Source organism: Leucopleurus acutus (genome assembly GCF_964270905.1).
Source record: "Leucopleurus acutus genome assembly, chromosome: 11".
Lineage (NCBI taxonomy): Eukaryota > Metazoa > Chordata > Mammalia > Artiodactyla > Delphinidae > Leucopleurus > Leucopleurus acutus.
The window spans coordinates 62,033,553-62,289,102 of NC_139152.1; the positions used below are offsets into that span (position 1 = coordinate 62,033,553).

General features: G+C 36.8%; 2 protein-coding genes across 5 annotated transcripts; both read right to left on the bottom strand.

Moving 5' to 3' along the window:
• Window positions 1-35,253: 35,253 nt before the first annotated feature.
• BBS10 (Bardet-Biedl syndrome 10) lies at window positions 35,254-38,015 on the bottom strand. Its single transcript, XM_082850307.1, has 2 exons — window positions 37,812-38,015; window positions 35,254-37,386 (listed from the first exon to the last, which is right to left on the bottom strand). The coding sequence occupies exons 1-2, from the start codon at window positions 37,994-37,996 to the stop codon at window positions 35,406-35,408; spliced, it is 2,166 nt and encodes a 721-aa protein (XP_082706433.1). The 5' UTR covers window positions 37,997-38,015; the 3' UTR covers window positions 35,254-35,405.
• A 2,304-nt stretch (window positions 38,016-40,319) lies between these two features.
• On the bottom strand, window positions 40,320-226,401 carry OSBPL8 (oxysterol binding protein like 8). 4 transcript variants are annotated; one of them, XM_082850825.1, is made up of 24 exons: window positions 226,017-226,401; window positions 174,194-174,294; window positions 160,408-160,484; window positions 134,131-134,268; window positions 101,965-102,035; window positions 96,252-96,329; window positions 94,338-94,439; window positions 92,733-92,936; window positions 90,543-90,627; window positions 88,891-89,062; window positions 85,328-85,565; window positions 84,531-84,715; window positions 81,168-81,249; window positions 80,774-80,872; window positions 79,229-79,325; window positions 69,854-69,952; window positions 66,937-67,034; window positions 65,077-65,166; window positions 63,667-63,803; window positions 61,835-62,020; window positions 61,067-61,154; window positions 48,414-48,519; window positions 46,358-46,460; window positions 40,320-44,542 (listed from the first exon to the last, which is right to left on the bottom strand). In XM_082850825.1, exons 2-24 carry the CDS (start codon window positions 174,214-174,216, stop codon window positions 44,410-44,412), a joined length of 2,691 nt encoding a protein of 896 aa, XP_082706951.1. In that variant the 5' UTR covers window positions 174,217-174,294; window positions 226,017-226,401; the 3' UTR covers window positions 40,320-44,409. The 4 variants fall into 4 exon arrangements, with proteins under 4 accessions (XP_082706951.1, XP_082706953.1, XP_082706952.1 ...); XM_082850827.1 differs by lacking the exon at window positions 160,408-160,484 and having other exon boundaries at window positions 134,131-134,259; XM_082850826.1 differs by lacking the exons at window positions 160,408-160,484; window positions 226,017-226,401 and having other exon boundaries at window positions 174,194-174,633.
• Between the last annotated feature and the right edge of the window lie 29,149 nt (window positions 226,402-255,550).

Genomic DNA, 255,550 nt, shown 5'->3' on the forward strand with positions numbered 1-255,550 from the left:
AAACTGCTTTACTTAACAGCTTCAGTTTCCTTCTTGGTGAAATGAGGGATGCAAATACCACCTAGCTTGCTGATATGATAGAGACTGTAAATTAAGAGTAAGGGCTCCATAAAGATGCGGTACCATCACCTCCTCATTATTTAGTGGTTATTATTATTATTGACATGCTCTAGAAAATACTTCACTGACTGAGAGGTGAAAACTAATGACCTCAATCTACTAACTCAAAAACTCTGCGACTCTATGGCGGACATATTTCCATGCCTCTGATATCAGAAATTGATGTGCCGTCAGCGATTCCCTGCAGAAGGAAACATTCTCTGTAACCTATGCTTTTCCACTGCTAATAATTTCATATGCATTTGCACCTCAGGCAGGTCGGCCAGTTAGAAGACTCATGAACACTGTCCGTGCTCCAAGAGTGCAGGTTTCGGAATACCCTGATTGTGTCCAGATGGTTTTGGCTATTCTATGGAATGACCTAGCTGATGAACTATGTCATCAGCATTGAAACAAGAAATTTTCAGCCGGGAAAAAGAGAACTCAAATCCTTCTTTCCATAGCTTTGTAATTTGCATACCCCAATCTGGGGGCTTCTATAGAAAACTGGAATGATCTTGTCCTCCAGCACACTCCGTACATTTGGCAATGTCCCCACTGCCGCGACTCCCATGCACTGCTGCCGGCAGCATTCCTGCATCAGCATCTACGTTTCCTGATGGAACAACTGCCTCCGTTTAGGTGCCCTGTTTCTTATATAATTGCCCCAAATAAATTCTATATAATTCCATATCCAGTAAGCTCTAATTACCTTTCACAGCCTAAGTAAGGACCCTAGACAAACTCCCTCCTCCCTTGTGACAGGGTTCAACGTATTAACACCTTGACATATCATCTATTTTTTTTATCATCTATTTTTAAGCTGAAGGAATTTGAGATATGGCATGTGCAAGAAAGATTTTTGACCTTCCCTTGAAGCAGGACATAAAACTCTACATAAGAGGTGCCCTCCCTAAACCCAGAGGAAAGGAACATCCTTATCTCTAAGACACTAAGTGGAATCTGAACGAACAGGCCTTGCTGTTTCCCCAAGTTTATTACATTTATTAGCTCATACCCTTTTTATCCTGTCACATTTTTCCACCACTCTCCTGTCTTCATGAAACCTAGCATAAAAAGCAAATGTGAGGGTGTGTGAGAAAGAGAAGAGTGAGCTTGCAACTGTGTGAGGCACCTTGCATGAGAACAATAGAAACTGACTGTGTGTGAGAGATGAAGACAGAAACAGAAAGAAAGAAGGAAGAAGGGAAGGGAAGAGACATAATTTCTATAGTATCTAGCATTAGAATAGAAGCAGCAGGCCATAACATTAGAGTGAGGCCCACACCCAGTCTTGGGGCTCTGGGTTCCTTTGCCCTGCAGGGTTTCAGCTGGTGAAGGCTGAAGCACAATGCCGTCTGGGCAGTAAGCCTGGACTCAGGTCTGTGGGGACGTCCTGGAATGCTCTCACTAGGCTTCAATGCCAGAAGGGCAGCTTGGTGAGCAAATGCTTCTTTCACGGGATCACAAGAGATTGGTCCATCAGAATGATGCCAACAAGCTGATGTGGGAAGGCTCCAATTTTTTATATGGACAGGCCCCCCCCCCACACACACACACTTGGGGTAGCTTACCCATTAGTTCTGCTCTTCCATGATCATGTTATTCCCATGAAAGAAGGCAGGCAGAGCAAAGTCTATCTCACTAGTGGGGAAGGAATCACTGAAATAAAGGGATCATACTTCCCAGAAGATGTTGTAGGACTTGGAAACTGTATCTCAAGTTTGGGGCCAAAAGTATTCTTAAATTTTGCAGATGTGCAGTACATCTTAGGTTAACCTTGGTCAGAGTGTAACTCATTCAGAGAGAGACAAACTGCAAAACTTCCCTAAAAAATGGAAACTTAAAGACTCTGGTTAACTGAACACAACTATGATCTCAATGAATAAGAATGGCAAAGTAGAAGACAAAAGAAAATGGAAAAAAAAAAGAGAAAAAGAATCAGGGACTAGTAGGGGACAAAGCACACCTGTATTTTGGGAAGACAGGTTGTCAGGAAGGAGAGGAAGTTGAAACTGGGGGCTTTGGTGGTTCTGCTTCAAGACGATGAATAGCCCCGAGTCTGACGCCTCTTCAGAGTGTCTGTGCCAACGAGGACAGTAGAGCCTACAGGGAGTCTCAAACTTGAGAGGTAGGTGGCTTACTGACAATGTAAATTCTAGGGTCCCAAGGCTGTGGTCCTGATTTGTAGTCTTGTGTGGGATCCAGGCATCTGCATTTAAACAGGCTCTCCAAGCTGATTCTGATATAGATGGTCCATAGGTCATGTTCCAGGAAACACAGACAAAGTTAAGATTCTTTTTTAATGATTAAAAGAAAAACAAGCTACAAATGCAAACACAAGCACTTCCTCCAGGTCACAAGGTGAAATTCCAGGCCCTTTCAGGGCCTGTCTCTGGGTCCTACCCCAACTGTCCACCCATCCCTGTGACCTCTCCTTTTATGGGCTCCCCAAGCCTACAAGCTGCTTGGATGGTAAGGAAGGCTCTGCCTGAATCTGAAGACTATTTTCTCTCATGCAAAAGGTTTTCTAGAACACTGTGTTACTATTTTTTTCCATGGAGGGGTAGGAAATCAGTGAATGTGATGGTCATTTTTCTAGGTTCAGAAAGGCAGAAACCAGTGGGCCAGTACTTGAACATAAGAAGCAGCTTAATTTTTGCACAAGAACTGCAACTTTTAAAAAACATTAAAAGAAAAAGTTCCCCAAGCAGTTGAAATGTAATTACTTATACCAACATTTTCCATGTAGTAAATTAAAATGATCAAGAAAAGGTCTACCATAATTGATAAAGAAAGGGTATTCAAGAGGCTGCAGGACACCCAAATGGCCCCTTTTCAATCCTAAGGGGATGGGAGACAGACAACCTGCCTAATCCAACTGGTGCTCAGAATGTGTTTATAAGGATGAAGGCATTTCCTTTTTTTGTCAAGTCATTTCCTTTAATTACTATTTTGCATTTATATACCCAAAGAAATGAATGGGTCTGAAGGTTATTTAATTCAACAGGTATTTCTGTTGCCTCAGAATTGCAGCTGAAATCCAAAGCTGAGACCGATAGCTAAGGAGTACTACAAGTTCTAAAAAGAGTGACGTCGGACACAGCTATTCAGGATTTGTTAAGAGTGACCAAATGTGATCTTGTGGCCCTTAGCCTAACACCCACCTCTGGCTTGTCTAAGAGAAGGCTAGGGATTTGTTGGAGGAAAGAGGCTTTCTGTGAATAGATCTGTCAGGAGAATGGGCTCTGGAATATTCCTCTACCTCCAGTCAGGTGAAGGAAGCAGTCAGAGAACCTCTCAGAGCCAAGAGTGTGGTGTCTGCCACAAAGGGGAAGGGACAGCTCACCTAGTCCCCAGCTAGATGCTCAGTGAGGTGCCCCAGTTCTCCTACCAGAGCCGAGAACCTATATGTGACTACAGGAGTTTGGGTGTGTGCCTGATGAAGACAGAGGTGGCCCCTGTTGGCCTCTGATGGCAGGGCAAGGAGAGTGGCCTGATCTTCCAGGTTTCAGTGGGAGCAAGGGGGCGGGGGACAAGTGAGGAAAGACTGAATGATATTTTCTAGAGGGCCAAGTGGATACTAGGAAAAGCAGCTGAGCAGAAGAGCTGAGTGGGAACTACCCAAAGAGTGCATTACACGCAGCAGAGAACAGAGCAGAGTGGAATTATGGAAGTGGGCATGGGGAGTGTCCTTCAAAGAGCTGACAAACGTTCCTCACAAGAAAACTGAGCCAGCACCTGGGCTTTTTTCCACGAGAGAAAAGGCATTCAACAGCCAAGAGAGATACTCAAACAGCACTGGAGAAATAATATTTTGCCCCTTTTCCTATCATCCTTCCTCCCCTCCACCCTTTGCTCCAAATGTGGATGAGTCAATAGCATCCTGGGGAGGACACGAAGCAAGGACAGACCACAGTCCCCTCCCTAAATCCAGGGTTCTGAGCATAGGCTGGGCATGGGCAGGGGAAAGGGAAGAAGCTTTGAACTAGATGAAGAGAGCAGAAGTTTGTGGTTTTTTTAATAAATTTATTTATTTATTTTTGGCTGTGTTGGGTCTTCATTGCTGCGCATGGGCTTTCTCTAGTTGCTGCGAGAAGGGGCTACTCTTCATCGCGGTGCGTGGACTTCTCATTGCAGGGGCCTCTCGTTGCAGAGCACGGGCTCTAGAGCACAGGCTCAGTAATTGTGGTGCACGGGCTTAGTTGCTCCGTGGCATGTGGGATCCTCCCGGACCAGGGCTCGAACCTGTGTCCCCTGCACTGGCAGGAGGATTCTTAACCACTATGCCACCAGGGAAGTCCCAGAGAGCAGAAGTTTGACATTAGATTGATCTGGATTTCCTAATTACTGAAATAATAGTGTCCTAATACTTGGAAGTGACAGGTAAAGCTAAGGGATCTGTCTGAGGTATTGTCCAAAGGCAGAGAAAGGAGAACCAATAGGATGTTTGATGGTAGTAAGAGAGGAAAAACAAGACAAAGAAAAAATGGACATTTCCTGATTGAATTTTCTTGAGTCCTGCCTATTTATTAAGCCAGATACCTTTGCAATGTGCACAGGCTATAAAGGATAGAAACATGAGTAAGACTACTGCTGTCACCAGAAAACTTGGACAAGTGCGGCTGGATTCCTTATTGAGATAAGAATGTGCGTTTGCTCTCTGTGAATTTGCAGAGTCTCCCTCAGGCTAAAAGGAGTGCTCCTTTGCTTCAGGGAGGTTTGTGTTTCAGGGCAGAAAGCAGAAATACAGGAAGGCAATCTGTCCTTCTGTCTTTTGTAAAGGTGGTATGACTTGTGAAAATATTCAGTATCCATTAAGGAGAGGCAGAACAAAAGGAGTGTCTTTGAGGGTCAAGAGAGGGGAAGAATATCCCTCAAGTGGAAAGGAAATAGAATTCAGCTGGATCCATAGGTAGCAGGAGACTGCCGCTCCTTCCAACAGCACCATAAGTGGGAGGACAGAGCTTAGAGGGGAAGAGTGGACCATGGAGAGAGGGTATGTCCCAGCCAGCAGGCTCCATTCAAGGAATAGTGAAGACTTGGATAATGAAAGCAAATGATGAGCTCAGTGGGATACCATGTGAGCTTCATAAATTCTCATTCATACCTAGGGAAGACTGAGGTATGCTCATCTGCTAATCTGGAGGTATTGGGACTTGGAGTCAGATATAATATGATCTTTGAATTGCCATTTATTGATCATCAGTATTTGGAGTTGTAAATTCATATCCGCTATATGAGAAAAAAAAAGAAACCAACCTGTAAGTATCTAGATAAATGCCACAAGAGAGGTATAAGATAAGAGGCTGAGAAAAGATCCCTCAAGGAAGGGGTCACCAGCAAGTTACTTTATGGAGCAGATAAGATTTGAAATAAGCCTTGGATGATATGTAGGATTCAAATGACAGTAGAGGCAAAGGGATGAAGATGGAAAAGTCAGAGGGAAGTAGTGAGTAGAAGCACTTTACTGCAGTTATCCATAGAAGATGCTACACAGGGAGATCAGGGGTGAGAAATGGAATTGGGTGGGGCTTGAATGGGGATCTGAGGATTTGTATTTATTTTGGCAGCAACAGGGAAACACTGACAGTTTCAGAGCTGAGCTTTAGAAAAAAATCAATGTGGCAGAGAGATATGGGGTGGACAGAAGGAGAAAGCGATCGAGATGGGATGGGAAACAGGAGGTTATTGCTGAAATCCAAGCGAGAGGTCATGACGGCCCGTGGCACAGCAGATGGTAGTAACCTTCAATTATAGGAAGGGCTGTGTAAGATATTGAGGAGGTAGATGTTAGACCTGCATGGGTGTGAGACAAAAGATTTCTAAGCGTCAAGCCCAGCTGATAGGAACAATCATAATGCCATGGCAGAACTGGGAAATAGTAGAAGAGAGGTCACTTACAATTGACAAGTTCTGAACTGGAGTTTAACCTGAAAACTGAATTTACAATTAGGTAGAGATGTTAGGAGTGTAGAAGGGTTTAGAGATGAAGAGTTAATGGTGCCTTCGTAGCAAAGTTGCCTCTCTCCATAGCTGGGACTTCCATTCGTGGATGTCTCAGAATGATTTGCGGGAGGGAGCGAGAGGGGTGGGCTGTGGCAATGAAGGCACAGAAAACTGAAATGCAGAGCTGGGCGAAGAACGTGCCTCAGTCCAGATACTGAACCTGAGAAGAACTGGTTTTAAAGAATTTTTTGGTTTCCTTGAGACTTTCTCCCATTTTCCCCAATGATCTTTTTACCTCTTGGCCCCTTTGCCTTCCCCAGCACCTTTTAAGCTTTCTGTCCCATGGACTTCTCTCAAAAATAGGATAAACATACATATATGCCTGAGAGCCAAACAGACTTCCTAAGTTTGGAGTGGCTCTGCTACTTTCAACTTGGTGGACCTGGGGAGCATTTCTTCATCCCACTTGGTCTCAATTTGCTTTACCTCCCACCCCCAATTTTTTTAATAAAAAATACAAATTAGTAGGTTTTTTGGTAGAGAAGAAATGAGATAATGTATAATAAAGCACCAGACAGAGTGACTGGTAAATATTAAAGCCTCAACAAATGTTAGTTCCCTTCTCTTCTGCCCTGCATCTGTCAGTAGTAATTCCTAATAGAGATGAGGACCCCCGGTAGGGGGCACTGAATTCCACACAGAAGAATGCATGGAGACCCACACCCCTATTCAGCTCCATAAATGGCAACTCCATCCTTTCAGTTGCTCAGGTCAAACCTTGAAATCATCGTGAATCCCTCTTTCCCTCTCACATCCAACATGCATCCCTGAGTAATTTATATTTTATTGGTCTGTTTACTCTTTTAATGTCTGTCTCTCCGCTAGGAAGTAAGCCCCATGAGGGCTGGAGCTGGTCTGCACACAGTGGCCTGCACCCCAGAGGCTCTTAAGACTAGGTGAATGAATGCATGTGAATGAAGTAGGAAGGGGAGACTGGCTGCTTCAAGCAAACAAAAGAAAATCTGGCTGTAGATGCCTCCAGCTTCTTATGAGGTAGCATATTTCTTATGAGGGAAGAAAAGACTTGTATATTGCTCCCTTCCAACTTAAGGAGACTAATATGCCAAAGAGTTTGATCTTGTTCAAGGAAAGGCTAATTCCCAGCTTCTATGGGTATTCTGTGCTACTAACGGGCAGATATCCTGAGAGAATGGCCTTTTGTTTAGCAGAGAGCCTTAATGAGGTTAAGGATTTACCAAGGGAGGCTTGCGTGGGTTCAGAGCAGTGAAGTGTTGAATAAAACTGTTTACATTAAAAGGAGCAGAGTATTAGTTTTCTAGGGCTGTCATAACAAAGTAAAAGAGACCCGGTGCCTTAAACAACAGAAATTAAATTTCTCACAGTTCTGAAGGCTAGGAGTTCAAGATCAAGATGTTAGCAGGGTTGGTTTCTTCTGAAGTCTCTCTTTGGCTTGTAGTGGCCATTTTCTCTCTCTGTCATCACATGGTCTTTCCTTTGTGTTTGTGTCCTAATTTCTTTTTTCTTTTTTTTTTTTTTTCGGTACATGGGCCTCTCACTGTTGTGGCCTCTCCCGTTGCAGAGCACAGGCTCCGGACGTGCAGGCTCAGCGGCCATGGCTCACGGGCCCAGCTGCTCTGCGGCATGTGGGATCTTCCCGGACCAGGGCACGAACCCGTGTCCCCTGCATCGACAGGCAGACTCCCAACCACTGCGCCACCAGGGAAGCCTGATCTCCTCTTCTTATAAGGACACTAGTCATATTGGGTTAGGGCCCACTTTAATGACCTCATTTTAACTTAATTACCTCTTTAAAGACCCTACCTCCTTCTGTGACTGGCTTATTTCACTTGCATGAGGTCCTCCAGTTTCATCCATATGAACCTGGATTTGGTTGTTGCATGTGGTAGAATTTCCTTCTTTTTATTTATTTACTTATTTATCTAAAAAATTTTTTTGGCTGTACCTCGCGGCTTGTGGGATCTTAGTTCCTCGACCAGGGATTGAACCCGGGCCCTTGGCAGTGAAAGCACAGAGTCCTAACCATTGGATCACCAGGGAATTCCCAGAATTTCCTTCTTTTTAAAGGCTGAATAATATTCCATTGTATGTGTACACTACATTCTCTTTATCTATTCATCCATCAATAGACATTTAGATTGTTTCTATATTTCGGATATTGTGAATAATGTTGCAATAAACATGGGGGTGGAGATATCTCTTTGAGATTCAGATGCCAATTCTTTTGGATATATACTCAGATGTGAGACTGCTGGATCAGATGGTAGTTCTATTTTTAATTTTTTTGAGGAGGCTCCATACTGTTTTCCATAACAGCTGCACCATTTTACATTCCCACCAACAACATACAAGGGTTTCAACTTCTCCACATCCTCATCAACACTTGTTGTCTTCTGTGTTTCTGATGATATCCATCCTAATAGGTGTGAAGTGATATCTCATTATGATCCCAAGCTCATAGAAGCAGAGAGTAGAATGGTACCAGGGGTTGGGGGAAGGAGGAAATGGGGAGTTGTTGCTCAATGGGTGTAAAGTTTCAGTCATGCAAGATGAATAAATTCTAGAGATGTGCTGTACAACACAGTGCCTGTAGTTAACAATACTGTAACGCACACTGAAAAATTTGTTGAGAGGGCAGATCTCAGATTAAGTGTTCTACACACACATACAAAAGGAAAGAGACAGGAGGAAACTTTGAGAGGTGATGGATATGTTTACTACCTGGATTGTGGTGATGCTTTCATGCATATTTGCTTATGTTCAAACCCATCAAATTATATACATTAAACATGTGCAGATTTTTTAAATATATATTGACTACTCAGGGTTAGGACTTCAACATATGAATTTTGGTGGGGGACACAATTCACCACAACAAACAGGTAGAACACAGAGGTTGGAAAGCGGGAATGAGAGAGGGATGAAGGAACACAGAAGCCGCATCCCATGGAGGGAGGCCAGGGATCCTGCAGAAGGAGGCAGATGGTGTTGGGGAGTCTGCTAGGTGTCTGCCAAAAGCCATCTTCCCTTCTTCCGGAGGAACGGAGTTTCGTTGTGCATATGACTGCCTGGCTAGAAGCTGTGTTTCCTAGTCACCCTTGTGGCTAGGTGTGGTCCTCTGACTATGGAATGAGAGTAGAAGTGACATCTGCAGCTTTGTTCACTTGTTTAGAAAGAATGTGACTGCCCTGCATTTCTACTGTCTTGTCTGTGAATGGTAACACAGACTTGTCTACAGCCCAGCTTTGACTGTGCAGTCAAGGACAAGGCCCTAGGGGAAGGCAGGGAAACAAGATGAAACAAGAGCTCGGAACCCTGTGTGACTGTGAGGAGTCAGCTGTTATATGAGAGTGAAATAAATGTCTACAGCGTTAGCCTCTGTACTTTGGAGAATGACACGGCAGCTCTGCCTTTACCCTAAGTGACACAGACAGCAAAATATCTTCCATGGCCCCATGACCAGTGTATTTTTTTAAACTCTTGTTATGAAAACTTTATAACAGGTAAAAAATAGCAAAAATGGAAAAATTAACCCTATGGATCCATCTAGTTTTAGACTTTATCAACTTTTTGCCACATTTACTTCATCTATTTTTGTCCAAAGGGTTTTAAGAAGAGTCATGGTTCGTTTTAAATTTTTTGCTGTACTGTCCAGCATTGTAAAACTATTTCAAAAGTGATTTCAAACTTTTGTAAATGTTTGCTACACAAGAACGTGTTGTATCAGTGAGGAAATCAAAGAAAAATGTGTGACTTTTTCCCTTGTAAGGTGCCAATGGATGGAGGAAGGTCAAGAACCATAGGAAGTGGAATGTGAGGTGGACTGACAGTTTCGCAGGACTAGGAAATCTGAGCAAGGAGCAAGCACAGCAGTCAAGCCCCTTGGGGTTTGCAGACATTTCTTGCAGGAATCTTGGGATTTCTTGCAGGAATCTTGGGAGTTCTGCACTGAACTCTCCATAGGATGTTGGATAGGTACTCAAGCCATTTTTGCTTAAACAATAAATACGAAAGCAACTAAATACATAGACTAGAGGACTTAGGGACACCAAGATGACAACTGGCATATGCTTAGTATATACATGAATGAAGAGATGAATGAGAGAATGAACCTAGTATATGAACGAGAGAGTGTACTGGTGGGTACAATACCAACTTTGGTATTTAAACTGTAGAGGGCCATTTCAGACCAAGATGAAAGAAAAACATGGGGCAGATCTGTATGACTTCTCTCAGTCTTCAGACCCTTGATCAGAATTTTATCTGGTGCTCCATTATCTGGGCCTGAAATGAACCTTCCTTTGTCTTTGCCTTTGCAATCACTGACTCTCAGCTTGTCTCCATCCCTCTCACAATTAAAAAGGGGGGAAGATATCCAGGAGGCTGATATTCCACTTGCTTGTGAGGTGTTCAATTTGCCTTATTTGACCATATTTTTTTCCCAATGAGGAGTAAATAAATCTACTATTAGCTCTGAGAAGCAATCCCAGCAGACCATGAGTGTTTTTATTTCTTGATCACTTACCAAACCAAAAGTGTGCATCTTGTCTCCTGATGCAAAAAGCCAGGATGAAATATCCAAATGAAGTACAATGTGTCCAAGAGGCAAGTGGAGGCCAGATAACAAGGGTGCTGGTTTTTAAGTTTTTTCATCATGATTTTCAAGCTTTCCTAATTGGGGCTACAAGCCCATGCTCAGATGGTCTGTTTTATCTGATTTTGAAATCTTAAACCTATTTCCTCCTCTTACAGAAACCCTAGTTTCTGAGATAGCACTCCATCTACATATGCATCTCAAAGTGGGGATGCCAAAGGCTTGTGATAGGGTTTCCTAATGTGTGAGATAAACTGCCCTAATTAAAATTAATGGTAAAAACTGAACATTTAGATGGCTATTGTGTTGTCACAACGCCCATGAGTTGGGCTGGGGGACTGCATGAAAATAGAATATTTTTAGTTCGGCAGCAATTCATAGGTCATATTTGGCAGGAAGTTTCTCAAGTTCAGTTATTCAAATCTCACTTCTATTTAAACCAGTCTGTAGATCCTGTGTGGCAGATCAGACTATACACACAGAATTCTCGGTAAAAGTCTCTGGAGGAAGGACCGTTTCAGGATTATCTGATTCTACAGGGATCTGTGTCTTTTATTGACCCTATTTTGCAAGTCTGTAGAAATTGAAGTTAAATTGTGAAAGGCTGATGGTGATGCAAATAATTCAATTTTTAGAAATACCAGTGAACTTTATCCAATGAAGGCGCATCAATTTCCACGCTATGGAAGATGTCAGTTTTGTATCTATCAGCAAATTCAATTCAGGGCTCCTGATTGCCTATATACATGCTTTTCCTTTGGATTTTCCTTGGAAGCAGTTTTTGCTTCTCACTGGTTTCCTCATTAAAATAATGAGTGAAATAAAATCTTTGACACATATTTTATATTTGTATGAGAGTCATAATTTTTGAAAATTATCTTTTAGCACCCTGATTCTCTAGCAACTGAGTTCATCTCCAAAAGCGGGGCTGGCAAGGGGTGAGGGGAGAACCCTGAGTTTGACTGAGCATCTACCCAGAAGAGACTAGGTGAATATGAGCTAATAAAAAGGGAAAAATAATGTTTACCCTCATTCCTGGACATAGAGGCTCTAGATTTGAGTTTATTTCAGTATAGTTATAAAATCATATGTTTGCACAGCTAAATTTGAGGACTACTGTGATTATCCTTCTTTTCTTCTTTTTTGGTTTTGTTTTTTGACCCTACATGTTTAATTCACTTATACAAGAAAAACAATGGTAATAACAGATGTGCTGGCCTCAGAGAAATAGGATGGAAAACTGAACACCACTGGATATCTCTCTTTCTCTGCCTCCACCACTCTCTTTCTCTCTTCTCTCAGAACTTATGTCTTTACCTGTTCCTATGTTAATTTCACTCTTAGGCTGGCTTCTCCACAAGTTGTGGACCGGCTGCTAGCATCTCAGCATCCCTTATTCATACCCTTTGTGGAAAAAAACAAGAGTGCCATTAGCATAAGTCTTTTTTCAAAACTGCCGGCAGGAGAAGAAGCCGTTCTAACTTGGGAAGGAGGGTGGAATTTTTTACAGGGCTTCAGCAGGCAGGGTCAGCTGAAGTTCAGCTATTTTCAAGAATATTTGTTCAAAGATGGTTCTCAGAAAAGGGAAGAATTATTCTGACTAATTAGCAGCCATTGTCTGGACAACTTGGATTTTACCAAGAGGAGTGGGAGAACAGTGAGGGGCTGAGGTCATGTGCAAGCAGGGGTACAAGCTACAGTTGACAAGGACATTGAGGGCCACGGAGGGAACTTTTCAGTTCTTCAGAGCTCCTTCTTTCCTATAAAAATGAGACAGATCTGCCCTATGAGCATAGTTACTGATGGAAAAAATAAAGATTTAGGGGAAGGAAATATCTGTCCTTATCATTTATATTTTGCTAGAAGAACAAGTTGGTTACACACCATGAGCTTTAAAGTCAAAATCCCCAGAATTTGAACCCTGACTTCCCACTGACTTGCTCCATGACCTTGGGCAAATACTTAACCTCAATAAGCCCCAGTTTTCTCATTTAGGAAATGAAGAACATCTACTTCAAAATTTAAACGGAGTGTGCATATGAAGAGCACATCATGGTATCTGGAATATGTTCAATAATTATAATTTTTTGTGATGGAGATGATGGTGATATTATGAAGGTACCAAAACCTACTCATATGTTTTAAACGCCCCCCACCCCATTACAATTTTTAAAATAGAATTTTAGGATTAGAAGGGAAATCACAGGTCACCTCAGCCAGTGGTCAAGCCTCTCCAAAGAGATCGCAACGATCCCAGAAGGAGGGGAGTGGGGTGGGGATTCATGGGTGTAACAGAGAGAACCTCTGCCCTGCAGAGGAGGGTAAGTGAACTAGGGATAAGGGAATCCTCATTTTAGAGAGTTGGGTCCAGGCTCGCTCTCTGTCTCTGTGTGTGTGTGTGTGTGTGTGTGTGCTTCCATGTGCATCTGTGTGTCTGGATCTAAGTATGTTCATGGGATGTGATGAGTAAACAGTATGTGACATCAAGAAATTATCAACATTGACACTGATTACAGATGCTGGTGAATTAGCAATGTAGAAAGGGGAAATAAAATTTGGCTCAGCTGGGAAAAAGTAATGCTAATTACAGTCATTTACATGAGCCCCTTACCATTTACGCGAATTATCATGCAGCACAATCATAATTATGTGCATCATTAAATATGTGCCCAGTTAACTTTCATGTAAGTTGTCTTGATTAGAATCATCATCTCTGCTCTACTTAGACATCTGTTCGGAGATACACTGTTTAAAGTCCTGCTACTTCAGGGGCTATCCAGAGCGACCTGACTCCCTGGAGCTCCAGAACCGCCTGCCAGGTCCTATTGATAGTTACTCTCATTGGAGAAAACAGTTCTCTCAATCAGGTCCCAGTGCAGGAGGAGGCACAAGATCTTTTCCCCTCTTCTTCCCCACCAGCAGGTCTTCAGAGGGCCCAGGGAGCTCACCTCTCACAGCTGAGGGGACCCACACAACTGATGGGGAGACACACACACACACACACACACACACACACACACACACACACACACACGGCAAGAGACGACAGATACAGAGAGAAACAAAGACATGCAGACCAAGACAAGAAGACAGTCAGAGAGAGGCAGATATAAAAATTGGGGCAGAGGTACAAACACAGTCTGTTCAGTGAGGAGAGTGGATTCAGAGACCTTCACAGGCCAGGCTGTTTTTCTCTGATACTTCATGAGAAAAAATTAGTTCCCACAAGCAGACCCAGACAATTGTGGGATCTTTCATTGCCCTGGATGGTGAAGATGCAGGAAGAGGGGGATGAAAAGAAAAGGGGAGGCAGAGAGAAGAGAGGGAGATAAAGTAACAGAGAGATGGGGAAGGACAGACATAGAGGAGTGGGAGAAGGGGAAGAGGGATGTAAGGGGTTGTAAGTCTGTTGGACAGTTGGTCAGTACCCATCTGGTCAAAGGCTGTGGAGACAGAGAAACACAGGGGACACACTCATGTCCTCTTTTTGTTGTGATAAAATTCTCAAGTCCTTAATGAGCTGTGCAGATATAATCATTAACTGGGCATCTACCATGTAACTGGAACCTGGCTAAGAGCTTTTACCTGCATTGACACATTCAGTCCTCAAAATGACACCATCGTGATGCCATATTATGGAAAAGGAAGCTGAGGCATGTAACTTGCCCAGAGTCACCCAGGTAGTGAGTGAGACTCAAATCCTGCCATCTGGCTCTAGATCCTTTGTCCTCAACCACAACATAACACCAGCAAAGCCAGTTACATAATAAATCATAGTTAAGGGATCCCTGACTTAAAAGCATTCTTGTTTAATTAAAATTTATTTTAAATTCGCTTAATATGCAAGTCAATCAACATTGCCAGAATAAAATGTTTTAATTTCCATGAAGACTTCAACATTTTCTCAGTTCAGCAAGAGAAGCAAGGGCAGAATTCTAGTGTTGTGGTTGACAGAGAAATAGAAGCCTCCAGGGATTTAGTGACTTCGTGATTTCCATACAGTGGGACGGGGCAGATTCCAGTGTCCCACCTCCGTACATTTGGATTCTGTTGCTTTATTGAAAGACCTTGAAGGGACTGGAATTTGGTCCCTCAGTGACTCCAATTTCCCCTGTGGAAACTTATGCAAAATATCTCCAACAGCTTCCAGCTTTCTAATCTGTTAATAAGTAATGATAATTTTTAAAAGAAATCATTTGGTTATCATCCTTGGAGATTAACTGGATAATTAATTTTAGCGAAGTGCTTATGAAATATAAAGTGCTTCGAAGTCTTAAGGATTTATGCTCCCATGTTCTCATTAGGCCTGTAGGGCAGAATGTCTCTGCAAAATGAGAAGCTGATTATGAATGCCCCTCATCAGGGCTGATTCTCACCAAATTGCACCAACCCCCATCAGAGAACTCATCAGGTAGGTAGATGATTGTCAGGGTCATTTTTACTTCTCAGACTGAAACTCTGAGCACTGAAGTGCAAATCAAAGGGAACCGGCAAGAAACGGAACTAGGCTTCTTGGTTACTCAGTTGCAGGGCATCCATGTGCCACATTGATTTTTCAGTAGGGGAATCTTTGGGGGCCAGTGGTGGTGCGAAGGGCTTCTTATGTCCATAGAACACTTGCCAACCCAAGGACAGAGGGGATATTGGTACGACTTGAGCCCATGCTTCCTTTCGTGGCTGTTGACTTCTGCAACTTGACAAAATTAACATTTAAAAAGGGCAAGAAGGTGACAGCGCCTGTTACTGATTAAAAGCATGAACTTCGGAGTCATACAGCCTGGCTTTGAACCTGGAATAACTATTCACTAGCTGCATGTTCATGGCTTAGCCATTACTTCTATGCAAATAACTCCTAAATCCAACTTGTATTATTATGTAAAAATGACTAAGCTAGAACATTTAGAGAACATGGTAACTGTAGGGACTGAGCCAGAAAGATACGTCTACATTCTAATCCCCGGAACCTGTGAGTATTATCTTATCATGGCAAACACTGTAATTAAGTTAAGGATTTTGCAAGGAGGCATTTATCCTGGGTTATCCAGGTGGGTTCCACATCCATTGACAAGCGCCCTCGCTGAGCGAGGCAGACGGATATCTGGCAGATAGAAGAGGAGGAGGCAGCAATGTGAGCCTGGAGGCAGAGACTGGAGTAATATGGCCACAAACCAGGGAACCCCTGGAGCCACCAGCAGCTGGAAGAGGCAAAGGACAGATTCTCCCCTAGAGTTTTCAGAGGGAGCACAGCCCTGCCAATACCTGGATTTCAGACTTCTTTCTGATCTCCAAAGCTGTGAGAGGACACATTTCTGTTGTTCTAAGCCACCCAGTTTATGGTAATTTGTTACAGCAGCTACAGGAAACTAATTCAGTGGTTAACCGGGATGAGGGGAGCAAGTAATAGGGTAAAGCCTGAGATAGCTGTCAGGTTTTGCTTTGGGTGACTGTGGTAGACGATGGCATCCTTCACCTAGACTGGAAACAGAAAAGCAGGTCTTAAGGAAGTTGGTGAATTCAGTTTTGGACATTCAGACTGCTAGAACAATCTTCAGTGGGGTCTCTTCCACTCCTACACGTTTTGCAGAGTATGCTAAGAATGCAAGGCCCTGACTGCTCTTTACCTGAGTCATTTTTCAGGCTTGTTTTTGCCCTGAGTAACCTCGAGGGACTCTTTCCAGGACAAGGAGCAGGCTTGCTCACCGCTTGCAATAAAACAGCAGGTTCCTCAAGCTCAGTGTCCCCTTCTTGTAGCGCAATCCGCTGTGTGAGCAAGCCTCCATCTGGCCCTCCGTTTCACCCTGTGGGACTTGGGGTGCCAAAGGCAACTGACGTCAACATACTGATGCTTATGCTGCTTGCTGTGCCGTGAGGAATAAGAACTTCTGTAGCTGAACCAAGAGCCTTACTTCTTTTGCCTGCATCCATGAAACAGTAATAGGCTAATTTACTGGCTTGAAAGTAGGGTAAAACCAGCCTCAACTGGAGCCCGAGTTGAGGGTCTGTGAGTCTTCCTGGAAACATCAATTGGGGGTCTGCATCTCACCAAAGACACTTGCGCTACAGATAACAGATTTGGAAATCATTAGCTGAGAAGTCTTGGTCAAAGCTATAAATTTGAATCATGCCACCCAGGAAAATTTTATGAGGTAGGAGGTGAAGGGATGAGAACAGAAGGAAAGGAAAGAAACCTGAAGAACACTGACATTTATGGGACAAGGAGAAGGAAAATTTAAAAAGTAGACAAAAATGATGCAAATATCTTCCTACTTACTCAGCCTCTGTATCTTAGTAATTGTTTACTTATCTTTGACTCCTTCCTCTGCATTCTTCTGCATCTACTCCATTGTCAATTTCAGTTAGTTTTTTTTTTGGCCATGCTATGTGGCATGTGGGATCTTAGTTCCCCGACCAGGGATCAAACCCGTGCCCCCTGCAGTGGAAGCACAGAGTCTTAACCACTGGACGGCCAGGGAAGTCCCAATTCCAGTTAATCTTTGAATCGCACTTTGTCCCACACCCATCCATTTTTTTCCCATTCCTAGCTGACGTTCTAGTTTAGACTCCACATCTACTGCACACATTCTTTACAATAACCTCCTAATTGGTCTCTGCTTTCTGTTATACCCACGACAATCCATCCTACACAGTACTGCTAGATTAATTTTCTTAAAATATCACTTGGATTGACTCACTCTCACTGGTTAGAAACCGTCCATAGTTCCCCAGGATGTCTGAGATTCTTGTTTTCTCAACCCATTGTTCTGGGATTCTCATCACAGGAACAGGAATTGGTGTCAGAAGGAATAAAATTTAATTGTAGAGAGAAGAAGCAAAAGGATAGAGGGAGTGAGAAAAATGAAAAGGACACAGATGAGGAGGAATCATCTTTGTGGGGTATTGGATGTCTTGTTCAGGGGTAAGCAAGGTATGACCTGTGGGCCAAATCCAGCCTGCCACCTGTTATTATAATAAAATTTTATTAGAACACAGCCACATCCAACATTTACGCATTATCTACGGCTGCTTTTGTGTGACAACTGCAGAGTTGAGTAGTTGTGACAAAGACCATCTGGCCTTTTATAGAAAAAGTTTGCCAACCCCTAGTCTAGTTACAGCTGCAATATGTGGGGGGTTTTAGACCTCAAGGAATGTAGAAAGGGATATTTTAAGAAGTAATGCTAAGGATTACCAATTGGATGAATCTCTGTGGACAGTCTTTGAGAGATTCCAGTAAAAATTTGAATGACTTTTAACACTGGATTTTTTCTTTGAATGTCTTCTCAGAGACTGAGCCACAAGACAATCCCAATTAAATTCCCTTTGTGTACTGATTCCTCGGAATCTTTGTTTACACTGTTAATCTCTCTCCTGAAATTTCTCCCCACATTTCCAGGTCTACTTTATTCCTTTAAATTCCTTCCTTCAAATTCCAACTCAAGTTCTGTCTCCTTTGATAAGCTTTCTCTGTCCTTCACTGAACACAGTAAATTTACCTCACATGCCAATAGCTGCCTCTGATTAATGCTCCCCCCAATTCAATCCTTACAGTATACACCTGTGTATTTTTGGCTAATCTTTTCATGGTTGGGCTATCTCCATATTAAATCAATAGCTTATTGAAGTCAAGGGCTGTGTCTCATATATCATTCTATCCCTCACAACTTCTGGAAAAGGGAGTTGAATAAAGTTGTTTGATAAATTTGCTTATAAATAGTGAAATCATGAGAAATACCAGAAAACAGATTTTCCAACTTCCAAGTCCTACAGAAATGCTGTGCCCAAATATTTTCACACATTAATGTCTGGGTCATTTAAAAAGTTTTAACTGGATTTATTATGTAAAATCCCAGACCTTGTAACGAGAACGTGAGGGTGACTGGGCTATGAGCGTCACCTCACTGATTCCTAGGCTTGATCTGGTGTTCCTTTGCTTCTTAACCCCTACCTAAGCATCGCCTCCTGAAGCCACCTGCTCAACGAGGGGGGTTTTCTCAGACAGGAGGATGATTCCATGGTCACATGTGTAGCAGCCTTCTATTACAACAATCTATGATCATGGTGAGTGTGGTCTAATGTTCTAATTTTCTGTGTTAGGGCACACATCTCCTATAGTTGTTCCATATATTTTTTTAATTTAAAAACCTTTCTTATTGGACTTCCCTGGTGGCGCAGTGGTTGAGAGTCCACCTGCCGATGCAGGGGACACAGGTTCGTGCCACAGTCTGGGAAGGTCCCATGTGCCGTGGAGCGGCTAGGCCCATGAGCCATGGCCGCTGAGCCTGCGTGTCCGGAGCCTGTGCTCCGCAATGGGAGAGGCCACAACAGTGAGCGGTGCACGTACCACAAAAACAAAAAACAAACAAACGGAAAAAAAAACCCTTTCTTATTGAAGTAAAACATAATGTATAAAAATGCACATATCATAAATGTACAGCTCAGGGACTGTCACACTGAACACCCCGTGTAACCAGCTCCCAGATCAAGAAATAGAACATTATCCAACCCAAAAAGACAGTCTCTTCAGCAAGTGGTGTTGGGAAAGTTGGACAGCTGCATGTGAATAAATGAAGTTAGAACATACCCTCTCAGCATGCACAAAAATAAACTCTAAATGGCTTAAAGACTTAAACATAAGGCAGGACACCATAAATCTCCTAGAAGAGAAGAGGCAAAACATTCTCTGATATAAATTGTACCAAAGTTTTCTTAGGTCAGTCTCCCAAGGCAATAGAAATAAAAATGAAAATAAACAGATGGGACCTAATCAAACTTACAAGTTTTGCACAGCAAAGGAAATCATAAACAAAACAAAAAGACAACCTACAGAATGGGAGAAAATATTTGCAAACAATGCGACTGACAAGGGCTTAATTTCCCAAATATATAAACAGCTCATACAACTCAACAAAAAAAAAATAAACAACCCAATCAAGAAATGGGCAGAAGACCTAAAACAGACATTTCTCCAAAGAAGGCATACAGATGGCCAACAGGCACATGAAAAAATGCTCAGCATCACTAATTATTAGAGAAATGCAAATGAAAACTACAATGAGGTACCACTTCACACCAGTCACAATGGCTATCATTTAAAGGTCTACAAATAAATGCTGGAGAGGGTGTGGAGAAAAGCGAACCCCCTACACTGTTGGTGGGAATGTAAGTTGGTGCAGCCATGGTGGAAAACAGTATGGAGGTTCCTCAGAAAATTACAAATAGAGTTGCCATATGATCCAGCAATCCCACACCTCAGCATATATCTGGACAAAACTATAATTCAGAAAGATACATGCACCGTTATGTTCATAGCAGCACTATGTACAATAGCCAAAACATGGAACACAACCTAAATGTCCATCAAGAGATGAATGGATACAAAAGATGTGGTACATATATACAATGGAATACTACTCAGCCATAGAAAAGAATGAAATAATTCTACTTGCAGAAACATGGATGCAACTAGAGATTATCATACTGAGTGAAGTCAGACAGAAAGAGAAAGACAAATGCCATATGATATCACTTATATGTGGAATCTAAAATATGACACAAATGAACCTATCTACGAAACAGAAACAGACTCACAGACACAGAGAACAGACTGGTGGTTGTCAAGGGTGGGGAGGTTAGGGGAGGGATGGGGTGGGCGGTTGGGGTCAGCAGATGTGAGCTGTTATATATGGAATGGATAAACAAGGTTACACTGCTGAGCACAGAGAACTATATTCAGTATCCTATGATAAACCATAATGGAAAAGAATATTAAAAAGAGAATGTGTGTGTGTGTGTGTGTGTGCGTGTGTGTATGTATAACTGAATCACTTTGCTGTATAGCAGAAATTAACACAACATTGTAATCAACTATACTTCAAAAAAAGAAAGAAGGAAAAAAAAGAACATCATCCTTCCCAAGAAATCTACAGCATGCTCTCTTTCAGTTGTTCCCCCAACTCCTCTGCAAGGGGACTGCTGTACTGACTTGTAACAGCCTTGACTGGTTTTGTACTTTATATAAATGGAATCATACTGGATGCACTTTGGTAGCTGGCTTCTTTTGTCTGTGATTCATCCACAGTGTTGTGTGCATGTGGTAGGCTGTTCCTTCCCATTGCTTTGCAATGAATAAATCAATTGGGGTATATTTATACAATGGAATTCTACCCATTTCACTTTCATTAACAGTATTTTACACTGGAAATCTCAAGAGCTCAGCTGTTGAAAGTGAAGTCCAGTGCTGCAATGAACACAGTGTTATTGTGTGTGTCAAGACTCTTGAATCTTAAAATTCACAAAAGCTTAATGGCCTCAGTGTCTTGGATAAGGATAATATTATAGGCACTAGATCAGCTTCTGAGCCAGGAAAACTTGCTTTGCTTCATATCTGTTATTAGCTTTGTGATAAAATAACAGTCTCTTAAATTCCATTGTTAAGCATCATTGCTGATCTTAGAACTGTATTCATATGGCAACATTTTTTCAAAATAAAAACAGAGCAAACAAAAACGTCAGCATTTACATTAAAGTAACTTGATTTATTACCTCTAAAATTTTTCTTCCCTTCATGCTTTACACAGCTGTGAAAACATGTTACTTTTAATGCCAAAAAGTGTACTACATTTAGTTTACTTTGATATGTGTTCAGTCCCCCTCCACCAAAACACACACACCCCTCACTCTCACTGACTGCGGGGTTTTAGCTACAGCACCACTAGGTAGGTTAAACTTCATTGTGGCAGTCTTCTGTTGATACTGCAGGAATTAATACTGTTTGGAAGGAATCCAAAACCCATATTACAGGAAAATTCACAATGTTATGGTACCCCTTCATAACAGTGCTTGCATAAAAAGTACATTTTTAAAAACTCAGGGATACTGAGGTATAACTTACATATAGTAAAATTTACCCTCCTTAGTCTACAGCTGTATAAGTTCCAACCAGCACCACAATCAAGATACAGAGCAGCCCATCATCCCCCAAAGTTCCTTCATGCCCCTTTGTACTCAACTCCTACACCTAGCTCTACTCCCTGGCACTCACTGATCTCATAAAAGTATATAAAATGCTTATTTTCCCCTCTTTTGTCAGACACAGATAAGCAGAGTAGGGGCTGGCTCCCTGTCACCTCCCCCGTCTTGGCACACAGCCCTTCCCCTGCCCCAGCCACACACCTCATCCAGTGCCTTGTCCTCTCCATGCTTCCACCCACTAAGCTTACCCCATCGTTCCTTTTATCTAGAACCTCTTCTCTTTCTTCTGCACCTAGTCAACTCCTACTCATCCTTGAGATCTCAGCTTCAACATCATTTCTTCAGAGAAGTCCTTCCTATCTAGTTTCAATCCCTCTGCATTGCATTGTGCACATGTGAAGCAGTGATTTTACATTTATTTACGTATTATTTGGTTAATGTCCATCTTCCCATTAAACTGTGAGTCCATGAGGGCAGGGACTGGGTTTTGCTCATGACCATAGGCTGAGCATACAGCACATTAGTAAATACTCAATAAAGACTAAGTAAATGAGTACACACTTTGAAGCCAGCACTGTTCTAGATGCTCACTTTTGATTCTTTCAAAGGTACAATAAGATCAATATTATTATTTCTGTTTTACTGATGTGATGACTTTAAATCAAAAATTCTTTGACTTTCCTCCTTCCAAAGGGTGGAGCCTAATTCCCCTCCCACTAAACATAAGCTGACTCAGTGACTCACTTCTAATGAATAGAATACAGCAGAAGTGACAGTGTCATAAAAGGCATTGCACTTTCTCCGTGCTCTCTCTGGAGTCACTCCCTCTGGGGGAAGCCAGCTGCCATGTCATTCAGACACATCAGCAGCCCTATGGAGAGGCCCACACAGTGAGGAACTGAGGCCTCCTGCCAACAGCCACGTCAGTGAGTGAAGTGGACCCTTCAGCCCCAGTCAGTGAGTCTTCAGGTGACTGCAGCCCTGGCCAACATCTTCACTACAACCTTATGAAAGACCCTGAGCCACAGCCACCCAGCTAACCCACTCCCAGATTCCTGATCCACAGAAACTATATGAGAGAATAAACGTTTGCTGTTTCAAGTTACTAAGTTTGAGGATAATATTGTTGTCACACAACAATAGATAAATGAAAGAACCAAAGAGGGAAGTAAAGTACAGCAAGTTTAAGTAATTTGTTCAAGGTGATGTAACTAGTAAGTGGCAGATCCAGGATCCAAACACAGGTGGTGGGGCTCTAAAGCCCCTGATCTCTGTACCACACCATGCTGCCTCCTAAAGATGCTTAGTGTGGCAAATGCAAAATCATTTGACTGTGCTATTATAAAATCTTTGCAGATTGGTTCATGTTACAGTTTCGGGAGGTTGCTTTCTGGATTTCCAAAGAAGCTGCTGACTGAAAGAATTTCTGAGAGAATGCTGGGCAAAAAGGCAATACTAATGAAGAAGTGTACTGTACTATTTAAAGAATTTCTGTGAAGACATTTTGTTGGAAGAGTAGATTGAAGCAAGTTTGTTATAAAGTAACTTTTTAGAGATAAAAAACTTTTTTCTTTAGCTCATTATTATAGTATTATAAAAGAGTTTTCAGAGTGTGAAGGGATTATACTAGATTGCTCAATTTTAAAATATATTCAGTATATTTTTGTGTTCAATATTATGTATTATACATCTTTATGTGTATATTCAAATATTTATATTTAATATTTATGAAGGAATTACTGAAACGCATTATTTCTCTGAGATTTCTTAGTTACTATTCCAAAGGCCAAAATCTTGGAGTAGGCAAAGATTTCTTCAACAGGACACAAAATGCACCAATCTTAAAAACACAACCTTAATTAGCTATTGTAAGCTATTTACATACCTGGTGCCCAGAAGTCTTCCAGTCTATGCTGATAAGACCTAATATCTTCATCCCATCACCCTGGAATGACTCAATTCCCTTTCTCTTTCTGTTCCTTCCATTTTCCTAATCAAATTAATAAAACAGTCCTTTCATCTAGTCACTCCACTAAGCATTATCATTAGGTCCCTCCTCAGGAATATTAGACTCCTTGAGCTAATTTAAGTAGGGGAGTCTCCTGGCACCCAAAAGCAGGAATATTGCTGGGCCTTGGCAAGCTCTAACTGGAGAGCTGTCTCTCCATCTCTTGTCTATGATTCCAACTTCATGTCTGTGGAGTAGGTTTAATGGAAGAATCTCTATACAGTGGCAAAGAACATGGAACACTTTGGTTCTCCAAATAACTTTGCTTTTTTAGAGTCTCAGTTTACCCCGGAAGTAGAAAAAATCTAATAATGTCAAGTAACAGCACTTGGGTCTCTCTGGATAAATTAACCCACTCCAGTGACTGCTTTTAGAGCTGATTACTAAAATCTCAGTCTCCTGTTCAGTTCACATACCTTCTTTCCAAGGACAGTTTAGCTGTTTGTGATGTGGGGCCATTGGCCTTTCCATTTCTCTTTGTGGGCCTGCTTCTTTGTTCATGGGATGAGTGGATCCTGGGGAGAGAGTTCAGCCATGTGAGCATGCAAGCACTGGCACACTGGTGGTAACGATAAGGATACCAGGCAGTTTCAACTGGTCTTTGTTGCTACTTTACCTGACACTGGCAATAAAACCTGGCAATGTCTGTGGTAGGGAACAAGTTTTAGGAGACCCAATAAATAACTCCCCTCCCATTGGGAGGCATACATGGGAGTCAGGCTGAAGGAGACAGAAACACCACAGTAACTCCCTATGATGCCTATACTGGACCCTAGGGCCTACAGTGCTAAATGGAACAGGCAGGTGAACGCCCCACCTTTGAATCAGACAGATGGACCCAGGCATGGTTCCTAACAGTGCTGACTCCTGTTCCGGGCCTGTGGGGAGATGTTGACCCTGCTTCCTTTCTCTTAACCAAGAGAAAGAAAGGGAGTGCTGAGCCAGGCACATGCAGTTCCTCCACCCAAACTCACCAATCAGGTAAGTTCCTTTGCCTCCCTGGAGGGGTAGTGAGTGAGACAAGAAGCCAAGAGAAATCTCAACCAAGGTCAAAAACAATCCAAATGTACAGATATGAATAGGAATATATTTTTATTTGATTTTATAAGCAGCATAATGAAAAATATGGAAGGATACCTGGTAGGTGATCCATAGGATTACCTGGTTTGGGGGGAAGCATCTGGGGGACAATGTGAAAGATGTGGGGAAGAGAGTAGGGAGATAAGTAAAACAGGAAAGGAAAACTAACCACTAAATATAGTACGTATGCAGATGGTCAACAAGCACGTGAAAAGATGCTCAACATGGCTAATTACTAGAGAAATGAAAATCAAAACTACTGCCTCACATTGGTCAGAATGGCCATCAATAAAAAATCTACAAATAAGAAATGCTAGAGAGGGTGTGGAGATCTTATAAATAAGATCTGCACTGTTGGTGGGAATGTAAGTTGGTACAGCCGCTATGGAAAACAGTATGGAGGGGCCTCAGAAAACTAAAAATAGAGCTGCCATATGATCCAGCTATCCCACACCTCAGCACATATCCGGACAAAACTATAATTCAAAAAGGTATACACCCCTGTGTTCATAGCAGCACAATTCACAATAGCCAAGACATGGAAACAACCCAAATGTCCATCGACAGATGAATGCATAAAGAAGATGTGGTACATGTATACAGTGGAATACCACTCGGCCATAAAAAAGAATGAAATAATTCTACTTGCAGAAACATGGAATGCAACTAGAGATTATCATACTGAGTGCAGTCAGTCAGAAAGAGAAAGACAAACACCATATGATATCACTTATATGTGGAATCTAAAATATGACACAAATGAACCTATCTACGAAGTAGAAACAGACTCACAGACATAAAGACCAGACCCGTGGTTGCCAAGGGGGAGGCAGGTGGGGGAGGGACAGAGTGGGAGTTCAGGGTTAGCAGACTATTATATATAGAATGGATAAACAACAAGGTCGTACTGTATAGCACAGGGAACTATATTCAATATCCTGTGATAAACCATAATGGAAAAGAATATAAAAAAGGAATGTATATATATGTATAACTGAATCACTTGGCTGTACAGCAGAAATTAACATAACATTGTAAATCAAGTGTACTCCAGTAAAAAAATAGTATGTACGGTGTGATCACATTAATATACATTATTGCATTAAGGAGTGATATTCAAAATACTTCAACCTCTGTGGCATGGTTAACACTTCACCAATTAAAGTGGACACCATAGAACTGGGGCAAGATCCCACCAAACTCCCCTGCTGAAGCAGATATTAACCTGAATCCAAGGGCGCCTAGGATAGGGATGAGGAGACCAGGGTGGTAGGATGGGATTCGGGGGAGAGGGTAGTAGACTTGGGAGGCTGAAGACAGTAGCTATTTACCAAACCAATTCAGAAGAATGTCAGTGTTGACAGCATGTGTAGCTCTATCAGTGCTTTCCAGTTGATAATATACTTACTCGTAAGTTAAGATCAAATTCTTAAAATATAACAGGAAAGTTTTCTTCCTGTGGTATGTTATCTAATTCAGCTGGCAACAGGCACGATTCACATGAAGAAAACCTGTAAACAAACCCTGGGTGCTGAAGGATCCACTTCAAAGGCTCACTCAGGGGACTTCCCTGGTGGTCCAGTGGTTAAGACTCCATGCTCCCAATGCAGGGGGCCTCAGTTTGATCCCTGCAGGGAACTAGATTCTGCATGCACACCGCAACTAAGAGTCTGCATGCCGCAACTAAGGAGTATGCATGCCACAACTAAGAGTTTGCTTGCCACAACTAAGAAGTCTGCATGTCACAACTAAAGATCCTGCGTGCTGAAACGAAGATCCCATGTGCTGCAACTAAGACCCAGAGCAGCCAAAATAAATAAATAAATAAATATTTAGGGAAAAAAAAGGCTCACTCAAATGAGGAAAGTTGATGCTTGGCTGTTGGCTGGAAACTTCACCAAAGCTGTGGATTAGGGCCTTGGCTCTTCTCAGGCTGCTTGAGCTTCCTTACAGCATTGGTGGTTGGGTTCTAAGAGCAAGAGTTTCAAGAGAACCAGGAGGTTGCCTTTTATAATCTAAGAGGTCATACACAGTGTCACTCATTATAGTCTTCTGGGCAGGGCAGTCACAAGGCCTCATCCAGGTTTAAGGAGAGGAGACTTAGATTCTACCATTCCATCAGAGGAGTGTCAAGGTCATACTTAGAGAATATGGCAAGGGAAATATGGGAGAAAATACAATCTGCCACAATGAATTTCTACTATATCTGTGATATCCGTGGTCCATGCTGGCATGAGTCCCAAAGGTTTCTGCTGTTTTTCCATGTAGGGAACAGGTTATCAAGTATAACTGAAGAACTGGAGGAAGGAGGGAAAAGTTTAAAATTTATGGGTGGGACGTCCCTGGTGGTCCAGTTGTTAAGGCTCTGCGCTCCCAATGCAGGGGGCCTGGGTTCGATCCCTGGTCAGGGAACTAGATCCCACTTGCTGCAACTAAGAGGCTGCATGCTGCAAAGAAAAGATTTCCGCATGCTGCAATTAAAAGATCCTGCATACCGCAACTAAAGATCCTGCATGTGTCAACGAAGATCCTGCGTGCCGTAACTAAGACCCAGTGCAGCCAAATAAATAGATATTTTTAAAAAATTTATGGCAACCAAAGGAAGAAATAAAGCTAATATTTATTAAGCTCCTACTTAATAATGTGGCAGGCATTGTGCGAGGTGCTTCCCATCAGATATCTTTACTGATCTTCACCACAGTTATATGAGGTAGGTTCTGTTATTACTACTTCATAGATGAGGACATTGAGGTAGAAGAGGTATTTAGCAACTTGTCCAAAGTTACACAAATAGTAACTGGTAGAGCCAGGATGGCAATACTGGTCTGCCTGACTTCAAATACTATGTTCTTTCTACTACACTGTGCCTCAAAGTTTAGAACAGAAATACAGTCTTCAAACTGTCCCAATTTTGTCTTCACTAGTTAATTTCGTTTCTTCTAATACATATATGAGATCTCCTTTTTCACTTCTCAAAAGGGTTAGAGTAAAATATTGCAAATAAGAGAAATATATAAATGGACTTTATTTTTCCCCCTAAATAACCAACGAAGTCTTCTCAAAGAGCACATTAGATAACTTCCTTATCAAGTTATGCCCAAGTTATCATTTGATAATGATCTTATAGGCATTACCATCTGAGGGATTGTATACGAAACCCTAACTAATTATTAAGACTAATTATATTGCGAGTTAATGTAAATTTTAAGACATACAGTACAAATTAGAAGAGATCAGTATGGGAGTTTATTAAGTACAAAATGATGTGTAAATTGTGACAGAAACACAAGTGAAGCCCAGGAAGTTTTGCACAAATGTACTTTTGAAATATGTATTAAGGCTAAATATACCATGGGGTCCCTTTTTTAAAGAAAATGGACATTTCTCTTGCCGCAGCAGGGATTTCCCTATAGTGGGGGACAGATAATGGAAACCTCCCTGAGTAGTTCAAGAAGCACAGCCAGTTACTAACTAGGTGTGTTTAATCTGGGCACAAGAACCTTGGTTGCTATAATCAGGGAGGTTTTCACCCAGATCTTATTTATAATAAGATCTGGCATTGGTGATTTTACTTGGGGCTAAATATCAATACAAAACATCCAAAGGAGTTGTTGTAAATGACAGAGACTGCAAGAACTATGCATATTTACCATATTGTTAACCTAAGAATAAATGCGATTCAACCATAATACAGCATGTCTACATAAGGCTACCGGGAGGCTTTCGGCACAGACTAGGGAATGAAACTTCCTACTGAGAGCTACTCTTTAAAATGAACAAATGATTGTTTAGAACAGGGACATGCTAAGTCACCTGAAGGAAACAGAATGGCTTCCAGGCTGGTAGAACTCTGCAGTGATTTAGTATTTTAAGAAAAAACTGGGTTCATCAGAGCTTAACAAAAATGGAGTCACTGAGGCAAATGTTGGTTGGATCTATGTGATCACCGCTCAGGAGAAGGGAGCCTTAGTCAGTCTTTCCATTGGTCCATTCCTATTCATTCATTCATTCACTGAGTGCCTGCTTGCCCAGGTACTATCCCACATGCTGGAAATATGGAAGTGAAAAAGTCAAAGTCCTCGTGGAGTTTACATTCTTGTGGGGAAAGCAGTCAATACAAAAAATAAGCACACATACTAATAACACCAGATATGTGCTTCAAAAAGAGCTTAACAAGGTAGGAAGATAGAGAACAAGGGAGGTCATGGGGAAGGAATATGGTATTATTTTAGACTGAAAGGTGAAGAAAGGTTATCTCTAAGGAGGTGACATTAAAGCAGAAGTACCTGAATAAAGTGAGGAAGTGAGCCATATGAAGACCAGAGGGGAAGACTTTTAAGCAGACAGCACAGCAAATGGAAAACTCAGACGCTGGAACGAACTTGTGCGTTCAAGGGACAGAAAGGCGGCCAGTTTGGGTACTCATTCGTGCTGTTTGCCAAATGTCCTGGTTCTCTCTCATTCCAGGCACAAGGTAGAATTGCACTACCTGGTTCATCTGTGGATGGGTAGGACAATGTGACGAATTCTGGACAGTGAGTCATGAGCAGAAATGACACAAGCCAGTTCTGAACACAGCCAATGCAAGACCCTCTAGATCTTTTTTCTCTCTCTCTGGCATGATGACTGGTAACGCTCAAGACAGTGACTGCTCCACCTGCCTTGAATTGGGAGTGAGGAAGAAAACAGTGTGGGATCAGAAGCCTGACCTTTAATAGGCATGAATGTGAGCAAGAAATCAATTTGTACTGTGTCAAGGCTCTTGAGATCTGGAGTTATTTGTTACCTCAGTATGGCATAACTTGTCCTGACTCATAGTGTAACTGGTGGGGAGAAAGCTAGAGGCAGAGTATCAGATGAGATTTTAGGGATAAGCAGGGGAACAGATCATGTACAGCCCTGTAGACTATGATAAATTTGGATTTCATTCTGTGTGAAGGAAAAACCTTTGGAAGACTCTGAGCAGAGGAATGACATGACAGGATTTGCATTTTTAAAAGAATCATTCAATCATGTAGGGGAAGTCCTTGTTCATGGTAAATAGTTACTGAGGTATTTAGGGATACAACTTGCTTTCAAATGGTTCAGTGAAGTGTGTGTGTGTGTGTGTGTGTGCGCGCGCGTACACATGCACGCATGCACAAAGGGTAAAATGGTAATTGGTGAATCTAGATGAAGGATTTGTGGGCGTTTGTTGTGCTTTTTTTCCCCCAACTTTTTTGTGGAGTTAAAACATTTGAAATAAGAAGTTGGGGGAAAATCACTCTAGGATAAAGTACAAGGTGAGACAGAGGCGAAGAAGACCATTAGGAGACTGCTGCAGTTAAGAGATGAAGTGACTTGGGCTGGAAAGGCAACTGTGAGCAATGGGTGGATTTGAAATCCACTTTATTTGTGGGGCCAGCAGGATTTGCTGATTGGCTGTGTGATGTGAAGGAAAGACTGGAGGCAAGATGTCTCTCAGGTTTTTGTTTTGAATGAGTGGGAGACTGGTGATACCATTAACTAAGATGGGACAGCAGGGGAAAGGCCAGGTTTAGGTGATGGGAAATAGAGATCCTGTTTTGGACATGTTAAGGGTAAGCATCCACATGGAGACTGGGTTGGCAGTTGGATAAATGAGTTGGGAGTAGAGAGAAGAGGTTAGCTGGAAATACAAAATTTGGAATCATCAGCATGTAGTGGCACCGTTATAGACCTGGACAGAATCCCACGGGAAGCAAGTGTAGGTGTAGAAGGCCAGGACTGAGCACTGGGGAACTGGAGCATAACTGCCTGGGAGGAGTTAACTTGATTTCTCTTGTTCTGATTCCATGCTTACTGAGCAACCACCTGATTATTACTTCCCACAGGAAGTAATAAAACAGGTCCATACATAAAGGAAAGACGGGTCAGATGGACTTGGAATATTCTAGTTCCTGGAACAGTTCTTATTGTAAATAAATTGATCATGCTCACAAGTTTGGTTTGACTCAGACCCTGAGACAGAGCCATTCTCAACGTGCTGACAAAATCTGATGGTGAGTGTGCATAAGAGGAAGCCAGGCCCAGGACTGAAAATTCCATGAGGAAATGAACGCCACACTGGTTGTCGGGACTTCCCTGGCTCATAGTAGCCTGCTAAGGGAGAACGTTTCCAGAATTGTTGAGAAAACCCCTAGCCAATTATAGTTAAGAGAATATTCCCTTTTGACTGTATCCTTTCTTCCACTGTAAAAGTACTGATCCATCATTGTGTATCTCACATCATTTTTCTTCCATTCTGATCTTGTGTTTCCTTAGGCCAGGATCCTTATTACTATTTGGGGTGCATTCTATGTGTTTGTTCTAAATCTATTTTTTAAAATTTTATCTCATTTGAATAGTAGTATTCAAGTGGTTCAAAAATCAAAATGCCATAAGGTATACACTGAGAAATCACCTTTTCACCTCTTCCCTATGCATGTTCCCCCCTCCCCCACCAGTCACTGACCCTATCTCATTTAGTTTGTGGATCCATCTAGAGTTTAGGTTGTTACCATCTCTTGCTGTTTACAGAACTGCAAAGTATATATATATACTTTTTCCAACTACAGTTGGAGGGGGATATATATATATATCCCCCTCCAACTGTAGTTTTTGTTTTTTCTGCTGTTCTGTGATGATAAGAAAAACATATTCCATTCCTTTTGGGAGGAGATGAGTAATTTCTGATAAAAGTTCAGGCTTGGGACTTCCCTAATGGCACAGTGGTTAAGAATCGCCTGCCAATGCAGGAGACACGGGTTCAAGCCCTGGTCCGGGAAGATCCCACATGCATCCTACGGCAGAGCAACTAAGCCCGTGCGCCACAACTACTGAGCCTGCACTCTAGAGCCCGCGAGCCACAACTACTGAGCCTGCATGTCACAACTACTGAAGCCCGGGCGCCTAGAGCCCGTGCTCCGCAACAAGAGAAGCCACCGCAATGAGAAGTCCATGCTCTGCAATGAAGAGTAGCCCCTGCTCACCGCAACTAGAGAAAGCCCGCACACAGCAACAAAGACCCAATGTAGCCAAAAATAAATAAATAAATAAGTAAATTTATTAAAAAAAAAGAGTTCAGGCTCAAATTGCATTCCTCTTCCTCGTCCCTTTTAATCTAAAACATGCATACCCTAACATTTCCAGTGTAACATGGTTAAACAGCTCCCTGGCTAAAGCAGTTCAGAGATATTCAACTATTCAATGCCTATTGTTTTGGGAATAAAAATGGCTTGTGCTGACCCAGTGAGAAAAAAATGAGTTCATAAAAGTTATTGGGGAAAACGTGTTTGTGGGAGGTGGACTGACATGTAACTTCAGAAAACAATAATAAAAACCTCAGCTGAGAAGTTGTCCTCTTTTCTCTCCCATGGTGCTGCAGATTGTTTTCCAAAGATAGCTGCCTCAATATATATCTCATCCCACATGCTCTTCTTATAATGTGTCACTGACACTTTTCATTGAGTGGTGAGGCCTGTGTTCCCTCTCCTTGAACTTCAGCTGACCTGCACAACTGCCTCACCCAACAGGATACAGGGAAGGTTGTTCAGCGAAATCCAGGCAATTCCCAGAACCATGAAGGTAATAATATAGTGATTCCAATCAAGTAAATTTTGAGGTTATTCATTATGCAGAATAAAAACAGGAACATGGTCTTGACTTTTAATCATTTTTACATTTTCTTTGCTCTTGATTCTTTAATTTTTATTTAGATTTTACTTTAATTTCACCTATTTTTTGTTGCAGGTCACCTCAAATCCTTTGTGTAAGTGGGTTTAAGTATAACGTAATTACATTTGTGAAGTGCTCTTTTATCTAACCCAGTAATAGAAACTCCCTAGTGTTATTCTGTAAATGACAAGGATGACCCATGAAAGCTTTATCACCATTTTTGAGGATTTTTTTAATTAAAAGAAAAACGATTGCTTTGTGCAGATTTGTTCTACATTTTTTGCTTCTTTCCCCCGCAAACAGATCCTTTTCCATGAAAGTTTGATAGAAATAATTAGGAGCTCATCCATGAGGACCAGTTTCTCAACAGGCATTTATTGGCTACTACCGTGTGCCAGATATTAGATGAGGTGCCAAACACAAAAAGACCCACTCCCAGATTACAAAGTGGCTCCTGGGCTAGTGATTATTTACAGTTATAAAATGTCTACCATATGCAAGGCACAGGCAAACATGGAAAAGTCTCTGAATGCCTTCAATGATGAAGTATTTAAAACAACAACAACAAAATAAAGCAAAGCTATCAAGTGACCTGACAGGCAATTTAAAAAAGTGAATGGAAAAAATTATACAACAATTTTACAGTACGTTTATTCTTTTTTTTTTTTTTTTTTTGCGGTACGCGGGCCTCTCACTGCTGTGGCCTCTCCCGTTGCGGAGCACAGGCTCCGGACGCGCAGGCTCAGTGGCCATGGCTCACGGGCCCAGCCGCTCCGCGGCACGTGGGATCCTCCCGGACCAGGGCACGAACCCGTGTCCCCTGCATCGACAGGCGGACCAGGGAAGCCCTACAGTACGTTTATATATCTATGAAATCTGTATAAGAAACAGAGCTAGGGCTTCCCTGGTGGCACGGTGGTTGAGAGTCCGCCTGCCGATGCAGGGGACACGGGTTCGTGCCCTGGTCCGGGAGGATCCCACGTGCCGCGGAGCGGCTGGGCCCGTGAGCCATGGCCACTGAGCCTGCGCGTCCGGAGCCTGTGCTCCGCAACGGGAGAGGCCACAGCAGTGAGAGGCCCGCGTACCGCAAAAAAAAAAAAAAAAAAAAAAAATATATATATATATACAAAGAAACAGAGCTAATACATTCTCTCCATAGTCACAGAAGTGAAATGATGTTATCACATATGGCATAAACCTTACAAAAATGAAATTATATTTAATATAAAAGATCATGAGATCTGCATGATGGAATATTACAGTTCTTAAATACATTATTAGTCATCGCTTTTTCAAGTTTAACTGTAATGAAATTTTAATCAGTTTTCCTAAATTTAATCTTGACCCAAGTGTTGTCACCATCTACTACCCATTAACCTTTGAGGAAAGGTGCATGAAGGTAGGAACCATATCTATTTGTTTACCATGGTATATTCAGCATCTGGCACATAGTAGGCACTCAATAAGAATCTGCTGAATTAGTAAACTGGAAACACATAATTAGATCAGATTAAAGATAACAGTTTTATTCAACAAGCACTCCCGAATACTTGGTATGAACACAGCACTGCCTGGGGTGTTACAGAGAACTACTAAAAGTAGAAGACACTGTCCTTATTCACAGCTAGGTGCACAGTATTATTTGCATTTATAAACCCTTAAGATAAAATATAAACATTAAAAAATTCATATTAGAAATAAATACAGTTGTCTCTCGGGATCCAAGGGGGGTTGGTTCCAGAACATTCCCCCCCTCCCGAGGATACCAAAATCTGTGGGTGCTCAAGTCCCTTATATAAAATGGCACAGTGTTTGCATGTAACCTGTGCACATTGTCTTGTGTACTTTAAATCATCTCTAGATTACTTATAATACCTAATACAATGTAAATGCTATATAAATAGTTGCCAGTGCACCTGGCAAATTAAAGTTTTGCTTTTTGGAACTTTCTGGAATTTTTTTTCCTGAATATATTCAATCCACAGTTGGTTGAATCCACAGATGGAGAACCCAAGGACTGGAGAGCCAACTGTAATTCTCAAATTATTATTATTATTTTTTTAACATTTTTATTGGAATATAACTGCTTTACAGTGTTGTGTTAGTTTCTGCTGTATAACAAAGTGAATCAGCTATACGCATATGTATATTCCCATATCCCCTCCCTCGTGCATTACTACTGAACTCTGGCTATGCACCAAATATAAGAAAACTCAGCAAATACATGAATTAGTTTTGCAAGCTCTTAGAGGACAGGAGAAAATGATAGTATGAATTTCATATCCTTTCTGGAATTAACTTTCAACTAAAGAACTGAAAATAAGTTTACAATGCACAAAGCCACATTTATGGTGACATACTCATTGGTGTATGAATGGGGAAAAAAATCTATCCAGGCTCTAAACAAGGGGCCACAAAAAAGTAAAAACTAATTTTACTCACACTCTGAGAAAAAGAAAATGAGCCTTTTACTCACTGCTATAGAAATTATGAGTAGGGAAAATAAATCATTTTAAATAAAGCAAATAATGTTTTATATTATAAACAATTAAAGTAGGATGGCATTTGAAGACCACATCCATATCCGAGATTAAATTACTCTATTAACTAGATACAGAAAGGCAAGGGAGAAGGGATGAAGAGTGAAAAAAGATACAGTAAAGTAAAAAGGAGCTTATAAGGAAATACCTTCCCCCAAATGCACAGACTAACACACAGCAGAGACACAGGGATACTGAGGGGGAAAAAAGATACACTTACTCAGATCTTGGCTTCACCCATCCAGAAGGATTCCTCCTCAGAACTGTGCCAAAATGTAGTCTCTAATATTTGTGTCTGAATGTGTGCTGGCCTTGTGTACTTCTAAAGACTTTTTAAGTTATGCTGTTTTCCTAACTAGACTGAATTAACTTGAAAATCAGTGGTCACATGCCTGCCTTGCTTTATGGCTTGAGTTGGATTAAAACTTTGGTTAATAAAAAGCTTCCAATTTTATAGTTCCTCTTCTGAATCTTGATCATAAATTTCCTGAGGTTGTCTCTTAATATTGATTACCAAGTCAATGGTTAAAATGTTTCTCAAACACTGAAGAACTGAAGTTAGTAACTGGTATTTACCAGCAACTGATTCCAAACCTGTCTGGTTGCTTATCATGGGTTGATTGGTTTGCAGTGCATGGAGAGCTCTTATATATATTTGTGGAAAGCTGTAATTTCCTTTCTTAGACTTATACAAGATTTTGGGAACGCCTAAAAGTGCATTAGCAATTATCATACTAACCATGGTTTCTTCTGATTGCTGGCACTTTTTGGCATAGCTGAGAAGATAGTAATGCAACAAGATCTCAAAATTACCACCCACTGGCAAAACACAACCAGCTGGTACAGATGAGAAACAGTAACTCTGGGAAGTACACATCTCTAGTGACTTATATCTCACTGGTAATATGCTCCCCTTTCTAGCATTTTTTGTGACTTGTAAATTTTCATAAGAAATTTCTCTTCTAGTATTTTCTGTTGTTGAGTTAGCAGAATTACTCTCAATAAATGGTTCATGGTCATCCATTATCCTGGCTTTGTCTGGAGAGAAACATCTCAGTGTTGCATCTGTCTGGTATGTATCTGTTAGTGTCACTGTTGGTGTTGAACACAATATATTTGTTTCTAATTCTACACTTGGAACTACCAAATTTGAATATGCTTTTAAATATGTTTGAGTTTTTGCCAGTTCATCTTTGTTCTTTACAACTGTGTCCTGATATGGCCTTTGTATTGAGCCATTAACAATTTCTGGTAAGTCATTACTTTCTCTACTATTCTTATAAATAAGAGGACTTGAAGTACAATTTTGGTCACTGGCTTGTGTCACATAATTTAGATCAAGGTCTTTAAATAATTGCCGAAGCATTTTAAATGCCCCATGTAAAGCAACCTCATGTTGTTCAACAAGACCCTGCACTGGACCACAAAGAACTATACAGTGTGGTGTAAACGAACATGTGCTAATCAAGCCAAGATGAACATACCTTTTGGATCTAAGAATAAAGGGCTTACAAAATTTCACCATAGCAGTGTTAGAGAGTTCATACTGAGAAGAAGCCTGTGGTACTACAAAGGGAGCGAGACCAGTGACTCTCTGGATAAGAGAAAGTTCTTCAGATGATAAACACTCCACCACAGATATGCCATTCAGTCCTGCACAATAAATTACTAAGTCTGGTTGTTTCACAGTAGATAGGAGCAATTTTACATTCTGCTTCTGAAAATATTTCATTATTGCTTTTGTCCTTTCTGTAATCCAAAATTGAGATGTCTGAAACTGTGCTTCTGAATTTAGAATAAACTCTGATCCAAAAGTTGAAAAAAGAGGCTGAATGGTTTCTATTACTATCACTATTCTTATGTCACCGTCTGCTGGACAGTACACGGAAAAGTCTCTGGGAAGAACAAGCCCAGCTATGATCCTGGAATCGGAAACAGGAAGGCCAGTGACACCAACTTTCAACTCGACAAAACAGTCATCCACTAACTCAAGTACTTCTTCAAACCCACTTTCACAAGCTGTACACTTGAAAAAGTAGTCACACATCAACTGTGATACAAAGTTGTGATTATTTCTTCCCACTCTTCCACAAAAGTATGCTCCTAAGAGCATCTCTAAAGAGCTCCTACACAATGGTCTCTCTTTGGTGGATGAAGAAAAGATGGACAAAAAGTGTCTACTTAAGTAATGGTCCATAACGTAATCTAATATTTGTGTCTGAAATGTTAGAAGAGCTTGGGAAATAAACTTCCACTGACAACACTTTTTCCAGTGCCTTCCATGGGTTTGAATATTTTCAGAAAAGAAAGAATCCTTTTCCTTGTCTGTGATTGCATGAAGTTCTCTGAGTAAATGGCAAAGAAAGATAATAAATGTTTTAGCACCATCTCCTGTTTTTCTTAGATGACTGGAAACACATGCCACCATCATCCTGTACAAGAAAGAAATAAAGCAACTCAGATTCTCAAAGGGCTGCCTAAATCAAGTTGAAACCATGTTTTTACAGCTACAGGCATAAAACGAGAATACTGTCTCTGTGATATCCTTAGTTTTAGTTTTTTCCTTTTTTAAGTTACTTTGTTCTACTTCAAAATTCTAGGGGTTGGGTCGAGCCGGAAGGAAAGGAGTGAGACAAGCTCTCGGCAGTTGTTAATGATTCGATGTCTGGGAATGTTCCCTCGGGCAGCGGGCAGCGCTCTAACTCTGAGCGTACACTGGTCTCGTCCAAGGTCAGTTCTTCCAGGAGCATAAACTCAGGGACAAGAAGTTCAGGGAGATGGACTGAGGGTTGGAGTGCGGCACCTGAGTACCTGGTTATAGGATGCTCTAACGGTCTGGGGCGTGACACGCAAGTACCTGGCTATGGGATGCTCTAAGTGTAGCGCCTTCAGGAGGCGGCCGCCATCCCGGCTGAGCAGCACCTCGCCAGTGGGCTTGGTACACAGAACTTGCCGCCCTTCGGGCCCCAAGCAGCAGCTCACGACGGTTTCTAGCACTTCCGCCACCTGCAACGCGGCCCTCACAGATCCCGCAGCGGCCATAGCCCTTCAGCTTCCAACAGCTTCGGGTCGCCGCCTGTAGAAGCCCAGCACGACCAGGAGCGGGGCGCAGGCGGAAGCGGAAGAGGCGGGGAGGAGGCCGGAAGCCGGTGCTGCTCGGTTTCTTGGTTGGGCGAGGGTCTACCTTCCCGCCCGCTCAGTGGGAGAGCCCCGCCGTTCTGCCAGTAGGAGCTAGCGGTTCAAAAGCCCGCGAAGATGGGAAAGAGGTCGGGGCTTCTCGGGAGCTGTCCCTGGACAGGAAACCGCAAGCTCCTCTCCCCCTCCTAGGTGAATTCATTCCTCTTTCTTGGAGGCTTCAGCTGCCACCAGATCCCTCCGTCTCCCAGGAACTCGGCGCGAGAGCGGAGGGACTGGGCACCGCGGCTATAGCTCGGTTCGTTCCTGACCTCCCTCAAAAGTTCGCTGTTTTGTAACAAAAACCTCTGCCTTGGACTCGTGCATATCCTGTCCACACTCTGCATCAGCGGTTCTCTTTCGGGTTGTAGGACAGATGAGGAGGCCCTGGCTACAGTCACGAGCTGCAGGCTTCGTGCTTTCTGCTGGGGGCTTTGCCACATTTCCTGGGCTTAGGTATCACTATGAAACTCACCACAGTTTAATTTTTCTTTAGCAGAGGTGATAGATGTGAACACTTAGCCACGTTGGTAATCAATAGGATGCTTTAAAAACACAGTGACCCAAGATTACTGGACACAATCCGACGGCAGAAAAAAACATACTGTTAAGCAGAAACAACATACTGTTTCGTATACTGACACACACATACCCTCTCTCTTAAGGATGAAATGGTTAAGAGCATAGGCTTAATATTTAGACCTGGGTTTGCTGTGCTATGTACTTATCTGTGACATTCTTTTGTCTCCGCTTTTCTCATCTTAAAAAAAAATGGTGATAATAGATAAGTAAAAAAAAAAAAAATCAAGGTTTTAAGGAGGGTGAGAATGTTTACATGGCGGTTTTTTGTTTGTTTTTGCATGGTGCCTCGTAGGTACTAAGCACTCAACAAGTACAACATACTCAACAAATTACTGTGACGTGTCACCACTGTAGGGGCCCACTATCTCCACAAGAAAGGGATATTTTGTAAGGTGCAAAAGAGTTGATTATCATAACACAATACAGGACACCTATTAGAGTGTGGTCAACATTAGTAAGAAAATTATTTACCTTGTAGATGTTTCATTGAGGTTGAACAGTGAGGGCCTGTTTTCCCTACCCCTTATTCCTATGCATAGGACAGAAGAAGCCTGTCAGCCCTCCCCTTCCCCCCAGTAAGGCAGAACCAGCTCACTATTAATCAGAAGGAACTGGATCCTGAGGGGTGCAAATACGGGAGGGGAGGATGATGGAGGAAAAGAGGAAAACTAAAGAGGAATGATTTCTTGGAACATGTGTGATTTTGACTCAGTATGGACTAATAGGTGATTTGCGGGGGGAAAAGCTTTTTCATGAGGGTTTTGTGTATATGCTTGTGTAATGGCAAGTTTCTTTTTCTTTTTTTAGGCAGCACCACGTGGCTTGTGGGATCTTAGTTCCCCAACCAGGGACTGAACCTGGGCCCCAGCAGTGAAAGCACCAAGTCCTAACCACTGGACACCAGGGCATTCCCAAGTTTCTTTCGTTCTTACCCATCACAAAGGGGTTACTCGATTCGAGCAGTGGATTTAGAAGTAAAGTCAGAGTTCTATTTAAGTGTACAGTGGAAAGATAATGGACATTGAAGTCAGACATGGGTTCAAACTTGGGCTCGCTGTCACTCTTACTATGTAGCTTTCAGAATCATTTAACTTCTCTGAGCCTCAGAATCTTCATCTGTAAAATGTAACTTCCACTCATCTGAAGGTTATTATGAGTATTCAAGAAGAATGAATATGAAGCATCACGTAAAGCATACATTAAGGATTCTAGCTGTTAAATCCCTTCCAAGCCCTTCACCATCCTTCACAACTACCCCCCCACACAAAATTATTTTTAATTAAAAAATTAAGACTAAATAATCTGGTCACCATATATTATATTCAGTCGTTTGATCAGTTTACTCTTTTTAAAAATTTTATTTAGAATGCCTACTTGTCGAAGTTAGCATCATTTTACAGATTAGAAAAATTCAATTCTTTTGTCTCTGCAAACTTTTATAGTAGGTTAGGAATAACAGATTAGAAATGTAATACATTACAAAACAGTTGCCTATGAGTATCTGTACATTTACTATGCACCTTAAGGAAAAGAATTTGACAGTGTGCTGTACTTACACTGCAGATAACATCCTTTTATTCTATTTTACAAAACTGACCAGTGGTAGTATTTGAATTTATAAATGGCCATTAAACAGGATATTTAACTTAAATGAATAGTTAGCATGCTAAGAAGTGAAAATTTTCAACTGAAGTTCTGTGGCTCATCAGTTCAAATGTTTCATGGCATTTTTTCTTTAAATAAATTTCAATGTTGTAATACTAAAATAATTTTACATAATAAGTGCAGAAAGATAAAATTTTCTAAATATTTTAGAAAGTATATTCACATTCATTTTGTTATGGGTTTCTTGTGGTTCTTCTAAATATGTTAATCATATTAAGGAGACACTGGTCCTATACAATTTTAACAGTCCGTCCTTCAATTAAAAACTGTAACGAAACAAACAGTATGTTAAGAGTAACAAAAAGCAAATTAAATATACTAAATTCATACTACAGGTAAACAGAATGAAAGGAAATTACATAATAGTGGCAGGTTATATACATTTTAAAGAATCTTTTTCTTTTGTTTTTCATAATTTATTTTTGGCTGCGTTGGGTCTTTGTTGCTGTGCACAGGCTTTCTCTAGTTGCAGCGAGCAGGGGGCTAACTCTTCGTTGCGGTGCACGGGCTTCTCATTGCGGTGGCTTCTTGTGTTGCAGAGCATGGGCTCTAGGCGTGCAGGCTTAGTTGCTCCATGGCATGTGGGATCTTCCTGGACCAGGGCTTGAACCCGTGTCCCCTGCATTGGCAGGCATTCTTAACCACTGCGCCACCAGGGAAGCCCAAGAATCTCTTTTTCCATGTAGTCAAATAAGATAGAGGTTGAAATGTAAACTTAGTGATTTGTGTGGGGTTCCCCCCTGACCCCACTATGGTTCAATTTGGAAAATTTGGTATAAACGCTAATTTTAATATTTTATTTCTATACATTTAACATAATTCAAAATAATCTGCAGCATCATATATGGCTCATTATCACTGTATGTCTAACAAACAAAATAAAACCCAAATATATTCATTGCTCACTAGAAATGCTAAACACTGGAAAAAATGGAATTTTATACATTTTTTCCTTAAATATTTGACTAAGATATTCTTCAGAAAGTTAAAACTGCCTTCACATAATTTTGTGTGTATATGGCACGAGTTGACACCCTAAAACAGTGTGAATTCTATCAAAAAGGCACTGTTTACAATACGCAGAATAATCTGACAGGTCTACTTCAATGATGTCTGAAAGTGAAGGATATATTTGAGATAGGTAAATAGACAAAAACCCTTATAAAAGTACAGCATTACTGTTTAAATATGCTATAGCTATATAAAAGGAAATTAAGTGACAGAGAAATGACCCTTTTGTGATAATTAGGACTATAAACACTTTGAATCATATTATAGTTCTGTAACACAAAAATGACAAAAAGTATTTTCTTAAAGGCACAAAAGCGTAAATACTAAATGAGGGTTTTATTTTACAAGGCCAATTGTTTCAATGGAATGGTAACAAAGATTACACTGTATAAGTAATACAAAAAAGTACTGACATGAAATATAAGTAAAATATCTATTGCTGAAACTTATTTCACATGCTGTATTTATTATCTTTTCCCGGGCCAGCTACGTCTTACTAAATGGTAGATAACTGAAGGCATAGTATATTTAACAACTAAAACAGAAATGCACACATCAATAATTATTACTCATTTAAATTTTCAAGTGAAAAAATAAAATTTTTGATCAAATGAAAAAAAAAAACGGTCATAGGTCTTAAATCCTAAAAACCACCATGAGGCTCTCAGACAACTGGGAACTGTAAATCACAATTTTTATGAATCCATTGTGAAGAAAGATTAATCTCAGGTGGAGAACATTTAAAGTCAACTACATATATGGCTAAATACAAAGTTAATTGTATGTTTTAAAGTATTCACATACTAAGCCTAGTATAAGCACTGATCTAAAACTAAGCCACCTATTCCTGAGTTTTGTGTTCAATTCACAGAAAGGAACTCACACAAATAAAAACTAAGAAGACTATTAGATTAGATATATGCTTTTAGTGTATAAGAAACAGTCATGAGTAACCCTGCTCTTTCTCATGAAATAGTTTTTGACTCCTTGAGTAATAAGAGCCCATAACACATTTGCCCTAACAAGAAAATATACAAAAGTAAATAACTACCTCTCCAGTCTTAGAAGATAACCATACAAATAAAACACTGTTTAGACCAAATGAAAGTAACATGACTAAAGTCCCAAAGGGGAGTTGCCAACAAAAAATATAAGTTTTCAGGGTTTAATAATGAAATTATTTTGTGATCAGCCAATCAACTTATATAAATTAATACTAATTTAAACCATAAAAAAGGATCAAGTCGTACAGTATTTACAAAATATATATCAATGAATAGGCAGTAGAGCATAACATTGGTAACAGAAAGTGAGTATAAAAATTATATCAACAAGTATGAAATACAAACAAAAACCCACCTATTCTAGTGTAGTCACATTATACCTATACTTATACTGGGTGTAGGTATATGTTATTTACGCATAATCTATTTAAAAAATGTTTTCACACATACATATGGAATACACTGTTTTGCCAAAAATACATGGGAAATAGCTCTTCATAAAATCTAAGGATATTTAAGATAGCTATATTGGTTAGGTGGTAAAAAGCAGGCCCTTTTAATCATTTTCAATTTTCATAATTTAGCAATCATTCCTTGATTTTATACTTATCATGGCATAAACATTTGATTATATTTTTACTAGTGTCGCAGTCTCTTCTTAGTTGAAGGCAAGTGTAGCCAGAGCAATTATTCTCTCTGACCTTCATTTTCATTTCAAAATCTACTTTCAGAATTCTGAGATACATAAAGGAAAAACATTAAACTGAAAAACATATTTAGGAAAAATGTTTGCCTGAGCCTGAACAAAAGGAATCTTGAGGAATTGTGGTTTTGCCACAGACTGCAGTTACTGAGAACAGAGAAGGATAACAGAGAATTAAACTTGAGAACTTGATGCTCTTCTTAGATGCTCAACTTATTGCACATTTTAAAGAAACCAATTTTAACATATACATAAATACCACCACACGAAGTGTCTTTTCTCATTGTCCTTCTCTTTTTGGCTTTTGAAGTAAAATATTGGTTATATATATTTTTTCTATTCAACTGTTTCACTGAACACACTAGAATCTAAATGAAAGCTAAAATAAATTTTTCATAATGAAAAATCATGACTATCAGCATTTCATACACCCTATAATTCCATCTCTAAAATTTGGCCTCTGTTATTGGACCAACTGAGTTTAAAAAAAAAAAAGAAAGGACAGCAATCAAGTTTGACCACACTTTTTTCAGCAAGTGCTTAATGGGGTGTTATACAGGTATGACAGGAAATATATAATCAGTAGATCCGAGTACCAGGGTTTTTTTTGTTGATATACACATACATATATTTATACCTGTATCTATAAATATTAAATTCTAGGGCTTGAAAAAAATCTTGTGTAAACTTTTGATAAAGCAGTTTGCCACCTTGTCTCTCAAATCAATTTTGACCACAATTTTTTTTTTTTTTGCTGTTTCTAAGAAGACAATTGAGCTGAATGCTTTAGAAATGATTTTTTTTCACAGTACAGTGCATTGAACTATTTATGTCTATTATCCCATCATTTCCCGTTCTGTAATTCCTTACTGATAGAAGTTTTGTGCCGGTTTTACGAAGAAAATAGATTGCTACACATATATTTATAAGATTGATAGCATTTTTGTTATGAATGACATTAATGCTATATATTTCATAACACGAACATACCATAGACTACAAAGACTACTGTAAGGTATACATAAGACACAATTGTGTATACATGTGGATTTATTATACTCACATGTAGACACAGTCTCACAAAAGCTAGAAATGTTCTGGCACTTAACACATAGTTCACTTTAATAACCAAATAGAATATCTCTTATTTCAGGGTTAAGGATAGAAGGTAGGAAAAGTCAACAGTTCTACATATATTTCTAAGGTTTTCTGCTTTAGAAATATTGTGATGTTTCAATAAAGACCAAAGCATCTTCAACATTGGTCCCAGGCCAAATATGATCATTCCAGTTCATTGATTCAATGGTAAAGAACTTCTACTTAAACATGAAGTTTATTATGACTTGAAGCAAAATCAGGAGAAAAATGATGAAGTAGTCTTTTTGTTGCAGAAAATAATCCGTGGCAGGTGTGCTTGAAATTAAATGATTTCGAAGAGCCATAATATTTCTATAAAAATAAGTAACAATAAATTTAATAATTATTTACCAAAAATGTTAGCAAAGAAATCACAATTTGATATATGATCACAGAATTCATTGTATAAAATTCAATTGTATAAAGTTCCATCAATTACTACCACCTGAACAGGGAGCTGATTATGCTTTGTGGAACCACTATTAGGTCTTGCCTAATCTATACTCTGCACTGTACCAAATATATTACTTAATGATGTGTGTTAAACATAATTTTTAAAGTTTGATGACTTTAAAATATATCACTTTCTTTGTTATCACAGTGGTTTTAAAACAAAAATTTTGCTTCTTAGTTGGCCCACTAAGTTTCTTTTATCTTTCTTTAGGAGACAAAGGCAGAGTTGGAGAAAAATCCTTAATTCACCAGGAAAAAAGTAAAACAACAAATATTGTGACATTCCTAACTTGAAGAATGCTCTGTAGGTATTTCATATGCTAACAAAAAAAATGTTAATTTAGTCATAAAATGAGCTTACATTATCCTCATGCCACTCTAAACGCTTTTGGCTAAAAAGAGCTGATTAGTGAAGACGTTTTTCTTTTTGACTTCTTCTATTGAAGTGTTTTATGAGTATAGAGAAAGAAAGGAGGCAAATATGAACAAGTAGGCTCTTTAATTTATAAATATAATTAAGTTAGGAAACTCAAGCACTTTATATAAGGGCTGATGATACCAAGATGCAGAAGACATGCTCCCTGCTCTAAAGAAGCTCACGGTCCAACTGGGGCAGGGTGGAGCGAGGAAACAGACACACACAATTAGCAACTCTATAGCGCAGTAAGCTCTCAAAAAGACTATGTATAGGGAGCCATACGAGCCAAGTGGAAGGATTAATAACTACGGGGCAGAGTGATTAGAAATGTTACAAAAAGGGTGACATCTGAGTTATATTCTGAGGGATAAACAGGGATTTTCTTGAGGGGCAAGGTGGGAGGAAGGGCAATCTAAAAAGCAGATTCAGTGTGGGTAAAGATCCAAAGACGAGATAGCACGGTATATTCTGGAGATGTGAGGAGTTTTATAAGACTAGAGCATGAGTAAGTGTAGAGGAATGGTAGGAAATGAGGCTGTAGATGAAAATAGCAATTAAAGGTAAGCCATAGATCACCAAGAACAGAAAAAAATATCTTAAAAAAAAAAATCCTCCAGGACATCTAGCGCTGAGTGCTGAATACACAAAAGAAGGTTGGCTAATATTAAAAAAACTTAACATCTGATATAGCAATGGGAGACAACTGATCTGAACTCATGCTAGCCTTACCAGTGGAGCAGGATCAGGACCCCTTCCCTCCCAAGGAACTTCCCTAGGTGTTATGACCGTTAGTTGCTGGATCTTGCAGAGGTGAGTGAGGGGATGGGTCTGGGAGTGCACAGGGAACACTTGAAGGTCTCAGGGTAGTGGCTATTTGCCCACTGTTATGGAAGTGTTTCAATATTTTAACAACTGGTACATTCTAATTAAAATCAGCCATGTACAAAGGAGACTGGCTTTCTCAGGAACCACCCCACTTCCGCATTCAACCCAACTACATTCCTAGTATGCTACAGCAGTAAGATGAAGAGACTCCAATTCCAGTCTCACAGATGAGACAAAACAACCTCCCCATCTCTCCCAAATATTTTAGTGCTGAAGGAATTTCCTAAGTTTCAGTAATCAGGTGACAGACGCCAAGGTTCTATTTTAGCTTAGCAATGTTATAAAAATGTAAAGTTTGCATATGATTTCCTACATAACAGGATTCTTAACTCCTCTAGACTCAAATGAATAGTCACTGTCGTATATATTACCTTTTAATTTCTTCCTGTGTTTGTTTTATAGATTCAATGGAAGTTTGAATGTCTCCCAGTTCTATCCCTTTTTTTCTTCTTGCACTTGGTTTTACTGATTGAGCTAAAAAGACATTTAGAATAAACTTGGTGAAAACAGTGAACATATTTAATTATAAACAATCTAAATTTCAGATTAATGATTCTCATGTAATAATTTTCCTAGGCATTATTTTTATGGCTTAGAGACTAACATACTACTCCTAATACTTGGCATTTTTGAAGTTTCAATCATATTTCAAAACTAGAACACTACAGATATATTTAAAGTAACCACGAATTAGTTAAATTTTGGATTGAATCAGCTTTATTTTTTAACCAATTAAAATAGACAAAAATATTTCTTTAAAAATACATATATTGGGCTTCCCTGGTGGCGCAGTGGTTGAGAGTCCGCCTGCTGATGCAGGGGACACGGGTTCGTGCCCCAGTCTGGGAGGATCCCACATGCTGCGGAGCGGCTGGGCCCGTGAGCCATGGCCGCTGAGCCTGCGTGTCCGGAGCCTGTGCTCCGCAACAGGAGAGGCCCGCGTACCGCAAAAAAAACCAAAAACCAAAAAACATATATTAACTTGGAGGAGGTATTACTCTCTTCTGCCTCTTGCCTATTTGCCTACATCTGAAGAAGTCAGCTTTTTAAGCTCCCTTTTCAATTTTTTTATTAATTGTTAATGTTATCTTTATTCCTTTAGTCACCCAAACTTTAAACCTTTTCAATTGGTTTAAATATCTCTTCTACAAATTTTTATTGTCAACTAACAAAGTGTATGGTATTTTTAAAAATCCCTTCTCATATCCATTCCTTCCTTTCCATTTTTGTTCAGAGCTTAACCTCTCTCCAGATCTCAGCTTTCTCATTTGTAAACTTGGGATAATAATAATACTCAGACTTCACATGGTTGTAGGAAGGTATGTTTAACCACCAGTTTGGCCCACATTAAATACTCAGTAAATGTCAGCTGATACATTATAGGTAATATAGTGGAGTGGATAAGAGAATGAATTAAGGAGCCAAAATATCTGCATATATATATATATATATATATATATATACTGCCTTATGGGGCATACGACCTTGGGCAGGTTAACCCATGTCTCACTTTCCTCTTCTGTGAAATGGGAACAATAGTATAACTAATACTCCTTTTGAGCACAACAGTACCATGTGACTCCTACTTTTAGAACTTTATTCATTTTATTCCTCTTTTATTCCAGTATCGTGTCCACTCACCAGCATCCCTCAAGCCTAGATTGCTATAACCCATTAAAAATCCTCATAATTCATCAGGGTTCCTTTCCTCTAAGGACCTTCCCTCAAGCTGAATTCAGCCCCCTTTCCTTTAAACTCTTTACTATTTGTCATCTACTAGTTTCTTAGCATTTACCATTTATTCACCTCTAGTATTATCTCTGTAAAACTGAGTTCCCCAGCTTAGTGTGAACTTCGTAGAGACTACGGTTTTAAGAAAACTTTATTTTCTCATAATGTCTCAGACATTACCTTAATCCTTGATTATATCTCAGTGTAGTTCAAGACAGTTTATACATTATCTGACTTAAACAAGAATGGCACACTAGTAAATTTAGTTCATAATTTGATATAGTTATATTTTTACTTCTGTGACTTCTAAACACCACAGTAATTTATTATGAAAATAAAAAACTTTTCTGAAGCATGCAACTGAGACCAAAACTCAAGAAATGGTGCCTGCGTTGAATCTAGGAAATCAGCAACAATTTTTCAGAAGCTAACAAGGCATAAGAGCTAGCACTGCAGTGTGGTTCTTGATTTGCATGTTTCCCCTTTTTTCATTTCCCATGCCTTTACCCTGTGGCCTGGTTTTGAAATTTATAATCGAAAATAGCTTTTCTTGTACATCATCCCTGCCCCCACCAAAACTTACAAATCTCCTTGAGTTAATATGAAAAACCATTTTCTTATATCAAACATAGTATAGTAATATACTTTTAAAAATTTAGACTCTTATAGTCAATAGTCTACAATAAATATTTTTACCTTCACTTCCAGATGAGTCCTGGATATCAGGTTCTGGGGAGGAATAGCCTTTTGCCACTTTCTTCTGTTGCCTGGTTGGCTTATGTTTCATTTTTGGGACACTAACCTGAAAAAAAAAAATCATGCTATTATGTGAATTTGCACTGAATTTTGTAATTAAAGACAATGTTGTACAACCGTCAAAACTGTTCATGGGCACAGTACTTGGAAATAAAAACAAAGATGAAATAGTCTAATTAAGACTTAACAAATATGATACACTTATACAAATTGTTTAATTTTAATAAGAAACATTAATTTGGCACAAACATCAAAGAGTATAAGAAAATATACAATGAAGAGTTTCCTTCCCACTCCTGACTCATATCCACCCAGTCTCTCCCCCACTAAAAAGATAGTCAACACTATTAGTTTGTATATCCTTCAAGAGACATTTTTATGCACACACAAATAAGAATACGGATACCTCGCTTTTCTAACTGCATCAGTTAGTACATCTAGTTGAATGTTAAAAATAGTGCTCTTTTAAGATCATACTTATCTTGTTCCCAACATAAGAAACATTCTCAGTGAATGATGTTGGGTTTCCAATAAAATTATTTAGATTACTTACTTTTAATAATATCTGGATAATGTAAAAAGCATCTTATAATAAATGGAAATGATATTATTATCTTTTCAGAGCATAATTTAAACCTTCTGAAAACATCTAAGTAAATGTACAAAATTCAAAAGTATATTTAACCATCAATTAGGATTAAATTTTCCTTAGTAAAAAAAAAACCAAATGCAAGAGAAGAAACTAGAAACAGAACGGCAAGGTAATTTACATGCTTAGAAAAACGGGGAACCAGTGGTCATAAGTCTTTAACTCTGTTCTTACCTGTTTATTGTTCTAAATAGGAATTATCCCCAGTTAACTATTCCTTGAAATAATTTTGCAAAATGTTACTCATGGGTTTAAAATTAAAATTTGTATAATTTTATTACAGAAAGTAAATAAAAAGGCAGGTTCTAGATTCAGCCTACACTGTGCCCTGCTACTTCAAGTCATGGAAACTTAAGATTTTATAACATTTAGAATCCAAATCCACATTCTTAGAATAGGTTCAAACTGGAGATTGATAAAGCCTGGTGAGAAGTTAGTTAAAATGAGAAGGGGAGTCAGTAATCTAACTGTCAGTATACAAAGATTTAATGTGATCAGTAAACTCTACTGTTAGGAGGAAATTTGGATGCCCTGTGTGTCTCTATCATGATAGTGTTGTTAAAGGAAGAAACAAAATTTTAAAATTTTTAAAAGTTTCTAAATTGTGATAACGTGTGTATATGTATAAACACACACATATATACACACACACAAGATAAATTTTGCCATTTTAAGTGTACAATTCAGTTGTATTAAGTACATTCATAATATTTTGCAACCATCACCACTACTTCCAAAACATATCCATTATCCCAAAGACAGACTCTGTAACAATTAAGCAATAACCCCTTATTCTCTTCTCCCCTCAGTCCCTAGTAACCTCTAATCTTTCTATGAATTTGCTTATTCTAGATATTTTATATAAGTAGAATCAAACAGTATTTATCCTTTTGTGTTCCACTTATTTCACTTAGCATAATATTTTCAAAGTTAATCCATGTAGCATGGATTGTAGCATGTAGCGGAACTTCATTCCTTTTTATGGCTGAATAATAGTCCACTGTAAATATATACCACATTTTGTTTATCCATCTGTTGATGGACACTTGAATTGTTTCTACATTTTGACTACTGAGAATAAAGCTGCAATGATCACTGGTGTACAAGTATACGTCTGACTCTGTTTTCAATTCTTCTGTAGTGGAATTGCTGGATCATATGGCAATTCTGTGTTTAGCTTTTTGAGGAACCACCAAATCATTCTCCACAGCAGCTGCACCATTTTATATTCCCACCAGCAATATACAAGGGTTTCGATTTCTCCACATCGTCACCAGCACTTATTTTCTATTTTTAAAATTATTATCATTCTAGTAGGTGTGAAGTAGTACCTGACCTCCTTGTGGTTTTGATTTGCATTTCCCTTATGACTAACGATGTTGAGCATCTTTTCATGTGTTTGTTGGACATGTGTGTATCTTCTTTGAAGAAATGTCTATTCAAGCCCTTTGTTCATTTTTTACTTGGAATGTTTGTCTTTGGTTGTTAAGTAAGGAGTTCCGTATATATTCTGGATATTAAACCCTTACCAGATAAATGATTGCAAATATTCTCTCATGTTGTCTTTCACTTTGATAATGTCCTTTGATAGACAAAAGTGTTTAATTTTGATGAAGTTCAATTTATCTATTTCTTCTTGTTGTTCCACATGCCTTTAGTGTCATATCTAAGAATACGGTGCTAAATAAAGGGTCATGAAGATTTATCCCTGTTTTCTTTTAAGAGTTTTATGGTTTTAGCTCTTATTTCAGGTTGTGGGTCTACTTGGAGTTAATTTTTGTATATGGTTTGAGGTAGGGGATCCAACTTCATTCTTTTACATGTGGAAATCCAGCACCATTTGTTAAAGAAGCTTTTCTTTTCCCATTGAGTGGACTTGACAACTCTGTCAAGGGTATCATTTTTTTAGATTCCACATATAAGTGATATCATATGATATTTGTCTTTGTCTGACTTACTTCACTTAATATGATTGTCTCTAGGTCCATCCATTTTGCTGCAAATGGCATTATTTCATTCTTTTTATGGCTAAGTAATATTCCATTGTGTATATACACCATATCTTCTTTATCCATGTATCTGTTTTGTTTGGAGGTTTTTGATTACTGGTCCAATCTCTTAATTTGTTACAGGTCTGTTGAAATTTTTTATTTCTTTTTGAGTCAGGTTATGTAACATATGTGTTTCTAGAAATTTGTCCATTTCATCTAGGTTACCTAATTTGTTGGCATACAAATATTCATAATATTCTCTTATAATCCTTTTTATTTCTGTAAGGTCAGTAGTAATGTCCTCACTTTCATTTCTGCTTTTAGTTATTTTCATCTTCTTGCTTTTTTTCTTTCTTAGTCTAGCTAAATGTTTGTCAACTTTGCTGACCTTTTCAAAGAACTAACTTTTAGTTTCATTGATTCTATTGTTTTTCTATTCTCTATTTTGTTTATTTCCATTCCAAATTTCCTTCTGCTGTCTTTGGGTTTAGTTTTTCCCTTCCTTTTCTAGATCCTCATTGTTAAGTTAGGTTATTGACTGGACATCTTTCTTCTTTTTTAATATAGGTATTCACAGCTGTATATTTCCCTTTGAGCACTGCCTTTGCTGCATCTTATAAGTTTTGGTATGTTGTGGTTTTTGTTTTTGTTTTTCTTCATTCATCTAAGTGTTTTCTAATTTCCCTTATGATTTCTTCTTTGATTCATTGGTGTTGTTTAGAGTGTCTTGTTTAATTTCCACATATTTGTAAACTTCCCAAGTTTCTTTCTGTTATTGATTTCTAGCTTCATTCCAGTGTGGCTGGAAAAGATACTTTGCATGATTTTAATTTTTAAAAAATTTATTTAGATATGTTATGTGGCTTAACATATGTTCTATCCTGGAGAATGTTCCATGTTTACTTGAGAAGAATGTATATTTGTTGTTGTTGGGTAGAATATTCTATATATATATGTTAGCATTAGTTGGTTTATTGTGTGGGTCAAGACTTCTGTTTCCTTATTGATCTTCTATCTAGATGTTCTATTCATTATTGAGAGTGATACTGTAGCGTTCATCTATTGTTGTAGAATGGTCTATTTTTTCCTTCATTCGGTCAATGTTTGCATCATACATTTTGGGGCTTCATAGATTGGTACATATATAGAGATAAACTGGCTCTTTTATCAATACATAATGTCTTTTTTTGTCTCTTGTAATAGTTTCTGACTTGAAGTCTATTTTGTCCAATATTAGTATAGCCATCCCAGCTCTCTTTTGGTTACTATTTGCATGGAATAACTTTTTCTATTCTTCCATTTTACTCTATTTGTGTCTTTGGATCTAAAGTGAATCTCTTGTAGACAGCATATAATTGGATCATGGTTGTCTTAATCCATTCTGCCAATCTGCCTTTTGAATACAGAGTTTAATCAATTTACACTTAAGGTAATTACTGATAAGGAAGAAATTCTGCCATTTTGCTGTTTTCTGTATGTCCTATACCTTTTTATGACCTTCATTTTCTTCATTACTACTTTTGTGTTTAATTGATATTTTTTGGAATGAATTGTTTTGATTCCTTTCTCATTTCCTCTTGTATACGTGTTTTAGATATTTTCTTTGTGGTTATCATGAGAATGACATTTATGCCTAAATTTATTACAATCTAGCTTGAATTGATACCAACTTACTTTCAATAGCACACAAAAACATGGTTGCTTAACAGCTCCATTGCCCCTCCCTATATGTTTTTGTTGTCACAAATTACATCTTTATGCACCGTATGCTCAGTACCATAGATTTGTAATTATTTTTCATTCATTTAATCTTTCAAATTCTGTAAAAAATAAGAAGTGTAGTTGTAAACTAAAACTACAATAACACTGGCTTTTATATTTGCCCATCCATTTACCTCTACTGAAAATCTTTATTTCTTCATACAGCTTTGAGTTTCATTTCAACCTGAAGGACTATTTTAGCATTTCTTATATGGAAGGTCTAGTGGTAATGACCTCACTCATCTGGAAATGTCTTAATTTCTCCCCCATTTTTGAAGGACTGTTTTGCCATATATAGAATTCTTGTTTGACAAGTTTTTTCTTCCAGCACTTTAAATACGTCATCTCATGACTTTTGGCCTCCATGGTTTCTAGTGAGAAATTGGCTACTATTCCTATCAAGGATCGCTTATACGTGACAAGTTGCTTCTCTCTTGCTGCTTTCAAGATTCTTTTTGTCTTTGACTTTTGACAGTTTGCTTATAATGTCTTGGTGTGGGGGTCTCTTTGAGTTTATCCTATTTAAGAGTTTGTTGAACTTCTTGAATTTATAGACTTATATCTCTCATTAAATTTGGGGATTTGGTGGACTTTTTTCTTTAAATATTCTTTTGCCTCTTTCCCTTCTTCTCCTCTTTCTGGGACTCCCTTAATGTATATGATGATCCACTTGATGGTGCCCTATAGGTCCCTTAGGCTCTGTTCACTTTCTTCATTCCTTTCTTTCTGTTCCTCAGACTAGATAATTTCAATTGTCCAATCTCTGAGTTAGCTGATTCTTGCATTCCACCTTCTCCAAATCTGCTGTTGAATATATTAGTGAATATTTCATTTCAGTTATTGTATTTATGAGCTCCAGAATTTGTTTGGTTTCATTGTATAATTTCTCTTTATTGATATTCTGATTTTGTCTATATAACTTTTTCTTGATTTCCTTTAGTTCTTTGTCCCTGTTTCCTTTAACTCTTTGAACATACTTAAGATAATTGTTTTAAAGTCTTTGGTAAGTCTGGTATCTGGACTTTATCGGGAATGGTTTCTGTCAACTTACATTGTTCCTTTTAATGGGTTCGTATTTCCCTGTTTCTATGTATGCTTTGTAATTCTTTGTTGAAAACTACACATCTAAATATTATAAGGTGGTAACTCTGGAAATCATATTTTCCACTTTCTCCAGGGTGTGCTGCTTTCTGTATTGTTGAAGGCTATTGTACTCCATCTGTTCAGTGAATTTCCCAAACTATATTTGCAAAGACTTTTCTCCTTGTTGTGCATGGTCACTGAAGCCTGTGTTCCTCAGCTTGTGTTTAGCTAGTATTTTGACATAGATTTCCTTGAACACCAGTAGCCAAACAAACAAGACACAAAAACAAAAAAACCCGCAAAACCCAAACTCTCCTAGTCTTAGCAGACAGGCTCTGTGTAGGGGCACTCCTTCAACATTTCAAGCCTAGAAATTAGCTTAAGGTGAAAGGTGAGGGTTTTTGCAGGTCTTCTCTGAGCATAAGCATCTTGCCTTGGGCATTTTCATGGCTTTCTAGATTCTCCTGTATACATGGGGCTTTTCAACGCCCTAGTTTCCCAAAGAATCTCTCCCTAGCTTTTTCTCCTGGGCCTTACATGGCCTATTGTGTTTTATTGGTAATCTTTTGCCCCAGGTATCTGCAGGTTGTTAGTTTGGCTTGTACTATTTTCAAGCAATGCCTGCAGCCTTTCTGGCTCAGCTCTGAGTTAGAAAAAAAAAAGATGCATGCCCTGCATAAATCCTTCAGGTAGCCCCCAGACAGGTTACAAAAGACATACACAGCCCTGCACGCAACTTTCTGGAGGGGTCAACCCCAGTGCACCCCCCCTTATGGAGAGGTCGGATCCTGGCACTTCCCATTTCTGGAGAGGTCACTGGGGCTGAAGCCAGGCAGGACTTTGGGGGCACTCAAAAGCCTTCTGATGGAGCTCTGCATTTGAAGCCTGGATGCAGGAATTTTCAGAAGAGCATGGTGCTGTGCACGATGGCTGTTTGGCTTGAAAGACAGACCGCTGAGTCACAAAGGACACTATGATGCCGCCCATAGATTTCCCCATATGCTGCACTGACACATGGCACGGTGTCCTCCTTTACAGAGAGGAGAGTTCAGAGGATTCTTCTCTTGCTGCCATCACTGAGATGTTATAGGCCACTGCTTTCAAGTAGACCGAAGCTGGAGGCGCCTTCAAGATGGTGAAGGAGTAAGACGTGGAGATCACCTTCCTCCCCACAAATACATCAAAACTACATCTACATGTGGAACAACTCCTACAGAAAACCTATGGAATGCTGGCAGAAGACCTCAGACTTCCCAAAAGATGCCCTCAAGCAACCTACATGCAGAGGCAGGGCCAAATCCAATGCTGAACCCCAGGAGCTGTGCAAACAAAGAAGAGAAATGGAAATTTCTCCCAGCAGCCTCAGGAGCAATGGATTAAATCTCCACAATCAACTTGATGTACCCAGCATCTGTGGAATACCTAAATAGACAACGAATCATCCCAAAATTGAGGAGGTGGACTTTGGGAGCAACTGTAGACTTGGGGTTTGCTTTCTGCATCTAATTTGTTCCTGGTTTTATGTTTATCTTAGTTTAGTGTTTAGAGCTTATAATCGTTGGTAGATTTGTTTACTGATTTGGTTGCTCTCTTCCGTGTTTTATTTTCTTATATATATATATTTTTTCCTTTTTCTCTTTTTGTGCGTGTGTATATGTATGCTTCTTTGTGTGATATTGTCTGTATAGCTTTCTTTTGCCATTTGTCCTAGGGTTCTGACTGTCCATTATTTTCTAATTGTTTGTTTGTTTTTTAGTTTTCAGCACTTGTTATCATTGGAGAATTTGTTTTTTGGTTTGGTTGCTCTCTTCTTTCTTTCTCTCTCTTTTTTAAATTACTTTTAAGTATTTAATAATTTTTTTCTATTTTAATAACTTTATTTTAATTAATTAATTAATTAATTAATTTATCTCCCTTTTCTTCTGAGCCGTGGGGCTGATAGGGTCTTGGTGCTCTGGCCAGGTGTCAGGGCTGAGCCTCTGAGGTGGGAGAGCTGAGTGCAGGACATTGGTCCCCCAGAGACCTCCCTGCCCCACATAATATCAAGTGGTGAAAACTCTCCCAGAGATATCCATATCAACGCTAAGACCCAGCTCCACTCAACAACCAGCAAGGTACAGTGCTGGACAGGCTATACCAAACAACTAGCAAGACGGGAACACAAACACATGCATTCGTAGAGAGGCTGCCTAAAATCATAAGTTCACAGACACCCTAAACCACACCACCGGATGTGGTCCTGCCCACCAGAAAGACAAGATCCAGCCTCCTCCACCAGAACACAGGCACCAGTCCCCTCCACCAGGAAGCCTACACAACCCACTGAACCAACCTCACATACTGGGAGCAGACCCCAAAAACAATGGGACTATGAATCTGCAACCTGCAAAATGGAGACCCCAAACACAGTAAATTAAGCAAACTGAAAAGACAGAGGAACACACAGTACATGAAGAAGCAAGGTAAAAACCCACCAAACCAAACAACTGAAGAGGAAATGGGCAGTCTACCTGAAAAAGAATTCACAGTAATGATAGTAAAGATCATCCAAAATCTTGGAAATAGAATGGAGAAAATAAAAGAATGTTTAACAAGGACCTAGACGAACTAAAGAGCAAATAAACAATGATGAATAACACAATAAATGAAATTAAAAACTCTCTAGAAGGAATCAATAGCAGAATAACTGAGGCAGAAGAATGCATAAGTGACCTGGAATATAAAATAGTGGAAATAACTACCACAGAGCAGAATAAAGAATGAAAAGAATTGAGGACAATCTCAGAGACCTCTGGGACAACATTAAACGCACCAACATTCGAATTATAGGGGTCCCAAAAGAAGAAGAGAAAAAAAAAGGGACTGAGAAAATATTTGAAGAGATTATAGTTGAAAACTTCCCTAATATGGGTAAGGAAACAATCATTCAAGTCCAGAAAGCACAGAGAGTCCCATACAGGATAAATGCAAGGAGAAACAGGCCAAGACACATAATAATCAAACTATCAAAAATTAAATACAAAGAAAAACTACTGAAAGCAGCAAGGGAAAAGCAACAAATAACAAACAAGGGTATCCCCATAAGATTAACAGCTGATTTCTCAGCAGAAACTCTACAAGCCAGAAGGGAGTGGCAGGACATGTTTAAAGTGATGAAAGGGAAAAACTTACAACTAAGATTACTTTACCCAGCAAGTATCTCATTCAGATTTGACGGAGAAATTAAAAGCTTTACAGACAAGCAAAAGCTAAGAAAACTCAGCACCACCAAACCAGCTCTATAACAAATGCTAAAGGAACTTCTCTAGGCAGGAAACATAAGAGAAGGAAAAGACTTACAGTAACAGACCCAAAACAATTAAGAAAATGGTAATAGGAACATACATATATCGATTACTACATTAAATGTAAGTACATTAAATGCTCCCCCCAAAAGACATAGATGGAACGAATGGATTAAAAAAACAAGACCCATATATATGCTGTCTACAAGAGACCCACTTCAGACCTAGGGACACATACAGACTGAAAGTGAGAGGATGGAAAAAGATATTCCATGCAAATGGAAAGCAAAAGAAAGCTGGAGTAGCCATTCTCGTATCAGGCAAAACATACTTCAAAATAAAGACTACTATAACAGACAAAGAAGGACACTACATAATAATCAACGGATCAATCCAAGAAGAAGATATAACAACTGTAAATATTTATGCACCCAACATAGGAGCACCTCAATACATTAGGCAAATGCTAACAGCCATAAAAGGGGAAATCGACAGTAATACAATCATAGTAGGGGACTTTAACACCCCACTTTCACCAATGGACAGATCATCCAAAATGAAAATAAATAAGGACACATAAGCTTTAAATGATACATTAAACAAGATGGACTTAATTGATATTTATAGGACATTCCATCCAAAAACAGCAGATTACACTTTCCTCTCAAGTACTCATGGAACATTCTCCAGCATAGATCATATCTTGGGTCACAAATCAAGCCTTGGTAAACTTAAGAAAACTGAAATCGTATCAAGTATCTTTTCTGACCACAACACTATGACACTAGATATCAATTACAGGAAAACATCCGTAGAAAATACAAGGATATTCAGGCTAAACAATACATTACTAAATAATCAAGAGATCACTGAAGAAATCAAAAAATACCTAGAAACAAATGACAATAAAAACACGATGACCCAAAACCTATAGGATGCAGAAAAGCAGTTCTAAGAGGGAAGTTTATAGCAACACAACCCTACCTCAAAAAACAAGAAACATCTCAAATAAACAACCTAACCTTACACATAAAGCCATTAGAGAAAGAAGAAAAAAAACCCCCGAAAGTTAGCCAAAGGAAAGAAATCATACAGATCGGATCAGAAATAAATGAAAAAGAAATGATAGCAAAGATCAATAACATAAAAGCTGGTTCTTTGAGAAGATAAACAAAATGGATAAACCATTAGCCAGAGACATCAAGAAAAAAAGGGAGAAGACTCAAATCAATAGAATTAGGAAAGAAAAAGGAGAAGTAACAACTGACATTGCAGAAATACAAAGGATCCTGAGAGATTACTAGAAGCAAATCTATGCCAATAAAATGGACAACCTGGAAGAAATGGACAAATTCTTAAGCATGCACAACCATCCAAGATTGAACCAGGAAGAAGCAGAAAATATAAACAGACCAATCATAAGCACTGAAATTGAAAATGTGATTAAAAATCTTCCAACAAACAAAAGCCCAGGACCAAATGGCTTCACAGGTGAATTCTATCAAACATCTAGAGAAGAGCTAACACGTATCCTTCTCAAATTCTTCCAAAATATAACAGAGGGAGGAACACTTGCAAACTCATTCTATGAGGCCACCATCACCCTGATACCAAAACCAGACAACGATGCCAGAAAAAAAGAAAACTACAGGCCAATATCACTGATGAACATAGATGCAAAAATCCTCAACAAAATACTAGTAAAAAGAATCCAACAGCACACTATAAGGGTCATACAACATGATCAAGTGGGGTTTATCCCAGGAATGCAAGGATTCTTCAATATATGCAAATCAATCAATGTGATACACCACATTAACAAATTGAAGGAGAAAAACCATATGATCATTTCAATAGATGCAGAAAAAGCTTTCAACAAAATTCAACACCCATTTATGATAAAAACCCTCCAGAAAGTAGGAATAGAGGGAACTTACCTCAACATAATAAAGGCCATATATGACAAACCCACAGCCAACACTGTCCTCAATGGTGAAAAACGGAAACCATTTCATCTAAGATCAGGAACAAGACAAAGTTTTCCACTCTCACCATTATTATTCAACATAGTTTTGGAAGTTTTAGCCACAGCAATCAGAGAAGAAAAAGAAATAAAAGGAATCCAAACAGGAAAAGAAGAAGTAAAACTGTCAGTGTTTGCAGATGACATGATACTATACACAGAGAATCCTAAAGCTGCTACCAGAAAACTACTAGAGCTAATCAATGAATTTGATAAAGTAGCAGGATACAAAATTAATGCAGAGAAATCTCTTGCATTCCTATACACTAATGATGAAAAATCTGAAAGAAATTAAGGAAACACTCCCATTTACCATTGCAACAAAAAGAATAAAATACCTAGGAATAAACCTACCTAAGGAGACAAAAGACTTGTATGCAGAAACTGTAAGACACTGATGAAAGAAATTAAAGATGATACAAACAGATGGAGAGATATACCTTGTTCTTGGATTGGAAGAATCAACATTGTGAAAATGACGATACTACCCAAAGCAATCTACAGATTCAAGGCAACCCCTATCAAACTACCAATGGCATTTTTCACAGAACTAGAACAAAAAAATTCACAATTTGTATGGAAACACAAAAGTCCCTGAATAGCCAAAGCAATCTTGAGAAAGAAAAACGCAGCTGGAGGAATCAGGCTCCCTGACTTCAGACCATACTACAAAGCTACAGTAATCAAGACAATATGGTACTGGCACAAAACCAGAAATACAGATCAATGGAACAGGATAGAAAGCCCAGAGATAAACCCAAGCACATATGGTCACCTTATCTTTGATAAACGAGGCAAGAGTACATAATGGAGAAAAGACAGTCTCTTCAATAAGTGGTGCTGGGAAAACTGGACAGCTACATGTAAAAGAATGAAATTAGAACACTCCCTAACACCATACACAAAAATAAACTCAAAATGGATTAAAGACCTAAACGTAAGGCAAGACACTATAAAACTCTAGTGGAAAACATTAAGCAGAACACTCTATGACATAAATCACAGCAAGATCCTTTTTGACCCACCTCCTAGAGAAGGGGCAGGACAGGAATAAAAACGCAGATATACAGAACAGACTTGAGGACACGGGTAGGGGGAAGGGTAAGCTGGGATGAAGTGAGAGAGTGGCATGGACTTATATATACTATCAAATGTAAAATAGATAGCTAATGGGAAGCAGCTGCATAGCACAGGGAGATCAGCTCGGTGTTTTGTGTCCACCTGGAGGGGTGGGAAAGGGAGGGTGGGAGGGAGACACAAGAGGGAGGAGATATGGGGATGTATGTATATGTATAGCTGATTCACGGTTATACAGCAGAAACTAACACACCATTGTAAAGCAATTATACTCCAACAAAGATGTTAAAAAAAAAAAAAGACATACACAACAATTTGTTAACAAGGTCTACTGTACTTCCTGTGGAACCAGGGCTCACACTGGGAATGTGAGGACCCTTCAAGACTGCCACTGCACCAGGGAGGCATTAGGACAAGAGCAAGTAAAAAATGCCATGAAGCCTTCTCGCTGCTCTGAAGTCACCTGATTCTTGATTCAGCTCTCACTTAGTTGCTGCAAACCTCTGACTGTTTTCCAGAGTTCAGGCAAATTTGGTTATGACAGTTTCTGCTTGATTTTTTATGTTTCTTTGGGGGCAAAATAGCTTGGAGCTGCCTACTCTATCATTTTTCTGACCTGAAATTTTAAATTGTGGAGCCAAATTTTAAAGGTTGGTAACCAAAGATACTACGAATTTTAAAAATTTATATGCAGAGCAGGATCTGGTTACTTTTTTATTACATACCATTGGAGTGCGATGTTTCACTTTGGTCTGGATAACACCATCTTTTTCGTACTGTATCATATCGTTAAGTGGATCCCATGGTCGAGTACTACATAAATGAAAAAAGACCACTTGTTTAATGACTAAGCAAAACGCTCAGAAACTTTTTAAAAAACTTTCTACTCTACGATTAGATTTTCATTGGTAATTATAAACTTAGCTGTAAGATTAAGATATGTCATATCTAATCTTCTGATCCTCAGCTTATTTTATAGGCTAACTACTATCATGGAGTCAAATTTATAATGAATGGAACATCAAGGGTAAAATCTCACACATACTGTTTAATTTAAGAACTATTCATACTAACATTAAAAAAAACCTAGCAGGTTTCCCTGGTGGCGCAGTGGTTGAGAATCCGCCTGCCAATGCAGGGGACACAGGTTTGAGCCCTGGTCTGGGAAGATCCCACGTGCCGCGGAGCAACTGGGCCCGTAAGCCACAACTACTGAGCCTGCGCGTCTGGGGCCTGTGCTCCGCAACAACAGAGGTCGCGATAGTGAGAGGCCCGCGCACCGCGATGAAGAGTGGCCCCTGCTTGCCACAACTAGAGAAAGCCCTCGCACAGAAACGAAGACCTAACACAGCAAAAATAAATAAATAAATAAATTTAAAAAGAATAACAATCCAAGCCAAGCTGTAGGATGTTATTAAAAAAAAAAAACAAAACTAGAAATGAAGGCAAAAAACTATGAGATACTGTTTGTAATATAATTTTTAATTACTTACTCTGCAAATCTGTAATGCCATTCTCCTGTGAGTGAGTCAAGGTCAAATAACTTGCAAGTCCACTCTTGATTTTTTGTTTTCCGATCTCTGGCAGCTTGTCTTTGAGCTTCTTCTAAAACACACTTTTCTTGAGTAGCTTCTGTTTGGTCTTTGGCATTTATGGCTCGAGTTACCCGCTGCCAGAGTCTAATACATGTGCAAAAATAATATTGAAAAGAACAACAGAAAATCAAATCTGCATGGAATAGGCTTCACTCCCCTTGAGAGAAAATGATGCCCATGTGGGTTTTTGGCTTTGAGAAAGCTTATGCTCGGATGCTTAGAAACAAGTCAAGATATAAAAAGTGATGCCTTGAATAGAGTGAGACAGTGGAGACCAATTTTTTTTCTTGGCCAGAGAAATTTATTACATGGGTTCTTAAACATATGGAAGTAAATGGTGCTGATCCACATGGTAGAAATGTAATGAAGGCTCAAGAATCTACATTTTAAACAAGCTCCCTAGATGATTCTTGTACATACTGTTTAGGATTCATTGGCCTCAATGATCCAGAAGTATACTGCCATGTTTCTCAACCTTGGGTGTAGGATTTGTCAGGGAATTAAAAAGAATCAGAATCTCCGGGAGTGGGCCCAAGTATTGCTTTTTTTTTTTTTAATGTTTCCCAGGTGGTTTTAATGTGCAGCCAGTGTTGAGAACCATTGATTTAGCAGAAAAAAATACTGAGGTAAAAATCTTTTCCCCTACTAAAGTTTAGTGTTTTACTAGATACTTAAAAATATATCTGTATTCTACCCATCTGGGAAGATAGCATGTCGGGCTCAAAGAATAAAGGCTAGGGAATCAGATAGACTTGGGTTTTATCCTAGATCTGCCACTTCTTGGCTGGTGAACTTAAAGTTACTTATCTTGTCTAAGACTCATTTTCCTCATCTTTAAAATACGTTAAATTATACCCACATCTCAAAAATTGTCGTATGCCTTGGCAAAGTTTCACTCTGGATGGAGAGCATCATGTGGTTATAGCTGAAACAGAATTTTCAGAACTGATGCATACGTAACCTTCCATCTTTGAAAACCTCAATTTTGAGCATAGAAGGAAAGTGCACGTAGACTTGAATCCTCATGAGAAGAGAATGATATGCATGTGCAAACATGTAGTGAGAACTAAACTGCATAATGTGTATAAAGTACCTAGTAGAGTGTCTTTTACACAGCTACCCCCTTCTCCTACCACAAGGAAAGAAATAGAAGAATACAATTGGGCAGTATGTATACAATATTTTTGGTGTAAAAGTATAGGAGATCCAGGAAGAATTTCATGATTTAAGAACATAAATTATGGCCTTAATTAGTCCCCAAATAATATAAGTCCTCTAGAAGCCTGCACATCCAGTGGCGTGATTTTTGTATTTTAGAAAATAAAACAGAAGTAGATTTTGTACCACTTCGCCTAAAGTTCTACATGCCTAACCCAGGTTAGAAAACAGCTGCCAGATAAAAACCAAGAATCATTAGTCCCACCATTTTATGCAAACAAAAAAGTTTTTGTTCTTCTTCTCCTCTCTCTCTCTTTTTTTTTTAAATAAGCCCTGGAGCAGATAAGAAGAGAAAGGAAAAAATAGGAAGTTTAGTTTAGAGCTGCAGAAGAGCAGCATGATTTGTGTTATAATTATTTGACATTCACATACACCAAAACAAAATCTTGTCAAATCCCACAAATGTTGAACTATTTTGCTGAATTAAAAACAGAAAAGTGACCATACTGTTGAGGGATTACAAAAAATACTCTTTGATTTTCATGAAGTGAGCTGAAAAGTGGTATACTTACTTCTCTGATTCAAAATCTCCTTGCTCTTCAAATTTTACAGTGTGCCTTATTAATCTCCACTGCTTAATGTCTGGTGTTGGATTCCAGAAAACCTCTGAATTATCAGTCTTTTTGTCAGTAATAAAAACTTCACTATCCTATATTTAAAGAAATTAAAAATTAATGTAGAGAATTATCTTTATTTAAAAGGGAATTCTGTAGTTTAGTAATATAATAATAATTTCTTCCTGACAATCCCACAGTGACATTTTTAAAACAAATATAACTAGCACTTTTCTAAAAGCCCCAAATCTCTTGTCATTCTTATAAAAACATTAAGATTAAATACCTAATACTTTTCATTTAAAAACTTGGTTGAATGCAGAGGAAGTTTGTGAGATTTCAGAAGTTTCACTTAATAAACAAATTTTAGACAATTACATGCAAAAAGCCTCAACAACTGTCTCTAAATTGTCAAAGTAGAGCATAGTGTTTGCTATAGCTACAATGAGATGCTGTAGACCATCTACGTATTCAATATATGTAGAAAAACTTAAGAGCCTTTCTTAGCATTAAAAATCTTAGCACAATCTTATAAATTTCATTTGTTAAAAAATAGTTTTATCTTTTTTTCCAATGATATTCAGATAGAAGTAAATTTTAAAAATAACAGAGCATTGTAGCCTCTTAGTTGAGTCTCTAGGTCCATCTTCATTTTCTCATCATATTTCTCATCATTTTCTGATTATAATGCAGAAAAAAGCATATACCGGTGTTTACAGTGAGAGTGCATTTGGCAGTAGCATGATATGATCCTTTTTATTAATATAATAAGCTCCTCTTAACAAAATTATGTAAATATGAATTTAGGTCAGCAGAGAAGTAAATAAAAGCCATTGCTCTCAAAAAACACTGTATCTTTTCCATGGTCCTCAAAAGAAAATATAACCCTAATTGGAAATGCCTCTTCTGGCGAGAGGCAGTATACTGTTGTGTGTAAAAGCACGGCATTGGAGCCAGAGTGCTTGGGAGGAAATCTTACGTCACTACTTCGAACAAATTATTTAAACTCTCTGTGCCTCAGTGTCCTCCTCTGTAAAATGGGGACAATAATAATACTCATCTCATAGGGTTATTACACTAAATATTAAATGAGTTAATATGAGTAACATTTTAAAACAATGCAGTACATAGTATGTGATATGTAAGTCTTAGCTACTTTTATTGATTTAAAGTTTTGGAAAGATCAAATATTACATTAAACTAAATACTGTTGATACAGAGCAATACCAAAATATTTGTTAAATTGAAACTGATGTTGAATAGTGATGCTTTTAGAAATGGGATAAGTGAACTTATAAAATTTGATTTTTAATTTTTTTCCCACAGAATAGAATTCTTTTTGTAAAGCTACAGTATAAAAATACTTACCCAATGTCCTTCCAAAGTAGCTAGGACTTCTTTTCCCAATTTTAGTTTCCCTGATATTTGATTAACACAGTCACTACTACCTAGAAATGGCTTTGAAAAAATATTGAAGAAACATTTTACTTTTAACTTATATTTACATACAATGTAGACAAAAAAAACCCCAAAAAGTAACTGTATAGTTACAGTGCTGTTAAAGGCACAAATGGTGAAATGCTGACTCAAATTTTAGTCAGAAATGTTCAATAAAAAGAAATTTAAATTTGTTGCTGTGGAAAAAATAGATAAAAACAGACTATGTGAAGCCCAAACAAACATATTACGAAAGATCACACTGAAATAACTGGTGTCCTGTGCTCTGTCTTGATTCAAGACTGCACTCTATCAAGTTGCAATATTTTAAGCAGTAACAACTCAGTAAACATAAGGGACTTAACTCATCTATTGAATAGCAACCCCTCCTTTAAAAACAAAACACTAAAACAATATCCAATCAAAAAAAACTTCTGAAAATTAAATTAGAAGAAATATATTTTGAGTTACTTTATCGCCTTACTGATGTTTCTCCTCACTGACAAAATTTTGATGCTCCAATCTAATCTTTAAAGGTGTCATAAATTACTTAAGACCTCTTCAGTCATGATTTTCAAATATCATTATCACCATATAAGCAAAAAATCTGCTAAGAAGAAAAAAAGATCAAAGGGCATTGAATCAAATAATACTTAAAGAGATCCTTTTTATTAGAGCAAAGTTGCTGATTACCTGGATATCAACATAGGAGCAATTTAGTCATAAGTATTAAATAATTCATAGAAATATTTTTATCTAAACGTAATGTACTATCCCACACCAACAATGACACTGTGAAAAGGTCTTAAATTTCCCTTTTACGCTGAGGCAGACAGAATTTTCCAAAGATGGCCTCAATTATAGCTACTCTTCCTCCTTCAGCCCACATGTTCTTCCTCAATAAGATCCTGTCACCCTCTCACTGAGAAGTGGGGTCTGCATCCCTCCCCTTTGAATTTAGGTGGGTTTGTAATTCTTCAACTAGTAGAGAATGGTGGAAATGATGTAATTTGATTTCTGAGTCTAGGTCATGGACAGCAATGCAGCTTCTGCCTTCCTCACAGGACACTTGTCCTTGGAACCCTGAGCTGCCAAGTAAGAAGTCTGACTACCTTAAAGTTCCCATGATGTGAGGAAGACAAACCACATGAAAAAGTCATGTTTACAGGTGCTCAGATCTGCAGTCCTAGTCTTTCAGTCATCCCAACATGTGATGACTTACATGTCATCAGACATGTAAGTGATGAGCCTTCAGATGTTACCAGGCCCCAACTGTTGAGTCTCTCATAGCCTGAAAGTCTTCCTAACTGTTGCCTCAGCCATTATGTAGCAGAGATAAGCCATCCCCAATATGCCCTGTCCAAATTCCTGGCCCACAGGACTCCTAAGGAACAGAACATAGCTGTTTCTAAGCTCGTGAGTTTTAAGAATAAAGTGTTAGGTGGAAATAGTAAATAATAAAACTGTTAGTGTACACAGCATAGCTCAAGCTGATACATGCTTTTCTTGGGAGGGTACATACTTTTTGGTATTCTATAAAGCAATGTTTCAATTTACTAAGAAATTTCCATTCATCCTCTTCTTAAATCTCTTATTATAGTGCCAACAGTTTTATTAATTAAAAACAACAAATCATGGCTTTCTGTTGATTTGGATCTTCCAAGGCTGCCCTTTCATGAATTCTATGCTCTTATATTTAGTTTTTAATTAGAAACTAAATCATGCTTTGTTCAATATACATCGTATAGCTCTTCTTTAATTAGATGATACCTCCTATCATTCTCTACTAACCTTTAGTTTGAATTCAAGTATTGCACTGTATCCAGTTTTTTGACATGTAATATTGACTGTTCCACCAAGCTCCAGTGTCATTGTGCCATAAAGAATTCCTAAAGAAAAAAAACAATTTTGACAAAAGGTTAAAGAGAAAGAGAGAGAGACTGGCTAATAACAAGTAGAACTTTATAATCTAATCTTCTAAGAGAAATAATTCAAGAGGATTCTGTCCTACTCAATTACAATCCATAATATGCACATAAAGTTGGTTCTGTAGGATTTGAATAGATAACAGTTGATCCACATTATTTCCAGAGTCTATATTTACAAATTTATATTCTCACTAAAATATATTAGTAATCCCAAAATCAATACCCACAGCATTTTTGCAGTCATTCATGGACGTGTGCAGAGTGGTGAAATATTTGTTGTCCAATGTGCACACTGAAGCTGAAGTCAAACAAGGTGAGACTCTTGACTTCTGGCTTCATTACTCATGTAGTAAACAAGTGTCTTTTCTGCAGTATATTTAGTGCCACATTTTTGTGTTTTTTGTTGGTGATTTTACTATTTACAATGGCCCCCAAATAAGTGCTATCTGGTTTTCCTAAGCACAGAAGGTTGTGATGTACTTTATGGAGAAAATATGTACATTAAAGCTTGGTTCAGGCATGAGTTATAGTGCTGTTGGCTGTTAGTTCAATGCTAATGAATCAAAAGTATATATGTAATATGGTGTCTTTAAAAAGAAACAAAGTTATGCTTTGATTGGTTGATGAAAATGCTGTGACAAGAGGCTCACAGGAACCTAACCATGTGTTTCCTCTAGGAGCAACAGTTTAGTATTCATTAATTCAGTGTCTGTGGTGACTTTATAGGACATAAGTACTACAAATAACAAGAATCAACTGTATAAGTAAGATAAATTTAAAAATCTCTGTATTTTGGTTCTTGACTAAAAACAGTTGGAGAAATTCTGAGTTCGACGAGTTAAACAGGCTGTGTGTGTGTGTGTGTGTGTGTGTGTGTGTGTGTGTGTGTGTATCTGTTCTTGGACTAAACTTTTTTTTCCCCCAATGTTCATCATTCCCATAGTTTGTATATTTTTACTATGCATACATAGAAACCACATAAGCTCATTTTGCACACAATCATACTATACATATCTTTCTCCAATTTGATTTTTAAACTCAACATTTTAGATAGGATTTAAAACTTTTTCAAATTTTTTAATATAATTTTTAAAGGTTACTCTCCATTTACAGTTATTACAAAATCTTGGCTATATTCCCCGTGTTGTACAGTACATCATTGAGCCTTGAGCCTATCTTACCAATAGTTTGTACCTCCTAGTCCTCCACACCTATAATGCACCCCCCTCCCCAATGGCAACCACTAGTGTGTTCTCTGTATCTGTGAATCTGTTTCTTTTTTTGTTATATTCACTAGTTCATTGTATTTTTTAGATTCCATGTATTGAATATAAGTGATATCATACAGTATTTGTCTTTTTCTGACTTATTTCACTTAGCATAATGCCCTCCAAGTTGGACTAAACTCTTAAGGCAGCCTTTAATATGCAAATGCACAATGTTAATTTTCAAGAGAGGAACAGACTATGCAATGCTTCTCATATTTATTTGGCTATGGAATTCTTATTTTATACAACAATTTGAGACTAGTGATTTGGAGAACACATCTTAGAAATTACACGAAGGTAGAAAATAATCATTTCCTCATTCACAAGGGGTTATGATCTCTCCTTTTTTCCATGCAATAAAAACACTGCTATGAAAAAAAAAATTTTCCCTGTTGCTATTTGGGTATGACATTAGGTATCTCTCTACATGAAATATCATTTTATTTATTCTAAATTATTTAAAATTTAAAAGTATATTTCTCATCAATTCATTTCATGATTTCAGATATTTCACTTCATGTCTATTTCAAGAACCACACATGAAACTCAAAGAATTACCTAGCCTGAGGTCACAAGTTGGCAGTCCTGCACAGTGGATGGGAGTCAACAAGCCTAGAGTTTAGTCTCAGCATTCTTACTAACTAGCTGGTCTGGCTTTAGATAAGATTCTTAACCCTCCTGGTTTTTTCATCTGTGAAATGAGGTCATATTAAATAATTTCTATGTTTTCATGAATCAGTTCCTAAAATAGAGGATAATTACCCTAAAAAGTTATTTTTAAGAAATGGGTTGGAAAGAAGGGTAAAGATAATGACCAAGCTGAGTGTTTAAGATGATGCCATATAGCATAGCAGTGCAGATTGCAGAGCTGTGTGATCTCAGGCAAATTAACCTCTTTCTGCCTTATCCTCCTCGTTCATAAAACAGGGATAATATTACCTACTTTATAGGGCTGCTGGAATGATTAAATGAGTTTATAAATGTAAAGTGCACAGAATAGTTGGGTGCCTGGCCTGTTTTAAATGATAGTTATTATTTAATACTTTTATCTGTATACTAAATAATGGGGAAAAAGCATAATACATTAATTTTTAACAAACTGCCAAACAAGGATTAGAAAAAATTTTAAAGAACTTGTTACAATGAAAAGCAGTGCATTAAAATTTTAAAAAGGGGTGGTGGTGCAAGAAGATAAAAATCACTTTTGAGGATTCGGAAATAGCGGTCAGATTCATCAAATTTTACAACTCGTAGACAAGGCAAATGAAATTCCATTATTATAAATCAGCCTCTTCCAAATAAAGTATGTGTCACAAAAAATCTACTGTGGTGAATTAATTCATCATAGAAATATTCAGCAGATGATAACAGTGATCTCAAGTATCTGTAAACCAAGGACACTTTCAAACAAAAGGCTGACTCCATCAACCTCAAAACATAAATTACAGTCAAATACACTTACTTAAAAAGAAGGTTTAAAAAAAACCTAACTCAAGTATAGAAAATATTTACCTTTACAATGAGCATATGGCATTGTCATCGCATAATCTTCGCCTCTATTCAAGAAAGTTAACCGTGCTTCTCCTTCTAATAGTGCAGATAATGAGTTTCCTGAAATAAATATTGTTTTTTAAGTTTCACAAAAATAATTCAGCCAATTCAAAACAAACAAAACATATTTAGGACACCTACCAGATATCTACAGTGGAATGTCTTAAAAATGTCTCAGTCTCAATGTGTCCAAACATATATTTGTTGTCTTATACCCAAAACATATTCGATCCATGTTCCTATTCTTACAAAACGAGTACTTTTAAAAGGTACTCGTTATATGTTTGTTGTGTTATTTTACATGAGGCTCTTAAAAAAAATCTTAAACATGTAGAACATGCAGTAAAACACTATTTCACTGTATAGCTTAATATGCCCTTTTTTGAATAAAAACATTATTTCTTATCTGTAAGACACATTACTTCGTTAAATCCCAAGCTTTAAGTACATATAATTGATATAATAATACTATGGCTAATTTAGAAAAAATTTAAAATATGCATAACCCACCAAAATGCAATTGATGATAAAATTTCATGGTATTTTCTTCTAGCTTTTCATATATATATAAATATATATATTTCCCCCATTGAGAGCTTTATTGAAGTATAATTTACATACAGTAAGTGACCCATTTTAATGGTGCATTTTGATAGTCTTAGCAATTGTATCCAGTCACGTAACCTCCACCAGCACAATCCCTGATCCTTGGCAGTCAATCTTTTCCTCCAGCCCAAGGAAACCACTGGTCTGGTTTCTATCACTACAGTTTGGCCTATTTTAGAATTTTGTATAGATGGCATCATAGAATATGTAGTTTATTGTGTCTGATTTCTTTCATTTAGCAAAATATTTTTCAGACTCATCCATGTTATTGTATCATCATTTCATGCCACTTTAACAATACTGAAAAATCTAATGTATGAACATAGTATCTCTCTCCATTTACTTATCTTCTTTAATTTTCCTCAGCAATGCTTTGTAGTTTTCAGTGTACAGGTCTTATATATCTTTCATTAAATTTACTCTTAAATATTTTATTTTTAAGATATTATTGTAATCAGAGTTGTTTTTTAAATTCCATTCTGCAAGTGTACATTTCTAGTATATAGAAATACAATTGATTTTTGTATTTTGATCATGTATCCTATAACCTTACGAAATTCACTCATTAGTTCTAGTAGTATGGTGGTATATTTTAGAGGATTTTCTATATAGATCAGGTATGTATGTGGTTTAACTTCTTCCTTTCTAATCTGTATGCTTGTTCTTTAACTTGTCTACTGCATTGGCTAGGACTTCTAACAGAATTTCATACAGAAGTGGTGAGAGTGAATATGCTTGCCTTGTACCTGACCTTAAGTAAAAATTGTTCTATTTTCAACATAAGAGTATTAAGTTGGCTATTTATTTTTCATAGATACCTTTAATCTAGTCCTAGTTTGTTGAGAGCTTTTATCATGAATGGGTATTGAATTTTGTCAAATGCTTTTTCTGAATCTATTAAAATGATATGATTTTCCTTTATTCTATTAATATGAATTACACTGATTGTTTTTCAGGTGATATGCCAACCTTGTATTTGTGAGATAAACCCCACTTGATCATGATATATTATCTTTTAAATATATTGATCATGACATATATCATTTTTAGATATCCAATTATGTGTGTGTATTACCGTTTATATATATTGATTTGTTACTAATTTGTTAAGGATTTTTGCAGGTATATTCAAGAAAGATGTTGATCTACAGTTTTCTGATAATGTCTGGTTTGGGGATAATGTCTGGCCTCATAAAATAGCTGAAAAGTGTTTCCTCCTCTTCTATCTTCTGTAAGAAGCTGTACAGAATTGGCATTATTTCTTCCTTAAATATTTACAAGAACTCAAAATATCTGGGCCTGGACCATAACTTTTTTATAATTCTTTTTTAAATTAATTATTTTTGGCTGCATTAGGTCTTCTTTGTTGTGTGTGGGCTTTCTCTAGTTGCAGTGAGCGGGGGCTACCCTTTGTTGCAGTGCGCTGGCTTCTCACTGCGGTGGCTTCTCTTGTTGCAGAGCACGGGCTCTAGGCGCGTGGGCTTCAGTAGTTGTGGCTCGCGGGCTCTAGAGCACAGGCTCAGTAGTTGTGGTGCACGGGCTTAGTTGCTCCACGGCATGTGGGATCTTCCCAGACCAGGGCCCGAACCCGTGTCCCCTGCATTTGCAGGTGGATTCTTAACCACTGTGCCACCAGGGAAGCCCTGGACTATATCTTTGAAGGAAGATTTAAAATTACTAATTCAATTTCTTCCACTGATTTAAGGCTATTATAATTTTACATTTCTTCTTGGGTCGGTTTTGGTAATTTGTGTTTTTTAAGGGATTTGCCTGTTTCATCCAAGCTGTCAAATTTATTGTCATAAAATTATCCATAATATTTCCTTATCATCTTTTCAGTGTCTGTAGGATCTGTAGTGATTCTGCTCATTTTATTCCTGATTTGTATTCTTTATTTTGATCAGTCTAAAAGCAACTCTTGGGTTCCCTGATTTTCTCAATTGTCTGTCCACTTTCTACACTGATGTCTGCTCATTATTATTTCCTTTCTTCTACCTACCTGAAATTTGATTAGCTTTTTCTAACTTCATAGGGTAAAAAGTTAGATCACTGATTTGGTTCTTTCTTTTTTTCTAATTTAAAGTTATAAATCTCTCTCTAAGCACCCCTTTTGCTGTATCCTACAAATTTTGATATGCTGTATTTTCATATCATCTAGTCTTAAATATTTTCTAATTTCTCTTGTGATTTCTTCTTTGGCCCATGAATTATTTAGAAGTGTGTTATTTAATTTCTAAATATTTGGAGTTTACCTCGATATCTTGTTATTTATTTCTAATTCTATTTCATAAAGGTTGCAGAACATATTCTGTATGACTTCCATCTTTTGAAATTTATGGAGAGTTGTTTTATGGTCAAACATGTGATCTATACCAGTGAAAAACCATATGTGTACTTGAACACAATGTGTATTCTGTAACTGTTGCCTGTAATGTTCTAGAAATATCAATTAAGGTAAGGTGTTGATAGTGTTTTTCAGGTCTATATGTCTTTGCTTATATTTCATCTAGTTGTCTTATCATCTGCTGAGGAGACAGTGTTAATCTAAATATGATTTTGGAATTGCCTATTTCTCCCCCTAATTCTGTTTTTGCTTCATGTATTTTGAGGTTCTATGATTTGATATACATTTGTGATTATTATGCTTTCCTGACGTACTAAACCCTTTATCATTATGAAATACTCCTTTTTTATCTCTTTAAAACTTTTTGTCTTAAAAGTTTATTAATATAGCCACTCAATCATACTTGAACTTGATGTTCACATAGTTTAGCTTTTAATTTTTTCTATCCATATACTTTCAACCTATTTGTGTCTTTACACTTAAAGTGGATCTATCCTTGCTGTTTTATTCAATCTGACAATCTGTCTTTAAATTGGATTATTTTGACCATTAACACTGATATAATTACGATGGGTTTTTTATCTGCCATGTTACTGTGTATTTTCTATTGTTCCTCTCTGATTTTTATGCCTTGATCAAGCTTTCCTGCTACTTTAAAAAATAATTTGAATTTTTTTTTAGAATTTCATTTCAATAATTTTATTGGCTTTTTACTTATGCTTGTCATTATTGTGTGGATGTGTGTATGCTCATGTGCACACGCACATGCTCTAAAATAGCGTTTCTCAACAGTGGCGCTACTGCTATTGGGGCTGGATAATTCTTTGTTGTGGTGGGTTGTCCTGTGCATTGTAGGATATTTAGCAGCATCCCTGGCCTCAAACTACTGGATATACCAACTGGAAAACCAAAATATCTCTGGCCATTGCCAAATGTCTCCTGGGCCCCAAAGTTGAGGACCAGTGCTTTAGGGATTGCAAATATTTATCTTTAAAATTTCACACGCCACTTACAATTAAATTAACCACGTTTATAAAATGTAGAAACTTTGCAATCTGTATGTCCACTCTCCTTTAAGCCTTTATGCTATAGTTATATCTGCATATGCTATAAAATTCACAAGGCAATGTTAACATTCTTTGTTTTGAACAGTAATATATATTATAAACAAATTGAGAAGAAAAAGTAAGAAAAAATGTCTTTTGGATTTACTAGATACTTATTTCTTACACTCTTCTGTCCATTCTGAGGATCTGGGTTTTTATCTAGTATCATTTACCTTTAGCTTGAAGAACTTTATTTAGCTTTTCTTGTAGTATGACTCTTCTGGCAACAAATTCTTTTAGTTTTATTTTATCTGAAAATGACTTTATTCTTGAAGAATATTTTCTTTCAACACTATAGAGATGTTCCATTTCCCTGAGTTCTTCACAGATTCTAATAAGAAGTTGGTCATTACAGAATCATTATTTCCCTGAATGTATTATACTGCTTTTCTCTTCTTGTTTTCAAGATTTGTCTTTGATCTTTGGCTTTAAATAGTTTGAGTACATTGTGTCTTGGCTTAGCCATCTTTTTTGTTTTTTTTCCCTAACCACTAGACTGTCAGGAAATTCCCTGTATTGCCTTCTCTAGGACATTGATGGATTCCCACTCCACCAGTTTTCTAGAACTCGAAGTTAAAGAAGTGGGAGTTGGGAACTTCTCTGGTGGTCCAGTGGTTAAGACTGCACTTCCACTACAGGGGGCATGGGCTCAATCCCTGGTTGGGGAACCAAGATCCCGCATGCATTGGTTTAGCCATCTTAATGTTTATTCTGCTTGGTATGCTTTGAGCATCTTGAATGTGTAAATTTATACCTTTCGTTATATCTGGAAAACTTTTGCATCAACTCATTTTTTTTAACATCGTTATTGGAGTATAATTGCTTTACAATGGTGTGTTAGTGCCTGCTTTATAACAAAGTGAATCAGCTATACATATACATATATCCCCATATCTCCTCCCTGTTGCATCTCCTTCCCACCCTCCCTATCCCACCCCTCTAGGTGGTCAAAAAGTATCGAGCTGATCTCCCTGTGCTATGCGGCTGCTTCCCACTAGCTATCTATTTTACGTTTGGTAGTGTATATATGTCCATGCCACTCGTCCCAGCTTACCCTTCCCCCTCCCTGTGTCCTCAAGTCCATTCTCTACATCTGCGTCTTTATTCCTGTTCTGCCCCTAGTTTCTTCAGAACCAATTTTTTTTTTTTTTTTTTAGATTCCATATATATGTGTTAGCATGTGGTATTTGTTTTTCTCTTTCTGACTTACTTCACTCTGTATGACATACTCTAGGTCCATCCACCTCATTACAAATAACTCAGTTTCGTTTCTTTTTATGGTTGAGTAATATTCCGTTGTATATATGTGCCACATCTTCTATATCCATTCATCTGTCGATGGACACTTAGGTTGCTTCCATGTACTGGCTATTGTGAATAGAGCTGCAGTGAACATTGTGGTACATGACTCTTTTTGAATTACGGTTTTCTCAGGGTATATGCCCAATAGTGGGATTGCTGGGTTGTACGGTAGTTCTATTTTTAGTTTTTTAAGGAACCACCATACTGTTCTCCATAGTGGTTGTATCAATTTACATTCCCACCAACAGTGCAAGAGGGTTCCCTTTCTTCAAACCCTCTCTAGCATTTATTGTTTGTAGATTTTTTGATGAGGGCCATTCTGACTGGTGTGAGGTGATACCTCATTGTAGTTTTGATTTGCATTTCTCTAATGATTAGTGATGTTGAGCATCATCAATTCATTATTTTCCTGTTCCATTTTCTCTCCCCTTCTGGGACTCCAGTAACACATATGTTAGACCACATGATATTATATAACAGATATCTGAGGCTCTGTTCATTTTTTAATATAATTTTTCTCTGTGCTTTCCACATTGGATTTCTATTTATCTATTTACAAGCTCACTTATTTTCTTCTCTATCATCTCCACTCTGCTGTAAAGTTCACTCTATGAATTTTTAATTTAAAATACTGAATTTTTCAGTTCTAGAATTTCTATTTAATTTTTGAAATATATCTATTTCTACTTTTCTTCTAAGCTGTACAATTTTTTCATTCACTGTGACCATATTTTCTTTTACTTATTTAAGGGCACTTATTTTAGCCACTTAAAAATCCTTGTGTGCTACTTCCAACAGTATATCCTGGGGTTTGTCTCAGTTGATTTTCTTTTCCTTTGAGAATATGTTCCATTTTCCTGGGTCTTTAAGTTAGGTAATTTTGTATTCGATTCTGGACATTATAAATGTTGAGTTGTAGAGACTCTGAATTCTATTATTTTTCTCCAATGAAAGTTGTTCTTTTGTCTTAGCATGCAATTATTCGATTGGACTCAAATTACGAACTTTGGTTTTTTTTTTGGGTGGCAGTTTTGTTCTGGATTTAGCCAGAGAGGTAGGCAGAGAGAATTCAGGATCCCCTCTCTGGCTCTTTTACTTTTCAGGTTCCTGTTCTCTGTCCAGTGGCCACAGTTTCTCCAAATTTAGTGTTTGGTTCCCCAGGTCAGAAAGGCTGCAATGTTTCCACCAGTTTACCCTGCTAACTGTACCTGACCTGAGGCTGAAAGTCACGGAAACGAGGATTCATTCTGTATAATTTCTGTTGTATGACTGTGGACTTTCCACTAAATTGGCCTGCAATTGCTCTCTTGAATGTTTTCACGTATTAATAGCTGCTTTCTGTATTAGGGCCAGATGTCCAGAGGAGAAGGACTGGTCTAGTAGGACCTTATTCAGACACTGTTGTTCACATACATTCTTAACACATTTCTCTCTTAAAATCATTTCTCTCTTATTATATAGTATTCATAACCATACTATATCTTAAAATAACTGAATGTTCTCTTATTTTAAAGGAAATACTTGCTCTTTGTGGGAAAGTTGAAAAATCCAACGATAATTACCCATAATTCCATCATTCAGGTTAATCATGAAATCTTGATATAATTCCTTGCATCTTTTTTTCCTATATATGAATGTATACATGTTTTAAAGCAGAGTTGACTCAGAGCATATATGTACTCTGCTTTTCACTTAACATTATATCATAAGCCATTTCAGATTTTACTGCACATTAGAATTACCTGAGGAGATTGTAAAAATGTATATTCTTGGGCTTCCCTGGTGGCACAGTGGTTAAGAATCTGCCTGCCAATACAGGGGACAGGGATTCGAGCCCTGGTCTGGGAAGATCCCACATACCGCAGAGCAACTAAGCCCATGCACCACAACTACTGAGCCTGCGCTCTGGAGCCCACGAGCCATAACTACTGAGCCCGTGTGCTGCAACTACTGAAGCCCGTATGCCCAGAGTCCGTGCTATGCAACAAGAGAGGCCACCACAGTGAGAAGTCCACGCGCCACAACAAAGAGTAGCCCCCGCTCGCCAAACTAGAGAAAAGCCCCGCGCACAGCAACAAAGACCCAACGCAACCAAAAATAAAATAATATAAATAAATTTATATTAAAAAAAAATATACTTGAGCCCAGTGATTTTGATTTGGTAAGTCAAGATTGGGATTCAGGACTCCAAAATTTTAACTGATACTCTGATTATGAAATTGATGGTTTATGCATACCGTTTGAAAAACAAGAGCAGTTCTCCCAAATGATGATAAATTATTCAACCCATAGCAAAGTGACTAAGTACCTATATTTTATCTGCTCTGCAGAATATCAGAAAGCCATTTAAAAATGAATGGTTCTTAGGGCAAAGACTAGTGGTACAAGAAAAAACAGATCCATAGATCCAAGAAGATAGCCCTTGAAATAGAAAATAATGGCATTAAAAACCAGTGATAAATAAACCAAATACTAAGAAAATTTATTGGCTTTTGGGAAGAGAAAGTTGTGCTCTTGCTTCACTTCATACACACTATATACAAAGAAATAAATTTCAGGCAAACTAAAGAGCAGTGAAAGCATAAAAATATGAGAACATGTGAGCGACTTATTATATAAGCTGAAGAGAGAAAGGGTTTTCTAATTGTGACACCAAAAGCAAAAACCAGCAAAGGAAAAACTGATAATTTAGTACATCAAAATGTCAAGAGAGGGCTTCCCTGGTGGCGCAGTGGTTGAGAGTCCGCCTGCCGATGCAGGGGACGCGGGTTCGTGCCCCGGTCCGGAAGGATCCCACGTGCCGCGGAGTGGCTGGGCCCGTGGGCCGTGGCCGCTGAGCCTGCGCGTCCGGAGCCTGTGCTCCGCAGCAGGAGAGGCCACAGCGGTGAGAGGCCCGCGTACCGCAAAAAAAAAAAAAAAAAAAAAAAAAAAAAAAGTCAAGAGACTACTTGTTAAGAGGAATATACTCTACCCAGATGTCATTAAATTCAACTTAATTTAGATTCAAGAAAATGAACTAATTCCTAAAACAATATAAACTATCAAACTCTCCTAGCAAGAAGTTTCTGTATGGGCAAGTCAATAACCAAAGAAGAAATGAGGAAGTTACCAAAAAATTGTCCCTACAAAGTTTGAATTTAGTAAATTCTTTCAAATTATAAAGGAACAGATAGTTCTGATATACACAACTGTATGTACTATAACATAGAAAAAAGAAGGCCAGCTGCTGAAGTAATTGCAGAAAGTGAGCTATGTACCTGGTATTCAATAAAAATTCTACAAGGGTAGAACACATGTTCACTAAAGCCATTTAAACTATAGTCAGGGTAGGGGCATGGAGGGATGGAGGGTTCAGTGGGGAGGGAATAACCCAAATATACGTAACCTTCAGAAGAAAATGATCACCCTCTGAAACAAGCAAAATATAAAACTAGGCAAAAAAATCAAACCCAAAACCCAAACAAAGCAAGCATCAAGGGATGATTTGTTTGTTTGAATTGTCACAGATTTTAGATTAAGGTTTCCTACTGTACATATTTATTTTCCCTTGTACTTAAAAAAGTTTTTGTTAGTATGTTACTTGATCCAAGGTTAAATATCATTACTGACTGACCCTGGACTAAGTATTCTAACTGTATTTGGATGCTTTCTCCTCTTTTCAAAGACTAAAACAAAACAAAACATTATGGCCTAAAATGGTTAGCTGTAGTGGGCAATCATTATTCTGTCTTTTGATAAGTGGTACTTGTGGTAAATTTACACGTACGTGATGAACACTTACATAACATGAGTCATATCTCTATTTATGAATGAGCAAAGAAAAACAACAGAAAAAGAAAGGTCATTACCCAAGTAAAAATGGTAAAATGACCTATAAATTCCTGGCTGAAAACAGCCCAAGACATTGTCTGTATAAAAGCTCACCAGGAAATACTACCTTCCAGAAAAGCATATAGATTGAGACACGGGTAAACTCACCATAAAACTTGGACTTAGCCAGGATACTACCACTAAGGCAAAATCCATCTTTTCGGTTACTAACATAAAAGGCAGATATTGGTGGATGATGGGACACCTATTGAATACAGGAAAAATACATTAAAATATAATAATATAAGCATATTATTGTGATATTATCAAAAGTTCAAGCCTTAAAAGCATACTCTAATAATGAATTAAAAGAAACATTTGGTAAGTAGTAAAATTAAATATTGATGATTATAGTAACCAATCTCCAAGATGTATCTGAAGGAAACCCACCTCCTGGTATTCACACCGTTAAGGTGAGCTTCTCTTACACTGTACTAAAGTTAGTTTGTGTGGAAGTAATAGTATATCACTTCTGAAATTAGGTTATAATGCAGCATGTACCTTGGTGTGTGTGTGTCTCTCTCTCGAAGATCATTAGCTCTGAAAGGCCAGCTTCCATGTTATGAACAACTCTATGGAGAGGCCCATGTGACAAGGAACTGAGTACTCTTGTCAAAAGCCATGTGATGAGCTTGGAAGCAGAATCCTCCAGCCCAGGTAAGCCTTCAGATGATTGCAAAGCTGGCTGATATCTTGACCTCAACCTCAGGAGAGATCCCGAGCCAGACCACCCAGCTAAACAGTTCTCAGATTCCTGAACATCACTGCATGAGATAATAAATGTTTTTTGTCTTAAGCCATTAAGTTTTGAATTTGTTATACAGCAATGAATAACTAATACAGTGGCTATTCTTCATGTAGATTACTGAATAGACCGTAGGAAACTAACAAAAGCTTTAACAAATATTTTAATAATTAATATTGCAAAATGTATACATCATGTTTTTTTGAAATGAGACAAAACTAAAATCAAACGCTTCTCAACTTAGTGAAGAATTATAGTGAACTAAAATACAAGACAGTATAATCATTAATTTAAAAAAATTAATACAGATAAGTGGTTTCAATCTGAGGAGTATATCAAAATCTCTTGGGAAGAGGAAGGTTTTTCAAATAACACATAGTCCTCTCATCCTCCTTACATTCTGTATATGAAAGGTAAGCAGGTCAGGATTTGTTTAGATGAAGAATAGCTGGGAAGATATAATAGGGTGGGAGAATTAAATTTAAAAATAATGAGGCAAAAAGTGCAATATCAGATTACCTAATTGTGAATCTGTGGAGGGCTTAAAAAGGCATGTAATTTGAGATAAATTTAGAAAGATATGGAGGACCCTGGATGTCAGAGAAATGGGTGTAAATTTGATTTAGGAACTGGGGAACCACTGAAGTATTTGGTCCAAAAAAAGGAGGGGGGGCAGAGCAATAAAAATAAAGATTTATTTTTTATCGTAGGATTCCATGACTGTAAGAGAGTATGTAGCTTAAGAGTATGGTATTTAGTAGTCAGTACCACGAGGTTAAAATCTTACCAAATGTTCGCTAGTAAGAAAGGTTATAATCAACAGTGAGTTTACTGAGTTAACATTTTCTATAAAAAAATCTGAATAACTTCCAAATCAGTTTTATTTCTATAACATGGATTTCTAATACCTGTTCAGCAATATAAAAAGTTTTGCTGTTTGTTCTGGGATGAATCCACAAACAACGGAAAGTCTCACCAAGTATAGGATTATAAGGTTTCTTCAGTCCCTAGTAAAAAACATACAAGTTTCAAATTATAAATATGGAAGATTCAAAGTACTAACTTAAACCAGTCAAGATAGGCTTAACTGTATCATCTGGGAACTATCCTTATAAAATTTCCCAGTAGTAACATGAAATAAAATTAAATGACTTCAATCATAATACAGGTCTAAATAACCAAGTATTTTGCAATTCTGCTAACTGAAAGAGGCCCTGCAATGCAATTATTAATAAATAATCTAAAGATAACATAAAGAATAAAGAACACATATAAGGCTATAGAAAGTAAAACAAACATTACCTTTGGCTTTTTATAGAATCCTGACAAATACCATTTTACTACTTTCTTCAAACGGAAATAAGGATTTTCTTCAAGAGCAGCCCTAAAAAATAAAATGATATATGCAAAAATTTTACAGAACATATCACAAATTCTCCCTCATATTAATCAAGTCAACAATTGAATATGAGATATGACTGGAAAGCATAATTCATTTTCAAAATAGATCGCAAAAACAACCATATAAATCAGTTTGCAAGAATCACTTTTCATAATCTGGTTACTTTTCTGCCCATTTTTAACCCCATCTTTAGTCTTCAACCTCCCCTATGTGCTACCAACTGATTTTCCAGAGTGAACTAACTGTACAAATATAACAGATAATCAAAGAATAATTTTCATTTTAAAACAGGCATTTTCAAAAGCCATGACTCACCTGTCCCCTTGCCCTTCTGCTAATTCTATGAACATTGCAAAACACTGATTGTGTTTTTCAGGTGAATTCTGAGTTTGTATATATATATGTATATATGGCAATTTATTTATATTACCCCCTTCAAGCATGTCTGAAGGTCCAATCCAGATTTTTGAAGATGAAGTGTGAGATGGAAGAGGCTAGGCCTAGGCTCGCCGACAACTGTGCCAAGTTGAAAATACAGAACTTTTCGGGAGTTAACATCCCTCTGATTGCTCTCTTCTTTTCTTGGTTTAAATTCTCTTACTACACAATTTATTTACAGCTTTACATGTATGTAGAATGCACAGTTCAAAACTCAAAGCAATATAAAGAAGTACACAGTCTTGCTATTGCCCCATCTCTCCATACTCTTCCTACTTAACCTCCCATAGGCAACCTTTTTTTTTTAGCTGCTTCTTTTTTTTTTTTGGCCGCACCACGTGGCATATGGGATCTTAGTGCCCCGACCAGGGATCAACCAGGGATCTAACCCGCGCCCTCTGCAGTGGAAGCACAGAGTATTAACCACTGGACTGCCAGGGAAGTCCCTAGTTGCTTCTTTTCATATAGTTTTCTTGAAGTATAAAGAAGCAAATATAAATATGTAGTCTTTTTTTTCTTTGGCTGTGTTGGGTCTTCATTGTGGTGCGTGGGCTTCTCAGTGTGATGGCTTCTCTTGTTGCGGAGCATGGGCTTTAAGCACACGGACTTCAGTAGCTGCAGCATGGGGGCTCAGGAGTTGTGGCTCGTGGGCTCTCGAGCGCAGGCTCAGTAGTTGTGGCTCACAGGCTTAGTCGCTCTGCGGCATGTGGGATCTTCCTGGACCAGGGATTGAACCCGTATCCTCTGCACTGGCAGGAGGATTCTTAACCACTGTGCCACCAGGGAAGTCCCAAATATGTAGTCTTTTTCTTAAAAAAGGGGAACAAACTAAATGCATTCTTCTGTATCTTGTTTTACACACACACACACACACACACACACACACACACACACACTCCTGAAGATCCCTCCAAATCAGTTTATAGAGTTCTTCCTTAGTGTGGATGTACCATACATTACTTAACCAGTCAACTGTGGCTGGACACTTGAGTTATCTAACCTTTTGCTGTTCCAAACACTGCTGCAACAATTTTGTATATATGTCATTTTGTACACGTGGAGTTGTATCTGTAGGAGATATTCCCAGAAGCAGAATTACTGGATCAAAGGATTGAATACATTTATAATTTTGGTAGATACTGCCAGATGCCTTTCTAATGCACTGTGCTAGTTTGTATGACCCAACAGCAGTCTATGAGTGCCACACAACCTTGGCAACAGTGTGTTGCCAGAAGTGCAACCTTTTAATTTGGGAAAATGGTCATCTCTCAAGATCTTACTGTGATTCATAGGAACCTACCTCATATTCTGAGGGAAATACATTTCTAGATAGATAAAAGGAAGCAGAACTGGGGTATAAAAGCATCTAGATTTTTGGTCAAAGTGATGGATGGAAAATAGATCTTATTATGGTTTGAATTTGCACTTTTCTTATTTTAAGTGAAGTTTACATGTTTAAGGACTATTTTTTTTTTTTTTTTTTTTTTTTGCTGTACGTGGGCCTCTCACTGCTGTGGCCTGTCCCGTTGCGGAGCACAGGCTCCGGACGCGCAGGCTCAGCGGCCATGGCTCACAGGCCCAGCTGCTCCACGGCATGTGGGATCTTCCCAGACCGGGGCACGAACCTGTGTCCCCTGCATCGGCAGTCGTACTCTCAACCACTGCACCACCAGGGAAGCCCTTAAGGACTATTTTTATTACTTCATTTTTAAACTGCTTGGTCATTTCCTCCACTTCTTTTTCTATTAGGTTATTGATCATTTTCATTCACTAAGAACTTCTTTTCATAGAATTTCTTTTCATTCACTAAAATAAAAAGAGCCCTTTTTATTTTAGGGAGCTTAACAGTTCATTTATGACTTAATTTGCAAAAATCTCCCCCAGTTTACGAATTATCCTTTGAATCAGCTTGTTTTTTGTCATTCACTAAGAATTTCTTTTCATTCACTAAAATAAAAAGAGCCCTTTTTATTTTAGGGAGCTTAACACTTCATTTATGACTTAATTTGCAAAAATCTCCCACAGTTTACGAATTATCCTTTGAATCAGCTTCTTTTTTCTTTTTTTTGCAATGTTCATTAATGCAACTAATAGACTAATAATGCAATGAATAAACTGAATACAGGTATTAATGCAGAATCTAAAAATCAGGTCACAGGGCCAGAACCTAGTATCTTAGAAAACACAGTGCCTTGAAACTGCTGCTGGAATGGGGGCAGCAAGTGAAACTTGGAAAAGTATGATTGAACAAGAAACTGCTGGGAAAGAGGTAGGCAGCTCCTCCTCCACCTCCCTCATGCCTGCCTTCTTCAGAATTACTCCCAGGATCAGCTGGCAGGAAGAAAAGCAAAGGTGAGAGTGGGGATTTATGCCATGTGCCAGCAGTTAGTAGGATGTTCCAGTTGTGATAAGCTGCACATGCCTCACTGCATGCAGAGAGAATAAGCACAAACAAAAGCAGAAGCCCCAGGATGGGACCTGAAGGAGGACTTAGGTGGGGGAGAACCAAGAATGCCAACCAGCTCTCCCTGTGTTAGGTCAATGCACAGGTCAGGGAGCCTGTGATGGCAGTGCTGTCAAGGCAGGGGCAGAATTCCTGTCTTCCTCAAGCTTGTGATTTCTCCATTTGACCTCATAGATGGAAACATTACAGCAAAGTATTAAACCTGCTTCTTATTAAGGTCAACCACAGAAGTGGTGGAGAAGAGAGAGTGGCATCTCATTTGAGCCTGATTTTGGTACAGCATTACCACTGAAATCAGCACTCTGAAAATACTCGAAAACCATGAAGTATCTTTTATTTTAAGAAATGAGAATTTACTTACTCAGATAGGAAATCTGCATGATAGTAGTAATCTGAAAGTTTATCCAGGAAAGAACGGGGTTCCAAAATAAATGTAGGCAGAACCACCCTGGATAGGTCCATGCCAGGACGGACTTGTTTCAGTAGTGTCCAGATAAGGCTTTTGTTTTCTTCTGACACAGTTTCTGTTTGAGAAGCCTCACCTGCCTTTAGCAATTAACAAAAAATACTGAAATACTACATTTATTTCAGACACATAAATATGTAGATAAGACAGCTAATACTGAAAATATGAATCTTCTCTAAGACTATTCCAAGCAATCTTAAAATGTGAAAATAACCCATTAGGTAATAAGTCAACACCTATAAAATTTAGTAAAAGGGTAGTCGCAAGAGACACTAAATAAAGTGAATGATATATACAAAGAATCCATTACAAAAAAACATTATACTCTATTATTTTATACTATGTTTACTTCTATGCATTAGCAATAACAAGAAAGTTATAAATTCATGTTTCCCTACAATTTACTTTGTACCTGGCAATAACATCAAGGAGTATCTTATTTCAAAAGCAAACCTGAAGATGTAAACTCTAAATTTAATAGAATATATTGGTATTTGTGCGAGTATATGTGTTTAATTGTTTATAAATCTTGATATATTCATATGTATGCAACTTTTAAAATAAAATAGGCATTATATAAATACTATTCTCTTTCAGGAAAAGAAGAAATAGGTCACACAAATATCTTCAATTTCATCTGTAAATTTCCAAGAATTAGAAAACCAAAATCTCTGAAAATCACAGACTGTTACCTCTCCGAGTTCTTCATGGCTCTGTTCAGTGTAGGTAGTCTCCTTTAAAGGCTCAACAGGCTCAGGTTCAATGTATGAGTCATCTTGCCTTTCTGATGTATCTGTGTCACTTTCTTCACTTTTCCCCATCACCTCATTGTCAGACTCATCATGCTCTTGATCATTTTCTTTATCAGATTTATCAGAATACATATCTTGGTCCTTAAAATGCTGCCGTTCAATTTCACTATCATTTAACCTTAAGAGAAAGAATTATTAGGAGGAAGGATAAAGGAGTTTAAGAATATTTAATTTATAAATAAGAAGGATATGTAATACTTACTGAGAATTTACTATGTGAAGGGTACCATTCTAAGTGTTTTATATAGTTTAACTCATTTAATCATAAAATAGCCCTAAAAGTAAAATTATTACTCTCACTTCACAGATTAAAAAATGGAGGCACAGAGAAATTAAATTAAAACCTGGAAAATGCTAAAAGATGACACTCTGAGCTCTTTGCTTCTCTATCCTTTAGGTCTAAAATTTTCCAAAAGCAAAATTTTAGACTATTCCTTGCTAGATTTTTTTCTTAGTTTTACAAACATCATCACTTGAATCAACCTATCACTTCTGGTCTAAAGAAAAACTTCAAGACAAGACCACTAGATTATCAAGTGAACGCAAATGAATTATGACCTTCTACCTTAAAGGTCTCCAAAGTCACTCATAAGAAGTCCAAAAATAAAAGGAGAAATGTATAAGGTAATTATATCGATTTAATACTGGACTGAGGACTTCCTTGGTGGCAAAGTGGTTAGGAATCTGCCTGTCAATGCAGGAGACATGGGTTTGACCCTGGTTCGGGAAGATCCCACATGCCGCAGAGCAATGAAGCCTATGCTTCATGCAATGAAGCCACAACTACTGAGCCTGCATTCTAGAGCCCGTGAGCCACAACTACTGAGCCCCTGTGCCACAACTCTGAGCCTTCACCCTAGAGCCTGCGCTCCGCAACTACTGAAGACTGCGCACCTAGAGCCTGTGCTCCGCAATGAGAGGCCACCAAAATGAGAAGCCTGCGCACCACAACGAAGAGTAGCCCCCACTCACCGCAACCAGAGAAGGCCCACGCACAGCAACGAAGACCCAACGGAGCCAAAAGAAAGGAAAAAAAAACAACTGGATAGGCTTAACCTTGAAAAAAAACTCTATGGAGAACTGGAAATGGAAATTTCAGCTTAAGGAAATGAACCTATGGCCTAAAATTGTTAAGCTGCCATACCCAACCTTATTCTTACTTACAAGACTAGGGTTACTATTCTGCACAAAAAGGAAACAATTTTTTTTAAAAAAATCACTTCCAGAATCAAACATTTTTTTAGAAATTTCTTATTTAAGAAAGTATCTGTGGGTTTCGTTTGGTATAAAAAATTTGTAAAGTACTTTACAAAAGAATACATGGTGCCGTTATATATAATAATTGACATTTTAACAATGCTGAGATAAGTTTAACAGAGTAGTCCTATTTGATTCTCCTTTAGTCTCTATTTTTCCAAAATCTTCTTATGTTTGGATTTTAATCAGACAACTTCTAACAGAAATTCATTTTTTAGAATACTTATTTTCTTTTTTCTCCTTTACAATCATATATTGCTGTCTTTGCTTTCTTACCATCTAGTCTCTCCTTAATCCCTCACAATCTGTTTTTTATTTTCTCTTTTATTTTGTTTTATCCTCTCTCCCCTTTGGCAACCTGTCCAGTTTCAAGACTTCATCATTTCTATTTGATGATTTCTGTTTGATGATTTCCCATGCATGCAAGAATAAGCTTCAGATTCATGTTTTTAAACGCTTGGTTGACCGCATCTATATATACTGGGACCACTGCATCCTCAACATATCCAATATTTAATACATTATCTCCCAAATATGGTCCTTTTAAAAATTTTTTATCATCTTCCCAGTTACTCAGGCTTAAAACTTGGTAATCTTTTTTTAACTTTACCCGTTTCCTGTCTCTTACAACCAAGGAGACTCTAAGTCTCGAAGGTAGGCTCCCATCCTTCCTCATCTCTGCAACATCAGTTCCTAGCTCATTTTCTGTCATATATCCAAATGAACGTGTTCATATGTTGATTCTACTTAATGGTAAAATCTGTTATATTGATCCTCTCCCTGATTCCCTAGCTGGATATTATGTTTTCACCCTCTAAATTCTCCTGATCCTATATTACCCTAAGACATCTCTCCTTTGGTTGTTTATGTCATTCTTTTCTTCCTACTATTATAGTTGCCTGGCATTTTATCGCTTTCAAGCAAAACAAAACAAAACATCTCTCTAGGATTACATAGCTAGTAAACTGTTATACTGGATTCAAATTTAGGATCATATCTGATTCATTTTCCTATTCACAATGTGTTGAATTACAAAGAAAAGTGTATGGTATCTTACACAGAAAAGAGACTCAAAATTTTTTAATGAATAAATACGTGAAGCAGATGAATTTTAAGATCCCCAAATAAGAGCATTTAAGGATTACCTGGTATTCTATAATACCAGGGGAAAAGGCCCCAACAAAAACCCATTCCTATATCAGGTGCACCTCCCTCCCCCTCATCCTATCCCATTCAGACTCCTACACTAGGATAAAACAAAGCTCCAGATTATAGATCTGCAAAGAAAGGATGTAAAAGATAAGGTAATGGTGGTTTTATTTATTTATTTATTTTTGGCGGTTTTAAAAGAGAGTAAAGAAAAAGAGTTAAACAAAAGGATAGGAAAAAAAAAAAAGTTCAGCTCCGCTTACAGGGAAGCGAGGAGAGAAGCAGTCTAACTTTTAGGAGGGTAACGTCAATGCTGACAGAAATAAGTGGCTGCAGAGAAGCTGAGGGCTGGGGCCAGGGAGGAAAAGCTGAGGGCTGGGGCCAGGCAGGAAAAGCGGAAGTCTATTTTTCCTGCAAAGCAACAGAAGAGATCTGAACCTCAACCTTCGTTTCCTTGAAGAAAATTTTTTTTAGTATTAACTACAATGAATGCTTCAGGGGAAAAAAAAACCACAAATAGGATACAGTTCCAATTTGAAACACAATATAATAGGAGAATTCCACAAATACCAGGTAGAATAAGTCAAGTCCATTACAGAAAAAACAAAAAAGTGCTAATAGAACAACAGTAGAAGGACGGATTACATCTCATTTTTATGAGGCAAAGAAAGGCTTCGCATATGATATAATATTTGAGATTGAGATTGGCCTTGAAGAAAACACAGGAGTATGACGGAAGAAAAGAGCAAGGAGGACTAGACGTCATTCTTAATTGACGGAACACCAGGCACAAAGACAAGGTAGTTAGCATGGTTATATTTAGGAAAGAACAAGTAATTCATATTAGCTGGAATCAAGGAAATAACTCTCTACACCTCACCATAGCAACTCAACAAATTTTAAACCAGGCCATGGGGGTTTAAAGACAGCTAAGTTTCAATCCTAGATACAATACAAAAATTCTAGGCCTGCCAACTAACCTAGTGAATAACACAGTCTCGAAAATAATCACCAAATTAGTGGCAATATCTACTTACTGGAAGTTATCACCACTGTGGAGACTGTTAGCACGTAATAAGCCATACAAAGTCACATGTGTGCTCTCTGATGAGATGCTCAGGTCATGTTCCTTTCCTTCCCTGATCATTGTACGTTTAAGAAGACTAGAACATTTCAAAGCCAACTCCAAAGCATCCATCCAGCACCTTCCTAGAAAAAGACAGATTCATAAATAGTATAATTCAAGAAACTAGAAAAACTAGCATCCATCTTAATTTAACACTGTTAACTTTTAAACATACTATTATTTCTCTCAGAAACATGCACTGTAAAAATTAATTAGAATATAAAATCCTGCCAGGATGTCTTAATGAAATTTTTCAGTTTAATAAGTGCTTTTTACATTCTAAATATCTAGAAACCACTGGTAAATAAATAGCATTAACATACATTAGAAAATACATCTAATCTAAAATAAATGTACTTTATTTTTAAAAGCTTCAAACATTAACATGTAGAATAACTGAAGGTACCAAAAAGGTACATGAAATATACCTAAGGGATTATGTTTCCACTATAAACAAACTATCTAAAATAATATTTTGTTGTTGACAGGACATCTATCCCAGGTTTAGCACCAAAATTTTAAGTCAGAAAAATGCATTTACATTGTTGTGTTTCAGGTGCACAGCAAAGTGATCCAGTTATACATATACATATATCTATTCTTTCTGAAATTTTTTTTCCCATTTAGGTTATTACAGAATATTGAGCAGAGTTCCCAGTGCTCAACAGCGCTCAGCAGTAGGTCCTTGTTGGTATCTATTGTAAATATAATAGTGTGTATATGTCAATCCCCAAACTCCCAATTTATCCCTCCCCCCAATAATTTTATTTTTTTTAATTAAAATTTAGAACAGTACTAGTAGAAAAAAAAAGTTAATTGCTCTTAAAAGTCATATACATTTGTTTCAAGATATGGTGGCAATATCAGCCACATAAATCGTTTTCATAATGAAAGCTCATGCCTATGATATTTTAATTTAAAAAACAATCATCTAGTGAAAGTAAAGTTTAGAAGGTTACATGATTCCCTAGGCTAAGCTAGTCTACACTATAAAACATAAAAGTGAAGAAAAAATCCATTATCAATTATTAAAGTTACCTTGCTTTCATACAAATTATACCCTCCCTATATTTGTTTCAGGAATTAAATATTAAGTAATAAAGTACAGAATAGAAGTTTGTGTTTGAACGTCTTATGCAAAAAAGCAAAATAGTGTATACAGTGTCATGTTAATATTTAACGATAAAATATAAATAGTATTAAATGTACTTCTAAAATGACAAAACTTAATGAGTTACCACAGAGAATGCTAATCAAGTCAAAAAGGTGTTAATATGTCAATAAAGGATGAAGAAGAAAACTCCAGGCTGCTAGTTTATCACTCAATTATATAATGCTTCCTTCCTATTAGATTTCCCCATTTGTCAACCAAGTTGATGATACATTTAGTGTTCTAGGCAATTTATGATTATAATACGTCTGCTGCAAATTCCATACTAAATGCAGATTTCCCAAAGGAAAATGCAGCGATCTATAAAAGTATAAATCTATAAAAGTATATAGTATATTTTTAAGTGACTCTTAAAAATAAGGACCAAAATCCAATCCATCATTTGTATTTACCATCTGACTCTGAAGTAGCTCGGATGATCAAATAACTGCTAGGTAAGGGCTGAGTTATGGATCCAACTGCTTCACCTTTTGGACCCTTAAAAGCAGAATAAACAAAATAAATGGTGTACAGTATTATGAGATCTCAACTTTATATTATTCATAATTATCTGTAATAATCTAAGTGAGGCATGGATTATAATTTTTAAAAACAAACAAGCTTTAATTTCATGCTTCTTAAGAAAGCAAATGTTAAGTACTGAGGAAAGCTTTCCTCTTCCACAAAATTTACCTCCTTACCAGAAAACTGAACTTATAGTTAACATTAAGCATTATCTCTGCATATTGTTCACATATTAAAGAGAAACCTAAAATTTCCCATATGAGACCAAATTTTAATTTAACAGAGAATTTCCATACTACAGAAACTATTAGATGAGAAATACTAAATTTCTGGAAGCCTAAAGAAACAGCTGGAAACTTATAAGAAAAAGAGAAATGAATTTTTACTAGGTCCAGGGAAAAATAATTTTTTAAGTTGTCAGATCAAAGAATAAAATGGATTTTAAGAAGCATAAACATTAGGAGGTAAAGATGGACATTTAAAGTGAAAAAAGTAGAAACAAATCAATACGATTTTAACAAATCCTATAATACCCCTTGGGTATTTTCAAATGGCTTTATAATTTATGGTCTAGTTCCTAGAACCAGTATAGAGTAGGACCTTGAGTCAGACTGCCTGGGTTTCAATCTTGATTCCATACTAGAAAAATTACTTAAGTAACCTCTTTAGGCCTCAATCTCTTTATCTGGGTAATGGGGGATATTTGTATCCTCCTTACAGGAAATTTGTATCCTCCTTATCTCGTACCTTACAGGCACGAGAATTAAAAAAAGATTCCATATAACATGCTGAAAAGAGTCCCTGACACAAAGTAAAAATTTATAAACATTACTCTTTCCTAAGCATAGACATTGACTTTTAAGCTGCTTAAACAATGTCCTAAGTAGGTTTTGCTTGTGAAGAATATTCTGATGTTCATATAATTGTACAAATTTCCCTCCCACCAATATCTGGAATGAAATAACTTGACATTATAAGTATCTTTTAATGATTTTAAAATTCATTATAATTCTTACAATGCCTAAAAATAGTAGTAAAGAATAAATAATATACATATAAAAGATTTTGAAAGTAATTTTTTTTCACTTCAGAATGACATAATACAGAAATACCAGAGGTTTCATGGGTTAAATTCTTTCCCCTGTGGGAAGTATATAATCTCAGAATAAAACTAACTCTGTAACCCTAAATTTATTCCTGCTATGATTCCACACTACTGCAATAAAGGTTAAAAGCCCAGGTCTTTTCCTAGGTGTCTGTATATTGCCTAATTAAGCAATACCCAACAAATTAAAAAGCTGAAGCTACATTTAGTTCTAATCTCAATTAGGTTGTTTACCTAAAGGAGGAGTCCCAAAACCTTTATTCAAGTGTAATTGACTTTAGAAACTAAAACAATGATCGCTTTGTAAAAACTTAAGCTAGACTCATTTATTCAGTTAGCATGTACTGCCTGTCTACTGTTTGTAGAATTCCTTAGTATAACAGTTTATCAAATAGAGCATTTCTATTTTCTTGATTGTTTGTTTTTAAAACAAGGAGTGACCACGGCAATGCTTTTTAGTTATAAAAGCATTAGAGCTCCATCTTCAAAGAAAGCTGCCTCTCAAAAATATGTAGGACTGCTTCTGCTTATAGGCTTCCTATCACATATTTACATCACTACAGGAAAGACCACCAAAATAAATGGCAGCTTCTGTTCTAGGCAGTCTGACAATTTGATAAAGAGAAGAACACTCACAGTAAACAGGATACAATATTACAAAGCAAAGCTGGTAATTGCAAAGTAAAAGAACAGTACAAACAATCCCTACAGACAAGAGATAATAAGGTACAATATAAATTTGGGAAGCATTTTCTGGAGAAATTTTTAACTTAGATCTTAAAGGTAAACTAAGCATTTTGGTGCACATTTCATCGTGGGTAGAAACAGAAAGAGGAATAATGTGATTGAAGACAAAAACAAATTTATAAGTTCTGGAAGAGGACAGCAATCATTAATCATTCATTGATTTATCTCAGTTCTACGTATAGATTGTCATCTTTACCTCTCACCTATATAACAAGTGCTTACTTACCTTCACTGCCCAAATGGACTGCTCCAAAGGATGGAAAAGTTTAAAACAAAAGCCATCCTTTTTTGATGGACGCTCAATGATCTCACAGGCATTCAGAAGAACTGTTCCTACCCATTGACCATTTTTTTGGGTTTTATAGATCAGTAGCACACCAGGTTTCAACACACACCACAATTTGGTCCAGCTCTTTAGAGTACCACGAATCTACAAAAATATAAGTTTATTTAAGAAATAAACCTTTGTTTCTCTGCTCCACAAGATACTAACCAAATAGAGGCAAATAGGGTATTTTAATCTAAAATTTCCATAAAGTGTACACTTTAAATTCACTAGGTGTATGTTTGTTAAGCTACTATATAGCAAGCACTGGAAATAAATGTGAAAACAGCATGACTCCTGCTTCTGAGGAACTTAAATTCTAGTGGGAGACTGCATCAACAATTTCAAAACAATGTACCATGTAGAATGGTTTTCCTAACCTTCCTGGCCAGGTCAGGGGCCATTAAAATATACTTTCCTAGTATAGGATATGGAGCTTAAAGACTTAGTAAGTAGAGCCAATATAAGTCAGAAGGTGTTTTCAGAATAATATCGAAGAAGACCCCCATATTACTTGAACTATCAAGGAAACTATCACTAGACTTCTATTTTAGTAAGAAAACTTCCATGACAGATCCCATAAGGATTTTAGGTTGGAGGTTGTACCTATCCTTGGGGAAGGTGAAAAGCTTTCACTGCTGGGGTGATTTTTAGGTGAAAGCCAGGTACTAAAACTTCCTGGGAGTCAGGGTCTTACAAGACCATTCTCAAAGTTAGTATTAGGCTAAAATATTCCTACCAAATATCCTACAGATAAGAATGGTAAAGAGGATAGAGTGACTAAGATGACAGGAAATAAAAGTAAATGGAAATAACCAGAGGCTAAAAGAATAAGGAATAGAAATAGCAATATGTATGTTGTTCTGCAAATTAATGCTTTTCAAATGGTAACTTTTACACTAACTTTGTCTCATATCTTCTCCAAAATGCAAATATACCAAGTCTACAATAATACTAAATGATAATTTGAACAGCAAACAAAATATTTCTTTACAGGACATCAATGAGACCAGCGGTCCCCAAACTTTCTGTCACCAGGGACCGGTTTCGTGGAAGACAATTTTTCCACAAAGAGGGGGGATGGTTCAGATGGTAACACAAGCGATGGGGAGCGGCAGATGAAGTTTCGCTCGCTCGTCCGCCGCTCACCTCCTGCTGTGCGGCCCGGTTCCAAACAGGCCACGGACCGGTATTGGTCCGTGGTCTGGGGGTTGGGGACCCCTGGATTAGACTATATCATGTCACACAAATCAAAACGCCTTTTTAAAAGAACTGCTATCCATATTTGATGTTATTTGATGTCAAGAGAGACAACATGAAGGTTTCTTCTCTCCATTAAGACTGGAACATAGATCCTCTGGGATACAATTAATAGTTTCTTCATCAGTGAAAAGCAATCAACCTAGGAGATGTTTTTGTCTTGCAGGCTTTTAGGTGCACTCTGGGCTTTCCTATTCCAGTTGGTAAATATCCAGCATTTGAATTCAAGAGTCAATACAAACTGACCTTCAACCAATCAGCCATAACAATAACAGAGGGATCTGTGATTGTACTGAGTAACTCCTTTGTGGCTCTTTTCTTTTCTTCTCGGTAATTTTTCTTTTGTACCTATTTTACAGAAATAATAGAAAAATTAAAAATTCATTAGAAATAGGCAATTTCTCTCCAATTTTTTAGCTCCATAGTATGTAAAAAAATTTATACTCTAAAATAAAATTCTAAACCTCTTTTAGAATTCTAGCATCTTAGGACAGACCTTTTTTTTTTAAGAGCTGGTAGAAATTTTTAGAAAAGCAAGGTTAGAATCTAGTTTTTCTGATCACTAGTCCAATTCTCTGTATATTTTTAAAGAATTTTACGTTTTTAAAATTACACAGTACATGAATACAAACTCATGGTAAAAATTTCAAACAACACAAAGCTAAAAGCCGTTTTTATTATATCCTCTCCTATTCCGATTCTCAGAATTGATCACTGTTAACCTTCAGGAAAACACTATCCTTTCAGGCCTCTTCTATGTACACAACCTACAGAAATATACTTTTGTGTTTGTTTTTGTTTTTTTAAACACATAAAAAAGGTTCTCCTATTCAATATTTTTTGGAGCATTTCAATTCTCTTTCCATTCCATGTCTACCTCATTCTTTTAACTGCTACATAGGATTCCTAGTATGAATAAAATAATAAGAGGTAACATTTATGGGACACATTCTGCGTACCAGTCACTGTTGTAAGCACTTTACATGTATTACCTCATTTAATACTCACAATAACCTTGGGAAGTAGTACTATCATTATCCTTATTTTACAGATGAGAAAACTGAGGCACAGAGAGTAAATTGCCCAGGATCACATAGTTAGTAATTCATGGAGGCAGAATTCAAATAGAGGCAGCCTGGCTCTAAAACACATGCTTTTAAGCACCATGCTATACTACTTCTATAATTTTTCTTAACATATTCTCTTACTGATGGAAATCTACTCTGTTGTCAGTTTTTCATATCACAAACAATGCTGTAGTTATTTAGGACTGGCAATTTTTCTCTCTTTTCTGACACTAATATATAACATATAAATAACTAAGAAACTACAACATTGAAACTAATTCATTCAAATTATCAAAGTTTTACCCTTCATAAGTCACTCCTGAGATAATTTGGGAAAGTAGCAGTAAAGCAATCTTATTATTTATTGCTTTGTTGTTGTTCACGAAGGGGAGAAGATAACCTATCAGTGACTTTTTATAAACTAAAACACAAAATTTTCCTAGTTGCATTTAATGGTGAAGAGACTACATACACACAAGAAATTTTAATAATTAAACAGTCAAAAAGTTTTCACTTTGGTCTTTGTTAATATGCATATCTGAATTAACAGATTTCATATAGGACTGTAAATGCAGATACGTATAGGATCAGATATGGAAAAAAAGAGGGGCAAAACAGACTATATGGGAATCAAGAATCAATTGGAAAGCATGTGTTCCTTAAACTCCAGGATCTGTGGCCATTCTGGAAGGCAGGCCCAGTATAACCTATTTCTTAGGAGAAGCTGGAAATCTGGACTTGTAATTGTTGGCTCAAATTTTTAAAACACTGTGTAGGTCAAACAAAATATATATTACCTGTGGGCCAAATTCAGCCCATGATCTAGCAGTTAGTAAACTCAAATTTCAAAGGGCAGCAGAGCTTCCCATTATGTTCTATAACGCAGTGGCGTGCTTGACTCAAGTACAGCTGTGCAGAGATATCCAGTCCTCAGCACCGCACCCCAGGTGAGGGCCAGAGTAGCACTGGGACAGTCATCAAAGAGTCTTTTCAGTTGACTCCAGCATGCCATACAAACATTAATATTTTTTTTCTTCCTTTAGGATTACAAATACTTATTTCTTTATCTTATTTCATAACTGTGGAAACTAACCTTGAGAGATTCTTTTTTTGTAAGCTTGCTTGAAGCTGAACTATCCTTCTCCGAGCCATTATAAAGTTTAGATTCAGACTGAAATCACATGGAAATGAAGAAAAGAGAAATAATAATTAAAATCGCTACTTATTCTACACACACATATGGCACATAAAAACTAATGTTAAAACTATGTTTGTGACATTCTTCCCATTCATTGCTGTGATTTAGGCAAATGTCAATTTTCAAATACTGATTTTCCCTTTACAGTATTTGGGTTTGAAAACTAATCCACATTAAAGCCACAAAAATAAAAACTTATCAATAAATTAATTTACAATGTGAGGTTAAATAAGATCATTTATAAATCTCTGCCTTCTATTTTTCAGGGTATTTCTGAAAAACACAATTATTTACTTATTCTTAGGACAAATGTATCCAAAGCAGTGTAATTTTTTAAGTTGAAATATTCTAAAAAACAAAAAACTTCTAGCAAGTTGCTGTACACGTTGCCCTGTTGCTACTCCTTCTCCAAAGGGGATAAATACAAACATCTTCAGAAACAAGTAATGAAACACCCTAAGTTGTACAGTGTTTAAAAATCAATATTCCTAGCACCTACTTCTTCCTAACTATCCAGTGCCCCTAAATTATTACTAATGTCTTAAACTTGTTTCCAGACTTTGTTTATACTTGATATTTCAATTTGATCCTCATAAGAACCTTGAGAAATAGGCATAACAAGTGGTTTTATCTCCATTTTACAAATCATGAAAGGGAGGCTCAGGGACGTTGATTTTCTAAACAATCAATCAACAGCAGGGATCAGAACCCGGGTCTCCTAATCCAGTACTCTTTCAAGGAGACTACTTTCTTCCACCAGAGTAGAAGAATATAGAACTAAAAGCTGCTTCTATAAATCCTGGAACAATTAAATTAAACATATTCCTTCACTGTTCTGTGATTTTCATTTTTACCTATTGTTAGACATGGGAGAAGGTACTTAAAGTTTGTAGCATTACTCCCAGTGCCAGGAAAGTATATGGGGCTTGATCCAAATGGTAGCTTTCAAGTGTTTAATGGCCAGATCTACATAATATCACTAGATGTGATCAAGGATGAAAAACTTTAGGTACAAACTCCCTCACTCAATTTTAAGATCCATGAGGACAGGGACCATGTTTATTCATCAATTATAGCCAGCTATCACCTGGGGAAAAGGAAGGGCTCAATAAATACCTTTGGAATTAATAAAATGAAAATGAAACTAGCATTTGCAGCTCATCTCTCCTAAAAATGCCTCCACTACTTAGTACAAAATACGAATTATTATGTTGATGGTAATAACTGGCTGAACTGGAAAGGAACTGCAAACTACACTCAATGTAGAAGGTGGGGATTAACCTAATTAAATTTTTGTTGAAGTTACTCCTTTGAGAACTGGCCTTGAAACATCATATTGCTTACTCCCATGATGATAGGATATATTGTGATACTAAAACCATTCCACAAAAGTTCTCAAGCCAAACAGGTCTCTGTCCTCTCCTTGCCACTGGAAACTCAAAGATGACATGGCTACTGTCAGAGGAATATAATGGTTTCTATTTCCCACAGCTTAATAGGAAAATGTGTATTATAATGTACTTTTTAGATACTATTAAGTGAAGAATACTAATAATATTAGCTTAAAAGTTAATGAAAATGAATGACTGTTTAACTCTTTACCAAGTACTATGTAAGTACTTTATATGTTCTGCTTCATTTAATCCTCAAAGCAACCTTATGAGATAGTTGTAGTTCCTCCTTTTGCTAATAAAGAAACTAAGACTAACAGATTAAATAACTTCCTAAAGTCACAGAGTCATAAGTAGACGATCTGGGATTTGTACTCTGGTGTGCCTAATTCTCAGTCTCATGCTCTTAGCCATCTCATCACATTTATTTCTCACCTTTTAAAACTGTTCATATAGAATCTTAGACTCAAATTTAAGACTTATCTTTACGAACAACAGGAAATCTATTTCCCTAGACATGACAAGATCTGGCTTGGAGATTCCTAAACGATTCTAGTATATAAGGGACCAGCAGGCCAGATGGCTGTCACATGAGCTTGGTAGATTACAGCACACATACTTCAAGGAATCCTTGCCATACGGTGTAGCTAGTTCTGAAAAAAGAAAAAAAGGATCCAGTGACCAAGTTCTATAGTCTTTTCAATGAAATACTACCAAAGTTTTCTGAATCAACAAGTTACCTTTTAAATACCAAGAATCATAAACTGTTTTTTTGTTGGAAATATTTTACTAAACTAAGTTTCCTCCTTTTATAAACTTACTGACCACTATTTTAATGATGATACCTTATGGGCTGTGCAACTATGGGAAGTTATTCAATCTCTTCCAGTCTTAGTTGCTCATTTATAAAATAAGGATATTCCTACCAAGTCATAGGGTTGCTTTGAGGGGTAAATGAGGTAGTGTGCATGATGTGTTTAACACAGTACTTGGTATACTGTGTTTCAGGTTTGTGACTATCCTCTAGATTGCAAGTGTTGACAAAAATATGACCTTTAGATAAATGGAACATTAACATATGAGAACACTTTTGACTTGCTTTGAAAACTATAAAATACTGCAGATATAAGGAATAATAACAATAATGATAAGTTACTATGACTCTATCAGATACTTTGATTTGGAAAGTTTTTTTTTTTTTAAATGTCCAAGGAAATATATTTTTTACAGCAAGAGGTAGATGATTTAGCAAACCTACAGCTAAGCAGACTGATGGCTGGAGAATCAAGTCAAGATCTCAGCTCAGAAACCCCTTATCCTTGTAATAGCATTCCTTTTATCCCACTAGAAATATTATTCATGCTGGCAATTCCTTTCATTGAGATGGACAGTTAAAAATTTATTTAAAAATGCTAAAAGGAAGATGGGATGATCTGATTAACTGATTTCTCCAATTCACTCATTTACAGGATGCCTGAGAAACAGGAACTGCCTTTATTTTTAAAATGGTGGGGGGTGGGGGGAAGAAGGATACCGTAAATTCAGTGACCAAAATGACAGTACTGATACTTTCTGCATCAAATTCATAAAAGTATAAGGTTAAAATTATTTAATGGTCTCAGTTATGCAGATCGATCATAGAAGGAATAACAAGATTTTGCTTCCCAAAGTTACTTAGGTAAGAACAAAATCTTCAGAATTCCATGAGAATAAGGTTTGATGATAAATGTATAAATTTTAGGATTGTTCTGAAAAACAAAAGAGTGGAATATATGTTAAAATATATAAGGACAAACTAGTGACTATGTATCTCTTAAGCTAACAGAATAAACCAAGATTAAATCTAAGGTAAGATAGGATCAATAAGATTCAGCTCTTGGAAAATAACAGAATGAGTACAATTTTACTTACACCAAATAGTTACCACGTCAAGAAGCCTATTCATTCACTGTAGTTCTTTATTCAAAGTAAGAAAAACGAATTCTCAAACACCCATTATTAATCAAGTACTTCATGAGGCACTTACAGCATCACAATCTGAGAGTTAGATCTTACCTCTTTTGTACAGATAAGAAAATTGAAGCCACTTTGAATTCTAGCTCTACCATTTTGACCCTTGAGAGTTATTTAACTTCTCTAAGCTTCGGTTTGTTCACTAATAAAATGGGGCCAATAATACCTGTCTTCTAGTATCCTTAAGAGAGTTAAAAGGACACTTAGCAAGCTCTTAGTACAAAGTAGCTATTAATGTCATTATAATTAGCATCTAAGAAGTCACAGGTATTATATGACAGTCAAGATTCAAACTCACTTTTTTGACCCTAAAGCAGTGAATGCTTGCTGTGCAGTAGAACTTTCTGAATAAAAGAAATATTCTGTATCTGAGTAGTCCAATATGGTAGCCACTAGCTATATGTGGCTAGTGAGCCATTGAGATGTGGCTAGTGTAAATGAGGAACCAAATTTCTAATTTTATTTAATTTTAATTTAAGGTTCATACACAACTAGGTGCTATTGTACTCAAGGTGCAGCCTGTGTTTCCTTTTATTTATTAATGCACACTGCTTCATTAAGGTATGTAAACTTGCTTTTCAGGCTCCCTGCCCTCCCTACCCCTCCTGCCCCTCCCTCACCCTCCCATTCAGAGACTACACGTAGATGGCTGTGGTACGTAGATCTGGAGTTTAGGGTTCTGAGTAGGAATACCACTATTCTATACATTCACCAATTCTGGTACTAACTGCTTGAAAATAGGTTTTGAAAATTCCATAAATTTCGTTGTATTTCTAACCATGGCAGAACCAAGATAAATCATCTCCTCATTATGCATCTCATATAAAACAATAAAGGTATTTCTCATGCATATGTTATATACATACAAAGTCCTACTAAATTTTCACCTTATGTACTTATATACATATAAGTACAGGATGGACCTTTAATGAATACTTGAAAAGTTAAGTGTGAATAAAATCTGTGTAAAGCATATCACGGAATATGACAAAAAATATATCATGGAATCCTCTCAATCACTCACAAGAACAGGAACAAAATATGTAGGGTTTTACAAGCCAAGCCTACTGCTGAGAATAGCAGAGAATTTACTAGCTTAAGAAATAGATTTTCGGACTTCCCTGGTGGCACAGTGGTTAAGAATCTGCCTGCCAGTACAGGGGACACGGGTTCGAGCCCTGGTCTGGGAAGATCCCACATGTCGCAGAGCAACTAAGCCCGTGTGCCACAACTACTGAGCCTATGCTCTAGAGCCTGCGAGCCACAACTACTGAGCCCACGAGCCACAACTACTGAAGCCCACGTGCCTAGATCCTGTGCTCTGCAACAAGAGAAGCCACCGCAAGGAGAAGCCCACGCACCGCAACGAAGAGCAGCCCCCGCTCACCGCAACTAGAGAAAGCCTGCGTGCAGCAACAAAGACCCAATGCAGCCATAAATAAATAAATAAATAAATAATTTTTTTAAAAAAAAGATATAGATTTTCTTACAGCCATTGAAGTTTGATTCCACAAACATAAAAGCTTCTCCTGCTACTAAACCTGACCAGAAATAATAACAGTCAAAAGTCAAATCCATTGACGAATTATAGAAAATCTAGTGAATTACAAATCCATAGGAAAGTCAATGCAACATACAATACTTTTCAAATTTGAATAGTACTCTTAAAGAAAAAATTCTCAACAGACTTAAGAATATGTACAAGTATCTCATTTGAAAATTACTAATTTAGGGAACTATGTCTTATTCTAAGAAAGTGCCTTTCAATTGCACACTATTATAGCAAGAGATGTTTGGCCTTTAACTGGTAAAATATATGTGTTTTGATTGTCATTTGAATGAGCCCAAAACACTTAGAAATTAAAAAACAAAACAAAACAAAAAAACCCAATGAACCCTGACTATCTCTATTCTCTACATGGAACCCTCAGACTTCAGTCTGAGATATACTGCTATAGCAGACATACCAGAACAATATCACTCAGGAGAGAACCCTGGTTACCAATAGGCTATATTTCCAAGTAACCAACAGAACCTAAATCAGCCCCAGGGGAACTTTCCTTTTTTCATATATACTACCTGGTTTAGATATACCAACATAAAAACATCCCACAAAAATCTGATAGGATTTCAGTGTTAGTTCACTCGTCTTAAATATTAGAAAAATGTTGTGATCATATATTTGAGGACAACAATATGCTTACCTTGCTCTTTGACATAGAAAGGGAAGATTCATCTTTGTTTTGAGAAATGTCTTCCTTTCCTCTTTCAAACCCTTTAAAAACATAGTCATTATTTCAGTATCACCACATTTGAACACATATAGGCATTAAAAAGCAAATGCACATAAGTTATTCAATTTCAAATATACACTATACAATATTTGATATACATCAGTGCAAGAAGCCTAGACTCAACATACAGTTTTAAACTATTATAGTTTAAAGACTACTAAGGGATCATGTCACTAATAGTAATTCTTTAGAATAAATCAAGACTTACAGAGGCACTGGTGTCTTTCCCTGAACCCATCAACATAAGCTAAATATCTCTTTTCTCTGCTCATTCACTTGGCATGAATTCAGGACTCATGGAATTTTTATTTCAGTTAGCTGTTTTCTAACAAAGAACCAACCCAACATACTTTTCACACCTCTTGCCAAACTGGAAAACAACTCCAGAATGGGTGATAAAAGAATACTAGGGAAATAAATCTGAATTGAAGGACAGACTTTAAAAAAAATCTAATAATGTGTTTATTGTGAGAATTAAATGAGCATGCATAGAAAGCAATTAGCATAGTAGTTGCAGACAGTATGTATTCAATTAACATTGACCCTTAATATTATCATTGTCACTGACTATTGTTATATAAATTCTAAAAGGATAAATCTAAAACATGAGTGCATTGGGATATATGCACACATCTTTCCTACCATGTAACACATTAATATAGCACTATCAAAAGCAATTAACAAGTTAATGTTGTAAGAGTACAATTAGAGAAACGTTAATGCTGAGATTTGTGTGGCAGGCATAAGAGGGGCAGTACTCATTTTAATGAAGTTCTTTCTACTTTTGAGGACAAGTAATATTAACTCTTCCCTACAACTATTTGTTCTGAGTCCAATAAAAGCCTATATAGAAATATAATCATTCATAAAGCAGCATTTATAAAGTTGTCAGTATCAGTGCCTGAAGCATTTAAAAATCATTTCTAGCATATCAATGAGACCATTTATTCTGTATTTGATTTATATTAGCTAAAACAAATCCATTCCATTTTCTTAATTCAGAGATTTTGCTGATTTTATTTTTTTTTTGTAATATGAAGAAGGAATCTTTTTCTTTTTTTTTTTTCATCTCTGGTAAGCAGAAAGATCAGGCAATCCTAAAACCAAGGAGGGAAAAAAAGAAACCTGTTTCATAAATCTAACATGGAATTTTAAAGGAAAACTTACCAGGATTTGAAACTTTAGCGTAAAGCAAACCAAACTTACATAATTCAGTTTAAAAATTCTAAAATATTTATTCAGAGTAATAAACATTTTGTAATAAGTAATTCTTAATTCTAATGAATTAACACAAATTATTTCAATGATCTTGTAAATAGATGTACAAGAGAACAAAGACTTTCTAAAAGTATATATTATGAATGGAAAAAAGATGATGTTTTTCTTTATTCTCCTAAGAACTGAATTTTACTTAAATTTCTCTAGTTTGGTTTTGGTTTCAGCTCAATCTAGGTCAATCCATTTATTAGACTAAGAAAAATGCCCACTTCACTGTGTATACATTCACATATTATTTTAAAAACAGAACAGTAAATTAAAACAAAGTGGAAGTTACAAATCTGAACAGACTTTTTTTGAACATGCAAATATGTCTTGCAAAAAGTTTCAAATGTTGGAAAAGGACACATACGAAAGCAAGATGAAACTAAACAAGAAAAACAAAAAAAAGGGCACTCATAAACATAGGTTGTATATTATGTCAGACCAATAAATGAATCCCATTTTAAAAGATTTTCTATACCTCAAACTAGCAAATCAAATCATTATTTTAAAAGCTGGCCCTGATGACTTCCAAGTTATTTAAAATTACAGCGGATAAAGCAAAAGGCTAAGTCTGGTCCAATACTTTGAGTTTCAGCTAAGTGCAAATAAGCAGATGAGTAGCTTAAAGTGCAATGACCACATAAAAGTGTTCAAAAGCCTTAAACAGAAAATATTGCCATACTGTACACTAAGTTTTCAAGGGTAATTCCAAGGTAGGCAAAGCAAAAAGCAACACATGAAGGACTCTTTCTTTAGACTGGATAAAGGTGGCTTCCTAAAAACATGAAAAATAATCATCTTAAAATGTCAGCGAAAGTATTATATTTGTTAGAAGCCAAAAAGGGCTCAGCCAAAATAATTCTTAGACTTTTGTTTTCCATGTATAGGGATTTTAAATTACTTAAAAATTACTCCTTTATTTCCTAAAAATGTGATATTATAGATAAAATCCTGAAGCCTACAATACATTATTGACCATTGTCAATAATGCAGAACAGTTTCAGATCATGACTTTTTACCAAGTTTGCTTATTAGCGATATTAGGTATTAAATTTTCTTCCTACTATCCTCCTCACCGCTACCATGAGATAGAAACCTATATCCCCACGCAAATGGCTAAGATCAAAAGGACTAAGACCATCCAAATCCAGGTTAGGTTAGAATATAGAGCAACCGGAACTCTATTCACTGCTGGTGGGACTACAAATAGCATAGTCACTTTGGAAAACTATTTGACAGTATCTCCTAAAGCTGAAAGTACGCATATTCTAAGACAGAACACTTCTGATCCTAGCTATACCCAACAGAGATGAGTGTGTCCATGTTCGTTAAAAGACAGGTACAAAAATGTTCACAGCAGTTTTATTCATAATAGCAAAATCTGGAGCCAACTCAAATGACTATTAATAGTAGAATAAATGAATACATTATATTCACACAATGAAATGATACACAGCAATGAAAAAGAACCAATTACCAATACACAAAACAACAAACAGAATAATGAGTAGAAAAAGCCACCTTTCCCCATCAAAAAAAAAAAGCACATATCATATACCATATGATTCCATTTATATAAAGATCAGGAACTAGCAAACCTAATCTATGGTGCTAGAGGCTGGAACAGTGGTTTATCTTTGTTGTAGGAGGAACTGACTGGGGTGGGCATGAGAGGGTCTTCTGGGGAACTGGGAAATGGTTACACATATCGATACATAACTAAAAATTCAAAAAGTTGTACACTTAACTATGTGTAAGTTATGCCTCAATAAAAAAATTTTTTAAATTCAGATATCCTTCCCTATTCTTCTAGTTTATTAGACCTCTCCTGCTATGACATCCTTTCTTACTTAATCTATATCCCTTTAACATATCCTGCTCTGGGCTAATTCTGATTCATTCATCAACAATGATGATAATTATGGGGATAATTAACATAATAATATTTATGAAAACAACAATAAAGCAACCAATATCCACTTGTAGGAACACTTGTGATTTTTTGTTGTTGTTGTTTTTGTTTTTGCGGTACACAGGCCTCTCACTGTTGTGGCCTCTCCTGCTGCGGAGCACCGGCTCAGGACGCCGCAGGCTCAGTGGCCATGGCTCACGGGCCCAGCCGCTCTGCGGCATGTGGGATCCTCCCGGACCGGGGCCGAACCCGTGTCCCCTGCATCGGCAGGCGGACTCTCAGCCACTGTGCCACCAGGGAAGCCCAACACTTGTGACTACGGCTTGTCTTTTAATTCTATGCACAGTCTCCTTGATGAATAGCTCTTGATTTACTACTTCTAATCTTTAAAACAATGCCCCCCGCTAAATATTAGGAATATTCTATATAACCGAAAAAATTGAGGCTCACAGGAATTAAGTAACTTGACAAATGTCAATAAGTGAAAGTATCAGAGCTAATTCAAACTTAGGTCTAACTTTAAAATTCATGCTGTTTCTAGAATGCCAGGGTGTGTCTCAAGATCCAAGGCCAACGTCTTCTGGGAGCCTTGCTTAGATTGTGTAGGCATAGAGTTAGCCGTGTCCTCTGAGACACAGCACTTGGTACATTTGTACTACCATATTTACCACAATGTACTTCAATTATTTGTTTTCATGTTCATGTCACATACTTGACTGTGAGTTCCTTAAAAGAAGGGTTTAATTCTTATTCATCCTTTCAAATACAAAGTTTGATAAACTGATCCAAAAATTAATAAAAATGGACTCTACTTTTACTTGTAGTGGCTTTTAAAAATAGGTGAAATATAGCACACCTTCAGAAAAATGCATAAAATGTAAAGGCATAATTTAATGTATACAGTGATTATTTGCATAACCGCCACCCAAATCAAGAAATACAGAATTGTCAACATCCCATAAGAACTACTCCCCACCTGCCCCATGCCATGCTTGATCACAATCTATCTATTCTTTCCCTCAAAGGTAACTACCTTGACTTTTGCAATTATTATTTACCAGCATGTCACAGCAGGTATTTCATTCATTGTCATTGCTGATTAGAATCCTACTGCATGACTATATCACTATTTATCCATCCATTGTTTGGGCTGTTTCTAGTTTGTCCCTCTTACAAACACTGGTGATACGAATATTCTTGGAAATGTATCCCAGTAGACATATATATCCATGAATATCTCTAGGGTTTAAACCTAGAAGCAGAACTCCTAGGTCAGAGTATATGTGGGTCTTCAACTTTTAAGAATACCATATTGTTTACCAATTTGCTTATTTTTCCACTAGCACTGTGTGTGAGTTCTCCTTTCTCCATATCCACGGTAACACATCAATATTGACAGATTTTTAATATCTTTGCCAATCTGTTGGGTGTGTGTATCAATGGTAAATCAATGAGATTTTAGTTTGTGTGTCCCTGATTACTAATGATATTGAGCACTATTTCATGTTAATTACCATTTTAATTTTCTCTTTGTGAAGAGCCCAGATCTTTTACACATTAAAAAAAAAAACAACTCATTGTCTATCTACATTAAAAAACCTCATTGTCTACCTTTTTCTTAATTTATATAGGAATTCTTAATGTTTTCCAATTATTGGTTCTTTGCCAGTTATATTTATTACAAATATCTCCCCATTCTACAGCTTGTCTTTTAATTCTATGCACGGTCTCCTTGATGAATAGCTCTTGATTTTAAGGTTGTCAAATTTAGCAATTTCATTCTTTTAACGGTTAGTGCTTTTTGGTCTTAAGAAAGTCTCCCCTAAATCTGTGGTCATGAAGATATTTTCCAATAATGTAGTAGTAAACAGAGTTTACTTTCTCTTACTAATTCAATGGACTATGATTCCTGAATAAATTAGCACTCTGCCCCTAATTCTAATTTGTTAACAGAATACAAGTGTTATCAGCATTGATAAGGTAAAAGCTTTTTATATACTTCAGTAAAATTTGGTTCATTAATGTTTAGATATAATACAGCAAGTTTTATGCTGCTTTAATCTTGTTAAAATGAGATTATATACACATATCTACAAATGTAGATTGAATAAGTATTTACAAAATATAGAATTGCTACATAAACTATACTGAATACAGCCAAGAATCAAGAAATTGTATAAGAAAAAAATCTCCGAGAAGTCAAAACATACTAAACAGATCTATCTATGTACTAAAGCTTACACAGAGTGTCTATAAACATCTTTGTTCAAAGTTTATTTATTCCAATTTCTAGGCACATGGACAAAGGGTACCATTTCTATTTTATAACTCATCATAAAGAAAAAGGTCATACCAATATTATTCCTTAAGGTAGAAGTAACAAAAAAAAAGGGGGAGGTAGATTTTCCTAAGGAAAACTAAAATGATAAAAGGGTTGTGGTCAAAGTGGTAAAACAAAGTTATCTTTAAATATCACTAATGTAGAACCTCTCTTTCTCTAATGATGTCAGATAAATCAATAAAATGTCCCAGAAAAAAATATATTTTTTACTTTTAACTTAAAAGAAATACATAAAAAGCCACTTCTTTGAAGTACCTAATTCTACTTCTTAGCTGATAAAATAAAACATATTTTAAAAAGCTTTTTATCATGGCTGGTTGTAATAAAACTGCTGGTTGTATTAAGAGGAATATGGAAGCATCCCTATGAATATGATTTTCTCTATTTCAAGAATTAGAAAACAAAGCCAACCATTTACTTTTCCATTCAAACAAATCTATCTAGAATGACCTTCAATATTTTCTTTGAGAATAGAAACTGACAATTCTGTCTTCAATTACCTAGTGAAGTAAAAACCAAATTTCTAAACAGGGAAGTTTTCTATTGTTTAGTAAGGTAACCTGATTATTCTTTATATTAAGTAGACTCATGGCATGAAGGTCAGCAAACATGTGCTAGCAAGCTTGCTGGCTTAAAAAAAGAAAATCAAGAAGACAAAGACAAATACAGAAATGGAACTAAGTCACACTGTAAAAGCAAATAAGTACAGTATTTAACAACATTAAAAACATTTCTGTGTGTTGCATTTTCAGAGCCACTTGTGAACATAGACAAATAGTAAAATTTACACCATTTTGAGAACATTAAGAAAGAAGCATGATAGTAATCATGCTACACTAAGAAGACTAAATTACGGACTATGAATGTTGTTTAAAGCTTATGCTACTTAGGCAACAGTTCAGGACTATGGTTTCCAATTCTTTTCGGAAACCCTGTTAGAAAAGAAAATGAAATCAGTGAATTTACAATAATTTACTTAATTGCCCAAGTAACACTTTCTACAAGTTGTTTCATCATCTCAAAAGAATGCATATACTGCCTAGCGGCATGAATATTCACAAAAGCTAAGAATAAAGGTTAGTGTGAAAAATGAAAATATAATTCGAATTTCACAAAATGTGTGTCAGAAAAATATATAAACAATTAGGGCGCAGTGGTTGCGAGTCCGCCTGCCGATGCAGGAGACGCGGGTTCGTGCCCAGGTCCGGGAAGATCCCACGTGCTGCGGAGCGGCTGGGCTCATGAGCCATGGCCGCTGGGCCTGCGCGTCCAGAGCCTGTGCTCCGCAACGGGAGAGGCCACAGCAGTGAGAGGCCCGCGTACCGCAAAACAACAACAACAAAAACAAAAAAACAAAACAAGCACCAGTTTCAGTCAATACTTCTTTACCATGAGTATTAAAAGAATATTTTTATTTTAAAAGAAAAATACAACCTTAAAAGAGTAGATATGATTATGTAGCAGCTTAATATTTTGAAAACAAAACAGAGACTATTTATATTTTAAAATCTATAACCAAATATTTGCTACAATAAATCTTTTTCAAGCAATAAAAGATCAGCTTACATCTACATCTCATTGACCAAGTGTTTAATGTCCGAATCATAGCTGTCAATGCCAAATTTCATTTAATAAATACTATCAGAAAAATAACATTTTTTAAGCAAAAACTTATGATACCCAAACACATCTAACAACACAAAGTAAGGCATTTCCAAAATTATATTTAGGTAGAAAACTTCACGTTAGTCAGGACTTAAGCTATTAAAGTTTAAACTAAACATCAATTTTCACATAGTTACTATTTTGCTTGAAATAGTCTAACAAGTATCAATATTAAATATGTGGGTTTCATTTGCAATTGGTTTATCTATAGAATTTTATCTGAAGTCTAGAAAGGGCTTTATTTTTATCAAAGGGTTATAATATTTATTTCAATAATTAAAGCAAAAATTTATGCTATCAGCACTCAAGATTCATACTTCACTGAATCATTAGTTTTCAAGTTCAAGCTTAAAGAGACTGTAAAAGAAAATATGGAAAAGCCAAGCCATATAGCAGCAGTTACTAAAATCTAACCTTTCACTATAGAATTGTTTTGTTTAAACAAAAGCAGTTTTAAGATGTTAAAACATCCAGTTTATTTTAATAAAAAATCTATAAGAAATTAAGAAAAGAATGCAAGATTAAACAAACAAACCTGGCAACGAAGGAGAAAGTTCATTGTATCCTCCAAATGAAGCATTCCGGACCAGCTTTCGGCCATCAATTCGTGGAGGAAATAAAACAGGCGAAACCACAGTACAGGAAGAAAATCTACGTTGTTGTGAGCTCTCTTCCCTCATGGCTTAGAAAGTCTATTTAATGTATATGCTCACCCAGAAGCCTACTTAGACGAATATGGCAATGACAGGCTTTTCTCTCACATCCAAATATAGCAAAACCCACCAGCACAAACAAAGGACACACACATTTAACAGCAAAGGAGAAGGACCAGAGACTGTCAAATCAGCAATAAACAGATAGAGAAGGAGACTGACAGAAAAGGCACTAAGTCATGCTGCTGGGGTTTTTTTAAAAAATGAACTGATAAACAAGAAAGGCTATTCCACCGTTTCACCTTTTTATCAAACCAGTAATGCCCTGGGTTGAGTTGCTGCTTTAGGAAAACAAAGCAAGATCAATACTTAGAGATTCAGGCTGAAGTAATAAGATCAGTTTCTCTTTTCCCAAAAAATGCAATCCTCTTCTCATATCCATTACATTTTTATAGTATCGGCCACACTTCCCACCTCTTCCAATTCTTTCCTTTCCAGTTTTTGCTTACTTTAAAAATGGATATACACATAACACTGTTTATCCTTCCTGAAGCTTCTAGATTTATATCTAATCTACTGCTTGCTTCAGCCATGATTAAGAATTCATAAGGAAAGATATTCTTTCACGCTCGGTTCTGATGGATTCCAGCGGCTAAAGCAGAGAACAAACATTTAAGTTTTACCTCTAGTAGGGATATATGCATCATTAAGACAGTGTTAATGAAAACCAATCAACAGAAAAGATTAAAAGGACACCATTAATAATGCTGCATGCCCCAATATATGTTTCTTTGAAACAGTTGCTGTAGTTCCTCTTCATTACATTTAAACTTTTCAAAATATATAATCTACCAACAAGTATTTTCCACTTAAAACTCTCTTATTAAAAAAATGTAACTTTATTATCACAGTAACAGATGGAAATATCTTTCTTTTCTAGGTTAAAACTAAGTGACTGGTATGATCTCACATCATTAAATCTAACAGGAAAGACCCATAGCCAAAATGATACACTATGTCGTCTCTTTATTCCTAATCTTTAAAACTCCAGAGAATTCTTTCCTACTTATATTAAAATCCATTTGCCTCACTCTACATCTTAACTAAAATTAAAAACTCTAAGTCAATTACTTTCTCTATATACTCTAGACTGCTTTTTCTGATCACAGTTCTTTCAACCTGGAAATACACCTCCTTAGCTAGACAACAACAACTCAATTACAACTGATTTAGTGGTTCATTTTATAGACCTTAGTATAAGATCTGTTTCCTTCCTTACTATGCATACACTTCAAGGCTGGTTCTCCACTCATATACAACAGCATCCCATATAGTCTCAGACTGTTTCTCTTCACAAGAAAGGACACTTAAAAATAAACAAACAATATATACATAACATATTATTTCTTTGACAAAGGTATTTCAAAATCAGTTAGTAGTAAAAACAGTTTATGGTTGATACCTACAACTATAACATTGTATGTTTGTTTTTTGGGTTGTTTTTTTTCTCTTTTCTCCATGCCATGAAACATAGATTACCATTTAATACAGGCAAAAGAAAAATAATTATAATTAATTCATGCAATGGTACTTGGCTCTCAAGACACGAAGAATATAACATCAAAAAAGGCATTTATAGTATAATGGTTAAACAGGATTTTAAATTAAAACTGCCTGGGTCCAAATCCTAGCTCTATCCTAGCTGGATGCATTTGAGCAATTGACTTAATTTCTCTGGGTCTCTGTTTCCTCATCTATAAAATGCTAATAATATTCGCTATATTACAGGATTGTTATAAGGATCAAATTGGATAATATACATGTAAAATCAAGAACGGTTCCAGGTTAAAAGAGATACTGACCTAATGTATTCCCTCCTAAAACTTGATAAAAATGACAGGAAACGAGTATTTTTTAGAAAATATAAGCAGGTATGGGTATGTATCCCACAAGCATGTATCCAGGAGAAGATACATCAACAACATAAGTTTGACAGTGGAGAGAATGAAAGGAACTTGTAGTCACTGTCCTGCAGATTCAGGAAAGCTTAACCACAAACCAGCAGTGGTAAAAACTGAGAACTAATCCTACTCATGGCGAAGAATCCTTGTGCATATAATTTACAGCACCAAGATCAGGAATCAGACAAGTTACTGACATCAACAATACTGAAATCAAGACAAAAATACAGGCAAGGCCTTCAAAATTAGAAGGAAATGCCTTCTAATTTAGTATTCCATACCCAGTCAAATTATCAATTACATACTAGGATAAAATAAAGATATTTTTAGATATGCAAGGTCTTAAAAATTTAATTTCCATGAATGTTTTTAAAGAATTTACTAGAGTAGCCATTCTCACCTGGGGTTCTACAATAGAAATAGGCCTAATGCACTAAAACATCCACTCTTCAGAATGAATTAACTTTTTTCTCCCATGCATCTATAATGGCTCTAATCATGTACCATATACTTGGGAGAATTGAGAAAATATTCACCTATATTATTTTCCACAGGCCTTCCTTACTTCCCTCTAAGGAACTTCCTTGAGAAAGGTTATACAAAAATATATGCTCTAGGGTTTTCCTGGTGGCGTAGTGGTTAAGAATCCGCCTGCCAATGCAGCATACACGGGTTCGAGCCCTGGTCCAGGAAGATCCCACATGCTGCAGAGCAACTAAGCCCATGCGCCACAACTACTGAGCCTGTGCTCTAGGGCCCGAGAGCCACAACTGCTGAAGCCCATGCTCCTAGAGCCCGTGCTCCGCAACAAGAGAAGCCACCGCAATGAGAAGCCCGCGCACTGCAATGAAGAGTAGCCCCTGCTCGCCGCAACTAGAGAAAGCCCGTGCAGCAATAAAGACCCAACGCAGCCAAAAATAAAGTAAATAAATTCGTGCCCCGGTCTGGGAAGATCCCACATGCCACGGAGAGGCTGGGCCTGTGAGCCATGGCTGCTGAGCCTGCGCGTCCGGAGCCTGTGCTCCGCCAACGGGAGAGGCCACAACAGTGAGAGGCCCGCGTACTGCAAAAAAATATATATATATATATATACATATACTCTACCAAAAAGTGATGGCAAATTAAGAATGCATGGAATACAGGAAACAGGATACTGAACTTAAAAAACTGTCATCACCAAACATCTCCTACTATCTCTTTTTGACCCAAAAGACAAATTCTGTGGGTGAGCTTTGCCCAAATTCTTTTCTGACCTTGGCTTGTCTTGACAGTATGCTGATGAAGCTTTTTCTCTTTCTCTCAGCCCCTGATGTCTGGATAAACTGAGGATACTCCAAATATGTTGAACTGTTTTTTCTTAAAGACTTTATTTTTAAAGCAGTTTTAGATTCACAGCAACATTAAGAGGAAGGTACAGATATTTCCCATATACCCCCTGCCTCCACACATGCATGGCCTCTGCCATTATAAATTTCCCACACCAGAGTAGAACATTTGTTACAACTGATGAATCTGTATTAACACATCGTCATTACCCAAAGTCCACAGCATACTTTAGGACAGAATACCCAACCTTTCTGGTACCAGGGACCGGTTTTGCGGAAGACAATTTTTCCACAGACCGGGGCGGGGGGCGGGGGGATGGCTCAGGCGGTAACGCGAGCAAGGGGGAGCGGCAGATGTGGCTTCGCTCGCTCGCCTGCCGCTCACCTCCTGCTCTGCGGCCCGGTTCCTAACAGGTTCCTAACAGTGAAAATGGAGTATTTTCACTGCCCTAAAAATCTTCTGTGCTTCAACTATTCATTCCTCCCTCCTCTCTAACTCCTGGAAACCACTAATCTTTACTGTGTCCATAATTCTGCCTCTACCATAATGTCAGGTAACTGGTATCATACAGTCTGAAGCCTTTTCAGGTCGGCTTCCTTCACTTAGCAATACGCATTTCAGGTTCCTCTATGGCTTGATATCTCATTTCTTTATTTTTTTTGTTAATTTATTTATTAATTTTTGGCTGTGTCAGGTCTTAGTTGCGCACGCAGGATCTTTCGTTGTAGAGTGCGGGCTCTTTGCTGCGGTGCGTGCAGGTTTCTCTCTAGTTGTGGCATGCGGGCTCCAGAGTGCGCGGGCTCAGCAGTTGTGGCACATGGGCTCTCCAGTTGTGGTGCGCAGGCTCAGTAGTTGCATTGCGAGAGCCCAGTTGCCCTGCAGCATGTGGGATCTTGGTACCCCCACCAGGGATCAAACCCACGTTCCCTGCATTGGAAGCTGGATTCTTAACCACTGGACCACCAGGGAAGTCCCGATATCTCATTTCTTTTTAGCTCTAAACAATATTCCACTGTCTGGATGCATCACAGTTTATTTATCCTTTCACCTACAGAAGGACAAAACTTGGTTGCTTCCAAGTTTTGGCAATTATAAAATAAAGTTGTTATAAACATCTTTGTGTAGGTTTTGTGAGGACATAAATTCTCAACCCCTTTGGATAAATATCAAGCAGTGTGACTGCTTGACCATATGGTAAGAATATGATTTAGTTTTGTAAGAAACCTCCAAACTGTCCTCTGAAATGATTGTACCGTTGTGCAGTTCCACCAACAATGAACGAGAGTTCCTGCTGTTCCACATCCTTGCCAGCATTTCACGATGTCAATGTTCCAGATTTTGGCCATCCTAATAGGTGTGCAGTGGTTATATCTTGTTGTTTTAATTTGTACTTCCCTGATGACATATGACATGGAACATCTTTTCATATGCTTACTTGCTATCTGTATATCTTCTCTGGTGAGGAGTCTGTTAAGGTCTTTGGCCCATTTTTTAATCGAGTTGTTTTCTTATTGTTAGAACTCATTGTATACCATTGGATAAGTCCTTTCTAGGTGTGCCTTTTGCAAATATTTTCTCCCAGTCTTTGGCTTGTGAGCTCATTCTCTTGTCACTTTCTTTCACAAAGCAAAAGTTTTAAATTTAAATGTTCTATTTTCTACCTATTCTTGGTAGGACATGGTGAACTAAAAGGCAGAAAATACCTTTCATGACCATATTACTGTAAGGTATCTAGTACCTGAACTGCAAGCTATGATGAACCCTATGTATCCCAGGGCTCACTTGCCCAGTGCTTTCCAAAGAAGAGATTCCTGTTAAACTCTCAAAGAAATCAAAGCCAAACTATAACCCAGAGACTCTATTCAGCTTATCTTTTCCTGGGAATCGTTATGACTGACAAGGGCCTAATTTCCAAAACATACAAACAGCTCATAGAACTCAATAACAACAACAACAAAAACCCAATAAAAAAATAGGTAGAAGAGCAAAGAAGACATACAAATGGCCAATAGGCACATGAAAAGATGCTCAACATTGCTAATTACTAAAGAAATGCAAATCAAAACTACAATGAGGTATCACCTCACACTGGCCAGAATGGCCATCATTAAAAAGTCTACAAATAACAAATGCTGGAGAGGGTGTGGAGAAAAGAGAACCCTCCTACACTGTTGCTGAGAATGTAAATTGGTGCAGACACTATGGAAAACAGTATGGAGGTTCCTTAAAAAACTAAAAAGAGAATTGCCATATGATCCAGCAATCCCACTTGTAGGCATATATCCAGAGAAAACGCTAATTTGAAAAGATACACACACTCCTATGTTCATAGCAGCACAATTTACAATAGCCAAGACATGGAAGCAAGCTAAATGTCCATCGACAGATGAATGGATAAAGAAGATGTGGTATATATACACAATGGAACACTACTTAGCCCTAAAAAAGAATGAAATAATGCCATTTGCAGCAACATGGATGGACCTAGAGATTAACATACTAAGTAAGTCAGACAAAGAAAGACAAAAATCATATGATATCACTTATAAGAATATGACACAAATGAACTTATTTACAAAAACAGAAATAGACTCACAGACATAGAAAACAAACTTATGGTTACCAAATGGGAAAGGGGGTGGGGAAGGGATAAATTAGGAGTTTGGGATTAGCAGATACAAACCTATATATATATATATGTATAGCTGAATCACTTTGCTGCACTATACCAAAACTAACACAGCATTGCAAATCAACTATACTCAATAAAAAATCTTTAGGACTTCCCTGGTGGCACAGTGGTTAAGAATCCGCCTGCCAATGCAGGGGACATGGGTTCGATCCCTAGTCTGGGAAGATCCCACATGCCACAGAGCAATTAAGCCCGTGAGCAACAATTACTGAGCCCACGCACTGCAACTATTGAAGCCCACACGCCAAAACTACTGAGGCTGCATGCTGCAACTACTGAAGTCTGCGCACCCAGAGCCTGTGCTCCTCAACAAGAGAAGCCACCACAATGAGAAGCCCGTGCACCGCAGCAAAGAGTAGCCCCCGCTCGCCACAACTAGAGAGAAAGCCATGCAGCAACGAAGGACCCAAACGCAGCCAAAAAAAAAAAAAATAATAAAATAAATAAATAAATAATTTTTTTTTAAAGACCTGCAGCATAATCACATTTACTGTGCCTTGCTGGCTAGATTCAACTACTGTAAAACTTATAGCAAAGCTGAACATTCTTCAAACATATCTGGGTTAACATTTGAATTTATCATCTCTCTCATTTTATACTACATTATCTATGTATGAAAACAAGAAAAATTACAAAACAAGAATGTTGTAAGATCATCATAATGGTTTTGAAAGTCATGTGAAACACTTATATTAGAAATAGATTTTGACCTATGGATAAACTTACTTATTTTGAACATGCTTCTCAAAATTCAAGTTACCACTCATTGGTAAGTTGAAAATCAATTTAGTGACTCACAAATAGCATTTAAAAAAATGAAACAGAATAAGCCAAGATAGGAAATATTAGAGTGCATCATACTCTGATATTAAAAGGCGAGTTGTTTCATCAATCATTTGTTTAAGACTTTTTATATAAACACACATTATGTTTTGGGTAGTGACATAAAATGTATTTCTTACATGGATCACTGTCAAAATAGGAAAACACTGACATAAATGATATTATTCCTTTTGAAATTCCCTAACACTAAAAAGAACTAATATCTCCTTGCCACTAGAGACCAACTACATATATTATCTTTGGTCTAGGGACTCTTTCCATATTAAAATGGCAGACATTTGAGTAGAGGAAAAAACCACAAAAGGCCATAATAAGAAGATCTTTAGATGTTCCTGCTATATGCCCAAAGAAAATGCCCAGCTTCAACTACTTTCTATAGAGCCAAAAGATTAGGACTGGAGAAGGCATCTCACTGTAATAACAGAACTCCAATGAGTTCCCTGGACAAATTCCAGACCATCTTTATTTTAAAAACAGATGAAGCAAACATAGCTGATATTCTGGAATCATCTAATTTGGTAGTTGGAAAATCCATCTAAACTCTATAAAGTTCCATATGCACACTCATGATAAAATATATTGATTTAAATTATGATGAAAGTATTGTAAGAGCTATATACTTTATCTTGAATCCCAAGATAATAAACTTAGGCTTTAAGAGATTTTAAAATGCTTAAAGCAGCAAGAAGAGTTGGAAAAAGATCAAAATACTGAAAACAAAAATCAACCAATAAGAATTTAAGAAAGTATTATGTCTAAACATGAAGAGAACCACTGCCCTAAAAAATAAACTAAATATCTGAAGGTGGTACTATACAAATTCAGCAGTAAGTTTCCTTATAGAGCATGAAATTTAAAAAATAATATAGCTATTTACTATTATTTAAGCAGCACAGGGTTAGCAAAAAAGTCTATTAATAACCTTTCAAAGAACATATAAATTAAGATGGTTGATAATGACCTTTGCTTTAAAATATAAAACACAACAATAAAGTTCTCAGTCAATTTCCATCCTCCAATATGACAATTAATTTCTTAGCTGTAATTAGTAAAATTTCATTGATGATTATATGGCTTGAAAATTATACAAAGCAATCTTATTATCCCACATTACCTCAGAAAATAACTGTAGCTTCTCAGCGTTAAATACGTTCTCAACTTAACAGCACGTGTAAATGCACATACAAAATTAAAAGGATGGCTTAGTATAATTTTAGACTGGATAGCATTCTTGTCTATATATCCATATTCACAGCAATAAGTGTAAGACAGTACTTTCCTTTGGATGAAAAGTTCTTTGTAATTATATTTGTATATTAGATATTCATTCATTCAATAAAAATTTAATAAGCACCTACTTTGTGTTAGGAATTATGTTAAGCACAAGAGAGTTATGAACATAACAGTCCCTAATTTCTGCTCTTACTGAGCTTTCAACATATGTGAGTACATGTTCATTAAAAGTTGATTGAAACTCGGAGAGTCTATTTCCACAAAGTAAATGTTAAATGAAGTGCTTAGGTTTCTTTCTAAGACTGTTCACAAGAATGTAACTGAAAATGTACTAAGAGTACCTATGAATGTAACCATCATAATACTACCTAATAATTATATAGTGATAAGCTTTCAAAAGTGTTTTCACATATGTTCTCAATAGATTCAAAGAACAACAATATGACATACAAAAGGAGTAGTATCCTGGTTTTGCAGGTAATCAAGCTCTGAGGCACATAGGCTCAAAGTCACACAGTAAACAAGCAATAGAGTCAAGATTAGAATCCAGCCGTGAGAGTAGTGTTTACTTTCCCCCCTGTCTCCTCTTTCTGCTTTCCCTAAGCCTGCCAACACAGATGCCAGCATCAAACCATTTTGTGGTAAGGCGAGACTCAAAGATGGGGGATAAAAAACATGATCCCAGGCTACAATAGGGTCTGCAGTGGGAAGGGGTAAAATGAGAAAAATCTTAATGATAGTGAAGAAGAAAGGGGAGCCTATAGGACAGAGACCACTCAACTAGATCATCTTTCACACATAGGGACAGTTTGTAAATCAGGGACTTAATTAAAAACTTTTAAAAAATCTGTTTCAAAAATTCTTCCACTAGAAAGCTGTGCAAGTATCATGTTAGAAAAAAGCTACTACACTCTTTCCTTCCATACAACTGAGTTCTCAAAACATAACAGATAAAGAAAATCCCACTCCCCACTGTACCCATTTAAATATGTTAGTATTCCACAAGTAACTAGTCTTCCAGCTCTTCTCTCCAAGCATGGGAACCAAGTTCTAAGACAATATTGCTTGTTTTAGGACGGCAAGAATGGATACTGATCTCTCCATTCCCTCTCTTAGCTGATGTTCAAATATTGGTGCTAATGCTCACATCTTTTTATTTACCCACCAGAGACTCAATCCAACTCTATGCAAGCTTTGGAGTTGGATATAAATTAAATAGGCTGGCACACTCCAGAAATTTCCTAATGATGAGCCTAACAAGGTCCTGAAGAAGCTATTTTGATTCCACAGTTGTAACCACATATCTAACTAACTTCATGGTCCATTACTCTACCCAAAATACAAGGATTTCCTTATCTTTTTACCCTATACCCACAATCTCCTCACATAGGCAAATGACATAAACCTATGGTTCACAGAGTTTGAATTTGGGGACCAGTAAAATCTCCCCCCAAAACGGTAGCACTGCTATCAGGGTTCTCATCTTGATAAGACATAATATTTTTTTAAACCTATACTTCACAGTCTTCATCAATTCACAAAGGGATATTAAATATCATACAGCAGGAAGACTATAATCTCATAATAAAGACGGTCCTTTACACTGAAGGAATTTCACTTAGTGAAAAATCGTAATAGTGTATTTATTTTTCTCATCTACTTACAGAACTAGGAAAGAACCACCAGCACTAGCCCACAGACTATACCATTAAAAAAAGAGAGATGCATTTATTCTAAGGACGTATACACAAGAGTGAATATAACATGTGTACATTTTAAACATTATTAATAAAAATGAAAACATAGGTAATGACCACTAACTTAAGAAAGAGAGCATTTCAAGTGTCTTTGATGGCTCCCATGTATGCTTGATTGTACACACCTCCCTTCTAATCAGAGTTAACCATTATCCCAAATTCTATTTTACTCCTTCTATTGTTCTATCATGTACCTATCGCTACACAATGCATTGATTCTCTTTTTTGGCTGTGTGGCGCGGCTTGCAGGATATTACTTCCCCAACCAGGGATCGAATGCATGCTCCCTGCACTGAAATGTGCAGTCTTAACCACTAAACTGCTAGGGAAGTGCCTTGATTCATTTTTTTTCTTTTTCTTTCTTTCTTTCTCTCTCTTTTTTTTTTTTTTTTTTTGCTACACCATGTGGCATGCAGAACCTTAGTTCCCCAACCAGAACCTGTGCCCCCTACAGTGGGACCACTTAACTGCCAGGGAGGTCCCATGCATTCATTCATTTTACTTATTTTTAAACTGTACATAAATGTCATCATACTGCATGAACTTTAATTTGTTTTGTATACGCTTCCACACTGATGCCTGTAGCTTTAAATCACTCATTTCATTGTTGCATAGTATTCTACTGTATGAATATAACTATGATATTTATTCATTCCACTGATGATAGACATTTGGGTTTTCCCCATTTTTTTTTTTTTTCTATTACAGACAATTTGCTGGTACACATTTGTGAGAGTTTCACTAGGTCTAGGATACACTAAGGAGTATGCTCATCTTCAACTTTACTATGTAATATGCCAAACTATTCTCCAAAATCACCAACATAAGCATTCACTACTAGTAAATGAGAGTTCCTGTTGTTTCACGTCCCCACTGACACTTGCACTTGTTGGACTTTAAATCTAGTGGGTATAAAATGGAAATCCACTGTAGTATTAATTCACTTTTGTCAATTTCCTAATGTTAAACATCTTTTCACACTTACTGGCCTTTTGTGTTATCTCTTCTGTAAATAGCTATTCATGTCTTTTGTATATTTTTCTAGTGGGTTTTGGTCTTTTGGGTTGATACATAGGAGTATTTTATATTTCCTAGATATTAATTCATTGTCAGTTATATGCATAGCAATTTGTTTCTTCACTATTTTTGTGGTATCTTTAGATAAACAGATATTCTTAACCTCAACAAGGGAGAATGGGTCAATCTTCAGTTTGAGAGGTGTGTGTGTGTGTGTGTGTGTGTGTGTGTGTGTGTGTGCGTGTCTTGTTAAATCCTTCTTTACCTTAAGGATATAAAAATATTTTTCTATGTTTTGTAAAGTTTAATAGCTTTATCTTTCATATTTAATCTGGGATTGATTTTGTATTTAGTAGAAGAGATCTATTTTCATTTTTTCTCATACAGATAACTAATTTCCCCCAAACAGTTTATTGAGTAATATGTCATAAACTGAGTTTCTATATATGCTTGAGTCTGTTTCTAAGTCTCTGTTGTGTTTCATTCATCTCATTGTCTCTATCAGCATGAATACCACCTATCTTATTTGCTAGAGCATTGTTAAGTACTAAGTAAGCCCTGATCCTTGTCTGGCTCTGCTTCTTCAGGAATGTCTTGACTCTTCTTTGCCCTTTGCTCTCCCTAGAGAGTTACAGACCACCTTATCAAGTACCATGAAAAAAATCCTGTTGAGATATGAATTCAAAACACATCGAACAAACAAAATCAATCTGAGAAGTGACATGCTAATAACATTGAATTTTCCTATCAGAAGCATGGTATGTCTCTCCATTTATTGAGAATACATACTCTTAGTAGTATACTTTTCTACTTAAAGGTATTTCACACCTCTTGTTAGATTTATTGCTATGTACCTTATTTTCTGTTATTTTAAGTGGTTATTTTTTAAATTGGCTCCCTTCTCTCAATAACTCTTACTAACTCCCTTACTTTACCGACAGGTCAGTCACACTCTAAAAATAAATTTTTAAAACACCATGTCCAGCATTCTGATGTTCTTACTAAGAAGGTTTTCTCTGAACATTTAGTTTGCCATGTTACTGGAAGTGAAAGTTCAGCTACATGTTTTCATGTTTCTTATGTTTCCCTACTTCTTGTCCCTAAACTTCGCAATCACAAATTAAACTCTTGAAGGCAGAAGCTAGGAATATCATTTTTTGTTTGTTCTTGCTCTCTAGTACAGAAGTAGGTACCAAGCAGGCTAAATAAAGGCTGGCTCGATAGAGGAGACCCTTGGAAAATCCTGTACTCCCCAGGTGGTATTTGTCCTTCTGTTACAAACATCCTTCCTCCACCTAGAAAAAGATGAGTTTGCTAAACTTTCAGTGTTTCATCCTTAAATAAAATTTAATATATGTTCAAAGTTACCACAAAGAAATGGAAACAGAAAAGTTTCTATGAAACTACTGTTTATCTTCTCTCAGAAATTATGCAAATATTACTTGGTAAATTAAACTGATATTATCTTGCTATATACTCATTAAAAATACAGAAAGCTTGCCTCCACATGCCTCAAATAAGGAAAAGGAAAATTGTAGCAGCTAACTCTACAAATGAAACTCTTTTACCATTCTGGCTAAGAGGGAGATGTCAACCTCTCTGACTATGAAAGCAATTGGGGGGTGGAAATCCCACCAGAAAAGAGCTGAGAAACTAGTGCAGGTATTTTGTGACAATCCTTCACTGTTATCTTAATAAATAAATAAATTGGGGGGGGAAGGAGTATATGAATGTATATGTTTACAGGGAGAGAAGCATCCTTTAGCGTTCTTAATGTTCATCTTATTGCTTTGTTAAAGAAGCAATTAGTAAGGACTGGCAAGGATAAGACAGACTCTCTCATCTTTGTAAAGATGCTTAAAACAAAGCTGAATTATTCATTTTCACTTTTCAATAAATGATTTCAAAGTATTTCAGTTTCCCATGTAGGAACAGCCGAAGAATACAGATATTGCAACATTTCACAAGAGAGATTTAGAAAAATATTTTATTTTTATTTTCTTAACTTGCCAAATATTATATTCTCTTTCATTACTTAATAGGTACTTTCATAGCTCTATGAAGCAACTCCCCAAACACAAGGAATTTCAAAACAGAAAACAACCGTGTCTTACGAAATAACTTCAGAAATCTAACTTATTGAGGGCTCAGAAACTTAGAAGAAAATCAACATAATCTCTAATTTATACTATTTCTAAAGAAAACAATCTACCATAGCACAACATCTAGGGAAAAAAAGAGCGTGGGGGTGGGGAATAAATTCAAGTTTTCTTTTAGGTAAAACAATTTTCATGAAATATAACACATGTATTCAAGAACATACTTGTTAATGTGTGTATGATCTCATATATGTTCAGAATTGACCCTAGAAATGTCTTGCCAAGGAAAGAGGAATTGCTTCGTTTCAGGGAGGAAACTGACTTCTAGGTCTCCTTTGGTCTGTGAACCACTCTACTGAAGGTACTCAGAATTAGTCACCTGAGATTTTATTAACAATGTCTAAAATTGTCACCCTGGGGAATCTGGTATGATATCTTCACAATAGTACACTCCCTGTTAAAGAAAATCCCCCTTTAAAGTTTTCTGTTAAGTTAGAAGTATTTGATATAGACCCATCACTCCATGTTTAACGCTGCCAGAGCATTCAAGGTGAAGGGACTTCACAGGTTTAAGAGAATTTACTAAAGGATAAGAGAAACACAATACTAAGTGTAGACATTTTAATTCAAGCCTAGATAAACCAAACATGGCCTAAATTAACTTTGATAAAACTGATTGAGCAGGTAAAACCTTTAGTTTTCAAAGTTTTTAAATTTTAAACACAAAAGTTAGTTTGAAATGGATTCATATAAGTTTTGGCACAGCAACATTTTACATTCTCTCACAAAGCACTACAATTGAAAGATGGTTTTTAAAAAATAAAACCGTGAAAATAGCTTTTTATGACCAGAGAAAGAAAGGGTAGCTACAAGATAAAATTTAGTAACTCATCAAGCTTTGATAATAATCTCAAACGTGATCTAGAGGGAATAGAGCATCTGTCTGTGAGATGAGCTATAATTTAGTCTCTAGGCTGCCTTAGCATTGTCCTTATTCAAAAGTACAGGGAAAAGGGAGACAACAAGCCTAATTAATCTACAAGTCTTTCTTTCTTGATAAAAAACTGAAATACGTTACATTCAAACAAGTCAGCCTAAAACAAATACCATTCTACTTAAGAGACTGTAATCATACTTAAGTTAAAACTACTTTGAACTGGTACTTAGTCTTCAAACAGGGAAAAAAATCTGGCAAATACACAATTTTTGGAATAATCCAAATAATTCATCATCATAATCTAAACAGATAACAAATGAAAGATTATATTGATGTGTGTGGTGGGCTTTAGTGAGGAGAGCCAGTCTCCTTAGTTCCTCCAAAAAAAAAAGAAAAAAAATCCTAAAATGATGGAAGGAAACCACAGTGCAAAAAAATAAACTTAAGTTGTTTTTAAGGGAAAGTGACCCACATTAAATTGGTATGAATCAATATGTATAAAGGAGACTCAGCCAGAAAACAGGAACAGTGAGAATCTTTGCCATTCTAAAGCACTCGCAAAACATAAATTTCTATCACCATACCATGTATAAAACAGAAAAAGAAAATAGCTGATCTGTAATTCACTCCAGTATAGTTGAATAGTTAAAGACTATGGGCTTTGACAGTCCCGAATTTGAAACCTGCCTCTGACACATACTAGTTTTGTGAATTTGAACAAATTTCTTAACATCCCTAATCCTCAACTGCCTCACATGTAAAGCAGACATAGTAACTGTGCCTATATCTTGTGGGGTTGTTCCAAAAGTTAAATATAATTCGAAATATAAACCTTTTAGTATAATGGCCAAACTCAGTAAGTGCTCAATAAATGGTAGCTATTAGTATGAGTCCAGCAAATATCAGCAAAACGAACGTCATATTAAATGAATGAATGAGTGAATGAATCAATCAATCAATCAATCTGTCTGTCTGCCTGGTCATCCACTCTCTCTCGTTAGCAAACACAGGAACAATATGACACGTGAGGTTCGTGTTAGAGAAGGGGCTTCCAGCACATGAAGATCACCTCCAAAATTGCATTTATTCATTAAAAAATGAGCCCATAAGCTTCACAGTGGCAGGAACCAGCACATAACAGGTACTCAATAAAGATATTTATTCACATATTCACTTATTAAACATAAAAGTACCTACTATGTTGCAGGTACTATGCGAGGCATGGGGGAATATATACTTATTATATATATATATATATATATGACAAACATTTATTTACGCTCAACAACTCTCTTCCTTTTACACTAACTTGCAATTATTTTATCAGTTCAGTATTTGTCTATAAGAGAGCCTTGCCCCTACAGCCACTTAACACAATGCTTCCAAGCCGTCTACTGATCCTGGCATTTCCTCCTACAGATCCTACCCCGCCACCAAAGCAGTCCACCAAGCTCATCCACCAAACTCCACTCCCTTGCCAGCATCCCACACTCACTCTGCCACCATTCTTTTGTTGCTTACACCAAGCAAGGCCTAACGCTACAGAAGAAAATCCCATACTAGGTCAGACTGATACCAACCTAAACGCTACTTGGCAATCCCACTATCATGGTTCCTCCACTTTCTAGCTGTATTCCTAGTCCAGTGGATCCCTTAATCTTCACAATGGATCCCATCTCTGATGCCTTCTCTGAGAACCTGCCCTATTAATTCTCCTTTCTACTATAGTATTTCTCTCTACTGACTTTCTCCTGTCAATGTCTGAACATGCTCAAATATCTCAACTTAAAACAAATCTCCTTTTTGTCCCATGTTCTTTTTCTATCTACCCTACATATTCCTCCCCTTCAAAGGCACAATTCCTAAGAGTTTGCTATCTTAACTGTCCCCAATTTCTTATCCTTCTTATTCCTCATCCTATTGCCATCTAGCTTCATCACTGTTTCCAAAACTGATTTCACAAAAGTTATCAAAGATATCTTGTCAATGGATAATTTTTCAGTTGTCTTAATTGGCTTTACTTTTGAGTTATATATAAAACTGTAGGTCACTCCCCTTCCTTCATAAAACCCTGTTTCATTCTCCTGGGATATAACATTCCTTTACAAATCTTCTTTGCCAATTCCTTCTCCAACAGATCCTCAAATGCTGACACTTCTTAGGACTGTATTCCAACTCCTTTCTTTTCTCAAACTACAATTCTTTCCAAACTTTTCACAGCTCACAATGAGAAATATATTTTACATCAAGTGTGTGTGTGTACACATATGAGTATCAGATAACAATTTCACAGATCAGATTAAGTAAGCTCTGATCTTTTGATCCTATTCTATTTCATTAAAAAAAAAACTGTACTGTCTGAGAATCACTAAACTGATCTACACAATTGTTGTAACTGTCTTCAATTACTCTATTTAAGCTGATGACTTCCAAATCTACATTTCTAGTGCGTAAGTATCTGTTAAATTCTAAACCCATAAAGCCAATTTCCTCCTCAACAGCTCCACATGGATAAAGTCCTTCAAACTCACCATGTCCAAAATTGGAGTTCTCAGCATCTTTCCCCCAAACATGGTCTTCCTCCATAGTCCCCTATCTTGGTAAACTGCTGAACTAATTTCCCAAGCAAAATACCAAGGAGTCATTGCTGAGTCCTCCCTCTCTTTTCCTCTGTCGCCCCCCAATCCAGCCAATCACTAATCTCTGAGAAATTTTCCTCTATATATTTCTCCACTTTTTTTTTAAAACTCACGCAACTGTCACTCTCATCCAGGCTGTATTCACCTCGCCTGGACGGTACAGTCTAGTAATGAGTCCTCTCTCATATACTGTATTCTTCCAAATTTATAAATGCAATTCTAATCATTTTGTGTTGCCTACTCTTATAGTTATCTATTGTACAATAAACCACTCAAAACGTAGTGGTTTAAAACACTAAAATTATTTGCTCATAGTTCTACAATTTTGGCAAACTGGGGGAGGGGGGCAGATGGGGACTGCTTGTCTCTAATCCACATAGCATCTGCTGGAAATCCCAATATGCTTTCCTCACTCACATGTCTGGTCCTTTAGCTAGGTGACTAGAACAGCTAGGGGTTGGCCAATTTGGGCTTTCATACAGCTGGTAGTATGTGGATGGTGAGACTTTTACATGGAAGCTGACTTCCTCCAATATACAAAAATAGAAGTTACCAGATCTTTTTAATGCCTGGTCTCAAAAGTCCTAGAATGTCACTTCTACTACATTCTATTGGTCATAGCCAATAGACTGGCCAACAGACATGGCCAGCCTAGAACTAAACAGAGGTAGGGGTGGAAGAGGAATAGACTCCATTTCTTGATGGGCAAGTTGTAAGGACACATAGAAAAAGAGCATGTGAGATGAAAGACGTTGTTGCAGTCACCTTTGAAAATGAAATATACCACTGTCCACCTAATTTACATTCCTTCCACATGCCAAATATACTCAATGCCCTTCCCCTAATCAAAATGTCATCCTATTACAGCACTGGCTGTAAGGCCAGGATCTTGTTATCTAAATTAGGTTCAAATGCACATGTATTCCTTGGGTTTAGTTCCGCATATATAGTTCCTTTTTTTTTAATTAAATTTTTTTTTTAATTTCTGGCCACGCAGCATGCAGGATCTTAGTTCCCTGACCAGAGATTGAACCCATGCCCACTGCAGTGGAAGGGTGGAGTCTTAACCACTGGATCACCAGGGAAGTCCCCATATGGTTCCTTTGATACAGCTCCTCTTAAATAAAAATCCCATTGCCTCAAAAGATAACTTATCTGCCCCACTGCAGTAAGCCAGGGATAGAATTGCAATAAGACACTTGAGTTCAAAAGCTGTAGGGAATAGGGAGTTACACAGAAGGCACATATCAGTGCCATAGCAATTGTGAAATCTGCTAGGGACACGTCATCAGCAACTTGACTAGAACAACAGTTCTCCTCCCTGAAAACAGTCCTCTGTCACTGTTGACTCTACCCTCTGGGCTCCAAGCTCGGAGCTCCATCCTCAGGTCACTCTTCCTATTTAGTAAAAAATGGTCCACGTTTGCAACAGTGTAGCTTTCTCAGCTTGCTTCCTGCCCATATAAGACTGGGATTCCCCACACATACAAAGGTTCTTTTTAGTTGAACTTTGTCTATCCTTTTCTGTCTAAGCTGGTGGTGCTTTGATTAGTACCATCCTTGTAAAAACTTTGTGGATTTCCTATGAATTTTATTGGAAATAACTCAATTAAACAGACATCACACCCACTAATCTCTGAGATAGGCCACTCCCTTCTTAGGCTGTCTGTCATGGCACTGTAGGACAGCAGACTTAAGAGCTTTGAAGCTCTTTGGACTAGCTGAGACATTCTTATAAGGTATGCCTTTAAGACTCTTTTCAGTGCTTTTCTCTAGCTGAAAGGCTCTAAGAGGCATTGTCTTAAATCTTTCTGAGGTCTCAACCAAAAAAATCTTACAGAAGAACTCTTGATCTGATCCTTATTTTGAGGTCATTTTTTTGCACCCCGCGATTTGAGAAGAATTAGATAAGCAGAGAGAAGGGAGAGAATGTTCCACAATGGAGAATGAGAATAAATAAAAGCACAGTCTTACGGGGAACAGGGAAGAAAGTCATCTAGCTAGGTTCATGATGGGGGAAAATATAAAATGAAATTGGAAGGGAAGAATAAAGTCAGAAATACTAACAGCTCTAACTACAAGATTATGAAATCTGTAATTTATGCTCTTTATTGCTGGTTTCTGCTTGCTGATCCAAATGTTGCTATATCAGATACACTTGGAGAGCTTCACAAATACACAGACTCACCCTAGAGATTTTGAAAGGCTGGAGAAGAAGCTACATCTAAGCAAAGAAAGCTCCCAGGTGATTCTCTGATACAGCCAGACTTAGGAGCCACTGCTCTAGGCAACAGTCAACCACTGGCTTTTTGAGAATGGGAGTGTCATAAATGCAGAAACTAATGAAGTTTTCAGTTATAAGCTTGAATAATAAAAATCTGTATTCTCATTTATAATTTTCTATTTCTCTTTATTCATATCATTTCCCTAAGAGACCTACTTCATAGGATCCATGTGTTCCCTGACCATATACATCTATAAGAACCCCAGTCCCATCACAGTCTCATCTTAACATGTAACAATGATTTTCTGTTTGATTGTCTTGTTAAGAAAGATGAGCCTGGTATATTGGAAGGCAAGTTCCTAAGAGGAGTTAGGATACTATGGTACTGAGTAATGTACGTATGGAATAATAAGGACCTGACCTAAGATGATGATAGTTAAGAAGGAAAATGAAGATAAACACCAGAGCTGTGACACTTTAAACTTCTAGAAGAAATCACAAGAAGTGTTCTTTGCAACTTTAGGGTAGACAAAGATTTCTTTAACAGGGAGAAAAAGAGCTCGAGTCATAGGGAAAAATTGATAAATTGGATTTCATCAAAATTAAAAACATCTGTTCTTTGAAAGAAATCATTTAGACAATGAAAAGGCATGCCAAGACTGGAAGAAAATACAACATATACAGCTAGCAAAGGATGATACTGAAATATATTTTAAAATTCTTAAAACTCAATAAGACAAGCCAAATTTTTAAATGAGCAAAAACATCTGAACTGACACTTCAGATATACAAGTGGCCAATGAGCATATGAAAAGATGCTCAACATTATTAGTCATCAGGGAAATGCAAATTAAAACCACAATGTGATATTACTCTACACCCACTAGAATGGCTAAACTAAAAGAAATCAAGGTTACAGAGCAACTGAAATGTTCATTCACTGCTGACAAATGTAAAATGGTATAACTACTTTGGAATACAGTTTTGGCCATTTCTTATAAAGTAAAACATACACTCATCATATGACTTCACAACTGTACTCCTAGATACTACTCAAAGAAAGAAAGAAAGAAAAAAAACTCCACATAAAGCATTGTACACATTATGGAGTTTTATCAAAAGACACAGGAGCCAGAGTTAAGGTTTGTAAAATTTGAGCCTCAAAAATCTAACGACTAGGGCTTCCCTGGTGGCGCAGTGGTTGAGAGTCCGCGTGCCGATGCAGGGGACACGGGTTCGTGCCCTGGTCCGGGAGGATCCCACATGCAGCGGAGCGGCTGGACCCGTGAGCCATGGCCTCTGGGCATGCGCGTCCGGAGCCTGTGCTCCGCAACAGGACAGGCCACAACAGTGAGAGGCCCGCGTACCGCAAAAAAAAACAAAAAAAAAAAAACAAAAAAAGTGACTAAATTGATCAAAACTTTAAAAATATAAACCTCTGGAGTCATAACCAGGTGCAGATTTTAGCTCTGTCACATATTAGCACATTTAGCTCTATCACATATTAACTGTGTAAACTACAGTAAGGAAATTACCCTTACTAACTGCTCAGTTTCTTCATTTGTGAAACAGGGAGAATGATTTATATACCATAAGGTTCTTATAAGAATTCCAGGAGCTAATAATACATGTAAAAAGCACTTAAGAGACACAGGGAACTTTAAATGTTGGTCATTATTACTATCAATAAGGTTTTGGAATTCTAATTCTTTCCATTCAGAAGTTGAAATACTGATCTAGAGTACTTGAGTTATGGCAGACCTATCAAAGAGGTTTTCTAGATATTTGTTAATCCCCGATAATTTATCTTCACCATAACCAAGAGTTAATGGGTTTATCTTATTTCAAACACACCTCTGACACCTGAAAACTATGATGTGGAATTTCAGTAGGTAAACCAGAGGGAGATATTATACATTACAAAAACCCAATAGGTTGACTTTAACAGAGAAGTATGTTCAGTATGTAATTCACTCTACAACTATTAATTTACCCATAACTTACCCAGGAACATTTAGGTGTAAATCAAGATATAACTAACACTACAGACGCTGTAAACGCAAAAGTTAGAGGTTGTGCATGGCCATCCATACTAAAAGAATTTCCAACTGAGCCTCTATAAGATGCTGAGTACAGCAAAAGTCGAAATATCAGCCTTCAACTCAAATAGAATCATTTATTTAAAACAATAATAATAGCAATAATATTGTTGTTGTGGTTATTAATATTATTATTAATCAGCTATCATGAGTGGTTATCATTTACCAGGCTATGTTCTAAGCTTCTTATATGTATTAACGCATTTAAATCCTTATAAAAATCTTATGTGCTGGATAGATACTATTACTATCTTCAATGCATGAGTTCTTTACATTAAAATATTTGTAAGCCCAAAAAATACGTCACCACCGGAAGTAGACTTTATGTCTTCTTTTTAATCTAAAAAACTGGTACTTAGGAGGCAATAACCATGTATCCTGACTTTCCTATAGGAACTATATTTCAGTGTTTATTAGGTACCTTAAGATAATTAAGATCTCTTTCTTACAGAAAAACTTCAAGTGTAAAAAGAATGACAGAATTAGAAAATCACCATTTTTCCACCCTAATGTTGTTTTCCACCCTAATTGATCTTGATCATCAAAGAGTGCTTACACCTTTAGGTGAAAAGTTGATGGGGAACAGAATATTTACTAGGTGCCAACTGTCTTTTACTTTCAGGTTATAAGGGGAGAAAAGATGCAACTTTCAATTGAAGAGGATTAGGCTGCCACCACCTGAACCTACTGATCAATCTCACATCACTAATAGTGGGACAATCATATGTTGAGTGAATTCTCATGCGAGGCAGCATGAAGTGGTACACATCCCCTAGAAAATAATCTTGCCAAAAATGTTCAACCTGAATGTAGTCAAGCCTTTGCATTTAACTTCCAGTTCACAGAAAATACGAAAGACAGGGGGAAACAAATAAAACAATACTGCAAGGAGGCAATCAAATCGAAAAGGTCCAGCACTCTGTAGGGACACTGACCTAGTTTCTTAAAAAAGTCAAAGGCACAAGAGAAAATAAAATAAGAGTAAACAAGGAGGCTCTTTGGGATTAAAGGAGATTTAATTATATAACAACCAAATGCAATGCATGAACTTTTCTTGGATCCTGGTTTCAAGAAGCTTATTGCAAAAAACTTGGGGACAATTTGGGAAATTTAAATTTGAGCTAGGTGTTAGCTTATATTAAATAATTATTATTAACTTTGTTAGATCTAATAAAGGTTTTATGGTTATATAAGAAAATGTTCTTAATTTTTAGAGATGGATTAAGTATTTGGGGGTACAACATCATGAGGTCTATGATTTACTCCAAATATTCCAGCCCCACCCCCAAATAAATAAAATAAATCCAACAAAAGGTTAATAATTTCTTACATCTACTTGATGGATTTATTAGTGTTCATTGTACTATTCTCTCAAATTCCCTGTTTGCCGGAAAATGTTCGTGACACATGAAAGTACTTTTAATGATTAGTAACTAACCTTTTTGTTGTTTCATTAAATTCCAAGTTAAAGAATTCCTCTAAATATTCTAGTACACAGATATATGAATCAGATGAACCATATTTATTACAGTCAAAATTCTGGTGCACAGAACAAAAAAGTCACGTAAGCTGCATCCTTTCAGAATTTTATCTTAATGAAGCTTATGTATACCATTGTGTACCATATATCCATTTTCAAAAAAGCATTTAGTAACAAAAATGTTAACTTTCCAAAATGTATTCAACAACCAAGCAATAAATTTTAGCATAGTAGTAATTGTTTTTATCTTGTTAAAGTTTTTCCAATTCCTGCAATGCTATATAAAAATGTCTCCATCTAACACTTGACTAGAAAAACATTTTCCACTGGAATAAGTTTGAAAATGATCATGTAACTTACTATTAACCAGTTAATATTCGTTTAAAAAGAACTAAAGCCTACTTCAATGAATAATTCATAAAGTAACAACACTAAAACCTGACTATACAGACAGTATAACATAATTGTTAAGACTCTAAATTTTTAAAAATACTTGATAACCTAAGTACATATTAGCTTTCAAACACCAAATTTAAGTTCTTAGTTTTAAAAGCAGAAGTCTTTCCACCACAGTTACCAGTAGTACCACCGGAGAGTTCAAAGCATTTGATCAAATAAACTTTAGCTAAGAAGCAGAAGCGAATATACAAAAGGTATCAATTATGAATTAGGAATTCCATAATTCCTGGAAGTCCCCAAGACTCTTTTAAAGGGTCTGCAACGTCAAAACTAGTTTCATAATACTTTTCACTGTGTTGACATTTTCACTGATAGTGCAAAAGCAATGCTGGGTAAGACCATTGGCACTTCAGCACATATCAAAGCAGAGGCACCAGACTGCAGTAGTAGTCACTGATTTCTTCACTGCTATGCACTTGCAGTAAAAGAAGGCCGGATTCACTTACAAATGTCCTTGATAAAGCTAGACATAAAAATTAAAGAGATTTGCAAAAACTGTAAAACAGTAGTTCTCAGCCAGAGACAATTTTGTCCTGCAAGGGACATTTGTCAAGATCTAGAGCTGTTTCTAGTTGTCACAATCAGGAAAAATGCTATTGGCATCTAGTGCATAGTGGCCAAGGATGCTGCTAAATATCCTACAATGCACAGGATATCTCCCCTCAACAAAGAATTATCCAGCCCCAAATGACAACATGGCCAAGGTTGAGGGACCCTGAGGGAAAAGAATACTACTCTTCTCATTCTCACTCAACTTTCTTTTTGGTGGGGGAGAGGGAGACAGTTATTTTTCATAAAAATATTTTAATCATATTAATCTGTGATAGGTTTATTATTTAATTTTAAATGAATTAAGAGTAAACATTTTAAACAAACTATTACATATAAAATAAGCTACAGGATTTATTATATGACACAGGGAATGTAGTCAATATTTTATAATAAATATAAATGGAGTATAACCTTTAAAAATTGTGAATCACTATATTGTACACCTGTAATGTGCATAATATTGTACGTACATCAACTATACTTCAATTAAAGAAACACTGAACATTTTTTTAAGGTTTTAGTTTTAATTTACAATACAGTTAAGTATCAGGAGGTTACCTAACCCAAATAAACGAAAGTTCTTTGGGGGCTTCAGTAATCTTTGACAGTACAAAGGAGTCCTGGACCAAAAAGTTTGAGAATCACTGAATGAGAAGAATGATACAAGTAACCAAATATGTTGTAGAATATAAGGGGAATTAAAGGACTCCAAAGGAAAATGCACTCATTTCAAGAGTATTATGAACAAGCAAAACAAACATCAACCTTTATAAAACCAAACAGCCCAAAAGAAAAGTCATGATAGACCCCCAAATGTCATTTTCTCCCTAAACACACACACACACACACACACGCACATGCACACACACACACACACCCCACACCATCAGAAACAACAAAAAACATTAAAGTACAACTCCTTACCCTGGCTATGAGGACTGGCTGGACTAAAACATGGCTGATACAAATCTTTGGTTGGCGTTGGAAAAGCTTCTTTCCCTTGGCGCTGACTCATCTTTCCTGGTGTCAGGTGTTGAGTATCGTCACTGTTTGCTACCACAGCTCAAGGAAAGAAGGGAAAAAGAATTAGTACTTAATTCACAGATTTACATAATGGCATAGTTAATAACATGGGATAGAACTACGACTGAAATGGCCTCAGTGGTTATATTCATTTTACCAACTCAATACTTTAATAAAAAATTAACATAATTGTTTTATTTTTAGTTTGTTATCAATTCAAGAGGAATTTATAGGTATGAGTCAAATTATACAAATTATAGACCTCATAAAAATGAAAGTACATATTCTGATAATGAAAGTACTCCAAGGTTTACTGTCAACCTTTCATTGTGTTATTAACTCTATATATTTGCCAATAGAGCAGTAAGCAAAAGACAATGTCATTTCACAGAAGAAATACAAATGGTCAGTAAACGTATGAAAAGATAGTCAACCTCATTAGTAATGAGAAAAAATACAAATTAAGAGCAGTATAAAATGGTATTTTATATTCACTAGAATTTCTACTCTAATTTCTAATTTTCATGGAAAGTAGGTATGATTCTTGTTTTAGAGATGGGGAAACTTTAGGTTCAGAGATTGTCTTGCCTAAGACTAAGTAATAGAGGTAAGATTCTAACTCAGAACCATTTGGTTCAAAGTCTGGTCTCAAAAGCTTGCTGTCCCAACAATCAATCTAGTGTTTAAGGCTGCTATTCACCCATTTGACAAAGCTACTAATAGAGGAGAGCAATGTCCAGTTCCAGAGAGGGTAGAAAAGAGAAAAATACTCATTGAAGGAGTAGGGCAAATCGTGAGCAAATCCACAGTACCCCAGGATCTCCAACCTTTCATTTTATATAACTGCTTTTCAGTCTATGAAAACTTTAGTTTTATCTTGAGAGAGGATGATTCTGTCTTCAGTCTAGATGTAATTTTAAACTTAATGAGAACTTAATATTCACATTTTTAATCACCATATCTTTTAAATCTAATTGTTTTAACATGTTTTCAAATTGTGCTAAAGTTATCAAAATCATATTTTAGCTCCTTAAATTTTAAAGTAAAAACCCAAAAATACTTTCACTTATCATCCAAGTAAAGATATAAATTTATTTTCCCATCAAGTCCATAAAAAAATATCCTTATACTGATGACTACTAAATTTTTATCTCCTCCTAAACTCAAAAACTCACATATCCAACTACCTGCCTTATAATCACCTCTATTATTTTACAGACATCTCAAATTTATCCAGAACCATTCTTGCCTTTCCTTATCCTCCAAACCTGCCTCTCTCCCATCTGTTAATGGAATCACTATTTCCTTCCCCCACTTTCTCAGGCCAAAAACCTTAGATGTATTCTTTGACATTTTTTCTTTCTTTCACATTTCATATCCAATTCATCTGTGAGATCTTTATACTCTATCTTCAAAATTTATCTGGAATCCTCCTACTTCTCCTCACTTCCACAACTACCACCCTGTTCCAAGCCAGCATTACCACCAATATCACAGCAGCAGATTTCTACTTGGTCTCCGGACTTAGCATCTTGCTCCCTGCCTTGTGTAGAGTTCATTTTCTATACAAAAGCCTGAGTAATCTTTGTAAACCATAGATCAGATTTGTATTAAGGAGAAATATCCACAATGGCTTTCCATTATATTTGCAATAAATTCCATGGCCTAAAGATTCAACAGTCTGGCCCCTGCTTATCTTTCCAACCTCATTCTCTACTATTTTCCTCTTTATTCACTTGGCTCCAGCAATAATGGCCTTCTTGGTATTCCTCAAACATGCCATCTTGCCCCAGTCGCAGCCCTTGTATCTTTTTTCCCTTCTACCTGGAATACTTCTACCCCACATCTTCATATTATTGACCACTCTCATCATTTGTTGTCTGTGTTCAAATGTCATCTCTTTAGAAAAGCCCCTCATTGTGCTTTTTGATAAGTCAGTTCCTAATTTTAATATAATACAATTTATCAATTCTGGTTTTGTTTTTTTTGTTTTGGTTAGTGCCCATTCTACCACAATTATATTCTATCACTTTACCCTACCTGATTTTCACTGTAGCTCTTATCAGCAACTGAAGTTATATCATTTATTTGTCTATTATCTGCCTTCTACATGAGACCATAACTTCCATGAGAAGGGAGTTTTGTCTGCCTTATTTTTCCATAAATTCTCAAGTCCCAGTGTGATTCTGGCATACTGAAGGTGTTCAAAAGAATTTTGTTGAAGGAATCAAATCAACAAATTTTATATTTTTATGAAACTTCATTATCATAAAGTATGTGGTGGCTTATTCAGTTACTAAATCCAATATCCATTTAATACCTAAAAATTATTACTGAAACTTAAAATGTATGGTACTGATATAGAGAGAGACAAATTGATCTAAAGACCTTAACAGAGAGCTCTCAGAGAAAAACCCATGCATATGTGGAGCGTATATATATGCCAGAGGTAGGAAAGACTATGCAATTAATAATATTGATACTAGGAAAATTGGTCATCCATGCTGGAAAAATAGGTTCCACTCTCATACAACACACAAAGAATATTTTTTATGAAATTAAAAACATAAATGCAAAAAGCAAAACTTGAAAGCTTTTTAAAGAAAATTTAAGAGAATATCTTTATAAATTTGGCGTACGAAATGATTCCTTTAAAGAGGAATCCTTTAAAACCCATGTACCTATGGTCAACCAATCTATGACAAAGGAGGCAAGGATATACAATGGAGAAAAGACAGTCTCTTCAAGAAGTGGTGCTGGGAAAACTGGACAGCTACATGTAAAAGAATGAAATTAGAACACTCTCTAACACCATACACAAAAATAAACTCAAAATGGATTAGAGAACTAAATGTAAGACCAGACAATGTAAAACTCTTAGAGGAAAACATAGGAAGAACACTCTTTGACATAAATCACAGCAAGATCTTTTTTGATCCACCTCCTAGAGTAATGGAAATAAAAACAAAAATAAACAAATGGGACCTAATGAAACTTCAAAGCTTTTGCACAGCAAAGGAAACCATAAACAAGACAAAAAGACAACCCTCAGAATGGGAGAAAATATTTGCAAACGAATCAACAGACAAAGGATTAATCTCCAAAATATATAAACAGCTCATGCAGCTCAATATTAAAAAAACAAACAACCCAATCCAAAAATGGCCAGAAGACCTAAATAGACACTTCTCCGAAGAAGACATACAGATGGCCAAAAAGCACATGAAAAGCTGTTCAACATCACTGATTATTAGAGAAATGCAATTCAAAACTACAATGAGGTTATCACCTCACACCAATTAGAATGGGCTTCATCAGAAAATCTACAAACAACAAATGCTGGAGAGGGTGTGGAGAAAAGGGAACCCTCTTGCACTGTTGGTGGGAATGTAAATTGATACAGCCACTATGGAGAACAGTATGGAGGTTCCTTAAAAAACTAAAAATAGAATTACCACATGATCCTGCAATCCCACTACTGGGCATATACGCAGAGAAAAGCATAATTCAAAAAGACACATGCACCCCAATGTTCATTGCAGCACTATTTACAATAGCCTGGTCATGGAAGCAACCTCAATGCCCATTGACAGACGAATGGATAAAGAATATGTGGTACATATATACAATGGAATATTACTCAGCCATAAAGAAGGAACAAAATTGGGTCATTTGTTGAGATGTGGATGGATCTAGAGACTGTCATACAGAATGAAGTAAGTCAGAAAGAGAAAAACAAGTATCTTATATTAATGCATATATGTGGAACCGAGAAAAATGGTACAGATGAACCAGTTTGCAGGGCAGAAATTGAGACACAGATGTAGAGAACAAACATATGGACACCAAGGGGGGAAAGCGGCAGGGGTGTGGGGGTGGGGGTGTGATGAATTGGGCTATTGGAATTGACATGTATACACTGATGTGTATAAAATTGATGACTAATAAGAACCTGCTGTATAAAAAAAAAATAAAATTTAAAAATTTAAAAAAAGACACAACAAAGCACTAACCAAAAAAGAAAGAAAAAAATTAAGAATTAATCTAATCAAAAGATATAAAGAAATCAAAAAAAACAAGAGAAGATATTTGCAACACATATAATTAACAAAGAGTTGGTATCCAGAATATGTTAAAAAAAAACTCGTATAAATCAATTAGAAAAAGACCAAAAATGCAAAAGAAAAATGGGAGGATGCATCAAAAAGAATGCCTGAGAATAAACTTAACCAAGGAGTTGAAAGACCAGTACACTGAAGACTGTAAAACACTGAGGAAAGAAATTGAAGAAGACACACACAAATGGAGAGATATACCATGCTATGGATTGGAGGGATAGTATTAAAATGTCCATACTACCCAAAGCAATCTACAGACAATGCAATCCCTCTCAAAATTCCAATGGAATTCGTGTGGAACCACACAAGACCCCGAGCAGCCAAAGCCATCTTGAGAAAGAACAAAGCTGGAGGCATCACACTCCCTGATCTCAAATTATATTACAAAGCTACAGTAATCAAAACACTGTCGTATTGGCATAAAAAGGGACACATAGATCAATGGCACAGAATAGAGAGCCCAGAAATAAACCTACACATATATGGTCAATTAATTTATGACAAAGGAGCCAAGAATATACAATGGGGAAAAGGCCAGTCTCTTTAATAAATGGTGTTGGGAAAACTAGACAGACACATGCAAAAGGATGAAACTGGACCACTTATTTTCTGACAAAATAATTAACTCAAAATGGATTAAAGACTCAAATTTAAGACCTGAAACTATAAAACTCCCAGAAGAAAACTGGAAGTGACCTTCTTTTTTTTCTTTTTCTTTTTTTAAATTTATTTATTTATTTTTGGCTGTGTTGGGCCTTCATTGCTGCGTGTAGGCTTTCTCTAGTTGCAGCGAGCGGGGGCTGCTCTTCACTGCGGTGCATGGGCTTCACATTGCGGTGTGCGGGTTTCTCATTGCAGTGGCTTCTCTTGTTGCAGAGCACAGGCTCTAGGTGCACGGCCTTCAGTAGTTGCAGCACGCAGGCTCAGTAGTTGTGGCTCGCGGGCTCGAGAGCGTAGGCTCATTAGTTGTGGCGCACGGGCTTAGTTGTCCACAGCATGTGGACCCTCCCGGACCAGGGCTTGAACCCATGTCCCCGTCATTGGCAGGTGGATTCTTAGCCACTGCACCAACAGGGAAGTCCCTGGAAGTGAGCTTCCTGACATCAGTCTTGGCAATGATTTTTTAGATTTGACAGCAAAAGTAAAGGCAATAAAAGCAAAAATAAACAAGTGAAACTACATCAAATTAAAAAGCTTCTGCACAGCAAAGGAAACCATCAATACAATGAATGGAATAAAATGCTTGCAAATCATATAACTGATAAGGGGTTAATATCCAAAATATATAAAGAACTCATATAGCTCAATAGCCAAAAGGTACATGAAAAGATGCTCAACATCACTAATCATCAGGGAAATGCAAATCAAAACCACAATGAGGTATCACCTCACACCTGCTAGAATTGCTATTATCAAAAAGACAAGAAATAACAAGTATTGATGAGGATGTGGAGAAAAGGGAACCCTTGTGCACTGTTGGTGGGAATGTAAATTGGTGCAGCCATTATGGAAAACAGTATGTAGGTTCCTCAAAAAGTAAACCTATATAGAACTACCACATGATCCAGCAATTCCACTTCTGGGTATTTATCCAAAGAAAATGAAAACCCTAATTTGAAAAGATATATGCATTCCATGTTCACTGGAGCATTATTTACAATAGCCAAGATACAGAAACAACCTAAGTGTCCATCAATGGAAGAATGAAATCTTTTCATTTGTGACAACATGGATGGACCTTCAGAGCATTATGCTAAGTGAGATAAGTCAGAGAAAGACAAATACCATATGATCTCCTTTATATGTGGCAGCTAAACAAATAACCAAGAACAACAACAAAAACTGAACTCACAGATATAGATAACAAATTGGCGGTTTGCCAGAGAGGGGGATGGCGTTGTGCTTGTGCAAAATGGGTCAAAAGGTACAAACTTCCAGTTATAAAATAAATAAGTCATGTGGATGTAATGTACAGCATGGCAACTAGAGTTAATAATACTGTATTGCATATTTGAAATTTGCTAAGAGAGTAAATCTTTTTTAAAATTGAAGTACAGTTGATTTACTATGTTTCAGGTGTATAGCAAAGTGATTCAATTATGTATCTATATGTATATAGATATCTACCTATCTATATTCTTTTTCAGATTCTTCTCCATTATAAGTTATCACAAGAGTAAATAAATCTTAAAGAAGAAGAAATTTTTTTTCACAAGAAAAAAAATTCTGTAACAATGTATGGTGATGGATGTTAAGTGGATTTATTGTGGTTATCACTTCAAAATATATACAAATATGGAATCATTATGTTGCACACTTGAAACTACTACAATGTTGTATGTCAATTATACCTCAATTAAAAAAATTTTTAATTAAAAAAAGAGAAAAATGGTGGGAAAACAGGAACAGTTAGTTCATGGAAGAAGAAATGCAAATGGCCAATAAATGTACAAAAAGATTTTCATCCTCTTTAGCAGTCAGGAAAAAACAAATCAAGATCACAATGAAATAAATATTTTACACTCAGTAAAACTGAAAAAAATTAGTAAGTCTGATAATGCCAAATACTGGTTAAGGATGGGATCAGTGAGCCATCTTAAGCATTGCTGGCAGAATATAAACTGATATAAGCACTTTGAAAAACCATTTAGAGCTTATAAAATTGAATTTCACATATCCTATGGGTCCAAAAATTCCACTCCTAGCTTTATACCTAGAAATACTCTTCTATGTGTGTACCAAGAGACAAAAATAAGATTTGTTCATAGCAACGCTGTTCATAACAGCAAAAATCAAAACAACTTAAATATTCATCAATTGAAAACAATATGGATTAATATATTGTGGTATAGGCATATAATGGAATAGTATATAGCACTAAAAACAGATGGTCTTTATCTATACCCAGTAACATGGCTGAATCTTGGAAATCCAATGTTAACTACAAAAAACAAGTCAGAGAAGATGACATATAGCATGATACCATTCCTATAAAATTAAAAACCTAGCAAACCTTAGTGATACATATGTAACCTAAAAATAACCCCAAAAATCTATTTTTGAAAAAGCAAAGAATAATAAACAAAAAAATACAAATTAGTCATCACCCCTGGGGGGGGGGTAGGCACAGGGAGAGGAAAGAGAAGAAGCACATAGATAGACATGAGGCATTTGTAGGATTCAAATTCTTTAGTTGAATGGTAGGTTCAATATGTACTCACTGTATGATTATGCTTTATAATTTACATATGCTTCATATATTATTTTATAGTATTAGTACATTTAAGGCTAATTTAAATACATTATAAGAACAGTTAAAAGAATTAAAGTATGCTTTAGTATTCCATAAGAAAGACATACATATCTAAGTCTTGAATAACTTCACTATATAAAAAAGGAAAAGTGTAAACTTAGTTCTATTCACCCCTTTCTAACTCCTTATTGATTGAGGTATTACTGTTTATGATTTTGATAACCTTGAAATGAGAGGGCTTATAGAAATAGCAATACACAGAGTATATTTCCTTAAAAAAAAACAGAAAGCATTTTTAAATTTGTTTTCTTTTACCCCATTCACAAACATTAACTATGATACAGAAAATCTGCATAATATAAAAATCATTTTGATGTCCTATATCACTTGCACAATAGTAGACTATTCACATATAAACTCAAGAAGGGCAGTGACTTTATTTTCATTTGTATCCTTTGGCATAAAACTGACAATAAATACTTACTAAATGCTTGGATCGATATTTGACCAATGAATCACTGCAGGATTCCAAAACAGTTTCTGGTAATTCAATCAACTGCCTAACCTTCTAAAGATATTAGCATTATAGTGCCCTCTCCTGGTTCTACTTTGTAGTCAAAGTAAAGCAAAGCCACCGACTTTGCTAGTCATATTACTTTTAAATATGGTAAGAACTAATCACACTGGAATAATAGTAATATAATTAACATACTGTAACTTCTAAGAGAATATGATTCTATAACTACCATTCTTTCTGAATTCAACTCATCAATACAAAATCTGAAGAATATTACAAGCCTCAAAGTCTGGTGTTTGCTTTTAATCTAAGTGAAAACTAAGAAGTAAAGTAATTGTTTAAAGTCATACAAATCTCTATGAAAATCCTAAATATCCCCTTACAGAGGATATACCTTTTCTCAAATACATAAGTAATTTGAATATGATCTTCATAGTTTTTTAATTCAACTGTACAGATCCTAATGAAGTACTATGTGAAATTACGTTTCAAACAGATATATGGTCTGCAGTAAATAATTATACAGCCTCGGTCTTTATACAGTTGGCAGAGTACAATATAAACTCTTCTCTACTATATGTTGTATATTTTAATTTACATATGCTTAAAATACATAACCACAATAAATTTCTAAAAATGCAATTCTATTTGTAAAGTTCAGCAGTGCCAATCAGTTCACGTGAGCCAACATCTAAATATATGAGGTAATTAAAGTAACTGAAAAATGCATTGAAAATATCTACCAGGTATCACAAGTAAGCTTGAACAAGAAAGCATAAAAATGTTTTGGGATTTGTAAACTTTTTCTACTTTTAAATTTCACTATTCTAATAATGCGAGATGTATAATAAACAATATATTTAAAATACTATGAATTGTTGCAGTTAGAATAAAAAAGGAATTTTAGCATATCACTTTAAATTACCTCTCTTTTTAGAAAACAAAATCACAAATATACTATAACCATTATTAGAGAAAACAGCAACTAATCTAGACCAAAGTATTTTACAACTAGAAGAAACTTTGCCATTATCTTGCTCAGTCCCCTTCTTTAGCCAATAACAAAAATGAGCCCCAAAGTGGTGAATTGACTTACTACAGTCAATTACTTAGGAATAAATACTAAAACATCCTAAATTGATAAAATTTCCACATTGGTCTTGAATAAAGTTAAAATCTTTGTCTGATTTATGATGCAGTAACATCTTAATTATTTGGTTAGACTTGAATTCAGTAAAATGATAGTTTCATTCTGATTTCTGAAAACCAGAAGATGACATATTGAACTAGCAACCAATTCTAATTCCTTAGATATATAAGTTCTTAGCTTCAGGCTCTTCATCTACAAAATTAATGCTTTATTAAATGATCTCTGAAGTTTCATTCACCTCAGTAATTCTATGACTTTTAATATGTCACAAAGCTTTGAAATTATGTATTCATGGGTCTAACTCCCCTACTAGTATATAATGATCTTAAGGGCATGGCACATGTTTTATTCATCGTGTATCCCCTGAAGCTAGCACAGCGTCTGGTCAAGAAAAAATTTTTTGGACATAAATATAAAGGGTGTATCTTCTAAATCCCTAGATAAAACAGGTCACTTATGAAATCACCAAAGTATACATAAAAACTTTTCATAACCAAATTATCTATTATGTAAAAATTCTGACAAAATAAGACACTATTTCTCACTTCCATATGGCAGTGAATTTGTTGTACTATATCCAGCCTCAGAGTACTCTGATCTATGCTTTGTGATGATTGTAGAAACGATACTATAAAGAAGTATTAATTCATAATTTAGGAATTATCAATTTATAAATTATGAAGTAGATAACTGGCTAAATAAATAATCCATATTCAGATAATCAGGATGTAAATATACAAACACTATCAATCTCAGATGGACACTGACAACAGATGGGTACTGAATGATCATTCATATTCTTTACTTTATATTTCAATGCCTGGAAAGAAAAGCAGAAGACTTAATAACCAAAATGGAATACCACATGCCTTTTCTAAGTACACATCAAAATATTATCATGTCTCCAAACATGCCATTCAAACTTTAGCTACTTACTTGATGGCCCAAGGACATCTTTGCTATCACCAAGAAGCTTTTAATGCAGGGTAATTGAGCAGCAAACAAATACAATCCAAATCAGGAAGAAGCAAAATGTATCAGGATTGAAGCAGCAGTGAAACAAAAGGACAAGGAAAATAGCATTAGTTTATAAGTAGAAAGCACATGCATATCAATTCTAATAATCATAATTCGCAAGGAATTTTCTTTTCCACACATAAAAAGACCTTGGCTTAGGTGTTATGTTTGTTTTAATTTTGGAAAATGAAGGTGGAAAGAGAAAAATGAAATCACCCAAGTATTTTGTTTTGACAATTACTCAAGTGAAAAATTACTTTCAACTATAATTCAAGATATGGGTTAGGAGTGATAAAAAATTATTTAGAAATGTAAAGGACAGCCAAAAAGTTATTCATTTAAATTCAAGTGGCTTAAAAATATATAACACCCATGCACTATTAAATATTAGTTCTGCATGCCATGAAAGCACTTAACACTACATAGAAATTCAGGATGCTTCTTCTACATAAAGAAAGGAGTTTACTGAGTGCTTATATTATGCCAAGCATGTGTAAAGAGCTTTTACAGAGACATCAACAAAGTGGAACAAATTTTTTTCTCAAATGGCAAAAAAACAAAGAGTATTGATTAGAAGAACAATAAATTTTACTAAGTTAGACAAAACTTTCTTAGGACCCACTAATATCAAGCATATAATCTAGAGCTACTAGTCTCTAGGAAGTCAGAAGATCCAATTCTTAAATGATTAACTTGCAATCAACTAAAAGAAACAGGAAAAAGACTGCTGATCTTTGTCTAGTAACTATTTTAATAAACAGCATTACACTAAATGTCACGTATAGACAAGTGTTTTGGTCTCCCTTGGCAGGAACAGAGTCCTTAGCTCTCTCCTTCATTTCAAATACCAAACATGGAAACGTATCAGAAGTGAACAAACAAACGAACAAAAAGTTCCCACCACTAATGACATTATTGTTTGGTCTTATTTAAAGGGAACGGAGAATCTTAATTGGTTTTGACCAAAAAAAAAAAAAAAAAGTAGCAGTTGTTTGCTTTAGGGCTTCTGCTGTCTCCTAGGGAAAAAAAAAATCTTGGCCCTGTTACTTCCCTAAAGTGATGGTTATTTCACAATGCTTAAAACTATGTTCTAATGCCTTTAAAGGCATTTGCTCTATTCATTTTTTCTATAGGTGTCCATTTAAATTTATTCTTCTATAAACTGAGTTCACAGATAAACTAAAAAGAAATACAGCTTTAGTGACAACGAAATAATTGTGCTCAAATCTATTACAGCTAGCAAGCATGTGGGAAGAGATTAAAGTATTTGTGGCAAGCAACCTCTAAAACGGCCCCAGTGATCCCCACTTTTTGGTGTATAATCCCCTCTCTTTGAGCATATACTGGACTTGCTGAATCACTTCTAATGAACAGAAAATGGCAGAGGTGAAAGGATGTCATTTCCAAAATTAGACTGTAACAAGACTATGACTTCAACCTTGTTTGTGGTCTCTTGCTCTCTCCTAGATAGATGATCCTGGGGAAAGCCAGCTGCTGCATCATGAGGCAACCCTGTAGAAAGGCCCATGAGGCAAAGGAACTGAGGTCTGTCCACAAACCCTAAGTGACCCTGGAAATGGCTCTCCCACCTCCCCTGACCCCCTCAGCAGCAGCTCCCACTCTCCAGTAGCTTGATTGCAACCATATGAAAGATTCTGAGCTAGAGACACCTAGCAAAGCTGCTCTTAAATTCCTGACTCACTGAAATTGTAAGATAATAAATGCTTGTTTTCTACCATTTAATTTTGGGATGATTTGTTATATATCTATAAATAACTAATACAATATTGGAAAACTGAAGGAAGTTCAGAACCTGACAGAGACAACTATGGCAAACTTTACAAACCCTTCATAGACATCTTTTGGAAAAATCTTCCTGTACTGATATGAATAATTACCAGTTTCCCTAGATTTACCTATAACTTCCTAAAGGAAAGAATGATTCTAACCATATTTACATAGTTAAGAGTATTTAATTTCACAAGGGCCAGTCACATTTGAAGCTTTTGAGCTGGTCTTCTACTTAGGAAAAAAGATCAAGTTCACTTTCATTGTACAGTTCTGTATAATTCTCAGATTTTGTTGATTAAAAGCACTATGTCATCTTCTGTGCAGCTGTACTCCTTATATATTTACTCCCAGAAAATAATCCCTAGCATATACAACAGCTTCTGAACATTTATTTCAAATTATGCTTTCAACATTATATCCTCAGGCATATTGGTGTCATATAAATCTGAATGTATTGTATTAATCCAATATTTTTCTCAGGCTGAGGCACTGGAGAATAATCAAAGTAAACACTGTCTATTCTTATCATTAATCTATCATCCATCCATCCATCCAAATATTCACTGAGTACCTACTATATAGACAGGTATCATTTTAGGCACTGAGAAATATAGCAGTGAACACAACAGACAAAAATCCTGTCCTTGTGGTAGTTATGTTCTAGTAGGGAAGATAAACAATAACATAATAAACAAGTAAAATTTTGATGTATATTATATAGTATAAATACTAAGGAAAAATAAGCAGAAAATGAAGACATAAAATGTTAGGGAAGATGGAGTTAAAGTTTTAGATAGGGTGGTCTAAGAAGGCTTCACTACCAAGCTGACTGAACAAAATGAGGAAACTTAACCATAAGGACTTGAAGGGGAAGAGTACTCCAGGGAGAGGGAGGATCAAGTACAGAGCAGAGTACTTGGATAGCAAGACTGGAGTGTTTGGAGAATAGTGAAAAGGCCAGAGGGCTGGAAACAAGGCAAGCAGGAGAGAAGCAGATGAAGTCAAAGAAGTAAACAGCTGTAGGACTTTATAGGACCTAGTCAAGGCTTCTGTTTTATTCTGGATGAAATAGGGATGGTTCTGAGAAAAGGAGTAACATACATGATTATGTTTTAACAGGACTGCTCTGGCTGCTATGTTGAGAATAGACCAGAGGGACAAGGGTATTATCAGTTCAGAGGTTACTGCAATAATCTAGGGGAGAGATGAAGGAGACTTGGACGAAGATGGGAGCAGTGACAGTGATGAGAAGTAGTTAAGTTCTAAATATATTTTGAAGGTAAGGTCAACAGGATTTCCAAACAGGCCAAGCATGAGGTAAAAGAAAAAAAGGAATCAAAATGATGTCAAGTGTTGGAGTCTGAGCACCTGGAAGGATGAACTGCCATAATCTGAGATGGAAAAGACGGTGAGACAAGCTAGTTTACAGGGAGAAATATAGGTACAATCATCCCTTGGTATCCAGAGAGAACTGCTTCCAAGACACCTCCCACCTCCACCCCACCCCACCACAATACCAAAATCTGCGGATGCTCAAGTCCCTTATATAAAATGGTGTAGTATCTGTATATAACCCATGTATATCCTCCTATATACTTTATGTCATCTCTAGATTACTTACAATATCTAATTCAAAGTAAATGCTATGTAAATAGTTGTAAATACAATGAAAATGCTATGTAAATAGCTTATAGCATGTGGTAAATCCAAGTTTTGCATTTGGGAACTTTCTGGAATTTTTTTCCCCAAAATATTTTCCATCTGCAGTTGGCTAAATCTTTGGATGCAGAACCCTCGGATATGGAGGGCCAACTGTAGCTCAGTTTGGAATAGGTTAAGTTTGAAATGCCTGTCAGACATCTAAGTCAAAATGTCAAGTAGGCAGCTAGACACACAGACCTGTACAGGGAAAGGTTTAGGTTGGTAAGAAAATAGTATAAATTATGGTATGTGTGATAGTTAGGGTATATGATCTGAATGGCTTCATCACAGGAGATTGAAAAATGCCACAGGATAAAAGAACAGCCTCCAGAAAACATACATTATAATGGAACAACAGAACTAAGAATTAAAGCTGAAACACTACAAATAGAAGCAGAAACACAATGAAAAATAAGCTTCACTTCAGAAACCTTTCCCAGAAGGATGTGGATAAAAAGGCATTAAGTTGAGATGCAAGTGAAATCATCCTCCCAGAATTATTTGCAAGTGATGCTAACTGGGAAACAATATATAAGTAATTGAAGATTACATATTAATTTTACCAAGTAACTGACATCACTGAAGTCTTCTACACACTGCTGAACTGTACACTACACTTCTTATTCTTACTGCTTTTAGGATTGGGCCTAATTTGTGCAGTTCGATATTGTATAACCCATGAATAAAGACGATGTGGAAGTATTGATGTAGAAATGCTCTATACAAGTACCTTTTAAGATATTAAAAACAATAAAAAGCTAGCCACTCTTCTTGGCTTTTGTTAGAGAACAAAACACTGCTAGAATTTCAAGGAATCCAGGAACTTTCTCCTCAGCTTATTCAGAAAAAGAGCATTTAAGATATGACAGGGCTTCCCTGGTGGTGCAGTCGTTCAGAGTCTGCCTGCCGATGCAGGGGACACGGGTTCGTGCCCCGGTCCGGGAGGATCCCACATGCTGCGGAGCGGCTGGGCCCGTGAGCCATGGCCGCTGAGCCTGCGCGTCTGGAGCCTGTGCTCCGCAACGGGAGAGACCACAACAGTGAGAAGCCCACGTATCACAAAAAAAAAAAAAAAAAAAAAAGATATGACAGAAACATTTTCTCTCTCTGAGCAACTTATCATGTTTACAATTATCCCTTGAACAATGTCCATACAGTCATCTCAAATTTTTTTTCATATAAATAAATTCTCTACTTTGGCAGAAAGCATGAGCTGAAAAATAATAATAGTAACATGCCTAGAATTTTTCTACTTAGTATTCAATAGCATACTACCAGTACTTTAAATAAAAGCATGAAATATAGCCATTATCTAAATCTTTACTGATTTTAGTCTACAAATATCAGGAAAAGAGCATAATATAAAAAATGTGATTTTACTTTAATGTACTTCTAAATATTTGCCATGCCATCTATAATTAGCATAAAACTTGTGATCTCTAAGCAATGTAAAGGAAGAGGCAGAAGTTCATAATCACACCCTTCAACCTGAGAAACCCCTCAGTCCTGAGCAATCCAGGACAGATGGCCACCCTATATATATAATACAGAAACAATACCATGAGGTCTATAGCTTGATTTCATTGCCTTTAGCACGGCACCTCCCTGTTTTATTGATTTGACTTACTTGTTGAGCTTAAGAGAAAGTACAAATAGCTTATCAAGCACTGATATGAGTAGAGCTTAAAAATAAAATTCCAAGCAGACGGCACCTCTTCCCCAAATACAGTTGATCAAGTTGTACTCAGAGAAGCAATCCTACTTCAGTGGGCTCTCGGAAGCCACAATACTGAAGAAGAATTATATAAAACATCTGAAGAGTGCTTGGACTTCCCTGGTGGTGCAGTGGTTAAGAATCCACCTGCCAATGCAGGGGACAGGGGTTCAAGCCCTGGTCCAGGAAGATTCCACATGCTATGGAGCAACTAAGCCCGTGTGCCACAACTACTGAAGCTCACGCACCTAGAGCCCATGCTCCACAACAAGAGAAGCCACCGCAGTGAGAAGCCCGCACACCAACACGAAGAGTAGCCCCCGCACGCTGCCAACTAGAGGAAGCCAGCACACAGCAGCACAGACCCAGTGCAGCCAAAAATTAAAAATTAAAAAAAAAAGGAGAATAAATTTTTTAAAAAACAGAAAATTAAAAAAAAAAAAGAATGTTCTACTTAGTGTTATCTTTGGCTCTTAGAGTAAGAAACTTCAATGAGGGATATGCAACGCAGCTGAGATCTGTTTGTTCTTTAAACAGGAGCCATCACTCTACACTTAAATAAATTTTTTCATATTCCTGCAATCGTTTGCAAAACACACTGTGCACATTTTATCCCTGAGTTTTACAGGAGAGATTTTAAGGGAATATTTTTCTGGGACTAGAGTTTATCGCTGTTAGAGAATATGATCTGATCTGCCAGGCAGTTACATTTTTGATACAGCAATTCCACCACTAGGAATGTATACTAAAAGATGTGTTCAAGGATATTTATCACATCATTTATAGTAATCTACTTAAAACAGGGAATTAAATAAATAATAATACATTCACATAATAAAATACTATGTAGTCATTGTAGCTTGGTTTTTTTTCAGGGACTGAAAAACATTCATTATATATTGGCTTTTAAAAGTGTTATACTGAATCACTTTGCTATACAGCAGAAATTAACACAACATTGTAAATCAACTATACTTCAGTAAAATAAATTTTTTTAAAGTAGGTTATAAAGAAGTTTGTATGATATGACTCCATTTTTATAAAATTTCATGTGTAAGATATACACATATGAACACATATATGCCACAAAAATAAAAACAGTGGTTACCTCTAGAAGGTAGAATTTTATTTATTATATTTTTCTTTATTGTTTAAAAATGCCACATTGGTATGCATTATTTTTATAGTCAAAAAAGATTAAATCTATTTACATATTGGAAAAATGAAAACGCAATTTTCAAAGTGATCTTTTCGATCTATGTTAGCTATGTTTTATAATGTCATAATCATCTATTATTAAACATAGTGGAAAATATATTTTAAGAATCTAACTTGAAATCCTAAAAAAAATACAAAAATGTTAACATTTTGAACATAATACCATATATTACTCTCTGTCTCTTTAACTTCAGCAACTTCTGCAAATGGCAAGATCTAAAAAAAAAGACAAATTTTCTCAGGAGTGATTTAATTTCGTATACCTGAATCTGAATCTAGAGAGCATACACAGTTTATCAAATGAATTAAGTGGTGCATTAATCTTTTAAAAAGTAGCAAAAAAAAAAAAAGCAATAGTATGCTTACCAGTATCTGTACACTGGAAACTAAATCCTTAAAAAAAAATCCCTAGGCTTCAGGAAATTACAATCAATCTGCCAACCCATGAAGTCTTCTCGGACATGTTCTGGGGCTTTTTCACAGTTCTTATCCTCCTTGCATATATTTAATTATACCAGCCCTTCCACCATGCAAGCCCTCTCCTACTTTCCACGCAAGTCCTCTCTCCTCCTTTAGTTTCTAAAATATGCCACTGCTCTGGCTTCCTTTCTCCTAATTGCCTACCTCCACTTGGTCCTCCAATTCAATAAGTGAGTGACCTTAACCAACGACCAATCCTCAACTATTTGTTGTTTTCTCTCTACCTATGCTCTTCCTGCAGATTCCATTCTTAATGAAGGCTCATTTGCTACCTTTATTCAGACAACTTCCAAGTTTCTTCTTCAGACCTAGCCTATCTCCAAAACTTCAGCTCAACATATTCCTACCTGTATGTTCAGACATTATTGCAAATTAACTTCCGGTTCTAAAATTCTGTTAACAGGCCCTGAAGCAAGATGGCGGAGTAGAAGGACGTGCTCTCACTGCCCCTTGTGAGAACACCAGAATCTCAACTAGCTGCTGGACAATCATCGACAGGAAGATGCTAAACTCACCAAAAAAGATACCCCACATCCAAAGACAAAGGAGAAGCCACAGTGAGACGGTAGGAGGGGTGCAATCACAGTAAAATCAAATCCCATAACTGCTGGGTGGGTGACTCACAGACTGGAGAACACTTATGCCACAGAAGTCCACAGCGGGAGGAGGAATTCCTACAGAATCAGGCTTTGAAGTCTAGTGGGATTTGATTGCAGGACTTCGACAGGACTGGGGGAAACAGAGACTCCACTCTTGGAGGGCACACACAAAGTAGTGTGCGCATTGAGGACCCAGGGGAAGGAGCAGTGACCCCAGGGGAGACTGAACCAGACCTACCTGTTAGTGTTGCACGGTGTCCTGCAGAGGTGGGGGTGGGGGCTTTGGCCCACTGTGCGGACAAGGAAACTGGCAGCAGAAGTTCTGGGAAGTACTCCTTGGCGTGAGCCCTCCCAGAGTCTGTCATTAGCCCCACCAAAGAGCCCAGGTAGGCTCCAGTGTTGGGTTGCCTCAGGCCAAACCACCAACAGGGAGGGAACCCAGCCCCATCCATCAGCAGTCAAGCGGATTAAAGTTTTACTGAGTTCTGCCCACCAGAGCAACAGTCAGCTCTACCAGTCCCTCCCATCAGGAAACTTGCACAAGCCTCTTAGATAGCCTCATCCATCAGAGGGCAGACAGCAGAAGCAAGAAGAACTACAATCCTGCAGCCTGTAGAACAAAAACCACATTCACAGAAAGACAAGATGAAAAGGCAGAGGGCTATGTACCAGATGAAGGAACAAGATAAAACCCCAGAAAAACAACTAAATGAAGTGTAGATAGGCAAACTTCCAGAAAAAGAATTCAGAATAATGATACTGAAGATGATCCAGGACCTCGGAAAAAGAATGGAGGCAAAGATCGAGAAGACGCAAGAAATGTTTAACAAAGACCTACAAGAATTAAAGAACAAACAAACAGCGATGAACAATACAATAACTGAAATGTAAAATACACTAGAAGGAATCAATAGCAGAATAACTGAGGCAGAAGAACGGATAAGTGACCTGGAAGACAGAATGGTGGAATTCACTGCTGTGGAACAGAATAAAGAAAAAAGAATGAAAAGAAATGAAGACAGCCTAAGAGACCTCTGGGACAACATTAAACGCAACAACATTCGCATTATATGGGTCCCACAAGGAGAAGAGAGAGAGAAAGAACCAGAGAAAATATCTGAAGAGATTATAGTCGAAAACTTCCCTAACATGGGAAAGGAAAGAGCCACCCAAGTCCAGGAAGCGCAGCGAGTCCCATACAGGATAAACCCAAGGAGAAACACGCCGAGACACATAGTAATCAAATTGGCAAAAATTAAAGACAAAGAAAAATTATTGAAAGCAGAAAAGGAAAAACGACAAACAACATACAAGGGAACTCCCATAAGGTTAACAGCTGATTTCCCAGCAGAAACTCTACAAGCCAGAAGGGAGTGATGTACTTATGTATATATCATGATATACATAATATACTTAAAGTGATGAAAGGGAAGAACCTATAACCAAGATTACTCTACCCAGCAAGGATCTCATTCAGATTCGATGGAGAAATCAAAAGCTTTACAGACAAGCAAAAGCTAAGAGAATTCAGCACCACCAAACCAGCTCTACAACAAATGCTAAAGGAACTTCTCTAAGTGGGAAACACAAGAGAAGAAAAGGACCTACAGAAACAAACCCAAAACAATTAAGAAAATGGTCACAGGAACATACATATTGATAATTACCTTAAACGTGAATGGATTAAATGCTCCAACCAAAAGACACAGGCTTGCTGAATGGATACAAAAACAAACCCATATATATTCTGTCTACAAGAGACCCACTTCAGACCTAGGGACACATACAGACTGAAAATGAGGGTATGGAAAAAGATATTACAGGCAAATGGAAATCAAAAGAAAGCTGGAGTAGCAATACTAATATCAGATAAAATAGAATTTAAAATAAAGAATGTTACAAGAGACAAGGAAGGACACTACATAATGATAAAGGGATCAAGCCAAGAAGAAGATATAACAATTACAAATATATATGCACCCAACATAGGAGCACCTCAATACATAAGGCAACTGCTAACAGCTATAAAAGAGGAAATCGACAGTAACACAATAAGAGTGTGGGACTTTAACACCTCACTTACACAATGGACAAATCATCCAAAATGAAAACAAATAAGGAAACACATGCTTTAAATGACACAATAGACCAGATAGATTTAATTGACATTTATAGGACATTCCATCCAAAAACAGCAGATTACACTTTCTTCTCAAGTGCGCATGGAACATTCTCCAGGATAGATCACATCTTGGGTCACTAATCAAGCCTCAGTAAATTTAAGAAAATTGAAATCATATCAAGCATCTTTTCTGACCACAATGCTATGAGATTAGAAACCAATTACGGGGAAAAAAACCACAAAAAACACAAACACATGGAGGCTAAACAATACGTTACTAAATAACCAAGAGATCACTGAAGAAATCAAAGAGGAAATCAAAAAATACCTAGAGACAAATGACAATGAAAACACGATGATCCAAAACCTATAGGATGCAGCAAAAGCAGTTCTAAGAGGGAAGTTTATAGCTATACAAGCCTACCTCAAGAAACAAGAAAAATCTCAAATAAACAATCTAACCTTATACCTAAAGGAACTAGAGAAAGAAGAACAAACAAAACCCAAAGTTAGCAGAAGGAAAGAAATCATAAAGATCAGAGCAGAAATAAATGAAATAGAAACAAAGAAAACAATAGCAAAGATCAATAAACCTAAAAGCTGGTTCTTTGAGAAGATAAACAAAATTGATATCCCATTAGCCAGACTCATCAAGAAGAGGAGGGAGAGGACTCAAACCAATAAAATTAGAAATGAAAAAGGAGAAAGATCAGGAACAAGACAAGGATGTCCACTCTCACCACTATTATTATTCAACATAGCTTTGGAAGTCCTAGCTATGGCAATTAGAGAAGAAAAAGAAATAAAAGGAATCCAAATTGGAAAAGAAGAAGTAAAACTGTCACTGCAGATGACATGATACTATACATAGAGAATCCTAAAGATGCCACCAGAAAACTACTAGAGCTAATCAATGAATTTGGTAAAGCTGCAGGATACAAAATTAGTGCACAGAAGTCTCTTGCATTCCTATACATTAATGATGAAAAATCTGAAAGAGAAATTAAGGAAACACTCCCATTTACCTTTGCCACAAAAAGAATAAAATACCTAGGAATAAACCTACCTAGGGAGACAAAAGACCTGTATGCAGAAAACTATAAGACACTGATGAAAGAAATTAAAGATGATACAAACAGATGGAGAGATATACCATGTTCTTGGATTGGAGGAATCAATATTGTGAAAATGACTATATTACCCAAAGCAATCTACAGATTCATGCAATCCTTATCAAATTACCAACGGCATTTTTTACGGAACTAGAACAAAAAGTCTTAAAATTTGTATGGAGACACAAAAGACCCCAAATAGCCGAAGCAGTCTTGAGGGAAAAAAACAGAGCTGGAGGAATCAGACTCCCTGACTTCAGACTATACTACAAAGCTACAGTAATCAAGACAATATGGTACTGGCACAAAAACAGAAACATAGATCAATGGAACAAGATAGAAAGCCCAGAGATAAACCCACACACCTATGGTCAACTAATCTATGATAAAGGAGGCAAGGATATACAATGGAGAAAAGACAGTCTCTTCAAGAAGTGGTACTGGGAAAACTGGACAGCTACATGTGAAAGAATGAAATTAGAACACTCCCTAACACCATTCACAAAAATAAACTCAAAATGGATTAGAGACCTAAATGTAAGAGTGGACACTATAATACTCTTAGAGGAAAACATAGAAAGAATATTCTCTGACATAAATCACAGCAAGATCTTTTTTGATCCACCTCCTAGAGTAATGGAAATAAAAACAAACAAATGGGACCTAATGAAACTTCAAAGCTTTTGCACAGCAAAGGAAACCATAAACAAGACGAAAAGGCAACCCCCAGAATGGGAGAAAGTATTTGCAAACGAATCAACAGACAAAGGATTAATCTCCAAAATATACAAAAAGCTCATGTAGCTCAATATCAAAAAAACAAACAACCCAATCCAAAAATGGCCAGAAGACCTAAATAGACATTTCTCCAAAGAAGACATACAGATGGCCAAGAAGCACATGAAAAGCTGCTCAACATCACTAATTGTTAGAGAAATGCAAATCAAAACTACAATGAGGTATCACCTCACACCAGTTAGAATGGGCATCATCAGAGAATCTACAAACAACAAATGCTGGAGAGGGTGTGGAGAAAAGGGAACCCTCTTGCACTGTTGGTGGGAATGTAAATTGATACAGCCACTATGGAGAACAGTATGGAGGTTCCTTAAAAAACTAAAAATAGAACTACCATATGATCCAGCAATCCCACTACTGGGCATATACCCAGAGAAAACCATAATTCAAAACGACACATGCACCCCAATGTTCATTGCAGCACTATTTACAATAGCTAGGACATGGAAGCAACCTAAATGCACATCAACAGACGAATGGATAAAGAAGATGTGGTACATTTATACAATGGAATATTACTCAGACATAAAAAGGAACGAAATTGGGTCATTTGTTGAGACGTGGATGGATCTAGAGACTGTCATACAGAGTGAAGTAAGTCAAAAAGAGAAAAACATATATTAACGCATGTATGTGGAACCTAGAAAAATGGTACAGATGAACTGGTCTGCAGGGCAGAAGTTGAGACACAGATGTATAGAACAAACAAATCAAGGGGGGAAAGCTGTGGTGGGTGGGGATGGTGGTGTGATGAATTGAGCGATTGGGGTTGATATGTATACACTGATGTGTATAAAATTGATGACTAATAAGAATCTGCTGTATAAAAAAAATAAATAAAATTAAATTTAAAAATTAAAAAAGAAAAAAAATTCTGTTAACAAAGAAAAAGCTTTAAGCTTGTTTTAGAAGCATCTTTATGCCAAAAATCATACTCAGTAGCTTCCCTCAGAAACCAACTTCCATGCCAACTTGCTCAATTCTTTCAGTGGTACCATCTTTCTTTGAATCAGTCAGACCTAAACCCTTGAGTCACTGAGACTCTATTTTCCCCCCAACATCTGACTAAGTCATTACATTGTAATTAATTTTAAATAGACAATATCTACTCACATCTAGTCCTTTCTTTCAATTCCCATTAATACTAACAGGCCAGACCCACATCACCAGATTTATCAGCTTTTGCATCTTCCTTCTAATAGATGTCCCTGCACTCAGTCTTACCTTACTCATTTACCTACTACACTAAATATTGAAGTTCAAACACACAATAAAGACATGGTCCCTATTGCTAAGAATATCACCATATATTGAAGACTGTATATACTGTAGTACAGTAATTCATTTGACTTTAAGGTAAGTTATCTCCACCCAATCTACACAATATTACTCATTATTCAAGCCAGACCTATCATTAGCAAGTCATTTAGCTGTTCTGAAGTTTATTTTCTCCTCTGTGAATACACAATTATTAAACCTTACAACTTTCCAAAGTTGTTGTGAGGCTTAATAATAGTTTACATGAGTGTACTTTATAAATTTTTGTTAAAGCATTATACAGACATAAGGCAGAATTACTGAGTGGTACAATAAGTGACAAAGACTAAGAAAGGACAAAGAAGGGAATGATTAATTTACCAAGTTAATTCCCTAACCTATCACTTGGGCCATGTGGCTCCTCCACTTAAAAATATTTGATAGCACCCATTCTTTAGGAAAAAAATCCCCAACGCTGATATTTAAATCATCTACAATTTGACCCAATTATTCATTCCACAGAAATGTTTTGATCTTCTATGAGATAGCCTTGCCACTCCAAAATTTCACTTATCTAAATTATCTGTCTAGTAAAACTGATTGCTCAGAGCAATCTGTAATATTCTGCAAAAACATTGTTTTTGCTTCCCTGTTCAATAGCTCAAAAGTTCCCTGCCTTGAAGGCTCGACTCAAATTGCCAATTCTGCTACCAAAGTTCAAGATGAAGTGTATCTTTCCCCAACACTAACTTTCTAATACCAGTTCTTTAACAATGCATAGTTATCTCATAGTATTTCCTCTACTGCTACCATAAATAGGTAAAAATTAATGTTATTTTACTTTTTTCCTAATATTACAATCGTATAGTTATAGTGTTGTCAATAGAACTACTGGACAATTCAAGTCTAGCACAACCTTACCTCTCCCCAGCTCAACCCACTGACCACTCTCTAGCATTTGTCATTGTTGACCACTCCTTTTCTCAAAACTCTCCCCCCTTCCTTAATTTCCAAGCTATTTTCTCTCCTTTCTCTCCTTTCCTCTTTCTGCCTGGCCCCCTTCCCCTTCTTCTCCCTTAAGATAGTTATTTCCCAAGGCTGCAGCCTAGAATCTCTTTTGTCCCCATGCAACATGCTTTCCATGAATGATTCCACTGACTTGATTTTTACGGATTCTATTCACTGACAACTCCCCAAATTAGTTTCCCACCTTAACCTCTCCTGAACTCCAGCCCCTTAGGGCCATCCCAATCACTCTCCTGGTACACTCATTCTTATTATCCCAGAAAAAACAGCACATCCTTGGTAAGGGTATTCCTGACTTCCTATGCCAGGCATAACAAAGGGATACTCACTCCATCCGTTTTGTCACTGCATCCTTCTATCACGCAGAAGTGCAGCGGGCAGCCATAGAGCTCCATGTGTTCCTAGGGACCTGTACTTCCATCTTCCTGAGTGAGGAGGTAGAAAGACCCCTCACTCACCTTTCCCCTAAACCTCAACACTTACAGCCCAACCACCAGTCTGCATAAAAGATTTGTGAGCTTCACACTTGGCTCTTACCTCTGCCTAGAAAGCTACCTTTAGGACTCTGTTTAAAAGTCACTTCATCAGGGGCTTCCCTGGTGGCGCAGTGGTTGAGAGTCCACCTGACGATGCAGGGGACGCGGGTTCGTGCCCCGGTCCGGGAAGATCCCACATGCCGCAGAGTGGCTGGGCCCGTGAGCCATGGCCGCTGAGCCTGCGCGTCCGGAGCCTGTGCTCCGCAACGGGAGAGGCCACAACAGTGAGAGGCCCGCGTACCGCAAAAAAAAAAAAGTCACTTCATCAGAAGACCTCCATGATATTCCTTGAAGATAGCAACACCTATCTCCAATTCTGGTACTCTTTATCCTCCTTACCCTGCTTTATTTTTCATCACAACAATCATGACACAGCACAGTATATATTTATGTATATTTTTTGTCCTTTTCCAATGGAATGTTAATTCCACTAGAGTAGGAACTTCGTCTATTCTGTTCACTGTCGAATCCTTTAAGATTAAACAGAGCCTGGCACATGGTAGACACTCAACAAACACTGAATGAACGAATGAATAAATGCATGAATGAAAAAAAGGCTCAGTCAGTATTATAACCCTAATACCTAGCAAAGAATTTATTATACATATGTAGTTCGTTGAGTTCCTCTGTTTATTAAAGGAATTAGTTTCAATTCTCCTATGACAAAACAAGTCTTGCTCATCTTCGTATTTTCCAAAATTTAACATTCTGCATGCTTAAAATATATATGCAAAGAACTAATATGGGCTAGAACCATGAAATCTGAGTTCTAAACCTATTCTAAACCTAAGTCGATCAGTATTTCCTAAGTAAACTTGAATAAATATTTTGAATTTAGTTTTCTTATTTGCTCATGACATCTGTTACAGTACTAAAATTCTGTTATACTAACAACTCAACATAGAAAATTATCTCAATCCTAAGAACATCCTTAGCTGTAATTTAAAGCATATTTGTATTTTCTTCCACTATTAGTCTTTGGCCATTATATGCCCGAAGTCCATTGCTAGAAATTCTCCCATGCTTTTTCTTAAATAATTCTGTCCTTTATAAGTGACACTGTTACAAATTCACTACTGGTTTTTGGTAATGGAGCATAAATTATATTTATTCTGGTACTAGTGGTCCCTTGCCAGGTTTAAACCAACCTCCTTCATCAAGATCTTCACATACAAAGGAAGTTCAAAATCAATCAATGTGATGTCAGTTGTAACTAATGTGAGACTGCTGGTGAAGTCTGTATTTATAAAATAAGAAAAAAGTTAACTGTCCACTAAAAGAATTAAACCGATGACCTTGGCATTTGACCTCATTAACATGTTCCTCTATATCTGACCTAACCATCCATAGTTACCTGAAAAGGTTATGAAATAACAGCTCAACAGAAACCATGTTATCACATCACTATCATGCCAGGCTAGGTATGATAGTTGGTTATATGAGGCAGCTCACGTACACAAATATTTCAGTGTATGATGCTTAATCTTATGACCTGTTTACATAATTTAGAGTTTCAGTTTGAAAAAGAGCTTACGTTACCTGCAATTTTGTTTTGACCAATTCTTTACACAGATACATGAGCCTACATTCTATAATGAATCATGACCAGGAATTGAATTAAGACATAAGAACTGTATAACAAATACTTTCTTTCCTTCTGAAGTTCTATTCTAACAAATCATTCATTAGTAAATTATGTTGATCAAGCCACAGGCAAGACTGCTAATGATAACATGGAAATGTCACCCTCGGTGACTCATAATATCTACCATATATAAAAATGCAGTCAGCAACTCCTCTCCATGTGTCAGCAACTATGTGGTGCCAAAATGCCAAAAAATTCACCCTGGATAGAAAAATCAAAATTAGTTACAGGAGAACAAAACTTTGGGTTAAATAAAATACATCATGGATTGCACATTTTTCAAAGTATACATTATTTTAGGTAATGTATGTAAAAACTTTAAAGGGATGCTTAAAAGGCTAGGTGTAATACAGATCAGTTTACAACATAAAAACATTAGCCTTACATTCAATGACATGAATAACAGAGTATCTGTATTTGAATTCTAACATGGCCCACTGACTAGCTTATGTGACTTAGAAAAATTACTAACCCCTTTAGAGCCTCAGTTTCTTCATCTCTAAAAACAGAGTAATACCTACTTCACAGTACTATGAAGGGAATTAAATGAGAAAGTGTGTGAGACATCAATCCCCGGTGAGGGCACATAGTAAGACTGCAAAAAATAATGTTTTTTCTCTACACAAATACAGTAACCCAAATAGGGAAAGTGCAGATTTTAGAAATCTAGGGGGAAAAGGAAAATCCAGAAGGGCCATATTGTCTGTTTTGCTTCTGTGACCCGACAGGTTTTAACTGTCTTTTACCTAGTTTACAAAACTGTATGCTAACTTGTTCCATGGGCTAACCATCTCTATTTCTATGGTTCTCAACCTAAGTTGGGCATTGAAATCACCTAGGAGACTTTAAAAAGTACTGATGTCTGTGTCTCACCCTCTAAGATTCTAATTCAATTGAACAGCCTGAGCACTGGGATTTTTCAGCACACCCCAGATAACTCTAATGTTCAGTTGGTTGCCCCTTCCTCCAATATCCATAATTCTGTCAAGATAATTTTCCTAAACCACACTCTGAACAGGTTGTTTCCCTACTCAAAAAAAAAAAGAAAAAAAATTCAATGGTTTGACATTACATTAAAAACAAAAATCCCAAACTGTAAAAAATAGTATTCAAGGCTCTGTATAATCTGATTCTAACATCATAGGTGAGAGGCAATACAGGAAAAAGATGAAAGCTTAGCCTCTGGAGACAAAATGTATCCCAGTTCTGCAACTTACTAGTTGTGTGACCCTGAGCGACTTTCTTAACTCTCTGTGTCCTCATCTATTTACTACTGAGATAGTAAATTATATTATCTCATAGGGTTATGTGAAGATTACATGAGTTTATCTACAAAGTACTTAGAACGGCTCTGGCACATTATAGAAATTTTAAAAATGTTAGTTGTTATTCATTTCCTCTAGCTTTATTTTCTACTAATTTCCCTAAAGCAGCAAGCAATATTGTCTCTGAGACCTAAAATATGCTCCAAACATGGTGTAGTCATAAACCTGGCGAGGTACTATGTGTATAGATATGTTCAATGATGGTAGGCTAGTTTTTTAGACTCAATATATGTTCGGCTAAAATTAAATTTCACGTGTGTGTGTGGGTATACAGGTACATACACAGATACAAATATAAATTCATATACATATATGTAAATTCATTCCCTCTCTCAAGCTCTTTCTTGCTCCATTGCTGTTGTTTTCACCATATTAAACTTAACGTGACTTCTGAAGTAGTCACAAGTTAATGAAAACCTACTGAGGTGAGGTCTGGATAAATATCCCTTCATTGCTCTATTCTCACTAGACAGTTGGACAGGTAGAGATTTTCTTGAACTTTTAATCAAATTTTATCTTTATGTATCTCCAACATGCTGAAATTCTAATCCTTCACATATCCTTCTGAGGTTTTGTGGGACTCTCATTTTATTTTTTTAAAAAGCAGGAAGAAATTTAAGATTCTTAATGCACAGAATTTTAATTAAGAGTTAAAGGTAGAGCTATGGATGTCTTGGCTTTTACTATATCCTGCTTATAAGAAGCATCTGCATGTCTTAAAACTTAGGAGAAACAGCAAATGATAATGCTTATGAAAAACCTTCAAACCATACTTTTAAAATCTGAATGACTGCAATGTTATGGATATCGAAAGAAATAATAAATCTTTAAAGCCAAGTTTCCACCTTAAGTCTAATTTAGCAAAACAAATAACTTTCTATTGGGTAAATGACATAATCTGTTTACTTGGGAGTGAGCCACCTTAACAGACTTCTGATTTTTAAACTGTGGGCATGTCACAGCTGACAAAGATCTTAATATAGATGAACTGTCCAACAGGGCTGCTGTTCTTTTGATGTTTTTGGTCCCCTTTCAGTCACCACCTCAGCCAACCTTCACACAGGGAACACAGAGCCAAAAAGAAAGTAACCAACTCTTTTTACAAATGGGAACTGAGTTACTTACCAGTGAAGTAACTAACACCCTCCCTGAAACCATCACTAGAGACGGATGGATGGGGAGCAAGCTTCAAGCAGACAGAGAGTACAGTACCATAGATGGAGGAAAGGCCAGGGGGCCAGAGTAGGAGGAAGACCTGGGAGCCATCTTTCTGGGCCTTTTTCTCTCTATAATACTGAAGAGATCACTCTCCACTCTGTCCTTACTACCACGGCAGAACACGATTTAATACCAACCAGAGGCATTAAACAAAGTTTTAATCACTTTTGTTTCTAAATTGTTTTTAAATCAGTTGCAGTATGCACACAACAAGTGCAGGCAAAGACCCTGACTACTACCTCCCACTGTTCTTTCCCCCAAATGAGCTAACTGATTACAACTAGGGAGGCAGCTTGTCGAAAAGAATTATGCCCAAAGCAGAAATACAGAAAAGTTCCCTAAGAAACAGAATATATGAGTGGAAGGAGCAAATGAGGAATAATGAAACAATGATTTTAACAAGAGATTCTTCACCCTAAGACATGTATTCCCTAGACAGACCAAAAAGTCCCTGGGTTCTTACCTTTCTATCTAGGACAGTATCAGATATTCCTAGGAGAATATTATTTCCAAGAAAGTACAAGCTCACAAACAAAAAAAATTAATATCCTAAGAAGCCCAAGTGCTGAGAAGGAAAACTGAACAATCTCAGTAGAAGGAAGGAAAATTAGTAAACAAAAGCCATCAAAAACTTAAAATAACCACAATAAATATGTTCCAAATGATACTGGAGGATATTGTAAAAATATGAAGCATGACCAAGCAATCACAAAAAAACAGCTAGTAATACTGGGTATAAAAATATTACGGTGAAATAAAGTATACAGCAGATTTGAACAGCAAAACAAATATGATACAATAATAAATTAGTGAGTCAGAAGACTGGTAAAGGAATTCAACAAAAAGGCACAAAGAAAGGAAAAGATGGAAAATACAGAAGTTAAGAGAGATTAAAGAAGCAAAAGTGCTATTATATTCACAAAATAGGAGACCCAGAGAATTTTTTAAATAAAAAATATTAAATCTTAAATAATTTTGAAACCTCCACAAAATGGATAAATTTCTAGAAAAATATAAAAGGCTTTAAAGACTCCTCCACCTCTCACCCCTAACATACCTACACAAAACCACAGGCTCAGCTGTATAAGGATTGAAAAGAAAAAAAATGACTATTATTTGCAGATGATATGAATCAGATAAAATAATAAATCGAATAAAACAAAATACATAAGCATTCAACCAATATTTTTAAATATAAAAATGAAAAAAGAACCAAAAACAAACAAAAAAACTCCTTGATATAGATCATGTCTGAATGCTAGGTACAATTATGAAATAGGCAAATTTTATCTCGATCATCACTCCCTCATTCCTAAAGGCTCTATCATAATTCTTCTTTCCACCCTCAACTCCCCCTGCATCTCCAACACACCCAATCAACTAGTGGGTCCCTCTTTTCACATCACATAGCTGCCAATTATTTGTCTTTACAGTGTTAATTACTGAATGTTTAAATGAGCAATTCTCAAACTTTTGGGTCTCCAGACCCCTTTCCACCCCTAGAAATTACCAAAGACTCCAAAGAGTTGTTGTTTATGTGGATTATATTTATTGATATTTGCTGAATTCTAAATTAAAAGTGAGAAATTCACTATCTTTGCCAGGTGATCACAGTCAACATCAAAAGTGATAAGTCATGTTGATAGTGTATACTTTTCCATAATGATGTGATGATGGCATTTTACCTTTGTGGTCTCCTCCCCAAAACCCAGTCTAATTATGAGAAAAACAACAGACAAATTCCATTTGAGGGACACTGCAAAATATCCGACCAGAACTCCTCAAAACTGTCAAGGTCATCAAAACCAAGGAAAGTCTTAAGAAATTATAACTGCCCTAAAACTCTTAGAGGAAAAACATAGGCAGAACACTCTTCGACATAAATCGCAGCAAGCTCTTTTTTGACCCACCTACTAGAGTAATGAAAACAAACATAAACAAATGGGACCTAATGAACCACAGAAGCTTTTGCACAGCAAAGGAAACCATGACGCAAAGACAACCCTCAGAGCGGGAGATGATATTTGCAACAAAGCAACTGACAAAGGATTAATCCCCAAAATATAAAAGCAGCTCATGCAGCTCAATATCAAAAAATAGGCAGAAGACCTAAATAGACATTTCTCCAAAGAAGACATACAGATGGCCAACAAACACATAAAAAGATGCTCACTAATTATTAGAGAAATTCAAATCAAAACTACAATGAGGTATCACCCTACACCAGTTAGAATGGGCATCATCAGAAAATCTACAAACAACAAATGCTGGAGAGGGTGTGGAGAAAAGGGAACCCTCATGCACTGTTGGTGGGAATGTAAATTGATACAGCCACTATGGAAAACAGTATGGAGGTTCCTGAAAAAACTAAAAATAGAACTACCACATGACCCAGCAATCCCACTACTGGGCATATACCCAGAGATAACCATAATTCAAAAAGACACATGCACCCCAATGTTCATAGCAGCACTATTTACAATAGCCAGGACATGGAAGCAACCTAAATGTCCATCAACAGAGAAATGGATAAAGAAGATGTGGTACATATATACAATGGAATATTACTCAGCCATAAAAAGGAACGAAATTGGGTCATTTGTAGAGATGCAGATGGACCTAAAGAGTGTCATACAGAGTGAAGTAAGTCAGAAAGAGAAAAAAATATATCGTATATTAGTGCATATATGTGGAATCTAGAAAAATGGTATAGATGATCTTATTTGCAAAGCAAAAATAGAGACACAGATGTAGAGAACAAATATATGGATACCAAGGGGGAAGGGGGTGGTGGGAGGAATTGGGAGATTGGGATCGACACATATACACTATTGATACTATGTATAAAATAGACAACTAATGGGCGTCCCTGGTGGCGCAGTGGTTAAGACTCTGCCTGCCAATGCAGGGGACACGGGTTCGAGCCCTGGTCTGGGAAGATCCCACATGCCACGGAGCAACTAAGCCCGTGAGCCACAACTGCTGAGCCTGCGCGTCTGGAGCCTGTGCTCCATAACGGGAGAGGCCATGACAGTGAGAGGCCCGCGCACCGTGATGAAGAGTGGCCTCCGCTCGCCACAACTGGAGAAAGCCCTCGCACAGAAACAAAGACCCAACGCAGCCAAAAATAAATAAATACATTAAAAAAAAAATAGACAACTAATGAGAACATATTGTATAGCACAGGGAACTCTACTTAATGCACTGTGGTGACCTAAATTGGAAGAAAATCCAAAAAAGAGGGGATGTATGTATATGTATAGTTGATTCATTTTGCTGTACAGTAGAAACTAACACAACATAGTAAAGCAACTATACTCCAATAAAAATTAATGTAAAAAAATTAAGTAACATTAATAGTAGGTTTTTTGTAGATTATTTTATCATGTGAGGAAGTTCACCTCTATTCCTATTTTTCCGAGAATTTCTGTTATGAATAAATGTTGAATTTTATCATTTAAAAAAAAAAAAGAAAGAAATTATAACTGCCAAGAGGGCCTTAAGGAGATGTGATGACTAAATGTAAAGTGCTACCCTGATGGGATTCTGGAATAGAAAAAGCACATTAGGTAAAAACTAAGGAAATCTGACACAAAGTATGGACTTCAGTTAATAATGTATCAATATGGATTCATTAATTGTATCAAATGTACCATACTAATATGTTAATAATAGGGGAAAGTGGGTACAAGCTACACAGAACTCTGTACTATGTTCAGAATTTTTCTGTAAACCTAAAAATTGTTCACAATATTTCTGTAAAATTCTTCCAAAAAATGAAGTTTATTTAAATTAAAAAAAAAAAAACACTGCTTAGGAAAAAATTAAACTAAGAAAATTTGAAAACACAAGAATATACAAGCATACATTCCATTAGCCAGCAGAGCAATGGCATAATCACACCTCATACAGTCTTGGGAAAAGTGCACTGTACGTTCACTAGAGAATAAGAAGCAAAGCAAATAACATCAAATACCACGGTATTACTACAAAAAGAATTTTGACCTCACAGATTCTCTGAAAAGACCTTGAGTTCCATAGTCCTGGAAACACACTCCGAAAATCTCCAAGCATAATGGAATACAAAAGATTTCTGGTTTGGAATTCTACTGATATACTGTGTAGACCACTGGCTATTTCTTTTACTATTTCAAAGCTAACCCCTTCTCTAATTTAGCTCCCCAAACTTATTGAAGAGTCCCATTATATACCTTCAAAATGTTTACATTATATTATTCAAGCCTCTAATAGAATTAAGAACAACTTTTAACAGGTACAAAAAAAAAAAGATACAATAAGAATCTAAGTGCTCAAACAATAGGAAATACTGAGTGATATTTTCCCACTTGGGAAGTTCAAACATTACAAATATTTAAGTACTGCTGTTAATTTATACTCCTACTGAATTAACAGATCTAAGCAACGATCATCAATGGCCACTATTATCACAAGAAGAGAGACAATCAGACATTATGTGCCTCCTGATGGTAATACAGAACACCATCAATGAAGTATTCTTGTCATGAAAAATTGAACCTGAATCTGAGCAAGTCTCAGATTAGAACTGTCTACTGACCAATTTGCAAGAAATATAAGTAACTGAAGAATACATTAAACAATCACCATGGGGGCAAATCCAGATTGTGGGAAACGCAATAGGACAAACTACCTTATTTCCTCAATAAACTGAAAAAGGAAAATTAAAAATTGAAAAGGAAAAATCAAAAACAGATACAGGAGAGACTTAAAAGATTAAAAAAGACTTAAGTGGCTTAGGAACCAAGTCCAACACAAAGACAATAAAAAGAAATTTACAAGACAATTAGGGGCGTTTAAGCAATGACTAGTTGACTATATTAACGAATTCCTCATTTTTAGAGTAATAATGAAATTTGTGGTTAAAGTTTTAATGAAAAGTCTTTATATTTTAGAGATATATACTGAAATACTTACGAAGAAAATGATGTATATGGGATTTTCTCAAAAAAGTATGGGGTGGGAAGGCAGGAGTATACATGAAACAAGATTGACCCGAGTTGATAATGCTGAAGATGGGTGATGGGTACATGAGAATTCATTATACTAGTTCATCTTATTTATAAAAATATATTTGAAATTTTATATAATAAAGACTTCAATAAAGATATCTATTAATATTCTTGAATGTGTAATTAATGTAAACTGCTACAGTTAGAAAGCAGCTATTAGGAAGATGAAGTTATTTTAATATAAAAGACAAGTATGTAGGTAATAAATTGGTAACTAAAATTTCTAGTTATTTTATTATTTTACATAAGAAGATCTCTGCAACCTAAGAATTTACATAATTTAGAGCCTTAATCTAACTGGCAACTCCCCAGGTGAGTTGCCCCAGAAGACTACCCAATTTTGGATTATTTGGCAATAGGACCCACTTCTCTAGACTGGGATGCACCAGAGGTTAGTACAATGACTATGGTAGGCAGAATAATGGCCTCCCAAAGATGTCCACATCCCAATCCCTGGAACCTGTGAATATTACCTTACTTGATACAAGGGACTCTGCAGATGTGATTAAGTTAAAAATCTTGAGACAGGGCAGTTATTCCGGATTATCTGAGTGGGCCCAAAGTAATCACAAGGGTCCTTATAAGAAGGAAACAAGGGGCTTCCCTGGTGGCGCAGTGGTCGAGAGTCCGCCTGCCGATGAGGGGATGCGGGTTCGTGTCCCGGTCCGGGAAGATCCCACATGCCACGGAACGGTTGGGCCCGTGAGCCATGGCCGCTGAGCCTGCGCGTCTGGAGCCTGTGCTCCGCAACGGGAGAGGCCACAACAGTGAGAGGTCTGCGTACCGCAAAAAAAAAAAAAAAAAAAGAAGGAAACAAGAAGATGAGTGAGCAAGTAGATGTGGCAACAAAAGCCAGAGGTTGAAGTAATAGGAGGAAGTAACCATGAGCCAATGAAAGATTGCAACCTCTAGACACTGATAAAAAGGAATGAATTCTCCCATAAGAGCCTCCAGAATTAACATAACACCTTGCTTTTAGACTCCTGATATCCAGAACTCTAAGATAATAAATTTCTGTTGTTTTAAGCCACTAAATTTGTGGTAACTTGTAGCAACAAGGAAACTAGCATAATGACCAATGGTAAAATTTAATAGAAAAGTCTATCTTAGTTCAAGTATAATGACTTGAGCTGCCTTTTGAGAAACTGAGTTACCTATAAACTACATGTGTTCATGCTGAGGCTGGATGACCTGCTGTCAGGGGATACTGTAGGTAGAATCCTTACATTAGGCAGATTGTTAGACTAAATGATCTCTAAATTTCCCACAAAGACTAAGGGAAAAAGTAGCCACAGGACTCAGAGGTTTGCAAAAGGCTCTGCTGGTAGCAAAATCTTTGTTAAAGATGAAAAGGTCTCTACTAGGCAATCCTGAAGTATACAGCATTAGCCAAACACTTAGCAGGCAGGTCTCAAAGGATATTCAAATGTTAGATAAGCATATGTACCAAATTTGTTGACCCATTTGTAATAGATGAGATAAGAAACTTCACAGCCCTTCTCCATCCATTCCCATTTTAGGGTGGGGAAGGGGTATCTAATAAGAACAACCAAGTGCCATTGTGCAAGAATACTTTAAGAGGATTAGTAATTGGCATATAGATAATTTATCATTGAACTTGAATGCATAAATGTCTTAAAGGTCAGTTATTGAGAAACTGTACACCAAAAATACTGTCCTTATAAATATGCTATCACTAAAAACATATACTAAGTTAATAATGATAATGATGAAGCTAAACTAATAGTACAGTTAACCCTTGAACAATGAGGGTCTGAACTGCACAGGTCCATTTATAGGCGGATTTTTTTCAATAGTAAATACTACAGTGCTACATACAGACAGTGGCTGGTTGAATTGAGGATACCAAGGAACCACGGCTCCGCATCGAGGGTCAGAGACTATCCTACCCCACTCCCACTAATCATTCAAGGGTCAACTATATTTAAACAAGAGAATAAAAATAGCAACATTTAAAATCTGTGACCCGCTGAAAAAATAATACTTGATGTTACCAAAAATTAGGCAATTCCATTAATTTACATGACTATATACACAAGCTGTATGATGTTGTCAAATGCTATATATAGTAGCTATACTCCTTAGAATATGATTTAAAGCTCTCAGTAAACTCTAATAACATACCAATTTTACTTGACGAGCACTAAATCACAGTAATCATGAAAAATTCACCTAGTAAGTAAGTAGAAATCAAAGTTTCAGGAAGTCGGGTCATCTCTAGGCCCATCAAGAAGATACTCATTTACTACATTCTGAGAATTACTGAACTAAATCACCTTTGCAGTTCCTTCCATTTCAGAAAGCATCTGATTCAAAGTACCCAATTTAAATTATAATCTTAAGCAAGAGTTCCTCAGTTAAGAGTCCCTTATAATACTATAAAGATTTACATATATTTTTAAAATTTTTATTCTCTTCTAAAACGTCAGTTATATAATCAATTTTTAATGCAACAAAAGATTTTGACCTCTAATAGACCTCATAAAGTAGTTTCCTCTGGTAACAGAAATAATTTATAAGATATTCAAAAGATATGACTTTCCTTAAGGTAAGGAACATATTCAAATTTTTTTAATCTAAAGGTATATTTCACTTATTTAGTTTACCTCAATCTATCAATAAAAATTTGACCCCTATACTTAAAGGATTTCTTAGTGGTTAATTTCCAAAGTGATATGAGTTCTGGACTTTTACATAGTTTTTTAAGACATATATTAAATGTACACTTGTGTTTTCAAGTATATAAGTACAGTATAAAAATGCAATTCATATTTTTCAGTATTTACTACCTAAGACAAACAATACTACCACAAAAATAGAACTAAACACAACTGGAATAATAAATGAGCAAATGAATTTTTTAAAAAACAGAAAGCATAATCTCATATAAAAGAAGAAAACTGAATAAATGGACACTAAAGTCAATTGAGTCCAAGCTTCCACTACCTCACACCAAGACTACGATAGTAGTTTCTTAATTAATATCTTTCTCTCTCACTCCTCTAAATCACCTTATATCCTGCTTCCAGATTCATCTTGTCCACTTTTATAAAAATATTCAACGACATACCACTGCCTACAGAATCAACTTCAAAATCCCTGGTCTGGCACTCAAAGCCTTCCCTAAGTTTGGTCTCTATCTGCCATGTTGATCATTATTCTTGTAAACAACATTCCCTTCCGATCTACCTTCATCAATTTTTCTACTCATTTTCTCCTGAATAAACCCTGAACAATTAATTTCCTATTTAGCCTTGCCTCTTGTCATCTTCCCTTCTTAGAATGCTCTCCTTGCTCATTCTCAATCTTATGATCCCTATTACCTATGCTATTCAGAGTTTGTGTTCTCTTAAGAAAGCTTCTCTAACTACCCCAGTGTATAACAACCGCCCAATTGTCACAACTTGTATAACTATGCCTTGCTTATGTTCCTCATTTAACACTTAGTAAATGCTATTATTGCCTTATCTATCCATCCCTCTATCTAGTCTTCTCAAAAATAAACATAATTCAGACAGACCACATCGTATATCTCTTAGCATCCCCTTCACTGGGCATAGTACTCTGCACAAAGACTGCATTCAAAAAAAGCTTACTAATAATATTCTAAAAACTAGTGCATGCAATCAGATTTTTTACAACACTGCTACCTCATACTGACATACTGCTTTATATTTTCAAAGAACTTTCTGGTTTCACTAGATCGTATTGTCCCTCTCAAGTAGGAAGGATGAGTATTCTTGCTTATATATTTTTTACTGAAGTAGAATATCTGCCTCAATATCTTAGGTAGCAAAAATGATATTCAGAGAAAGTGTAAAGCCAAAATTACCCAACAGTGTCGGGCTTTTTTTAATGTGTTTTATTGCTTCTCCTGCCTCTTAACTTTCTTGTTGGAGAGAAGGCTGAATATTAATAATTATATTAACAATAACAATAGTGGCTTTTATTTATTGGATATTTATAATGTGCACAGACGGTAATAGGCATTTTATAGACATATTATCTCAAATAAAACTCAACAACTCTGGGAGGTAGATATTACTATTATCTTTATTTAATAGATGAGGAAAACTGGAAACCCTCAGAATTTAATTAATTATGCAGGTCATACGACTAAGTGACGGAGCTCAGATTTTAACACACAGCCAAATGTCTACGGAGCCCATGTTCTTATCCACCTCTCCTAGATCTAAACAGTAACTAGCTTAGGCCATGCAGTTCAAAGGTGATATTTTATAAATAGATAACTCAAAGGTGGACCTTAAGATTAGTTTCAAATACAGAATATTTCAGTAGTTCAATTTTTGGTATTATTGTCTCTAAAATGAGCTACAATATTTCATGGAAGAAGCTTAATGAACAACAAAAAGAAAACTGCTCTCGCTGCTTTTTTTTTTTTAACATCTTTATTGGTGTATAATTGCTTTACAATGGTGTGTTAGTTTCTGCTTTATAACAAAGTGAATCAGCTATACATATACATATATCCCCATATCTCTTCCCTCTTGCGTGTCCCTCCCTCCCACCCTTCCTATTCCACCCCTCTAGGTGGTCACAAAGCACGGAGCTGATCTCCCTGTGCTATGGTCTCACTGCTTTTTAAATAACTTGCTCTAACCTCTCAATATCAACAGAATTTAGAATAAAAAATGATTAGAACTTTATCAATATAGATATTCTGATACAGAATTTAATACTATCTACTTAGATATTTACTCTAAAAGGTAACAATAAATTTTAAGCAATTCTATTCAGAAAGACAGATACATAGTCAACATCTTAGTAGCAAAGGAAAGTATTCAGAGACAGACAGACAGACCTCAGTTCCATCACTTACACTGTGTGTGAGCTTTTAGAGAAGACAATTAACCTCCCTGAGCCTATTTCCCTATCTTTAAAAGTGAGGATAAACAAACATCTACCTTTAATGGCTGTTGTGAGGACAGTCTGAAAAAGTATACACTTAGAAAACAGCAGTTGTTATTACTGGTATTTTTACTACCACCAAAAGATTTTAAATATTTTAGCTAAAAAAAACTTAAGAAAGTCCATTAGCATTAAATAAGAAAATATTTATGGTAAAGTAAATATCATGTTCCAAGACAAGGCTTAATCTGAACTTTTTTTCTGAAGATATAGTGAAAACAAAATAACCTACCATCTGTTTTCCATTTAAAATCGCCGTTACAATAACCTTCTTCATAAACCAATCTATGTCCATGTCCATTTTATTCTCTATTAACAAGTTATCATTTTAAAGTTTAACTTTTCTTTGACCATTAAAGAAACAAGTTTGAACCAGAAATTCAAAAAAGGTTGGGACCAAGTTAACACAAGTAAACAAAACTGCATTTTGCTATCAATCATTAGACTGATCCTACATTTGAGCCTGAACAAAGGACATTCACTAAATTAAAATGCACAAACACCTCAATTTAGTAGTGACTCTCAACTTCATAGTAGTATGAAAGACAGAAAAGTTGGCCTCTGCATTATTCTAATAATGTAAATTTGTCACATAATCTACCATCTAACAAATCATAGAGCTATCACCTGGCTACATTTTACCCACTGGCACCTTTACTTTAGGTAATACAAACATCCCTAATAATCTATAAATCAATATTTAATGGAATCTTTAAAAAAGGAGAATTGAAAATGAAATGATCCTAGAGCAAAATGTTTTCGTACAGTGACAAATCATCATTTAATCCACATCCTACTGGTGAATTTTTATTTTTTTTTAAACTTACTGGATAAGGTACACTACCAGTACCCCTACCCATTTGTTTTAATTTCAGATTACAATTCAATCACAACACAAGGCAGCAATATTTATTAAATCTTTATACTTTTATATAAAGAATATATGTGGCAACTGCTCTTAATTCTGAATTATTTTAACTTTCATTCTATCTACAGCTGCACATGATGTGAGATTTACAGGCATTTAATTTCCTTAACTGTTAACAACCTCTTGATTTCAGTAAGGCAAAAAGTTTCTTGAGGAAAACGAACACAAACTATTACATCAGTATGTCTTACACTATATGGCTGAGAAAGCAAGGGAAAAGAGGTAGGAGATAAGGCAGAAATAGCAGAAAACTGGGTTATGCCTTAACAAGCTTTAAACTATCTGTAATTTTCATATCAACAGAGGAATTAAAGTACTATTTTAAAATACTTTTTTTAAAGTTTGTTTTAAATACGTTTTTAAAATAAAATGATGGCTTACATCAAACACTTTCCAGCTGCAGATGGTAGTACCTTATTATGCTGTATTTCAACCACTCACCAAAGTTCGGTCAGGTTCTCCATCTGCCAAACCAGCCTCCATAGTGAAAGAAGATAGGTTTACACTTCTCTTTCCATTAATATTTAGTCATCCTGTAAATCCTAGAAGAAGAAAATCATATGTATTAGTTCTGGTATAAAACTGTGATAAGTGGGAAATAAAGCATTAAGTATATAAGGAGAGAGAAATCATTTTAGGCTGAGGTTATTGGGAAATTCAATAATGGAAAAAAAAAAAACAGATTTTGCCATGCACCTTGAAGAATGGTAAAAGTTCAGCAAAAATGAAAGAAAATATTCCAAGTGAAGAGGACTAGCAAGAGCAAGGTTAAAGATATGAGCCTGTTCAAAACGTGAAAAGATGATTGAACCTACTTATAACTAAGGAAATAAAATTAGATTTTTTTTTCATTATTACATTGGCAAAAACTAAAAAGTGTGCTACCATCCAATGTTGGTGAGAACATAGGAAAACAGATGTTCTCATGCACTTCTGTGATAAGAATATAAACCAGAACAATAGGGGAGAGGACAATTTAAAATATACATGCTTTAATCCAGCAATTGCAAGGCTAGGAATTATTCCACAAATATATTATACAAACGCACAAAGACATAAATAAACATATCCAACGAAGTAATAGGTGAGGAAAACTGGAACCAGCCTTAATGTCAATCATTAGGAGCTTGCTTAAATTATACTACATACATACAATTGAAGAGCATGCTGCAATTTTTTAAAATGACTTAGTATCTGTATATACTAAACCAGAAAGAAGACCACAACACATTAGGTGGAAAAAACAAAATGACAGAACATAATATATAAAATACTCTTTTTGTTTCTGAATTTTTCATTTTTACAATGAACATGTATTACTTTTATACTTCTTTTTATTTTGAAGTCTTAGAAGTAGGTCTTCATCACTTTTCTTTTGAGCTTTTTAACTAACAAAGCCTCCAAGATGAACTCCTATAGTAATTATATATATTCAGAAGTCTCTAATAATCACTCTAATAATTCTTCCTTAAAACAGCGAACAAAATTAAAACCAAGAAATAGGTACACTTCTAGTCATTTCCTGGAGTTCCAAATCATTTTCTTGTCTTTGCAAGTGTAAAAGGCTGCACTGAAATATCAATACAGGATGACCCATCCTGCGGATATGAGTCAGCCTCTTTCCCCAGCCAATCCTGTCACTGTCCAATGGGCTCATGAACAAAGTAGCCACCATGGTAGGGATGCAGGTTATGCATGGGTTTAGCAACATGGACCTCCACTCACAAGACCAACCTGGCTACTGCCACTGCTGAGTGCCAAATCTACCAGCAGCAGAGACCAACACTGAGTCCCCAGTATGACACTATTACCTGAGGTGATCAGCCAGCTACCCGGTGACAGGTTGATTACACTGGACTGCTTCTATCATGGAAGAGGTAGTACTTTATTCTTACTGAAACAGATACTTAGTCTGTATACAGATTTGCCTTCGCTGCACAAAATGCTTCTGCCAAAACTACTATCCGTGGACTTACAGAATGCCTTCTCTACCCCTCCTATTGTTCTACAAAGCACTGCTGCTGATCAAGGAACTCATTTCACAGCAAAAAAAAACAAACAAAAAACTGTGGCAATGGGCTAGTGAATTCACTAGTCTTACCATATCATCCTGAAACAGCTGGCTTGATAGAACAGTGGAATGGCCTTTTGAGGACTCAGTGAGAGGACCAGCCAGATGGCAACACCTTGGGCGAGGATCTCCAAAAGGCTGTATATGCTCCGAATGCCTGATATATGGTGCTGTTTCTTGCATAGCCAAGATGCACAGGTTAGGACTCAGAGGAAGGAAATGGAAGTGGCACCACTGACTATTTATTGACCCACAAGCAAAAATTTTTGTTTATTTATTTTTATTGAAGTATAGTTGATTTACAATGTTGTGTTAGTTTCTGGTGTACAGCAAAGTGATTCAGTTATACATATACATATTCTTTTCCCTTATGGTTTATTACAGGATATTGAATATAGTTCCCTGTGCTATACAGTAGGACCTTGTTGTTTATCTATGTTATATATAGTAGTTTGTATCTGCTAACTCCAAACTCCTAATTTATCCCTCTCCCACCCCCTTTTCCCTTTGGTAACTGTAAGTTTGTTTTCTGTATCTGTGAGTCTGTTTCTGGTTCATAAATAAGTTCATTTGTGTCATATTTTAGATTCCACATATAGGTGGTATCATAAGGTATTTGTCTTTCTTTTTCTAATTTACTTCACTTAATATGATAATTTCTAGGTCCATCCATGTTGCTGCAAATGGCATTATTTCATTTTTTTTATGGCTAAATAGTGTTCCATTGTGTATATATAACATATCTTCTTTATCCATTCATCTGTCAATGGACATTTAGATTGCTTCCATGTCTTGGCTGTTGTAAATTGTAATTAGAGTTTTCTCTGGATATGTGCCCAGGAATGGGATTGCTGGATCATATAGCAACTCTATTTTTAGTTTTTTAAGGAACCTCCATACTGTTTTCTATAGTGGCTGCATCAATTTACATTCCCATCAACTGTGCAGGAGGGTTCCCTTTTCTCCACACACTCTCCAGCATTTGTTATTTGTAGACTTTTAAATAATGGCCATTCTGACCAGTGTGAAGTGGTATCTCATTGTATTTTTGATTTGCATTTCTCATACTTAGCGATGTTGAGCATCTTCTCATGTGCCTATTGGCCATCTGTATGCCTTCTTTGGAGAAATGTCTATTTAGGTCTTCTGTCCATTTTTTGATTTGGTTGGTTTTTTTGTTATTGAGTTGTCATGAGCTGTTTGTATATTTTGGAAAGTAAGCCCTTGTTGGTCACATTGTTCACAAATATTTTCTCCCATTCCATATATTGTCTTTTCATTTTGGTTATGATTTCCTTTGCTGTGCAAAAGCTTACAAGTTTGATTAGGTCCCGGTTGTTTATTTTTGCTTTTATTTCTATTGTCTTGGGAGAGTGACCTAAGAAAACATTGATACAATTTATGTCAGAGAATGTTTTGCCTATGTTCTCTTCCCGGAGTTTTATGGTGTCACATCTTACATTGAAGTCTTTAAGCTATTTTGAGTTTATTTTTGTGTATGGTGTGAGAATGTGTTCTAACCTCATTGATTTACATGCAGCTATCCAGCTTTCCCAACAGCACTACTAGCAAAAATTTTTGTTTCCTGTCCCCACGACCTTATGCTTTGTTGGTCTAGAGGTGTTAGTTCCAAAGGGAGGAATGCTTCCATCAGGAGACACAACAGTGATTCCACTGAACTGGAAGTTAAGCCTGCCACCCGCCCACTTTAAGCTCCCCATGCCTTAGAATCAGTAGGCAAAGAAGGAACTTAACTGTGCTGGCTTAGGTAACTGACTCTAATTACCAAGGGGAAATTGGACTACTATTCCACAATGGTGGTAAGAAAGAAAATGTCTGGTTATCGGAGATCCCTAAGAGCATTGCTTAGGACTACCATGCCTTATGATTATATTCAATGGAAAACTATAGCCCAAGCAAGGCAGGACTACTACTGACTCAAACCCTTCAGAAACAAAAGTTTGGGTCACTCCACCAGGTAAAGAAAGAACTACGGCTATCTGAGGTGCTTGCTGAGGGCAAAGGGAATACAAAATGGGTAGTGGAAGAAGGCATTTATAAATACCAGCTACCACTACATGACCAGTTACCGAAATGAGAATTATAATTAGTTATGAGTATTTTCTCCTAAATTCGTTATGAATATGTTTCTGCGTGTAGGCATCAAATAACTGTTTTCTTCCCTCTCATCTCCTTGTCATATAACATAAGACTTTACATTATAGTATTTATAATTTATTTATAAATTTATAAATTTATAATATTATAAAATTATAATAAAATTATAATTATATATATAATATATATAATATATATAATATATAATATAATATATTATATAATTAATAATTAAAATAAATTATAAAATTATAAAAATATTATAAAATTTATAATATTTATAAATTTATAATATTTATAATTTATTATAGTATTTAAGTACTGTTAAATATTTAAGTTATAGGATATCAAGGAGAGTGAACATCACCCAAGGACTTTGCAGCCTGCCCTGCAATTTCAGACTTACCAGCCCCCACAATCACGGAAGCCAACTCCTTAAAAAAGCCACTCTTTCTCCTCCTCTCTCTTTCTGTATACATGTATATCCTATTGGTTCTGTTTCTCTGGAGAACCCTGACAAATACAATATGTATGTGTGCATTCATATCTTGTCCATATAAATATAGATATATATATCTCATCGGTCATTCTCACCGCCTTCTGTGCTCTCCTTTGTATCCTCTGTATCACAAAAGCTAAAAGTATGAGAACTCCACTTTGCAAGTATCTTTGCCCCTGGAATTTATGTGATTTACATTCAGCAAATGCAATGCATTTGCACAATATTTGGAAGGCAGAAGAGAGACAGAAACAAGGCCATTTTTCTTCTGAATGCAGTAGACACCTGGACTTTAACAGACATGAGGTTTTACAGTAATCACCAAATGCCCCTGCCAGTTTGCTATGTTGGTACTACCAGGCAGCCACAATCAGCAGCAGCAGTGACTAATCTGAAAGCTTAGAACAGCCTTTCAGGCTCCATACCTCCAGCTTTTCCAAAAACTTTTAAGAATCTAATTCCCCTTACTAATTTCCCTTTTGCTCTAAGTACCTATAGTGATTTGTTGTCCTCAATGAACCTGGCCTGACAAATTTTTTAAAAACTAAATATTTAAAATATATTGTACAGGCTTCCCTGGTGGCGCAGTGGTTGAGAGTCCGCCTGCCGATGCAGGGGACACGGGTTCGTGCCCCAGTCCGGGAGGATCCCACATGCCATGGAGCGGCTGGGCCCGTAAGCCATGGCCGCTGAGCCTGTGCGTCTGGAGCCTGTGCTCCGCAACGGGAGAGGCCACAACAGTGAGAGGCCCGCATACCGCAAAAAAAAAAAAAAAAAAAATATATATATATATATAGTACATTAGACAGTAATCAGGGCTGAGAAGAAAAAATTAGGAAGTGAGCAATTATATATGTCACAGTAGTAGGGAGAATTTTAGACAGGAATGACTGAGTCAAGATCTCAGTAACATGAGGGGGTGAGTTGCTCAAGTATCTAGAAGACCCTCCCAGGCAGAATAGGAAACAGCAAGCACAAAGACCCTAAGGCAGGAGTATGTGGCATGTTTAAAGAACAGCAAGGAGACTAATATGGCAAGTGGAATAAGGAAGAGAGCAGTTAGCAATTAGAACAGGAAGATAACTATGTTCCAAATCATAGAGAGCCTAATAGGACAGAAGGACTTTGACTTACACTCTGAATGAGATGGGAAGCTATCTTCAGAAAGGAAAGCAAAGAAATAACAGAATCTAACTTATGCAGGACCACTCTGGCTGCTGGCTGAGACTAGATTACAAACTGGAAGACCATTGCTATAATCCAGGCAAGAGACCATGGTGGCTTGTGCCAGAACAGTAGCAAGAGGTGTGGTGAATAGTATCAAATTCTTTAAATACTTTGAATATAGAGTCAAAAGGATTTGTTGATGAACCAGATGTAGGGTGTGAATTTAAAGAGAAGTGGAGGTAGGACTTAGGAGGTCTGTGCCCTGAGCAACTGGAAGAATGAAACTGCCACTAACAGATTTGGAGTACATTATGGAAAGACTTGAAGAGGAAAGAGATGAATATCAGGAGCTCCTTTTGGATATATTCACTTTGAGATGCAGTTAGACATCTGAATAGAGATACCAAGTAGACAGTTGGACCTATGGATGTGAGGTTGAGGAGGAGCAGTCAGGCTAGAAATGTAAACTGAGAGTCAGCATATAGATGCAATCTAAAACCATAAGACTAGATGAGATCTCCTTGGGAATCAGTGTAGACAGAAAAGAGGACTGAGTTCAGAGCCCTGGGGTATTCAATATCAAAGAATCAATATTTATAGAATAAATGAATAAATCCCAATTTTTGCTTTTCAATTTTCAGGTCAACTCAACATAATTACCTTATGTAAACACAAAATTACTCTATATAAAAAGCAATCTTGAGAAAGAAGAACAAAGCTGAAGGTATCATGCTCCCTGACTTCAGACTATACTGCAAAGCTACAGTAGTCAAAACAGGATGGTACTGGCACAAAAACAGACACATAGATCAATGGAACAGAACAGGGAGCCCATAAATAAACCCACTCAACTATGGTCAATTAATCAACAAAGGATGTGAGAATATACAATGGGGAAAAGACAATCTCTTCAGTAAGTGGTGCTGGGAACATGACAGCTACACATAAAAGAATAAAATCAGAACATTTCCTCACACCATACACAAAAATAATTAAAATCAAAATATATTAAAGACCCAAATGTTAGACCAGAAAACATAAAACTCCTAGAAGAAAACACAGGCAGAACACTCTTTGACATAAATCGCAGCAATATTTTTTGGACCTGTCTTCTAAGGCAAAGGAAACAAAAGCAAAAATAAACAAATGGGACCTAATTAAACTTAAAAGAGTTTTGCACAGCAAAGGAAACCACTGACAAAATGAAAAGACAACCTACTGAATGGGAGAAAATATTTGCAAATGGGGTTAATCAGTAAGGGGTTAATAAGCTTGTACAACTCAATGTCACAAAAAGTAAAATAATACCACCCAATTAAAAACTGAGCAGAAGACCCAAATGGACATTTTTCCAAAGAAGACATACAGATGGCCAACTGGCACATGAAAATATGCTCAACATTGCAAATCATCAGAGAAATGCAAATCAAAACCACAAGATATCACCTCACAATCTGTCAGAATGGCTATTATCAAAAAGACCACAAGTAACAAATGCTGGTGAGAATGTGGAGAAAAGGGAATTCTTTTACACTACATGTAAAAGAATTCCAACTAATGGTGGGAATGTAAATTGGTGCAGCCACTAAGTAAAACAGTATGCAGGTTCCTCAGAAAACTAAAAACAGAACTAGCATATGATCCAGCAATTCCACTCCTGGGTATACACCCAAAGAAAACAAAAACACTAATTTGAAAAGATACATGCACCCTATGTTCACGGCAGCATTATTTACAATAGCCAAGATATGGAAGCAACCTAAGTATCCATCAACAGATGAACGGATATGGTATATATACATACAATGGAGTACTACTCAGCCACAAAAAAAGAATGAAATTTTGCCCTTTGCAGCAACATGGATGGACCTGGAGAGTATTACACTCAGTGAAATAAGTAGACAGAGAAAGACAAATACTCTATGTTATCACTTATTGTGGAATCCAAAAAATAAAACAAAAAATGAACAGAACAAAACAGAAACAGACTCACAGATATAGAGAACAAACTAGTGGTTACCAGTAGAGAGATGGAAATGGGAGGGGTAAGATAGGGATAGAGAATTAAGAGGTACAAACTACTATGCATAAAATAAGCTACAAGGATATACTGCACAGCACAGGGAATATAGCCAATATATTATAATGACTTTAAATGGAGCATAAACTATAAAAGTGTTGAATCACTATGTTGTACCCCTGAAACTAATATAGTATTGTAAATCAACTACATTTCAATGAAAAAAAATTTAAATAAAATATACAATGACAAAAAGGAAATTTCAAGTAGTAGAAAAAGTCCAAACACCCTAAAAAAAAATTCAGCACTGAATATGATAACTGTAGTTTTTCTGTAGTTATCTTCATCAAATTAAGAAACTTCCCGTCTATTATAATTTTCATGAAAAGTTTAATTTATATTTTTAATGACTGGGCACTAGTTTTTGTTAAGTACATTTACGACTCTATTGAAATGAATGCATGTATTTTTTCCTTTGCTATCTTTTTGTGATTATATTGCTTGATTTATTGAATATTAAGCCTTTCTTGCATTTCTGGAATAAATCACACTGGAACATGGAAGAAAAAAGCAAAGAAGACTCACACATATACACACAGTAAAAATCAAATCATAACATGACTGAAAAAAGGGAGCAGTCCTCAAAAAAGGAAAATTAGAACGCCAGGGCTTCCCTCGTGGTGCAGTGGTTAAGAATCCACCTGCCAATGCAGGAGACATGGGTTCAAGCCCTGGTCCAGGAAGATCCCACACGCCACGGAGCAACTAAGCCTGTGTACCACAACTACTGAAGCCTACGCTCTACAGCCTGCGAGCCACAACTACTGAGCCCATGTGCCACAACTACTGAAGCCCGCACGGCTAGAGCCTGTGCTCTGCAGCAAGAGAAGCCACCGCAATGAGAAGCCTGTGCACCGCAACAAAGAGTAGCCCACACTCGCTGCAACTAGAGAAGCCGCACACAGCAACGAAGACCCAACACAGCCATAAATAAATAAATAAATAAAAATTTATTTTAAAAAATAGAACAACCATATAATCTAGCAATTCCACTCCTGGGAAAATATCTGGAAAAAAATAAAAATGCTAATTCAAAAAGATACATGCACCCCAATGTTCATAGCAGCACTATTTACAATAGCCAAGATATTGCACTTGGGAGCAACCCAAGTGCCCAACAACAGATGACTAGATTAAGAATATGTGTGTGGTGTGTGTGTGTGTGTGTATATATATATATATATATATATACACATACATATACAATGGTGGTGGTGTGTGTATATATGTGTGTGTTTTTACATGCAACGGAATATTACTCAGCCATAAAAAAGGACGAAATTTTGCCCTTTGCAGCAACATGGATGGACCTAGAGAATATCATGCTTATTGAAATGTCAGAAAGAGAAAGACATATACTGTGTGATATCATTTACATGTGGAATCTGAAAAAGAATACAAGTAAATATTTATCCAAAACAGAAGCAAACTCACAGATATAGAAAACAAACTTGTGGTTACCAAAGGGGAAAGAGAAGGGAGAAGGGACAAATTAGGGGTATGGGATGAACAGATACAAACTACTATGTAGATACGCAACAGGATATACTGTATAGCATAGAGAATTACAGCCATTGTCTTGTAATAACCTATAATGGAGTACAGTCTGTAAAAATATTGAATCACTATGCTGTACACCTGAACATAATATTATAAATCAACTAGACTTCAAAAAATAATAATAATAAATTAAAAATTAAAAAGGGAGCAGGAAAAGAAAGATAAGTGCCCTAAATTCCTCACTGTTGAAAAAAGGGAGTTAAAATAAGAAACACTACTAACATATCAAGAAACAAGTTTTTAGTATTTCTTTGAAATCAAACACTAGAACTAAAAACGTGTAACAAAAAATCCTAGAGGGAGAGGGTGATTGATTGGAAGCTTAAGGTATAAGCATACTAATTTCCCCATCTTTCAGAGTTTAAAGCTAGAAACGTTTAAATGATAATAAACCTGGGAATAAAAAAGTATATTTTTTAAAGGTAAAACAGTAATTAAACACAGACCTAATGGTGGTAGGCCCTAGGGAGTAGGCTTGAAGAGAAGAAAGGCAGTCTCCTATTTTAACTCCTTTTAAACAGTGTATGTTGCTTGTATAACCAAAAAGAATGTCTAAGTTTTTTGTAAAAGAGTGCAGTGCATCACAATCCTGACAACTCCTTTCTCCAAATTGCCAAGCTAAAGCTAGGCCTGCATCCCAATTTGAACATAATTACTAGCTAAATTCAAAGTTTAAAGAAGGCTTTGTTCCCTCTTGTGCTCCTTTGTTATCAGTACTCTAGACATTGTTTAGGGAACTGGTGCCTCACTGTCTATTTACACTTTAACAAAGTTCCTAGAGAAAGAATTTTTATAAAAATCTTCTCTATTTTGGGCTTGAGTTGTTATTTCAGTCACAGAAAGAATGAAGGAGCATCTACTAAGTAAGGCTAATGGCTTTAACATATGTCATTTAACCATAACAACCTCATGACGCTATATTGAATAATGGCTGTCTCAGTTACAAGTTGTATACAATTAGGCTGTGGCTTACTATCTCACAGGATGCCCCAGAAGTTTTTTGTTTTGTTTTCTTAAATGCTTAAGTTATAAAAACAAATATGCTCTAAAGGTAGAATGCCTATCAATGAATATACCATACTTCTAAAGAATAGCACTACCTTCTTATCACTGGAAATTAGGATTAAATTCACCAATCTTAATCTCATTCATTGTCAACTTGATTAAAAAATTAGATTGCAAATAAGAGTAATTTGATCTAGCTAGTCTGAACTGATCTACAGTATTTACACTAGGTTAAATACTAAAGGAAAGTCTAATATAATGAGAAATTAATTACACAAATGTGACAGGTCCCCAAAAGCAAGCTAGCACCAACATCTTATTCATAAGCAGTTAAAAAAAAAAAGTATATATATATATATATATATATGCACGTGTGCGCGTGCGCGCACGCACACACACACACACACACACACACACACACACACACGGACTGCTTTATTAAAGCAGGCTGTCTATCCAAATGGCTTCCATCAAAATTATTGTAAAACAGTGTAGTACATATTTTTCATAAAGTATATTAATATTTTGGCACCTATGAATTAAGTTAAGATTTCCTCCATTCTAAAATATAACAGCGATGATAATGATGGTAATAAGACTGGGAGGCAAGCAAAAAGCTGGAATGGGCAAAGGGGAAGCGGGATAGGAGTGTGCAGGGCAAATTATCCTACTGTGGCTGTACAACCCCAGGGAGACAGATGAGGAAGACATGTCAGGGAGACAGAGAGAAGAAACAGACTGAATGAGTCAGACCAAGTCTTGGAAGAGGGAAAGGCATTAAATTACCTAAGGATATAAAGATGAAAGGAAGGAAAATATCTGGATGACTCCTCCTATCCGGATTTCTCTGGAGTATGTAGGTATGTAGGTATTCTCAAAGCACTGCCCCTCTTAAAAAACCCTCATTAAAATTACATTATTTCACAAATATACTATGCCTATATGTATGTCTATTTCACAGTGATTATAATCTAGTTTGCATTTATCTGACTGCCTGACAACATATTAAAGCCCAATCAATTACTTAAATTCTGAACTAGAAGGGTGTCCAAATACTTTTTCTATCTCTGATTTGTAAAATTCATTGAACAGTTCAACCAGATGCACTGTTTTAGATAGATATATGTGCATATAGATGTAATACTGTGATTTGTAAGAAATGTATGTAATTGGTCATTCAGATGACCTAATATATATATTTCAGATATATTTGGTCTTCATCCACGGTTCCTGGCTCACAGCTCCCAAAACCCTTGGAATCTTCTGGACAATAAGAATAATGGGGTAATATTCAATCTCTTGTCCTCAGTTACTTAAAACTCTTCAGGGGAGGTGACTTTTGGATCCCACCCAAGGGTGGGGGCTGGTTGCCAGGAGACCCAACCATGAGATTAGAGGGTTGGAACTCTCAGTCCCACCCCTTGATTTCCAGGGAGGAGAGAAGGGCTTGAGATTGAATCAATATCCATTGGCCAATGATTTAGTCAATCATGACTATGTAATGAAGCTTCCATAAAAACCCAAAAGGGCAGCTTTTTGGTCCCGATTTTTCCCCCCCGAGAGCTTCTACTTCTGGGAACCAGACTTCCCCATGCTACCATGCTGGGCTCCAAGCTCCGCAAGGACGGAAACTCCTTCGTTCAGGACCTTGTGCTATGTATATTTTTATCTGTCTGTTGATTCGTATCCTTTAGTATCTATTTATAAAATATCAATAATCTAGTAAGTAAAGAGATTTTTCTGAATTCTATGAGCCATTCTGGCAAATTAATCAAACCCAAGAATGGAGTCATGGGAACCTCTGATTTATAGTCACACAGTCAGAAGTCCAGGTAACAACTCGGACTTACAATTGGCATCTGAAGTGGAGAATGGTCCTGTGGGACTGAGTCCTCTACCTGTGGAATCTGATTCTATCTCCAGGTATACAGTATCAGAAATCAGGAGAATTCTCAGACATCCTGCTGGTGTCAAAAAATTGCTTGCTGTAGTGGGGAAGCCTACACCCACACACACACAATGGAATCAGGTCTGGGAGCCCTTTTCAACTTTAATCATCCATACAAGTGACAAGGGTTACTTATAAAAAGCACAAAGAAAAATGTACTAAAGATTTTCTCGATCTGTTGCTTTACAAAATACACACTGTTTATGTAGAGTCCAGCCAAAATTAAACTGTAAGCACTTTGCCCAGAGGAAAACCAGTGTTAGTCTAAGTTCAATGAAAACCAGGAAATCACTATTACTAAATTTCTGGCAAGGTACAAAACAAATTCCATTTCCCATTATCTCTAGACCAACCACTAATATACATAATTCATAAAATTTATGGTTTATAAATCCTTAATATCTACTGTTGCTTCATCATCAGTTATATTTCCTTTGTAGGGCTCAAAACACATTCATCAAATATTTATTTACGTCTTGTCCCATAGGAGACACCGTTCTAGATTCTGGACATATAAAGAATACATATCCTGTCCTAGCTGAAAGAGAGCAAAATAAACTAGTATACTACTACGTAATGAGCCTATGACAAAGGAATGTGTATGCTGTTACCTTCAGGAGTACATGAGGATATTAAAATCAGATTTCTGGATGTGGTAGAGTGAGAGTACCCCCGCCCTCCCAGAAAAAACCCTTGCAAACCCCTTTACATTAAAAGCAAACAAATTAACTACCAGAAATAAAATATATAAATGAACCTAGTATTAAATAATGAATTAATTAATTAATAACCTAGTATTAATTAATGAAGAACCTTTCATAAATATTTACAATCTTTGCAGAGGCTCTGGACGCGCAGGCTCAGCGGCCATGGCTCACGGGCCCAGCTGCTCCGTGGCATGTGGGATCTTCCCAGACCGGGGCACGAACCCGTGTCCCTAGCATCAGCAGGCGGACTCTCAACCACTGCGCCACCAGGGAAGCCCAATATTTACAATCTAAAGTGCTTTCTTATACAGCCTATTTTGAACTTAGGTTTATTTTTTTAGGTTCATTTGTTTGCCTTTAGACTTAGTCACAAACAAAACTAGTTTACATTATCTTCCAATTGATATATAATTCTACAAAAGAATAAAGTAAAAAAGAGGGGCATTAGAGGAGATTGGTTCAAGATGGCGAAGTAGAAGGACGTGCTCTCACTCCCTCCTGCGAGAGCACCAGAATCACAACTGCTGAACAATCAACAACAGGAAGACACTGGAACTCACCAAAAAAGATACCCCACATCCAAAGACAAAGGAGAAGCCACAATGAGACGGTAGGAGGGGTGCAATCACAATAAAATCAAATCCCATAACTGCTGGGTGGGAGACTCACAAACTGGAGAACACTTATACCACAGAAGTCCACCCACTAGAGTGAAGGTTCTGAGCCGCACATCAGGATTCCCAACCTGGGGACCCGGCAACGGGAGGAGGAATTCCTACAGAATCAGACTTCGAAGGCTAGCAGCATTTGATTGCAGAACTTTGACAGGACTGGGGGAAACAGAGATTCCACACTTGGAGGGCACACAAAAAGTAGTGTGAGCATCGGGACCCAGGGGAAGGAACAGTGACCCCATAGGAGACTGAACCAGACCTAGTGTTGGAGGGTCTCCTGCAGAGGTGAGGGGAGGCTGTGTCTCACCGTGAGGACAAGGACAATGGCAGCAGAAGTTTTGGGAAGTACTCCTTGGCATGAGCCCTCCCAGAGTCTGCCATTAGCCCCACCAAACAGCCTGTAGGCTCCAGTGCTGGGTCGCCTCAGGCCAAACAACCAATAGGGAGGGAACCCAGCCCCACCCATCAGCAGAAAAGCAGATTAAAGTTTTACTGAGCTCTGCCCACCAGAGCAACAGCCAGCTCTACCCACCACCAGTCCCTCCCATCAGGAAACCTGCACAAGCCTCTTAGATAGCCTCATCCACCAGAGGGCAGACAGCAGAAGTAAGAAGAACTACAACCCTGCAGCCTGTGGAAGGAAAACCACATTCACAGAAAGACAGACAAGATGAAAAGGCAGAGGGCTATGTACCAGATGAAGGAACAAGATAAAACCCCAGGAAAACAACTAAATGAAGTGTAGATAGGCAACATTCCAGAAAAAGAATTCAGAATAATGATACTGAAGATGATCCAGGACCTCGGAAAAAGAATGGAGGCAAAGGTCGAGAAGACGCAAGAAATGTTTAACAAAGACCTAGAAGAATTAAAGAACAAACAAACAGCGATGAACAATACAATAACTGAACGTAAAATACACTAGAAGGAATCAATAGCAGAGTAACTGAGGCAGAAGAACGGATAAGTGACCTGGAAGACAGAATGGTGGAATTCACTGCTGTGGAACAGAATAAAGAAAAAAGAATGAAAAGAAATGAAGACAGCCTAAGAGACCTCTGGGACAACATTAAACGCAACAACATTCGCATTATATGGGTCCCACAAGGAGAAAAGAGAGAGAAAGAACCAGAGAAAATATTTGAAGAGATTATAGTCGAAAACTTCCCTAACATGGGAAAGGAAAGAGCCACCCAAGTCCAGGAAGCACAGCGAGTCCCATACAGGATAAAACCAAGGAGAAACATGCCGAGACACATAGTAATCAAATTGGCAAAAATTAAAGACAAAGAAAAATTATTGAAAGCAGCAAGGGAAAAATGACAAATAACATACAAGGGAACTCCCATAAGGTTAACAGCTGATTTCCCAGCAGAAACTCTACAAGCCAGAAGGGAGTGATATACTTAAGTATATCATGATATATATCATATACTTAAAGTGATGAAAGGGAAGAACCTACAACCAGGATTACTCTACCCGGCAAGGATCTCATTCAGATTCGATGGAGAAATCAAAAGCTTTACAGACAAGCAAAAGCTAAGAGAATTCAGCACCACCAAACCAGCTCTACAACAAATGCTAAAGGAACTTCTCTAAGTGGGAAACACAAGAGAAAAAAAGGACCTACAAAAACAAGCCCAAAACAATTAAGAAAATGGTCATAGGAACATACATATCGATAATTACCTTAAACATGAATGGATTAAATGCTCCAACCAAAAGACACAGGCTCCCTGAATGGAGACCCATATATATTCTGTCTACAGGAGACCCACTTCAGACCTAGGGACACATACAGACTGAAAGTGAGGGGGATGGAAAAAGATATTCCATGCAAATGGAAATCAAAAGGAGTAGCAATACTCATATCAGATAAACTAGACTTTAAAACAAAGACTGTTACAAGAGACAAGGAAGGACACTACATAATGATCAAGGGATCAATCCAAGAAGAAGATATAACAATTATAAATGCTTATGCACCCAACACAGGAGCACCTCAATACATAAGGCAACTGCTAACAGCTATAAAAGAGGAAATTGACAGTAACACAATAATAGTGGGGGACCTTAACATTTCACTTACACAAATGAACAGATCATCCAAACAGAAAATTAATTTCCAAAACAGGAAACACAAGCTTAAATGACACAATAGAACAGATAGATTTAATTGATATTTATAGGACATTCCATCCAAACACAGCAGATTACAATTTCCTCTCAGGTGTGCACAGAACATTCTCCAGGATAGATCACATCTTGGGTCACAAATCAAGCCTCAGTAAATTTAAGAAAATTGAAATCATATCAAGCATGTTTTCTGACCATGCTATGAGATTAGAAATCAATTACAGGGACAAAAATGTAGAAATCACAAACACATGGAGGCTAAACAATACATTACTAACTAACCAAGAGATAACTGAAGAAATCAAAGAAGAAATCCAAAAATACCTAGAGACAAATGACAATGAAAACACAATGATCCACAACCTATGGGATACAGCAAAAGCAGTTCTAAGAGGGAAGTTTATAGCAATACAATCCTACCTCAAGAAACAGCAAACATCTCAAATAAAAAATCTAATCTTACACCTAAAGGAACTAGAGAAAGAAGAACAAACAAAACCCAAGTTAGTAGAAGGAAAACAATCATAAAAATCAGAGCAGAAACAAAGAAAACAATAGCAAACATCAATAAAACTAAAAGCTGGTTCTTTGAGAAGATAAACAAAATTGATAAACCATTAGCCAGGCTCATCAAGAAAAAGAGGGAGAGGACTCAAATCAATAAAATTAGAAAGAAAAAGGAAAAGTTACAACAGACATAGCAGAAATACAAAGCATCCTAAGAGACTACTACAAGCAACTCTATGCCAATAAAATGGACAACCTGGAAGAAATGGACAAATTCTTAGAAAGGTATAACCTTCCAAGACTGAACCAGGAAGAAATAGAAAATATGAACAGACCAATCACAAGTAATGAAATTGAAACTGTGATTAAAAAATCTTCCAACACACAAAAGTCCAGGACCAGATGGCTTCACAGGTGAATTCTATGAAACATTTAGAGAAGAGCTAACACCCATCCTTCTCAAACTCTTCCAAAAAATTGCAGAGGAAGAAACACTCCCAAACTCATTCTATGAGACCACCATCACCCTGATACCAAAACCAGACAAAGATACTACAAAAAAAAGAAAAGTACAGACCAATGTCACTGATGAAAGTAGATGCAAAAATCCTCAACAAAATACTAGCAAACAGAATCCAACAACACACTAAAAGGATCATGCACCACGATCAAGAGGGATTTATCCCAGGAATGCAAGGATTCTTCAATATATGCAAATCAATCAATACACCACAGTAACAAACTGAAGAAGAAAAACCATATGATCATCTCAATAGATGCAGAAAAAGCTTTTGACAAAATTCAACACCCATTTATGATAAAAACTCTCCAGAAAGTGGGCACACAGGGAACCTACCTCAACATAAGAAAGGCCATATACGACAAACCCACAGCAAACATCATTCTCTATGGTGAAAAACTGAAACCATCCCCTCTAAGGTAGCCATGGCAATCGGAGAACGAAAAGAAATAAAAGGAATACAAATTGGAAAAGAAGAAGTAAAACTGTCACTGTTTGCAGATGACATGATACTATACATAGAGCATCCTAAAGATGCCACCAGAAAACTAGTAGAGCTAATGAATGAATTTGGTAAAGTTGCAGGATACAAAATTAAGGCACAGAAATCTCTTGCATTCCTATACACTAATGATGAAAAATCTGAAAGAGAAATTAAGGAAACACTCCCATTTACCACTGCAACAGAAAGAATAAAATACCTAGGAATAAACCTACCTAGGGAGACAAAAGACCTGTATGCAGAAAGCTATAAGACACTGATGAAAGAAATTAAAGATGATACAAACAGATGGAGAGATATACCATGTTCTTGGATTGGAAGAATCAATATTGTGAAAATGACTACACTACCCAAAGCAATCTACAGATTCAATGCAATCCCTATCAAATTACCAATGGCAACTTTAACAGAACTAGAACAAAAATATCTTAAAATTTGTATGGAGACACAAAAGACCCGGAATAGCCAAAGTGGTCTTGAGGGAAAAAAACAGAGCTGGAGGAATCAGACTCCTTGACTTCAGACTATACTACAAAGCTACAGTAATCAAGACAATATGGTACTGGCACAAAAACTGCAATATAGATCAATGTAACAGGATAGAAAGCCCAGAGATAAACCCACGCACCTACGGTCAACTAATCTATGACAAAGGAGGCAAGGATATACAATGGAGAAAAAACAGTTGCTTCAATAAGTGGTGCTGGGAAAACTAGACAGCTACATGTAAAAGAATGAAATTAGAGCACTCCCTAACACCATACACAAAAATAAACTCAAAATGGATTAGAGACCTAAATGTAAGAACGGACACTATAAAACACTTAGAGGAAAACATAGGAAGAACAGTCTTTGACATAAATCACAGCAAGATCTTTTTTGATCCACCTTCTAGAGTACTGGAAATAAAAACAAAAATAAACAAATGGGACTTAATGAAACTTAAAAGCTTTTGCAAAGCAACGGAAACTACAAACAAGATGAAATATTTTCTCAGAATGGGAGAAAATATTTGCAAACTAATCAACAGACAAAGGATTAATCTCCAAAATACATAAACAGCTCATACAGCTCAATATTAAAAAAACAAACAACCCAATCCAAAAATGGGCAGAAGACCTGAAGAGACATTTATCCAAAGAAGACATACAGATGGCCAAAAAGCACATGAAAAGCTGCTCAACAACACTAATTGTTAGAGAAATGCAAATCAAAACTACAATGAGATATCACCTCACACCAGTTAGAATGGGCATCATCTGAAAATCTACAAACAACAAATGCTGGAGAGGGTGTGGAGAAAAGGGAACCCTCTTGCACTGTTGGTGTGAATGCAAATTGATACAGCCACTATGGAGAACAGTATGGAGGTTCCTTAAAAAACTATAAATGGAATTATCATATGACCCAGCAATCCCACTACTGGGCATATACCCAGAGAAAACCATAATTCAAAAAGACACATGCACCTCAATGTTCACTGCAGCACTATTTACAATAGGCAGGACATGGAAGCAACCTAAATGCCCATCGACAGACGAATGGATAAAGAAGATGTGGTACATATATACAATGGAATATTATTCAGCCATAGAAAGGAATGAAATTGGGTCGTTTGTAGAGACGTGGATGAATCTAGAGGCTGTCATACAGAGTGAAGTCAGAAAGAGGAAAACAAATATCTTATATTAATGCATATATGTGGAACCTAGAAAAATGGTACAGATGAACTGGTTTGCAGGGCAGAAACTGAGACACAGATGTAGAGAACAAACGTATGGAAACCACGGCGGGTAAGTGGCAGTGGGGGGTAGTGGTGTGATGAATTGGGAGATTTGGATTGACATATATACACTAATATGTATAAAATGGATAACTAATAAGAACCTGCTGTATAAAAAAATAAATAAAATTCAAAAACTCAAAAAAAAGTAAAAAAGAACTGAAGTAATATCTAATTACTACACAGTTTATTTTTCTTAAAAATGGGTGTGCAAAAGGGATAGATTAGAAAATTAATTTCCTAGTTTGAAAATAAACTTTAGATACATCAAGATTCTATCATGTCTATAAAACACTGGACATTTTGCGGAGTTGAATACAGAGAAAAAATTATTTATGAATGACAGAACATAACTCACTTAAAGTCATATAAGCTTCTCTAAAGATATCAATCAACCCAACCTTCAGAAAGCTGCATTAAGACCCCTCTTACTATACACTCATACTTCCGCTTTTAAAACCTCAAGAGAAGAAAAAAGTCATACCAAAGTAAACTATGGAGCTCCATGTGTTTTAAAAGAAATAGCAAAATACAAACGAACTTATTTACAAAACAGAAATAGACTCACAGACACAGAAAACAAACTTGTGGTTACCAAAGGGGATAGCAGAGTGAGGGGGAGATAAATTAGGAGTTTGGGATTAACATATACACACTACCATATATAAAACAGGTAAACAACAAGGGCCTATTCTATAGCACAGGGAACTATATTCAGTATCTTGTAATAACTTATAATAGAAAAGAATCTGAAAAAGAATATATATATGTATATATACATATATAACTGAATCACTTTGCTGTACACTTGAAACTATCACAACATTGTAAATCATCTATACTTCAATTTAAAAAAAAAAAGAAATAATACCAAAATAGCCCATAGAAACAGTAACCAACCCAGTAGCAACCAGACCCCGACACACAGTCTGTGGTCTCTAAACAACATTTCTCATTAAAAGACACCAGGGCTTCTTGAAGAAATGGCATATTCCAGATCTAAGACAACAAATGTACGAGATGAGCCTAGAGTATCTTGTATTCCAGAGAGCAAGAAAGCTATCAAAGACTATTGGAGTCACATAATGAAGACTCAGGAGCCAACTTGAAGGGGCTACCAATAGTCAAAGAAGGGAAAAGTTAAGTCCTGACAAAAATGAAATAAATTAAATGGATATAGAAGCTTTTAACAGTAGATTTTAAAACTTGATTAACTGACCTATAAATTCCACTGCACCCAACAACCGCAATATATTCTTTTCAAATATACATATTTCCAAATTTGACTACATGCTGGGCCAAAATGCAAGTCTCAAATAACTTGCAAAATGTTGAAAACATGCAGACTGATCTCTGACCACAATGCAATTAAGCTAGAAATCACTAACAAAAACTTAACTAGAGGGCTTCCCTGGTGGCGCAGTGGTTGAGAGTCCGCCTGCCGATGTAGGGGACACGGGTTCGTGCCCCGGTCTGGGAAGATCCCACATGCCACGGAGCGGCTGGGCCCGTGAGCCATGGCCGCTGAGCCTGTGCGTCCGGAGCCTGTGCTCCGTAACGGGAGAGGTCACAACAGTGAGACGCCCGCGTACCGCAAAAAAAAAAAAAAAAAAAAAAACTTAACTAGAAAATCTCCATGTATTTTGAAATTAATTAAATATACCTCTAAATAAGCTATGGATTAAAAAAGTAATCACAGTGGCAATTAGGAAGCAACAAGGAAAATTAAGTTTTTAACTAAATGATAATAAAAACATTGTTTATCAAAACTTGAGGTATGCAGAGAAAATTTACAGCTGTAAAAGGCAGTTTGAAAACTAAAGAACTAATCATCATTTCAAAAAATGTGAAAGAGGAGCAAATTAAACCTAAGAAAGTAAAGGAAGGAAACAAAAAAGCAGAAATAAATGACATAGAAAACTAAAATACAAAAAAGGAAATCAACAAAGTTAAAAATTAGTTCTTTGAAAAGAATAAAATTAATGAACGCTAGGTGAGATTAAACAAGGAAAAAGAGTAGAAATAATCAATAGTATGATTGATAAAGAAGACAAAACAACAAATCCTCCAAACATTAAAAACATCCTAAAAGGAAATTATAAATACCTCTATACCAGTAAATTTGAAAATTTATAATGGACAAATTCCCAGAAAAATTCAACTTACTGAAACTTCTGCAAGAAGAATCAGAAAATCAAAATAGTCCTATTGAAACCATAATAAAAAAAAAACTTTCCAAAAAAGAAATATTATCTATTTATTAATGTATTCATTCATTTGTATTTTTCTATCATCTGGTACTTTGTTTGAAGAATGGTAATTAATATCTATTATAGTTCTATGTACCATACAAACAGATTATATTTGCTGAGATAGATGACAATGGTAAATCTCAAATACTTGGCTTCAAGAACCTAAAAAATCAAAATGACATACAAGGAGCTTATGAGTCTAATAACCACCAGAAACAAGAATGACAGTTTCCCCTCTCTACCTCCCACACACCCTCCTACAAAACATCTCAGAGACAACAACTTTAAACAAAAGGCTGCAAGACCCCAAATATAGGACATTTGTTTTAGAAAGCTTTGTTATGAACTTCCTGGCATAAACACACATGCCAAATGTTTGAAAATGAATGAATGAACTTGAAAAATACATTCTCACTCTAGTTCTAAAAAGGAACAGACAACAGCAAATAGACTCCATTTCTCCTCTAGTGCAGAGATGTTTCCTCCTCTGTGCACTCAAAGTGCTTCTAACACGGAACTGATCACACTGTATTTCTAAATATTTGTTTATCCACCTGCCTCCCCCATTTAGATCCAAAGCTCCATAATGACATTCAATTTATACAAATTAATGAGTTGCCTGATAGGCGTCAGGCACGTGCTACCTTCTAGAGAATCAAGGTGCACAAAACATACACGGTCCATGACCACCTGAGGTCATGTGAATCTTCTCATGGGAAATGATGTTTTAAGCTGAGACCAGTCAGCTTTGTTAAGTGGATGTGAATTTTAGTTTTAACCTAAAAACATGTGCCTTCTGGGAGGGATAAATTAGGAGGTTGGGATTAACATAGACACACTACTATATATATGATAGATAATCAATAAGGACCTACTATATAGCACAGGGAACTCTACTCAATATTCTGTAATAACCTATATGGGAAAAGAATCTGAAAAGAATAGATACATGTACACGTATAACTAAATCACTTTGCTGTACACCTGAAACTAACACAACATTGTAAGCCAACTATATTCCAATATAAAAATTTTTTAAAGAATATAAAAAAATAAAAACATGTGCCTTCTAAGTACCCTACCCACATTTAGATAAAGGTAAGACTGAAAAACAGATAATACCTTACTTATGTCAGGTAGAAAAATGAGATTCCAAATAGTGTCTTTCAACTGATCATTTTTGCACTGACTTCAATATTCACTCTACTCTGACACCACATCTTTTATCACAATTGTGTAAAACGTATGACAGAGAGTTAACAGAAGTAGAGTAAAACTCATAAGAAACACAAGACATTCTTGAATTAATGGAAAGATGCCATAGGTCAGATCACATTCTCAAAACACAGCTCCACGCATTAAAAGGCCATAATAAAATGACTAACACACAACAGACATTAGTTCTGACTGCAACACTGGAACTATAAAAGAATGGCACCTTTTGATCACAGAAGCATCCGGTAGAAAAGTACGGAGGATTTTCTCCTCCTGGAGTCATCACAAATTTATTTCTGAAAGGGACTATGGGGCATAGAAACAAATGGCTGAAAATTTAGTCCAAAAAGGTATCATACAGAATTTTTAAAACTTGATTTAAAACTAGTTTCATTCAAACTGATTTATATATGTAGACAGAACCAATGTTGTAACAGATACAGATAGATAAATTATGGATGGATGGATACATAGATAATCCTCAAAATGTCATTATTTTCACATTATTTTCTTCTTTGCATTTAATAGTATATTGGGATAGTAGGAAACATCAGGGGACACGCAGAGTCTCAACAACAGCAGCAAGAGACAGACTAATGTTTGATTTAGAGCGGTGTTTCTCTAAGTATGGTCTGAGGAGCACCCCCATCGTAAGCATATTGAGCGCTTGTTAAATATGCAAATACCCAGGCCCCTCTGTACATATTAAATCAGAATCTCCAAGAGTGCAGCCTGGGATTCTGCATTTTAACACATTTCACATTAAAACTTGGGAACTCCAGGTTTCAAGTACAGACTTTGGAGTCAGACTTTCTGGATTCAAAATTCAGCTCTACTGAATAGTTGTTTTACCACAGGCGAATTATTCTGCAACAGTTTCTTCATCTGCAAATTAGGGGTGATGATAATAATAGTAACTAAGTCATAGGATTATAAAATAACTAAGTGAGTTGACATAGAAAGTCCTCAGAACTGTGTTGGGCACAATATAAGTGCTACCTATACAAATGCAACAGGCATAACTAAGTTAACCAGGCTCCAAATTACTATCAATATTTTTTTAAAAACACACAATATATCTCTAAAAATTAAAACTGTTCAGCAGTGTACTGGCACATCTCATACCCCCATACCAAATACTGGTAGACATTGCCACAAACTGTTTCATCCTTATGTTCATTATCAAGGCATGCACTTTCCCTATCCTGATGTAGCATGATGAGATATACAGAATATTAGTAAACCTCATTTCAAGTCCACACCTCTCTTGAGAACTAGCTGTTGACCTTTAGACAAACTATTTTATATCTCTGGAGCTCAATTTCCTCATAAGTAAGATTATGAAACTAAAATGGCCATTACTAAGACTTCTTGCAACTCTAATATTCTACAATTTAACAGCCAGCAGTTTTACCACTTGTGTAACTACTGCTGACATAATCACTGCAATGTAAAAGAATATAAATTGTAAGGTACCATCTCAACTTTAAGGGCCATACTAGACCTTCCTTCAGAGTAATATATTAAGGGGACAAAAGAATGTGAGGTAACTTACAATAATCACAACAAACCAATGAAGTACATTACAGTTTTCTAAGTTTTTTCAAATTCACCTGAAATCTTTTACCCTACATGATCAGTACAAATAGCTCCTCAAGAAAAAAAAAAAAAAATCAGGTCAAGTAGGTAATCAAAGCAACATTTATCTATCTTACATATTTTATTACAACTGAAATACATTTTCTCTCTCTCTGTGTCTCTCTCTCTCCAATCCTTTAATGGAAAGGCATTTTCACCGAGTATGGATCTGTAGATTAGAATTGAGCATCATCTTCCTTGCTTAAACCACAGCTATAATACATTGTCTGAGATCGCTATGGTCAGTTCTTTAAAATGAAACAAAACTTAAACGTACTTGCAAATTCATCAGTTTAGAGACACCTCCTAAATGTTTACAATTAGTTTTCCTATGTTTTCTAGTTATCTAGTTATCTAATGCACACCAAATCCCAAGGGAGCAATGTGGATGGGCCCAGATGGATGCCCTCAGAAGTAGTGGGTTACAGCACAGAAGAACTCTGAGCTTAGGAAGCCCATATTTCATATGGGCTGCATAATGGGCAGTTAGCATGTGTGCCCTTTGCTCCGGAAGAAGACACCATCTCTGTCTTCCTAGGCTATTCACTATACAAACATCCTTGAAAAGATAGTCCAGAACAAAAGGCGGTCAGTGCTTTACTCGAAAGATACACAGAACTGCAAGACACCATGAGGGATTGTCTTCCAACAGTTTTTTCACCCCTATCTTATCCAATACAACACCCTGTAACATTTCACCTTGTATTATATGTGTTATTATTGATAGGTCAAATCACTAGTGATTCACAAGCCACAATCACAAAGAGCACTTTGGCAAATGTCTACTGAGAGGAGTGATTAGCAGAATTTTTTCTGATTTTAAACAATTTGAAGAATCTTTTTATATATAAATCGCACCTCATCAAGTCCAGTCTTAATTACTGAATGAATGCACTGAAGTCAACTACCACCCAAAAAAGATTCAGGGATCAAAATGGTAACATAGGACCCCCAGCCTCTGTCCTCCCACAAAGATCAACAATTAGACAGTTATTCATGAACAAAAACAGCTCTAGGAAAGATGTGAAGTCCACGTAAGAAACTTCAACAACATAATGGAACAACCACACAAAAAGGGAAAGAAAACAGCTTCGTTTTGTTTTTATCATCCATCTCCTAGGCTGGCACTGTTTAGCACCAAGGGGAAACTCCCCAGATAGAAAGAGTTCCCATGCCAGGAAAGGGAGATCAGAGTAAGTAACCAGCTTCCCCAGCCTTTTCGGGCAGTGCACAAAGGACCTGCTTTGATTTCACCCCACCCAGAGACCAGCAAAGCTGAGATATAGAGATGGCTAGGAACAAGGAAGAATAGCAGGGGTTACCAAGATCAGCCACAAAGTGGGTATAACCACAGTCCCACCTGCTCTTCAAAGGACCTGAATTTTGAAGCTTTCTCAACTGAAAAAACCAACGGCCAGCACAGCCGCCACAGATCACCGGCAGATTTCACCAGCTTTTGTCCCATAGTTATTTGTGTTCACCAACACCAGTTGCCAGAGTCCCTCCTCGTTCCCTCCCCTCACCTGCCCCACAGGAGCCCAGGACCCACACCAAATACCACCCCAAGCCCCTGTGGCTGCACGACTGCAAGATGCTGCCTATACTCCCATGGCTGACCTCCACCGCCACGTGCACGCTCCAGGCTAGCGCTCCAGCTGTGCACTTGCATGCCACTGACGCCTGTCATCAGCTTCCACTGTCATGAGCATACCTGGGGAAGACCGTGCAGCCATGGAAAGTCACACCAACAGCCAGGGCCACCACAGCTGCTTATGGGTCTAGATCACACTTTATTTTCTGTCACTGACCTGCATCACTGTGCTCACCTGCAGCTAGCCCCTCCAGCTGTGCACCTGCACTTCCTAGCCCAACCCCCATCACTGGTCTCCACTGTCATGCACCTGTGGCAAGACCCTGCAGCCATGGTAGTGTCTACTGACAGCCAAGGTCTCCCCAGGTGTTGGTGTACCCACAGATGATCCCAACCCTTACTGCCTACCCTGGGCCCCACCTACATATGTGTCAGCAACCTCACCTGCCATGACTAAGGTACTTGCAGTTAGGTGATCCCTGCAACTGAGCATGTGCATACCATCAGTTATAGCCACTGCCACTACTTGCCCTAGACCCTAGACACTGGGCCTGAAGGCACTGTGAAGGACCCCAGTGCTAACCAAGGACCACATAGTTCTTGAGGCTGTGGATCCCAAGAGTCCGAGCCAATCAGCCACCATGTCCCCTCAGGCCCCAGTGCTGCCACATGACCCCACCCCTGGTGCCACAGACCACTAGACTTGGGGTTCACAGCATGCTCCAGCATACCCCCAATTGCAGGTGAAAAATCTTCCCTTACTGAAGTCAGTCCATGAAGTCATGAAGGGTAACTGCTTCTTCAAATGCACAGATACCTACGCAAGGCTACAGGGACCATAAAGAAAAAGTGAAACATGTATCCACCAAAGGAATACAATAAACCTACAGTAACTAGCCCCAAAGAAATGGAGATGCAGGAACTGCCTAACAAAGAATTCAAAATAATTGTCCTAAAGATGTTTGGAGAGTTACAGGAGAGCACAAATAAAAATCTAACAATGTCAGGGAAACAATACAAGATGAGAACACTCAATACCAAAAAACAAAGAAAAAAACCCCAAACCACCCAGTTAAAAAAATAGGCAGAAGATCTAAATAGACATTTTTCCAAAGAAGATATATGAATGGCCAACAGACACATGAAAATATGTTCAGCATTTCTAATCATCAGAGAAATGCAAATCAAAACCACGAGATATCACCTCACACTTGTCAAAATGGCTATGATCAAAAAGTCTACAAATAATAAGCTGGCAAGGATGTGGAGAAAAGGGATTCCTAGTACACTGTTGATGGGACTGTAAATTGGTGCAGCAACTATGGAAAACAGTATGGAAGTCCTCAAAAAACAGAAAACATAACTACCATTATGATCCAGCAATCCTACTGTTGGGTATATATCCGAAGAAAATGAAAACACTAATTCAAAAAGGTACTTGCACTCCAATGTTCACGGCAGCATTATTTATAATAGCTAAGATACGGAAGCAACCTAAGTATCCATCAACAGATGAATGGATAAGGAAGATGTGGTATATATATACACAATGGAATGTTTTCTCAGCCATAAAGAAGAAATTGTGCCATTTGCAACAACATGGATGGACCTGGAGGGTATTATGCTTAGTGAAATAAGTCAGAGAAAGACAAACACGAATGCATATTACAAAACAGAAACAGACACAGATATACAGAACAAACTAGTGGTCACCAGTGAGAATGGTGGCGAGGGGAGGATTAAGAGACATAAACTACTATGTATAAAATACATAAGCAACATGGATATATTGTACAGCAAGGGGAAATACAGCCACCACTTTGTAATAACTTTAAATGGAATATAATCTATAAAATATTGAATCACTATGTTGTACACCTGAAACAAATATAATATTATAAATCAACTATACCTCAATAAGAAAAATAAACAAATAAAATAAAATATTGTAACCTAGGGAAAAAAAAAACAAAACAAGATGAGAATTCACCAGCCAAGACATTAAAAAGAAACAAAAGAATTTTGGAGATGAAGAATACAATGACTAAACTGAAGAATTCAACAAAGTTTCAACAGCAGCCCAGAGCAAGAAGCAGAAGAAAGAATCAATGAGCTCATAGGCAAATCTTTTTATATTAGTTAGAGGAGAAAAGAAAAAAAAAAAACCTACTAATGAAGAAAGCCTATGGGTCTTATGAGATGCCATCAAAAGAAACTATGTATCATTGGAGTTCCAGAAGGAAAAGAGAGGGGGAAAGGGGTAGAAGGCTTATTTAAAGAAATAATGGCTGAGAACTTCCCAAACTTGGGGAGAGATTTGAATGCCAAGTTCATAAAGCTAATAGGTTACCCCAAAATTTCAATCCAAAATCCAAGACACATTATAATAAAATGATCTAAAATAAAAGACAAAGAAAAAAATTTAAAAACAGCAAGAGAAAAAAATGTTCTTGCATTCAAGGGAACCCCCATAAGTCTATCAGCAGATTTCTCAGCAGAGACCTTGCAGGCCAAGAGAAAATGTAATGATATACTCAAAGTACTGAAAGAAAGAAACTGCCAACCAAGAAAACTTTACCCAGCAAAGCTGTCCTTCAGAAATGAAGCCAAGATAAAGGCTTTCCCAAACAAACAAAAGCTGAGGGTGTTTATCATCACTACATCTGTCTTAAAAGAAATGCTGTGGGGGCTTCCCTGGTGGCGCAGTGGTTGAGAGTCCGCCTGCTGATGCAGGGGACACGGGTTCGTGCCCCGGTCCGGGAAGATCCCACATGCCGCGGAGCAGCTGGGCCCGTGAGCCATGGCCGCTGAGCCTGCGCGTCCGGAGCCTGTACTCCGCAACGGGAGAGGCCACAATGGTGAGAGGCCCGCGTACTGCAAAAAAAAAAAATCATATAGATGTACCAATGGAATGTAGAATTGCTTACTGTCAATGATAGTGAGACAGAGGAAGAACCCCAACTGCTCATTACTTCCAGCCAGCTGAAAGTAGTTAACATCTTTCGTAATACAAACAATATCTGCCCTGGAAAATACCAAGCACATAGCCCCTGCTGATGGCAATATCTTTGAAAGCAGAAACTAACAAAAACAAATGAAAAACAAAAATCAACAACACATACACAAACACAAGCAGTGAGGGCAAGGGAGTAAATTATGCAAGGATGGACTTCCCTGGTGGCACAGTGGTTAAGAATCCGCCTGCCGCTCTATTTACAATAGCCAGGACATGGAAGCAACCTAAGTGTCCATCGACAGATGAGTAGATAAAGAAGATGTGGCACATATATACAATGGAATATTACTCAGCCATAAAAAGAAATGAAATTGAGTTATTTGTAGTGAGGTGGAAGGACCTAGAGTCTGTCATACAGAGTGAAGTCAGAAACAATAACAAATACCGTATGCTAACACATATATATGGAATCTGAAAAAAAAAAAAAGGTTCTGAAGAACCTAGGGGCAGGACAGGAATAAAGACACAGACGTAGAGGATGGACGTGAGGACACGAGGAGGGGGAAGGGTAAGCTGGGATGAAGTGAGAAAGTGGCATGGATATATATACACTACCAAATGTAAAATAGATAGCTAGTGGGAAGCAGCCGCATAGCACAGGGAGATCAGCTTGGTGCTTTGTGACCACCTAGAGGGGTGGGATAGGGAGGATGGGAGGAAGACACGAGAGGGAGGAGATATGGGAATATATGTATATGTATAGCTGATTCACTTTGATATAACGCAGAAACTAACACAGTATTGTAAAGCAATTATACTCCAATAAAGGTGTTAAAGATAAATAAATAATAAAAGTGAAGATTAAAAAGAAAAAAAAAAGAATCCGCCTACCAGTGTGGGGAACATGGGCTTGAGCCCTGGTCTGGGAAGATCCCACATGCCGAGGAGCAACTAAGCCCACGCACCACAACTACTGAGCCTACGCTCTAGATCCCGTGAGCTACAACTACTGAAGCCCGTGCACCTGGAGCCCGTGCTCCACAACAAGAGAAGCCACTGCAATAAGAAGCCCACATCCCCAATGAAGAGTAGCCCCAGCTCGCCACAACTAGAGAAAGACCACGCGCAGCAACAAAGACTCAATGCAGCCCCCAAAAAAAAAAATTAGGCAAAGATTTTTTTTTCATTTTCAAAATGATGTTGGGTTGGGGGATTTATACTACCTCTAAAAATTATAAAAATAAAGTAAAAGAGTATGATATTGGAATACCACATATATATCAATGAAACAGAATAAGAAGTCCAGAAATGGATCACATGTACATGTTCAATTACTTTTCAACAAAGGTGCTGAGAAAATCCAAAGGAAAAATAAAAAATATTTTCAATAAAAGCTAGATATTAAGTAAAAGGAAAAAACCTTGGCTCTTACATTAAACACAAAAATTAACTCAAAATGAAACATAGACTTAAATATAGAAACCAACACTATAAAACTTCTAGAATAAAACACAAGAGAAAATCTTCACAACTTTGGGGTAGGCAAAAATTTCTTAGGAGACCTAAAGCACAAACCATGAAAGAAAAAATTGATATGCTGAACTTCATAAAAATTAAAAGCTTCCCCTCTCCAAAAACAGTTAAGAAAATGAAAAGGCAAGGCACAAACTGGGAAAAAATATGCACAATACATATAACTGACAAAGAACTAAGATCCTGACTATATAAAAAAGTCTTAAAAGTCAGTAAGAAGAAGAAAACACCAATTTTTAAATACACAAAAAATTTTAATTTACCAAAAAAAGATACAATGGCCAATAAACCTATGAAAAGGTGTTCAATACCACTGGTCACCAGTGAAATACAAATGACATACTATAAGTCACTACGACACAATAACTAGAATGGCTAAAAAATTTTAAACTGACAATATAAGTGTTGATGAGGATGGAGAGCAACTGGAACGCTCATATATTGTTGGTGGGAATGCAAAATGGTACAGCCACTCCTAGACAGTTACAGAGGAAAAATGGAAATATCTCCGCTCAAAGACCTATACATGGATTTTTCATAGCAGCCTTATTTTTAATAGCCAAAGTTTAGAAACAGGTCAAATTGTCTATCAACAGGTGAATGGTTAAACAAAATTGTGGTATATTCCATTCTATACAACTGAACACAATCTAGCAATAAAAAGAAACAATTTTAAAGACATGCTGAGCAAAAGAAGTCAGACAAGAGCATATATTCTATGACTCCATTTATGTGAAATTCTAGAACAAACAAAAAATCTATAGTGGACAGAACCCAGATGAGTTATTGCCTGGGGGAGAGTGGGGAAGAAGAGACATTAGTGGGAGAGGGCAGAAGGGATTTGGGGGACTGATGAAAATGTGGTTGTTACATGGGTGTATACATTTGTCAAAATGCAGACTATATTCTTTAAATGGGTGTATTTTATTCTATGTAAATTATACCTGTATTTAAAAAAAATTTAAGTGCTGTTGGTGAGTTAAATTGTAGATAGCATGAAAGGAAAGAAAGAAAGAAAGGCAGAATGACATTGTAAAAAGCTATATTTTTAAAAATCACAAAAAAAGTTCAAATTATGGCATAGCTAAAACTAGGAATATAACAGGGAATTTATTTAATTTCACCTGAAAAATGGGAATAACTCACAGGATAGCTATGAAAATTAAATGAGATAGATAACACTATACCTGGTACATCACAGAAACACAGCTCAGAATAGTTGAATCTGTATCTATCCATGTTAAGTGTTATGGTGAAACCAAGAAAATAAGTGATAGTTACATGGAGTAAAGAGTCTCTACACAAAATAATTTTAGATGCCAGTTTTCAAAGCAGAAAAGGAAGTGGATGAAAGGATGCAGGTGGAGGGAATGGTAATGTGCAAAAGAATGGAGGCGGAAAGGAGCAAGTTGCATGTAGGAGATGGCAAAATTAGCATGCCTGTGGCAGCAAGTCCATATACGGGAGTAACAAAAAAACCAGGGTAATCTTCCCATCTGATGCAAATATTCATTTAAATTTTACAGTAGGACCCAGAATAGAAACTTCATCCACTTGATGTTATGATACAAAATAAATATATTCAACTATTTAAAATAGGATAAAAAAGACAAAGTTCTTTCAGTTGAGAAAATCTGAATACTTACAATCATCAGCTTCATTCTCTTGGAGGTTAGCCATAGTTCTTCCTCCAAAGAAAAAGTAATTATTAAAATGTAATTATAGCTAAGCAACATATGGACTTGCTGTGTAGCTGTCATTGTGCTCCTGAAATTATGAAAGCCTTCAGGTTTTCCAGACTCTGAACTCTGTAAGTGACTGTTATTTTGCAAAACAATACAAACAAATCTCCCCAAAGAACTACCAACTACAAGAATTATCTCACGGCATACAACTTAAAAGGTATCAGAATCCTATAATTATATTTTAAGAGGCCTAATGTGACCAAGATTAAGATTCTTGGGTATTTATAATTTTGAAGTATTTTTACATGTATACATTTTAAAGTGTTTAACAAAAGAATGCAGGGTTTGCATTCTTATGGCATTTAAACTAAAATATTTATTAAGATTTTACATATATGGCAGAATAACTCCTTTCTATATTTTATATATGTTAAAATGTTTTTTCAGTGCTTTGTATCTGGAAATACACAGCCAAAATAGTAATAATTTGAGCTAATTTGGTTGCCAGAATGAGAGAAACGTTCAGAAATGCTGAATGAGAATGAGATGCACAATGAGAAATGTAATATTAAAGGGCAACAATGCTGACCTTTAAACAAAGTGCAGCAATGTAGCTATGGTGAGGACAACAAAGCTACAGGATTGAATCAACTGAAGTCTCTCACTGAGAAAGGATGTTATATAGTGACAGTCAGCTAACAAACAAGGTTTTATCTGCTCCACTTACATCAGAGCAATACCCAGTTAGAGGCCTTGGCCCAGAGTAGAACATATAGAGAATAAAGAATGACCTTATCTACCTTTGCTTTCCTGAGCCCATATGTTATACATCAAAGTAATAGCTGAAGTATCTATGAAGACATAAAAAAATTATTGGTACGTTATATCATTCAGAATCACAAATGTTTTTTTCCTTAAAAGTTACTTTTCATGATAATAGTATTTTATACTATAAAATACTTTTCAAAGCATTTCCTATATGTACACTAAAAAAGGAAGTTCCAATTTTAAGAAATATAAATTAGAAAACAAAGTTTTTAATAATAAGATTAGCAATAAAATATTAGTTAAAATCCACCACTGTTTTTTGTTTGTTTGTGTTTATTTATTTATTTTTTGGGTATATGCCCAGTAGTGGGATTGCTCGGCCATATGGTCGTTCTATTTTTAGTTTTTTTTGTTTGTGTTTATTATTGAAAAGCAGATTCTGGGAGGCTGACACTGTTAAAGATTGTTTATTGTTTTTAAAATGAGGATTGTGAAACTTTTTATTTCTTTTTAACATCTTTATTAGAGTATAATTGCTTTACAATGTTGTGTTAGTTTCTGCTGTATAACAAAGTGAATCAGCTATACGTATACATATATCCCCATATCCCCTCCCTCTTGCATCTCCCTCCCACCCTCCTTATCCCACCCCTCTAGGTGGTCACAAAGCACCGAGCTATGCGGCTGCTTCCCACTAGCTATCTAGTTTACATTTGGTAGTGCATATATGTCAATGCTACTCTCTCACTTCGTCCCAGCTTACCCTTCCCCTCCCCATGTCCTCAAGTCCATTCTCTACATCTGCATCTTTGTTCCTGTCCTGCCCCTAGGTTCTTCAGAACCATTTCTTTTTTAGATTCCATATATATGTGTTAGCGTATGGTATTTGTTTTTCTCTTTCTGACTTACTTCACTTTGTACGACAGACTCTAGGTCCATCCACCTCACTACAAATAGTTCGATTTCATGTGAAACTTTTAATATCAAACACCTTCCACATAATTAAAGGGATGACAGGAAACATGAGAGCAGTCCTTTTAAGTATAGTTCAAAGGCTTTATCACTGTAAATAAACTTATTTTATTTAGAGGTGGGAAATTTGCCCATGGTGCATCTGCATTACTCAGATTAAAGCTACGAGGAAGTGGTTCAAAATTTAAAGGAATAAGAAAGTCTCTTATGAGAAGCCCTAAGAGCTACTATTGGATAAGTGGAGGGGAAAAAAGTTATCCTGAATCTCTTGCTTAGAGTGTGAAGTATATTTGGGGCTATCCACATTAGAACCATACCACCCAGCAGCCAGGTATATAGAAAAAAGAATACATGTATCGATAAAAATAAACTAAAGCTCTCCCTGGGCAAGCCACTGTTGGAGTCATTCGTTTTCTCAAGTCTTCTTCTTTATACTTATTTATGTCTCTACCTTAATAAAATCCCATTTGGAAAAATATAGCTAAATTTTTAAAAAGAGTTTAAGCACAAAAATCAAATGAAAAGGGCAGAGAAATTCAAAATCTATAAAGGTGACAAGAAAATATTAGAAAAATACAAGCTAATGATTAGGAATAAGAAAAGAGGCCCTAAAAGTTTAATGGACAAAGAACACTATGGATAAAGAAAGATGAAAACAATTAAAAAAAATAACGAGGGCTTCCCCGATGGCTCAGTAGTTGAGAGTCCGCCTGCCGATGCAAGAGACACGGGTTCGTGCCTCGGTCCAGGAGGATCCCACGTGCCGCGGAGCGGCTGGGCCCGTGAGCCATGGCCACTGGGCCTGCGCGTCCGGAGCCTGTGCTCCGCAGCAGGAGAGGCCACAGCAGTGAGAGGCCCGCGTACTGCCAAAAAAAAAAAAAAAAAAACGAAATGGAAATAAAATCATTAACTTGAGACACTGAAAGCAGGAAAATAAAAACCACCGTTTAATAAACATAATACTAATAATAAGAACAGAGCAATGCTAATTCAAAAGCCAAACACCTTCACTCAGAGATTCTTCAAACTAAGACTGCTTTGCCTTCTCAAGTTTTTTGTGAAAATTTTACTTAGCGAATAACTGCGAAGTAGAAAGTTAAAGAACAGAAAGCACAGCTCCTGGCCTCATACCAATGGCTCCTATCCCTAGTGACCTGGCTTTTCTAAGCCACTTATGTGAGATGACGCAATTCCTTAAAGAATGCTGAGCAGTCCCAGTTGTCTTATCTCCCATGAACAATCGAAGGGTAAAACCAAAGACCCAACAGATCCACCCATATCCCACACCCTGCAAAAAAAGTGGTGTGAATTTGCAGTCAAAAATTTAATCAGCTCTCTAAGAAAGCTCTTCTTTTTTTTTTTTTTTTAGGGGGTCAGTGCTTATCCTAAAAGCAGCAGGTATGCCTACTAAGGACACGAGTTAATGACAGGAAATCATCTTTTTTTTTTTTTGCGGTACGCGGGCCTCTCACTGCTGTGGCCTCTCCTGCTGCAGAGCACAGGCTTCGGACGCGCAGACCCAGCAGCCATGGCTCACGTGCCCAGCCGCTCCGCGGCATGTGGGATCTTCCCAGACCGGGGCACGAACCCGTGTCCCCTGCATCGGCAACCACTGCGCCACCAGGGAAGCCCAGGAAATCATCTTTTTGAATCTAGTTTCTAACATGCTTTTTCCCCCCACTATTGTGTTTTTAATTTGGCAAGAACTTAACCCTTTAAGTATTCACAGGTGTGTTAAGATAATCACTTTCTATATAAAATTCCAGGAAATGTCTGCTCTTTGAAATCCTAGCATTCCTAAATAAACTTTAGAGCTATTAGAAATCTTCAAATCAGTAACTCACTATCTCTAAATTTTACAGATGAAGAAACTAAACACAGAGGGATTAAGTGACTTGCCCAAGATCATGGAGCAAAAAGAGACCAGAACCCAAGTTTCTTTAAGTCTCAGTTCAATGTTCAAAGAACAAAATATAAATTCAATGGGAGGAATTACTAGGATTCAGCCTTTTAGAAGTAATATGTATTGACTGGCAAAAAAACTGCAAAACAGCATTACATTATAATCCCAGTTCTATTTTTCAAAAAATTATACATACACGTACATATATATATACAGAGAGAGAGAGAGAAAGGGAGAGAGGGTGGGCGGAGGGAGGGAGAAAGGGAAGAACATCTGGAAGAATAATACCAAATTGGTAATATGTAGACTATGTGGGACATAAAGCGGGGTCTACTGGCAACAGAAACTAAGTTTATGAGTTTCTGTACTGTTGAATTTTACAGACCGCATATGTTGATGGAATGATCATGTTTTTGCTTTTTAAAAAATTTAAACAAAAATTTTTCACTGAGAAAATGCATCTCAAAATGATTTGTCTCCCCCTCCCCTTCCCCTCTCTTGTGTGTATGCACAATGTGTGTGTGCGCGCACGCGCACACACACACACACAACTTGAAAGATATTATTTTGTAATTGGGGTTGACCTTGAAATTATCTTAATTTGACTTCACATTAAATGTGGTCTTCCTTAAGAACAGCATAACATTAACATGTTAAAATAATTCTAACAAGTTGGGGTAATTAAAGAAATTAAAAGTTGGAATTTGAATTATAAAATGCATTTAAAGAATTTTCCTTTATACACCTGAAACTAACACAACATTGTAAATCAACTATACTTCAATTTTTAAAAAATTTTTAATTAAAAAAAGTTTTCCAGGGCTCCCTAGTGGCGCAGTTGTTGAGAGTCCGCCTACCGATGCAGGGGACATGGGTTCGTGCCCCGGTCCGGGAAGATCCCACATGCCGCGGAGCAGCTGGGCCCGTGAGCCATGGCTGCTGAGCCTGCGCATCCGGAGCCTGTGCTCCGCAACGGGAGAGGCCACAACAGTGAGAGGCCCGCGTACCACAAAAAAAAAAAAAAAAAAAAAAAAAAAGTTTTCCTTTAAATACATAATAGTAATAGAAAATGAATTAATACTTTTGTAATGAATAAGAGTATATATAATTTAAAAATTACTTTCATATAAATGCATACTGCTAAAGTGGTTTCAATCATGTTAAAAAAAAAAAACCCAGCATTCCTGGTAGGCTAAACATTCCTCCCATAAGTTTATTATTATACTACAGCATTCCTTACAAAGTGGTAAAGACAATGATAAACTTGAGCTCAGTCCTCTATGTAGATTATGAGTTTCAAAATCAATAGGTCCAAACAATGAGAGTTTATCATACAGTTCTCAATGGACTCTTATGCTGGTTAGCTGCCCATCAAGGTTATTTAGCTTAATTCTCCCATATTTTGGAATTTTAAATATCTGTCCAAAGAGTAAGGGATGTCTTAAGTGAGTAAATTGTATTTTCTTCACTCCTCTCTTCACCTCCTTCTCAACCCGTTGAAATCTGGTGCCTACCTCTGCATTCCCACTACAGTTATTTACACAAAGACCCTTCATTGCCAAGTTTAATGCTTCCTTCACCAATGCCATTATGCAAAAATGCTCCTGATTTTCTATTTCCTCTAACCAATCCTTTTCTGATTCTTTCACTAGCTTGCCTCACTCTGTACAGGACTTGGACAGTAAAGTCTCTCAAGGTTTCATTCTATTAGAGCCTCTTCTCCTCCTCTCATTTTCAACTACCATCTTCATGCAGTTATTCCCTATTCATATCACCAACCTAGAACTTTCTCCTACACCAAAACCACATATCTAATGACCTGCAGCAGAAGTTCAAAAACTTTAGGAAGCATCAGAATCACCTGGAAGGCTTGTTCAAAAAGAGATTTCTAAGCTCCACCCCCAAAGCTTCTGATTTAATAGGTCTCAGTAGAACCCAAGAATCTGCATTTCTAATAAGTTCCCAGGTGACACACTTTGAGACCCACAGGCCTGCAGGAATCTCCCTTGGATAAGCCATAGGTACCTTAATTTCAACACGACCTAATGAGTCTCCCAGCATCTACTCTGGTTCCCTCCAAACCATTCTTACACAGCACATAGAGTGATCATTCTAAACTTGATCATTTCATGATCCTCTGTTTAAAATATTCTAATGGTTTCCAAGGCGCCTTAAGACAAAAATCAAAATCCTTAACAAGGTCTATCAAGGCTTGCATGACCTGGCCCTTGCCTACTGTACCACGTTATCACTCTTTTTTTTTTTTTAAACACTCCAGTCACAGGGGACTATTTCAATCAATTCCTAGCAAAAGCCAAGTTCCTTGCTGTGCCAGGATATTTAAACAAGATGTTCTGCCAGAAATATTCTTCTTTTTTCCCTCAGCTTAAGTCACCTTCCTTGGCTCCCCTCCCCACCCACTAGGTCAGCAAAATCTTCTATCACCCTCTATTTCCTCCTCTTAGCACTGTCCACAATGGTGATTACACAGTGAATTGTTCAATCAGTAGTTTACTGTCTGTTCCCCACCCTTCCCACACACACAAACTCAAAGAAGTCGCATGTCTATCTAGTTCCCAATAAATTTTCTGCCCCTGCATAGTGACTTACCCTCAAATATCTGTTGAATTAAAGGTCTTGTAACATTAAATTATTTTGAAACCTCAAAAGGAAAAAGTATTATTAAAAAGGTACTAGAGGCATTTTTTAATATCCTTTAATACTCACAAATGAGGAAGCTTCATTAAACTCTACCATCTAGGAGTTTAAATCAAGAAAAATAATGCCTTCAAAAGATAAAATGAAATCTTCCTATCACAAGTTCTTCTTCAACAAGATATATAGGTATATTATTGCTTAGTATCTGTACCAGTAGAGTACAGCACTGATATACAAAACCATTCAGTAATATAAATATGTTTATAATGCAGCCTAGTATAATTTTTGCAAAAAAAGTTATTTTACATGTAAACCTGCATCAGAGAGTACACTCACGCTTAGCAACACAAGTGGTTTTAGTTCATGCTAGGAAATGGGATGGGGTAGCTGCCTGGAATTAAACCTAAATACAGATAACCACAAATTATGTAATAAATATGAATGTAACTGAGAAATTATTATGCAAACAAATGTTATATAGATTATCTGTTTTTTTTGTTATATAGACTCTGATCTCCTTTAAATGGAAAAAATATCTGCCACGTATAATTCATTCACCAACTCTTTCTCTGAAGCGCATGCTAATTCAGCATAGCACTGGCCTAAGTCGCAAACAGAGAACAAATGTAACTATCTTAAGATGTAACTTTAACTAATATAGCAGAATTTATATCCAAATAAAGGTTATCTCCATTCAGAGTAGTCATTTTTAGAGACCATTTCAACTTGCCATCATACAAAACAATTCTCGAACTCCTCTAATCACTTTCTTAGCTACCATATAAATGACACAAGAATAATAGGTTTCATCATTTTGGTCACTGATTATTTTTAACGAAAAATGACATTTCTCATTTTGATCCCTAATTTTAAGTATGAGACCCTGTTCAGAATCACTTCCCACTTTTCCCAAATATCAAATCCATTCTCAAGAGATGTTACTTGCCACCACAGAATATAGGTAAAAGAATGAGGCTGAAGGCACTAAAGAAATGCCAAAATAGTTTTAAAAGTGTTTCTGAAAAACAGTGACATTACTGAAATAAATTCAAGATAACTTTGAACACATCAATCATCTCTTAGACATATAAGTTTTAATATGCTTATTTAAAAGCTGGTCACACATTTCTACTTTGGGCACAACTCAAAGACAGGCCTGATCCCTGACTTCTGGTTTTCCTGAATAACAAATGATATAATGCAAAAGCACATTTACTATGAAGTACAGATTAAGAAACGGAACAAATTCTAACACTAAAATCTGGTGGTCTACTCTAACGACATGGCTTGAAAAGGTAGTACTGTATACCAAAAAGAACATGGCTACAGAATGACATAGGCCAAGGTTCAACTTCTTGCTTGGCCCTTTAGTACCTACATGACTGAGCGTGTTACTTGAACATGGAGTCTGTACAACATCAATAATTCTATCTGTAAAATGGGAAAAATACCATCTATTTCAGAGCTATTATAAGGACTATATTACATAATATATCATCTGATTGTAATTCTACCCCCTAGCATCATCAAGGAATCCTCAAAAGAACCTAACAGGCTATCTGTTCCAACTCTCCATTTTATTAAGACCCACAGAGACTAAGTGGTTTGCCAAGGTCACAAAGTTATTTAGCAGGAAAGACAATACTTCTGGCAGGCTTCTTATTTTCCCAGTGCATCTGTTTACTAAATCAGTTGGTGTTTGTAATGCTAGGTTGCACAAGCCTGTGACATAGGGTCTCAAAGAGTGTTTCTGAGACAGTAAAATCAAGGTCTCTTAAGGACAGTATTTGGAAATATTTCCCTGTCAATCAAGTATTAATAATTTAGTCCTATATATTAAATGTCTCCCTTGGATTTTAAGTCTTTGTTTTTCAACTTAGATATTTTAAATTACAACTAAAACTACCTCATTCTCAGTAAATTTTCACTATTTTCTTAAAAGGTTCTTTTCTAAGGAAAATATGAACCTAGTTTTAAATCAAGATACTAGAAAAAAGTGAATGTGTTTCTCATTAATTATGGTAACTGGTTATAATCAACCAAGAGACTTACCCCAGTTTCCTACAAGTAAATTCATACCCATACTTAAGGTGATGGCTCTTTATTAAGGATCAAAGCTTGAAATGCAAGATCTAAAGTTAATTCAAGATAATCTCAAGGAATTTTATTACCGATTTTCTTATTCAATCCCAAAAGCAATTTCTTCATATTTTGATACAGCTAAGGATGGCTTTTTATCTTGGGCATGAAAGAAAAATGAGTGTCTGAGTGCCTAACTCTGGCCTAGATGCTTCTGGGTTTTGAATCCAAGGTATAAATTACCACAACCAAAGTAATGATCATCTTTAATTTATCATGTAAGTAACCAAGACACATAATTACACTTCCACATGCCAATTCAAAAAGGATCTATGAGAACCAACACAATTTTTAATACTTCAATTAAAAATGACTACCAAAAATGAGAAACTATGGAAATAACTCATATTCAAAGACTGTTCCTAAAAGAAAACTGATCAATATGGTGACAATGAAAAAATTCTTGGAGAATCCAAAAAAAAGCATATATTTGCTGAATTTAATTAAAATCATTATTCGTCTCATAGCCACAAAATGTATCACTGGTTAATTTCAACTTGTAAGTTTGAAGAGGCTAATTACTACTACTGTAAATTAAGAAGAAGCCCCAAAATAACCAAATAAGACCTTGCTAGTTAAAACACTAAATATGTTAAGCAATCAACCTCTTAAAATGAGTCTCTGTTTTCACAGAGGAATTTTTCCTCAGTAATGACAGAGTATTGTTTTTTTAAATTCCTACACTCTAATCATAAATTCCTGGGAAAATAAAGACATAAAAAATATAATTTCCCAAGTAATCAAACCTTTGAAAAACAGTCACAGTACTATCCATATAATGCTGAAGGTTCTATTTTAAAATTTCAGGAAAAGTGAGAAAAAGTACCAAAACTATAAACATAAGAGAAGCAATAAAGGATACCGTAATGAGGCAGACAAAAAGGATAGTAATTATGACAGGTATCTAAAAGGAAAAATACATGAAATTTGCTTAGAATACATGAAAATTTGCTTAGAATACATGAAAAAGGTAAAGCAAAAGACATATAACCATGATCTAATCAAACCTGTGGATTGTAAAACCAAGAGTTCCACAGAATAGGAGAAAGTTCACAAAATAATCAGTAAATAGACATCAATGTTAGGGAATATTTACACCTTTGACTTCCCCTACAGTGGGCAAATAAAGAAACTACACAAGAGCCAGTTTCTTTTCTAAGCTACTTTAAATTTCAAATAAGCATGTACTATGTAGGTTCCACAGTATCTTACATAATCAGGCCAAATCTAGGGGTTTAAGCCTTCCAAATCACAGCCCTTCTGACAGGATCTCAACTTCTAAATAGTCAGCATTTAAAAAATCTGGATTACATAAATTTCTGATTGCAAGAGAATTATAACTCCAATCATAAAAGACACACTTTCCAGCAGTCAAAACCACAGCTGTAGAAGAAAGAGCTACAAAGTCTAATGAGAGAAGGCCTGAACAAGATTAACAGAGAAATGCGGCAATATCATGGAAGAGAGGGAAGTAAACAGACAAATTTAAATTTATTTGCCCAGGATAAATTATAATCAATCAATTTTCCTAAAGATTCAGGAAAGGAGACTGGGAAATAAAAAAGAGAATAAGGTATAAAAAATTTAGAACAGTGCTGGGAAATTTTTTTGAGTATAAAATGAGAGGAGGAGGTGAAAATTACAGCCTTCATGAACCAGCTAGGCAATCTAAGCTCAACATTTAAAGTACCAAAGATAACTAGGTAGAAGAGACAGAAAAGTTATAGAGAAAAAGATCAATAACTAAGGAATCAAAGCAGATATCACAATTAAGGTAGAGAAGTAAATGAAAAAGAATAACACCTCACCTGCCTGGACACAGTTGAGAAACAGAAAATAAGTAATGAATAATCAAAATGTCACAAGAGTCATGGGCTTACAGCTGACATGCCATTCTCTGGAGAAAAGTCACTATTTTACGCACAATCCTAAATGGTCTCATTCAGTTTCCAAGGAACAAATTAGAAATGGCAAGAGAATCATAATGACATGTACAAGTTGGGGCAGATGACAACAGAAGAGGAAACAGAAAAACTAAGAAGCAAATAAGAATTCAAAAGCATACAAATTTTAGGACCGACTGGCATAAAGATACAAAATACCTATACAAATCAATAGTGAAGAAATATCACTGTATTTCAACACAGTATCATGATCACAATTTTTATGATCATTGTATTAACAAAAAAAAATAGGAAAGATCTCCAATAAAAGATGATGGACTGAATACAAATTTTCCCTCCAGTTACTTCAGATCTCCCATTGAAACAAAAACAATTCATACAGAAAAAAAATAAAACCATAAGAGCAAAGAAATTAATAGTGGGGATGGGGTAACATAGGGGTGGGGGAATGGGAGGTACAAACTACTGGGTGTAAGATAGGCTCAAGGATGTACTGTACAACACGGGGAATACAGCCAATATTTTGTAATAACTGTAAATGGAAAGTAACCTTTATATAATAAATTAAAAATTAAAATTTTAATTATAATAAAATAAAAAATTAAAATTATAATAAAATAAAAAATTAAATTAAAAATAAGACACACACAAAAAGTGGGGACAGAGTAGAGAGAAAAGTCCATAAATTTCTGAAAGATGAAAGTAGATGTGAAATTGACTGATATCACAAGCAGAGAGAGCCACAGCCTCATCATACCCTTTAAGAGTGATGCAAAAGGTTGGGAACCAATACATCTGACAGAACCCCCAGAGAAGCATGATTGCAAAGGGTTCAGCAAAGGGTGGGAATAATAGTGGGGCTAAAAATAGGAGAATTATATATTACCTGACTGACTGTATAAGGGACTACATTTTCCATCCCCCATCTCCAAGCAGCACCTAAACAACTGACATTTACTCCCTGGCAAAAGCACAGTCAGCTTTTCTCTAAAGAAAGTGAATAACTGTCTAGGGGATGCTGGCACAGAGTAATAAACCCTTTTTATCTGGCATTTAGAGGGCCCACAGCCTGGAAGCTGGCTCCCCTCCCTCTTACCCTAAAATGCTTGTCAATATATAGGCCCCACCCTATACTGTTCTGCCCTAAAGTGCTGTGCCCAGAATTCCTACTCAAAAAAAAAAAAAAAAAACACCTAATAGGGAAAACAGTCCAAGGAACAGGGTGAGAGGGGAACACCCAGACCAGGAAGCTGGTCCTTCTTTCTGAAACATGAAGAGACAACCAATCCAGGCATATAAGGAAAACTAAGTAAGGGAAAAAAAAAAGATTACAAACATAAAAGTTGGCCAGACGGGAAAAGGAAATAATTGAGGAAACACAAAATCTCTTTTAAAAATCTACTTTGTACTTTCTGAGACTAAAGAGAGTACTACAACATAAAACAAGAAAAGAATGGCAGAAAAAGAGAACAAGAAAATTTAGGGATTACCCTCCCCTCAACAAATCAGCCAAAAAACTAGGGGAAAAAAATCCCCTGAACACAGAGCAAAGAGAATCACAAAATATGAAAGTAAAAATGAGATGAGGACCAGTCCAAGACAGAAAACATCTGCCTACTGAAGAACAAACAAGCAAACAAGAAAATGAAGGGAAGAAAATATCAAAGACAGGAGAGAATTTCTTAGAGCTGAAGAATCTGATTCAAATAATAAGGGCAACTGAGTGCCTAAAACAAATATAAACAAAACAAAACAACATGTACAGCTCATTATGAGTTTGCAGCAGAAAGATAAAACAGAGATGATCCTAAAAGTTTTCAGACAGAATAAAGAACAAATCACCTTAAAAGGGTAGTGAATTAGATGACACCTGATTTCGAATCGGCATCCCTGGCACTGAAAGACAACCAAGCAATGCTTTCAGAGTCCCAAAGGAAAATTATTTGCAGCCTACAATATTGTGCCCAAACTATCAGTCAAATATGAGAACAGAATGAAAATATTTTTATCCATAGAATAATTCAGAAAACTTGCCTCTCAAACACACTTTTTTTGGAAGTTGTACTCCAAAAAAAAGATCAAATAAATTTAGTAAAAAAGGAAGACCTATAATAGAATGGACCCAATTCAAGAGGACAGTGAAAGGAAGTTCCAGAAAGAGACCTAAAAGGCAACTAGTCCAAACTGAAGCAGAATTACAATTACGCCAGATAAATAGGGGACACAATACAACAGGTAGTATGATGAAGAGTTGGTAGAGACTATGATAAAGGCATACAATACCAGAAAAGGGGGCAATTAGAAACACCAAGAAAATAGGAAGTCATGTCCATTGTTTTTAATTCAATGGCTAGATTTTGAGCAACTGATAAAATAAAATAAAATACACTGGACCTTGATGGTATCAAGGTATTTTTCTTCAAGTGGCCCAAGTGCTGCTTAATAGGATCTGTAGAAAAGAAATCATAATCTGAGCATACTACCTGGCCTAGGATTAAATGATATTTACATAGTCATAGTATCGAAACCATATCTTGGGTTTTGTCATTTAGTGATGGACATATGAATGTGACAGCTGGGGTTGGGGGGGGGGGATGGGGGAAATGTGTTTATCTAGGCAAGAAGAAGTATAGCTACCAGTCTAGAAAGAAAAGGAAAGAAGAAAGAAAAAGCAGAAAATGCAGACAATGTCTAAACTGATAAATTAGCAGAAGTGTAGATCGACATTCAATAGAAACTAGTATGTTTTATAAAAGCAGCATAGCTTCCTTTGCTGCACATTCGTAAACCAACCTCCCCCATGAACTCCACCCATCTCCTAAGGGGAGAAAACGTCCATTAATTAAAGGTAAGTTTCTTTCAGTTTAAAATAATTTCTTTCAGGTTAACTCTGTTTTTAAGGCAGCAGTTTTCTGCTGGGGGTGATTAGCCCCCCAAGGGACATTTGGCAATGTCTAGAGACATATTTGGTTGTACTTTAGTGGAGGTGCTACTGGCATCTGACAGGTAGAGGACAGGGATGCTGCTCTACAGTCTACAATACATGGGACAGCCCTCACCACAACAAAGAGTTATCCAGGCCAAAATGTCAATAAAGCCAAGTTGGAGAAAACCTGCTTTACCGGAACTCTTCAGACTTTTACAGAAAAACGTTTATAGTTTCTCTGTTCCTTATTCTTATCATGGTATCCGGATGTAGAGGAAAGCTTTCACGGGCACAGGGAATGTTACGGATGGTCTGAACGTGGACCCATGGACTGCCCTCTGGGTCCTCACGGGCCTCTGAGGTTTGATAAGAGTCGTAATGGCATATACTGATGAGGATGCTGCAGCAGCATCCAGTGACCTCCTAACCTGGCCCCTCAGCTCCTGTTGGTATGGATATTCTTAGGGCCTCAACTACCTCTTCTAAGCAGCCCATGCTTGGGTTAAGGCCATACTAGCTGCTTAACAAATAAACATCAGTGACTTCACACAACTAAAATGTCTCCTTAAAATTATACAGTCCGTCGTGAGTGCTCCTGTTTGGTGCACAGCTTTCTTTCACATGGTAATCTGAGGGACTAGAGATCTTCCCAATCTTATTATCACACCTGAAGAGGCCCAGCCTCTGCATCTGGCCCTTGGATTGGAAAAGAGAAGGTGGAGAAACACAGCTGCTTTTCTCCCACCTCAGTTCAGAAGGGACAGTGCATCACTTCCATTCACACTCCCCTGGTGAAAAGTCATCTTCTGGTTCCACCTAGATGCAGGGAAGGAGGATGGGGATAGAGGAGAGAATGACTGAGAAACGTGTTCCTGTCTGGGCAGCCACCTCCCAGTGTTAACTGAACTAAGGCAAGAGAGAGAACAAATTCTGGTGGGCATTGAGCTGAATCTGCCACAGCCGCCCTCTCCACAATGTCTATAACATGGTCTTCCCCTCACAACAGTACCCTCATGACAGGCTTGCTAGCTCTCACTCTGTTAACTTCTATTTCCTCCACTAGGATTATGTGAGAACTTCCAGATCTCTTTCATACCACATAAGAACAGGAAAATCACAGGGTGCATCTCTGGGCCTTGCTTTGCCTAAACACACCATATTCTTCTCCTGAAGCCATCTCATGTCAGCATAGGGCCAGTACAGGGCAATAAGCTAGTTAAGTGGCTGTGCAGGTTCTGAACGTAAGCAGCCTGGCTCCAGAGCCTGTGCTAGTCTGCCTCCCTAGATTTCTAAAATAATAGGTAGTTAAGAGAGTCCTTCCCTGATCATCAGTGAATATTTATAAGCATCCACATCTTGCGAAAGAGCCTAGGGAACTATTACAAACTCCCCACTCTGATACACAGCACTGTTTTTCTTTACCTCTGGATCGCTGATCTTAAATGTTATTATAGTCAAAACAACAGGCAAAATTATACAGTAAGCAAAACTTGTCTTAAGAAGTCCCTCACCCTACTCTCTACTTGAACAATGTACCTGTGCCTTCATGTCCAAGGAATCCCACCTCATTATTCTTACCCAATAATAGTGTTACTTAGACTGAACTGCTGTCTCCCCAAATCTACCATACTCTAACCCCATTAAAAAGTACTTACACAGGACTTCCCTGGTGGTCCAGTGGTTAAGAATCTGCCTTCCAATGCAGGGGACGCAGGTTTGATCCCTGGTTGGGGAGCTAAAATCCCATATCTCGGGGCAACTAAGCCCCTGCGCCGCAACTACTGAGCCGGTGCACTCTGGAAACTGCGTGCCACAACTAGAGAGAAGCCCGTGCGCCGCAACTAAGACCCGACGCAGCCAAATTAAATTAACTAAAAAATTTTTTAATTTTGGAAAAAAAAAAGTACTTAAACAGACTTCGTAATTTTCACAGGGGCCTGAGCCTTCTTTGTAAGAAGCTATGTAATCTGATAAACTACTACTGCTAATAGTGGCATCCGGCAGCCAAAAAACAAGTTACTTTAATGGTGGACATTTCAAAAGGATAGCTTTTAATTACACAGATTAGTGTCCCTCAAATATCACTCATAAAAATCATCCATACCAATTCTGTGCATCAGTTTTACTCTTTAAAAAAAAGCATGAATTTTAAAAATTGTAACAAGTCACCTTAAAATACTGTATCTACTGTACTATATGTCCTTATAGTTCCAGTTTAGTCTGGAATTTCCTAGTGAGAAAATGGCAACTGAATGAACAATAAAGAATTATTTGCTTTACTCCAAGTAAAACATAGGATGTCAGTCAAAACACATGAAATGAAAAAAACTGAGGCCATCTTATTACAAACTGTATTTTCATCAAATCATAAAGTCAAGATAGACTGAGAAAGATCATAAAGGTCAAGACCTGTCACAAGGGGCAACTGCAAATAAACTATACAAGGCATTATAATGTGACAGTTAAAAGGACAGGTTCTGATGTCAAAGGTCAGGTTAAACCTCAAATTCAAATCCTTTTGATAAGCTCCACCACCTGCTGCTTAGCCTCCCTGTGACTCAGGTTTAGCTCAAATCCTGGCTCTGCGGCCTACTACTTAATCTCTCAGTGCTTGAGGTTTAAAAAAGGACAAGAAAATAGTCTGATCTGGGGGGGTCACTGTCAAGCATATATGTCAAGTACCTGATACATAGTTAGCAGTCAACACGTATAAGCTATTATTATTATTATGACCAACCACTCCTACTAGGACACCTTCAGGAACTATCAATCTCCCTCTGAATCTATCATGTTTTTAACAACCCTGAATCAAACAGTTTCTCCTTTTTATCTGAAAAGAGTCTTGAAGCTCAAAAAACATTTCCTCTTTTTTTTTCAGGCCTTTGTGAATATGGAAGGTGGTGGGTAACTAGCTTATCGTTTGAAGATTCAAGACTCTTTTTTAGTCTTTTTATAGTACAATTCCCTCCCAAATGTTACACAAAGGACAGCCTGCTCCATGGATTTAAACACTGTAAAGAGTTCACAAAGTATAACGAAATTTTGAGATTCATAAAAGGACAAACAGCTACTGGAGCAAAAAGCTTAGATAGGTTGATGCAAAAGTCTATTAGCCTGCTCACAAAATATTGAATTCTAACGTAAAGCACAGCGGATAGAGGTTCCTCATGGTTTACAGTCACTCAGACCACTAAAAACATATAAAGGATATTTTTGGTAACTTTTTCCTTAATAGTAGGAAAACGCTCTGTTTTTTCCACAACAATGAATACACAGATTGCATGATAGGCAAGGGCAATTTCTTCAAAAGCAAATTCTGTAGAGAACAAAGCCTAAAGGCTCAGATTTTTCAATAACACATATCCCTTAAAGCTTTACATATTCGAGGTATCTGCCATTCCTTGCGGTTTATAACATTAAGAAGTAACACAATTAAGCCTCATTTATATCAGAAAGCATTATGCCTGACTGAAAGAAAACTAAGCATCTAGAATTTTGATACTGATAAATTTAAAGGTTAACACCATAGATCAATGCAAAGGTCAAGTAGATTTAGAGTTCGTGATAAATTCACCAAAATATTTTTTAAAGATCTAAAGACAAAAAAATGTTTTTAAATAATTTGATGTTTGATTTCTCCTATGTGTTAATATTGAAATATGCACTTTCATATACATTATGTAATCTCATTCCCCCAACAACCTTGTGGGATAAGGATTATCCTCCTCCTTTTACAAATGAGAAAACTAAGGCCCAGTGATTTGCCTAAGGACACCTGCTTGTATAAAATGCAACCAGAAATCCAATTCAAATTTTCTAACCCCCAGATCAATGCTCTTGCTTTCACTGTACCATTGTCTCTTCCAAAACTCAACTACTCTAAATTTTAGCTCTTATAAAGTGTGCCAATCTTTTTATCTGGGAGAGGTAACAGTTATGAGGGAAGAAGAAAAATTCTTCAGAATGTTACCAAAAAAGACTCACTGTGTTAATCTGACATGACTACCCAGTCCAATTTAAATGCTTTGGTTCATGCTGTCTATCCCTCTTAGAACACCTGCTTATCATCAGATATACAGCTTTCAGAAGACTTAAATGAAGAATCACCTCCTCCAAGAAAGTTCCCCAGATTAAATGACCTGCTTCCCTCCTGCCAAGCCAACATCATTTCTTTGTCACCTCACTGCTTGTATCTAATTTGAACTACATTATCACATACTCCTCTTTGTTCTCCAGTTGTACATCTGGAACTACATTTTTTTATTCGATGACTATTAAGCATTTGGAAAGTCAATGGTCCTTGCTATCATGGAGAGCTTACATTGTTTCCAATTTTAATAAAAGTAAGAATAACATAGGGTAGAAGAATTTGATGTTTCAGAACAAGAACTCCTTTCCTACAAGGTCTCTGAAGAAAGCTCTCCTTGCAAACTTGATAACATTTTTCAGGGAGGAAAAATCCCTTCTATCATGTGTTCCGGATGATACCTTCAACTTCATGCCTTTGAGAGGATATATGAGAGGGTGGGAACCAAGGTGGAAGGAAGATCTAAAATCTTTCAGGGATTTCCTGAAAGAAAATATTGACATGAAATCTTCACACGTTAGTCCAGATATCTCTTCCTGTGTCCTAACCACAAGGAAACTATACTTCAATCTCCTTGCACACAGGCACCTTCATTAATGAAGTATGTACAGACTTTTTAATTCAAGTTGTATTTATGTATTATTTGTAGGTCATATTCATAAGAATAAGATAGCACCTATGTCTTCTACTTTTAAATCCCCCAATGCTCCAAAATCATCGCTATAAATGTGTTCAGCTTTGGATAACATAGATATTAAAATATAAAACTTCAAGTATTATTAGGATAAGGATTTTCCAAAATAATATTAGAAAACTACATCTAAGTATCAATTCTTTATTTTGTCATTCATGCTTCAATTCAAGTAACATGCTCTTGAAGGATTATCTGTAAACCAAGTTTAAATGTACTAAGAGCTCTCACTAGTTAAATTATGCAATTAGTCCTTTAAAAAGAAAGACCTTTTTATAATGCAAATTTTGTTAATTTTACCATTTTTTCTTAAATCAAAACTAAAACATAATTTCATTATAAACAGTATGTGTACTTACTCCAAAGTATATTTTAAGGCTTTTCAATTCAAAAGAAACCTAAAAACTAGGTATTGCCAAATTTATAGGTGCCATAAATGTTTTGTAAGAAACATATTTGATTGCCTCTAAAATGTAATAATATTCTAACTGAAAAAATTGTAGCAGCACCTTTTCATAGATTACAGCTACAACAAATAGTATGATTCAATGAAAGAGAAATAAACCATGACCATTTTTAATTAAACAGGCACTTCTAAGCACCTGTGTACAATGTATTGTAGCTCAAATGGTTCAGATGGAATTTGACCACAACAACTTAAGCTCCATAATTAAAGACCTAAAAGGTAGTTCTTATGTTTCATCTATTCCCTTTCCCATTACTTTAAACAGGCATATGGTAGTCATTCTATACATAATCACTATCAATAAAGGGGTAACAAATATTTGAAATTCTCTGTACTTTTAATAGAGGACAAATTGCATGCCTTTACTCTTCCTTCCCCAACCTGTTTCATAAAACTAGCATAATCTTAATAATTTCACTGCAAAACAGGTTCTATCTAGCAAGCACAGAAATTGATCCTAGTCTCTCAGCATGATCAAGTTTAGATGACACTTGATGGGACGGAAGGAAGAAACCTAACAAGCATTCCACCCATGTTCCTCCACAATCCTTGGAATCCTAAGGGAGGGACTAAAGAAAACCAAAAAAACACCTTTTAAATGATTATTTGAAAAGACCTAAAGTGGCACTAATTTGAGGTTAACTTTCAGGGGAAGTTAATTAAAAACGAATAACCCTACCATACATAGTGCATTCTAATACTACTTAGAAGTCATTTACGTCTTCTAGCATCAGAAAGGCAAAAACTTCATTAAATTATTTAAAGTAAACATGCATATATCATCAGTTGGGTAAATTTCCCCATCTGTTTAAGTAGGAGCCCAAGTTACCTATTATTTCAGGCAGCATTTAGATAAAATGAAATTAAGTATGTTCCCCAACCGCACATGTCTCTCATAAAGAAGGGTGTTAAATGACTTTTGTGAATGGAAAATCTGCATATACTGTTGCTTCGCCTCGGCCGGTCTTGAGCGGATGCCTCAATGAACCAAACGCACGCTCTTTGTGAAGCTCCTTGGAACCTGATTCCATTCTTGAGAAGGGGCTCAGAAACATTACATTTAAAAGTACAGCAAAGGCTTCGCCTTCCTCCTACGCTACAAGAAGGCCACAGGAACTGAGGTTTAGAGGAACACCACCATGGCCCTCGGCTCTGCAAGGGCGGGTGAGGTCTGCGATGCGCGGCACAGCCTCCTCTGGGGCTGTCACAGGAAAACGGGAGCCTCGCCTTAACGGCACCAAGTGACAAAGCGCCAGCTCTCCAGGGCGCCGGGGCTTCCGGCGAGACCCTGCCGTCCGCCCAGTCAAACTTCGGGAGGAGGCACACACTCAGGGCCAACAAAAATCTCGTACCGGCCCCTGCCCCTGCCGCGGCTTTGGAAGGTTGCAGACGCACTTACCGTGGGCCCCAAAACACTCCATCCCCGCCAGCCTTTGGAATTTCCCACTCCAAAAGGGGACAAAGGAGCCAAAGAAAAACTCCCCGGCGCGGGGACCCGGAGTGCCCGCCCGCCCCAGCTCAGAACGTGGGAGTCAAGGGGTGCAGTCGCCCGTAGGGGTGCGAACCCGCCGCCCCCCAACTCGGGGACCGGCTCGACACTCACCGGTGTGGAGCCCCCGGAGAGGCGGGACGCAGGCAGCCGGTTCCTCCGGGGCCCGGCACGCGTCCAATCGAACCCCAACTTCTCTCGGCCGCTGTCGCCGGCGGCAGCTGGGGCGCGAGCTCAGACCAAGAGCGCTGCCTGGCCGCCACGGAGGCACTGCCCGTTCGGCCCGCTAGGAGGGCGGGAACTCCGGCCCTGCGGTCTACCAGCCAGGGCGGGCCCCCACTTCCCCTCCGTCTGCGGGCTACCGGCGGCGGCTACCGCCCCGGCGAAAGCAAACGCTGCAGCCGCTCGGGCTGCCGCTACCACCACCGCCCGGCCGGGAACGCGTCGCGGCCTAATGCTGTCATCGGCCGAGCCGCCACCTCTTTGGGCATCCAGAGCCTCCGAGATCCTTCACATTCGAGGCCCCGCCCCCGGTCCCGCCCCCTACTAGCGGGCTCCGGTCGCACCCCCTTCCCGTCACGTGACGACGCGCGGAGGCGGCCTTGGAGAACCCTCCTCTGCCTGGCCGGAGACAGCCGGGCTGGAGCAACTGTCAACACTTGGTTCAGGCAGAGTCTGAACGCCGCCGAACCGCCTCTGCACCCCCTGGGGCGGTCTCGGGAGGCGAACCTACCGACGCCCGCCCCGCGCCTGTTGAGGCGAGGTCTTCGGGACCGGTCGTGCGGGCCCTGCCTCATCTAAGGAGGCTGCACCGGAGAGCTCCCGGGTAGGGCGCAGGCGCCCCCGCCTCCCCAGCCTGGGGCTTGACTAGAGTTTTAGTCAAACAAAGAAAAGCAGAAGGCATCGTGGTGTCTGGCTTGGAAAGCAGTAACTACTTGTTCCTATTTCTAGTAGCACGTTAATTGTGACATTTAGTGTACTGGTTTCTTCATGAGAGCTTTTTATTTTTGAGGAGAGGATGGTGCATTTCCTTCACGCTGGGATGCAAATAGCCTAGAAATTTTAATTTGGTTCCTGGTCCTGTTCAGGATCCTTTGTGCCAGTTTTACAGTCATTAAGTTTTACTATGTGTTAGGTTGGTGGCAGTTTAAACAGCTACACAGGAATTTGACAGTTCGTTCCATTTTAAAAAATAAAGCCTAATTCTTGATTTTTTTTTTCAGGTACCTTAACTTTGGACATAACTTTTTGCCTTCCTTTTTAACGGTAGTCCAAGGAACGCTCCCCCCAACCCTGTTATTGAGAGGAAGAGTAAAATGGGAGTGACTAAAAGACAGTAACAATACAAAAATAAGGTAGGTAGAAAAGCAGAAAGATCATAATCAAATTCTGCTAACAATGAAGGCACATGAAAAAGCTTTATATAATAACCAAACTCAGTTTGTAACTCATTTTTCCTTCTAACCCAGAACTAAGTTTTTTTCTTAAGTGATTGTCATCTCCTCATTACATTTTCTTAAGACGGCAAGAAGTATTCTGATCAGCTGGATACTTTGAGATGAATAAGCAATAGAGTTCGGCCTATATAATCCTATGAACTAAGCTATTTCATAGAAACTCTAAGAAATCATGGACTTTAAGTCTTACCATTATTTCATGTTACCCAAGAAAGAAAAGAAATACTGCCAATTAAACTATGCCATGCCACCGATTTTTTAAAGACACATCTTGAACTCAGAGATGTTAAAATATGAAAAGCAATGAGTCTTAGAATCTATGAGATATTGTAATGAACTGGTGTTCCAGTGAGGAAAAGATTCTATAGGCTCTGTTCTGAAGTTTGAGAGATTGTACTTGTAGTTCAAATACATATGAAGGAGGTTTAGTATTCTGTGAATGACACAATTTCAGCAAAGCTAGTAATTTTGGAGTTTGTCAGCAGATTGAAGCCTGCCTTCTATTTTCTAGGACAGGGGTTTTCAAACTGGCTCAAAAGTCAATTTTTTTTTTAGTGAAATAGGCTAGACTGGAATCAAAAATGGAAGATCAGAGTGCATATATAATAAGGGGAAGAATTCTTTGTGAAACTTCTGTTTCAGTTATGGGGGAGGGTGCGTATGTCCTGTGTTGTGATTTAAACTGTATTTCTTATTGTGAGTTGCGATCAAATAGATTTCAAAAAGAATGTTCCTAAAGCATAGATAACATGCAAAATATACCATCTGGGCTCCGTTTGTCTGGTGCTTTTCCTTTACTTTGGGAACTAAGACTAAATATTAGAAGTAGATGAATTGCCTTACCTAATCCTCTAATGCCTCAACCCCACTTTCTTATACTGTCTGACGAAAACAAATGGTCATTTATTGAAATGGAAAGCACTGTACTGGAATCAAGGAGGCCTAGGTTATAGACGTAGCTAACTAGACATGTGGCTAGATAAATTACTCTCTGTATTTCAAGTTCTAATAAAAGTAGGAAGTTGACTACATGCTCTTTAAGGAATGATGCTCAATCTTTATTTCCAGGGGATAATGTTCACATTTGAAACAAGTAGCCATGGTGTACACAGGATTATGCAAATTCTTTTCAAACTAGGTATAACTCCTTTCAGACACACACACACACACACACACACACACACACACAAAATCAGAATGCAAGTAAGTGAAAGTGAAGATATTATAGGAAGACAAGTGTAAGTATATTGCAGAATCAGACTTGGGTGCCCTCGCTGGCACACAGTAAAGCCACTCATTAACACCAAGTTGTGGTGAAGGAAAGTACAGAGTTTACTGCAAGATGCCCAATATGGGACCAAGCAAAGAGAAGGAGGAGCTCATGCTGAAAAGACCCAAATATATCTTTCACAATGGCTTTCAGGGAAGGGTTTTTAAAGGCAAGGTGAGGGAGAGGGTCTCAGGGTGCCTGATCAGCTTGTGGACATCCTTCTGACTGGTTGGTGGTGAGGTAACAGGGTGGTTATTTTGGGAGTCAACACATCATCCTTTTGGTTCCAACCAGTCTGGGGTCTGTGTGCTGGTGGTCAGCAGTTAACTTCTTCCGCCTGGTACACGCTTTAGTTTCTGCAAAACAACTCAAGGATATGGCTCAGGATATTATCTATAGCCCTTGAGGAGGAACTAAAGGCCTTGACTTTGTTTTATGGCTAAACAATTATTATTTTGTTGTGCTTGACTGTTTTCCTTTGTTTCTGCATTTTCTCACTTCTCAGATTAAATTTGCTCTTTGGAACTTGGGAAGGCCTAGAAGGCAAAAGCTTTTCTATAAACAAGAGTGGGGGAGGGGACTCGGGGATCTGTCCCTGGGAAGGCCCCACAGGGCTCTGCTGGGTTTCAAGTATATCTTTAATAATATTCTGTATTTTAACTGTCGCTAGTAATAGTTACTTGTCATGAATAACTAATGATTTTAACATACCTCACAATTGATTGCAGCAAAATGGCATATCAATACACTACAGTTGAAAAATATATGCTTTTCAGATCCTTTCAAATCTGGTATTCTATGATTCCAGGAAATAATCATTCAGTCTAGCATTTTCAATGTAATCACAACATAAGCAGAAATTGTAATATGTGATCTTGCACTGTAACTGAAAAATATTCAATAACTTCCATTTGTTATGTGAAGAGAGGCCCTGCAAGTTTGCTACTCTTAAATGATTTTAAGAATAGCATATTAAACTAAAACTTTTTATTATAACTATCCAATTTAAACTCCAGTGAAAATTCATCTCTTTACCTGGTGTTTAATTAATTATACATTTCTAAGATTGAAAAGTTCTTTTTTCCAAATCGGTTTAAGCACTGACAGGCATGATAATCTTTCCCACAGAAAACTCTGACCTAGAATGTAAGAAATTTGGCTTAAGGGTTTTTTGTTTTTTTTCCTTTAGCCTTCCGTTTAGACACATTGCCAAAGATTGCTGATGAGGATTTTAGGTTAAAATCCTCATTTGTTCTAAGAAGACTGGATTGAGAGCAACCTCAAACATAAATAAGGTATTTAACATAATTTTGAAGACTATGGTAGATTGTTTTATTATTCTTGGTCATAACGACTTGCTCTAGCCAATTGTTTGTGAGCAGACGTGACACATGCTAACATCTTTAAGTTTTAGTGCAACATTCAGGGCAATCTGTTAGTCTTGTGCTGCCTACCATGAGAAAAGCATGTTCCAAATAGGGTCTCAGAATAAGAAAATATGTGGAGCAGACCTGAAACTGACCTTTACCCTGGAGCAGTACTGCAGCAACTGACCTGCAGCTACTAACACGAAACAAGAGTAAAACATAAATATTTGTTGTTTTAAGTCACAGAGATTTTTGAAATTGTTATATAGTATAACCTGGCAGATCACCTAAAGTGAATATGAGCCAGCAGATTAGTGGTTCAAAGGCTAAATGCACTATAGAACAGTATTCAAACTTCTATTTAATAAAACAAAATAATACACATCTACAAAACAGTCAACCACATATTTGATAAACGTTCAACTAAAATTTATATTAAAAAGAAACTCTTTATAAAATCTACAGATTTGCTTGCAAAATATTTGCATATTGATTTTAAGCATTTTTTTTTACTATTATTTATCTTAACCAAATATCCCTCCAGGAAAATTTGGATAATAAACTTTAAAGAAGAATATAGGCTTTGTTTCTGGCAATATCATGGAATAGGTACCTCAGTCAGTGATCACACTGAAAACAAATAAATACCTGGAAAAATATTTTTTAACCTTATTAAATATATTGATTAACTGGCAATAAAGTAAGAAATTATTAGGTCAAGAAAATTAAATGAAGATAGAAACCTAGAGAGTTGAGCAGATCCTAAAGCCAGCCTTTACCCCATGGGCATTTGCCAAACCCAGTTAACATGATGTTTTCGTGGTCTTATAAGAGACAAAACCCATGACCTGCCCTGCACAGAGTGGGGCGTGGGGGGAGAAAGCTTTGGTTCCAAGGATTATTCATTCAGAATAAAGATGTTAGAAATAAACTTGCCCCTTGCTAGCATACACACCCATCCCCAAGTCTACAAAGAAAATTTACTATCTTAAATGTTAGCACCTATGATCAAGGGAAAAGCAAAATCATATCTCAGAATTTGGACTCAATCCAGCTCTCACACAAAAACGTAACTTGAATTCATACTATCTGGGTGATCCCAAACCACCTTAAGCTGATAAGTTAATTAAGAATAATTTTGAATTATTGTGCTCTCAGACAGCTGGCAGAAGCAAATGCCAATCCTCTCTGAAGGAATGCACCTTCATCTTAAGCCTTAAAGAATGGTTATAAATAAAATTCTGAGGAAAATTAGCAGCTCACATTTAAAGAATAACAAGCGCAGAAGAAAAACACCATTAGTGAGAAACAGTAGAAATATAAGACAGCAGAAACAGATTAAAAAGGGCTACAGATACTGAAATTACCAGCCACAGACTATAAACAATATAAAATAAGAATAAAGGAATAAAAAACAAGCTTGAAAATATATACAGAAAACAAGAATGACTAAAGATACTTGAAAAAATTGAACTTAATGAATTTAAAAAAATAAATTATTAAAATTTAAAATTCAGTGGGCAAGTTTAATAGTCTATTTGACACAGCAGAAATACAATCTAGTGAACTGGGAGATAAAGATGAAAAAATTATCCCAAATGCAACAGAAAAAAAAAAAATGAAAAATATAAAAGAGACTCTAAGTGACATGGAAGACATTGTGAGAAGATCTAAAATAATTCTAATTATAGCTCCAGAAGAATAGGAAAGAGAAAATGGGCCAGAGGCAATATTTGACAAAATAGTGGATGAGAACTTTACAGAACTTATGAAAGACTCCAATCCACAGACTTAGGAAGTCTCTCAAATCCCAAGCAAGTTAAAGAATAATAAATCCACACTTAGATACATTATAGTGAAAGTCTAGGAAAATAAAAACAAAAGAGAAAACCTTAAAAGTAGTAGAGGAAAAAACTACAGATTATCCTCAAAAGTGATAAGTGACTTTTCATCAGTAACAATAGAAACCAAAAGACAATGAAATAATATATTCAATGGGCTGAAAGAAAATGACTGTCAGCCTAGAATTCAATACCCAGTGAAAAGATATTTCAAGAAAGAGGCAAAAATAAAGGCATTTTCAGGCAAGAGCAGAGTTCCCTGCTAATAGATTCTCACTAACAAAGTCTAAAGAAATTTTCTTTCTTCAGACAAAAATAAAATGATCCTAAATGGGAGGTTTGAGGGTTGAGACTAAAGGAAAAGCATTGAAAGTGGCAAATATTTACATAAATCTAAAAACTATTGACTATGCAAAACAATAAGAATTGTTAAAATTATATATATATATATATATATATATATATATATATATATCTTTTTTGTTTGTTTTTCTTTTGCGTTACACGGGCCTCTCACTGTTGTGGCCTCTCCTGTCGCGGGCCACAGGCTCTGGACGCACAGGCTTAGCGGTCATGGCTCACAGGCCCAGCCGCTCCACGGCATGTGGGATCTTCCTGGACTGGGGCACGAACCCGTGTCCCCTGCATCGGCAGGCGGACTCTCAACCACTGCGCCACCAGGGAAGCCCTATATATATATTTTTTTTTTTTAATAAATTTATTTATTTTTGGCTGCATTGGGTCTTCGTTGTGGTGCGTAGGCTTCTCATTGCAGTGGCTTCTCTTGTTGCAGAGCATGGGCTCTAGGCACACGGGCTTCAGTAGTTGTGGCTCGTGGGCTCTAAAGCACAGGCTCAGTAGTTGTGGTACACAGGCTTAGTTGCTCCGCGGCATGTGGGATCTTCCCGGACCAGGGCTCGAACCCATGTCCCCTGCATTGGCAGGCGGATTCTTAACCACTGCACACCGGGTAAGTCCTATTTCTATATTTTTAAAAGAAAAAAAATAATCTTTCAGATGCCTAACAGCAGAATAAGTCTAACCAGATTCTCACTTTACACCTACTATTAAACAGACCTCATCAGACCAAGTATGTCACCCATTTGTATTATTATCTCCATCTAATATATGCCCTTAAAAGCAAAAACAGTAAACATTTCCGTTTTTTTCTCTGTTCTCATCCATATAGGCAAAACTGTGTTAATATTTTGTTGGTATTCTCTTTTTAAATAACTGTACTGGTGTAGCATTTTAAGTGTTTTTCTTCATAATGACAGTCTTAGTTCAAATTTGCATAATGTACCAATGAAGATATTTCATTAATAATCAGACTAAGGCATTAACGTATATTTAGGAGATCATGATTTAGAATAATAAAAAACAGAATTATATACTTTTTTCACGTAACTATGAAGAATTAATGATTCCCACCACAGAACTTTCCCACATGAAAGTTCATCATAATGAATTATGTAATTATGTATTCACAGGTTAAGGACAATTAAGTCTTAGTGAAAAGCTCTGCCTACTCTTTCCACCCACATTGCCTATTCAAAGTTAGGTGCATGCTGACTTTTAACATCGTCTCTGGAAATAGTTATAAATTTATGCTCAGGTGTAAGGATTGACTCCTGAGTTTTAATTAAGCTCAGAGGGCACCCTAAACTCCACATAAATTTTTAAAAGAAGCCATTTCTTTCTGATGGCTACCTAGACTATGCTGTCCAGGTTGTAAATGTGTTTTTCATTTCAATTTTAGGAGAGTGTATAAAAGGCTGTTATCACAATTATGTAAACATGGGAAACATAGAACACATAATCCCTTAAATTTCTAAAATTGTGGTAACTGTAATGCAAAGAAATTATAACTTTATTTAACCAAAGCTTTACTATCTTTCTTTCCCTCAACCTCATGATAATATTCAAAATATACTTACTTCTATAATACTTTCTTGATAAAACTATTATTTCACTGCAGAATGTTCAAATGACTTATTTCTTTGTATCTTTTAACGTATAAACGATTATATATTACTAGTATAGATTATTCCAGTTAACTTTGTTCAACCTGTATTTATATATCTATAAACTTTCTGAGAGGTCACAAGTAATTCAATTTGTTTGAACCAAATTGTACCTAATTCTTCAATTTAATAAGTTATCAGTTTTACTGGGACTGAGGCCCATCCTATTTACAAAGAAAAAAAAATTGTTAAGAATCTATAGGTTACTCCACCTCTTTACTGAAATGGATGCGAAGCGGGCAAGAGGCCCCACCCTATAAACTAACAGTGTTTCAAAACTGTCCTTTCTGCTGGTCTCTGCTGGCAGTGAAGGTGTCATACTCCAACATTATCAGGTAGCAGCCATCTACCTACCCCTCCCAACAAGGACAGGTCCTACTTATCTAGATGCCTGCTACCAGATATCCTAGGTATTGGGTGTCTCTTCTACCCCCCTAGAACATTGGTACCCAGAGGTGACAAGGGGGAGAAAAAAGGCACCTACTCTGTGTTCCAATAACATCCACCTAGTACGTTCAGGTCAGGTTTATCCCTCTGTTCTGGGCCTTGTTGATATTCTTCCCTAGTTGTTTTCAGTCAATTCCTGTGCGAGCTTTACTTTTGCCTAGTATTCTTACATGTACAGCTACGACCAGGCTCCCACTCCCCCAGTCCTTTCCTTTAACCGCTAATCTCTGTAACCCCCTCCTGGAAATGGACTGGAGTTGGCACAGCTCCATTTAAGACTTTGTCTTTGAATGTCAACTCCTTTCCAGAGATGGCCAAAGACTTCACCTCGGTGGTCCCTCATTGTTGATTACTTCCCCCTAACTTCCTATTGCTGTCAGCCAATAGTCTTGGACCTGACATCATTTGCATTCTAACTCTCCCCACCTTCCTTATTACAAAAGTAGTACACTATATAAATACAAGAATCTAAACTAAGAACAGGGAAAATTCTAGAAGATAATGACCTTTATTCACAAATAAAGGCAAGAAATAAAAGGCGGGCACTGTTATGGATTAAAGTAGATTCATCAGACATATCAACCAAATGCAATGTATGGACCTTTTTTAGATTCTGATTCAAACAAACAACTTTTATAAAAAAAATTAGTGGGATATCAGGGAAATTTTAATACTGACTGCGTGTTACATGATATTAAGGAATTATTGATTATAATAATGATATGTGATTATGTTTTTTAAAATGCCTCATTTCTTAGGGACACATACTCTCAACTATAACTGTGCCCCTGCTTAATAAAAAAAAAAAAAAAAGACCTTCAAAACATGTTACTTTCTTTTCTCTACCTATAGGTCAGGCTAATGGAAATGTACTCTACAATTATTACTTATTTTCTACACTTAACCCAATATAATAATCATTTTCTCCTTATCATGTCTATGATTATTTTGAGTAAAAGTATTCAAATCAAAAGCAACTCATGCTACCTATTATTTGCTCCAAACCTTTTTTAAACTACTGTGAAAAGCCTAACATCATATAACCTGTGGTAAATAAATCTGATTGAGCATGTTAACATGTTTAAATTTATATAAGGCATTTTGCAAATACAGATTACTCTAGAGATGCTAAGAAGCAGATGTACTGATCTTGGCATTCACATGATTTAACTACAAATAGAATTTGAACGGATTCCAAATGCACAACTGTCAAATTCATAAAAAGTAGCAAAAAATGTCAAGTAAAAGTTTAGGCTTTGCCTTGAATAGCACTGACATCTGAAAAAAAATCAAAAGTATTCTGTTAATGTTTTATTTCTTTAGTGCTAATATTTGATAAGAACTAAGTATTGATACTTTCATTTCATGCGTAAATGTTCCCATTAGGTTAGTAGTTTTAATTTAGAAACTGTTATGAGTTAGTATTACTGTTAGGTCCAGAAAAATCTCAAAAATCACTTCAATCAATACTACAAAGTTTATTAATACAAATTTGACTCACTGAAGTAGTGTAGTGTAGAGGGGTTGAGCTCCAACTCTATATAAAGTCAGACAGATCTCGGTTTTAATCCCAGCCATATCATTTATTAGCTGTGTGACCTCACCAAGGCTCTTTTCCTCATCTCTAATGTGGAGTTTAAAAGAAAAATCTATTTTACCATATTGTTATAGGAATTATAGAATTCAAGAAATATAAACTGTTATGATTACTACCTTTTGGAAATACTGCATTCTACATAATATTTCTAACTGTATTTTCACTCTACTCAGTTGGAAGAAAATAATACACAGACTACGCACGCTACCAACTTTCTGTTGATACCAAACCTTTTCCATCAACTGTCCTAATTCTGAGAATTACAAAAAATACATAGACGAGCATAACCTCAGGCCATGCGAGCAGTTTTATTTAAGAATCTGGACGATCCCCAATTCAAATATCAGAATCTCACATATAATGTAAGAATGAAAGCCACTTTGTTAGCAACCAGGAGGTTGACTCAATTTCAGAGTTGTGTTTTCCATTCAAGTAAGACTTCCAACCAGACCTCTACTTACCATACATGGAGTCAACACTCTAAGCCAGTCACCTCTTGCCAAGCTTATTTCTTAAGTACAGTGAATCATAGTAAAACAAAATTTATCTCTAAGCACAATGCATACATTTCCTTATTTTTCTGCCTTCCCAGTCACTTAGCAAACGAGAACATGATTTTTGATAGTTGTAAAAATGGCTTTTTGAACTCTTTCTTTAAAAGATATTAAATGTGAAGACTTGATCAATTCAAGATAAACATTTTGGGCTATAATACTTGTAGGTGATGTAGTATATTTTTCTACAGAATCTTTCATGCTATTTGATGACAATTATTGATGCTTAGACTGATAACTGAATTAATGATATAGCAGTCTTATCTCTACTTTATAAACTTGTGACTAGGAAGTAATTTGTATGACATTACTTTGATAGTATAGAGATGTCCACTTCCCCTTCAAACATGAAGCTCATCCTTTAACACCCATTAAAAACCCTTACATGAGCCAATAATTTCAATAAGAATTGCAAAATTAATTCTAATTTCATCATTCCTACTATATTCTAACATTCTTTAGTAAACTAGAGCTTTCCTTTATTACTTGGAACACTTTGGTTACCCTGAAATACATTTCCTACAGGAAATGAAAAATAATAATTCTTTACTTTTAATTATTATTCTCAAAGTAAAGATATTTTGGAGACTAATGAGGAAATCGGAATTTGAGTTTTAGATAAGATGAAAATGTATTGACTTGGAAAGGTAAAGGTAGAGATTGTTAATTTTAAAAAGGTAACTAAGTTACAAAACTGCACATCAAGTATGATACCACTTTGTTTAAAAAATGCATATTTATATATATGTACGCATATATAGGGGTAAATAAAGGTATACAATAAACTGTTAACAGTGGTAAACTCTATACAGGGAATATGGTTGTTTTTATTTTCCTATTTTGCTTATTTATAGTTCCAACTTTCTATGTTGCATATAATGCTTTTATAATAAAAAAAGCTTATTTTTTTAAAAAAATAGCTATTTCCTACTTAGCCCACATATTAACACGAGTCTGTACATTCCAGCTTGGGAGGTTGCCAGGGCACCAGCCTAGCTGGTAACTTCTTCAAAGCCTCTCTTTGCCTGCTGATTTCCTTGGCCCATGCATCTTACCTATGGCTCGGGAGGGCTACATTAGCAGCAGATCCACACAGCCTTTTCACTTTAGCAGTCATGGCTAATTCACAACTTCTTTGTCTCTTGTTTGTCTTTGGACAGAAATTCTCTTCTTTAGTTTTTATGTTATCATATTCTCTTAGTTTTCATGCTGTCTTTCTGACTCTTCCTGAGTCTCCTTTGCAACTTTGTCTTTCTCTGCTCTGTTTATCTTTCTCTAATTGCTCCCAAATTCCTTACTGAGCCCTCTTCTTTTTTCATTGGAGAAAGGCTTAATTTTGATGTTAGCTTGATTTAGGGGTTGAAGAAGAAGGGAAGATCAATAACAACGTTCAGGTTCTGGCTTCAGAAATGGAGAAGATTGGAGAGAGGAGCTGAATAGACATTTTTAAAAAGAAGACATACTGATAGCCAACATGTACATGAAAAGATGCTCAACATCAGTAATCGTCAGGGAACTACAAGTCAAAACCATAATAAGATATCACCTCACACCTGTTAGAATGGCTATTATCAAAAAAACAAGAAATAACAAGTGTTGGCATGGATGTGGAGAAAAGGGAACCTTTGTGCACCTTTAGTGGGAATGTAAATTGATGCAGCTACTATGGAAAACAGTATGGAGGGTCCTCAAAAAATTAAAAATAGAGCTACCATGTTATCCAGCAGTTTCACTTCTGGGTATTTATCTGAAAGAAATGAAAAACAAACTCAAGTGATATCTGCACTTACTTGTTTATTGCAGCATTATTTACAATAGCCAAGACATGGAAGCAACCTAAGTGCCCACTGATAGATGAATAGATCAAGAAAATGTAATATATATGTATTATTCAGCCATAAAAAAGAAGGAAATTCTGACATTTGCAGCAACATGGATAGATCTTGAGGACATTATGCTAAGTGAAATAAGTCAGGTGGAGAAGGATAAATACCATATGATCTCACATGTAGAATCTAAGAAACAAAAACAGGGACTTCCCTGGTGGCGTAGCAGTTAAGAATCCACCTGCCAATGCAGGGGACACGGATTTGAGCCCTGTTCTGGGAAGATCCCACATGCCGTGGAGCAACTAAGCCCGTGCGCCACAACTACTGAAGCCTGCATGCCACAACTACTGAAGCCCACACGCCTAGAGCCCATTCCCTGCAACAAGAGAAGCCCCCTCTTGCCGCAACTAGAGAAAGCCCACACACAGCAACGAAGACCCAATGAAGCCAAAAATAAATAAAAATTTAAAAAATAAAATAAAATTAAACAAAAAACAACAAACAAACCCCCAAACTCATAAATAGAGCAGATTGGTAGTTGCCAGATGCAGGGGGTGGGGATGGGCAAAATGTGTGGTGGTGGTCAAAAGGTACAAACTTCTAGTTATAAAATAAATAAGTCCTGGGGATGTAATGTACAGCATGGTGACTGTAGTTAACCATACTTTATTGTATATTTGGAAGTTGCTAAGAGAGTAGATCTTAAAAGTTCTCATCACAAGAAAAAAATTGAAACTGTGTGTGGTGATGGATGTTATTGTGGTTATTTTGCAATATATCCAAATGTCAAATCATTATGTTGTACACCTGAAACTAATATAATGTTATATGTAAATTATATCTCCATTTTAAAAAAACACCTCTTAGTTTCATTGATCTTTTCTATTGTCTTTTCAGTCTCTATATCATTTATTTCGACTCTGATCTTTGTTATTTCCTTCCTTCTACTAATCTTGGGCTTAGTTTGTTTTTCTTTTTCCAGTTCCTTGAGGTGTAAAGTTAGGTTATGTATTTGAGATCTTTCAGGACTTCCCTGACAATCTAATGGTTAAGACTCCGTGCTTCCAATGCAAGGGGTGCAGGTTCGATCCCTGGTCAGGGAACTAAGATTCCACATGCAGTGCAACCAAAAATTATATATATATGAGATCTTTCTTATTTCTTAATGTAGACATTTGTTGCTATGAACTTCCCTCTTAGAACTGCTTTTCCTACATTCCATAAGTTTCAGTATGTTCTATTTCTACTTCCATTTTTCTCAAGATATATTTTAATTTCTCTTTTGATTTCTTCTTTGACCCATTGGTTGTTCAGTAGCATGTTGTTTAATCCCCATATATTTGTGAAATTTCCAGTTTTCTACCTGTAATTGATTTCTAGTTTCATACCATTGTGATTAGAAAAGATGTTTGATATGATTTCAGTCTTCTTAAATTTATTATTTGTCATCTGGCATGTAATCTGTCCTGGAGAATGTTCCAGGTGTGCTTTAGGCGAATGGCATTCTGTTGCCTTTGGGTGGAATGTTCTATATGTGTCTATTAGCTCAATCTAATATAACATGTCGTGTAAGGCCAGTGGCTCTTTATTGATTTTCTGTCTGGATCATCTATTCATTGATGAAAGTAGGTTGTTAAAGTCCACTACTATTATTGTATTGCTTTCTATTTCTCCCTTTAGATTTGTTAATATTTGTTTTATATGTTTAGGTGCTCCCTTACCTGGCTCTTAAAATAGTAACATGCTTCTTTTAGAACTTTAGTGAAGAGTAACTTCCATTTTTATTTCTGCCACCTTCTATAAGTAAAAAGAGTGTTTTATTTAATTGGTGATTTGGGGAGATGAAAATAAGATCCACTCCCTTTCTTGCCATATTTTTCAAATCTACCTAACCACAACAGATTATGTTCTGATCTGTTCCTCATTCTGTGTAATAAACTAAACTCACATGAATCAGGGCCCAGGCTTACCTTCTAGAGCAGGCGTGAGGCCTAATTCTCCTTCTTCCTACTGTTGACCTCACTGAGTGTAGGTCAGTGACTCTGCCTTAGTTTATCTGTCCTGCAAACCTAAATTTTCTTTTGGTATGTCATCTCCCATTTGGACTTGGGAAGGAGTATTGAAAATCCTTGTTGTGGCTGTATGTTGAAGTCATATTGTCCAAGCAGCTTTATCAGTAAGAAGGTGTTTTGTTTTGCTTTGTTTTGTTTTCTCTGTCTGGATCCCTGTGAATTGGTTCTGAATTCAGAAGAGAGTTAAGACATGTAAGCAGCTATCACTGCCTAATTCCCATTATTGATAGGACAACTCTATCCAAAAATGGTTGTTTAATAAGAACTATGGTCTCATAAAAGAAATGTAAAATGAAATTTTAGCAGCCTGACAATAAGGGAATAAAAGATCCCAGAAAAGAATGATAGCATTTATTAGAGGTTCACTGAAATAGGAACTTGTTCTTTATTCATGAATGCCTATTGTGTATTAGGCATTGTTCTAAGTAAAAGTTTAAAGAGTTGGAATACTTTAAATAAAAGTTCCCAGGTACTCGGATTTGTTCGAGTTTTGAATTGTTACAATGATCAACAAAAGAGCAGTGTTTTATATTCAAAGCCAATATGATTCTTCATTCAATATAATAATGATAACATTTGAGTGCTAATTACTAATCAATCAAGCAATTCCCATACAATATCTGATTGAATCATCAAAACACGTCTGTGAGACAGAATAGAATAGTCTAGGTTACAATGCAGTTGAAACAAAAAAGTCAGTGGTTTAACTGAATGCAGATTTAGTTCTTGTTCCAAAAAGTTGGCTCTGGCTGCAGACAACTGTCCTCCACATGGTGACACAATAACCCACACTCTTTCAACCTTGTGGTGTCACCATCTTAACATGATTCTTCTTCTGTGGTTACCCCAGTCAGGGAAGAAAGACTGGGGAATTTCATATGGGCCTTTCATGCCCTCATTCTGAAATTGATACATTTCAATTCCACAATATTTCATTGGCCAGATTGAGTTACATGGCCCCATCCAGTTACAGGGTTGCTGAGAAATAGTCAATCCACTGAGTACCCAGAAGGGAAAGAGAACTGAATGTTGATTAGCACTAGCAATGTATACCATTAATAGCTATTATTCCTATTCCCTTTGTATAGATGAGGAAATGGAGACTCAGCAAAGTTAACTAATTCATCCAAAATTACACAGAAAGTAAGCGGAGGCACCATTATGTGAACCTGGATAATCTGACTCCAGAGCTTGTGCCTAACATCTATCCTATATGATCTCCCAACATCACACTGGAAGCCTGGCAGAACCTAGCCATCGCTAGGGATATTTAATTTGATTCACTGAAATTCAGTTTCAAATCAGCATACATTTACTGAATGCTCTCTTTGTGTCAGGCATTGCTGTTCCATCTGGAGAAGGTTTGGATTATTTGACTGTATAGATCTATTCCTATAGATATAAACAAATAGGACGACTGTGATGCTTAATATTATATGTCAGCTTGGCTGGGCCACCATGCCTAGGTATTTAGTCAAACTTAATTCTGGATGTTTCTGTGAAGGTGTTTTTGGATGAGATTAACATTTAAATTGGTGGACTTTGAGGAAAGCAGATTGCCCTCCATAATGTGGGTGGGCCTCATCCAATCAGTTGAGGGCCTTAATAGAACAAAAACTGACCTTCTCCAAGTGAGAAGGACTTCTGACAGCAGACTGTTTTTGGACTTGAACTGCAACTCTTCTCTGAGTCTTCACAATTGCATGAACCAATTTCTTAAAATATCTCTCTCTCTCTGTCTGTCTCTGTCTCTCTCTCTCTGTCTCTCTCTCTCTCTGTCTCTCTCTCTCTCTCTCTCTCTCTCTCTCTATATATATATATATATATATATAAAACAAGATCCTGTGCAAACTTTATATATTTTGATTTTAGAATGTCAGGTTTTGTCCTGATTACTGTAGCCCTATAGTACAGTCTGAAGGCAGGGAGCCTGATTCCTCCAGCTCCATTTCGTTTTTGTTTTTTTTTTTTCCTCAAGATTGCTTTGGCTATTTGAGGTCTTTTGTGTTTCCATACAAATTGTAAAATTTTTTGTTCTAGTTCTGTGAAAAATGCCATTGGTAATTTGATAGGGATTGCATTGAATCTGTAGATTGCTATGGGTAATATAGTCATTTTCACAATATTGATTCTTCCAATCCAGGAACATGGTATATCTCACCATCTGTTTGTGTCATCTTTGGTGTCTTTCATCAGTATCTTAAAGTTTTCTGCATACAGGTCTTTTGCCTCCTTAGGTAGGTTTATTCCTAGGTATTTTATTCTTTTTGTTGCAATGGTAAATGGGATTGTTTCCTTAATTTTTTTTCTGCTCTTTCGTTGTTAGTGTATAGGAATGCAAGAGACTTCTGTGTATTAATTTTGTATCCTGTGACTTTACTAAATTCTTCTCTAGTAGCTTTCTGGTGGCATCTTTAGGATTTTCTATGTATAGTGTCATGTCATCTGCAAACAGTGACAGCTTTACTTCTTCTTTTCCAATTTGGATTCCTTTTATTTCTTTTTCTTCTCTGATTGCCATGGCTAGGACTTCCAAAACTATGTTGAATAATAGTGGTGATAGTGGGCACCCTTGTCTTGTTCCTGATTTTAGAGGAAATGCTTTCAGTTTTTTACTATTGAGAATAATGTTTGCTGTGGGTTTGTCATATATGGCATTTATTATGTTGAAGTAGGTTCCCTGTATGCCCACTTTCTGGAGAGTTTTTATTCTAAATGGGTATTGAATTTTGTTGGAAACTTTTTCTGCATCTATTGAGATGATCGTATGGTTTTCATTCTTCAATTTGTTAGTATGGTGTATCACACTGATTGATTTACATATATTGAAGAATCCTTGCATCACTGTGATAAATCCCACTTTACCATGGTGTATAATCCTTTTAATGGGGTGTTAGACTCGGTTTGCTAGTATTTTGTTGAGGATTTTTGCATCTGTGCTATACTTCAGGGCTACAGTAGTCAAGACAGTATGGTACTGGCACAAAAACAGAAATATAGATCAATGGAACAGGATTGAAAGCCCAGAGACAAACCCATGTACCTATGGTCACCTAATCTATGACAAAGGAGGCCAGAATATACAATGGAGCAAAGACAGCCTCTTCAATAAGTGGTGCTGGGAAAAATGGACAGCTGCATGTAAAAGAATGAAATTAGAACACTCCCTAATACCATACACAAAAATAAACTCAAAATGGATTAAAGACCTAAGTGTAAGGCCAGGCACTATAAAACTCTTAGAGGAAAACATGGGCAGAACACTCTTTGACATAAATCACAGCAAGATCCTTTTTGACCCACCTCCTAGATTAATGAGAATAAAAACAAACAAAAACAAAAACAAATGGGACCTAATTAAACTTAAAAGCTTTTGCACAGCAAAGGAAACCACAAACAAGATGAAAAGACAACCCTCAGAATGGGAGACAATATTTGCAAATGAAGCAAATGACAAAGGATTAATCTCTAAAATATACAAGCAACTCATGCAGCTCAAGATCAAAAAAACAAACAACCCATATAAAAAAAAAAAAGAACAGAACAAAAAAACAAACAACCCAATCAAAAAAATGGGCTGAAGACCTAAATAGACATTTCTCCAAAGAAGACATACAGATGGCCAACGCAAACACATGAAAAAATGCTCACCATCACTAATATTAGAGGAATGCAAATCAAAACTACAATGAGCTATCACCTCACACCAGTCAGAATGGCCACCATCACAAAATCTACAAACAATAAATGCTGGAGAGGGTGTGGAGAAAAGGGAACCCTCTTGCTTTGTTGGTGGGCATGTAAGTTGTTACAGCCACTATGGAGAACAGTATGGAGGTTCCTTAAAAAACTAAAAATAAAACTACCATATGACCCAGCAATCCCACTACTGGGCATATGCCCTGAGAAAACCATAATTCAAAAAGAGACATATACCACAATGTTCATTGAAGCACTATTTACAATAGCCAGGACATGGAAGCAACCTAAATGTCCATCAGCAGAGGAATGGATAAAGAAGATGTGGTACATATATACAATGGAATGTTACTTGCCATAAAAGGGAATGAAATCGGCTCATTTGCAGAGATGTGATTCGACATAGAGATTCATATAGAGTGGAGTTAAGTCAGAAAGAGAAAACAAATATCATATATTAACACATATATGTGGAATCTGAAAAAAATTGGTATAGACGATCTTATTTACAAAGCAGAAATAGAGACACAAATATAGAGAACAAACGTATGTATACCAAGGGGGAAAGGGGGGGGGTAGGATGAATTGGGAGATTGGGATTGACATATATACACTACTGGTACTATGTATAAAATAGATAACTAATGAGAACCTACTATGTAGCACAGGGAACTCTACTCAGTGCTCTGTGGTGACCTAAATGGGAAGGAAATCCAAAAAAGAGGGGATCTATGTACACATACTGTTGATTCACTTTGCTGTACAGTAGAAACTAACAGAACATTGTAAAGCAACTCTACTCCAATAAAAATTAAAAACAAAATTACAGTGAGATAATACTGCAAAAAAATGTCAAGTGAAATAGCAGAATTCTAGAATAACTTACAGAAATAAGTCAATGTTTATTATATTCTCTTTTCTTTTTTTGGCCACACCATGCAGCTTTCGGGATCTTAGTTCCCCAACCAGGGATTGAACCTGGGCCCCAGCAGTGAAAGCGCCAAGTCCTAACCACTGGACCGCCAGGGAATTCCCCATATTTTCTATAATACAAGAAGTTTTTAAAAACTCTATTATAAAATACATAGATTTTTGCAAAGAACCTTGTAGATGGAAAAAAACAGCCCAAACAATCTGCTACATATAGGCCTTAGTATGTGGTTTTATAGTCTGTCTACTTAGGGGAGTGTTCTAACTATCTTCACAAATTCAGTGTTACGAGAATATGTGGCTAGGTGTTAATTATCATTTTAAAAGGAATTTAGTTCTTCTACACAGCTGAGAATGCTAACAGTCTCCAATTTTAATTTGTTCTCCTGTACAAGATGCTGTTTCTCAAGTATTTAGTTGCCTCCTGCTGATCACACAAACTTTAGACTTCCTAAAAATATGTATTTCTCAATAAATTGCATATGATGACAAACTTCTAAAGAGATGCATTGAACTTTTTCATCAAATGAATTCACAGTGGATTTCCAGTCTCAATTGAGATAAGTAAGTTAGCCCATAGGTTTTCTTAAGCATGATCCTCTTCTTTCTTTCATGTCATATTTTATGTCTCTTCAAATCCTTTTTGAAACCAGATGCGAATAACCTCAAATTGAGATGCAAAAAGCACTTGTTCAAGAATCTTAGAAGCTGTATTTTTATTGTCTCTACTACCATCTCTCTGGCTAATCTTGGACAAGACACTTTAACTTCTTGATACTGACTTCCTCATCTGCAATTTGAAGTATAATTGACATGCAGTAAACTGTACATATTTAAAGTATAATTTGATAAGTTTTGACACATGTATACAGACATGGAACTATCATTATAATCAAGATAACAAACATATTTATCACTCCCAAAAGTTTTTTCGTGCCACTTTGTATTTCCTTCCTCCTTCCTCCTGCCCCTCCCAGCCTTCTCCTATTCTCAAGTGCTGATGTGTGTTTTCTGTCACCATAGATTAGTTTGCATTTTTCAGAGAAAAACAGAATTTTTAAGCTTATTAGTTTAAGTGACTAAAATGAGATATGGAAAAACTTAAATTCTTTTAAAATATTTTTTTTTAATTGAGATTTCCTATCTTGAAACCTGAGACAGCAGTGTGATGCAGTGGTTAAAGCCCTTAACTTTAGAGTAAGCGGACCTGAGTTTTGGGTCTTGGCTTTGTCATTCACTAGCTGTTATGACCTTGGGCAAATTACTCAATATCCTGAGGTTAACAGTTTCCCCATTCTTAGGGGAAAGAATAATAATAGCTTCTATGCTCAAAAAGACATTGTGAAATTGCATGCAAAGCAATTAGCTCAGTGCTGGGCCTGTTCATACAGTATACTCAGCCAATGGTAGTCACCTATCTTTAGACATTTCAAAGAGTCCTAACCCATATTTTAAGAAAAGGAAATGAGAACTCTGATCATGCAGACAGTATAATCTTAAGGCAACTGTTTTCAAAGTTTTATGTGAAGATTACAGTAATTCACTGTGCTAGACATGGTGTCCATATGATTCTGACTCAAGTCCTTTTTGTAAGTACCTCATTGGTTTTTCTTCCTCATAACTGTTACCCCGAGTGTCATGGGTCCCCTTTTTGTAATTCTATCCATACCCTCCCCAAACATGTGACCCGACAGTCACTGGTTTGACGAATGACTTGGCCAAAGTAGAGTGAATGGTAGTCACCACTTCAGAAGACAGGCATATCTTCAGAAGACAGGCACTAAAGAAAACTAGTCCTTTTTTGGTGAAAAATGTTCTTTAATAGTTTTCTTCTCTATATTTAAATACTTCTATCATTCTTTTTGTGCCCTTTAGCTTTGCCAGGTTCATACTTGATAGAACTCTCTCTCTACAACAGGAACTAATTAAGCTCCACTTGCTAGCCTAGCCCAGTCTAGCATCCAGGGTAAGTTCTGGCTTTGTGGAGAAGAGAGTTTAGATACTGTATCTTAGAAAACTCTCTTGTGCTTTCTTTCTTGAAGTTTTAGCATTGCTTTACTAAAGATAGTCCAGAGAAATTATATGGGGTTGTGGGAGGAGGTTCATAATTCTTCTGTGGGAAGGAGGATCTCCTGCTTAATATCCCTCCTATTTTGTAATGTACCATCTATACAGGTTTATTTACTCCTTCTACCTTTACCTAGCTTCCTCCCAGAAATTAGTCTATGACAATGACTTATGTGCAGGTAGTTGATTTTGGAAAGAGATCCCAGCAAATGAGTGAAAAACTGGGAAACTAAAACATGGAAGGGAGGAAAGCCAATTCAAGACTAGATGATCAGTCTAGACATTTCTGTAGGCAACTAAGGTTCATTTTTCTAGATCTTTGAATAGTTGTCTAGAATTCACCTAGAATTGTCTGCCTGAGTGAAGAAAAGGGAAGCATTTATCTACTAGTTTCCACCCCTCATTGTTCATTGTGGCAGATAGACCCTGAGGTAACAACTACCAATGATCCCTGCCTTTTAATGCCCTTCTTTAAGCTCCTATCCCTGAATGTAGGTGGAGCCTGTGAATTGCTTCCAACCAATAGAATATGGCAAAAGTTATAGGGTGTTACTCCCATAATTACATTGTATGGCAGATGTTATGGGATACATCACTCCCATAATTATGTTACATTATGTAAGAATTCATCTTATTAGCAGAATTGCCCTTTGTCACTTTGCTGCTGTCTTTGAAGAAGCAAGCTGCTATGTTATGAACTGCCTATGGAGAGAACCATGTGGCAAGGAACTCACATGGCCTCTAGAAGTGGAGGACAGCCTCTGGCTGACAGCCAGCAAAAATGTCTGAAGCTCTCAGTCCTACAGCTGCAAGGAAATGAATTCTGCCAACAACCTGAGAGTTTGGAAGAAGATTCTTCTTCATTTGAGCCTCCAGATGGGAACACAACACAGTCAACACGTTCAATGGGAGACCCAACAGTGGAAACTCCAACTAAGCTGTGCCTGAACTCCTGACCCACAGAAACAGAGATAATAAATATGTGTTGTTTTAAGCTGATAAGTTTATGGGATTCATTACACAGAAATAGAAAACATACATATTTTGGTACCTAGAAGTGGAGTGCTGTTTTAACAGGTACCTGAAAATATGTCTGTGGTTTTGGAACTGAGTGATGGGTGGAGGCTGGAAGAATGTTGAAGAGCATAATAGAGAAATTTAAGCACCATGACTAGAATCACCATGACTATCAGTAGAAATACGGACACTGAGGACACTGCTATGAAGTTCTCAGAAGGAAGTGAGGAGCATGTTATTGGAAACTAGAGGAAGGAGAATACTTGTTATGTAGTGACAAAAAAGCTTAGTGAAATTGTCTGCTGCAGTTATGTTGAAAGCAAAACTTGTAAGTGATGGAACTTTGTTATATAGTTACAGTGATTTCTAAGCAAAATGTTGAAGGTGACACTTTTATTCTTGATACATATAGCAAAATGCAAAATGTCAGAGAGAGAGAGAGGGAGAATTTAGGGGCAATACTGTTAAATAAAAAGGGATCAGGATGGGCTTCCCTGGTGGTGCAGTGGTTAAGAATCTGCCTGCCAATGCAAGGGACACGGATTCGAGCCCTGGTCTGGGAAGATCCCACATGCCACGGAGCAACTAAGCCCATGCGCCACAACTACTGAGCCTGTGCTCTAGAGCCCATGAGCCACAACTACTGAGCCTGTGCGCCTAGAGCCCGTGCTCTGTAACAAGAGAAGCCACCGCAATGAGAAGCCCGCGCACCACAACGAAGAGTAGCCCCTGCTCTCCGCAACTAGAGAAAGTCCACCCGCAGCCCGCACGTAGCAACAAAGACCCAACTCAGCCAAAAATAAAAATTAATTAATTTTTTAAAAAGGGATCAGGACTTGATGATTTTGAAAATCTTCATCTTCCCCAGATGGTAAAAAATATTGTTAGGAGATGGCTTCTGAACACTGTCCAGAAAGCCTGCTCTAGAGAAGTAGCACTACAACCTTTTGTTAAAACCATAAAGATCAAAAGGTCAGGGTGCCTTCCTCTGTTAACTTTTTCTGATTGCAACTAGACTGGGGATTCTAGTGCCATTAAGCCCATGCTCTAGACTGTCTTCTAGAGGCTACCTTGGGATGGGGGCATCAGAATTCTAACCAAATAAAGCTAAAGTTTAGATCAGACATCAGTAAACCAGGGGATGTGGGTAATCTTAACTTCATCAGACTCTCAGATTTTCTGCTACTTCAACTCAAGATAGATTTGAACAATTTCTGGACCAAGGAATTATAGCCATTTACGTAGAGGAGCTACCATTCCCTAACTTCTGTTTTCCAACAGACCTAAAAAGGTCCTGGGGTGGGGCTGCTGAGGACAGCAGTTCTTAAGCATTTGGTCTCAAAACCCATTTACACCTTTAAAAATTATGGAGAATTCCAAAGAGCTTTTGTTTATATCTGTTGATATTTACCATATTAGATATTAAAACTAGTAATTTTTAAGGTTTAGTGATTCCTTTAAAAAAGACTAAGCCCATTATATTTTAAGATAAATAACATATATTTCATGAAAATTAACTGTATTTTCCAAAATAATTTAGTGATAAAAGTGGTATTGGTTTTACATTTTTGCAGATCTCTTTAATGTCCAGCTTAATAGAAGACAGTTCAATTCTTATGTCTACTTCTGTATTCCATATGTTCTGATATTATTTTTAGTTGAAATAAATGAAGAAAATCCAGCCTCGCACACATATGTAATTGGAAAAGTATTTAATAGTTCTTTTAAAAGTTAATTGTGAGTATAATTCTTTGCTTTCACACCACCAAAACCTTAAAAGTGATAGTTTCTTAAAGGTTAGTAGCAATGTGGAACCTGAAACTATAGGAATGAACATTTGTATACTGTAACATTAAAATCCATTGGTGTATTATGGTGTGTCTTGAACTTTGAATGGATCTTTTAGTCCCACATTGTTTTGTAATGTCATTCATTGGTCATTTGGAAAATAGTGGTTCACTGAGTTATGCATATCTTCCAAATCCTGACATGTATCATTTTGAAATATCAAAAACTCAACATTCATTAATATAACTACTCATCAGAAAAGTCCTTAAGAATTAGGAAATTGTCAAACTCACAGGGTGGATATAAGTTTTCCAAAATTCTAATTTTTGAAATCTCAAATTTTATTCTTAACAAAAAATGCTGTAAGTTGTTTTCATTGAAATACAGACTTCATTAAATTTTGAGACAATGTCTGCCAGATACCCAAGTCTGAATGACTATAGGTTGTCTGTCTGTCAGTCTTTCAAGCAAAAATGGTGTTCCATGTAAAGAGTGGCTTGTTCAGCTCACAACTCAATCACATAAATCCTTTTCCTCGAGACAACCATTGTTCTTTGGTATACAGCAGAAATGCTTTATGCATTTTGCCTCACATAACTTTTAAAAGACGTGATCAAGGGTTCAGATTTGATAAAATTAATAATTATTACTATTTTATCAAGCATCATCTTAAATTCTCTTTTCTTTCCTGTGAGTACAGTCATCCCTTGGTATCCACAGGGGATTGGTTTCAGGATCCCCTGCAGTTGCCAAAATACCACGGTGCTCATGTCTCATACTAAATGGCACAGTATTTGCATACAATCTATGGAATATTCTCCTGTATAATTTAAATCATCTCTAGATTACTTATAACACCTAATACAATGTAAATGCAATGTAAATAGTTCATAAATGCTATGTAAATATTTACTGGAGCAGCAAATTCAAGTTTTGCTTTTTTGGAACTTTTCAAAAGAAAAAATTAAAAAAATAATTTCAGTTCATGGTTGGTTGAATCTGCGGGAATACAGAGGGCCAGCTGTATATAGCAATGAAGAATACAATGACTACTAGTACAGTTTGGTATCACTGCTTTGATTTCTGTTAAGGAACTAGCAATAGTACAAATATCAACACAGTGAGGGAGGCAAGTTATGTCTTAGTATGACTGTGAAAATATTTTTGACCTTGCAGATAGCTTCCTGGGGACTCCATGGAGTCTGCAGATCACATTTTGAGAACCACCGATCAAGAACAAATCTAAACTCTAAGTGGTGGCAATCCATTTTTCACACAATTTGCCCTCTGAGTAGAGTCTGTGCTGTTATAACCAATCCTGCCTAACTTCTCTCTCATCAGCTTTTTCTGCTTGCTAATAAGCATGACCCATGATATTCGGTTCTTGGTTCCAGCTCAATTCCCCATTTCTAACCCTCCATTCTTCTTGCCAAAGTAAAGATTTCTTGCCTCTATTTTTATCTGCCTAATCAAACCGTACACTAATCTTCTAATGATTCCATTTTAATTCTTGATCTCGTTCCAGGAATCAACCTAGCCCTTCAGGGTAGAATTTTATTCATTCATTTTTTATTTCATTTATACATTCATTGATTAATTCATTTAATCAATGAATTAAATAAGTTCATTAATTTTAAAATGAATTTTCTGCAAATCTACTGTTTCATTTGTTAGAGAGATGACATTTGCTTTTGGCCTTAAAGGGTGACATAATTTGAACAGATGAAATGAAAGTGTAGGTTTTTCAAAGTATAATAAATAGTAATAGCTTTATGGAGGTAAAAAAGTCTTCCTCCTTGCTTGGGGAAAGGCAAGGAGGATGCAGATAGTAGAGTAATTAAAGACAAGGCCAAAAATTTAGTATAGGGTCATCTCATGGAGGTACTGACTGCCTGAAGTTCATTTGGTAAGCAATGGGGAACTACCAGACATGTTTCAGCAGAGGCAGAGGTAATGGGGTAAAACAGTCTCAGTAAAGCATTATTTGCTTAAGATTTGTTTGGCAACTATAGATGAAAAGAATTTGGTGGCAAAAAGACACTTGAGGCCAGAAAAACAGGTTGGAGACCTGAACTAGGGTGGTGGCCCTAGAAATGGAGATGAGTGGAGATAGATTTTGAGAACAATGAGGAAGTAAGTTCAATAGGTGGTGGTGAGGGAGAAGTGGTTGTCAAAAATGACTAGAGTTTCAAGCATGAGTTACTGGGAGAATGGTGATGCTATTCAAAGAAATCAGGAAGTCAAAAAAAGGAACGGTTTGTGTGAGGCAAGACGTTGAGCTCAGTTCTTTACCTGTTAGGCATATAAATGGCTATACTCAAGGGGGAACTAACTAATTGTATAGCACTTACAAGAACTGGAGCCTAACAAATAGAAGATTGTGGTTATAGCTGGACTGGCTTTATACTGTCTCTTTGCAATATAAACGTAAAGGGGAAAATGAAAAATGCAGTCAGTATTTTAATTCGCTGTAGTTTCTCTCTAGACAAATCTAGCAGGAATCTGTAGCTTTTCTGTGGTCCATATATCACAAAGATAGCTCTTTTAAAGTGATATATATTTATTAAACAATTTGTATGTGTTATTTATTATGCTAAATTGTATGTCAGTTAATCCTGGCAACAGCACTTAGATATTATTATCTGGATTTTCGTAAGAGAAATCAAGGTACAAAGATGTTAAGTAACTTTTCCAAGTTCAAATAGGAAGTGATGGAATGACATTTGAAACCAGGTTCTGTGCGGTTTCAAAGTCCTTGTTTCATCTACTCTATATAACTAAAGTATTTATGTGCCTTTCCTCCCTTTTCCTTTTCACAGAATGAAAAGTGAATAGTGCCTTTTAGCATGGACTATTGGTCTTTACTCTATGATTGTATCCAGAGGTTCATTAATGCCGTCTTAGGAGATCTGTCTTAGGAAAGGCTACTGCTCAGGGGGCTCTCCCTTTTTATTTTCCTTCCAGTTTTATTGAGATATAATTGACATACATCACTGAATAAGTTTAAGGTATACAGCAAAATGGTTTGACTTACATATATTGTGGTAATGTTTAGTTAGCGTCCATCATATCATATAGATAAAAAAGAAAGAAACAAAATTTTCCTTGTGATGAGAACTTTTAAGATTTACTCTCAACAACTTTTCTATATATCATACAGCAGTGTCAACTGTATTTATCATGCTGTACATTACAGCCCTAGTACTTATTTATCTTGTAACTGGCAGTTTGTACCTTTTTAAAAATTTTTATTTATTTTTTTAATTGAAGTATAGTTGATTTACAATGTTGTGTTAGTTTCAGGTGTACAGCAAAGTTATTCAGTTATATATATATATATTCAGTTTTTATATATATACAAAACTTTTATTTTTCAGGTTATTCTCCCATATAGGTTCTTACAAAATATTGAGTATAGTTCCCTGTGCTATACAGTAGGTCCTTGTTTTTTATCTACTTTGTATATAGTAGTGTGTGTATATTACTCCTAAATTCCTGATTTATCCCTCTCTTCCCCCTTTCCCCTTTGGTAACTGTAAGTTTGATATTCTATGTCTGTTTCTGTTTTGTAAATAAGTTCATTTGTATCATTTTGTTAGATTCCACATATAAGTGATATCATATGATATTTGTCTTTGTCTGACTTACTTCACTTAGTATGATAATCTCTAAATGCATCCATGTTGCTGAAAATGACATTATTTCATCCTTTTTGTGGCTAATATTCCATTGTATGTATATATACCACATCTTCTTTAACCTTTCATCTATCGATGGACATTTAGGTTGTAGAAGTTTGTACCTTTTGACAACCTTCCTCCAACTCCTCCTCCCCTGAACCGCCCCCCGACCCATAACCGCAAATCTGATCTCTTTTTCTATGAGTTTAGTGTTTTGTTTTTCAAGATTCTTCATTTAAGTGAGATCATATAGTATTTGTCTTTTTCTGTCTGACTTATTTCACTTAACATAATGCCCTCAAGGTCCATCCATGCTGTTGTAGATGGCAGGGTTCCCTCAGTTTTTAATGGCTGAATAATATTCTTTTGTATGTATATACTGTAACTTCTTTATCCGTGCATTTATGGACAGACACTTAGGTTTTATCCATGTCTCAGCTATTGTAAATAATGCTGCTATGAACATGGTGATGCAGATATCTTCTTGAGTTAGTGCTTTTGTTTCCTTTGGATATATTCCAAGAAATGGAATAACTGGATTGTATTGTAGTTCTATTTTTAACTTTTTGAGGATCCTCCAAACTGTTTTCCTTGTGTCTGTACTTGTTTACTATCTCACCAACAATGCACAAGGGTTCCCTTTTCTCCACATCCTCACCAGCATTTTTACCTCTTATCTTTTGGATGATGGCTACTTTAACAGGCATAAGGTGATATCATATTGTGGTTTTAATTTGCATTTCCCTAATAACTAGTGATGTTGAACATCTTTTCATGTACCTATTGGCCTTTTGTATATCTTTTTTTGGAAAAATGTCTATTCAGGTCTTTTGCCCATCTTTTAATTGGATTATTTAGTTTTATCATTATGGTTTTTTTGTTTTGGGGGAGATTTTTGGCTGTTGGGTTGTATGAGTTCTTCATATATTTTGGATAATAACCCCTTATCAGATATCTGGTTTGCAAATATTTTTTTCCCATTCCATGGTTGCCTTTTTACTTTGTTGATTGTTTCTTTTACTATGAAGAAGCTTTTTAGTTTTATGTCATCCAACTTGTTTATTTTTGCTTTTGGTGACATATCCAAAAAATCATTGCCAAGACCCATGTCAAGGAACTTTTTTCCTATGTTTTCTTCTAGGAGTTGCATGGTTCAGGTCCCATGTTTAAGTCTTCAATTCATTTTCAGTTAATTTTTGTAAGTGGTGTAAGATAGGAGTCTATTTTCATTATTTTACATGTGAATATCCAATTTTACCAACACCATTTATCAAACAGACTCTTCTCTCCACTGAGGCACTCTCTTTCAACTACTATAATGGGCAACTACTTTCCCCATTGGAATGATAATTCCTGTCCCTTACTTAAGACTGAGAGCACTATTAAGTAACAAAATTAATTTAACTGTAATGCCACAACTTAAGAAGAGCAGATATAATAGTTTTAAATGTAGCTATAGTAAATACTGTCATTAAAAAATAATAAAGAGCTAGATAAGTTCCTCTGAAACCACTTTATTTTTTTTAATTTTTATTGGAGTATAGTTGATTTACTATGTTGTGTTAGTTTCTGCTGTACAGCAAAGTGAATCAGTTATACATAAACATATATCCACTCTTTTTTAGATTCTTTTCCCATATAGGTATTACAGGGTATTGAGTAGAGTTCCCTGTGTTACACAGTAGGTCCTTATTAGTTATCTGTTTTGTATATAGTAGTGTGTATATGTCAATCCCAATCTCAGTTTATCACCCCTCTCTTTCCCCCTGATAATCATAAGTTTGTTTTTTACATCTGTGACTCTATTTCTGTTTTGTAAATAACAAAACATTTGTTATTGGGGGGGATGGTTTCATTTGTACCATTTTTTTAGATTCTACATACAAGCGATATCATATGATATTTGTCATTCTCTGTCTGACTTATTTCACTCAGTATGACAATCTCTGGTTCCATCCATGTTGCTGCAAATGGCATTATTTTGTCCTTTTTATGGCTGAGTAATATTC

Excerpts from the sequence above, each read along its gene's own strand:
- OSBPL8 (XM_082850825.1), bottom strand. The coding sequence starts at position 174,216 with ATGGAGAACCTGACCGAACTTTG. Across the intron at positions 94,440-96,251 it reads CAAAAAAAGAATCTCTCAAG|GTACAAAAGAAAAATTACCG; the intron begins GTTAGTTTCCAC and ends TCTGTAAAATAG. Across the intron at positions 48,520-61,066 it reads TGAAACATCGCACTCCAATG|GTTAGTGTCCCAAAAATGAA; the intron begins GTATGTAATAAA and ends TTTTTTTTTCAG.
- BBS10 (XM_082850307.1), bottom strand. The coding sequence starts at position 37,996 with ATGGCCGCTGCGGGATCTGTGAGGGCCGCGTTGCAGGTGGCGGAAGTG. Across the intron at positions 37,387-37,811 it reads TTAGAGCATCCCATAGCCAG|GATGATGGTGGCATGTGTTT; the intron begins GTACTTGCGTGT and ends TTTCTTGTACAG.